The 235,368-nt window shown below is 43.6% G+C and overlaps 3 protein-coding genes, 1 long non-coding RNA gene and 2 other non-coding genes across 10 annotated transcripts; 3 read left to right on the forward strand and 3 right to left on the reverse strand.

Annotated features, from left to right (window-relative positions):
- Positions 1–10,174: 10,174 nt before the first annotated feature.
- PPP1R15B (protein phosphatase 1 regulatory subunit 15B) lies at positions 10,175–18,641 on the reverse strand. The gene is made up of 2 exons (XM_063142092.1): positions 17,020–18,641; positions 10,175–13,338 (listed from the first exon to the last, which is right to left on the reverse strand). Exons 1-2 carry the CDS (start codon positions 18,283–18,285, stop codon positions 13,144–13,146), a joined length of 1,461 nt encoding a protein of 486 aa, XP_062998162.1. The 5' UTR covers positions 18,286–18,641; the 3' UTR covers positions 10,175–13,143.
- Positions 18,642–20,673: 2,032 nt separating this feature from the next.
- Positions 20,674–24,454, forward strand: LOC134409397 (uncharacterized). The gene is made up of 2 exons (XR_010026176.1): positions 20,674–20,868; positions 24,280–24,454. It is a non-coding gene; the product is annotated as an uncharacterized LOC134409397 (long non-coding RNA).
- Positions 24,370–140,459, reverse strand: PIK3C2B (phosphatidylinositol-4-phosphate 3-kinase catalytic subunit type 2 beta). The gene is made up of 33 exons (XM_063142103.1): positions 140,174–140,459; positions 108,982–109,991; positions 103,910–104,010; positions 102,086–102,240; positions 99,234–99,354; positions 89,558–89,669; positions 88,257–88,336; positions 87,012–87,075; positions 81,907–82,053; positions 79,652–79,685; positions 78,654–78,849; positions 74,654–74,776; positions 68,743–68,910; positions 67,610–67,721; positions 63,133–63,275; positions 56,485–56,673; positions 54,539–54,632; positions 47,274–47,368; positions 45,949–46,129; positions 44,738–44,845; positions 42,737–42,829; positions 36,956–37,085; positions 35,738–35,874; positions 34,717–34,886; positions 33,191–33,347; positions 32,953–33,062; positions 32,540–32,741; positions 32,227–32,351; positions 30,787–30,904; positions 29,502–29,583; positions 28,758–28,864; positions 28,518–28,646; positions 24,370–26,527 (listed from the first exon to the last, which is right to left on the reverse strand). Exons 2-33 carry the CDS (start codon positions 109,903–109,905, stop codon positions 26,339–26,341), a joined length of 4,896 nt encoding a protein of 1,631 aa, XP_062998173.1. The 5' UTR covers positions 109,906–109,991; positions 140,174–140,459; the 3' UTR covers positions 24,370–26,338.
- Positions 140,460–155,188: 14,729 nt separating this feature from the next.
- Positions 155,189–155,261, forward strand: TRNAK-UUU (transfer RNA lysine (anticodon UUU)). Its single transcript has one exon. It is a non-coding gene; the product is annotated as a tRNA-Lys (tRNA).
- A 261-nt stretch (positions 155,262–155,522) lies between these two features.
- Positions 155,523–155,595, reverse strand: TRNAK-UUU (transfer RNA lysine (anticodon UUU)). Its single transcript has one exon. It is a non-coding gene; the product is annotated as a tRNA-Lys (tRNA).
- Positions 155,596–157,957: 2,362 nt separating this feature from the next.
- On the forward strand, positions 157,958–190,056 carry MDM4 (MDM4 regulator of p53). 5 transcript variants are annotated; one of them, XM_063142123.1, is made up of 11 exons: positions 157,958–158,101; positions 162,988–163,095; positions 167,914–167,988; positions 171,610–171,743; positions 172,335–172,384; positions 177,484–177,551; positions 178,195–178,294; positions 179,575–179,729; positions 180,641–180,787; positions 182,835–182,915; positions 184,924–190,056. In XM_063142123.1, the coding sequence occupies exons 2-11, from the start codon at positions 163,021–163,023 to the stop codon at positions 185,476–185,478; spliced, it is 1,440 nt and encodes a 479-aa protein (XP_062998193.1). In that variant the 5' UTR covers positions 157,958–158,101; positions 162,988–163,020; the 3' UTR covers positions 185,479–190,056. The 5 variants fall into 5 exon arrangements, with proteins under 5 accessions (XP_062998193.1, XP_062998212.1, XP_062998219.1 ...); XM_063142142.1 differs by having other exon boundaries at positions 178,198–178,294; XM_063142133.1 differs by lacking the exon at positions 157,958–158,101 and adding an exon at positions 162,575–162,644.
- The last annotated feature ends 45,312 nt before the right edge of the window (positions 190,057–235,368 follow it).

Here is a 235,368-nt window from a genome sequence, read left to right on the forward strand (position 1 = left end):
TGCATGCTCCTAATTGGCCATTTACTGAAGTTTGCAGAGACTTTACATGATGCTGTCAACCTCCAGGAAGTCTACTGCATCTTTCCCTAGTAATCTAGCTTTTAAAAAGATCAGTGATAATGCACTATTTAAAATTATCACAGGATATTCCCAGTGTGTAAAGTTGTCATTACACTATAATACAGCCACTAGATGGAGGAGTTTCATTGAATGTTATGGAGCATTGCCCAGAGGGGATATTTTCAATTAAAAATCATGTGGTCACTGTTGGCCACTGTATAAAGAAACCTGTAGTGAATGCATAAAGACCCAAGGGGGAGAAAAGTCTGATAAAGGTGTGCGTTTTTTCTTTAATGCAGAGATGCCCTAAGAATGTGACTCCCAACACTTTTAACAATCGCGACAAGAAAATAACCCCTTCCTCCAGCCTAAATTATTCTGCTGAAATGAAGAAGGCTTGGGATAACTATGAGTGGAATTTTTTGTTGAAGGGCTGTGAACACCATTCAATTCTGGAAATCAAAACAAATTCACAGGCTCAGGATCCTTTAATTCTAAGTATGTGTCTTTTGCACCTGAATCTTGGGGTTTTAGTAAAAAAATAAAATAAGTAGATGTCACAAGCCTGAACTTGCTATCTAGGATGATGGGAGTTGTAGTGTGATACATCTGCAGGGTATGGGGCTGGGAAAGGCTGAACCAGAAGATGGAAGAGGGTGCTTACATTTCCCTTTGGTAAATCCCAGCCCAACCCTCTGTTATTATTTTTACCATTTTTCAACAGATGAAGCCAGGCTGCAAGGAAGACCACCTATGGGGCCTTTGCTGGGAACAATCAGTGGGGAGGATTCATGTTTATTATACAGCCCAATACTGTGTCCTAATCTAACACTGTATCAAGATTAGATGCAGAAGGTGGTGGTACTAGGTAAACAACACATAGGTTTGTGAAGGACTTGGCCACATTTGCTGGAGGCCCAAGACAGACACCTCTATGCCTTTATTTTTTCACTAACTTAGCAATCTAAGACACAAAAACATAGAGGTGCTGTTGTTGTGATGTTTTTAAATCCCATGTTACTTCTTCAGGGACCTGGAGAATAACTGATGCATGAAGAATATGTATGTGATATCAGTACTTCTTATGACTACCCTGATAAATGCTACTACTGGAGTGACTGAATCCAATCCACAATACAGACTTTGGATTCAAGGCAGTTTGGCCCCATTGGAGTCAACAGGAGTAGTGTGATTGAGTAGTTAGGATGTTGGACTAGGACTGGGGAGGCCCCAGTTCTAATCTCCACTCAGCCATGGAGCTAACTGGATGAGCTGCAGCCATCACCATCTCTCTCAGCCTAACCTATCTCGTAGGGCTGTTGTGAAGAAAAGTAACAGGGGTGGAGGGGGGGCATGTATGCCACCTTGAACTTCATACTTGGAAATAGGGTACACTTATTTCTGGAAAATGTGTTTTTGCTTTCGAAGTCTTTTGATTGAAGGAAAATGAGCCAGCTACAAAGGCTTTCACTTATGTTAGCTTGCTTCTGTGTTTCAGCTCAGAATCTCAAAATACCTTACCGATCTATGTGAAATAAAATTCAGGAAGTTGTTACAGCAGCCTTCTTCAACCTGGCACCCTACAACTCCCATCATCCCTGCCCAAGGGCCATGCTGGTTGGGGTTGATGGGAGTTGTAGTCCAAAACATCTGACAGGAACTGGGTTGGGGGAGATGGCATTACAGAGTTAAAATGCCTGAGTGTGACCAAGCCCAATCCAGCTGCAAGGGTGCAATATCTTGCCTACACACAACAGACAGGAGCAGCGTGTGTGTGGAATAGGCATGATGTTACTATGGTGGGAGGGTGCAGCTATGTGCCCCTTTCATATAACTCAAATTTGTGAACATACACACTATGACCTTCCCTGACACACCAGCAGACATACGTTCTGCAGGTGAGCGTGCAGAGACCCATGCAGCCTGTCTTTAAGTAGAAGGATCTGTGGACAGGGGCACTACTCAGCACTAGCCTTACAAGAAGGATGGAAAAGAACACATCCAGTTCCCTCCTAAAGCCATTTATAGATGAAACATCATGTGAGCAAAGTGACAGTTCTTCTTCTAAGATTATGTTGAGATGATGGAGCAGTCACTCCATCGATCCAGGACAGATCAGTAAAGACCCACGCCAGGAGAAATTTCAACCCACCCTATTCTTGCTTATAGAGGCAGTGTGGAAAGCTCTACCTACCTCAAAACCCTTCCTTTCCATTCAACTTCATGCTTCTCTTCCAGGTAACATTTCATGCTTCCAATTCAGCACCTTATTACCAGCCCAAGGTATGGAAGAAGTCCCTGCAAACAGAAGGTTCACTACACAAGGAATTCTATATTGAGAATGCTGCAGAAATATATTTATGTCTTTTGCATCTGAAGCAGGGCAGCCCACACCAGCTCAGCATTTGATGGCCAACGAGATGATGATGAAGAGACCCACATGGACTCAAGCTTTTGGTGACTTGCAAAGAATCAGGATCACCACATATGCATCTGATTTTCAGAAATAACTGGTTGTACATTCAGGAAGCACAGGAAACCATTAGTCAGTGAACTGACTTTTAAGAAAGTCACAGTAGAACATCTAAGAAAGCAAAAACAATGAAGTGTGTTGTGGTGCCTTAAAGACTAATAAGTTTATTCTGCGTCAGCTTTCATGGACGGTGGCCCACTTTATCATATGCATGGAGTATTATGGAGAGTTTCAGGGTTTTTATATAGTACCTATGCTAATGTGTGTGTGTGTGGGGGGGGAAGAATGGTAACTGGTGAGGTCAGAAGGAAATCAAATGCAAAAAGTGATGATCACAACAGTGGTCCACTGTTAATAATGTGATTGTCACTTTTTGCATTTAATTTCCTGCTGAGATCACTGTTTGCAATTCCCCCCACCCACCATTTCAACACCATATGTACTGTATAAAAATCAGAAACTTTCCATAATATTCTATGCATCTGTTGAAATGGGCTATAGTCCATGAAAGCTTATGCCAGAATAAATGTGTTAACCTTTAAGGTGCCACAATTCTCTTTGTTGTTTTCCTGCAATAGACTAACATGGCTACCATCTGGAAATCTAAGAAAGTAGTTTCCAACTGTTCTCAGTAACATCAGAAGACAACTAAACATTTGTTTCTGTCTCTTTCCATAGACAAAACATATGGCAGGTTTCTGTCCATGGCATCTCCAATTAAAAAGGTCAGGTAACCAGGTTGGGAAAGACCTGAGATCCTGGAAAGCCAGTGTCAAATCAGAGTAAATTCTATCAGATGGACTACTGTTGTGATTCCATCTAAGGGCTTCTTAAAACATCATTATAAAAATAAAACTTATTAAAACTTCATCCTTTTTTTTAAAAAAAAATTGCTCTGTTCTGCATGTGCATGTGCACATGTGCATGTGCACCAGCACACCCGGCCTAATCACCTTTGTGGCATGCGGGATGTTGAGGAGCAACCTTGTCATTATTTAAAGTGTTAGGTTGTGCGAAAGGGAGGGTGTGGGCAAGAATGACTGAGTTACATTTAATATAACAACCAGTGTCAGGGTGAGGTTTCCCCTTAGCAAGAAGACTGTTGCAGTCTATCACTTGGAATGGGGAGTGATTCTGAACTACTTTTAATGGAAAGACTCCAAGTTAAAAAATGACAACCATCTGGTGCTGTGCCTGTTGGTCAACAATTGAGTGGATGCTTCCAGTTAACAAGGACAAACATCAGAAAGCCCCATCCCACCCACAGTCAGACTAAACTTATATATATATCCTGCATACCAAGAGAAGAAATAAAGATGTGAAAAGTTCAAACGGTCAAACAATGCAACAGATAGCAGTAGACACATCATATTCCAAAGGGTGGGCAAATGTGCAGCTTCAGTGTCTCTCAGTTTTTCATTTTTTTCAATCTTAAGTTCAGTTCACCCAGCAGTTTGAGAACAAGACAAGTCCTTGTGAGTACAAGACAGATGTAGAGTCTGAACTCCAAACAGAAAATGACACATTTGAACCCACAGTTCTCAGCATCAACAGAAACCTATTTCACAATAATCCCAGCCTCCGGTATGAAAAAAAATGGGGTTAATTTTTAAGAACTGGGAGGGATAGGTCACCTTGATGGCTGCCAAGAAAGGTATCCAGAGGTGCACTGATGTCCCCCCTTACAGAAAGTAAGAGTTTTATACTATCTTATGCTGGTATTTTTGCCCCACCTCCAAGAACTTCTCAGAAGTTGAATTTGGCCCTCAGGTTGAAAGAGGTTCAACACTCCTGGCAAAGGCCTTAGAAAGCACCTAGCTTGACACTAGGGTTGCTAGTGTCCAAGACTGGCTTGTGAAATTGAAGAAACAGATATTAGAACCCTGACCCAGGGCCCTTCATCCTGCCCGCCTCAGCTGTCACCCAGCATTCAACCAACAGTCAGCAGGCCTGCAGAAGAGGGAGACGCCCATTGTGTTAGCTTATACATTCACATGGTATATTTCATTAGAAAGGCAAGCTTATAAAAAATATGTGAAAATAAGTCCATCATAAAACAGAGATTAACTTAACACCATTTTAACATTTTGGCTTCCATCTTCACACGATCATAGCTGGGATTTGAAATTAATGTCGGTCAAGGTGACAGTTTTAACTCATATTTTCATATACTTTTAACCCAGTTGATGTGATATTCAGTGTCACATTTTCACATCAACTGGATTCAGCTTAGCCTCCCACTTAAATCAACAAACACAACATGACCTTTGGAACAACATTATAATTAGCAAATATAATGCACAGGTTTAAATATTTACAGGTGAAAAGCAGGGGGGAAACCTTCATGCATACAATTCACCTATAGGAATATGCAAAATATAGGAACACTTGAAGAGAAGAAAAAGTTAAATGCAGTGCTGTGCCAACCCCCCACTTAGAATCATAGAATAGTAGAGTTGGAAGGGGCCTATAAGGCCATTGAGTCCAACCCCTTTTACTTGCCCTTTTATAACCTCTTAGTTTCCCTGAGAAAGAGGCAGTCAGGTTTTTTTGCTTCTTTGCAAGGATGTTGAGAATTTCGGAGAAATTTCTCAGTGAGCAGGGCTTCAGGGCTTACCTTACTGCAAGGAGGTGCCTGAGAGTTGCATGTGTGTTCTTTATGTTGGCTACTTGAGCTGTCTGGAAAAACCGCTAAAGGCCTTAAAGCAGGACTTCCTCCCTTGGGCCTTTCCAGTGCTGCTGCCTGCTGAATGCCTGGAAGCTTTAGCAAGGCATTTTGGGGGTTGTTTTGTTATTATTGGAGGAGGAGGAGGAGGAGGAGAGGTCCTCGCTCAGCTTTCAGGCATTCAACAAAGCCCCAACGGAAGGAGTCCAGCTCAAACCCTCTCGGGGGCTTTTCCAGAAAGCACAAGTAGCAAGAGAGGCTGCAAGGTCAGAATGGGAGAAAAAAAATGGCACAATGAAGAGCACGCATGCCATTGCTGCCACCCTCCTCAGCCTCCTCATGGTAAGGTGAACACTGAAGCCCTGTACACTGAGACATTTCTCTGAAACTCTCACCCTTTCCCCACAATTTTGGGGTGCAATTTCTTTTCACTCCTCCCCCCTCCCCACGAATGGGCAAAAAATAAATAGGACAAAAAATTGACACAGTGCTAGTCAAAAGTTGCCCTGAGGAAATAACAAACCCTGGAAAATCAGGGTTCTTAATCACATGGAGAGCCTCCGTTGTCACACGGAGAGCTTCCACTGATATCAGACCGTCGTCCTCCATACGCTGGGCTGGCTTTAGGGATGGGTGAGCTGGGCGGTCGCCCAGGGTGCTGAGCTGAAGGGGGGCACCAAGCTTTGCTGAAGGAGGCACCAAGTAGCGCTGAGGGGAGTGCCAACATCACACCTACACCAGGTCCCTCAGCTCTGCAAAGCTGGGGGAGCACCAAAGGCACTCCTCACCCAGGGTGCTATTTATCCCCTAAAGGCCGCCCCTGTTCATGCATACAGTGTGACAGATGCGATAATGGACAGGAGCAGGGCTAAAGTGCGCCCACTCCTCACGTGTTGATTGAATCTAGTAACAGCAACACCTGAACTGGGCTTTAGAGTTTGACAGTTATCCTTCTAGGATGTAGACTCTAGAAGCCATCTCCACCTGATTGCATACTGCAAGAAACCCATCTGCACTTGGTTTTCTAATGCATCCTTTCACTAAAGGGCAGCTATTGCCACCCTGTGGACAGAGGCATTTTTTACCTTAGTATATTTCTCAGAATGGTACACTGATCCTTTATGACTTGTTTTCTATATGGTGTTGAGGAGACTGAACACACTTGCTAGCTACCTGTTACAGAGAGAAGCCAGATCTGGAGAGAACTCCACAAAGCACAGAAAATTATATCTTTGCATCTTAATACATAACGTTGTGTCTCTTTTAAAAACAAACACAGAAGTCTCACTTCTTCATAGAGAACAGCACATTATATTCAGAACTCTAGCTAAATCTACTCTCTAGCTTCACAATGTTACGTGTGTGTGATGGTCCCATGAGTGCAGGTAGCAAAAGTGTAACTACACATTGCAGAGGGGGCGGGCCCTTTACTTTAAAATTTAGAATGAGTAATTAATAGATGCAAAGAAAAAGAATATCTAGTATTCCTGCAAATTTAGCATCCATATGGGGGAACCCATAGCTCAATGGTAGAACAGATGCTTTGCATGCTGGTAAGGGTGAAAGAACATATGCAAGTTCAGGTAGCGATTCTTACATACTCAATACAATGACCAGGTGGAATAGCCATGGAGGGAAGGAAGGACCCAGTTGACAGTTGATCCCAGCAAAGCTCTTGCTGCCTTATCAATCCTTCAGATGCATATAGAATTGTGGGTCTCCATTAAGAGATAATCATATCCTCTGTTGGGCTGGCTAGATTTAAAAACTCCCCATTTGCAGTGCATTTTGTGACAATTTCATCTTTCTGAGAGAGTCTGGTATACTTTGGAGTCTCATTCAGGAGACTTGTAGCACATAAAAGCTAACCAGTTTATTCTGCCATAAGCTTTTGTTGGACACTGTCCACTTCATCAGGTACATGAAGTGTTAATCTCAATTGGGCAGATTTATATACACAACTGTGTGTAGGTGTGTGTTAACTGCATTGTCAGTGGGAATTGAAACGCAAGAGTACAGACAATGATCATTACCTGAACAGGTGCCATGCACCAAACATTAGGTAGCAACAGCAGACATTGTTGCAATGGTGAGCCCATTAACATTCACAGTGTGATACAGGAGAGTTGTCTCTCTTGAATTGTACTTCAATAATTTCACTTTGATAGGTTTCTAGTAATTTGGACAATGTGTGTCAAATGCCAGATCTCTCAAGGTTTGTGGAGGCGGCTTACCAAATTCAGTACACGTATATGTGCACCTTAAGCCTCTCTGTACATGTCTCATGGATGTGGGGTAGTTATCTCTCTCCTTTCTTGTTCATTGTGTTTGGTATTCTGTAGTAAAAAAGCGGATTATCACGTTGATTAATTAACTTTCCTAAAATATCATACAAACCTTGGTGACCTCAGGTAAATTACTGGAACTCTTATGTCTTCTTAGTTTCACAATCTGTAATTGGGGGGGGGGGGGAGATCACCCACCAACCCACCTAAACATGTCAATATTCGGTTGAAAATTCCCCAGAAACAATGAGCATGTTATTCAAAACCCATCTGCACAAAAGCCCATGACAGCTTGGTATCTTCCCCAAATGTTGGATGTTTACTTGCCCTCCCAAACAGCCTTGACAAAAAAGTTTGGATTTCTTTTCAGTTATTGATCATCACCAAGATTTGCATTAACCAGTTAAAACAGATTAATCCTTTTCATCTCCCTCAAAATTAGCACTTTTAATATTAGGCCATACCACACATTACATGGCAGCACATCTACTGTACACTCTGCTGGGAGCATGCCTGTGCGATGCAGGTTTCCATAAATGCATGTGTGTAAATCACTTTCCATTTTAAGTTGGGCTCCTTTTAAAAAAAATGAAACCTTTTTCCTGTACTTATGCAAAGATCTTTTTTCCAAATCATCCATCCAACATTCTCCTAGCCTCAGTACTTTATCTTCCTTTAAATTATTCAAAGTCCTCTATATCCAGCTGGCCTTGTGATATAAGCACATTAGTTTCCTCTTGCCTCTATAACCTTCTCCCTGTTGAAGTCACTTCTTTTGAAGGAGGTCTTCAGCAAAACCTAACTGTACTTTACTTTCACCTTCACCGGCTCACCCTTCTCTTTCCTTCCCTTCTAATTTACCCATCCTTGATCTCCCCCAGATCCATCCCTTATCTAACAAACATTGATTTAAGCTTTCTTGTCAGGGATTTCACCACTTCTGCACAGCAACTAGCAAGGTGAAATAAGGGGGGGGGGGAAGTAACTTGATAGAAATCAGAAGAAAAAAAGGCTCATGTTTTAATATGGAGGATTTAAGTCCTTTGAAGATGGACTTTTTAAAATAGCTGATGTCTTTATTGGCTAAAAACAATTATGTTAATATTTTTGCTAATAATGCAATTAACATGAAAGGTAGGATAAAACATGTATCAACAGTGGGCATTGGACAGCTCCCAAATATTTGTGAATTTAACATTTCCATGATTGCAGCTTAGCTTTCATTTTAAGTTATTATCCCTTATAGCTGTGAGTCTCAGAAGGCAAAAATGATCAGCAGGCCTTCCAGAGGCTTCCTATATCCTATCGATAGTTAAAGTGTTTCTGTAGCTGACAGACTTTTACAATGAACATTGAAGCAGGATGGTTGCTTCAAGAAACTTGAGAGCTTCATTTCCCAACCACAGATTAAAAATTACAAGCTTCACCTGGGGAACTTCACATAATTCTTCTGAGGGAACAACCACAACCTCCAAACTTTCTCTTTGCTTTGCTGGGAACTGGTTCAAAATAGTATAAAGAAACCCTGTGAAAAGAACAGGGAAGAGTCGGCCAAGTCTGGTCTGGGTGACGTATGATCTGTAGTTTTAGTTTTTAGCTTGCTTACTCTGGGTTCCGGTACTTTATGCATGTAACTAAGTTTTATTCTGCTGAATCCCATGTATTTCCTACCCTTATCCTGAATAAATGGTCTTAAACCTCATTCTGTGTGAGCTTTGAGTGTCCAAACCAAGGGTCCGTGCTAAATCCAGTCTGAAGCCAGCGGTTTGCTGGGCGTTCTTCCTTTACAGACTGTACATGTATAGGAGGGGTTGTATGCACATGCACACACCTGTGGTTCTTGCCTCCCATGAGGACAAGGCAGGGATGAAAAGGTTGTGTAGCCTCGCTCTATAGAATAGACTGGTGTTTGTGCGCATATGTGATAAGAATAAGACAAGACAATGCACAATATTAGGTCATATTCTTATACTATTTGTAGCTGCTTAATCTGTGAAAATCTGCTGTATCAAAGCACTGGCATAGGTTGATCAACTGTTACAGTAGTTCTCTTAAGAAGCATCAGACAGTTCTACCAAGATGTATTAGGATTATCATAGAAAGCTCAACTGTATAGCAGCTGCAGAACCCAGCAAGGAGAAACAAATAAAGATGTAGATTTGGCTAGATTGCCCCATTTGAACAGATCTGCATCAATTAAACAGGCCACAAGATAGCAAAGTTTACAGCCCCTATTTATATATACACAACTCAAGAGGGTCATAAACAAGGGCTATATACAGGGCTAACACTTTCTATCCAACCTATGGTTATTAATAGAGCTTAATTGAGTGTTAGGACAGCCAACTTAATCATCTGAATATAAATTTTAAAAATGTATATACTACTTACTCTGCTTTAAAGCCATCTGGGCAGTTGGCTTTAAACATATGGAATGCAAGGTCTACATGTACATCCCCAAGAAAGGGAAAAACTCACTCTTAGCACCACCGTGGATCAGCAGTATATACTCCATACAATAGATTTAGTACTTTCAATAGAACCTTGTGTACGGCCTGCCTCTTCTAATATTTTGCCAAAGACAAAGTGTAAGAACATTGCAAGGCTTTAAAACCATCACAGTACTCTGCATTCACCTGCTACAGCAGCTATACATCAATCCTCTCTTGGCAGGGTCAACCTTCAAGACAATTTGAAAGCAACTTGCAAAATTTCTTTATTACATTCTATAGATTAGTTTTAAACTGTTTTATTATATACAGAAATATAACTTTAAATATAAAACCCCAATGAGATAACAATCAAATCCATTTAAATCGGTATAAAGTGAAAGGTTGTATGGCTCTACCTTTGCCTTTCTAAAATGATATAAAAATAAAATTCTGATAATTGCGGTTTTGATTTAAAGTTTTAGAAGTAGGTTTTCATGACTCATTACTCAAGTGAAGCTGAAGAGACATCCTTCATTGCTGCATGTAGCACCATTAAGTATTTTTATAAAAAGAGGAAGATTTTTTGAAAAAGAATTAATTCTATTGCAGCAAGTCTGCTGTCTTGGTTTTTTTTATGGCTCCAAGCTGAGAAACAGAATCTGTTTTCCACTCAATAATCTGCAGGTGACTAGTAAGAGACAATACTTAAAACAGTATCAAAGTGGAAAGATATTTTATTCTCAGTATAATTTCTGTGGCCTAATCTTATGTGCGCTTAATTAGAAGCCAAGCCCCACTGAATTCAAATGTGACATTCCCAAGTATGTACACAGGGTTGCAGCCTTAGTACAGCTCCCAAAGGATCAATGAAGTTCTACAGCAGTGCACATCAGACTATCACGATGTTTCAAGAGTACCCAGATCATGAACTAAAATAAAGCATTCCATGAATAAGCTCTCTATAGCCTAACTAGTCAAGAGCACTCAATTATGTGATGGACATCCCTCCTTCCATGCATGCATATATTTTACACAACTTGGGATTTTTGCTGACTACTTACTAGAATTTACCAGGACAAAAAAACACAGAGTATATATGGTTGACTCTTGTTCACACATGGTATTGTTGTGGCTTTAAAACAGAAAGATAATAACTGTCCTGTCATACTACAGAGAGCAACATACTGAACCAATCAATATTATTGTTACCCCTGCTTGCTTCAGAAGCACACATATGTGAAACTGAATAAAACAGTTATGAATCACTGCATTTACTTTAATAGCTCTGGACATTAGGCTATTTATAATTGCTTACCTAAGCTATATAAGTCATTGTTTGGAAGTGAAACAACAAGCTTTAAATAATGCTCTTGGTAATTCAAACATGTATTTTGACCAACTACACAGCATTATGATTTGGAATGCGTTGTATTAACTACAGAATTATTTTTAGAAATAATTTTGTTGCTCTGCGAACAATGATATTAATACTGATTTCTGGTAAACATCATAATTGATATTACAAACCTTGAAACAATAAAATTTAACAATTTCCCGTGAGTTTTGATATATCTACAAAGTGGAGCAGGCTGCAATTAAATCAATTTATGTTTCTTTCCACAATGCTCAGCTGATTATAGGTACCTTATAAAGAATAAAAAGAACATAGAGAACTGCTGTAGAATTCCAGTAATCCATCCTTAGAACTGCCTTGACAGTTTAAGACCATACTGCTGCCCTTAAAATACCAGTATGCTGCAATTTGCAATTTAGAAGAGCTGTGCACAGCCTCTGCCTAGCCGGCTGTTTCATGAGCAGCTCCGAAACAGCCCCAATTTGACTCGGGCCCGCCTCAGTAATGAAGTGAGGAATTTTTTTTTTTGGGGGGGGGGGCAGGCAGTCAACCCAAGAAAGCTGGAGGCAAGGCCTCCGTAACTCACTCACTCCCCCCAAACCTGGAACCACCACCACCACCACGACTTACCTGCATGTGCGTCCTCTTCCCTGAGAGCTGAGCAGTGATTTAAGGTTAAGATTGTGGGGACTGACTTTTTTAAAAAAGCTCTATGGCCACAAACTAAGTAAAATGGCCCTTTATGGCCACAGAGCTATTTAAAAAAGAGAGCCCCCACAATCTTTACTTTAAATCACAGCTCAGCAATTTAAAGGCACATGAAGGTAAGTCCTGCTGGCGGGCAGCAGGTGTCCAGGGAGGGAGAGGGGAGTCCAGTGAGTCTAATTGACTCATCTGGACTCACAGCCAGCCTTGCGCCTGCCAACCTGGCCGGGTGAGCAGGAGCGGCCCGGCACTGTCCCAAATTGGTCTGAGGCACACTAAGGCTTCGGTATCAATTTACTCCAGCCTCAGGGTGCCTTGGTACGACCCAATACCACCTAGGATCTGGGTCAAGGCAAGCTGAATTAGCCTGCCTCAGCTCAGATTTGGCCCAAGGCGGTGCACAGCCATAAAAAAATTATTGCATCCTACTGCAATAATAATAAAAAGCATAATACAATAGGAGTTTTTTAAACTTGGGAAAAGGAAATCCTTTAAAACCAAAGATGTAACAAGGCCTTTACAATTGTAGTCTCTTTTTTTGACATTACAGATAGTAAGAGAAATACCTATTTAAAGTGTGGATGTTAGATTCGATAAGGAAAATGAAAAGAAAAGTTAATTTCAGCTATCAGATTAGAACATTTCAATGTTCTATTATGCACAGATTCAAGAGAGAGAACAGATGCAATTTACAAACTTTAAACCAGAACTGCATTTTGGGGTTCCAAACCCAATAAATATACTTTCAAAATATTTTTCCCTTTTAAAAAGTGCAAAATTCCACTCATATTTGCCTGTCTTTGCTCATATAGAGATGTGAGTGAGACAGAGCATGAACACACACGCGCACACACACATACACAAGGCATTGTCTGGATTGGCTTCTGAAAAAAATAGATACACTTGGCTTTTGAAGGAAAGTTATGCACTAATCATGCTGGATACACAATGGAGTTAGTTCAACACTGCATCCAGATACATGCAGCATATTTGTTGGCAGAGTATTGAGATACAGTATTAAAATTACTCCTATTCTCTAGTTTTAGCTCATTATAGGCAGCTGCCATTTTTAATAGAAAGATCTCTGGTAAGATGCTCATAGGTGACATTAAAATGTGTTACCTTTTAATTTTATATTTTATTAAGGTGCTAGAAAATATCAATGCCTTTCATAACACATTTTCCTGAAGTCTATTAAATATTCGCTGCCTGTGCTCTATTGTTAAGCAATATCCAATAGCATCTTCGGTTTCTTGAATTCGTTTATGGAACCGGCACCCATCGCGTGCAAATTCTTCCCAGGGTCCTTTGCGATCTTCCTCACTGCTTACATAATACTCAGTCACTTCTTCAAGGAAGGTCACCTATGAGACACAAAAATACATCAGATTATCAATATAACTTTGCATAATACTATTTAAAAGCAAATTCATTATAAAATGGGTAACACAAAAATTTTAAACGCCTATTGTTATCAGGCCTATTTATTACTTGGCTGAGAAAATGCAAACATTTTGAGGTCTATTATAAAGGAGATATTTCTTTGTGGAATAGATGTTTCACTCAATATTTATGTGGCTGGTACAATTTAGGCTGCAATCCTAAACACACTTATCTGGGAGTAAGTCCCATTGAACTCTATGAGGCTTACTTCCCAGTAAACACCAATAAGATTACACTGTCAATGTGTGGAAAAGATAAATTGATGTGGGTGAAGGGACATATTCAATTGTAACCGTAAGCTAATTAAGCTATATTCATCAATATAAGATAGTTATATGGAGAAGCCTCCAAACTTGAAGAAAGTCTAAGGTACTGAATTAGGCCAATACCTTAGAATGCATTATCCCAAAACAAACATGTTGACTAGGACCATGAAGAGCCAATCTCACATTTTGTTGCTTCTTCAAACAACTGTCAGAAAATATTTATAGAATCATTTCTGTACAACATTTTATCCCCATTCCCACAAGTAGGTTACAGCAATTAAAATTTCTATATATTTAAAACCATTAATAAAGGTAGAATACAAAAGATATATAAAATAGCTTGCAAGGTTACTATGTGCTATAATTCCTAGCTGAATAAATGTACCTTAACCCAACATATCACACATCACTAAAAAGACATGAGGACAGTCTATTGCAGATTAGCGAACATCAATTTCCTTCACGAACTAGTATTATTTGTGGATCCTTCCCCCTGGGCAAATGAGGTTACTTCATTTTCCCCTTTCCCTCCTCCAGTTAAGTGGTACTTACACCATGCGTCTCAATGCAGACTTAACCAAGTAGTATTTAGACCATTTTACAGCCAGAAATATAAATACCTGAATCCTTTATATAATCATATGAGAGGAATTAAGCCCATCTTAAACACAACCTAAGTACTCCTATAGATTAAAACACATCAGGACCTTACAACCCATATATATATTGAAATATCGGGTCCCTTAAAGTTTTTAACTACCTTCATATAAAACAATGAGAAACAAGCATGCTGGATAGTTACATCAGCCTCTCTCCCTCTGTGCCTTATCCTTTCTTACCTTTACATCATTCTAAAGTACCCTCTAGGGCACCATTACCAGGTCTTGTAACATTATGCTATATATTGCGTACAAATCTCCATTCATTTACAGTGTCACTAGAAAGATATACACAAGGGGTTTGAAATTTGTTTTGAGAGAAGTCACTGTGAGCGATTTACAGTGAAGCTCAAGCTAAAATGTGTAATTTCACAGCTCCAGAGGTTTCTGAAATCCCATGTTATTTTACAGATTATTCAATCCATGTAAATCTAGACATTTGAATTGCTATGCATATGAATGCTAAACAATGATTAGTTCTTAACCAGAAAGATACCAAATAACAGAATTACAAAAATATTTCAGTCTTCACTTGGACGTAACACCCAGAAGACAAATCTATCAGTTAAGAGAGCACACAGACATCAGTTCAAGTAGCAGGTCTAAGTATGCCACCTATAGTTTTACTTAAAATAATTAGACTTATTTTAGTATTAATTTATTAGTCACTTTGTAGCCCACCTATATTTTGTCTGGCACATTCCTCTGCTTTCTGACAGGAAACAGAAAAGCCAGTGTGGAGGCAGGGGAATTTTCATTTAAATTTTTTATACTCTAAGCTTTAAAAACACACAACCAGAATTCAAGCCACATTACAAATTAAAACATCAAACAATATGTAAGATGTTTAATTCCCCACTAGGCATGAAACTCATTGGTTGACTTTGCACCAGTTACTATCTCTCAACCTACAGAACTACTTAAAAGCTTAGGATTAAATCCAACTTTGTGCTAGTTGGCGTTTGCTAGCACAATAGGACTTTTATTTATTTAAAACATTTATATCCTGCCCTATATCATTAAGATCTCAGAGTGGCATACAGATAAAAACATACAGTATAAAACAATAAATATACACAGTTAAAAACAAATTAAACCATGATCCAAGTTAAAACAATATATAATTTAAAAGCAATAAAATCAGTTAAAACCAATGTGCCAGTGAGTTTAACCATCAAAGGCTTTGTTAAAAAGCCATGTTTTTATTTGGCAGTCGAAATGAAACCTCCCTCTCTCCTTGCCCCAGCAGCCTGTTGATGCAATTGGAAAATATGCTTCTGAGGATTTCCCTGCCCTCCAGAGAAGATTTTGAGGGAATGCAAGGGAAGCTGCTTCTGTCAGTGGAATAACACCACTGGATACAATCCTTAAAGACCCTGTTCAGATTTATTTATTTATTACATTTTTATACTGCCCATTTTATACCGCCCAACACACTAAGCCTGAGCTAAACATTATGACTTAGAGTATTGTATGAACCATTCCTAACCATGATGGCTACATAACCAGTTGAATTACACTCACTAACCATTTGCTGCAAAATGGTTCGCACAATATGCCATGATAACCATGGCTTAGAGTGTTGTCTGAACAAGCCCAAAGAATACAAAGTATTAGATATGTGATGACCTGAAATTGTTCTTGACGTTGTGGTACCTGGTCACAACTATCCAAACATTAGTGGTTAGATCAGCCCAATCCCACCTGGTACTTTTCAGATATTTTGGACTACAACTCCCATCAGCTTCAGCCAACATGGCCAAGGAATAGAATCATGGGAATTGTAGTCTAAAACATATGGAGTGCACCAAGTTGAGGAAGTCTGGTTAGAAAGAGCAGGCCGCTGCAAAAGCACACACCACTCTTGCATTAGTTGCTGCCACTTCCAGCTTAGGATACCAGGGAAGAGAATGGGAGAAGAGAATCAATGTCTGAATACAGCCTTAGATAAAACAAAATGTGTGAAGTGACTTTTGTCCTAACAAAAATTTAAAGTACTAAAGGGTGCAAGATACGACTCTCATTAGTAAAGCATGGAGCCTGATGCTCATTAGTCAGCTCTCAATTCTTATTAAACCCACAAGATGGTACAGCGAGGATCCTGAAAGGGAGTTAAGAGCAGCAGGCAACAATTTAAATGGTAGGCCACTCCGAAGTTATCAGAAATCACTTTGAAAGCAAACGTTTAACCCTATCATACACAAGATTTCCAATTTCTAGTACCTTTTGACTACAAATTTATATTTTGCTTTTCTAGCATTGTTTCCTTCACATTTGTAAGTAATAACTGAGTAAAACATTATGTATCCCACACTCAGTGCATGCATTGCTTGTCTGATGTGATTTCACAACACATAGTGGAAGTAGAAGAGGCAGAGACATTTCTACATAACATATTACATGTTTCTTCAAACCCAGCAATGTTGAGCAGTCCTGGAAAAAGTAATTCTACCACTTGGGAAACAATTTTCAATGAGCTGGAACGGAATGAAGCAATTACATTATGTCTTTACAAACTCAGCAATTAAAGTTGTAGGTGTACTTCTCAAAAACTTCATCAGACACGTAGTCATCTGCTTCTTAGCCACCCTGCAGGTTTAATGGGCAGGATGCAACTATAATATTTGAAGTATGCCTCCAGCTTGCACATGAAAATACAGACAAGTATGAATCATACCTTTTTCTTCTTCTTACACTTTTCTCTAGAAAGGATGCCATATTTCACATTTTCTGTAACCTCGGAATTTTGGTTACCAAACAGGTGCACCTGACAGCTAAGAAAGATACTATGTTGAGAGGAGCCAAGGCCTAGCCGCGTTGGTCCTTTTAAGTCACATTTCCCCTTTTCTGCAGTCTGAAACTGTGCCTTGAAGTTGAAAGGGTTATAAGGATCCTCCAAGTTACAGAAAGAGTTCCACAATTTCAAGTTTTCTGATTCATCTATGCTACTAGATTCCCATTCATCTTCCTCACAGGAACTTTCAGTCCACGAGGAAGAATCCTCTACCACCTCTGCCTCATTTGACTCACTGGGAGGTCCTTTCTCAGGTGCACTCCTAGAAGTTTGAACAGCTGCTGTGAAATTCCGAGGGTCGTAAGGATCTAGGCTACAAAAGGAGTTCCACAAGTGAACGCTTTCCCCATCCTGGCTGGCCGTATCTGACTCTGAAAGGGAGCCTTCACTGTCAAATCCATCATCATCATCATCCCCATAGCAATCTTCCTCCTCCCCTGCACTTTCCTCCCCGCTGCAAGCGCCCCCCAGGATGTAATCTATCAGCTTGTTCGTACACGCAGGTCTGGCCTCCACGGGCAGGTCTTGCTCTAGATCCGAGTCCTCACCGGGGTCGGGTTTGACCTCCGCAGCTCCCTCCTCACAGGGCTTTCCCGTGTCATGAGGCCCGTGTGTGATCCCCGCGTCTCGGTGCTCTTCCTCACAACACTGCGGCCTCTCTCTTGGAGCCCAGGAGTCGCGCTGTTGCTCCTCCACCTCCAAGCTATGGTAGCCGTAATCGGGATCCGGCACGTCAAGAGTAGTTTTGCCCTCCAGCAGATGCACCGGCTGCAGGATCCCCGGGAACTTGGAGCGAAAACCCGGGGCTTCGGACAGCTCCTCCCAAGTATCACTCAGGGCTCCGGGCAGCGAGCTCTTGTCGACGCCGCCTAGCACGTAGGAGGAGGAGGAGACCAGGCGCAGCTGGTGCTGGACGGCAAGAAGCGGAGCCAGGCCGTGTGCCCCCCACACTGGCACGGAGGGCTCTGGGCCGGCGGTGTGGGCCTCGGACTGAAGCCAGAAGAGGGGGGCGACCGGGCTAGGCAAGAAGCGCTGGAACATCTGCAAAATGAGCCGCAGCAACGAAAACGGGGCGTCGGCCTGGGGTTGCGGCAACGAGGTCGGGCGCGCCCCGAGGCGAGGAGTGGCCTGCTCCCTTCTCGGCTCCATGCTGGCTGGGCTGAATCCGTACCTCAGCGCTTCTGGCCCATGTGGCCCAGCCGCTTCCTCCGGCCTGTGAGGTTCTGGGGATTCCGAAGGAAGAAGCGGTGGCCTCTCCCAGAGCTGGGCCACGCCATCTTCCCAGCGAAGACAGCCGCTCGATTCGGCGCTCAGGCAGCTGGTGAAGCGGGAGGGACAAAATGGCGGCGGCGGCCCAAGAGCGCAGCAGTTAAGCCTTTGGGGCGGGAGACCCCGTTGGAGAGCGAGCGAACACGTACACGCGCGCGCCCCCCTCTGTAGCGAGGAGGAGGAAGAGGAAGAACACGTTCCTTCACCCGAAATGGAAGGTTAAAGCCTTGGGGTGGCGCTTCCAGTCACATCCGGGCTACCTAGAGCAGGAGTGGACGCTTCGTGGTTGGTTGGTTCTCAGTCCAAGCACAGCCCCGCCTCCCCCGAGAGAGAACTTTGGTAACTGCGCCCTGCCGCAGCCCCACGATTGCATCAGCCAGTTGCGTTAAAACGCACGCAGAGACGAAAACACACAAAACAGCATTAAATCACGATTTTATTGGAAGAGTTGGTTATAAAAATACTTTCCAACCAGTAGACTTAATAAGTAAAGCAACCTTTCGTACTCACTGATGTAGAGTTTATTGATATTCCCCCTCCCCTGCCCCCATTGATAAGAGCTGGGATAGGAATGCTTATTCGATTAAGAAAGGCGAGACCCCGCCTCTACTATTGCTAGAATAACTTAAAAAAAATTAAAACCACACGAGCTTTGCCAAAATGGAATCACCCGCACTCGAAGGGGGAGATAGCGCGGTGGTAGGGAGCCTCAAGTTTTGCAGAAATACAAGAAGCGATGCACAACACAAAACTGCCCAGTTAAAGACTGGGCGTTTTATGCTGATGGTGTATGAATTATATTTTTACTCTTTCGTTAGATATTGCCGTTTTACTGCAAGTGCTCCATAAACATGAATTATAGACTAAGAATTATAATAAGTGAATTCCTTGATTTCTTTAGTGAACTTGATTTATGATGTGTGTTCTTTTTATTGTTTTGTTGCCTTTACTTATTAACTTTCTTTCAAAGTAAAATATAGTTAAATGGATTTTTTTTTTAAAGCGGAAAACGGAAGGGATGGTGAAATGCAGGCCTGGCTGGCACCCTGAACAGGAGCACTCTTGCGTGGCAACACTTTGTCGCTGGTTTTGATGTAAAAACTAGAGTGTTCATTTCCCCTGACACGCAAGCACACGTGTACACGCACACGCACCCCCTTTAGACCAGGAGCCCACCCAGGGATACCTAGACAAAGCAAATGAGCACAACAAAGAAGGGAAAAGGAGTAGCCACACGCCTCAGTAAAATCTCCATCCATCCCAGTGAAAACTGCAGGTAAGCTCACACCAAGCCCCTTTCTTGCCAGACGAAATTAATCCTGTTGAATCCACATTGCTAGATAACTTCCGGGACAACACCACCATATAAGGGAAGGGTTACACCCAGGTAAGCAAGGCAAGACACATCTGGAGACCAGGAAGTTCCATGCGCTCATGGCGGCAACCATGCATCACCTCCTTCCTGTAGCCACCACTCGAGGGCAACTGAGCACGCCCAAGTGATGTAGCAAATGAGGTGAACCAATTAAACAGGGGCAAATGATGTGTAACAACTGGACTATATATATATACTGTAGTTTAAATTTGGCGGGGGTATGACCCTGTCTTGCAGCGTGAGCTAATAGGTTATCACCTATTCCCTGGAATAAACTTTTGGAACTCAACGCCTTGACAGAGATCTTTCGTGAGTGTCTCATTATTGGACTTTGGTGCACTTGAATCAGGCACATTTTCGTGCAACCGTTTCACTTTTTTGGGGGGATGCCAATCTCTCTGGCCATGGCTAGACCAGGCCTATATCCCGGGATTGTCCCGGGATCATCCCTGTGCATCCAAATGACACACAGGGAATCCCGGGAGCAGGCAGGGACGACCCATTGTCTGGGATAATCCTTAGGTCTAGCTAAGCCACCCACCCACCCCTCTTTCTCACACACACATTTTGGTAATAGTTGCTGCTGAATTGCCTGCAGCTCTGGCCAATCTTCCATTGGTGCATGTGTAGAAGCCGAAGAGAAGTCCTCATTAAAAGCAAAACAAAAGGGCAAGATGGATGGATGATATTCTGGAGGTGACAGACTTGACCTTGGGGGAGCTAGGGGTGGCAACAGCCGGCAGAAAGCTCTGGCATGGGCTGGTCCATGAAGTCACGAAGAGTCGGAAACGACTGAACGAATAAATAACAAAAAAGCACAAAGGTGAGCTGCTCTGTAAACAGTGTTAAGTTAGTGGTAGCCATAGCATCAAAGGTCAGTTACACAACATCAAGCAAGCTGGCCTAATCTCAGGACCTACAACACAAAAATGACAGTTTTGGATAAGGCCAAAGGTTTTTCTGAATTAACCCAGTGTTCTGTTTCTGTCAGCAGACAGCATGCATCTGGGAAGGGCTTGATGCCAGCACCTGGGAGCTCTCTCCAGTACTGAAGTCATCTTTACTAGATCATTGCATAGCAATATAAGGTAAGGGTTGGGAACAGAGGACCCACCAGATGTTAGACTCCAACTCCCATCAGCCCCAGCCAGCATGGCCAATTGTCAGGGATGATGGAGGTGGGAGTCCAACAACATTTGAAGGATTCCCCATACTCCTCCAGGGGTGAATGGTACAATCCTTTAAGGCTGTCAGGATATAAATACTTACCGGGAGGGTGGGAGGGGTGGGGGAAATCCCACTGAATACAGCAGGACTTTCTTCCACATAGGTTCAGGGTTAGGGAAATAGCTGCATGCATCTAAGACATGAGTTGCACTGAACTTCTGCTTAAACATAATTTGAAAATCACCAAATGAAAATCAAATGAAAAGGCAGAAAGTATAACTTTTTAAGTGAGACTTCCCACAGAACATGAGCATATTCACATATTTTGGTTTTATAATCTGATAAGTATTTATTAGAAGCATATTTTATCATTTAACTGATAATATGCCACTGTAGACAGTGTCTCTCTGAGGGAGAAAAGTAAATGCAATTTGATTTGCGCTCCATTTAAGTTATCTTTTTCTCAGCAGACTATTGCCAGAGGGTTATTTTCTTAACAGCTCATTTTATCAGAGTACACATACACTTTTCTTCTTGGGGCCAATCTCTTTTAGCGTCTTTGGTTGAACTAGAAGTACGGGTAGAGATAATATCTCAGGGAATGGTGTAAATATATGTACATACATAAATGTAAATGCAATGTTCACAAACAATACACATTTTGCAGAGCAATTTTATTATGAAGCTTCCATTTCAAACTGTGTCCCTAAAAAGAAAAATTCCAAGCAGATGTGTCATTTTGACTTTTGTGCTTCAATTACATATATATGTTACTGGAGATTTGGTACACTAACAGTGCAATCCTATACATGTCTACTAAAAATGAAGTCCAGTTGAACTCAGTGGGGCTTACTTCTGAGTATACATGTATGAATTGCACTGTTAAACTGTTCTGAAAGCTGTCTTGAAACATTTTTTCCTAGCTGTAACCTTTTTACCATACTTCCTGGATTCAGCCATTTTATTTCTTTTTTTCTTCAGCTTCCTAAACGTCATGAGGCCAATTTTCTTTCTTTTTAACGAATGCCATAGTCATGTGGGTATCATTATCCTATTGTATAAACCTTGCTGCTTTGTGTTTAGGTGTGTATGTTTGAAGTTCATACAGATGAGGAAATTTCATCCAATCATTTTAATATAAATGGCATCCTGTTTATGTAGATCATATGCTGACAACACACAGTCAAATTAGAGTAACTTGTGGCTAATATTTACAGACACGAGTGTCTTGAGAAACCTGGTTCTGTTCTTACAGATGTTTTTTTAAACACTTATGCACATGTCATCTTTAGGGGCAAGCCTGCTTTCATCAAGCCTGTTTCCATTGCCTTGAACAGCAGCAAACAGGCAGAATTTAACACGTGCCACTCAAGCTCATGTCCTGAAACTTTACCAGGAATGGGAACCATATGCCCCTCCAGATGTTGTTGTATTACAACTCCCATCATCTTTGAACATGGGCTGATGGGAGTTACAGTCTAACACATCTGGAAGGTCACATGTTCCCTACCCATCCTTTACAATGAGAAGCCTGTTCATCAACAGTCAAACTAGCACCATGTAATCTAGAACCTAGGACACTGGAAGAATCTAGTCACCACCATTTGCTTGCTTATGACACGAGGCTGTTGCAATAGCTATGCAAACTGTGCTAGAGGTGTTATTATGTTACTTGGTTGTTAAATCAACACCTGGTTAAATAGCCATGGGTATTGAATCAGTCCTAATAATTGCAGCACATTCCTACAATGCATAACAAGCGAAAGCAACATAGATTTGGAATGTTGTGGAGCTTTGTTGATGTGACAATGACACCAGCTCAGTTTATAGCAGATTTGCTTAACGAAGGCTGGTGCTGAAGACAGCTGAGGGGTGACTGAACTTGAGGGAACATATAGCCAGACCGTGGTTGGTAAAAAAAAGAAAAGAAAAAGTCATTTGTGTGCACAGAAAAAATAATGTACTCATATTTCCTGTCCAGTCACTTGAGTTGCCAGTTTCCATATGGAAGCAAAACATCTGTGCCTTTAATGTTAGGGTGCAGAACCTCAGGCCCAGGGGGCCAAATCCAGCTCTCCGATGGCCACACCCCTTTCCCCCAACCACCAATTGTTTGATGGCTTCCCAGCTTTTATGCAGTTTTTCTTCATTCCAAAAGGCTGAAATGCCTCTTCTGAGGCTTATTCCTGGCAGCAAGAGCTTTAAACTAACACATGTGTGTCCCCCATCCCTTTTGTCTTTGAACCTGCCCATCACTGAAAGGAGGACCCTGAAAGCTTTTCTGAAAATGAATTTGTCCATCAGGCTAAAAGAGCTTCTGCACCATGCTGTAATGGTTGTATAGAAAGGGTTCTGCAGTTTCAACTATTACTATTCTCACTTCCGCGCAATTAATAAAAGCCCAACAGGCAAGCCAAGAGGAAATGCCTCTTATTACATCTTTATTTATGTATTCCCTACATAGAGAAAGAAGAGAGAGTCAGTCAGGTCACCTAATCTTTGATTCCCCTATGAATATTTAAGCATGGAGACAGAATGCTCCATGGATAAAACGGCTGATAAGATCAACTTTCAGGTTGATGTGAGAGCCAAATATATAAACGAGTTAGAGTTTCAAATATTCTTGCAGATCTTGCATCCCAATAATCTTCCCTCTCTCGCAGCAATTACTTGCAATCCTCGTTATGAAGAGGCTTCAGAATAAAAATAGAACAAGCAGGAAGGATTGTGTTGATTTAAGGTAGGGGTGGGCAACTTGCAGCCTTCCAGATGTTTTAGCCTACAACTCCCATGATCACTCACCATTGGCTATGCTGTCTAGGGCTGAGGGGAGTTGTGGGCCAAAACATTTAAAAACATAAGGAAAGCCATGCTGGATCAGACCATCTAGTCCAGCACTCTGTTCACACAGTGTCCAACCAGCTGTCGATCAGGGACCCACAAGCAGAACACAGTGCAATAGCACCCTCTTACCCATGTTCCCCAGCAACTAGTGTATATAGGCTTACATTTTGCTCACCCCTGATAAAAGGTTTGAGGAAGGATGGGAGATGTGCAGTGAGACCACAAGCTACACCACCCTTATATTCATTGCCTAGGGAAGGAATATCATAGCATCCTTAACTCCCATTCTATAAGAGAGGGGAAATTGGTCATACACATTTTAGTTTAACTATATAGCTCTTTCCCCAGTATTGGATTATGGAAAAATCAAGGCCAAATGACCAAGGAACTCCTATGAAATCATCTCTTGCAAATTTTCACACCAGACACAGTGCAGCACAGCCTCTTTTATCAATCATCAGCCTTACCCATTTTTTTATTTTTTGCAGGGGCTGAGGAATTGATGAAGCAACTCTTTGAAAAGGTGATGCTTGTTTTTTCTAACCTCGCTGCAGAAGATGAAACATCACAGCTTCCACTGAATTTCATTCCTTTTTTATTCATTTATTTTTAAATCAATGCCACCGTTTTACAACCGAGAAAGATAAAAGTAACCATAAGGTGCCATCTCTACCTCATTTCCTATAGGACGGATGACATAACCACAGAACCTGGCCAAGGTTCTCTCAGGTAGTTAGTTACCTCTCTGAAATCCACCTGCATCATTGACCAGATTAATAAAATGCTACCTTCAGACCAGCCTCAATCTAGAGACGGGTAAAAAAAAAAAAAAGTCCCTCCTGCATCTCTTGGCTTTTTTCTGAACATGCCACCTGTCAGAACATTTAAAAAACGTTTAAGTTCATTTTTTCGGTCCTGAGAAACATTCCATCTCTTAGGGAATTTCCACTGTAAACAAAGAAGTCAGCAAGGGCTTGTAGATGACAGGCTCCGAGGCAGTAGGCTAGGCCCAAAGTCCACCCCCTGCCCCTGCAGGGTTATGAAGTGCTTTTATTCAAGGAGGCAAATGGCAATCCCCAAACAAGACATCCTTTAAAAATGATCTTAAAAAAACAACAACCTGGTCTTTATATAGCTGTGAAGAGAAAAGGGTTTAAACGTTGGTAATTTTCCCAGCCCCACATTGTTTTCTACAAAGTTTTATTATTTTCAAAAAAGGACTGCAAAGAAATTGCTCATGGCTACCTGCTCTACAGGAGTTGTTGCAATGCAGTTGGTACACACAAAGGCTTCAAGAAAGATCAGTATCAAATGCCAGGTAATCTTTTGATCAATTGCCCAGCATCTTTGTATTTGATTCCCTGCCTCCCACCCACAGTCTTGGAAGAAGAGCCAATGATGACACCAAAGAAGGTAATCTGTAACAGCTTTAAGGCTAGCTAAAGCAATCTGCATTTTAGGCAATGGGAGTTAGGTCACCTAGAAAGAAGTAACCACACACAGGAGACCAACTGTTACAAGGTGTTTTGCTAATTCAAAACAGATTCTGCACAGTCACAGTTTTGGAGAGATGAGGCCAACACCTCCTGGCTTATGTCCACAAAAATCTCTCTGCTTTCAAGACTTAACACAATTTATCCCATCAGATACTGCTCTGCAGACTGGTCAAAAGAACACAAATGTGACCAGCGATTCAGATCAGGGAGCAAGGAAGTGGAAACAATACACAGTTCTCAGACACTTGCTATGCTCACACTTGGAATCAAGAGGAATGCAGTTGCCTTCTGTCTTCCCCAGACAAGTCCAGGTGTTAGTCCAAGAGAGCATGCCTTCTAGGTTACGTCTCCTAGTAAGAAATCAGGAATTGTAAGCTCTACATATGTACAAGTTACATAGCTCTCCTTTGGAAGCAAATTCTCCAAGATGGCTTGAGTTGGAGCACACCAGCTCCTATTCCAGAGATAAGGGTTCAATCTACCATTCATACCCACCCCAAATATGTCCTCTCCCTCCCTGGCCCTGCTCAAGTTCTTATGCAAATATTCCTTTAAAAGAAAAGAAAAAAGGTAAAAACATCCTTGTAAAAGTCCAGTAAGAACTTCATTGATGATACGTCCCACCCTGCAACGTTTCTTCTCCATATGGAATCCGCCCTACGTTCCATCTGTTGTTATGTGGTTTTTTTAAATTTTATTTTTAAATTGAAAATATCCCAAAGGGGAAAAAAGCCCCTAACATTTCACCCCTCCCCCACCGTAAGTCATTGCTCCCTTGACACAAGGTAAATGTATAAAAAAGATCCATCTACAGCAGCCATTTCAAGTCATAGAAGAATTTCCTATCATGACTCTACCCCTCACAATGCTCACTCTCCACAGGAAATTAACCCTTCATTTGCAGAGAAACAATATATCCATCCTTCTTATTTTCAGGAAACTAAATCCTTTCAGATAGACCAGGATACAACTCCTGGAACATGCACCAATTCCCAGGAACTCCCATGGGGCCAGAGTGGTTCCAAAGACACAGTGGCTGCCTTGCTGCTCTTCACATGGTCCCGTGGCTCCTAGAGCCCAATTCAAACCAGCCCATCTTCTCCTGCGTCAGATCCAGGTCCCGTAGTCTGATAATGACTTCGCCGAGGAGGATGTTCTCCCAAAAGCCCTCTTCACTCAGGACACTCAGGTGCAGCTCCCGCTGGTGGAGGTCTCCTTTAGGAATCCCATCGTAGACAAGCTGCAAGATAAAGAAAGTTTCAGGCAGTGAACCAACCCACTCTCTCCTTAGAAGAGGGAACAAGAGCTATGCTGGGTCAGACCAAAGGTCCATCTAGTCCACCATCCTGCTCACACAGTGGCTAACCAGCCAGCTGTGGGAAACCCACAAGCAGGACATGTGTGCAACAGCACCTTCCCACCCACGTTCCCCAGCAACTGGGATACATAGGCTTACTGTCTCTGATACTGGAGGTGGCATATAGTCATCAGGACTAGAAGCCATTGATAGTCTTCTCCTCCAGGAAATTGTCCAACCCCCTTTTAAAGCCATCCAAATTGGGGGGCATCCCTACATCTTGTAGCAAACTCCACAGTTTAATTCTGTGCTGTGTGAAGAAGTCCTTCTTTTTATCTGTCCTGAGTCTCTCACTAATCAGTTTCATGGGATGACCCCAGGTTCTAGTATTATGAGAGAGAGAGAGAGAGAGAGAGAGAGAGAGAGAAATGTCTCCCTATCCACATTCTCCACAGCATGCATAATTTTCTACACTTCTATCATGTCTCCCCTTACGAGTAGCTGCCTACAATAGCATGAGAAGGTGCAGCAGTCTTAGCTCTCCAAAGCAGAATGTCAGGTGGAGTAATTCTGTGCACTTTTACAATGCATCTTAACACAGATTGTATGTTGTGTCTAGCATTTAGACCATGACAGGTATCATCTGTCACAGAAAACCAAGAATAGCTGCTATCAAACAACCATTAATACCAGTCTTTAAAGAAACCTCTGTGGTATTTGATTCAGCTAGGGTAGAAGGCCTGACACAATTTTAAATAAATACCGTATTTTCCGGCGTATAAGACGACTGGGCGTATAAGACGACCCCCAACTTTTGAGAAGATTTTCCTGGGTTAAAAAGTCATCTTATACGCCAGAAAATACAGAAGTTGTCATGGCCACACTGTAGTGAATTCTCAATGCTGTGATTCTGTGTGCAAAGCATATGCTCACTTCCCTGATCTACTTTGTAATCCAGTCTTTCCCATGCTGGTGCCTTCCAGCTATATTGGACTACAACTCCCAGAATCTCCCGGCCAGCATAGCTGGAAGGCACCAGGTTGGGGAAGGCTCTTGTAGTCCTTCAGCTGCACATAATGGGCGTAGGGCAATGCTAGCAGACTGCAATTTTTGCCTGAGTGCAGAAGTTAATACAGGACTCAGTGCAGGCTGTTGGCTCCGATGTCATGGAGGGTGGTGAATCCACTCCAAGTTTAAGTCAGAACTCTAAAGGAGTTATCCAAGGTGCTTCAGAATTCTGGCTGGTTCTGACTGAAACCCAAGGAGGATTCACCGCCCCACCGACATCGGAGCCACCAGCCTCTACTGGGTCTGTTCCAGCCATTGCTTACAGATAGGCTTTCTGCTATTTCGAGATAAATACAGCAGTTTCTTCTTGGCAAAGCAAATATAAACGGAACTACTAATGTGGGCAAAAGCCCTCTGATCCTGTTTCCCTGCAAGGAAGTTCATCTCACATTAACCCTAATCCTTGGAAGCTGTTGATGTGTTGCTGTTGTTTTGCTGGAAGCTGCATCAAAGCATCAGCTCCTTTGCACAAAGTGCTGCATTTGCATTATTCTAACCTGAGCAAACTGGCCAGGAATCCGAAGCAATCATTTTTGGACTGAATCCATTATCTGAATATAGCAAGGTATAGAAGAGGGCAAACAGACACCTCTGGAGCAAAATACTGCCCCCCCCTTCCAGACAGCTTACATTTCAGTATCTGCAGTCCACAGTTTTATCTGCTCCAACATCTGCCTTCCCATGCCTCAGCCCATTAAGGCAGAGGTGGGGAAAGTGTGGCTGTCCAGATCTTGTTAGACTACAATTCCCATAATTCCTAGTTAGCATAGCCAACGCTGAGGGGCAACGTCAGCTGCAGTCTAACAACTTTTGGCGGGCCACACTTTCCCATCCCTGCATTAAGGCAACGTGTGCACGAGCGTACCATTTCATTGTAAGTTGGGTTGCAGGTTTTTCGGGCAACTTTGGTTTTCCTCTTGGTGGTTTTCTGGGGATCGGGCAGAAGGTAGATCTTTACGTAAGGGTCAGGGTCACTGCCATCCTGAATAGGCTGCTGAAAGAGAGAAATGAAACTAATCAGCGGTGTCAGTTGCTGGAACCACAGAAGGGATGTGAAAAGCTTCATGGGCAGCCACCACAGGGATGGGCACAGCTCATCACCTACCAGACCTCGAATGTGCATCACCATGATAAAGAGCTTGTTGTTCTTGTAGGAGACGGACAGCTTCACCTCCCCGCCCACTTTTCCAACAGGTTGGGACCATGTTGCATCTAGGAAACAAACAAACGAATAAGCAAACACTCAGCAGTGTTTGCATGGCAGAATCATTGCGCAACAATGAGGCAAGGTACAACACCCAGAACAGAGAGGCGTCTGCACCTTTCCATAAAAGTTTTGTCACACTTGAGAAAACATTAACCTTTATTTTAAAAAATTTAAAATACATAGATAAGCATATTAATACCAAAATCAATACAATAGAATGCCCCCTTGTCAAATTTTTGCACCTACTCTAACCAATACACTATCTCTCCTTTGTATTGCTTTGTACATGTGTAACATACTTTAAGATCTGTCGCATAATGGCAATGTAAACCTCATGCCGGTTCCTGGGAGATATAAGACGCAATTGAACTTTAGGAGGAAGCAGCAAGTTCTCTCATGTAACCAGCGCTTTTGTCTTCTTTTCCAAACTGGAGATTGCTATAGATTTCACCTCCAGGTGGGCAGCATGAACCACCCAGAGAGCTTCAGCTATTGGGCGGTATAAAAATGTAATAAATAAATAAATAATAAAAGCATGAGAGCGCTTCCTTCGTTCCCATCCACCCACCTCAGTACTGGCCCCTGTGCAAAAGCAGAATGTTGAAGATGACAACTCCTACTACTTATATTCTACAGATTTACCTGCAGGCTTTGGGGCTGGGTTGGTGCCTGCAGCAATTTCATCTCTTGGAAGTGGGTGGAAAAATGTATACACCAAATCGCACTACAAGGAAAAGCATAATATTAGGGCACAATTTTACTTGGTCAATAGCGAGTCACCTACTTCTGATCTGCATTTGAGCACGACAATGGGAATTTGGGTGCGTATCTTGCCTTAACTGGGAGAGGCACCATGTTGAGAAGGTTCTACCCTTAAAGGTGGCCTCAAAACAATTTTCAATAAATAAATAAATAAATAAATAAATATAAAAACAATGAATTCTCATCATAAGCCAATTGCTTTTTGAGCCTCCCCCACCATGATGAATTCTAAAGCTCTTTACTACTTATAAGGGTTATGTATCTTAATTACACACTAGCATAAATGTTAGGGTTGTTACCCCACTTTATATGAATGGGAGAACTAGGGTACATAACAGGTAATCCAGTTTGCCTACCCCAAGGTCCCAGAAGAGCTTAGAACGCATCCTTGATAGCACTACCCTCATCTCAGTCTCCCATTCATCAATCAAGTCCTCCTGCCTTCCATGTGCTGAACACTGTCCAGCAGTGATTTCAGAAAGTACCTGCACTTACTGTTTGGCAAGCAAGGGGAATGCCGTTTAAAATTTCCACAGGTATTAACAAAGCTTGCTAGACCAGAATGGCAAAAGCATTTGTAGAAGAATCCCAAGGGCATATTGTGCATGAGATTTGCAGAACAGTTTAGATGCAACTATTATACATGGCAGTCTCTGCCTACAAATGATCCTTAGTTTTGTTGATGTTAACCCCTTCCCTCTACATTGACCTGGTTCTCAAGTAAAGACAAATCATGGTTTAATTAACACGTCTGTTGAATTGGGGGTTGTTGTTACCTGAAAACCCTGAACTATGGGTTAACTGTGGGTTAACAAACAACCCACAAAGAGAACCCATGGTTTGTTGTTGGGTTATGAAAAGTGGGTTGTTTAAACTATGTGATGAAATTGTGTGTGAACCCAGAATTACGGGTTGTTTTGTCAGGCAGCAGTGGCAGTGGGCAAGAGCAGTAAAAAATCCAGCCTCTTTACATGCTACTACTGCAGTGCTGCAAAGGCAGTTGGGTAGGAAGAGAGTGGGCAAAGAAGGAGGGAAACAAACAACACAGGGACTGAAAAACAAACTATGGTTTGTTTGATTGTCTGCCAGACAAACCCTGGGTAGGACAACAAACCATGGTTTAAATAAAACATGCATTAGTATTACATGTGAATCAGGTCATTACCTCAGCCACCTCAGGGGCTGCATGGATCAGATGCCAAATGTAACCATTCAGTTCCTCTTTCCTCCTCTCAGCCACTGCCTCTCCTCGTGACCGTCCAATCACAAACCTGTTAGGAAAGCTAGAAAATCACAGGGATGGGGGGAATTGGAGAAAAGATTTTTTAAGCAGATTCCAGCTATCAAGAAAAGCAAATCTCAATTGAAACAGCAGAATTCCCCCAAATCCTTGCTTTTTGCAATGATAGTTACACACAAATTAATTGTAAATGGATTGTTCCTATCATATTGTAGTGGCTGTCAGATGGAACACCTGTAAATGAAGCTTGCAGTTAACTTTGTACTATGATGCACGCACGTACGCACGCACACACACACACACACACACACTTCTCTGTGTAAGATGGGTCTCTTAGGTGGGCAGTTTCCTATATGAGACCCACTATTCTTACAAGAAGGCACAGTTATCTACACAAGCAAAAACAGACATCTGTGAGACAAGTGCTTTGACACATCTTGGCTGGGCTGATGGGAGATGCAGTCCAAGAACATCTGGAGGGGCACACATTCCCTACTACTTTACATCTTAATTCAGTGAGAACGTCAACTCTTTAAACAATCTGTTCTTTACAGACCATGTACCTGTGCTTGCAGGGTCCTCAGCTCAATGGCATTTCCATGAAGGTCAAACTGTAAGAAGCTTTTGGGAATCTAGCTCCTACACTCTCTCTGCACCTACAATTCTGCCATGCATTGCCACTTACTTCAAGTTAATGAGCTGTGAGATCAAATTCTAAGTCACTTCTGTTCACCTGACCAACAGGAGTGAAAATCTTACTCAGTTGTGCTTCCTATTAAAAGCTGTGGAATTGGCTTTACCAGGGTGGGATGGGTTGCAATGAAAACAGCATATTACATGTGAAGAAACCACCCAAGGATTTTCTTTCCTGTGATCAAAAGTACAATTCAAGGAACAAACAAGCCTCACCATTAAGGGCACTGGATCAGAACCAGTTCCCCCTGTTCACCGCTTGCAGTTCCAGTCTTCAACACCAAAACATGGCAGTGCAAAATTAATCAGAGTCTTTGATTCAGACGTCAGCACATACCACAGACGCAGAGCAAATCCATTTCTCAAGCAAGACACATAACGAAGGCGAGGACAAGAACCCTAGTGGGTCGTTAGCTAATCAGAGGAGAGATTCTTTTGTGACCCCTCATATGGTGATCACTTAGATTTCAAGTGCAAGCAAAATTAAGGGGGAAACTTAATTTCATTAAAAATAAACAAACAGGGAAGCATAAACAAGCATCCAGGAAACAATTATGCTTCCCTTAAACATGTACCTAGACCGTTTCACAGGTTTGCACCTGTATTGTTTGTGAGTGTGTACAGAGTAAAGCAACAATGGAGGCAGGGGCTTGTAAGCCAAATGGGGCTAACCTGGGAAGGTGCGAGGAGGGGAAGATGAGGCGCAACTTGTTGTGCAGCTCCTGGAACTCTTCAAAGGTGCGCTGGATGTAGGTGGTCTCAGAGGGGCTCTCTCGTTTCACCTTCACAATATATATCTGCAAGGCAGGGAGAAAGGTTCTCTTGATAGCCCAGCTGTCCCTCTGAGATGTTGCTCCATGAGTGATACAGACTGCCCCTTGCTTTGAACCCCCACTTCCAGGATGCCCATGAGACTAGCTCCCCTCACATTGTTTTCACCCTACCACCCGCCTGTTGTACCAAAATGGCCATTGAAGTGACTCACATAGCCCTTGCTGGGATTGAAGACCTTCTCATGGCGGCAGAGGAAGACGTCAACGATTCGGCTGGATGTCTTGACGGTGTGCACGCGGGGGGCAAAGGAGAGCGTTGGCCGAGAATCAGAGGCCGTGAACTTCATCTGTGCCAAGTTGTGAATGAAGAAGTTTAGCTTCGTGGCTACACTGCCCAAGCTGGACTCTATCAACCTGCACCAAAGGAGGAAACATCAAGGTAGTAGAATGACATGGAATTGTCTGCTCTGCCCCAAGATTTTCTGAGGACACGGTGGACCTCTCACAGAGGACCCTGAAACACCAAGCTTTCCCTAGTTCTCTGTAGACCATGGGAAACTGAGATTCTTGGGGGCTTCCTTTTCCACCTTTCCAGCCATTAGGTTTAAGGACAATATTCCCTCACCTGGTGAAATACGTAGTGGCATCGGCCTCCGAGTCTTGGGGTCTCAGTGCATCATAGACATACTTTAGGTCCTCAAGGTCAGAGAGCTCAGGGATACCACAGGACAGCATCTGGGCACCAAAGTGTACAGAAATTAGTATAAGAAAACAAAGAAGTGTGAAGCCCCTAAACTGGGACTGTGCTGTCTGAACCAAGGCAGTGCTACTAGAGAGCATGGCAAACAGAGTAGGCGTCTCACCAGGCCCAAAAGGTTGAGGAAGAGGTGGGTGTGCTTGCGGATCAGGTTGTACGCCTGGCAACAGAGATCAACGAAGTCATGGAAGCGGCTGGACGGCTTGTCCCCACCATTGATGACATAAGCCATGTCTGACGTGAAGACAAATGGAGCCCGGTCCCTGTATGGAAGATTTGTGCATACATCGTGATGCAGCTGATCCCAAGGATGAAAGAATCGCTTTCATTCTCAAACACACCTCAATGCACTCAAAGAGTATTAGGTTCTATTAAATCCACAAATGGCCCACATTATTCAGAAGGACTTTAAAACAGTCCCATCTTTAAACGTAGCCACATGTCTGGTGTGAGCTGTGTACTTATAGCAGGAAAAATCCGGAAGCATTTGGCAGAGAAAATAATTATCTGTGTTTTGCATTCAATGAACAAGGCTTTTGCAGTATGATATTGGACAAGTCAAATGCCACATTCATAAGGACTAGCAACTTGCTGTGCCAAAAACAGTTTACCCCCAACCTAGAAAACATATTATTACATTTAGAGATGCTGTTGCTAGCTAATTGGCCACTGTATGAACAGAATGCTGGACTAGATGGATCTTGGTCTGATCCAATATGGCTCTTATATTCTCATGAATTAGAAGGTGTGTGTTTTTAATTGTCACAAAACAAACTAAAATGTTTGGAATATTTTAACCAACATTGAGCAAAGTTGTCGCTTTCACACAGCCATCCTAATCCCAAGAACCACTGGCTGGTGGGGTTTAGGATAGGGCAAAGGTGTCCCCCTGGCAGGAGAGAAAAGCTGTATGGGGGGGGACATTCACCCCAGGGACCCCAATTAAGTCTGTAGAAAGCTCCGTGGGCATACACTGCTTTCCCGCCAGTTGATTTCCATCTAATGGAATGACATTTTCAGCTGTTTTGCTACTACTGGGCCCCTTTTTCAGGGTTATTATAAATTATTATTATTATTATTATTATTATTATTATTATTATTATTATTATTATAAAAGCACTCATCCTATAAGCTTCCCACTGGTTTAAAATGGGACATACATCTGCAACGCTCTTGCTTGTAACTGATGTGTTTCCCATGCAAATGTCATGAAATTTACAGGTTTTCTGCTACCATCTCAGGGCAAATTACCCGCCAAATTTGTATGGATTGGACAAAGGGGGCGCATTTGATTGTTGGAGCCTCGTTGATGGAAGAGCTGGCATGTCTTTACCAGTTTCATAGCTTTCTTCGTTGCCCCTCCCTAACTGAGCTTTATACAGAGTGTTCCAGGAATGTATGCATTTGCAAACACAATGTAAATGGCTCTTGTCAATTTCATAAGTAAATCTATTTGCAAAGCAATGCCTCCTTTATGAAACTAACATGAGAAATTAAAACCAAGGTGTCCACAATAGTTCTTCACCTTCATTTATTTTCACATTTGTTTCTGAAACTAACACATGCCCTGAAGCATCAACAACTCAGTGAGCCGTGCACACATATGCTCTCGTGTTTGCTTAGAATGCTCACCTCTTGATGTTGCCAAACATCTGGGCATGGCCCAGAAAGCGGCCAAAGTCAATATGGAACATATGCCCTGTGGTCTTGAGCATGATGTTGTCGTTGTGCCGGTCACAGATTCCCAGCACGTAAGTGGCTACACAGCAGCCAGCACACGAGTAGATGAAGTTCTCCACTGCCTGGGAGATGAAAACGGATGTTAGAACAGTCATGTAAAGAGCTGAGTGGGAAAGCAATGAGGCCAGGCAAGATACGGTGGAGGACACTTGAAAAATCTTCTGCAGCATGTGGAGGAATATTTGAGGAAGAATATATACAGTGTGTGTGCACGCACCCCATCTTGCTTTCTGGAACAAGTTGGGCCCCTGGGGTGGCAAAAAGGTATCTCAAACTACCTTGCAACAACCTATGATCTTCGCTTAGCTGCAGTTACACGTAACATTCTCCTCTCTGAAACTTCCTGTGGGTTAAGTGCCTGTGCCAGCCAGGCACTCCCTTAGATTGTAAGCCACATGGCAGATTGTCTTGTTTTGTTTTATTCTGTACAGTGCCATGAACAATGATGGCGCTTTATAAATAAATAATAATAATTCAGAATCATAGAGCAGCTTTCTCACGGCCTCCCATTTTGGATAAGAGAAAAGTTCTTTTCCTAATGCAGACTTTTAAGGTGGAAATGCTTGCTTCCTGCACATCCACAGTCTTGTTCATTTTGTGCTGTTTTAGAAAACTGACGTCACATTTTGCAATCTTCTTTGCACAATTAATTTCTTTAAAATAAAGAAAGAAAGTGGGCTTCCACACAATCCAACATTTGCTAAGGAAACATAACAATTTGGACCTGCAAGGAAAGCCATGTGCACATACACAAGTCCAGATCATGATGTTTCTGCTCTGTTTTTGTCATTACTCAACTCGCTAGACTCGAAATAGAACACACCAGCTTTTACATTGGTGTAATCTTGGAACATAACTAAGAGTCGCCCCTCAGGCAAAGGAAGTTATTGTCTCCCTCTTCACCTGACTTTACCTTCTCATATTCGTCCTCCTTGGGGTTGTGCTTCTGTAGCCAGTCTGCGAGGGGACGATCCTTGAAGGAGCCTGTCACACCATGCTCCACCTGGATCTTTCGCAAGGTTTCGGCATTGGGGATCATCTCCACCATCCCTACAACACACAGCAATAAGATTGTCAAGAAACTCCCACAACCACTCAGCCTCGAAAGAATCCAAATTGGGCTGGGATTTTTACAATAAAGGCTTTGAAACATCATTTCCCTTTTGTGAATAAAGTGAAGCCTAGGTTTAGATGTTCAGAAAAGGGACTTCCTTCGTTGGCTAAGACACGAACTATGTTGTTGATTGAACTCCAAGGTCCAGGCTGAAGTACCTACCCACGATTTATTTAATTTATTTATTTATTACGTTTCTATACCACCCAAGAGCCAAAATGATCCTTCCATGTTCTAGAATTCTAGGGATGCTTGTGCAGGTCTCCTCAGAAGGATGTTACAGATAAACCAATGCATCTTGGCACAAGCAACTGCCCAGCACAATTAAAGTACAGAATTCTCTACCAGAGGATGCCGCAGTGACTACTTACATCAGCGGCGTGGAACCTCAGGACCATGGGCCAAATCCAGCCCTCCGTGGTTCCCCGGATGGACATATCCCTTTCCCCTCATTCTACCCTCTTTCCCCACAGCTGCTTTTTGGAGATTTCCAGGCCTTTGTGGGTCCCCCCCCCATTCTAAAAGTTTGAAAAAAAACTCTCTTAAGGCTTAGTTACTGGCAGTAAGAGCGTTCAGCTAAAATGTGCTGGGATTTGGGCTATTTGGTCCCTTTTGCCTTGCCCACCACTGGAATGTGGCCCCCAACATCTTCGGTGAAATTAAATTTGGCCCTTGGGCCGAAAGAGGTTTGTGAATCTGTCTTCAAACCTCCACGTTCTTTTCTTAACTCTGATTAACAGACAGTAGGGGAAAAACATGCCATTTGGCTAGCTGTTATAGGGAGATGGACTGGGAAACTAACCCTAAACCTTTGGTCGGGTTCAGCAAGGCCATTTTTTATGTTCTTAGTCTACTACCAGAGAGGTGGTCGCTTGCAGCTCCCTGAATATCTCTATCTCAGTTTTGAAATCAGTTGTTCTATCACAGATTTTACTAGCTTGAAAGCACTGTAACTTCAACTGAGCAAGAGGAACCAACAGGTAAAGGAAATAGTTTCAGACATGGATCCAAACTTACCCCTCCCACGGCCTGTGGAAAAGCAACGGAATATGACCATGCGCATGTCCAAGCCTTCTTGCACCCAGATCTTGTTCATGATGCGAATCATCTGCAAGGTTAGCATGTCCTGCCGGAGATCATCTCCACACTGTTGGGAGTTTAAAGGGCACAATGTAAGGGAGGAAGCTTCCAGGGTTTCATAACAGTGGATCAACTGGAGGAAGCCACCAAAGATCTTTCCTCATTTCAGGGCATCCAACTCTACATGAAACACTCTTCAATTTCAAAAAGGACACTTGCACCAACTTTAACACGAAGCGTCAAACTACGCATTATGTAGCATGTAGCTGAAGGTTATCATCTTCTTTAACTCTAGAGAAAGTGAACATGGCCCCAATTTGGATCAGGACCACTATACACCAGGAGGGGAGGACTGAGCTGCCTCTCCTTGCAGGTAAATTAAGACTCCAGCCAGCTACTAAGCATTGGGCAATTCTACTGGGGAGCTGTAAAGGGGAACTGAACAGGACTCTGATTGGGCCATTTGAATTGCATCAGCTGCCTCTCCTTGCAGGTAAATTAAGACTCCAGCCAGCTGGAGGCGCAAGCCTTCGGCGCGAGCCGAAGGGCGAGAGCACAAGGGCTCTCGGCCTGTGGCTCTCAGCCGTGGGCACGAAGCCATCAGGCACAACACCTCAGAGGAAGAACCCCAACCCCGGACCAGTCTGCACTACCTCGGCTCAGGACATGTTCTCCTGCACTGTCGGGCTATTACTTTGGCAATGCAACTACCTTAACCCACCCTATCTGTCTGCACTTCTCTGTGCCTACCTTCTTGCTTGCTGCTACTGCTCTTGACCAGACCAGCTCTGGTTAATCCCGTCCCACGCCTATCTTACTTCCCTGCCTACCTGCCTTCTCTCTCCTCATTTCTTCCTTTAATTCCTTTCTCCCCATACCTGTCCCTATGGCTCGCTCCAATTTCATCTCTCCCAACTTAGTTCCTATTCGATGTCTCCCCCCTTCCCAGCTGCCTTTCTCGTGTTCATTATGGAACTGTCGCTCTATTGCTTCCAAGGCCCCTGTCATCCAGGACTTGTTTTTCTCCAGACCCCTTCACCTCCTTGCTCTAACTGAAACCTGGCTCCCTGCCCATGATACCGCCACCTCAGCTGCCCTCTCTCATGGAGGACTCTCTTTCTCTCACTCGAGTCGCCCAGAGGGTCGAGGTGGTGGTGTGGGTCTTTTATTATCGAGTTTCTGCCAGTTCCAGCCTCTTCCAATTCCACCTTCACACTGTTTCTCCTCCTTTGAGGCACATGTGGTGAGACTCTTCGCTCCGCTGCGACTGCGGGTTGCAGTTCTCTACCGCCCCCCTGGCTCATCCTCTAAATTTCTCTCTGATCTGGACTCATGGCTGTCCTTTCTCCTCTCTGACAACTCTCCTACTCTGATCTTGGGTGACTTCAATATCCATGTGGATGACCCTCACGATGCTGCAGCTCTACGATTTCGCTCCTTATCTTCCTCTTACGATCTCAAGCTCTGCTCTGAAGCACCCACACATTCCCTTGGACACTGTCTGGATCTTGTCCTCACTCGGAACTGCTCTGTCCTGGACTTTTCTATTGTTGACTTTCCTCTGTCAGATCATCATCTAGTCTCTTTCAATATTACTCACAATCCCCCTCCTTCACGTCCTGCTTCACGCCCTTGTCGTGACCTGCATTCTATCAACTATGAGGCTTTCTCTCAGTCTCTAGCCTCCTCTCTTCCTTCTGTCTTCACAGCCGTCTCCTTGGACTCAGCCGTCTCCTCCTTTAACTCCACATTGTCTTCAACTCTTGATAATCTTGCTCCATCTACAACTCGGATAATTCGCCCCTCTCAACCCCAACCGTGGCTCACCTCTTTCCTCCGCTACCTTCGCTCTTGCTCCCGGGCAGCCGAACGCCTGTGGCGTAAGACCAGGGACTTGGCGGACTTTGTCCACTACAAATTTGTTCTCTCCTCTTTCTCTTCTGCCATTTCACTGGCCAAACAGCAGCACTACTCAACGCTGATCCAGTCAAATGCTAGACACCCTCAGCGGCTCTTCAAGTCCTTCAATTCTCTCCTGAAACCTAATCCACCATCTCTCCCCGCCTCTCTGTCTGCCAATGACTTTGCCTCTTTCTTCAATGCTAAAATCCAAACTATTCGCTCCGATCTGGCCAGCTCTGCTCCGCTCCCAGCTCCTGTGCCTCACCTGTCAGTTCCTCCTGCAACTCTCTCGGCGTTCCCCTCAGTCTCAGCTGATGAACTGTCTAAAATACTGCGCTCGTCGAAGCCTTCCACTTGTTCCCGTGATCCAATTCCCTCTCGCGTCTTTATTAATCTTATCCCCGCTATCCTCCCGTCCTTGCTTCACATCATTAATTCTTCTCTGTCCTCTGGCTCATTTCCCTCTGCTTTTAAACATGCTACTGTCTCTCCCATTCTCAAAAAACCCACTCTTGATCGACTTTCTCTGTCTAACTACCGACCTGTCTCTCTGTTGCCCCTTGTCTCAAAGATTCTGGAACGTGTGGTCTACTCTCGCTGTCTTGACTTTCTCTCTAGTAACTCTGCTCTGGATCCCTTTCAATCTGGATTCCGTCCTTTGCATTCCACTGAAACAGCCCTTACCAAGATCACCAATGATCTTCTCACTGCCAAGTCTAAGGGCCATTATTCCGTCCTTATTCTCCTTGATCTAACTGCAGCCTTTGACACGGTTGATCACGATCTTCTCTTAGATTCCCTCCATGACCTTGGACTCTGTGGCTCTGTCTATAACTGGTTCGCCTCCTATCTAGAGGGTCGCTCTTTCAGCGTGTCGGCTAACGGCAGCTCGTCCTCCTCCTTTCTCCTTTCAGTAGGGGTTCCGCAAGGCTCGGTGCTTGGCCCGCTGCTGTTTTCTCTATACATGCTGCCCTTGGGTAAACTTATTCAATCTCATGGCCTCCAATATCACCTGTATGCCGATGACACACAACTATACCTCTCATCTCCGGAACTTTCTCCTGATGTCCACGATCGTATCTCAGCATGTCTTTCAGATATCTCAGCCTGGCTGCTTCATCGCCGTTTGAAACTCAATATGGCAAAAACTGAACTGCTTGTTTTTCCTCCTAAACCTTCTCCTCATCTCTCATTCTCTCTTACTGTCAACGATGTCACGCTTACTCCGGTCAAGGAAACTCGTAGCCTTGGCTTTATATTTGATTCCTCGCTCTCCTTTATTCCTCATATCGAGGCAGTAGCTAAATCTTGTCGTTTCTTCCTGTATAATATTGCCAGGATTCGACCATTTTTGTCTGTCTCTTCTGCCAAGACTCTCGTTCACGCACTGGTTATCTCTCGGTTGGACTACTGCAACCTCCTCCTCTCTGGCCTCCCCTCATCTCACATCAGTCCGCTGGTCTCTGTCCACCACTCTGCTGCTAAGATCATCTTCCTGGCCCGCCGCTCTGACCATGTCACTCCGCTTCTGAAATCTCTTCATTGGCTCCCAATTCATTCCAGAATCCAATATAAACTTCTCCTGTTGACCTTCAAAGCTTTTCACGGTCTAGCTCCTGCCTATCTCTCCTCTCTCATCTCACACTATTGCCCCGCTCGTGCTCTTCGCTCCTCTGATGCCATGCTTCTTGCCTGCCCAAGGGTCTCTACTTCCCTTGCTCGGCTTCGTCCATTTTCCTCTGCTGCCCCTCATGCCTGGAATGCTCTTCCAGAACACCTGAGAACTACCAACTCAATCACAGCTTTTAAAACACAGCTAAAAACTTTTCTTTTCCCTATAGCTTTTAAACTTTGAGTTTGTTCTGACTCTATACTGTTAGCTTCACCCTTCCCGGTGCCTGTTTACACTTCCCTGTGCCTGTTTGCATTCTCCTTCCCTTCTTATTGTTTACTACAACTTTATTAGATTGTAAGCCTATGCGGCAGGGTCTTGCTATTTACTGTGTTATCTGTACAGCACCATGTACATCGATGGTGCTATATAAATAAATAATAATAATAATAATAATATGTGTGTATGAATGGGAGCATGTTAGGCTGGGCATGAATAGATGAATGTATGTTTATATGAGGGTACGTATGAGTGGGGGGAGGGGGCCAGGGGAGAGGACATACACACACATATATCTGAGTGTGTCCATGGCCCTTCCCTTCTTTCGTTTTGCTTCACCCACCCCCTGGAAGGTTAGTGGCAAGGGAATCTGGCCTGTTGGCTGAAAAGGGTTCTAGCTGAAATGGATTCTAGCTTAAAAGCAAAGCCTTGATCTGCCTTTGAGCATTACAGTGGGAAGTACACGGCTTGGGACCACAATACCTGATGGAACGCCTCTCCCAACGTGAATATACCCGGTCACTATGTTCAACATCTAAGGTCCTCCTCCGGGTGCCTACTCCGAGAGAGGCTCGGAGTGTGAAAATGAGGCACAGGGTCTTTTCAGTGGTGGCCCCCAGACTATGAACGATCTCCCTGACGAGGCTCGCCTGGTGCCAGGTTAAGACTTTCCTCTTTGCCCAGGCATATAGCGGCACATCTTAATTACCCACATGTTTAGTTTTTTTAATGGCTTTTAATGCTTTGTGTGTGTATCTTCTGTGTTTTCGAATTTTAAATTTTGTATACTCGTTTTTATCTTAATTTTAGAATTTCTGTAAACCGCCCAGAGAGCCCTGGCTATGGGGGTGGTATATAAGTGTAATAAATAAATAAATAAATAAATAAATAAATAAATAAATAAATACAGAGCAAGCTGACTAATGCCCCAGTGTACCCATTATTCCATCTCTGATACCAGCTACAGTGAATTTCTCAACCAACTAATAGTAGACACTTTGGTGGCAAAATGTCTGTTATCCCCCACATCACAGTGGACATCTTAATCAGCCATGCCGTGCCCGCTTCCTTTTCCAAGTGATTGGTGGTTTCTTGACTTTCATGCAGTCGTCCCCTGTCACCCCCGCAATTCCAAAAGGTTGAAATGGCTCTCCTAAGACTTAGTTATTGGTAATAAGAGCTTTAAGATTAAAAATATGCTAGTATTTGGGGTTTTGGGCCCCCACCTCCTTTGCCTTTGACCTCGCCCACCTCCAGATTAAGGCCTTCAAGAAGAGTATAGCTGAAATGGAATTTGGCCCTGGGCTGAAAGAGATTTAGCATGTACTATCAGCCTCCCCTCATGGTTTCAGTAAACCCTGCCATGCCCCCCCCCCCCAGTACTTATACTCATTAGGAAAAGAAACCTCCAGGCAAGGTGATGTTTACTGGAATCCCAGCCGAGAAGTCTTATGTGAGCTGCAGTGCCAATGACCAAATACCCCTCCTGCTCCTGGTATTTCATTTTAAAAGAGCGTCAGCGATGTGCACCACATGCAGTTAGGCCCAAGAGGGGAGGAGAAGTGGTGTGTAGGAGATACTTGGAGCAGTTCCTTCCTGTTACATTAGGCCTTGGAGAACTCTGAGTTGGCAGGCCCAAACTTCTATAGTTCATCCCCACCAATTCCTTTTCAAACATAGCAGGAAAAGGAGAAAGAAGGGCTGGGCAGAGAGGCTTGGAAGAAACTGGCTAGGCAGCAATCCCTGGAGTCCATGAATGCTTTTTCTCCTACGGGCCCACAGTTCCTCTCTCAAGCCTGTGTGCCACAGACTAAAAAGTGCAATCAAGGCTGCTAGATCAGAGGATCTTCAGGTTTGTTCGGGAGCATCTGGGCAGAGAGGAGGAAAGTGGTAGTCATAACCAGAGAAGGAACAGTGGGACTCACCTTAAAGATAACCCGGATATTCTCCCCAAGGGGGTCCACATTCTGGAAGGAGAGCTTCAGAGGGACAGCATTAGAGTTGAAATAGGAACAATCCTGCAGCCGAGGGAGATGGGGAGTGGGGGCAGGATTAGAACAGCCAGTGGTATGATCAAGTATCCTAGCAACATGGGATCAGGGGGAGGGGCTGGCATTGGCGGAAGGACTATCACGGGACACAGGCTTAGGCGCGAGCACACCTCAAGTGTTTGGTTTTGTCCAACCCACCCTAGATATCTGGGTTTTCCATCCCTTGGGAAAAATGTTTTTAGTTGCACTTCTGATGATGCCCCATTAAAATGTGCAGTAACCTGAAGGTAGTGGGCTGCCCCTTATCCTGGCTATACTCCAAAGAATTTGAAAATCAGCATAGATAAGCCAGCATAGGTAACTCCATAACTATCCCAGCTACGCTCCTGACAAGTGGCCAACTTTGAGGTCTCGCTAGAGGCTTGTCAAGTAGCCTCTCAGAATGTTCGATCTCAAATAGATAACTGACCCTGGGAAATAATGAGAAGAAGCATTGCTTAACTTAAAGCAAAAGGACCAACCAGAAGTCTAGGCACAGAACTGTTGTTGTGTACCACTAACTCCTTGAAATAACAGTGGTCTTTCACATTTCCACTACACCCAGCCACAAGGAAAATATATAGTATTTCATATGAACTTCGCTCCTCCACCCATGAGATCCACCTCTTTTACAATCTTTCACTGCACATCTATTAAATGTGCTACCAAGACTACTATTGACCCAGGGAGACAGGAAGTGCATGCAAAGGGCCTTTCCAGACCACAATTTCTGATGCAAAAATGGTGATCATTAGTATAGCCATCGTCTAATACATCATTTCCTAACCTGGTGTACTCCAGATATATTGGACTACAACTTCCATCACCCCATGGCCAATGGCTGTGCAGGCAGGGGATGCTGGGAATTGTAGTCCAACACATCTGGAGGGAAGGCTGTAGAGTTTTTCTGTCAGAGCTTTTCCTGCCATTAATTCTGTGAAAACAGGGTATTGCAGTGCTGGACAGCTCAGAAAAACCCAGGTGTTTTTCCCCCTCCTTTTGAGTAATGTGGAAGGATTCAAAGCCAAGGAGGTGGCCTTAGATGATGACCAAAAGTATATCAAGCTGATGTTGGGATTGAAGGTCAAGAGATTTAATGAGAGATAAAGGTCAGATGCTATTACATTGGACAAATCACAATCAAAATTGGAAGTGATGTGACAGGTTGAGTGGTTATTAATGGTGCTCAAAATCAAAAGTGGTAGTGTGACAGTTTGAGTGATAAGGACGTCAATGGTTCACTGGCAGAGGACAGGCTGAACCAATGATTCTCATCCTGAGGAGCTGACCTGTTGGATAGTACCTTCTTGTGCAACGGAGAGAGAGAAGCTACGCCCAAAGCTTGGCTATGCAAATAGTGCTGCTAAGCTCAGGCAGCTTCAATACTAGGAACACAGGAAGATGTCAGACTTTTCTCACTGGCTACAGAGTTCCCTGGCAAGACTGGCAAAAGGAGTGAGTGCCACTCTAGGAGAGCTGCCAGGATTGGATTTTTGCAGCAATGGCTGATGGGATACCATCGGGAGGACTAGGGGAAGAACTGTCAATCAAACATCATGTTGGATTTTACTCAACTCCATGGTAGCCTGCAGTCACACAACAGTGGAGTTAGAACATGTTGTGATGGGAGTACCTCCAAAAAACTCAACCATTGAGTAGTTTTCCCACTGTGTTGACTAACATGTCGTCTGAACTGAACCTCTCTCTGCCCTACCTGGAGATGTTGGGGACTGAACCTGGGACATTCAGCGTGCAAAGCGTGTGCTCCCCCACTGAGCTATGGCCCTTCCTAGGAACACAGGATCTCCACTGGATGACTCCTAAGGTACTGAAGGAAAACCGCCCCAGTCTTCTACTGTGCAGCAGCAACAGTGTTTCTGGCAGTCAGAAACATACCCTGGGCACGATCCCCTTCACCAGCAGACTGGGACTGAGCGGTAGGCGGCAGGAGCCATTGACAGTGAAGAACTGCTTTACATCCTCCAGCCCTTCACGAAGGATGGCCTGAGAAAACAACAACACAGAAGTCATTGAACAGAGAAAGCCCCATTATTTGACCTAGAGTCTACCTCCAAGTACCTGTTGGGACAGACTATGGAAAGTACATTTTCTACAGCAGAACTGTGCTTACAGGTCATTCCAACACTGGTCATGGCAACACCAAAAGTCACTTCCCAATAGGGTGCCCATTCTTGGCATTACATTTGGAGAACACCATTTGTATGCTATGGTAACTCTCCCTCCACCCCCGAGGTTTTGCACCAAGGAGCATCCAACTAATGCATTTATGACTGAGCTTCATGGCATAATAATACTATTGATAATTAATAATTGATTCATAGTTTACTTTTCAGGATAAAAAGGCGACTCACAAAGCAGATTATGACTTACTTTAAAATACAAAATACACGACCAAGCCCTGAAAATTAAATACATATATCATGCAAACAAAAAAGTTATAACAAATAATATAACAGCAGCAGACCAGTCCTTAAGTTACTGAGTAATACCAACCCAATGCAGACTGGCAAACTTTGCAAATTAAGTTCTGCGTGTTCAAATATGCATTTGCATTTAGCAGATTTGCTAAATGAAGCATCTTCTGCTTCTAAGATTTAGTCTTTTCAAGAATTAAATCTGACGACAGAAGTCAAAAGGGGGGAAAGGAAAGAGTTTGGAAACTGGGTGTCAGGGTGCTCGGGCCACAGTTCACCAACCCGTCAGGCAAACACAGCACCACAGATTCAGGCTGCAGAACTGGGCAAAGGCCGTTAAGAGGCATCTCAGAACAAGGATAAGCAAGAAACGTAACAGATATACCTTGATGACCTGCCACCAGACTCTTACATCATTTACTACAGCACCGCTTTATAGAAGAGGCTGAAGAATCTAACCCAGATCATCTCTTCTTGCTAGAAAAGGTTGGCAGAAAGATGCTGTTCAAAGCACTATTGCAATTCTCATGTCAGCCTTGTACTGCCCGGCAAACAAGCCAATCTTTAACCAGGGCACAGTGCCCCCAATAGTTTTGCTTCTTCATTCTTCCTTTGCCACCACTCTCACACCCAGGAACAGTGGAATACAGAGATGCCCACAAATGCAGGTACCTGTCGAGATGACGGAGCAGCCTCACGGACTTGCTGAGCCAGCTTGGCCAGGGTGTTAACGAGCCAGCACTGGCGGTCGAACTCCTCGCGCAGGCCCTTCCCACAGCAGCACAGGAGAGCCGCCAGAAGGTACTGGTAACGAATGCTGAACTGAGAGTCCTTAAGGCCGTCTTTCAGAAGCCTAGGGAGATGGGGACAGTCGAAATAGTGCATATGTGGGAGGCAAGATATTCATGGTCCAACTTTAGGCAGACCTGCCCCATTTTCACAGCTCATTCTAAAGCCGAATTTCAATTGTTGCCCCCCCCCAAAAGGGTTCCAAAAATATTTGCAAAGAGGTAAAAATAAGCAAAGGGATATTTCAGTAATGAAACGTAAAAAGGAGGGTTCGAGGGAGGGTCAGATAGTCAACAAATTACTCATGTTCTCAGCTTCTTGAAAGTGCCTACGGCATTTTCAAACGCTTCTCATGTTGACTAGAAACTTGTGGTTTATTTGTTTTTAATTTTAAAAAATTAAGGGCACTGTCCTGCTGGATCCACCCTTGACACTCATAAGCCTCCAAACTTGGAAACTTATGAATATCCAGTGGAGAGTGGGACACGTGGCAGTGGCAATCTTTGCCTCTGCTGGACCTCCTGCTCTGCAATTTAGCTAGATGGTTTCCTTCGTCCATCTAGCTGAGGCATCAGGGAGGGGGAGGGAATGAGGCTGGGGAGGCCTGGGGATATGGTGTAAGCTATCCCTTCCTCTCCCTGCCCACTGGCACACCCCCTTTCTCTTCCCTCCAAGGGAGCCTTTGTGACTTTGGAAAGGCAGCCAGCGTGGTTCTCTCTGCGCTGGCTGTGAGGGGGAGGGAGCGGTGGGCTCAGACTCCTGGGTCCAAAGTCAGAACGCTGCCTCCAACCTTGGATCTAGGAATCCGAAGTATCCTACGGCCCCTAGACAGAGTTCTCCCCCCAGCAGAGGTTTTCAGCAACCCAGTTCCGAATCATATTATCAGATTCTGTATAAACAGAATTCCACACAAAGAGGAACACAGAGAATATGAAGTTCCCCTCTCTATAATCTATGCAGGGAGAAAGCTTGACAAAGGAATCTTTTATTGAAAAGGTTGATGATCTTCTAGAGAATGGGAGCTAAATGTTCTAGCCTTTTGGGACAAAAATAGCTTCAAACTTCCTCTAGCCTCTGCTAACAAACTTCAAGTTGGATGATCATAACTTCTCTCTCCCCCCCTCTCCCTCTCCTTCTCCCTCCCTCCATTTTTAAAGTCTCTATGTCTAATCAATTCTATATATCAACAGCACATCCTCCAACATTACCAGAAGAAATAGTGGGTGATCCTCAGGTCAGAGATGGCTCGCTTCATAAGAAACCGCACCAGCGGGCTGTCTAGGTAGCATTCATATTTGAGCGCCTGGGAGAGGAGAAGAGATGGTTTCTTATTAGACACACAGGTCAGATGTGGGCAGACTGCCATTCTCTTAACTGGTCAGCACATAAGAGCTGCAGAAGCAGAAAAGCACAAAGACCAAGAGAGGAACCAGATGCCACTAACATCTGGACAGGTGAACAACCTACACTTAATGTGGTCTTAGAGTGCCGTGAGTGAAGAAGCGAACTCAGATTCTTTGGTTATCCAATCTGCTCATATTCTTGGAGTTTACTTACTGTTTACATCATTTCCTGACCTTCCTGCAAGGCGCTTCAAGTGGTATATATGGAGTTCTCCCACTATAACCCCCCAAACACCCTGTGGGATAGGTTAGGCTGTGAGAGCAGTGGCTTGTTTGAGGCCCCCTGTGAGCTTCATGTCTTGGCAGGGGTGTGAACCCACTTCCATGTCCACTACACGACGCTGGCTCTCAAAATAACCTTGCGCATTAATGTTGTGCATTTCAAGTACTGCTCAAAAGGCTCCCTTCTCCATTGTAGAGAAGCTGGCAGGGCAAATACTTCCTGCTCTTTCTTTTGCCTAAATTCACAGAATTCTCATGCTCACTCTGTCTAGCAGCAGCAGAAAGGGAAATGTCTCCCCAATTTTCTCCTCTCCTTTCAAGTTTCCTGCCTTGGCAAGTGTGAATCGCCACTGCCAGCACACGAGGCGGACACCAGATCACCCTTGCTAGCTCCTGATGGGTGGCATTTCCTTCCAGAGGAGACCCATACTGGTTTGCATGTACATTGGAGCCTAGCTTGAGAGTTCCTCAATTTGAGCTATGCAGAACCTACATTGATTTATTCTGTCTTGTACCCTACTTCTCTCTCTCTCTGATGCCTTTCCCCAGAAGTATTGCGAGGAATGTAGAAGATTCATGGTCCAATCTTTCCATTGCCATCAATTGAAGGTATTTTTATTTTTTAAAAAAAGCTTAATTGCCAAGTCAAGGAGAAGATGCCGGGTGGAATGCCCAAAAAGAGGATATTAGTGATAGGGCAGTAGTTCTCACATACCTCTGGGTCCAATTAGGTCCTCTTCAGGAGAAGGTGCACTACAGCCGCTTTCAAGGCAGCAGGCACTCACCTGCTGACACAGTGAGGCAGTGTGGACCCACCCAATCAATCCATCTCTGCTGGATCATATTAGTCAAGATGGGCAAGGGTCAAATGCACATGTGGTGGGATGGACTGATTCGAGAGTCTTGTCCACATCATCAGGCTGCAACAACTGAAACTGATCTCAGGAAGCATGACCAGACGGGGCATAGGACATCTCCCCAGGCTCTGTGATAACTGTGGCATCAAGTTCTGAGCAAATACAACCAACTTTCTCCTCGAGGTGCCTAGCAAATTTGCAAATTTGTTTTAGTAGATGACTGAGGATTCCAATCCTGCTTTCTCTGAGCCCGAACCTTGTCCCAAGAGGCTCTTCGCAACTTGGAATAGTTCTGCTGGACGGCATTTTGAGGATGAAATGGAAGAGGCATAATAAGATTTCTTTTGCTATCCTCACTGCCGCATAATAGGCAATGAATCTTGGCTAATCTTCGATCGTATTCGCTCCAAGGCCTGCACCACCTGTACTCTAGCCGTTGTCCAGTCTGTTTCACAGCCCGTAGATCTTCTGAAAACCAAGGTGAATTATGGGCTCCACAGCACCGGAGTGGGTGCTCGGGAGTGATTGAATCAATGGCCTTGCCCATCTCACCTTTCCATAATCGTCAGCCCTATCAGCCAGAAAATCCTCCAGAACATTTATTATTATTATTATTTATTTATATAGCACCATCAGTGTACATGGTGCTGTACAGAGTAAAACAGTAAATCGCAAGACCCTGCCGTATAGGCTTACAATCATTTAGGAATCTTTTGGATTCCATAAGTCTCCGGGGGTGGACCATCTTAATAGTTCCCCCACCCCTGCAGAGAGGATCTGCTACTGGCAAACGAAATTTCACAAGGAAATGATCTGTTCTGTCTCTCTGGCCCAGAACAAGGTACAAACCCTCGAAACTGGTGCTAGGACGGATAGGTTTCCTTGTGAGGAAAATGGAATTCTTATGGATGACGACAACTCCTCCCACCCCCCTGGCCCTCCAATCTAGGCTGGTGCTGCACCGAGTATCCAGGTGGACAGAGCTGAGACAGATCCACTCCGCCCAGCTCATCTACCCAGGTCTCAGTAATGTACACCAAGTCAGCTCTTTCATCCACAAACAAGTCATGGACAGTGATTGTTTTATTGTGGACCAACCTGGCATTCAATAGCAGCACTAGCAGGTCAGAGGGTGGGGCGATAGGGCAACCTGGATCTTGAGATATGGGGGAAGGACCTAAAGTTGGGCCAAATATTCCCCCTGGAAATCCCCAACTTCACCCCGCATGGCAGCTAAGCTTAGGAAAAACCTCCCACTGGCTCCAATGGAAAGCCCCCCCCCTAAGTTTAATTGCCATGCAGGGGTGTGAGGGACAATGCAGTGTGTGGAGAGTAAGGGCAGGGGTAAACTCCTCTCTCCCTAGGTGCAATCCCCCTTGATAATTGCTCCTTGCATAGCAAGTAAGCTGAGGGAAAAAAGCTTCCATCAACACCAATGGGCACTTAGGACCCCGGGGAATAGATCCAGGTCCTGAGAAACAGGGCCCAGGCTTAACAATGCCCCTGCCTCCCCCTCCCTTAATGAAATTTACCTAATTCAGACTCTGGGGCGTGGCTGTTTACTTGAGGAGCTTTGACCCACTTGCCTAGTTTGACTCACATTACAAACTTAGATCTTGGGGAGGGGGAAGGAGAAAGAAGCCTGAAACTTGCTCAGTGTTATCTGGAGGTGTGTGTGTGTTTCAGCAGGCAGCACATCTTTCTCCCTGCTTAAAATTACAGAGTCTGCAGTACTCTCCAACTCAGGAATATGAATGTAGAAGGGAGCGATGGCAGAATTCTTTTAAAAGGTGTGTGACAAAAGGTTCGCCTTACAAGGGTGTTGTGCGTATTTTCACATTGCCTTCCTCACTGAAGTGGAGCTTGAGGAACAAGCTTTAACAGGACATTATGCTAGATATCTGAGATGAAGAGTGGGGGAGAAGCTATACTAATATAGCAGAGAGCTTCGGCTGGGGGGCGGTACATAAATGTAATAAATAAATAAAATAAATAACCACCATGTGTACAAGCCCCACGGTCCCTTTGCTGCACAACTGAGTTATATGTTAGGCACTGTAGCTGCCCCAAATAGTCCTTTCCTTGAAAATCTAATATGAGTCGGCTGTCTATGTTTAAAGGCTGTCCCCTGCACAGTCAAGCAAAGTAATGTGGAAAACGCATTTCATTATTTGGGAGAGGCAGAAAGGGAAACTCAAAAGACCAGGCAGCCTTGCATCAAGGACAACAGCCATCCTTTGTGGGGCAGGGGAGGGCTGTATGATCTAACAAAGGCTGAGAGATGTGCACACTATGGGTGCTTCCAGATGGAGGGTTCCTAGCACTACCCATCCAAAGTCATGCTGCAACGCTTTCCCTCTTTTCTTCCTTACAGAGCAATCCTAAGCACACCTACTCAGAAATATAACCCATTGACTTCAAGAGGTCTTACTCCCATGTAAGCAGGTCTAGGATTGCAGCTTTAATGGATTTTTTTCCTGGTCAGGGGGGAAAAAGACTGAAGAAGAGGTGGGAAAACAAGGGAGGGTTACAAATAGAAGGTGACGGATGCTCCCAGATGGAGGGCATCTAGCAATTACATTCAAAAGGCACAGTGCAGCTACTCTGTCTTTTCTTCCTTAATAGATATTTTCCGGTAAGGAAAGAAGATGGAAGAAGCAGTGGGGAAGCATGGGAGAGTTACAAACTGAAGACAATGACATCTGGCTCCCCATAAAATGAGGCAGTATGATTGCAAAATAAAAGCCTCATCTGGAAGCACCCAACATCATGTGGACATCTACCCACTCCAGTAAAATTCTGAGTTTGGGCTGGGTGACTGTAGAGAAAAGCCTCATCTGAAAAGTGCCCTTGAAGTAGACGGCTTGGCCTTCAAAAAAGGAAGCCCAACCTGGCATGCTGCTTCTCCAGCTGCCTTGAGACTCTACCAACACCATAGTTGCAGCAAATCTTGAGCCAGAGACTGAGGAAGCCCCATTGCCTGCCTCAAGTTCAGTTTCAGCAGCTGTGGTTACACAGGACTGGGTGTGTAACTTGTGCTTCACTGTGGGTTTTGCAGTCCTTAATGCACAGAAATGTCTGTTAATGTTTATCTCTGGAAGTCAAGACATGCAGAGCTCTTTGCCCCCTCTGACATCCAGTTTTGCTGATTCATTCACTGGAGTCAGTGATGCTCTCCTTGGTGTTTCTCAACATGACGAAGCAATATTAATCCTGCTTCACATGCTGTAGCCACAGATCAACAGGGAGGAGATTGTAGGAAAGGGACACTGAAACCTAAGCCCATCATACCATCTCGTCCCTCCCTGTGTTGCTCAGCTGATTGGGGAGCAGCAGAGGGGAAATGGGGCTGCAGAGCCAACAAGGCCATGGTGACTGGACAGGATTTAATAGGAGAGGCTGGGAGGGGAGGCGTTGATAGGCTGCTTCCCCACCCATACTGGGCCTGTTCAAGCTAAGCCATGGTTAGGCCTCTAACCCTTTTGCAGCAAATGGTTAGTGAGCGTGTTTAAACTGTGGTTATGTAGCCACCATGAATAGGGATGGTTCACATGCTATTTATTTATTATTATTATTATTATTTATTTATATAGCATCATTAATGTACATGGTGCTGTACAGAGTAAAACAATAAATAGCAAGACCCTGCCGCATAGGCTTACAATCTAATAAAATCATAATAAAGCAATAAGGAGGGTAAGAGAATGCACCAAACAGGTAGTATAAAAGTCAGAGCAAAATCAAGTTTTAAAAGCTTTAGGAAAAAGAAATTTTTTTAGCTGAGCTTTAAAAGCTGTGATTGAACTTGTAGTTCTCAAATGTTCTGGAAGAGCGTTCCAGGAATAAGGGGCAGCCGAAGAGAATGGACGAAGCCGAGCAAGGGAAGTGGAGACCCTTGGGCAGGTGAGAAACATGGCATCAGAGGAGCGAGTCATGGTTCACATGACACGCTATGCCATAATGTTTAGCTCAAAAATGCTCAACCACCATGGCTTAGCATATCTATAGTATAATGTTTCCCAATCAGGTGCCCTCCATATGTTTTGGACTACAATGCCCATCAGCTCCAGTCAGCATGGCCAATGGTCAGGAATGCTGGGAGTTGTAGTCCAAAATATTTGGAGGCTTCCCCAAGCCACCAGCTTGGGGAAGGCTATTATAATGAGGAATAAGCGACACAATAACTCAAGAGCAGGTTGTGACAGCCACATACCACACAGTAACTGCAACTGAACTGAATGCGCAACCAGGACTTGGGTGGATTCCATTTTTTCAAAGCTGTTATGGTTTGAATGGTAGGGGCATGAGACACCCCCACAAAAGAAGAACAACCCCGACAGAAGATGTGTGGGGCAAACAGATGCTTCGCTCTCCCTCATGTAAATTAATTGCTTGGAAAGTCTCTAATGATACTTCTCCCCAAAAAATCAATTAATGCAGTATTATTTCCACATTACCCTTTACATTTTAAAACAGTTTGTTTTTCACATAGGGCACTTCAAACATTATAAAAACCTTCATCATCACACAAGCAGGGAAGTTAAAGCATGGTAAAAATTGTAAACCTTTTGCCCTTGCTCTTTTGAGCAACGGTAGTTTCAATTTGCATTGTGACTGTGAGAACATCTCAGATGAATCAATATGGAAGACATGGGTTAACGTTAGCATGGTGAGAACATTCCCACAAGCATTATCCAAGAGACAGAGGGAGGCAGAAGGGCTGGCCCTTCTCTACATTCAAAGCATCCAAATTATTTAGGAGTAATCCATGTACATGAAATATTCTGGTTTAATACAGTCTCTTTTAGAGCAGCCTTCCCTGACCTAGTGCCCTCCAGCCATGGTAGCTGGGAATGGTAATCCAGCACATCTGGAGGGCAACAGTTTGGGAAAGAGCACAAGGGGGACAAATTGTGGGAACAAAAACTGAGAGCAGAAATGGTTCCCAATTAACTGCAGAATTCAGGAGTGTAACCTGAAGAACATGACCTACCGACATCAGTTCAAAGTCCTACTGCCAATGAAATTCAAACTTTGCTTAGAATTCTTTGGTCAATATCATTCCATTTTAATGCTGACTGCTCTGTTAGCTCTAGCTTAGCAACCTATCCTCAAGGTCTCAGAAAAGGGGCTCCAAATTCAGAGCCAGTGTGGTGTAGTGGTTAGAATGCTGGGCTAGGAGTCGGGAGATCTGAGTTCTAGTCCCCCATGACCATAGTAGTTCACTGGGTGACTTTGGGCCAGTCACAGACTCTCAGCCCAACCTAACTCACAGGGCTGGTATTGTGAGGATAAAATGGAGAGGAGGATTATGTACGTTGCCTTGAGTTTCTTACAGAGGAAAAAAGGCAGGATATAAACGTAATAAATAAATAAATTCAAAGATATTCAAGGCAAAGCAATTGAAGTGCTACCCCAGTTGTAAGCACTTTCGCATAGCTACATCCTTCCCATGTTCCTCCCAGGACACAAGTCATTTTTAAAATCTATTTATTTTGGACCATTCACAGGAGGAGGGGCAAAAAGAAATTGCACCCAAAAATTGTGAGGAGGGTTGAGGGTTTTGGAGGAATATCTTAGGGTGCAGGCTTTAATGATGACCTTACTTTAAGGCAGTGGCTGGTGGTGGAAGCAGTAGCATGCCCTTTATTGTGCCATTTTTATCCCCTTCTGTCTTCAGAGATGTTCCAGTCGCTTGAGCTTTCCAAACACACACACCCCCTCGAGGATTTAAACAGGACTTCCTCCCTCGGGGCTTTCCAGTGCTGCTGAGTTCCTGAGAGCTGAGTGAGGAGCTACTGCTGTTGTTCTTGTTAAAAGGACTTTAAAGAAAAGCTACTGCAACAAAACAAAACCAAAAACGCCTCCTTCAGCTTTGAGGCGCTCAGCAAGTGCAGTTTTGGCACGGGAGTACCCCAAAAGAGATCAGAAAGATTTCCCAGCTAACATTACAAGACTGTAGACCTTCTTGCAATCAGCACCCTAACTCACCTGTACCAGCTGGGGCAGATAATCCAGGAGCTCAGCATCAGATATGGAATCAATCCATTGCACCGCTGTCCTCCTCACCTCCTGATCTGGGAACCTGTAGCCACATACCAGTATTTGGGTTTACAACAGATGCTCACTCAAGAGGAGGAACCCCACTTCTGTGTGGAGAGCCACCTTGAACAGTGTGGCAACATAGCCTACTAATCATACCTTTCCCCAAGAAAAGAACCACATTTACACCAGTTCTGGATTAATGCATGTGACTCTCACAGCAATTGTGCACTTTTTCTACAAGCACCAAATTTACACCATTTGTGGACAAATACATGGCGATCATTTTCAGATATTGGAGCATTCAATATTGCACATGTCTGCAAATACGCAACCAAATGAGCATAACTTAATACACAGTGTGTCATGTTCATGCCTGTTCCCTCTGGCATTCACACGTACTGGCAAGCTGACACGAAACACTCACATCAGTGAGACTTCTTTTATTGAGGAAAACACACGGTAGACAAGCTTAATGGTTAAAGAGTCTCCAAAACACACTTAAAGCTGAACGATGGTTAGAAAGCTTTAGGGTCTTTTTTCTGAAACAATCCTTAAGGCAAACACTCAGAGAGGGTGTGTGTGTGAATAGGGTATGCCAGTAACTGCTTTGAGCTTCTCCAGACACTGCATATGCTGGCACCTCAAAGGAACATGGCCAGTCTCCTAAAACAAAGTCCCAGGAAAGGTTGCTCTGAGCCACCAGAGCTGGGCAGAGAAATCCGTCACGCACTTGTCAGTCTCAGCCTACCACTACTAAGCTGACCCTGTTACCACGACTTCAGGAAAGGTTAAGCCTCAGGCCCAGGCGTCCCATCCTTCTGCTAAGGACTGGGAACTCCCTGCCACCTGAATCTGTGCACAAACACAGAATCCACAGTATATGCAAGTCCAAATCTATGAAAAGCCTTGTGGATTACTTCGCAGCCGTCTTTATTGTCTCCCAAGAAGGCAGGAGGTTTTGAGAAACGCGACACAGCGACTCGTATAACAATTGTATGCTTTTTCATAACAGCATTAAATCTACACCATTTGTGGATGGGTACACAGTGGGCCATGTATTATTAGTCCACAACTGGTGGACTAATGACACCTTGGGTAGTTTTCTGGAAAAGTGCATGACTGCTGAGGAAAATGAGCAAGGGATTCTCAGTATCATTTGATGAAAGCAAATCATAGGCAAACTGATCTTAGGCAAGTTTCCTCAGTAGCGAGTTCCACTGAACTCACTGTTTTTTACCCCTAGTAAAGCACACATGGGATTGCAACATGAGAATGTGGGACACAGGGACACATTAATCCAACCACCAGTATTAAAGGGTTGGGTGGTGGGTGGGGATGAGATCAAAGCTGGGGAATCTAACTGACCAAAATGAAATGTTACAACAAGAATCAGACCTTTAGCCTATTGTATACCTATGATAGGGGTGGGCAAGCTGTGGCTCTCCAGATGTTTTGGCCTATGACTCTCATCAGCCCTAGCCAGCGGGGCCAATGGTGAGGGATGATGGGAGCTGTAGTCAGGGCCAGTCCAAGATATTTTTGCTCCCTGAAGCAAAGGACAAAACGGCACCCCTCTAATTCCAGATACAAAACCCTTTCTTCAAGACTGAACATCTTTCTTCAACACCAGCGATGGGACAACATCCTCTGCCACGAAGGCAGCAGACTAGCTTAGGGGGTGTAGGGAAAGCCCCCGTGGCACACAATTCGATCCTCCAAGATCTTGCCGCTGCATCCCAGCATTTGCCTCCTGAGGCAAACACCCCAGTTTGCCTAATGGTAGGGCCAGCCCTGGTTGTAGGCAAAAACATCTGGAGGGTCACAAGTTGCCCATCTAGGACCTTCCACCATTCTCACTGAGAGAGCATCAGGCATCTAGGGAGATTACTTACGCTGCATGCAGAAGCCCAAGGGCATCCTGATGGTTCATGTGTGTCCATTGCTTCAGCAGGGCATAGATGTCAGGCAAGCAGGCCCACTCCCAACTTGGTGCACTAGCAAGCAGCAGAGGCAGAGAGCCTGGCTGAGAGTGGCAGTAGTAGCGCTTCTCCCATAGCCGCTTCCGGTCAGCATCCGTTAACCTGAGACAAGAGGAAGCATGAAATCAGTCCAGGGACAGACAGGTTACTTTAGCCATGATGGCTAAATAGAATCTCCATGTCATACCTCTGTATACCCTGTCCTCTTTGTAAGCTGGCCAGAAGCTTGCAGCTGGCCAGGGTGGAAGACAGAATGCTTCATAAGATTGATTTTGGTCTGATCTAGGAAAGCTCTAATATTTTAAGAGACATTTATGTGCATTCTGTGCAGAACAAAGACATAAGGGGGAAATATTTTATTGTACAGTGTGTTTGCATGAGCAAGGGCAGTATGGTGTGTGCGTGTGCGTGTGTGCATAAGAACAGAAGAGGAGCCATGCTGAATCAGACCAAGGGGCCCATCTAGTCCAGCATGCTCTGTGTGTGTGTGTGTGTGTTTATACACATACACACACTTAAAAGAAGGACTACAACTTGAGGCCAATGTTACTGCTCAGATTATGTAACTTCAAGACTTGGTACCTGAATTTGCTTCTTTTCCTCCTCCCATTCCCTTTTCTGCTGTATCTGTCAAATTGTGACCCTGTGAGTAGTTACTATTTTACCTTAGAAAATTTAAGATGCTTAAGTTATTTTTAAAAAGATGTTATTGTTCGTGATGTCGCCATTGTAGAGAGGATGTTGCTTGGTGTGGCCACCAGAGAGCAGCAAAGCCACTGGGAAGGAAAAGGATGCCACACTTAATCTTATAAGGAACAATATGGTTGAGTGTTTCAATTATCAGTCCATCCATTTCTCTCCATGAAGATGATGGGATCAGGTGGCTAATGTAGCAGTTCCATCCCAAGTCTAATGGGATCAAAGGCTCTCCTGCCCAAAGGGCAGCAGGAGGAAAGGGAGCTGCAGCCAGTGATGGAGCGCAGGGGCGCTGGGGGAAGGGGCCTGTCTTCTGTTAGGAGTAATGAATAGAGCGAAGGACCTCTGGCTTCAAGTCTCCCCACATTTTCCCCATCACCCTCCCCCACCACAGCACTGACAGTTCAACATGCATCTCAATGGGGGGGGGGGGAGGTTAATTTTTATAGAGGTGGCTCTGGTGCTGTGAAGGATGATGAATCTTTAATGGTATTTGTCAAAAGATAAGACTTTGATTTAAAAAAAGCTCAAAAAGCTCAACGTTTCAGATACCAGGATCCTTCGTCAGGAGCTACAATCAAAATATAATATAAATACCATATAAGTATACAAAACAACACCTGTACTTTGAAGAATATTGAACATGATTTTTCTCAAAGATTTTGTTGTACTGTTCTAAACATACATCGTTTGGATTACTGCAATGTGTTATACGTGGGGCTACCTTTGAAAATGGTCCGGAAGCGTCAGCTGGTACAAAACAGGGCAGCCCGTTTACTAACAGGGATTGGCTGGCGAGATCACATTACACCAGTCCTTTTACAACTTCATTGGCTGCCAGTCCAGGTCCAGGCCCGATTCAAAGTGCTGGTATTGACATTTAAAGCCCTAAACGGTTTGGGGCCAGGTTATTTGAAGGAACGCCTCCTCCCATATGTACCTGCCCAGACCTTAAGATCATCTACAGGGGCCCTTCTCTGTGAGCCCCTGCCAAAGGAAGTGAGGCAGGTGGCTACTAGGAGGAGGGCTTTCTCCGCTGTGGCACCCCGGTTCTGGAATAAGCTCCCCAGAGAGGTCTGCCTGGCGCCTACTTTCGTCGCCAGCTGAAGACCTTTTTATTCACTCAGTATTTTAACATTTAATTTTAACTTAAATTTAAATTATACTGTTTTAACTCTGTATTTTAATTTTATATCAGTTTTTCTGCGTGCTTTTTATCCTGATTGTGCTTTTGATACTGTATTTTGTATTTGTGCTTTTAACCTGTTGGTTGTTTTATTACGGTTTTTATTTTTATTTATTTATTTTATTTATTACATTTTTATACCGCCCAATAGCCGAAGCTCTCTGGGCGGTTCACAAAAGTTAAAACCATAATAAAACAACCAACGTGTTAAAAGCACAATTACAATTTTTGTGAACCGCCCAGAGAGCTTCGGCTATTGGGCGGTATAAAAATGTAATAAATAAATAAACAAACATTATTTACATTGTTGAGTCCTTTGTATTAGCAGTATGATACGATTCCTTTCTTAGACACATGCCCGTTTTTAATTATATAAGAATGCTCTGTACTGTCAGCTAACAAATGTTTAATACTCTTCAAAGTACTGGTGTTGTTTTGCATACTTATATGGTATTTATATTATATTTTTATTGTAGCTCCTGACAAAGGATCCTGGTATCCAAAATGTTGAGCTTTTTCAGTTGTTCTTTTTAAATAAAAGTCTCATCTTTCAACAAATACCATTGAAGATGCATCATCCTTCACAGCACCAGAGCCAGTTTCTCTTCTCACACCGCTTAGCGGTGCTTTTTCTCCTTTTTTCTCATCATAATTTTTATAAAGGACAGTCATCTGTGTAAAGGCGTCCTCTTTTAAAGGGCTGCCCAGTCCTGTTTAAAGACAAAGAGCCACAAGAAGCCAGGAGAGCAGTAGCCTTGAAGTAGCCCATCCACAGTGACCTACACCTTGCGTCAAATCATTATGACCCGACCCCATCACGGTCACGCTATTTATCCGTCTTGCGCATTTATACCTTGCAGGACACACAATGGCATTTGTGGCAGTATTTGGGATCATGTGGAATAAAAAGCAGGAAACAATGCTATGAAAGCCCTATGTGGAACGTGTAAAGTGCCCCAACAGTTCTCAATGAACTTCAATACTGCTATAAAGTGGTAGTGTTTGGGATAATGTGGAATTAAAAGCAGGAAACAATGCTATGAAAGCCCTATGTGGAATGTGTAAAGTGCCCCAACAGTTCTCAATGAACTTCAATACCGCTATAAAGTGGTAGTGTAGATCTAGTCCTGACAGCAGACTGAGCAGACAACATGGGTCACCTAGGTCAGGTCTACACCAAGCAGGACACAACACTTCGAAAAGCGGTTAGAAAACGGTATATGGAATGTGTCAATGGGCCCCAACAGTTGTCAGTGCACTTCAGAGCCGTTATAAGGCTGTGGTGTAGATCCTGCCCTAGTCACAATCTCCCCGCTGTGAGATGTATTGTGTTTCTATTTAAATTGTAGTAATTATTTTGAAATGTGCATCTATACAGACAAATCATTAGTATATGCATATTTTATGCAAATCTATGTCCTCTTTTTGGTGATGCCTAATTTGTTGCCCTACACACCTCTAATCCCAAATATATAGGAGTAAGCTACTCAGCAATGAAGAAAAGGCAACCTCTTGTTATTACTTGACACATTCCAGCATTGAGCTGTAGCACTGAGAACAATTTCCCAGGGTTGAGGCCTGGCTCTAATCAAGCCCTTCTGAGCCGCGTTGGCAGAGCAGCAAGAGGAGGACTGAAATGCAAGGAAGAGTTGGAGGGAGACCAGGGCTGCTTTTGGGAGAGGCTGCAACTAGGCTCTGGGGCCATCAAGATCAGCCCCACTGCATTATGTCTCGAACGGCAACAGCGTTGGCAAAAGCTCGACAGGGTGGGGGTATTCGCATAATAGGGCTAGCTCTGTTCCCACAGGTTTCTTTTAGCCATCTCCAGGAAGTTCATTCGCTCAGACCAGAACAAAGGGGAAGGGGAGTGAAAGTGTTGCCCACCCGTGAGAACCTCACACCCCAGCAGTGACCCAGAGCAGACGGGAAAGGAAGTGGCACGGCCTCCTACACAATGCCAGGAAGGGCCTGCCTGCCACTCGATAGCACTGAGCTTTTCGCCAAGCAGCTGCCACGGGTGAGGAGAAGGGAGTGAGGGCAGCCTCACATCTGATCTTGTTACACGGTAAGTCCAGGATCAAGAACAGCATTGCGGGTAGCCAGAAAATTAACGGCGATCGCCTGAACCAGCTAGCATACAGTACACAGCCTGTGGGAGGCCACTCTGCCTGAAGGCACAGAGGCAAGCTCTCTCCATCGGCCAGGCTCAGCTACTTAGGGCTTCTGTGGGTTTTCCTCAACAGTCCTCTAAGACGTGCGCTCAGTTCTTCTCCCATCCCAGAGCACATATGACCACAGAGAGGCTCTCTGGGGCAGAGCTTCAGCTCCTTTGCTACCCTCCACAGACCTGATGGTCTTACTAAATGGAAGTGCTAAACCGTGCCTGGGAATGATTATAGAACAGATGAAGCGGAGCACACTTGGACTCCCGACCTCAGAAAGTGAGCAACGGAGATGGGGGAGGGGTGGGCAAGCATAGGAGAGGAGATGTCCAGACAAAATGTGAGACAGATCCCACAGGAGCAAGGAGTGAGCATAATGCACATGGCAGCAAAAGTAATGATATTTTAGGCCAAGGGTGGATTGCTAGGTATACTCCTACAGATGGTGGGAGGCCACTGCTATCAGCCTATGATAATCCAGGCCAGCACACAATGCGCCGGAAGCCCAGAGCAAGAACTAGAAATATGTGCAAGAGCACATGTGCAGAACACATGGTCTCATCCATTGACTACATGCCAAGTGGTCTTTAAAAGACATCCCAGGGGGTGTGTGTGCATGTCTGTGTGTGTGTGTGTGTGTGAGGGGAATGTACTCTCCTCACAGAAGGAGTGTACAAGTGAAATCTGATTTTCTATACCTTTTTGTTGTTTTCAGTTAACCTGACACAAGCAAAAGGTTAAATGCTGAGAGTCTAAGATGATAACAAATAGGTGTGTTGGGCCCGTCGTTTAAGACAAGGGTGGGAAGGGTGCTGCAAGATGGAGAAGGGTTGAAGAATGGTATAAGGAAATTTGGGATATTGCCATTAATGATACATTGACATGTAATATTAAAGTAAGAAGAGGCATAACAAATACGAATGAATTTGAAGGAATTTGGAAACAGTTCCTGGTACATGTGTTCTCTAAGGGAAGTGGAAAACCACCACCAGAAGAAGTACTGAGATTTTGGAAGCAGGAATAGATCCCAAAGGGTGAAGGGGAGCAATTGTATTGTATTGTATTGTTTGATTATGAATATTGATAAATTACAAATGTAAACAGTTGAGCTTATTTTTTAATTATTTTTTCTTCCTTTGATTGATTGTTTTAATGTGATGTTGATGTATGTTAATTTGTGTTAATAAAAACCAAAAAAAAAAAAAAAAGACGGAGAAGGGTTGCCCAGCTGCCTTGGGTTTGAGTAAGAGCAGGGTAGACAGATAGAACAAACCCTTCATCAGCCATTTTGTCCGAGTCACCCTTCCCACCAAACACAGCCAATGAAAAGATAACCCACACTCAGCTGCGCTCCAGAAAGGGGCCATGAAAACCTCAGTCAATGCCCCCTAGGACACACCTCGCTGCAAGCTGCTGAATGTTGGTGTTACAAAGTAGAGGAGGGATGGGTAACATTGTGGCCCTCCAGATATTGCTACACTGCAACTCCCATCATGCTTCACTATTGGCTATGCTTGCTAAGGCTGATGGGATTGCAGTCCAACAACATCTGGAGGGCCATACCTTCCCCCCATTACTGCACTAGATGGTCCACAGAGCGTCATGCACAAGGATCAGGCCCCAAGGTGCACCATAACTTCTGGACTGACTGGGGTAAGGAAAGAACACACTACCTGGTTACAATCTATCTGCCGTTCTTTGGCTAGTCCACTCAGAAAGAGGAACAGCCTCCACAACAGCAAGACAGACACATTGGCCTTTGGGGGCAAACAAACCCAACAGGAAGCCAATGTCAAGACACTTCCTTTTGGCTTAGCACAGAGGATATTTCTGAAAAAGGCTAAACCAACCAGGTGCCTTCCAAGTACATTGGACTACAACATCTGGAGAGCACTAGGTCAGGGAAGGCTGACTAAACCATCCTAAACCAATACAATGGCATCACCCACATGGAAAAAATTATAAAGCCAGGTACCCTATTTCTTCGATTCTAAGGCGCACTTTTTCCCCCATATAAACATCTCTAAAAATGGGGTACATCTTAGAATCGCGGGTGTGTCTTAGGGTTTTTTTTTCTGTTGGTGGTCCTGAAATTTGTGTGCATCTTACAATCGATGTCATCTTACAATCGAAAAAATACGGTAGTTACCACTCTTGACATTACTTTCAGTAACTAAAGTCTTCCCCAACCTGGTGCCCTCCAGATGTTTTGGGCTGCAATGTCCAGGATTCCTGATCATTGACCATGTTGGCTGGGGCTGATGGGAGTTGAAGTCCAAAACATCCAGAGGGCACCAGGTTGGGAAGACTGGCCTACGGAGCGGGACAGAGAATTGCTAATGTGAAAGGAATGTTTTCTCCTTACATTTCATCATCTTAAGTTGCAAGACCACCATCTGGTCCCACCTTTCCTTTTGAGATGCTCAATTCAGTACCATCAGAAGGTGTCAACTCCCCTGAGTGCCTGGGGAGGGGTGCTGGTACAACTAATGGCTTGGACACACTCCATCCTCTCACCAATAGAACGATTCCTTCTGCATCACCTCCTTCAGCTTCTGCTGGTCTCCCTCAAAGAGGCTGCTGAAGTTGTACGTGGGACTGAACTCTGCTGCTGGTGGGCTGGTAAACTTGACTTCAAATGCTGAGCTGGGGAAGTCGATCTGCAAGAGAAAAGAAAACAAGAATAGCCTTTTACTTCTGGCTTCTTGGTCCTTTTTTAATTAAAAAAACTTTAATGTTTAACACTGTATTATTATGATACTTCTCTGATGTATTTTTAATTATTGTTATGTATTTTATTGGTTATTTTGTTGTTTGCTTTTATGATTATAAATCACCCCAAGGGCATTTGCCAGTTGGGCAGCCTACAAATGTAACAAATAAATAAATGCATTTATTTACTGCCCTCCCTGAAGGGCAGATTGGTACTGGGAATCTCTTGTCCCAGATCACCTCGTGTAACCAGCCCCAAAGAGTCTTAGCCTGTCCCAGTCTACCTGAGCATCCCAGTGTTGTTCACGTGACTGAGTGCGGATTCAGACATTGCAAAGAACATGACACAATGACCAGCAGTGGGAAAAGCAGAAACATGAGTGACTCACATTTAAGTTTCCCTCCCACATCTGTGCAATGAGCAAACCAACTGACCAACCCGGGAAATGCAAATTCTTGTAGATGTATGTTCCCTATAATGAAAGCAATATGCTTCCCTCCTTCCCTTCTTCCTGCCCACATTCGTAGATGGGCACAATGTTCAGGCCCCTGCATTGACTGTCTGGCAGGGTCGAATGTGGAGCCCCACGCATTCACCGGAGTCACACGGCGCATTGTGTGACTGGGCCTGCCTTGGCTCTTAGCTTGCCCCCTGGCAACGGCAGACGGAGAGTGCATGGGCCCCTCTCTCCTTGGACACCACATAACAGTGGCAGCAGCCAGGGAACAGCAATGTGCATGCTGACACTTGGGTCAGCGGCTGCCCAAAGATGGGACCAGACTAGTCCACATATGCTTTCCTTCCACAGTGCTTGAGCAGGGTTTAATCATAGCATTAGCGCACCCTTCCTCCAACCTGGCGCCCTCCATGTGTCTTAGACCACAACCCCCATCTTCCCCAGCCAGTATGAAGGGTGCCAGGTTGGAGGAAGGCTGCATTAAATGAGCCTAAGTGTTCAGAGCTGGGGAGTGTTCAGAGCTGGGGAGAAGCTGCAGGAGAGCTGTGTAATCAAGCTATTCGCCCAGCGTGATAGGGATGCTTCCTGGCTATGAAGGCCAAACAGCAGACCAGGAAGAGAAACAGCTGCCAAAAGTGGCCTCGGATTTAAGGCCAAATTCTAGCCTGGCCACACCTCTGTTACTCGGGAAGTGGCAAGCACTGAATCATTTGAGTGTTCCACCGCACACCATGTGCTCCAACTGTGACTCACCACATCATCACACAACTCCCCAAAGAGCCCATTTGGACTGTGGGTGGAACACCCCTTTCCACTGTGGATTCAGCACTCACCAACTGGCCCAGTAACCCACATCACGCCATGTGCAAAAGGAATGTGTGAATTAGCCATTGATTATGGCAATGGAGCTGACTCCAAGCTAGGGCTGGCCACAAATGGTCCTTTTGCCCCACTGTCTTGCATGTTTTGGATGCCGCAAGACACAAAGAGCAACCTCACAAGATACCCACCATTCCTGGCTTCTTCTAGACTTGGGGTCAACAATATGTCTCCCCACCCCCCACCCCAGATATTAGCCTACTATTCCTATCATCCCTCACCATTCACCATTGGCTATGCTGGCTAGGGATCATGGCAGTTGTAGGCCAAAACATCTGGAGGTTCACAAGTTGACCACCTCTATTCTAAGCCACTAAAGTAAGTTAGACCAGCCTTCCCCAACCTCCAAATGTGTTGGACTACAACTCCTATCATCCCCAATAACCATGCCCATTTACCATGCCGGCTGGGGTGATAGGAGTTGTAATCCAACACATCTGGAGAGTTCTAGGCTGGGGAGGGCTGGGTTAAATGCTCTTCTGGTATAGTCCATGCATGTGCACAATCAATATATACCTGTGATATCATATAAAGGACTATCAAACTGGAAGGGCAGGATGCTAGAGAGAGCTGCTCAGCAGAGTGGCTAAGAAACTGAGCTATGTATCACGAAGTCCCCAATCTGAATTTCACCACTCTCTCCCAGTCCTCTCTTCACCCCCACCCCCAATACTAACAATACAGTGTTGTTGTAAGCATTACAAACTAGAGAAAGTATACGAAGCTCTTTGAAAGTGCTGTACAAAATGTTAAGTAAGTAAAAGGAGGAAGGATGGTTCAAATTATGGAGAACCCAAGAGTGTATGGGGTTGCCTGTCAATGCTTTAGGATGGCAACTGTCTGTGACCTCGAGTTTTTTGCAGAATCTGTACTTCATCTATACCAAGGATGAGCAACCTGGTGTCCTCCAGATGTTTTGGACTGCAATTCCCATCACCTCTCACCATTGGCCATGTTTACTGGTCCTTATGGGAGTTGCAGTTCAAAACATCTGGAGGACACCAGGTTGCCTACCCCTTATCTGTACAGTGTACTGCGGGCTGAAGTTGCAGATGACTTAACAGGATATTTCATTTCAATCTTTCAAGAGAGAAGATGAGGTCAAGCTTCCTTAGCCACAACCACACCCAGCTTTCTAAAGAAAAGGGCCATTAGTGACACTGTACATAGTTCGCATAAATGCAGGCCGCCTTGCAATAGCAACACTTAGGGGATCACCAGCCGCAGCTTTGATTAAAAGTAATAATGAAGAACTCAGTGGGCTTTTAAATGGCTTTGGAAAAGAAAAATAGTCACGTAGTTGAATGCTGAAGAAATCAGTCCTGCATTAACCAGGTCAGAGAACTGCAGCAGCAGGAAAAGAGAAAGACTGAAGGGAAGGAACTGTAGCTCAGGCAGGGCTGGATCAGATGCTCACTAACGATCCTCTTTCTCGCTCCAAGTCAGCAGAGAAGGAGGATGGTGCACACGAGACGACCCAGGGGAGAAGATTCCCAAACCCAGCCCAGCTGGATTCTCTCTCCCTCTGCCAAGTCTCCACTTCTGACAGCATCAGCCTCTCCTTCCATTCCGCCTGTCCACACCCTGAGCGGCAGGCTTGGGGTTTTGCCATCTAGACTCATAGCCAAAAAAAACCATTATTAGTAAGTGCAGGCGGGGGAAACAGAGAACAGAGATAAAGAAATGAGCAAGAACTGCCAGAGCTGGAAGGAGGCAAATACAGTACAACAATCTAAGCAGAAAAGGAGCTGATTTATTTTGTGTCGGGATCAGGCAAACGGTTGTGGTCATATGAACTTGCATTTTCTTGCACTTACTAATACAAGGTTCTGAATGCTTTGGAGTAGCTTTCTCTGACTTTGTGCACGCTGGTTGGGGAAGATGAGAGTTGTTGTCAAACACATTTGGAGAGGATCAAGTTAGAGAAAGCTGCTCCCAAGTGCCAGAGCCCAGAGAGACAGCATTGCCTAAACAATTTATATCTGTGGCAGAAGAGATAATTAAATCAAGCTTCATCTATCTCACTGTTGGGCCATGGTTTCCTCCAAGTATTCACAACAAAAACATATAACACTTTAAAGGCTAGCACATTTATAGCAGGGACAACCCCTCCATTTTCCCGGGATAACCAAGACCTCGATTTTGTCCGCGGTCCCAGGACCATACCGAGGACCATGAGTGGTGTGGGTGCCCACCCCGGCTTCTCCCTTCCTCCCTGCAAGTAGCGGGTCCAGGCATGGAGCTGATTGGGGGGGGCTCCATGCCCTTCAGCCCCCCCCCCCCCCAGCAATTTCACCATCCCAGGGATGGCAAGGCGGGTTGGGCACATTTTTGTTTACTAATCTTTTTCGGAACCTCTTCTCAAAAAAGAAAGAAAGAAGACCAAAAATCTTGGCGGCTGCAACGTCCCTCTTCCCTTCCTGGACGTCACGCAATCATCTAGATGTTGGGGAAGGATAGCGGAAGCAGGTAAGTCCGCGATCCTCCCTCCTCCCTCCCTCTACACCCTTAGGTGTAGACATGCCCAACGTTACATTTCCACCTGATACCAAACCAAGGGATAAAAACTTTCACAGAGCAGGTACTGGATCCAATGTCTCCAGAGGCAAACAATATGAGCCCCCAAATTAAGTTGCATTATTTATTTATGTTTCATTTTCAACACTTCATATTGCCCACTCAACATAGTCCCCTGGATAGATTACAACATTTCAAATTAGGGTGCTGTTGCACTCATGTCCTGCTTGCGGGTCCCCCTGGTTGGCCCCTGTGTGAACAGAGTGCTGGACTACTTGGACCCTTGGTTTGATCCAGCATCAGGGCTCTTCTTATGTCCTTGAGGTTTTCTGTACTTAGTCACACTCAGTTTCAGGCACCAGACATCTTGGCAGAGCTTCTTTCTGCCTGAAGGCTCACAGAGAAGGGAGCCCAAGTAGGAAACTCACCTGCAGAATAACGCTGTCAGGCTGGTTGAAGTTGGGGGCGCTTGACCGGGCACTAGAGGGGCCCTGAGTTGCTGGCCACAAACCCAGGAGTTTCCGACCACAGGTCAGGACCCTGCAAAGAAAAAAAAGAGGCAAAAGGAGGTATTATTGGCAGATTCAGGCTTACCTACAAATTAAGAATGATATCCAGTAAGCAAAACCAATAAGCAAAAGCAGTGCCAAGAGATCCAATTATCAAAGCAAACCACCCACAGAACATTGGGATTGTTTTTTGTTACCATACTCAGCTCCTTACAGGCTGGAAGGAGTTTGTTTGAAGCTAGCAACCCCTTAAAGACATATCAGATATCCATCCAAAGCTCTAAAAGCTTTGTTTTTAGGAAAGCGTAATGGTTAATATGCATGCATATATAACTGAGCAGGGATAAAAATCTAAGTGAAAATAGCTCTGCATGAACCCTGAATTGCCCCTCCCACGATCACACTGCACATACTGAGGAGGGTCAGTTCACACATGTTCACTCAAGAGCCTATCCTGAACTGCTTTTCTGAGCAACTGCCTTTTCCTTAAAGGGATATTATGAAAAAAGAAGAAGTGTCCCAACCTATAAAGCAAGTACTGGTCAACAATTCTACAGAATCCCCTGGGTTGTTTATTAACAGCAAGTTTGATTCCATTAACTGAGGACTTAATTGAGACTGAGGCTTGTTCTCCTACTACAGATGTTAAATTGGCACAGCAAGGCTAGGGAGATTGCGTTATCACCGATTACTGCTGCTGTGAGTAGTCACTGCACTCATCCTGAGCTCTGCACAGAAATATCAAACTGTACCCCTTGCATTTCACCATGGTACTTTGGAGCCATTTACAATGTTCCCCTTATATCAATGTATGTATTTCTCTCTAGCCAAGGTGGAAAACACCCCATGCATCTGATAAAGTGGGCTCTAGTTCCACAAAAACTTATGCCTAGTACTCTTTAAGGTGCGAAAAGGGTCGCTTTTCACATTTGCTGTAACAGACTAACACTGCTACCCTGCTGGAATTTATCCCAAACAGATGTCCTGGAAAGCAGCATTGTTTATCCTCTGCTGAGCTCCCACACAGAAGAGATAGGAGCAGGCACACGTACTGCCGGAAGTTGAAGAGTGGGGTGGTGACCCAGCCCAAAGCTTCTGGGACGCGGCGCTGCTTGTTCGTCTCTGAAGAGCTCCCAGGCGGTGCAATTGGAATGGCATAGAGCGTGGCTGTCAGAAGAGTCTCTCGTGGGAGGCGATCCACTTGAATTGGGAAGCAAATCCTGGAAGAGGGTACAGTGAAGTTAGCTCAAATGACGACTACAAGCTATTTCCCTCTAGGAAGCAAGAGCCTTTTTAATTCATACTGGCCTTCCCCAAGCTAGCACCTTCCAGATGTGTTGAAATACAACTTCCAGAATTCCCCAGCCAGCTATGTGAAAGGATGGCCATGTTGGCATGAGTTGTAGTCCAACACATCTGGAGGGCACGAACTTGGGGAAGACTGGTTTATACAATAGCACTTCTAAAATAATTATCTCATTTGCCACTCACAGCAATCCTGCAGGGTAAGGAACTATGGTTTCCATTTTACATGTCGAGCAGGCAAAGTAATGCCAAAGGCCACATGCTTGCCCACCAGGGTTGAATCAAAGACTCCCAGGTCTAACACCAACATGTTATGTATCAGAGACCATCTAAACCAGGTTTAGGCAGTCCAGTGCCCTCCAAATGATTTGGTCTAGAACTCCCATCAGCTCCAGCTAGCATGGCCAATGGTTGGGGATTATGGAAGTAAACATCGTGAAGGCACCCAAAAATTGGTCAGGGGAAAGGGTTGTGCACATCTGGGGAACCCCAGAAGGCTAGTTTGCAACACCAGGCGGGCTGGATTGGGACCCCGGGCCTGAGGTCCTGCACCCCTGGCCTTGAGAATTCTCAGGGAATTCTGGGGAAAGAAAACAACAATGAAACTAGTTGAAATAGCAGGGGAGGTTGGTGGCTCCGAAGTCAGTGGGGCAATGTATCCACTCCAGATTTCAGTCAAAACCAGTCAAAGCTCTAACCATCGATAGCTCCTTTAGAGTTCTGATTGAAACCTGGACCAGATTCAACACTGCACTGACATCGGAGCAACCAGACTCCACTGTTAAGTGGAAAAGTCCTGCAGCAGGCCCCAGGGTCCACAAGTAGTTGTGAGGGCCCTAGAGCACAGCAGGGCCCTACGGCAATGTCTGCCCTGAATCCCCTTTTAATCCAGTGCTCTGAAATGGGCATTGGGAAGCCAGTCTTGAAGAGTCTCCCTTATAGTGATGTTGTGAGATATTAAAATGGTGGGCTGGAGTGGGTAAGTTGCAGCACCAGGAGGGGGGGGCACTGATGGAGAAGGGCCCCCGCTAGAGGCCTCACTGAGGCCGTCCTCAAATCAGAAGCTGTCCCTTCCTCACAGACTCAAAAAAAGAGGGTTTATGGGGAAGAGCAGGAGAATGGTAAAAAACCATTTTCCTGCTCTTCCCCCTTAACCCTCTCAATTTTTTCCTCAGCAGTGGTGTTACTTAATCTATATTTTGTATTCGTGCCTTTATTACTTTCTCCACATAAGACTGTTCAAAGAAAAAAGTAGGATACCAATCCAGGACATACACCGCACACACCGAGTTCACATTGTTCCTTAGTTTATTTGCAGAAGCAAGTAGATTTCTGGAAAAGCTTCAGACGGTAGCTGCAGCCAAAGGAGAAATAGGTCATGCTGAAAGCCTATCGCTGCTCTAATGTTCAGCATCACATCTGAAGTCCGTCTGCACAGCAATGGAAAAGAAGAAGAAAACTGCACTGCGTGACACGTAAGCCTCTGGCTCGTGTCACCCCTGGCAGAGAGGAAAGAAGAAGGCTGGTCCTTCAGACAGAAAAAGACAGAAGAAAAAGGCGACCAGATGGCGAAGGGGTCTGCCTACATCTAGGACTTCCCTTCTTAAGGCTCAGAGATACACAAGGCAAAACAGCTTGGGAGGGGGTAATGAAGGATCATATAGAAGCAGCAGTGCAGTTATAGACGGGAACTGCATACCGCGCCGGCCACAAATATGTCTTGTGTTGAGATGCAGACGTTCCTCCCTAGACTATCCCTTCTTAAATCTACAGCACAGCGTTTATGAAGAAGCCATCAGGTCTCCAACATGGATTCCTAGAATTCGTAACAGTAGAGCAATGCCTATAAACAGCTGCTTAGGCACTGAAAACAAATGTAACGATCTTCCCTCACACCTATCTACACAAATATTTTTGGATACCACAAACGGCACTACAGGGGCATTGAACCTCTTTCAGCCAGAGAGCCGAAGGCAAAAGGGTCGGGGTCAAAATTACCAAAAATAACAGCATCTTTTAGTTTAAAGCTCTTAGTACCACTAAGCCTAAGGAGAGACATTTTGTACCTTTTCCAATGGAGGAACAGCTACACAAAACCCAGGAAGCCATCGAACAATTGGTGTGGAGGGAGGGGCGGCAGGGGGTGTGGCCACCTGAGGGTCTCAGGTGGGCTGGGCCCTTGGGCCTGAGGTTTTGTACCCCTGCTATAGTGCCTTTAAACTGCACAGGTCTTTACAGACTCCTCATAGTAGATCACTATGATTTCAGTCTTACAAATATGGAACAGAAACACAATGATTTGGTCAGGACCAGCAAGTTAAGTCTGTGGCTGAATGGGAGCGGAGCCAAAGTTCTGAAAGTTAAAAATCCAACCATCTGGCTAGTGGAGAATGCCAGCTTTTCATTTTTAAAAATGAGAGATACAGCGTCTCAAGCCTGTCTGGAGGTCATACATTAATTATCTCATTCATTCATTTGTTATTTATTTATTTATTTATTTAATTTTTATCCCTCCTTTACACTAAAAACAGTGCTCAAGGCAGCTATCACTACCATTATAAGTCTTTATAGAAGTGCCTAAAAGCTTTCTAGGTGCTGTCTAAAGATTAAGAAAACAACGCCTTTTTTCCTCGATGCCTTTTCCTCTATGGACATGTGGGTTATTTAATGCTGAGAAAATGACACTTTGCACCTGTTCGGAAATAATTTATTAATATTCATCAACGGTCAGGTGTTGTTTGCTTTGCAGGGCTGAGCTATGGCATAAGAAACAGTCTTTGTGGAGCTAAGCTCCAGTGAGGCCATTTCAGACAAGGCTCTACAGGAAGGTCTCCAGTTGCAAGAGGAAACACAACCGCCCTGCACCCCAAATTTCCATTAGGAGCCTTCCTGGCTGGATGGGAAGGGAGGGGGACACAGACACTAACCTTGTCCAAAGGGTTTATTTCCCTTTCTATACAGCCACCGTAACTGGAAATGCCACCGACTGGACCCTGTGTCAATCCTATCGCCTTAGCAGAGCCGGAGGCTGTGCCAGTTCAGGGCAGCCTCATACCGACACACAGGCAGTCCAAGGGTGCTGTACAAATCTCTCATGACTGCAGGCCCTTCTTGCAGCCAGCAAAGGGCCTGTGGAGGCAACAGCTACATGGTGGACTCCTCGGTCAGCTTGTCACACCCTGGAGTTTGATCCATTTTAGTTCCCTGAACAAGGCACTCACACACCAGCACTCTCCATGTTGCTTTGCTGTGTGTCTCCTGGCCTCCTTCTGTGAGACAGGCAACTTCTAAAATTATCCCTTTCCCATCCCTTCTACTGCTGGCCTAGTAAAAATGCCAAGCTGCTGCCCAGGCTATTTCAGGATCAAGTTCCTTTCCCTCAGCAACTACAGTAAACATACCAACAAGGCATTGAGCACAGGGTTAGGAGAGGAGACCCTCCTCTCCTCCTTCGCCATCTGACACCCATCGGAAGTAATTTTGTCAGGTTCTCAAATTCAGACTTTTCCCCATGGGCGGGAGAGGGTGAGAAGAACACTGCTCAGGCATGCAGGGCTTGTTCTGTGGCATCACAAAAGGAGTGAGGGACAAGTCACACTTTGCATAGCAGACACGTGTGACACTTCCCCACTACCCATTTCCTCATGTGCTTCCATAAGACTGAAGAGAAAAACGGGTCTCTGAAGACACAATGGATATGTGCCAAGAAGCCCATGTGGACCCTAGCATGCACCTGCCGCATGTTCCTTTGTTGTGTTTACAGGGTTAGTCATTACAGGGTTCACCAGGAGATGCGCAGTGGAAAGTAGCAAATGTGTTCCCCATGTAAAATGTGAGGGATAAACTACATGTTATAAAGCCTCTAGAATGATTGCTCTATTTTATCAATGGTAGCTGCTGTATGCTTTTTAGTGATATTTAGGGAACATATTTACTTTTATCGGTAAGCCGTCTGGGCTAGTTTATAATATGTTATTTTGGGGACATTTTATTAAATAGAAAAGTGACTTAAAAGTATTTGAAATTGATAAAGAGCCTGACAGCCCTTTTGGGAAAAATAGAACCCCACACAAGTGGAAGTCTCCTTTGGGAAGGATCCATTTTTAGTGAGGGACTACAAGGTGTCCTACTCATTCCAAATACCCACCCCGGCACAAGTTTCTTTCCCCTCATGGGACTTCAAAGGCATGTTTGTCCTTGAAAACACATTTGGGACCTTATAGTAAGACTGCTGTGGAGCAGAGTAAGATGAGGCAGGAAATAGATTAAGCATGCACCCACCCACCCTGGCCACAAACAAAATTGTTGCTCTCCCTATTGTCCAAAGCAAATTTACCACTTTTTAAAAAGTGCAATGTGTTGTTTGGCCCTCAATCAGCCTTAAGTACTTTAAAGGCAGGCTGGTTTTTGCTAATGGACAGTTCAGACACAATCATTCTCCTACACAGATATCAGTTCTGTAGGAGGAATTGCATGCACAATCACACGTGAGGATTTCATACATCTATTTTGCCGCATGTGCATGCAAAGAGAAGCCACAGTCAGCAGCACACTGTTTAAAATAGACATGGCAAAATAGGCATCACTCCAAAAACTTCTCAGACCTATGGTGCGCCTGTATTTTTCCCCAACATGTCAAGTGCTAACCATGCATGAAAGTTATCAGTTAAGGAGTGGAGAACTTCTAGAGCGGACCAGAAGCAGAGAGAGAAAAAGTGAGAGGGAAGGAACCAATGTTGACCACAGGGAAATCCTAGAAAAAACCAATGCCTGTGGGACTGTGGATGATTTGTAAATTCTGCCTCTCCGTGAACAGTCAGGCATATGTTCTGCATTTTACATTCACTAGGACACATTTTTCAAAATCTCCCATCTCCCACTCAAGCAGCAGACTGAGGCCTAGGTTTAATTATCACTAGAATACATAAAGTCCCCTCTGTCTAGTTTTTGGTCACTTCTTGCTCTCCATGGATTATTGAACAGTTCCTTCTCTCAGTTCCTTCTCAACTTCAACCTCACACTTCAGGAGCATCACTGAGTATCTTTACAGTCATGAAGGCCAGATGTCAGTAGGGTGGTGAATCTGCTCCAGGTTTCAGTCAGAACTCTGAAGGATTAGCTCTCATGAGACTTTTGCCTGGTTCTGAATGAAACCACTGCCCCACTGACACCAGAGCCACCAGCCTCCACTGGTTTATAGTGGAGGGTGCCTTCTATAGAGCTGGACTATTGGTCCATCTAGCTTGGTGTTGTCTCCACCAGGGAGAGCCAACCTGGTGCCCTCTGAATGTTTTAGCCTACAACTCCCATAAGACCCAACCAGCCTGGCCAGGGATCAGGGATTATGGAAATTGTAGTCTAAACACCAGGTTACCTACCCGAGGTCTGTAGTACTTGGTAATAGTTCTCCAGGTTTTCAGATAGGAGTTCAGCCATATCTGGAGGTGCTGGGGATTGAACCTGGTTTGTTTTGGCCTGCAAAGCATGTGCTCTACCACTTAGTCATGGCCTTTCCCCTGGAAAAGGTTCCTTTTCATCCACTCTTTGGCCAACTCCCATTAACAATATGCCAGATTCCCCCGTCTCAGCCTCTTTTCCACCCTTTCCTCTATTCCCACCCCGACACAGATACAGGAGATAAGTGGAGAGGTGTCTTACTGCTGGTCCCAGATGATAAGATGGAAGAGGTACTTGTACACATGAGCTTTTCGGGTTTGCAGGGGGCTGCAGAGCTCTTTGCCACCATGGCTGAGCGAACAGGAGAGGTAGAAATCTTCATAGCTGCAAAGAAGGGGTGGAGGTGGGGGAATGGAAAGGCAAGATGGAAATAGGCTTGTTATTTCACAGCACAAAAAGGAAAATGGGTTGTTCTCCGAGGGACTGGAAGCAGCCTGCTGCCATTCCCAGGTGCAGGTCCAGGGCAAACAGGAAGAAGACACAAAAGAATACCTTGACTAGATTTATTCCATACTCAGCACCTGATCCACTGGAGATAATGTGTTCAAATCCCAAGCCTGGAAAAGCCCTATGGAGTTTCCCTCCCTTCAAAGGGACTGAATGAATGACAGGCAAACCCCAGATGGTCCAGGTCTGGTCTATGATATGCACAAAGGATGTCAATGCAGCTAGAGGTATCCCAACTTGGTGAATGACCGCCCCTCCCCCCCAACTATAAACCTCTCCCTATCCCCACTCAAGATTCATCAAAGCCCAAGTATCTTTTAGAAGCCTTGTCTTTTAAGACCTTTTATCTGAGCTTGGTTTGAGAGACTGGGGAGGTGGAGAGAGAGAGAGAGAGAGACTGTTGGGGGTCAGCATCTGTTCTGTTTGAGTTGTTCCAGAACATTAACAGGATAATTTATGTTTGCATCTCAATATGTTCTTAGTCACCCTTAAGCCCTTGGGATGAAAAAAGCAACACATTCAGTCCATCAATATTTTTCTCCATCAAGCCCTCTAATCCCCATACCCTACTGTAACACAGCCTAAGTGTGTGTGTGATTTTTCCCACCCACCCACTACCTCTGCTCCATTTCCTTCCCCTTTCTCTGATGTCTCCCTTTTGTTGTTGTTATTGTTGTTGCTGTTGTTGTTGTTTTAAATTGTAAGCCACTTGGGGCAGGGGCCTGTTTTTTCATTTTTGTAAAGCAGCATGCACGTGGATGGTGTAATGATAAGAATAAATATGCACATTATCACAAGATCTTGTTTTTGCCATGCCAAGAATTACTTGCTTCCTGTTCTGTACGGGTACAAGACATGCCCAGATTTGTATAGATTCGCAGGCTTATGCTACCACTCAGAGGGTGCTTCTAAATGGAGGGCTCCTAGTGCTACCGATTAGAAGGCATGGGCCAGCTCTTCCATCTTTTTCTCCTTAATGGATGTTCCCAGTAAGAAAGAAAGATGGAAGAATGGGTGGGAAATTCCTGGAGAAGTGGAAGGTGACGACATCTGGACACCCATGGTAAAATTGGTAAAACGAATGAGGCAGGACGATGGCACAATGAAAGCCCCATCTGGAAGCACCCAGAGATTCTTGGGGCTCGCTCCCTGACACCAAGCCACGATGGGAGCTTTGGACAGAGAGATTGCACCAATCATTAAACCCAGGTCTCAAGCAAGGTTGGAAGACAGGCGGATTCATTTTTAACCTCGATTAAAGGCGCAATCCTATGCATATTTACACAGAACAAAGTCCTATAACTCCCAGCATTCCCCAGGCTGGCTGGGAAATGCTGGGAGTTATAAGACTTTGTCCTATCGAAACATGCATAGGATTGCACCTTAGGTCCACTTTGATCAGACCCAAATCTGAGCTGAAAGATGGCAGAAACCCTTTGTCTCAGACAGAACTCGAACCATTTCCAGCTCAGACTGTGGAGCCAAAGGAGGAGCAGGAAGAAGAGGAGGGGTTAGAAGGGGCCAGCCCTCCCAAAGATTTTCACACACATCCCGACAGACAAGGGCACTGGGCGTTTTCCCATCTTTTGGGAGATGCTCTCTCCCTACTTCCTCCCCAGCCAGCTGGATCGACATACGCCACTTAGAATGCCATCACACGACGCTCTGTCAGAAGGGCCGGGCCATATGACAGGTGCCAGGCGATGATGCCGGGAGGGTTACGGGGCAACAAAGGTCAGGACAGGCCTGGATTTCCCAGGCTACTGCCTTTGTTCAGAGTCACTCACACATTGGAATACATTAAGGGTGGGACAAAAGCAAGAGGTCCCTGGAGGGGTGGCAGCTAATGTTGCCATCACCTCCCCCCCCCAACGACCCCCCTCGCACGCTCCTGCTGCCGGGGGTGGGGGATATGGATTACCAATGGGTACCTCCCAGACGTTGCCTCCCTGCCTTCAGTGAAACACAAACACACAAGCAAAGGCTGCTGACAAAGGAATGTCCCCTCCCTGCCCAGACTCCTTATTGTCCCAATATCCATTAAGTGATTCCCCTCCACTCACAGTCATTGGTTGAGGGGACAGAGGCCCAGGCTGAGAAGCTGCCATCTGTCACTGTCTATAGGACTGAGCCAGGGAGCTTAGGCCGGGGGACTCTGCTGCTTCTAGCTAGGGCATTCCAAGGAACCTTCAGAACCAGCATTGAACCAGCGCAGAATGTCACATAGTTGAAGCACCTAATTCCCTCAAGTGGCCTTCCTCTTGTCTTCCGCCCTCAGCCAGCCAGCCTCATTCCTTCAAGGAGAAACTCTTAAGAATACAACATGCTGGCTTTTGTTTTGTTTTCTATATACTACTGGCCTGATTTCTCAGATCTTGTCAGTATTGGGGGGGGGGGGGAATCTATGACAATGACCCTGTTCAGACAACACACTAAGCCACAGTGGTTAAGCATTTTGAGTTAAACATTATGGCCTAGTGTGATGTGTAAACGATTCCTAACCATGTTGGCTACATAACCATGGTTTAAACATGCTCACTAACCATTTGCTGCAAAAGGGTTAGCGGCCTAACCATGGGTTAGCGTGTTGTCTAAACAGGCCATTAAATTGAAGCAGCCAATGTATTAAAATCCCAGCAGGCTGGGGTGGAACATCAACCACACCAGCTTCCCAGTGAGGAGGGCCCCCAAAGAGGAACACACCCACCCTAGCAGCCCACATTTTCCAGCACACACTTAGATCGGGATTTCATGCCTGCCTTTTCGTACTCGCTAGTTCACTTCAGTAGAAAAGCATTGCCCTTCTGTATCCCTGGGACTGACACTTCAGTGGGAATTCAATTACTGCTGTTCCTCGTTGTTCCTGAGTCAAGAACAAGGTTGCACTTTCTCCCCACATTTTCCCATTTAAAATGCCTTCCCTCTCCCCGTCCTCGGAAAAAGCCCAAACCCTTTACTAGTTGCCTTGTGGGGCAAAGCAACACACACATACAGATACCTGCATTTGAGAATGACTGTGTGCAATTTTAACCAGGAAAATGGAGTGGGTTCGCTAGCTTAAAAATCCCAATCCCCTCTCCACTACCGCTCCCCCCACCCCTAGCTGCTATTAACTTTTAAAAAAACAAACCCTGGGGGGAATCCGCACGTCGTACCGAGACCGCTTCTAAGCGACCCCAGTTCGACGTGAAAGCGATCGTGTAACTTGCCTTTGGAAGAGCCGAGGAAGAGACGTCCTTGCCGCCGCCGCCACCCACAGACCTCCTCACCGACCGGCAAGGAGAGCTCAGCTGAAGAAGGCAGGGTCGAGAGCTTCTTCCGCTCTCCACCACGCCTTCTTCCCCCGAGCTCTCCGTCCCAGCCGGCGAGGAGGTCTGTGGGTGGCAGCGGCGGCAGCGAGGACGTCTCTTCCTCAGCTCTTCCAAAGGCCAGTTACACGATCGCTTTCACGTTGAACTGGGGTCACTTAGAAGCGGCCTCGGTACGACGTGCGGATTCCCCCCTGGTGACCTTATTCACAGATCTTCTGGGTCATATTAAGTGAGCTGCTTGTAGTTGCCTTGTATGTACTGAAAGCCATCAACATGGACAAGTGTGTACACACACATATATATATACACACACACACACACACACTCAAATCCAAGATCTAACACAGCCTTCCACAACCTGGTGACCTCTGGAAGCCACCAGGTTGGCAAAGGCAGATCTAATGCCAAATCCCAGATATCAGAGAAGAGATGTTCCTGCTTACCTTGCAGCCCAGGTGATGGGTATGCGATGGGTGGCATAAACCGTGAAAGAGAGGGGGCAGGACAGGAGCCGGGCCTCTTGGGATTGATAACGCTTTCTGTTCCCATGTACCACTGTTTGGAAGTCGGCATTGAACGTGTTGCAGTAGAGCTCCACCAGATCCAAGATAGAGGCTGTCAAAGCCTCTACAACCTTCTCTGTAAGGAAGAGGCATCGAAAAAAGCACTTTAGAATTCAGGAATATCGCCCCTGCAAAGCATGTATGCATGGCACACCCTCTGGCCACTGACAGGCCTTGCTAAGTTTCCTCTGAAATGCTGCTAGCCCATTATGGAAATCCTCAATGGCTTCTAGAGACCCACTATAGTGGCTATTTGCCCTGGGGGGCAACACGTACATATGACTTGCCCTATGAAGCAAATAGCAGAAGTGGGGAGAGTCAATTTCAACTGGGAACAAAGATATGTCACAGCCGCAATTAGATCCCCACTCCCCGCTCCCATCAGCTACTTTGTTTTTTTAGAAAATACACCACAGGAATTCCTGTTCAAGGATTTCCCCCATTGAGGTTCAGTTTGACCCTCAAAAGGACAGTTAGGTGATTATTATTTTTGGAAATCTGCCCCAAATTTGTATTAGTACTGGATGGAACTGATCTGAAAAAATCTGGTCAATGGCATATTCCGCTCTAGGGCAGTCTTCCCCAACCTGGTGCCTTTCAGACTGCAACTTTCATAATTGCCAGCCATTGCCCATGCTGACTGGGAAATATGGGAGCTGCAGTCCATACATATGGAGGGTGCCCTGTTGGGGAAGGCTACACCAGGGACTCATTCGAAGCTGGAAGCTGAAAGAGTTGCTGTTAATAATACACACGATGCTGAGTTCAATAAATAACTATCTACATTCATTTAGGATTAGAAAAGTGTTCTTGGGAGGCAGTGGGGCATAAAAAGCCTTCAGAACTGTACAACAACATAGGAGAGGAGAAATTATTACCTCTATTTTCCCTCATGGCCAAAACGTTTGGATCCTGTTCAGGAAAGAAAAGCCAGAACAGAAATATTTTATGACAATCAGACAGAAATGGAAGCAATTCCCTGGGCCAACCAACTTATATAACAAGCATCAACGTGTTTCCACTCCCAGCAGTTCAAGCCAATCTAGCTGAGTGAGCAAAGCAAAAGCAGCCACATTTCCCCAGAGTTTTAGGAATTCTAATTATAAAACTTCCAATTGGAGATGAGAAAGGTATGATCTGAAGAAACGTCCACAAAACTATTATTTATTTATTCATGTATTTATATAGCGCCATTAGTGTACATGGTGCTGCACATAGTAAAACAATAAAACAGGAACACCCTGCCACATAGGATTACATTCTAATAAAATCATAATAAGACAATTAAGAAAGGGAAAGGAATGCACCAAACAGGCACAGGGGACAATAAAACTGACAGTACAAAAGTAAGATTTATTTATTTAATTTATTTATTATTGCATTTATATTCCGCCTTTTTTCCTCCAAGGAACCCAAGGCGGCGTACATAATCCTCCTCCTCCTCGTCTCTATTTTATCCTCACAACAACCACCTTGCGAGGTGGGTTGGGCTAAGAGCCTGTGACTAGCTCAAAGTCACCCAGTGGGTTTCCAGGGCTGAGTGGGGACTAGAACCCGGATCCCAGTCCAACACTTTAGCCACTACACCACACTGGCTCAAAGATCAAAGTCAAGTTCTAAAAGCTTTAGAAAAATGAAAATTGTTCAAATACAGCCTCCTTTTGAGGAACACTGACTGAATTTGCCTACATATCCTCATCAGAATATATAAAGAGCTATCCTGGATCAGACTAAAGGCCTATCTAATCCCACATTCTGTTCACAAAGTGGCGAACCGGATGCCTATGGGAAACCCACAACAGGATATGAATGCAACAGCATCCACCTGCTGTTCTTCAGCAGCTGGTACTGGGAGGCACACTGCCTCTGCCAGTGGAGGTAATGCATAGCCACTGGTCTTATCCTCATAATGAATGGCTTCTACCTCCACAGATAAAAGCTACCCCACTTCAACAAAGTACTGCATGAGAATTAAGCAAGGACTGGAGAGAGCGGTGTGTATTTTGCTCATGGTTTCTCTGTAAGTCTTGGCTTGGCCCTTCACAGCACTGATTTACATTAGCAAGGCAGACTAACAGCACAACCTTACTCACAGGTAAGTTCCACTGCATTCAGTGGGGCTTACTTTCAGAGAAGTGTGCCTAGGATTGCAGTTTCTGATCCTCAAACTGCTTGAATCCCTTTCAAAATGAGTGAAGTCATTGCGTGTTTACCATGCATTTTCACAGTGAACCCTCCTCCTATGTGAGGTGGTAACACACATTTATTACTCTGCATGTTCACTGAGAAATAATATTCTGATTCATATCAAGAGATCAAGTTTAAGCTACAACTCATAAACCACTAACTCTGAAGTAGCACCATTAAAATCAATAAAACTTGTTTCAGGATAAGTGATTTGGAGACTACAGCCACAGCAACTTAAGCAACGGGATACTCACTCATTCTTGACCATTTCAATTCCCTACAGATACCCATGCCTCAATTTATGACTTTCAAAGAGCTGGGGCCACCCCTGAAAAAGCTCAGCTTTGTTGCCTAACTGATGGCACCATTGGATGTCAGGGCATTTGAGACAGATCTTGTTGTTGAGATTGCATTCAGAGAGGCACCATTTAGAAAGCATCACTCCCTACAGGATGCAGGAACCAGACTGTTAACAACAACCTAGTCCAAATCAGTTGTGCTTAATCAGTGCATAATGAGAATGAAAAACTTTTGCATAGAATGTGTGCTTGATCTCTCTTCCACAGCTACCCTGCCTTAAGAACACTCACACTTGCCTAAAAAAACAACGCAAAAAGTTCAAAAGTGGATCAAAGTGTGCTTTTTACGGTCAAGTTGCCACAACAGCTCTTCTTGTCAGTGGAGGCTTCAGTGTCAGTGAGGTGGTGAATACGCTCTGGATTTCAGTCAAAACTCTAACTGGTCCTGACTGAAACCCAGAGCAGATTCACCACCCCACTGACCTTGGAGCCACCCGCCTCCACTGCTTCTTGCCCTTTCTTCGCAGGCTCTTCCATTGCATGATGAGATGCAGCTCAAGTAAATGTACTTTATTCATTCTCTCATATTTAGTGTGGATGTTCAGATTAAGTTCCATTGCTTCTTGACTGAAGCCCTTACTTCTTACCTTCTGGATTTTGGGCTGCATGCGAGACGGACATGCCGGCAGTTGATTCAGGGCTCCTGTAATCTCCTGGGACTCCACAGCAGCCAAAGCATTGCAAATGGCCATGACAGACTGGATTACCCGCTCTGCCTTCAGCTGGAAGTCTCCCTGGATGAAGAATTGAAGACGGACTCATGACTCAAGATAACTGCAGATAGAGCAACTCAGGGGCAAATTAGACAGGATGATAAATTTGTCTTTGCCTTTAACATACAGGTTTTGTTTTTTAAAATGCAAACAGCATCAGCTGGAGGGCCTGATAACATCAGGATCTTAGCCAGCGCAGAGGCCAAATTTAAACCTTTTCTCCCCTGCTGTGGTCCTAAGGGAAACAGCTCCTCTGAAGCTGGTTGTTGCACTGGGAGGAAATCCCCTACTGATCCCATTAATTATCACATCCCCCCACCCCAGCTGATACAATTTGCATTTTTTTAAACCTGATGGTTAGATGAAATGTATCATTTAATACCATGGCCCTGAGTCATACTGGGAAGGGCTGCTGCTGAGAGCCACAGGTGCATGTAGGTTAATTGGAAGCATTTTTCAAATGGGCCATATGGATAAGCAAGGCCACCACACACACACAAAATTCACATGCTTTGCATCTCATAGAACATTGCCAGAAAGTAATGCCACTTTATATCAAGTCTCAACTCTGATTTGGTTGGAGTACTGTTGGGGAAATGGGTATGTTTAACAGTACATATTCTTCTTGCCACTTTTATGCTACTGCCTGCAGTTCATTTATTAACACTAGCAGAAATAGTCAAGTAGACGCTACCTACCCTAATTTAAAGACTCCTTCAAAATATGCCTTACCACATCTGGGGACCTGAGAAGAAAGAATCTCCCTGTTATGAGGCCATAGTCCTCAAAATGCTTCCTCTTGAGTAGCATCATTGACATCTATAGAACTACTCCAGACTAAGGGATTTGAAGACTACAAGTGGTTTGAAGTATTTCAGCTTCTCTCTCCCACATATCTTACTGCCTTCCAACCATACATGTCTTCCTTCCTTCCTTTCAACCAGTCAGGCTCAAGTTGCCCCTAGCGGAAGAAAAGCACAAGAAAAATTCATATGCCATCTCAGAAGAGACGCACATCTAGCCAACATCTAAGGTGAACGAGGACGGCAATGCTACCACAACCCTACATATAAGCTTCTTATTAACTGTTGACTTTTCACTATAGTCAACATTTGCAACTTAAAGATCGTTGAAGCTTAGGATCTGCTTCTTCCAAATAGGCTTTATCATGTACCCTTTGCTTTTACTAAACCTGGTTTGCCCAGCCAGAAGCTACGTGACATCTTTGCAGGCAACATCCCAGCATTTTTTGTGAGCTTGGCCAAAGAGCACCATGAGAAGCATGACCACTCCAGTCAATCTAAGAAAGCTGTTCAATAAACCATTAGAGATATCTCATGCTGCTTATTCTCCAAATGCAACCAATGTTCGGAAGAGTGGAATGGACATGGCCTTTATTCACTATCTTCATATGTTGGCCATCATCTCTGTGGCTAAGAACAACACAACAGGATCTGGAGAAACAATTCAAGCTGCTTCTCTCTTGAGCTGCAGCATGTCCTAATGGCAAAACAAAATTTCCTGGAACCTATGGTGCCATTTGATATTGCCAACTCCTTCCATCAATACACTTTCAATCTGTGTGCCTCAGAATATATAGGTAGAATTGCCACTAAGGGGCACTGTTGTTTATTACACAAAAGTCTACAGAATACAGGCGATCCATTGGACAGGACTCATGTGGCTTGTAGGAGGAGCCACCATTCAGAAGTTCAGAAGGTGTGGAAGAATGGACCTACAATTCTCCTCCTTCACTGCTTAGCACTTGAAGAAACAGGATCCCATTAAGCAATGGAGGCATAGAAAATGCCTGGGGGATACTGTGGTAATGCAGGAAGGAATACAAGTATATGGGAAGTGAAAAATAGCATGGGGGCATGGGAAAAGAGGCAGAAACCTCCAGAGTGTAGAAATCCTGCTGCCTGGCAACTGGAATCCTCCCACATGGGTAATTTCTGAGATTTTAGCCAGCACAGCCGATCTCTGAAAGCCCTCCTCTACCCCCTAGCAACTTGCTCATTTAAAAACTCAAAGCTGAGGTTTTCAGAATTCTGCACATTCTTAAGTATGCGCCAGAGAACTAGATTTAACTTTGCTGAGTCTTCCTGGATAGCCTTTTATAAATCACATTTAGAAATGGATAACCAAAGGTTAGCATTCCTACATTCGTTTTTCTTTTGCCCTCCCTCTCTCTCTTTCTCCCACACACATTCACTTTCTTTCCCCATCCTCCCGTTTGACTTTGGGGTAAAACTAGTTCTTGCTGCAATCAGTTTGCTATTGGCTGCTTCCTCTTTCAAATTAGCAAGGATCAGGATTCACATAAATATACATTTAGGCTTTAACATAATTATCACTGCCTTTATTTCATGCATTTCATTCCCCTCTGATCTCACTGCTAACTTCTTTTTCCTTTTCTCTTTGCTCACTTATATATGTATCTGCCAACTTAAAATGATATTCCATACATTTGATGGAGTGGACTTTGGTCCATGAAAACTTATACTGTAATATATTTATTATTCTTTAAGGTGCCACAAAGCCCTTTTGCTTATACATTAGTAGGTCCAACTGAGTACAATGAGGCTTATTCCCAAAAAAGTGTACATAGGATTGCATCCTTGGGGAGGGGGGGGGGTTTCACATAAACAGAGAGAATCAAAGTCAATTCACCTAACTTCATAGGTGAAAAAAATGTGAATTTGAATATGTATTGTTCCTGCATTCCCAGCTGGAGTTAATGGCCTTAAAGTAGGACTTGATTCTATCCCCTATGGGAGCTTATTTTATAAAGTATAAAGGTTTACCCTCCATACTGGCCAGAACTCAATTGCAAGATTATCAGTTTAGGGTGCCATCACTGCTGGCTAGGGAATGCTGGGAGTTGTAGGACTTTGTACTGTCTAAGCTTGCATAGGATTGCACCTTTAGTAGTGTACAAAAGTCTCCCGCTTGCCTCTCTCCTACCCCTTGCTTATTTACTCATAAAATTTAAATCACACTTTCTAATCTCTATATTAAGGGCTGAATAATTGAGGGGTTTCTAAATGGAGGAAAAATAGTTCTCTGCATGAATCCTAAAGCTCTTTGCAAGTACCATGGAACTGAACCTGCACAAAGGTCTTATGGAGGCAGGCAAAAACAACAACAATAGAAAAACATGTTGTTACTGTACTGATCACAAGGGAAGGGAAAATGAAACAAAGAGTGGCAATGCTGCATAGGAACATGCTATCAAAAGCTGCTGAAAAGGCCAAGAATAGAACCTGGGGATCACTTCACTACACCGAGTTTGTTTTCTGCTTTGACTGATTGCTCATGTGGCTCTAGAGTTCAGCCTCTTGGCGGCAATCCCACACACTCGTGGCTGGCAGCCCTCACCTTTTGTTGGGAAATATGACTCTCAGGAAGGATTCAAGACTGGAATGAGGAAGAGGAGAGGCAAGCAAGCAAGGAGTTTACATCAGGTGAGTTAGGATAAACAAGGTTCAAGACATTTATTTTATGGGCAGGCCTGGCCCCAGTGAATCAGTGTTAAAACAACAACACCCGCCCCATCAGTTTCAAGCAGGGAATAAAAAAGCATGTGAGCAATGAGATGATGTGGGAAGGGCCTGAAGGAAAATGTAGCGGAGAACAATACTTGCAACAGAGGCCCTTTCTACACCTAAGGATTATCCCAGGTAAATGGAGGGATCATCCCTGCCTGCTCCCAGGATCCCCTGTGTGTCATTTGCATGCACAGGGATGATCCCAGGACAATCCCAGGATAAATGGCTGCTGTAGACATGCCCAGATTTTCACCTTAACCTATATTTTCAATTGTATTAGGGCTGTGCTTTATAGTAGGGATACTGTAGTAATACTAGTTTTAGCATCTTGAGAACCACCTGTGGGGCACTTAGAAGCACACCAGGTGCCGTATTGTCATACAGTATGGAGGGTTTTGTACCAAAGTGGCTGCAGGCAAAACAGTTGTGAAACCCCAAAGCTTCTGATCTTGCAGCTGGTAAAGCAGACAGTTTAAGACAAGCTATGCAGGAAGTGGAAGGCATGATCCAGAGACCATGGAGAAATGATACAAGATATGAGGAGAACAGTAGGGCTTTGTGAGAGGGAGACTGGAGATTCGGGGACATGGTGCAGGGCTGCCAGGTTTCCCACAACATCTTTTGGGTGGAAGTTATTTCATATCCAAAGTATGGCAAAGGTGTACTCACTAACACAAAGACACACACACACCACACAAAAGTCCTACATGTTGCTCTAGATCAGTGGTTCTCAACCTTCCTAATGCCGCGACCCTTTAATATAGTTCCTCATGTTGTGGTGACCCCCAACCATAAAATTATTTTCGTTCTTCTCTACATGATCCATTGTCATGGGATGGTTTGCTAATGAAAATAATACATAACAATAGCTTTAATAATACAAAAGATGATACATGACATAGTTCAGTCAATACAGTTTCCTAAGATCATCGGAAATATGTGTTTTCCGATGGTCTTAGGCAACCCCTGTGAAAGGGTCATTCGACCCCCAAAGGGGTCCCGACCCACAGGTTGAGAACCACTGCTCTAGATACATTAAAAGTACTCCTTTAGGCAGGGCCAGCACCAGGTTTGGCGGGGTCCTCAGTGCTCACCCCCACCCCCAGGGTGGGTCCTTTGGTGGCAGTAGCAACGAAGGCCCACGAAGCTCACCCATTGGATGGCAGAGGCTCTACGCCACTCCCCTTTCCTAGAGGAAGGTGAGCACAGCAGCAGCGAAAATGCCAGTGTATCCGGAAATAAGTCTCCCACAGCCTAATCCACAGATAATTCTCCCACAATGCCTCTGGGGCCCAATGTAGTCTCATTGCTAAGCCCCCTGCCTCAATGAAGCCCCACCAAACCACAAAACGGACAGTGGGCCTGCCTTTAGGGGTTTACCACACTGTAGCAGCCATCACAGCTTTAATCCCAACGTTTTCCTCTCACCTCGGCTGCAAGGAATGTATCAACTTCATTGTGGAAAGTATCAAAGAGGAGACTCAGGGCCTGCCTGTTGGAAGAAATGATAACAATACAAACAAGCTGAGCAGAGCAAGTGGAAACAGGAGGCCGTGTTTACAACATATTGAAGAAGGGAACTCCATTAAAGTTAAGGGTATCAGACAGACCAGGACCATTGTCTGTCTGGCTCTGAGTTGTCTACTCCAGTGAACCGCCCAGAGAGCTCCAGCTATTGGGCAGTATAGAAAAGAAAGAAAGAAAGAAAGAAAGAAAGAAAGAAAGAGAGCTTCGGCTATTGGGCAGTATAGAAATGTAAGAAAGAAAGAAAGAAAGAAAGAAAGAAAGAAAGAAAGAAAGAAAGAAAGAAAGAGGTGTTGAACCACTTTCAGCCTGAGGGCCGCATTCCATTTCAGAGAAGTTCTCAGGGGCCGCATTCCAAGATGGTGGGCAGGGCTGAAGGTGAAAGGGGCGGGCCCCAAATGCCAGCATATTTTAGTTTAAAGCTCTTACTGCCTGTAGCTAAGCCTTAGGAGAGGCATATCAACCTTTTGCAATGGAGGTTGGCAGGTGGGGCGAGGAGATGCAAACGCCAGGAAACCACCAAATGATTGGTGATTGGAGGTGAGAGGATGGGACCAAAGGAAGGGGGCATGGCCTTCTGGGGAACCCTGGAGGGCCAGACAGGGAACCCAAGCAGGCCAGATGTGGTCCATGGACCTGAGGTCCAACACCCCTGGTCTAAACATCTGGCAGTGACTCTCGAGGGCCTCTGTGAGGGTTTGAGGCCTACAGAGGCAAAGTAAAATGGTCAGGCCTTAGAGGCCTGGAGGGTTTAGTTTTATTTTGCTGGAGGGTGTAGCTCTAAGAGGACTAGGGGAAGATAAAAAGAAGGAATGTGGGATTCTTAAGGAGACAAGAGATCCTTAAAGTGTTGCTCAAGGGGTCCAGGACACCGAAGGAACCCTGCAAGTCTCCAACAGGATTCTTTCCAGCTCTACCTGGCAATGCCTAGAGTGGAACCCCTGAGACCATCTGCATGCAAAGCTGGTCCTGTACCACTGAGCTATAGGCCTTCCTCAAGAGACCTGAGTGGAATTAACATGGCTGGGCTAAAATAAGAACTCCACTAGTGGGTCTGTTTATGTTTCTCTTTGTTCTTTAGCACTGGCTCCCATATTCCAAGGAAGCGGTGCATCTGCTCTCCTCCTCCTCCTGACTATGTATCTTTACCTGGTGATGGTCTGCTTAATCGGCCTCTCCTGGAGGTGAACGTAGTGGTTGAGTGTGGAAGGACTCTGATCATCATTCGCCTGCATAGAGGAAGACAGTTTCTCAGATGCATCCAATCTATCTCTGTTAGCCTTGCTGAGGCCGGCTGGTGTCAAGCTGGCAGTGCACAATGCTGTTTGCTAATGCCTTTCACCCAGAAAAATGGCATTTGGATGTACAGATCAGTTTAACAAGAGATGCAGAATGGACACTAAATCCCTCCCTGGCCTGAGGATTACTTTCCAGGATCAGACCTGGACCTCTGGAGTAGGTAGGTGCAATAGACCCGCAGCACTGCCCTCTAGGGCAAGATGTCTTAAGTTGCCAAGCAGATCATTTGATGCTCTGTTGTATGGAAACAGCAAGGCGCTGGATCAGCTCCCAATGCAGATGCATGGGGCTCCAAGTCCTTTATGCATCCATACTGGGAGCCAGCCTTATCCCTTTGGTCAAAGCTGTAGTGCAGGGGTGCTGCCCAACAGGTCTTTTCAGGGTGAGGTTGGATAAGGGGCTGTGCAGGCCTGCATGAGCCAGAACCAGGAGTTGCAGCAACAGTATCATTTCCCTTTGCATTTCCCTTTGCATGGGGCCTGTGCAGCTGTTGCAGTGCAAAAAAATGTTTTCACTTCAACAGTTACAGCCAGGTGTAAGAATGTGTCTGCCTGTCCGAAAGATGACTTCTGCCCAAATCTAGATCAAGCAGCAAATAGAATGAATAAACATATTTCCCAGGACAACTCTAAAACAGAGTCTTATAGCAGAACAAGCAACAGGTGCCAGTGATGCTCTACTGTCAATATGAAATACCAACACCAAACGCAAATGCGGACAGTATAACAAAATATAATATAGTATAATATAGTATAACAATATATTTGCAGGATGCAATCATCTCCTCTTAATAATCCATGCATCACAATATGAGGAAGAGTTAAGGTATCTCCCCAGCTTCAATGTATGATGATGTTTTCCCCACCCTCAATGCCACGCTTCCCAACCTGGCACCCTTCACTTGTGTTGGACTACAACTCCCATCATCCCCAGACAAGTGGAGCACTGGATGGGGATGGTGGGAACTGTAGTTCAACACAAGTGGAGGGTGCCAGATTGGGGAAGGCTGCTCTGTACTATCATATCAGCAACCATGGATGAGATGGGGCACATATTTCATCTGAGCTAGCAATGGCAGAAACAACATGCATCTAGGAGGCAACTCCTCCCTCTGTGCATGCTCTGGCGCTCACTGGCAAGCAGATATTTACCGTCCTAGCCAAGTCACTGTGCACAGCTTTCCTCTTCATCAGCTGCAGCCGGATGTCAATGTCAAACTTCCTGCAATGCTGGATGTATTCATGACTTCCCAGTGGGTGTTTACTGGAAGGATGCAAACAAATAAAGAAATTGTAACCAAAGGGCCTTTTCTTCTGTATTATATAGAGGCTATTCCAGGCAGGAAATATTTGTAAAATCACTGTTTATCAGGATTTAAGTCTCCTGTATTTATCACAAAACAAGGATATCATAGCTCTGCAACTGCTTTGGCTTGGAGACGTTGGGCAAACCATGTAATGTTCATGCGTTTCAGCTGTTTCTTAGGGAGAAAACCCTTTTGCAAATTGAAATTCCATAAGTAGGCTTTTAAAAAATAACAATGTACATTCCCCCCCCCCCCAAAAAAAGCAACTACTCAAGAAAATCACAATAACCACTTGCAAACTTCAGGAATGACAAAGAATAAAAGGCACATCAGATGGGTGAGTAGAAGTAAAAACCCAACAACTCAGAGTTTTAAACTTAATTTTTTGTACTTGGTGTTTTTAAATAAAGATATTTTAAATCTGAATGGCAATCTTTGGGAAATAGGTTAGCCAAATCACGTTCTGGAGAGCTCGCTGTTTCTAACTACACCACAACCTCTTTGTAGTTCAGGAGCTCCCAGCGCAGCCCTATTCAAGTCCCACCCACGTCCACTGCAAACTCGGAGCTGTGTTGTAAAGCTCTGGAGCCAAATGCTGGGCCACTGCCTGTGGCCATGATGAGACACGCCAGCGGAAAGAGTGGTGGCGCGAGGGTGAAGGGCAGGTGAAAGGGAAGTCTGGTCCTTTCACCTGCCTGTCCAAGAGGAAAGATCCATTCTTATCTCTGTCAAGCCTACATCCTGGCCTCAACCAGCACAGCTGCCAGCACACAAGAAAGCCATTTTTGGAGGCAGGAGAGAGGGAAGTGGGAGGGTGCTCTGTTTTTAAAGGGAAGAAAGAAAAGCAGAGTAAAACAAAACCTCAAAGACTGGAAAAAGGAGATTAAAAAAACAGAGGCCAGAAGTGCCAACAGTTCAGTCTTCAATGGGAAGGCTTTGCATTTATTTTCAGGAAATGTTGAAATGCCTGTTTTATTTGAGCTGGCTTGTAATGGCATCCAGCAGATATGGGGTCATTTAAAAACAATTGATTCTGATACCAAGTTTTGTTGTGTTAAGAAGCGTTTGATTGAATTTGTTTGTGGTTACAGGCTTCTATGCCCTTAGGCAGGGTAAGAACAAGTTAGAAATCAAGTCAATAAGGAAAGAAATGGGTGGCTACTTATGAATTGCCAAAGAAGAGGAAAAGCATCATCAAAGAAAAAACAGGGTATTGATTTGCATGGAACTGAAATAAGCCAATTTCTATGTATTGATATAAATTTAGAAATAATCATTATAATTTAAATAGAAATACAGTCCATCTCAGGGACCAGGTGACATATATGCCTGCCTCTTCAGGTGCTAACTGTTGATGGGCAACAGAACTCATGGTTCTTCATCTTTATGCCAGACTTGGACTGGACAACCCTTCAAATAGACACGTTCAAATGGAAGACACTCCCCTTCAAACAGAGGACTGTCTTCTGTAAGAGCACACATGGCCATTCTAGAATAAGTACATCATTCTGGGTTGATCATGATACCTATATATTACCACCACTATCAGAGGCAGTTTGCTGGGTACCCAAGTGGGAGGGTGCTGTTGTGCTCCGGTCCAGCTAGGGGGCTTCCCAGAAGCATCTGGTTGGCCACTATGCAGACAGAAGGCTGGGCTAGATAGGCCTTTGGTCTCATCCAGCAGGGCTCTTCCTGTGGTCCTATCCATTTGGACTGAGAGGACAAGAGGCAGCTGGACAACCATCTGTCAGGGATGCTTTAGGGTGGGTTCCTGCATTGAGCAGGGGGTTGGACTCGATGGCCTTGTAGGCCCCTTCCAACTCTGCTATTCTATGATTCTATGACATCTTTCTAATGGCTGCGGGGGCTATTGAAATGCCGGGGCCACCTATTCTGCTACTCTCAGTTGCTTGTTCCGCTGCTGTTGCTGCTCTGCAGCAAATTCCACCCCCTGCCCCATGTGACGTTCTTGCCTGCTATCGTTCAAGTCAGGGCATGCAAGACCAGGAACAATGACAGGATAGCAGACTTTTGCCTGAACTCTTGACTTTGAATTGCATTTCCAGCATTTGTTAAATATTTGCAGCGTACCAGCACGGGGAAGGGGTAGTTTGAAAAGAAAAGAAAAGGAAGCAATGTCAATATCAAATGGGAAGGTAGGCATGTGGAAATTAAGACTATTAGCTTTCCTCTACAGAAGGGCACTTGTGTTAACAGTTAAAATAAATTGATAGTGCAGGAGAATGGCATTTCAACACAATCCTCACCTTTGATCTTGCAGATCAGGAGCTTAGCTAAGAAGGCAAAGACAGACAGAGAGAGAAAGACATTTGGGAACAGATGTACAAAAGTCCAGTCTGGAAAAAAGAGCTAGCTGTGCAGAGTGCTGATTGGCTAGCCCTTGTGAGACTCACCTCCCCACTGGGCTGTGCAAAGTGCTGATTGGCGAGACCACAGGAAACCTCCTCTCTCATACCTCCCCATTAGGCTGTTCAGAGTGCTGATTAGCTGGTCCTTATGGGATTCTTGAAACCATTCTCCCCCTCACCGAGGCCAGAGCAATACTTCAAGTGAGTTGTTATTGTTGTTGTTTTTAAGATTGGCGCCTTCTAAGTGGGGGGCGGGGCAATTAATAAACATTTAAATAAATAAACAGAAGAGGTGTTTGATAAACTAATGGGGTCCAAAAAGCCCAATTCTTGCCCTAAGCAAGGGGAAAATATGGGAACCCATGCTGGATTTGTAGCTGGGTATTTGTGTCAATAGAGGAGTGAGGGCCTACAATAAGCTACATTTGTCTCAGGCCTAAGTAGCATTGAAGTTTATTGAATTTCAACAGCATTACAAGATTGTAAACTATGGCAGTTAAATCCATTTCTGGGGGTAGAATGACCTCCATTTCTCCATTTGGATATTTGATCATTTGATATTTACAAAGTGTTTGTTTTTAGCTGATAAAGGAATAGAACAAAGAGTCTTGTGACACCTTAAAGACTTAACACATTTACTCTGGCATATGCTGCCAGAATAAATGTGTTAGCCTTTAAGGTGCCACAAGACTCCTTGTTGATTTTGCTACAATACAGTAACATAGCTTCCCCTCTGAAAAAAATACACGTAGTTATTAGCTTTCCAATGCATTCTCCAGTGCTTCAAGAATTATCCTTTTAGAACTGAAATTGAACCGTACAGCTCAAAAACATTCTGTCACTCAAAATAAAATTCAAGTATCCATGGGGAAAAAATTATTATTATGAACAGATTGTGATTTGTTCCTATGAACAAGCTTCTTTCCCCTTGCCACAGCAGCTTCCAATATTATTATTTTGATTTTTGCAAAATGATGTTACAATTTCTAACCTGCACATGTACGCATGTTTAAAAACACAAAAGTTAACGGGGCACTTTCCCTTTGGTTTCTTAGACTGTCATCAGCTCACTCAAAACATGGTGTATGCTGATGCCTTTGTGGTTTGAGAATAAAAGCAATTTGCTAGCTGGCTGCTGAATCAGCAAGAGAAGCTACAGAATTGTTGCAATGCATCAAGCCAAAACTGCAGCAAAGTTGTCCTGGAGGAAGCCGGTTGGAAGGCGGGGCTCAGCAGTTCAGAGCATTATGTTGGGGAACAAAGCCTTGGTTTTCTGCCATATCCTCCCTAGACAACAACTGGGCAGGTTACAGAGTCTCTCTGGATCAAATGATCTCATTTACCAGTCAACAACAGCACTTCTCTGACTGTTTTACCGATTGTCATGTGCCAGAACAATAAGATAATTTGGCCATTTGTACCAAGATTGACTGAATGTGGGCAGCCCGTGCTGTTTTCCTTTGTGTGACAGCTTTTAGTTTTAGGGCTGTCAGGTGGACATGTTGCATGAAAGGGACTCAGGGCTCGATCCAAGTGTGTGAGGGGACCAGAGCATGGGACCCTCTAACACAGGGATGCAGAAGGCCCAGGGCTCCAATCCAGCCTACCTGCTGTCCCAAATTGGCTCTTTGGAGTTCCCCAGATGCCCACCCCTCTTCCCCAACCATTTATCTATGGGTGTCTTTTCCCTATTTTTGTGCAGCTTTCCTTCCATCCCAAAGGGCTGAAACACCTTTCTTAAAGCTTAATGGCTGCAGTAAGAGCAGCCACTGGTATTTTAGGCCCTGCCACTTTTGCCTTTGGTCTCGTCTTTCACTTTCAGCCCTACCTGCTACTCTAATGCAACACTTGAAAACTTATCCAAAATGGAATTTGGCCCCTTGCCCTAGAACAATCATTCCCAGCTTGGTGCCCTCCAGATATTTTGGACTTCAACTCTAATCAACCCCAGCTAACAGGGCCAATGGTCCAAAATGTTGGAAGTTGTAATCAAAACATCTGGAAGGCAACAGGTTGGGAAAGGTGGCTCTAGAGTTAACTCCCCCCCTGCCCACACCCCCATGATAAGTGGATGGCCCTCTCCTTCTTTTCCTTTTAATTTATTTGTGCCCCAATGTGGGAAAGGCTAGACAGGCTCACCGATGCCAGAGAAGGAGGGCAGCAGAACTCCAGTGAGTCCTGCTGTCAGCCTTGCTTACCCTCCCCCGGTATATATCCAGTTGCGAAAACAGAATCAAAGCCAGGCATTTCAAAAAGGAGTCTGACATGCTCGTTTGGGGAAGGGTCCCAGGAGGAAGCTTTACTGCTAGGGCAAATAAAGAAAGAAAGGAAGAAAGAAATGCTCTCCAAAGATCTTTTGGGAGCCTTGTTGAGCTAGAGCAGGGCGTTTGCACACCAGCTCATTAGGGAGATTTCCATTTGGATGGAGGGGCTGCGAGGAGCACTGTGGCTCTCTTCATCCGGCACTCCGTGTTCTGCCAAGGAGGCGGATATACAACAGGGCAGAGAGGGGGCAGGTCATCTCATGTCAATCATCTGCATGCAAAACACAGCGCAGGAGCGGTTGTCACAGCATAGGCCCGTGTTTGGACAGATACATCCGATGTCCTACAAAGCGGCTCTGGACTCAGGATCTTGCAGGTTGATTTGTATTAAGGCCTCATTTGCAAACCACAGACGATTGCACTAAACCTTCAAAACAGATGCAATAAAAGACAGCTCCTATGCTAAAATGCTTGGTTTTAAAAAGGCAGAACCTGTAACTTTTCTTCTCATTTAATGGCAGGCCTAAGGTGGCACAGGCGGGAATGGTTCTGCAAGGCTGCATTTATAGGAGAGAGGGGTTGGGATTGAACAGTGCCTCTTTACTAGGCCTGTTTCTAGGGGGAGGCAAAGTGAGTGACCACCTAGAGGGCCAAGAGATCCAGGGCTCTGAATGACCCCCCAGGCAGGCAGCAGCAGCAGCAATAGTGGCCGGGCAGGGCTTGGCACACAGTCAGGAAAGCGCTGCATCGGCCAGTCCCAGGCTGTAGCTGTGTGCCATTTTAAATTACAAAATCCCAGTATGCAAAGCAGCAAGCTGAACCAATCAGCTCACCAGCTTTGGGGGTTGCTCAGCCAATGAGGCAGTGGAGCAATTAGAGCCTCCATGAACCCATTTTATGCTGTGCAGGAATGAATAGTGGCAGCATCGGAGGGGACTTTCCCTGTTCCCAAGCACTACAGACAGTAGCTTAGGCCATATTTTTTTGGCACGAAACCCTGAAGAAACTCTCAGCCTTTCAGGTCTTTTAAGAAGCCACAACTATGCATATTAACTTAGAATGGCTGTCTTCACTGCCCTGGTGGAACTTGCACAGGGTTGTATTTTGCCTTCAACTTGATCTTCAAAGCATAATGGAAGGGTTTTCAACAGGTATCAAGAGACAGACTTCGCTGCTCAAACCATATCATGGCTACACCTAAATATTACTTGTTTACATGAAGGTGAGCCAGAGAGCTTTGGCCACCTGGGATTACAGGAGCGGCCTCTAGGCAGAATAGCACCCAGGAGAATGACTCAGAGACCTAGCTGTGCAGGAAACGGAGAGGAAAAATGAAAGCATGAGTAAGGACACTGCAGAAAATATGGTATGGCCCTATGAGGAAAGACTGAAAGAACTAGGCATATTTAGCTTTCAGAAGAGAAGACTGAGGGGAGACACGATAGCACTCTTCAAATACTTAAAAGGTTGTCACACAGAGGAGGGCCAGGATCTCTTTTCAATCATCCCAGAGGAATAAAGGGCTAAAGTTACAGGAAACCAGATTCCAACTGGACATCAGGAAAAACTTCCTGACTGTTAGAACAGTACGACAGTGGAACCAGTTACCTAGGGAGGTCGTGGGCTATCCCACACTAGAGGCATTCAAGAAGCAGATGGTCAGCCATCTGTCAAGGATGCTTTAAGGTGGATTCCTGCATTGAGCAGGGGGTTGGACTCAATGGTCTTTATAAGCCCCTTCCAACTCTACTATTCTTTGTGGCTATGAAGGCATTATGTGCAAGAACCAAGAAGCATTTTAAATACGGTGGTTGGAATTAAACTGAGCTGTCCATGATCCAATTCAGACCATTTGTCATCAAACCACTGGGAGGCTGCACCACCTGCCTCCTAAGATTAAATAAACATCATGGCAAGTGGGGAGACCCACCTGGTCCCATACATCTGCCAAAGATTGAAGAGCTGTGGGAGCTTGTTTCATCCTTCTCTGCTTGAAAGAACACCTATAAGAAGTTTGAGACTAAGAACTGGTGCCTAAGTTCCCCCCTCCCCTTTCCTCCCTCCCAATCCCTTTTCCTTTTGTGTTGTGTCTTTTAGACGGTATAGCTAAGGGCTACCATATTATTAATCTTTGTAAACCACTCTGGAAGCCTTTTTTTGGCTGAAGAGCAGGGTAAAAATGCTGTACATTTATTTATTTATTTATTTCATTAAATTTCTACACCACCCCATAGCTGAAGCTCTCTGGGCGGCTGACCTAAGATAAATAAATTCAGTAATAAATAAATGAACTGTTCCTCCATCAGCAGCGAGGAGATGGTCACACCTCAGCATACTTGTGCTCTCCTCCCTCCCCCTCTTATGGTATAGACGGCAACCTTTTTCCTTTCCATAAATATGGTGCCAGATCCCTTTGGAAGGGAAAACAAAACAGGAGGCGCCTGTGGGTTCTAAGGTTGGCAGTGTAACTTTTTCTCAATCTGATACAAATTTCGTGTTTCTGTTTTTAGTTAAGGCATGCATGTTACATAAAAGGAAGGGAGATTTTTCAGCTGATGGCAACATCGCCATTTAAAAATATTAAAAACCATAAAAAGCAAGTAAGAAATATTGCAACAGCTCCTACTAGTCATCTGGCTTCATGACTAGGACATTCTTTGCCCCACTGCCCCTGCAGTGGTGGCTCTGTTCCTTCTACAGGCTGCCGTTCTCTAGAATCCATTGCAGCCACAGGAGATTTGCTGTGCATGCTGAAAGGTGTTAAGGGATCTAGCAGTGCCAAATGGGATATCCTTAGATCCCTGAGCTGTTTAGACACACACATACACACACACTGTCTCAGAGAAAGTCAGACTGTGGTTTAAGCCACTTTGCTCACTGCCAGGGCTAGAAAAAAAGCAGGAAATAGCCTCAAAACTTACAAAAACGTTCATAGATATTCATGCATAAACACCAAAATCAACCTGGGAGGTTTCCCCCTTTCATTTGGCTATCACTGCACACACTCTTCATCTTTCTGTCTTTCTCCCTTCCTCTCATTCTCAGACATTCAATGGTTCTCTGCAGAGGTTTCTGTGGTTTTAAAGCCTGTTCACTAACCAGCCAGTCCCAGTAATCATCAGTTTGCACTTGCCAGCGTGCATTCCCAGTCGCTGTAACTGGACCACAAGCTCTTAAGTTCAAAACTACAAAGCCGCACTCGATATACCCATACATCAATGAGCAATTTGTTTGGTGGAAATGCAGCACCCCGTAGTCAAGATGGGCAGGTCAAGCAGTCTAAATGGTTGGCTGACAGTCAGCCAATGGGCACGGTTTATTGCCTTTTTTTCTCCTGAAAGCAGATGGTACCTTCATTATTTCTCCAGGGGACACTTCATTTACCCAAACTGCACAGTTCCAAAGAGAAGGAAAAAGGAGGCCAAAAACTAGGACATGGACCTATGCAAAGGAGATGGTTTCAGCACACCGGTTTCAACACACTGCACCTTGCTAGAAACCGAAGCATGCATGAAGGGGATACAACACCTCTTAGTCAAGTTCCACATCATAAAAGGCACCAGCTTTAATTGTCCACCCTTTTGGCAGCCCTTGGAGAGAGAATTGTGGCAGAACTCTTGCCTTCCAAACATCATCAATTTAGGGCAGCATGGAGCAGTTTCCATCTTTGTTCATTTGATAGCTTACAAGGGATGATTAGAGATCCACACGTTTTATTCGAGAACATATCTCTACACACCCTACTTCGCTTATGGCCGTTTGGTCAAATTTCATAGCACAAGTTGAAGGCAAACATTAAAAAAAAAAGGATCTCATTTGTCAACTTACGAAGTATCACCATCATCTAAGGAGCTTTACTTGGCAGCTTCCTCACTCCTGAAGAAATTCTTCCACTAAGTGTGAATTTCAAGGCATACTCAGTCAATGAGATTTAGTCATATCTTCCATGGCCAAAGAAAGCCTCCGGTGGGGGCTGTTTTTGGCAAGACAATCTCAATGATTTAAGGAATTAGGAATTAATCAACTCACAGGGCTCAACCATGCTCCTAGCAGGTGCAAAATCATTCCATTCATTCAGTCACATCACCGCCTTTGGGGAGGCATGTACCTTGTGTGCCAAGCAATGATTAAACAGCGGAAATTTTATACACAGCAAATGAGTGAAGTCACAGAAGTTTTTGGAATGGAGTATGTGTAATTGTGATTAATGCCATATTGACTAACACAGCAGGGACTGACCCATTGATTAATTGATTGAACAAATATGTATTTCACCTTTCCTTACAGTTCAGGGCAGTTTTTTAATATGCATGGAAGGTGACGGGAATGGCGGAAAGGCTATGGCCTAAACACAGCCTTCCCCAACTTGGTGTCCTCCTGATGTGCTGGACTACAACTCTGATCACTTCCAGACAGCATGGCCATTGGCTGTTTGTGGATGATGGGAGCTGCAATAATCTAGCGCATCTCGTAGGCACTAGGCTGGGGAAAACTGGTTTAACACAACGTTCTGTGAGGCTGTAAATCACATATCCTTTGAAGATCAGAGGAGGGTCTGCAAAACACACATTTGTAAAGGCTCAAGGAAATGTGGAAAGCGCTTATAAACAGATGTGATACATAAGGGAAAGGTTTAGGGTTCTTAGGGTAGTTCTCTGTACGCACCCCACCCTCCAACTGCAATATTTCTCCAGCACATGAGACCATGTAATTTAGAATGTGCAACAGAGGCAAAAACCAGACAGGATGTCTAACAGCACCATCCTATACATGTCTACTCAGAAATAAGTCCCACTGAGTTCAATGGGACTTACTCCTAGGTAAGTGGGTCTAGGATTGTGGCCTAAACTTCTTTTTTTTTTTACACAAGCATTACCCACTCACTCACTTTTGCAGGAATTCCTCCAGGCCACACAGTTTGAGAACAAAGTCATCCACATCAATGTCACGCAATTCATCATGAGTGTAACACAGCGTCTGGTAGATGAGCAAGTCCACCGTTGAGGAACCTATGAGCGGAGTGGGGGGGAGACCAGACACAGCCTGATGAGCCTCAAGACAAAATTCCCTGGAATTATCCCTCCTGGGCCTTTCAATGTCCTAAATGACTCAGTAGACTCACTTCCTCTGGCATCCTGAAAAAGTCCATGCTGCCTCCACTGTTCTTTCAGACCCTGGTTATGCATCCCTTCCCCATCACAGCAATGCAAAAATGTTCCCAGTAAACCATATAACCACTAGGACTTAAAATAATGCTTCCTTTATTTTGTTAATGGACGCATTAATGAGGAGAAAGAGAGGCACACACATTAAGAGAGCAATCCTGTGCTACCACAGAGCACTATGAGATCAGAGTGCTCCGTTACTTCAAAAGGAAGGCAGGGCTTGCAGTATCTTCTGCCTTCCACAGATGGAAGAAAAATAATCCCCCCCCCCCAATTAGTGGCAATGGGTGAGAAACATTCTGACATGCTCTTGGGACAAACTGGGGGGGGGCTTAGGTTCCCTCAGATCTTCAGTCACTCCCTTCCTCCCCAAAATACCCATTTCCTTCCCTCTATGAGGTCGGAGTTCCAATCTCAGAGCCACAGTGGAAAATTCCATGGTGGATGGACAGAGCTAAAACAAGGGCTCTGACCAGGGGAAAACCCTCCCACAGTTGGAGTTCAGTGTACAGCAGCGGTTCTCAACCTGTGGGTCGGGACCCCTTTGGGGGTCGAATGACCCTTTCACAGGGGTCACCTAAGACCATCGGAAAAAACATATTTCTGATGGTCTTAGGAAACTGTATTGACTGAACTATGTCATGTATCATCTTTTGTATTATTAAAGCTATTGTTATGTATTATTTTCATTAGCAAACCATCACATGACAATGGATCGTGTAGAGAAGAACGAAAATAATTTTATGGTTGGGGGTCACCACAACATGAGGAACTGTATTAAAGGGTCGCGGCATTAGAAAGGTTGAGAACCACTGGTCTACAGCCTCAGAGGGATTTCCCAACACCGTTGTATGGCTCCTGGGATGCTGCCTAGGGACCACAGGATTCACTTCAAACAGTGAATTTAATATTGAACATAAAATTAAAAAATACTATCTGTAGACATAAGTGTGAAGTTCATGGATGCTGCTCAGCATTTTCAAATGCATTATATCAGGGTGACCATATGAAAAGGAGGACAGGACTCCTGTATCTTTAACAGTTGCATAGAAAAGGGAATTTCAGCAGGTGACATTTCTATGCATGCAGCACCCGCTGAAATTCCCTCTTCATCGCAACAGTTAAAGCTGCAGGAGCCCTGCCCTCTTTTGTATCTAGGCAAGGGGGCAAGGCTCCTGCAGCGTTAACTGTTGTGATGAAGAGAGGATTTCACCAGGTGCTGCATGCGTACAAATGACACCTGCTGAAATTCCCTTTTCTATGCAACTGTTAAAGATACAGGAGTGTTGTCCTCCTTTCCATATGGTCACGCTGATTATATTCAACAGTTTAATATGTAATTATGTAGGGATAGACAGAAAATATAAGTCTGGGTTTCTTTCTAATGCGTGTTCTGGTGACACGTATGCATCTATAGGAATAAGAAAAATAGCTAGACATAAAAAAGTGAAATGCTACCAAAACGGAGGTTTGTCACAGAGTGGAAATACCTCCAATATGCCTACTGAGTGGGACGTGCACATTCACCTTAAATATAATTGTCCCTCAGGCAGAGCAATCCTATGGGAGAGGGAGAGAGGGAAAAGTGAGATGGTGGGACTGCCTTTTCCTATGTCCTGACAGCTTGCACCATCAGGGCAGAAGATGGAGGGCACTACGTTTTTCTTTCCTGGACCTCTTTTGGCCATGTTTTCTTTTGTTTTAAACTGATCCCTTCCATTGTTCTCAGTGGGAGGGAAATAAATGTCACCAACTCTAGGGTTGGCATAGTTCCCCCCACCCATTCTGGTGGTGGGTGGGGGAAGGCAAGTAGAACAGTTGGGCTCTGGATCCTAAGCCCCTCCCAGAATGCCCCTGGCACACCTTCTTTTTGTCCTCTTTGATGTTGGAGACCCATCCGCTGTGGACCTTCCCACAGCCTCATGGGGGAAGCTTACGAAGCTGGATCTCATTCTCTGAAAGCAGAACTGTCTCTTCACCCTTGGAGAGGGAGTTCCCCAAAACTCAATGACCCAGAGATCATAGAATTGCACCCCAAATAGATTTTTACATGTTTTTTTAAAGCAACAACAACAACTGCACCACCAATTTACAGCAATACAATACCAGCAGGAAATCACATCCTCATGTAATGGAACATATACCTTGTTATAGAGTGCAGCCAGGAGGGATTTGCATTCATGTGCACATCAAAATAAATGAAGTAATTTTTTAAAAATCCTTAAAAACAAGGTAAAAATCCATAGAGGCAGGGAGCCTGGCAGGAGGTATCTGTGGCCCTTGGTCACCCATTGGAGACCCATCCCTATCTCAACACAAATAATGTCCTTGAAGCTCCTATTTGCATGTACAAAACTAAACCAGTGCACATTAAAATGCATTCTGATAATTTAAGTTGCGTCTAGTTTGGCCCAGACTCCATGTTCCAGAAGAGACTATCGTAGTATTTTCTAGTACAACTGACAGCAGTACTTTCATTACCATGAAGTGCAATGCATATCCCCTCCATGGCTGTGAAGAGAAATGCATAGTGGTATGAGCCGAAGGGACTTCCTAAGTCAAACCAACAACTTACAGTCACAAGTGAAGGTGAGAGGCTCCTGCAGGCTGTCATAAACCACAGTCACTTTCAAGCTGACTCCGTGGCCAAGGTGTTCAGGGCTGCGGTTGACAGAACTCCAGACATAGCCAGTAAGAGAGTAATCCTTGGTACTGTAGCCGGATCTTAATCTGTAGACCAGACAGGACGGGTACAATTAGTTTCCATCACCAACCCATGCCCATTCCCTCTAGTATCTTATAGAATCTCTTCTTTCCGTATTATTTATTTTAATCAAGGAGGCATTAATTGATCAATTAATTAATTAATTAACCACCCAGAGAGCTTCAGCTATGGGGCGGTATATAAATGTAAATAACAACATCAACAACAACAACAACAACTAAGGTCTTAGCATGATCTCATCTTCTCCCCCTTTTGAAATCAAGATCATTCTATTTATTTATTTATTTATTTATTTATTTATTACATTTTTATATTATTTTATAAAATAATATTTTATATTATTATCATTCTATATAGCCTTTGAGATACTAATGTTTTTTCCCCATTTGTTCAAAGATCTCATTTGATGTTCTCTAAGAGACATGCATCTGTAATCATACCAAATCTGAGATGCTTCTTTAAATAGACTTTGTATTTTGTAACCATTTGGTGAGATGTCTATCAAATTGAAGGAATCATGTGAATGAATTATATGGCCTAGAGATGGGTGAGTCCTTGAACTATGAATGAAATGTAGGTTTGTTTGCCCCCAAAAATGGGAGAATAAATTCCTGCCACTACCCCCCAAGTTTAACTTTTGTAAACCGACCAGATATCTTTGGCTATGGGGCGGTATATGACTGTAATAAATAATTAAATAAGTCTTGCACTGTCTCTGTAGTGTTCTGGATAGTTGCTTTGTTGGTTGTTGCTAATCTAGACTTGTTAACTCTAGACATGCTGAAGAAGAATGCCAGAGGACCAAGAGGACTTTCAGACAGGGGGGAAATCATGATTCCTTATTGTTGCTCTGCTTCCTGCTTCTCTTCTGCATTTGAAACAAGCTGAAATTACATGGGGAAGAGAGCAGTGACCATGTGGCCCATACAGTTAAATGGGGCAGTGCCCTCTAGTGGGCATTTTATACCACAACTTTGCCTGCACACAGAAGGAAATCCTGACATATTTCAGCAGTTGGGTTTTCTGAAGCTTATTTTTTAATGTTAAAACTGGGAAATGGAACAGGAGATGCACAGAAGGCTTGCAGTGTCATCAAAACGTCCGTGAACATCCGTGAGTGGCCAGTCACAAGCATGCTATAAATCGCTCATTCAAAGAATCTCCAAGGGGAAAGAAAAATACCACTTACATTTCAAAAGCAAGGGATATTTTGGATGTGTGCCCTGCGTTATGGGGAAAGGGAATCACGGTGAAGGGTCAAGGATCAGAGAGATCAGCTTGTCTTTCCTCTTAAGAAGAGTGTTAACTTGTAGCCAGACCAACAGATTGAAACTCTGAGCTGGTCTGAGCTATTTCTGCCTTGTGACATTCCTCAATAGGGGTGTGTACACTGCACCGAAAATCCAAGGGTCCTAAATAGATTCATCCATATCCACTCTATTGCAAGTTTAGGCCTTTTCCACTGGAACCACTGCTTAAACACAAAGCAACATAATCTCTAGGTTTTTTCCAGTCACCAAGGATTAATCAACAACAGTAATTAATTCCTCAATGCAGTTAGGCATATAGATACACACACTCACACACACCTAGGTTCCAACGGGCATTATAGCCAATGGAAAGCCTTGGAAGTATGTGTTGATGAGTTCTTTTTCAGCCTAGACTAGTACTTACACATCCAGCATATGGCAGAAGGCAGCAACCTCTTCATCCTTCTCCTCTGAAACCTCAAACAGCTCATAGCCATTGGCCACAGGATAATGTCGAGAAGTGGCCTGATAACAAAGAAGACATGGAGATGAAGACAACATGGTCAATGAATTGCAGCTCTATCTGCATCCCATGTATTGGGCAGTCTAAGGTGTTTCTTTTAGTCCCGTAAGCCGCTGTACATAGTTGGATCTCAACAAGCACAAGTGAACAGGATCAGGGTTTCCCCCCCTTTCACTCTTCCTCCATACAGTAACCCATGGGTGTTGAACCTCAAAACTGCAGGTCAAATCCAGCCCCGCCCCCCAGATCTCCGGGTGGCCACGTCCCCTTTCTTGTGACTGCTAATGGTTTGGTCGTTTCCTAGCTTGCCCCCCAATTTTCCCCATTCTAAAAAGTTTAAATACTTCCCTTAAGGCTTAGTTACTAGCAGTAAGCACTTTAAGGTAAAATATACTGGTATATTTTGCCTTCAGCCCTCGCCCAACACTGGGATGCAGTCCCCAAGAGCTTCTCTGAAAATGAATTCAACCCTTGGGCTGAAAGAGATCCGACACACCTGCTGTAATCCCATTCCCAAAGCAAGTCCTGACAGTCAAATGGTGAGTAATGAAACATGGGGCGGGACTATAACGGCAGGGGGTAACCAGCACAAAATTGGGACCTCCCCTGTTATGTAAAACGAAGTGCCTTCTCCTCATGGGTCCAACCCATGGAGACCACAGCCTAATCTACACCAAGCAGGATATTGCACTATGAAAGCGGTATATAAAAGGCAGGAGCCACAGTACTGCTTTATAGCAGTATTGAAGTGCACTGACAACTGTTGGGGCCCATTGACACGTACCATGTACCACTTTCATAGCGCTATAGCCTGCTTGGAGTGGCTCCTGCCTTTTATATACTGCTTTCATACCACTTTCATAGTGCAATATCCTGCTTGGTATAGATTAGGGCTACGTGGCAATTCACACCACCAGATCAGCATGCTGAGAATATAGGATAAGTGGATAAACACAGAGGTCTGACATGATGAAGCAGATATGATATTATTTCTCCACATGACTAACCTTTCGGCTCAATCCACCTTTATTATACCAGCTTTGTGGTGATAAGATAAATGTGGGTTAAGCAGTGGGCCGGATTCATCTTCAGATCTAACAAGTTTAAGGTAATGGGGGAAACTCTTGGCTTGGTACAAGCACATGAAGACAACTGCTCTCTTTTAGACCTCAGCACTGCTTCAACCAGCTTTGCAGTTATCCCTACCTTAAAAAGCAGCATAGATTTGAGTACCAGAAATGTGCTATAAACTTATCTGACTTATAGGTCACAGGTGGGCAACCTGTGGCCCTCCAGATATGGCCCTACAAGTCCCATAATCCTTGACCATTGGCTAAACCAACTAGGATTTAAGGGAATTGTTGGCCAAAACATCTGGAGGGCCACAAGTTGCCCGTCCTGACAGATAGGTACATTTTCTAGGATTCTACATACACAGCAATTCTGAGGGAAGCTGAGGATATGGCTCCACAGCCTGATCTACACAATATGTATCTGATTTGTTTCCAGTATTTATGAATCAATTTCCTGCAAAAACCTCCAAAGAGATGTGCCAGCACTACAGACAGTGGAAGCTGTAGAACCTGCATTTATTGTGCACTCTGCGTGGCAGGAGTTATGCTTAACTGGACAAAAACAAAACCTTGGATATCCTTTTCGTCCTGTTCCATACTTCCACTTTAGGCACACTAGTACTAAGCTGAAAACACAAATGGCTATTTTACTTTAAAAAAAATCTTGAACTGTACGGTTACATTTCCCCCCTTTTAATAGCATATTAATTGTACTACAGACTGACCAATTATTTTGTGATGTTAGTTCATTATAGGTTTATTGACATCAGTTCATTGGGTTATAAATAGTCACTTGGGCCTAATCTACACCTGCCATTTATCCTGAGGTGGACTCAAGGTCATCCCTGCAGGTCCAAATGATGCACAGCTGATCCCGGGGTGAACTGGGGATGACCACTCAGTTCTCCCAGGATATCTGGGACTGCTTTTATCCCAATTTTTTCTCCGGTTTCAGGACAATCCCGAAGTATGCAGGTGGTGTGGCTCTCCCTCCCAGGGTCCTCGTAAGTAGTGGGGCTCAGGAAACGGGCAAGGAGCTGTGCGGGAAGAGTTTGTGGACATCGGGAGTGAGTGGGGAGAGCATTTTCACCACGTTTGCAATGGCTCTCGGCAACTTCCAGCACCGAGTTTGTTGTGAGCGTTTTTTTAAAAAAACACGCCCACGCTGTTGCGTAAATGTCTCCGCTTGTAAAAAGAAAATGGTACCCTGGAACAGCCCTCCTTTACTTCCAGAAAAACTTGCTGGTGTGTGGCCCCTGAGGGATGATCCTGGAAGTGCAAAACCCAGTGATCATCCCTTCCCACTCCTGGAAGGCCTCCAGTTGTAGATCAGGCCTTGGTCTACTTTTCTTAATAGTGGGCAAAAAGAAGAAAATACTGTAGACAAAATAATGGCCATGCTGGCTGAGGATGATGGGAGTTGTAGTCCAACACATCTGAAAAGCACCAGGTTGGGGAAGGCAGCTGTAGACTTTCTGCCTCTCTTAGCCATACTGCTACTTAAATGGACAGAGTCTTGAATTTTTATAACAGTGGTGACGTAGTACCTCTTTCAGATGGATTAAAAGAAATATTACCTGAAAACAGGGCAGTGGAAATTCGTGTGACTAGTAGGGAAGGAATTATTGATATAATGGCTGATAATACAGTTGAAAGTAAACTAGTATGACTCAGAAGCAGAGACTGCCAGCTATAGAGAATGTACATAAAAAGATTGTGGAGAAGGAAACTGGCCACCAAAATGACAAAGAGGAGCAGCCGGTGTCCACTGAGGGAGTTGAAGATAAAAAGCTTGTTTATTAGATGTATCTGTTTTTTTGACTGAGAATCCAGTTAGGATATAATAAACATTTGTGTGCCAAACATTTGTGTGCTTTATGATAACACACACACACACACACATTATATATACTCTTTTTAAATAGAACAATTTTAAGATAGATAGATAGATAGATAGATAGATAGATAGATAGATAGATAGATACCAGAATGAAAGACTGGCCAACCTTCTATTTAGCAATACTTATCATCATCATCATCATCATCATCATCATCATCATCATCATCATCTAAGTTTTTTAAAAAAGAACAGCCAGGCATTTAAAAGAAGTCTCAGAACATTTCATTGTGTTTCCATTGCCTCCTTCCCAAATTCTACAGTAGGATGAGGAGAAAGCAGAGGATAGAAACATGCTGAATGCCAGGCCTGGCCAAACAGAGCACACACATGGGCGCCTCAATTCGCTCCTTCAAAGCAAACAAAGGTCCCACTGTCAGAGCAATTAACCCACCAAATAGTTTGAGGAATGGGAAGAGAGACAGAAAGAAAAGGACAGAACACTGCAGACACTAAAAGACAATTTTAATGCTCTTTTATAATTAGTTTCTTGCACAGCCAAAAGCAGAGAGCGACTTACGTAACCTCTGCCGGCAGCTTCTGACAACATTTCTCCCCGGGCATATGGGGAGTTGGTCCCAGGAAGTTTAGTGACGAGGGAGAACTTGCTTGTATTTATATCCTTTAGATTCCTTTAGATTCCAGCGGTATTTGTCATCTGCTCTTATGTCCAAAATATGCCATGACCCATTCCCAATCCCAGATCAGCTGGTAAAGGATATCCCCATGGTGCAGGCCTAGAATGTTCTGGTGTCCCCAGGCTTTGGCTGAGAATCCTGCTCAATAGCAAAAGGGCTGAGAATTCCTATGAAAAGGGTTGAGGAAGAAAGGCGAACGTGTACTGCAGAGAATATTCCTGAACCTTGCTTGCTAATAGGAAACACGCCTGTCACACTGTTCCTTACAGGCTGTTCCTTCCTTTCCCGTAGACTGCGTGACATTTCAGAAGCTGTTGCTTCTGGGAAAGTGGAGCTCCAATCAGCCAGGATAAGCACGTGTCTTTTGGGGAAACGTTCTTACTGGACGCTCCGCCTTTCCCTTAGATTGCTGTTGTGTGGATCATATAAATAGCATGACAGATGTACCACATATTAGCCCATCCCTTCCGAAGCAGGGTGTCAAAGCAGCTGATGTGTGCCAGGAAGCTTCAGTACAGGCAAGGTCCAAGAGGGACAATGAATGAACACTCCTTCCCTGGAAGTGGGGTGGGAGCATTAATAGCACCCCATGGTGAGATTAAAGCTCCCTGTGTGTGATGGAGATCTTTTCAGCAAGAATTCATATGTTCCAAATACTGTCTAGTTCAAACACTGAGAAAGCGTAAGTGAGTTTCAGTGTACCATGGAGAGGGTTATAAACCACAACGGATAGCATGCAACCCCCAACCCCCACTCCAGCTTCTGATCCTTTTACATCCATGTTACAGCTTTGGGCTGTAGTTGTAGTTGGGAATAAACACCATTTTAATTTTTATGAAGGCAAGATTTTATTTTTTTTATTTTTTACAGGGATCTTATGATTTTTCTATTCTATGTCAACAACGGTTGTGGTTGCCACAAGGCTGCTATGCAAGTGTGAATTACTGGGGTTGCCAATTCTGGTATAAACTGAGCAAGAGGGGAGTTGTTGTTTTATCAAGGGTTGTGTGCTGTTTTCCTGTGGTGAAGAAAAGTAAAGACTTCCTGTCTTAGAGTACAGGGTGACCATGTGTCTTGTTTTCCAAAGGACAGTTCTCTGTTTGAAGGCATCCTCTACTGAAGGCACAGTACAACTTTCCCCAATTGTGGTGCTCTCCAGATGCTTTGGACTACAACTCCCATCAGCCTCAGCCAGCATGATCAATGGTTGGGCATGATGGGGGTTGTAGTCCAAAATGTCCACGAGGCACCAGGTTGGGGAAAACTGCTATAGAACATTAAGAAAACTGTGTGGATCCTTCAGTCGTGCCCTGGCAGAAGGACTGCTTACGCGTAAATCACTTTGGTTACATAAAATGATCTTACCGGATCTGCTGATATCCTCCGGTTCTTGTTGAGTGCAGCGTTCTTCCGTCCACCAGGCCTGGAGACATAGGTCCTGGGAGGGACCTGAGGAGGCATGGTCTTGCTGCGAGCGACTGGCTTTCCACTGCTTTCTTTTTCAAAAATACTTCGGCCTTCCTTCCAGCTCCATGTGGCTTCTCTCAGAAGGTCAGCATCATAAGTGGACTTGAGGTTGAGCCGTGTGATAGCATCATTGATGCCATCATAGTCCACTGTGCTATAAGGGTCTTCCTCTGAGATTCTGCGGCCCAGCAGTTTCCCATCAGCCCTCTCATGGGATGAGGAGAACATGTTGATATCGTTGGGTTGGGACCCTTTGAGGGAAGGTTGGTTCACTTCAGAGGTGTTCCAGATGGCAATGCGAGGGGGCAATGGGGGAGGAGAAAGTTTCTTGGGGGAGCTGCTGCCACTACTGTTTTGGTGGGATGTGCTATTGAGGGGCTCTGTGAGGAAGTCCCCCCCTGTGCTGTCAAAGATGTACAAGTAGTCACTGGAGAGAGGCCCCTTCAACCAAGGCTGGCTCTCTGGCTCAGGCAGCAGACTGGATGAGGTAGTGTTGTTGGTCCCAAAAGCTCTTGAAACCTCTTGGCCAGAGAGGGCATTGTAATTGAGGGTGGAGTCTGAGCCGGAGAGGCCTCGCATGACCTTGATATTGTGGCAGTCATGCTTTACAGCAGGCTTGTTGTAATCCAGAATGGGATCATCCCAAGAAATGAGAGGTTGATCTGTGTTTTGCTTCGCCTGGCTCTCCTCCTTGCCCTGCCTCAGGCGGGACAGGGCATCATACTCCATCTGCAGGGCTTCCGCAACAGCCAGCTCCTTACGGCTGATCCCCACGGACTCCAAAGACTTCCAGTGCTCTCCATTGCCTCTAGTTGCAGACATCTCTTGGAAATCAGACGCGGAAACCAGGAACTACTGGATGCTCAATACAGGGGTTGGGAATAAAGGCATTCTGTGCAACCAGGCATCTACAAATGAGGAGACCAAAAAGAAAGTGTAAACAGACCAACTCTCATTAACAACTCTCTGCTCCAGTGAAAGTTTTGGGTTGGCCTTTACTTGAGAAAAAACAAAAAACAATAACAGGCCTCAGGTGAAACCTGGAACTGTTAGCATTTATCTGTCCCTCAGAGGACAAGTAAATTATGTTCACATTCAACAATTATCATTAAGTAATTGAAGTTTACCTTGCAGTTTACCTCAGGGTACGCACGTGACTTTCCTGCTGAAAAAATTGTGATCCCAGAATGAAGTAGCTCTTTTCTGTCAAGGATAAGCAAGCTCAGAAACCTTTCTGTTAATTCTTCCACAGAAGAACACAAGAGTCCTGCTGGATCAGACCAAAGGCCTAACTACTCCAGCGTCCTGTACCACACAGTGGCCAACCAGATGCCTATGGGAAGCCCACAAACAGGACATGAAGGCAATAGCCCTCATGCACTGGGTTCCCCAGAAACTAGTATTCAGGGGCATGCTGCCTCTGACCCGATCCTGGAGGTAGCATATAGCCATAATGGCCAGTAACTATTGATAGCCTTTTCCTCCATGAATCTGTCTAATAATCCTCTTTTAAAGCCATCCAAGTTGGTGGCCATCATCTCATCTGGAGAAAGTGAATCCCCCAGTTTAACTATGAACACAAAAAGGGAGAGAAGTTTCAGGATGCTGTAGAAAAGTTTATTGTACAAAAGCCTGACGTGTTTCGGCGCCTTGTTTTTTAAGGCCTTTTTCAAGGGGTTGTTATAATGTGTGTAGAAATTATTAACATCTAATTGTCTTGTGATGGCGACTAGTCCCCCTTCCCCAGAACATGCTCATGGTACATGTCATGTACAGTATTTAAATCAGCCAAACTACCAGAACTGGAGCCAAAATGTCTTCTTGATTTTGCAATTGACCTGTTAACCTACATCGAGTCTGAGGCTTAGTTTTCTAACATGTTATTGACACACTTCGATGCTGCATGTAAAGACAAGACAGGTTTTGCTCCAATGCATACTCCTAGGGTTTACTTGGGAGTAAGCTCTATTGAGCTCAACTGGAATTACTTGCAAGTAAATATGCACTGAAGTGGGGTATAGATAACCTTCAACTACTTTCAAAGCAGATTGGTATCCAAAGTGACCACCAGAGTTGATCACAATTTCAGTCCACCACATGCTCTTCCCCTCATGATTTAGATGAGGAAAGAGGAAGAGAAAAACCAAATTCACTCTGCTTTCCTTATTGGCTCCAGCCCAAATCATATAAACTGCAGTCACCACAGATTTCTGAATGGCAGCCAGATTCCATTCAACTAACATATCTCTTTCACTGGAAACCCACTTAGACCGTGAGATCTGTGCCAGCTAGGCCAATAAGACTGCTCCAACAAAAAGTCATCGCTGTCTTGTGGCTAGCAAAACAAATGAAATGAGTGATCACAATGAGAAATAAGAGATCACACACAGAAGAAGAGCCTCAGGAGATTCTTGCAGAGTTGCAGACACTACATTCCTAACGCAGAAGGCCTACTCAGCAGTTTCACAATACGATTGGGCAGGCCTCACTCTGTGTATTTATATGGAACAAAACAGTGAATTTTTAGCAATATAACTTAAGATAGCAGTATGCACTATTCCAGCCTTCCCCAACCTGGTGCCTTCCAGATGTGTAGTTGTAGTCCAATACATCTGGAAGGCACTAGGTTGAGGGAGGCTGCTGTATTCAACTTTTAAAAAATTATTCATCACAACAACTCTGTGAGGTAAGTTAAGCTGAGAGTCAAGCAACTGGCCCAAAGACACCCACTGAGCTTCATGGTTGAATGGAGACTAGAACCCTCTTCTTAATCACTGGCATTACTTCCTGCTCTCAATACATATACCTGAATTATTGAAGCTTTTTGGATGTGTTCTTTAACATCAAGTCAAAAGGCTTTTGGGGACAGGAGACAAGAAAGGAGTGGTTGGAGGAGCGAAACAGCTTGACGTGCACAGGGCCGAGGAATTTGGGAAAATAAACTGTAAGGGAAGAAGTACAAACATCATCCATTTTGGAGGGCCAAACTAGATGTGATGTTGAACAGGTCCTTTCCAATTCCATGAATCTTTCTATATCTGTAAAAACCAGCTGCCCAGGGACCCAATCAGGATTGGGACCAAAGCATCCAAGGCAGATTAACCCTTTCCTCCTGTGCCACCCCAATAAAATCCCCCTGCCCAAAGCTGACACTTGGTACAGCATGTGTGTATGGAGGACACACATTCCTGTTGACACCAATAGAAGCTTCCCTTTGGGGGCTAAAGGAAAGGGTTACTTAACCCCACCCCTCTGCATCACAGACCAAATCAGACTCAAAATCACACACAGTGCTATTAAATTTTTAAACTGATATTAAACTTCTATTGATTGAAGGCTGTTGGTTTTCTGTTTTTTTGTTTTTTACAAAACACATGTATACCCCTAACAACTCATAAAAAATAAGTTAATTTCATTTTGCCATGAATTTAATTTGGCTCTATCAATAAAAATGTGCAGGGCTGTGAATAAGTGATAAAGAAAATTAAGCAATATCACTAGTTTTGTTGGTGAGAAGCTAACCACCTCAACGTTTTTAAAAGTACTACAGTCTGTAAGGTGTGAATGTATATCATCAGAGCCATATAGTTATTCTCAAAGAGATCACTTAAATTATTGCTTTTTTGAAATCTTAATGGTCCAATACTTTATTCCTGTATTTTCCAATGCTATCCCATAAGTTACTGATAAGATATTTTTACTAGAAAAGGGCTCCTGCATTACTTTGTTGTTAAAAAAAATCTACTCCTTAAAAGCAGTACCTTTTTATTTATTTTTTAAGGAGGGCCAACATTATGTAGGATTTTGTGCAACATTCCTTCCAGGAGATCATGCCACTCCTGCAAAACCTTGGATCTGCTGTGTGGGCTAGCAGGGACACTGGCACCAGTCCAGTGTGGTCTGTGAAGGCTTGAAATCAGCAGGCAGAAGTCCCAAAATTCCATGTGATATAGTGTAATAGTCAGTGCATTGGGAATAGACCAGGAAGGACAGGGTGCAAATCTCTGCTCAGGCACAAAGCTTACACAAACCCTGATAAAGTAGCCACTTTGCATCAAAAAAAGGGACAAAAGAGGGGACTCACTTGCATGAAATTTGCATAAGCTAATTTATATGTACGGATATAAATTTAGAAATAATAACTATAATTTAAATACAAACACAATACATCTCACCATAGAGGGGAAGGCTGAGCAGGTGAACGATGTGCCTGCTCACTCTGCTATCCAGGTAGATGGGCAACGTTGCTCTCCCTTCTTACTGTTCTTTATATTTAAACTAGATTTGGAGTGGACACCTCTTGAAATACACGACACCCTCAAATAGAGGACTGTCCTGCATACAGTAGGCCATTTTGCCACCCTAGACCTTGGGCCAGTCTCTTTCTTTCAGTCTCACCTGCCTTGTGGGATAAAACTGAGGGGCAATGTAAGCCAGCTTGAGCTTTTTTGAGAACTTGTATGATAAAACGTCAATAAATAAATGGAGCACCTTCTCCTTTAGGCGCCTGCCCAAACATTAAGGCTGAGTGGGGATGCCCTCTCGACAGGGCCACATTTGCCTGGAATTTGATAGGCGACAACCAAAGAGAGGGTGTTCTTGATACAGGCACTCCCATGACTGAGGAACCCCCTCCTCTTCATAAACGAGTAGCACCAGGTCTTACAAGCTCTCAGCACCCTCTAAAGGCCTATTTGCTTACCCAAGCTTTTGACTGAGTGTCCTTCTTTTTTTGCTGTGTGGTGTAAACTGTTATTCATCTATTACCGTTCTTCCCAGTTTGATTATGTTTTTGTTAATGTTGTTTTATTTAACTGCAATTAATTTCCTCAGTTTGGGATTATTTTATCATAAAAAGTGGGTAAGAAATTTCTGAAATAAATAAATGAAGATGGCATAAATACATTTATCTAAAAACGAGAAAAGAAACCTCTCTAGGTAATCTTCACGTAGGATCTCCCGATTGCTCCTTCCCATTCATACTAATGTAAACGGAGCAAAAGATGTTGAAGCTCACATCCAAAACACTTCACTGGAAGCCTGGGAGGGAATTTGAAGAGATAACCTATTTTGCTGGCATCAGTGAGACTGCAACCTCCTTAGTCCCCTTGCTATATCCCATCGATCTGCACTCCAGGCACCTAATTAATAATACTCTGCCTCAGCAAAGCAGCCTGCTTTGATTTGCATGGAAAGGGTAAGTGGGTGGGTGGGTGGGAGAAAACACTCAACGTTCTCTTAGCACTGTGTTCTCAGGCGGTAAAACAGCCGCACACCAGTGGCCCAGGCAGCTCACGATTTTACTACAAACTAACGATGTGGGGAAATGACAACAACCCATAATAAAACTAGTGGAAAACATGGTAAAAGCCAGATGAGAAGTCTTGTGACATCTTCTATACACCATGTGGTTGGGACAGCTGGGGCAGGTGAGATCAGAAACTGCCTCTGTCTAGAAGGCAAAATCTCAAACCCATGGTATCATGGGTTCCCAAAGCTTCTCATCAGAATGTCCACTGTCAGGCTTATGAGAGTATAAAAATGGGTTGCTCTAAACCAGTTTTCTTCAACCAGTTGCCTTCCAGATGTTTTTGACTACAGGCCCCAGCATCCCAGCTAGCATGCCCATTGACCATGCTGGCTGGGGATGATGGGAGTTGCAATCTAACATGTCTCAAATGGTTGGGGAAAGTGGCTTTAAAATATTGGCCGATTGGTCAGTTAGGATCCACTACTACAGGGTGAGGAACCAGCAGGATGGATGCTGTTGAAGGGGAGGGGCCCCCTCCAGAAGCCCCACCCCCTCCAATGATATGTTCCCCACCCATTTTTCCTTTTTCTGTGCAGAAAGAGGCATAGAGCTAACAAAGAGATTTCACTGAGAGGGGGAGTGGCATGCAGATGAATTTCCCTGTAATCTCCAAATGAAAGGCTGCTTTAGGTGGCATATGTGAGGCAAAGCGGGAACCTCAGTTCATTGCAGTTCTAAATTTTAGCCTAACCTGCACCCAAAAGTGAGGTCAGCCTTCTGAGAGATCATCTCCCAGGCACCACAACGCTGACAGCATTTCCTGCATGGAAAGATATACAACAGCCTTCCCCAAATTTGTTCCCTCTAGATGTGTTGGGTTACAGCTCCCATCATCCCCAGCCAGCATGGCTACCTGGGCATGATGGGAGAGGTAGTCTAGCACATATGGAGGGAACCTGCATGGGGAAGGATGCTGTACAAGATATGCCTGAGAACAGTACAGCTGAGGTACTTATTTCTCACTCGACACAGTTCAGATGGAGAAAGAAGGAATACATGCACATATTCATGGTTTTAATTTTTGTGAACCGCCCAGAGAGCTTCGGCTATTGGGCGGTATAAAAATGCAATAAATAAATAAATAAATAAATATTGACAGGCAAACTATTTGCATGTATACACTTGGTTATGGTTTGGATTTCCACTCTTTCTTCTATAACAAAATGCCAAGTTCAACTGCTCGGGTTTTCCACTGACTGCTAGCATTACTGAGAAACCGCTTCTTGTGTGGCCAGCCAGTCCTAGCCCTTCTTCCCATCATGGGGAGAGGCCTGCCTGGGCTGACCTTGGATCCCAGCCAAAGCTCCCTAGCTGCAATCAACAAAAGCAGAGCAAGGTTTCCACAGGCTCTTGGTGGCCTGTTCCTACTATGTTTTTGACCAGACTAATGATGAAGACAGCTAAACAGGCCCCTGCCCCATCATGCATACAGTACTTCTGGGATAGTGTTATGGGGCCACCTTTAGCTGGCCACGCGTATTACTTGTTTTTGTAGCACACAACTAATGTTTCTCTTTGCCCTCAACCACCATTCCATGCTTTACAACTGCTTCTACATGCCTGATATGTTACAGCAATAAACAAATAAGACAAACAAATATACGCTGAGCATGTCAAGTTCCACATTTTCAACTCCCTCAAATTACATCATCATGACAACAGGAATAAAATTGAGTTTACTTCTTCTGCCCCAAAGCCCTCATTGCATGCCACTCTCTGGGTGTTCATTTGGGGGAGGGGCTGACTTGCACAGCCCTAGGCTTTGGTCCCAAGGTCCAGCTCTAACCGCACCACTGGATTTGGCTGGCCTTGAGTGTGCCACCCAAAACTAGCTTCGAAATACACTAATACTCTCAATGTTATCCTAGCAAGGTTACTGAGCTTTTGGGGCCAATCTCAAAGCAAGGAAATGGCATATTGGGAGAATATGCTCCAGCATTAGGTACAAAATAGATAAAGAGCATCAACTAGTATGCACAGGAAAAGCAATTACGTAAAATGGTACAGCTGGAGCAGAGGATGACATTTTCCTGATTGTGTTTTCTTTCCAGTGGTGGCAACTCTCATCAGGTTACATAAGAACATAAGAGGAGCCATGCTGGATCAAAACAAAGGTCCATCTAGTCCAGCACTATTCCCACAGTGGCCAACCAGCTGTCGACCAGGGACCCACAAGCAGGACATGGGGGCAACAGCACCCTCCCGCCTATGTTCCACAGCAACTGGTGTATACAGGCTTACAGCCTCTGACACTGGAGTTAGCACATAGCCATCAGGTCTAGTAACTATTCCTCCTCCAGGAATTTGTCTAACTGGAGAAATGGCCATCAGTACATCTTGAGGTAGTGAATCCCAGAGTTTAACTATGTGCTGTGTGAAGAAGTACTTCCTCTTATCTGTCCTGAATCTCCCACCAATCAGCTCCATGAGATGACCCCAGGTTCTAGTATTATGAAAGGAGAAAAATGTCTTCCTATCCACAGTCTCCACACCATGCATAATTTTGTACACCTCTAGATTACTTCTCTAGGTTTCCCCTCCAAGACAGTCTTATTCTCATTTTACTGAAAGACATTGAATCACTACAGGCCAAGAGACTTGATTGTCTAAAGAAGCAGGAAAAGCTTTGAATAAGAACACATCCTGTCCAATATATCCCACCCGTTTTCAATGTCTAAAACATACATATGAGGTCCGTTCAGTCTTTGGTCACTTTCTTTGAGTTTATGTCACCAATACCACAATTCCTCTCAGCACCAAAGTAACAAACATTATGAATATCAGCCCCACTGCACACATACCCATTCAAAATTTTGTCCAGAGGGGAATAATTTATAACAACTTCTCCTCTCAGTCTGATTAACCACCAAGAACGGGCATTTTGCCTGAGTGATCCCTCCTCCCCTTCCTTCCTCACTTCGTTCTTTTGTGTTAATGCAATACTTCTGGGAATTATTAAAACAGAATTATGTCCAAACTGGGAAACAGTGATTTAAGTTTCAACTACTATCCTGGCTTGCAAGCCAGGGTCAAACCGTGGATTGCAATTCTGGTTTGTTGTCAGAGCTGGAGCACATTGGCACAATGCTTGTTCTATGTCTGAGAAACCCCAGTTTATCAGACCGAGAGTGCTTCCAGGTGGACAGCTCCGAGCGCAATCAGTCAAAAGGTATTGTGCAGCTATTTTGTCTTTTCCTTCTTAATGGTGTGTGTGTGTGTGTGTGTGTGTGTGTGTGTGTGTGTGTGTGTGTGTTGGGGGAGATAGACAGAAGCAGCGGTGGGAAAACACAGGAAGGTTACAAGTGGAATACACCATCACCTGCCCCCCCTGCAAAATTCTGTGAATGAGACAGGGCGATTGCACAATAAAAGCTTTGACTGGAAGCACCCCAAGGTCATTGCATGATTGTGCACTATGCCGTAGGGCTTTTCTGCCCTAATGCTGCATTTGATCAAACCAGTGTTTCTTCAACACTTGCAGAGTTGCTATGGTAAGCCACTCAGAAAAAGAGAAGGTTGAGAGCTCTTCAAAATGGACATGTGGTCTGCACTCGAGCTGTTAGCCCTTTCCCAACCTTTGGCACATGACACAGACTCCCCCATATCCTTATTGAGACTTATCTGTAGGGCCAGCCCTACCATTAGGCAGAGTGAGGTATCCACCTCAAGCAGCAGATGCTGAGTAATAGGGACTGGCAGCCTGGTGTGGGAGGTGAAGCTGTGTGTGCCATATGATCTGCGCTGCACCCCCTTAGCTTACCTGCTGCTCTCAGATATGGCTCCTAACCCGAATTGAAGTGGGATTTATCTGCCAGTCCAGTTGGCTTTTCTACATGGAATGGAGGATGTGTGTGTGAGGGGAGAGAAACTCTCTTAGGTTTCTGAGAAAGAAAGCTGTGGCTGGCAACAGGTGATGTAGATTTGAGTCCCACCAGGGGCCATTTGAATGAAGACAAAACTCACCTGCAGAAAAGTCACTGATCAGTGATGGAGCACATGCTTTGCATACAGAAGGGCCCAGTTTCAATCCCAACCATCTCCAGTAAAAAAAAAAAAAAAAGATCAGGTAGCAGGTGATGTGAAAAGGAAGTAGACAAACTGGGTAGATGGACAAGTAGTCCATCTAACACAACCTTCCCTGTGTGCCTTCCAGATGTTTTGGATGACACGTCCCAGGATTCTCAGCCATTGGCCACACTGACTTGGGCTGGTGGGAGCAGCAGTCCAAGGCTTGTGAAGGGCACCAGGTTGGGGAAGGGTGATCAAACAGCTTCCTTCCTACTTTCATAAGATTCGTGTGAGGTAGGTTAGGCTGAGAGATATGACTGGGTCAACGCCATTCAGTGAGCTTCATGACTTAGCAGGGATTTGAACCCGGGTCTCTTTGCAATCCTAATCATTTATCATCTTCAACTTAAATCTAGAAAGCAACAGAACTTGCATTTCTTCTTCCTCTTCTTTTTAAGGCTATGCGCAGAAAAGCCCTCCTCTCCTGCAACCAGCCATTTTCTGCTCCTGTCTCAGTCAATAAAACTACAGTCATTTCTCCGAACAGAACTGGATGTCAGTGCAATGGCAGAAATGGGTTTAATCAAAGTCGTTGCAGTAATCACCAGGAACGAGGCTGGCAAGAGAAATGCCATGAGCAGCAGTGTACATGTGCTCCGTCTGCATCAGGCAAGACAAAAGAAGCAAGACAATGTGCTGCAGCACTAGGCACAGAGCTTCCTGGCTAATGGCGTCTTCGTCACTGACTCTTGTGGTGTTTTGCTCTCCTGCTCTTAATCGGCATGTTCTCTCACAGGAGTCTGCCTGTTCCGTGACTGACCCATCCCTTCCACCTGCTGCTTCACTCTTGGTACCATCTCCCAAAAATGCAGGTGAAGAAATTGCTGTGTGTGTGCAGTTTCTCAAGAGGTGCGAATATCAGTTTAGAAACAAACTCTGTGAATTTTGATATGCCTAAGGGAAGGGGTTCAATTCCCAACATCCCCAGGTAGGGCTGTGCTCTGCTTCGCAGAAGCGATAGCAGAGCGGCCTGATTCGCCTCCGCCAAAGGCAAAGAAGGATCGGGTCAGGGGAGCTGCGGATCAAGACAAAGCGGATCCTTCGCCTCGATCGGTCAGGATCTATGCTGTTCTGAGTGCTTGCAGGACCCAGGTCTTTGGTCAGGACCTGTCCTGCTGGGGTGTTTGCAAGCCTCAGGCCCCTGACTAACTACACGCAGGGGGTGTGATTGGAGTCCAGCTGAGTGGGGCCAGGGTAAGAGCTATTTAAGCACTGCACTTCTCTCTCAATCCTCGCCACAGCAACACTGTTCCTGTGCTGCCTGGCTCTGCTTCCTGTGAACCTCTATGACCATTCCTGATCATGTTGGTTCCTGACTTCTGAACTGCCTTTGGACTTTGCCTTGCCCCCTGCCGCTGCCATGCCTTATTGGTTCCTGACCCTTGGACTGCCTCTGGCCCTGGCACACACTAGTGACAGCCAATAAAGCTGAACCCTTCTTGATCCTGCTTCAGTGTGGTGTTCTCTTCTACCTCACTCCCCCAGGTCCCGGCGGCCCAGCCTAGCTCCCTGCCACACACGCCCTGGACGTAACACGTTCCAGAGCTCAGAATAAAAGGTAAGTGTGGGGTGAGAGGGGCTTACCTGGCGGCGACGCAGTCCATGTGGTGCTGGTGGTAGAGCCAGGTAAGGGGGGCTTACCTGTCTCGTTGTGGCCCAGTTGAAGCTGCTGCCAGACTGTGATGGAGGCAGGTAAGTGGTGGGGGGAGGGGGCCTTACCTGGCTTCGCTGCTGCAGTCCGTGCAGCGATGGTGGCGGAGCCAGGTAAGGGGGAAGTGGGGAGGGGGTTCTGAAGCCGGTTTGAAGCCTGGCCCTCAGTTGAAGCCGGTGCCAGACCACGACGGAGGCAGGTAAGTGGTGGTGGGGAGGGGGGGCCTAACCTGGCTCCGCAGCTGCAGCGGTGCATGTGGCGGCAGATGGTGGAGCCAGGTAAGGGGTAGGGGGACTTATTTGCCCCCCCATTTTGTCCTCCCTTCCCCACTTACCTGCCGTCCGCTGTGGAGGCAAGTAAGTGTGGAAGGGGGCAAAATGGCGGGTGAATCACGATCCGATCCTTCAGATCCCGCGCGGGTCGGGGGAGGGTCGGATTGGCGCGAAGCGGTTCGGGCATGATCCAAAAGTTCTGGATTGGGCCACGAAGTGGTTCGGGGGGCTGGTGCACAGCCCTACAGGAAAGGACACTTGACCCCAGCCCTCCAGCCCAGTCTTCCCCATCCAGGTGCCTTCCAGATATATTGGGCTACAACTCCCATCATCCCTAGCCAGCAAGGCCACTGGTCATGCTGACAAGGTATGATAGGGGTTCTAGCCCACCACATTTTGGGGAGGGGCATCAGGATCAAGGAGGCTATACTGAGCTAGATCCACCATTGGTTTGAGACTGTATAAGTCATCTCCCTATGATCTTAGTGAGAAAGACATTGCATGCCATATCGCTGGTCTGCTAGATGGCTACTTCTGCTCCAGTTCTTCTAATATAAGGAAAGGCAGCTCAAAGAGGCAAGTGCAAAGTGGATGGTAAGTGCTACCTCCTCTTCCAATCTATTGCCCCTATAGAACAGCTACTCATTTTCACAGCTTGCCTTGGAAAGGTAGGGGGAGAAATGCAGAAGCCTGCCACATCCCATTCTATGCAAATGTGCAGTGGCCAGATTAAGGAAGACTGAAGCAAGGCACACATCTGGATCAGGAACACTCAGGGTGGATTCATGAACGTGTCTTAACATGTCAGGATGAAATCTTCCCATCTGAGTGAGCACCTCTATCTACCCCCACATAGGTGCAGGTCCTAAGGCAGGGATGGAGAATGTACAGCCTGCAAGCATCTCGTCCAGACCCTCCCTCCCCACCCCCAGGGCCCATCCCTCTCTCAAGGCTCTAGTCTCTACCCACCCCACCTGCCCCAACCCTAAAAAACTTGTATGTCTGATCATTTACTGGAGTGGAGGGGGCATTTCCATAGGGGCATCACTACTGAGGAGGAAAGGGCTAAGCTAAGGGATAATTTCCAGTCATTTTCGATAAAATATTTGTAGGGATACCATGCCACTGAAAAGCACACCTTTTCATAGGTTTTGGTGCATAAGTTATTAGAAACAAGCTCCCATCATTATATGTAGCAACACTGCTTGCTCATTTATTATCAGCAACATCTGTTGTTGTAAACCACCCCTGGGAACGGTATGTAAATGCTGATGATGCTGTTGATGAGTGTGGGTTGGGACCCTTACAATGCTAAAGTTCTTGGTTTTTCGATATGGTACACGCAAATCCAAAATACCTTATTTTTAAGATAGCATTAGTCACTGGGTGGAAAGAGAGAGGGGGGTGGCTACAAAAGGTGCAGGGGAGAGCTGCCTTAAAAATGCTTGTAGGACAAATTCAGCTTCTGCTTTGCCCTGTATCTCTGGACAGATGGTTTGAATTAAATGTCAGAGCTTCATCTTCTCAAGGAATTCACTTCAAAACATGGGGCACGTTTTGCTATCTGGAGGAATGGAATTAGAATGTCTCTCCCAAGATCACCAAACTAGGCAACCAAGAGTCAGAGGCAACTGCTGACCACTGCGGCTGGTGGGGCAGAGGACAGGGCAAATATTCTACTTGAATTGTCAGAGGAGGGCAGGAGACAACCATGCGTGGCAATTGGCAACTGCATGCCCCGCACTGGAGTATATGCACCTAGCTGTGATGGGATTTCTCAGCCACAAGTGGTTGGGAAAGAGTCAGAGGGTTGCTGCCCCCATTCACCCCAAATATAGAGCCACCTCTGCCAAGAGACAATCTTTATACATATCTGAGGAGATGGCAGCAATGTAAGAGAAGCAAACCATACTCCAAGGCTGCCTCTGAATTCCCTTAAAATACCTTAGAAAGCAGCTTTCTCAGGCATCCAATGGTCAACATCTCATGAGATGGGTTTTTCTACAAGAATCTCATGGCAAGGACCTTCCTACATCCTGATCTTATGAATGGTTCAACTGGTGTTTGTGTCAGATCATGCATACATACATAGTCAAATAATCAAGATTTCTGAAAGCCTGGTTAGTCTGCAACTTGTTCTCAAACCCTTGATGCATGCAGATCGCCATCATGGAAGCAACTATAAAAATTCAGCTTGGAGTAAAAGGGACCACTTAGCGCAGTGGTAGAGCACATGGTTTGCATGCAAAAGGTCCCAGGTTCAATCCCTGGCATCTCGAGGTAAATGGCCAGGATGCAAGTGATGGGAAAGAGCTGTGCCTGAGGTCCTGCCAGGCCACTGCCAGTTCCACAATACTGGGCTACAAATGGAAAGAAGCATAAGGGAGTTTTTTTTTTTTTTTTTTTTTTATGAAAAACAGATTTCAAGCATTTCATAAATCCCCTGGGAAATCCAAGCAAAACTTAAACTTTCAGGCTGGCTCCAAATGGAAGGGGAAATCTCAGCTCTGTTTGAGTCCTGAGGAAGCCAGTAAGTGTTGCAAGACTGTGGGTAGCAGCAGAGATTCAAAAGCAAATGGGAAGCCACATGAAAGGCCAGTGTGGTGGCTTTCTGGTTGCCCTTATGCCAATTGCAAGCAGACTCTGACATGTTTATCTGTAGGCTCTCCATGCATCGGCCTCTAGCACTCTGCCTCTGTGTTTAGCTGCTTGGTACAGAGCCACAGGAGGACTAATTGGTTTCGGAGAGGCCTTGTGCATTCTCAGTAAAAAAGAAGGTTGCAAGTGTACCGTCGCCACAGGAAAAGTAATGAAACCTACCAGCAGCAAAAAGGCCCAGGGGGGTTCTGAGCACAAGATGATTAAAAAGTCCAGTATAAGGTCTTTTCCTTGGACAAGCAGGGCTGAAGGAGGATAATCCAATATAGTGAATTGGGAGCTCAAAGATCAATATGTCCGTTTTGCTGACTGTGCAAGAGAGTCTGAGCAGCAACTCACAGCACACTCCTACATTTACTTAGAAGTAAGCCCTATTAATTTCAAGGGGTCACACTCCTGAGTAAGTAAGGATAAGTTTGAAGCCCTATCGCCACATCTTTACCCTGGGGAGAGAAAACCTGCCCAGCTTCACAAGGCAATTGTGGCAACACTTATGCCGAAAGTTGCCTAACAACACTCCAGAAATAGAGGGATACATGCAGTGTGGATCACAAAGGGACGCACAGTGTTGGCTGTGCCCAGAGTCATTTCATACCTATGTAATACAAGATGCTTTAGCACATTCCCACATGATGTTGGGTGGCAATGATGGGAGCACATGATGTTGGGTGGCAATGATGGGAGTTGCAGTCCCACACATCTGGAGAACACAAGGTTGGAAAAGGCTTTTGTAGGCTGCACCACTGTGTGACCCTAGTATATATACTTCTGTCTTTACTTTATGGGACATTCAAAACAGCAAATATTGATGCTTTCACTTTTTCTGGGTTGTCTGTATTTAACAATCCATAGTTAAACCATGGTCTAGGTTTCGCATGTAACAACAACCTACAATTCAACAACAATCCATACTCAACCTTCACTTAGTTGTCATTATGTGCGAACCAGGCCATTGCTTAGAATAAAAAAAAAATTATTACCTGGGGGGCTGAATCTGGAGAGATAAATGCCAAATGTTAACAAAGCAAATTGTACTTGTGTGTGCACGTTAGCAAGCTTTATTCAAATTCATTCACCTTACTGCTAAACCCCATCCCCCGTCATGGTCTCTCTGTCAATGTGGTGCAATAGCAAAGGGAAACTCAGCACTTCAAATGGGTGGGGGGAGAGCATGTAACAAGCAACAGCAAAGTCTGTGGGTTGGGCTGCTCTCCTCGTCTACAGCCTGGGGAACAGAGTGTTAGAGGAATAGACCAAACCGCGTCCCAAATAAATGGAAATTAGAGCTACAGGCCTATCTTTGCACAACACCGTTTTTTGTTTTTTTGTTTTAGGGATACGCCCAAGGTATTTTAAAGTCACATTTAAACCTTTCAACTGTGAATGCAGCAAACACCGTGCAGCATACACATTTGTCAGGGGACCCTAGAAAAAGCAAAAGGGGTGGGGGGGAAACCCCTACTGTGAAAAACAGGAAAGGGGGCGGGGGAAATGGTGCAAACAGGCAAGATGGTTGAGAACTGAGTGGGAAGGCATTTGCCCTGCCCTTTCACAGCGGGCAGTCAAGGGCATGAGTTAGGAGTGTAATCTTTACAATTCTAGAAGGTTGTGTGCAGTAGTCTGCAAATGCTCAGTCTCCTGTATGGACAGAGGTAGGCTGGCTAGGTGTCCTACTCTAGAGAGGACAGTCCATGCTGGCTGCAGGTGATAGGAGTTGTAGTACACCACCTCTGGAGGGCACCAGGTTGGGAACGGCTGGCGTAGGCTGGCGTTGTATTGCTTGGTCGTTATTATGCTGCTCTTCCACTTATTAGAGTTTATGGCATTTTAATGTGGTTTTAATGCAGGATGTTTTATGATACGATACCATTTGCTGCTTTGGTGGTTTATAAACTGCTTGGGGGAGGTCTTTTTAGTGCTGAAAGGTAGCCCAGAAATCCTTAAAATAAAATAAAATAAAAACATTAAAGAAAAGGTGTGGCCCATCCATTTAAGAAACTTTCAAGGGAACCCTCAAATGTATTGAATTCTGTCTTCTTACCAGCTTTACAAATCAGCCATTGCTCTAGGGGTTAGTTCAGCAACAGTGAGTTTTGCAATTTTGAAGAATCGCTGACAATTTCCCTTTTCCGTCATCGGCAGGCCTGAGTTTTAAAACGGTAGTGGCTGCACCTGCTACTTTAGAGGTAAAACAACTGTGGTATCTTTGCTGTGGATTACAACAGGATGCTGGACAGGTGCAGAGAGATTTTTGGTAAGCCCCCCCCACACACACACACACCACATAGAGCAGCAAAGTCAAAAGGGTATCTAAAGCAGCTCTCTTCCTCCTCCTCCCCATCACTCGGTTTTCTGATTATAACTGCAGGAAACCTCATGCAAAGAGGCAGAGGCTGAACATGAAAGGAGTGCCAGAAGTGGGGGTGGGGAGGGAGGGCAACCCATCTGGTACGAGGGACATGTGTCTGCACACACTTTAGGGGTTACGGCAATGGCGAACTGTCTGCAGCATGCGCGCTCTTGTGTCTGCAGCAGCTGAGCACCACCTGCTCGGCTCTAGGGACAGACAAGGGAAGTCAAGCAGAAAGGTTGCGCTAAAGTCTGTGGGAATTCACAGCCAAGTCTGCCCTCCTACCCCCACCCCGAGGCAGCACATGAGGATGGCTCTGGGAGCAGCTGAGCTACGGAAGGAGGGGGCAGGGGGATGAAGCACAGGTTTATTTCCCTGTGGAGGGAGGGACGCACGGAGGCGTCTGGCATGATGTGCGGAATAAACAGCCCTTCAAGCCAGTGGAGGTGTACCTTTAGAGTTCTGCCTGGTTCTGACTGAAACCTGGAATGGATTCACCACCCCACTAGTGTCGGAGCCACCAGCCTCCACTGCTTCAGATGTAGCTACTGCTATCTGGGAAGATGTTGAACTTCTAATGTCATCGAACCTGAGACAAAGGAGCCTTCCTCAGTTATCCAAATCAGAGGTGTGAGGTTGCGTCTCCCAACGTTCACAAATGCTACAGTGCCGAATGTGAGCTGGGGCACCCTGATCAGGACCGGTGCTACCATAGAGGCCACTCAGGCGGCCGCCTAGAGCGCCAAGCTAAGAGGGGCACTGGGCATAGCGCAGCACTCACACGTGTTGGCTGTGAGCCGGCCCGGCCCAAGGATTCAGCTGGGCCTGAGCGGGTGAGATGGTGCCCCACGCCCGCCCAGCCGAAGCGAAGCCAGGAACGCTGGGGTGGAGGTGGGGCGGCTCCACGTTCGGACTTCTGGAATGTGCCCGGAAGAGAGAGAGAGAGAATGTATGGGTGAATGGGGTGCATGGGGTCTTTGAGTGAATGCATGTATTCATGCATGTGTTTGTTTGGAGTGAGTGATGCTGAGTGTGTGTGCGGGCGCATGTGTGAGTTGGGGGGGATGATTTGGAGGTGATATTCCTATTAAATAATGCATTTTAGACCCATAGACATTCCTTTCCAATTTGTTTGCTATAATTGGCATGATGTATTTCTTGCACTTTAAAATAAATTTAGCAGTTTCAAGTTTTTTGCTTCTTATTTTTTCCAGGAAACATGTTCTTAAAAATCAAAGTTGACATTTTTTGGAGCGTGTGTGTGAAAGTAGCTCACCTTGCCTAGGGCGCAAAATAGTCTGGCACCGGCCCTGACCCTGATGAGCCCTCCACGCTGAAGAAATTCAAGCTGGCTTCTGACACTGTCTCATGTCTGTTGCTGGTTATAGGCATGCGTTTAGAGAAATCACAGGATATCCATGTCTTCTGTAAGAATCAACATTTACTACGATGACAAATAAGGCCTCATCAGTGTTGGCTCCAGGCTTTTATGGGCCCCTTCGGCAAGGCACCCTCAATATACCCCCCACTCTCTCAGTGAGTCTACGTTCTTACTGCCATTGTCACCAGCTCCTCGTGTTCCTCATTCTCTTTCTCATCATTGCTACCACTTACTTGCTTGACAGGCAGAGAGTCAGTGAGCCAGTAGGCAGTGGCGTCTAGCACTTCTCCTTCTCACCACCACCATTGTCTGGGTGAAAGGCAGGTGAACCTGCAGGTTGAAATGAGGAGGAGGCGCAATCCCAGCAGGCTCTTCTCAGTGGGCCCCTGCTGGGGTGTGGGCCTTTGGCAGATGCTCAATCGTGCCGACCACTGACGCAGGTGCCTGGCTTCACCGACCAGGCGAGAATTACCAAGCAAGGAGGGAGCCTTGGCAAGTTTTACTTTCACATTCGCTAGACAAACATTTCTCTTAAAGGAACAATATACTTCAGGCAGCTTCTGTTTGGGGAGGCATCTAACTCATCAGGTCACAACTTATGGGAGGGCCATAGCTCAGTGTGATAGAGCACTTGTTTTGCATGCAGAAAGCCCCGGTTCGATCCCTGGCTTCTCCAGGTAGAACTAGGATGGAATCCTGCCTGAAACCGTGGCAAGCTGCTACCAGTCAGTGTCAACAATACTCGCTTGATGGACCAATGGTTTGACGCAGTATAAGGCAACTTCATATGTTTCTATGTAACTTGGAGATGAAGGAGCCTTCCTATGTTATCCAAAGTGGGGAAGTGGAACTTGCACCTGCATAGAGGAGTTAGACTATTTTGCTTCTTCCAAGAAGAGGGAGAAGCAAAAATTGGAAGGCTAAAGAGCTACCAGCTTCTGTGTCTGCATCCTACCCTTACAACAAGGATCTCAACATCTTCCTAAATTCATATTAGTGTAATACATTTCTGAAGCCAACCAAGGGATAAGCAAACTTTTGAGATCCACAGATCTCTTCATCAGGCAGGATGTTACAGAAAGAAGGTTGGGAGGTGTGGGGAGGGGGAGAAAAAACGACTTGGTATTGAAGCCACGATGTCTGTCTGCATCATCACAATCTTGAAATGAAATGGAGAGGAAAGCTCTGCAGACATTCAAATAAGGCTCTAGATAGTGATGAGATGGTTTCAGTCCCCTGGGAGGAAGGCACAGAGGCACAATTTGGAGGTATAAGAGGAATCTTCTAATGCTGGAGCTCTGTCTCAGATGCCCGTCCATTGGGGGGGGGGGGGAGTCAGGGGAAATGGCTTTGTCCAAGTAATGAAACAAGGGTGGGGGAGGCGCTGACAAAAGGGTCGGGTTGGTAGTGACGAAAATCTGAAGCAGGGATATTCTGGCCAAGGTGGGGAAACGATTAGAGGCAAACAATAGAAGAGTGATTTGTTTGTCTCAAATTGGTCAGAATCATAGAGGGAAACTATGGGAGGTGTCTCTAGCACTCATCCAAACTCATGTGTCCCTTGTATAGTACAAATCGATAAAGGTACTCTTTCTCTCCCCCCACCCCCAATAGTGGAACTAATAGCTTCGGAACAGGGTGGAGAAGATCTCAGTTGGGAAAAATAGCACATGAGAAAGGGTTAACTCTTTCCCCAGCACCACTTTTCCAAACATAACAACAACAGTCCATCTTTTCTTCCAAACATAACAATAATAGTCCATCTTTCACTAAAACTAGACCAGTGCACAAGTGGCCTCTCAAAATTCTCCACCCTATTTGTGGGTAGAGAAATTGGGGGGACAATTTCACCGAATTTCTCCAGGGGGAGGAGAAATTCTCCAGCAACTTCTCACAGGTAGGCATCACCATCGGCAAGCATTGTAGAACAGCTTCTTTCTGTTTTTCCTAAGGGTTTTTTTCCCCACTGCCACAGCAAGTGGCAACAGCTTCAACTGTGTTGGCAGCCTGAGCCCCATTTTGCATCCTCCATTTAGCTAGGGCATTGAGGGGGTGGGGATGCAGCCATCATAATAAATAATGGTGAAGAAAATATGGAGAAAATTCTGAACATTGTCCTTTTATTTTTAGGAGGTGAGAAAAGAAAAATCTCAGGAATTTCCTGAAAGTTTACTTTCCCCATGAAAAGGGCGTCCGTTTTTCTGCCTCATTCTCAGGGCATTTAATATTTTATTTTGAATGTGTGTCAGTGATGTTTATTATTTATTAATTGCATTTATATCCCGCCTTTTTTCCCCCAAGGAACCCAAGGCAGTGTATATAATCCTCCTCCTCTCCATTTTATCCTCACAACAATAACCCTGTGAGGTAACTTGGGCTGAGAGTCTGTGACTGGCCCAAAGTCACCCAGTGGGTTTCCACGGCTGAGTGGGGATAAGAACCTGGATCTCCCAACTTCCAGTCCGACACTTTAGCCACTACATCACACTGGCTCTTTTGACCTAGACACTGTGTAGAGGCTGAGGGTATTGCCTATATTTTTCTTTCTATTATATATCTCACCATTACTCTACAGTATCCCAGGTTGCCTGCACTTCCTAATCTGAAAAGGCCCTCTCAGAGAAATACATTGACGGTGTCTTACCCTGGGCGGGCAGCCAAGGAGACTGCAGGATGTCAGACAGACGATTGTACGGTGAAAGACAGGACACTCACACACAGCCATCTCATAAGTAAGGTAAGCCCAAGGGTGAAGGAAGACGGAGCTGTAGAAGTTTACTTCGAATAATTGTCATTAACAATTTTATCTCCATCATTCCATCTGCAAAATTGCCAACTTGTAAGTTTGCTGAGAACTGAAACAGGTGTGCAACACTGTGTTTGGGGAGGGGCCTTCTGGGTCTTATCTCTCTCTAAATCACCTGAACCAAACCCATGAGAATTTCTCCAAAATTTCTTCTTCATTGAATTTCTTTCCAAAAACCATTTCTTTTCTATTAGACTGAGTGAGAATGGTCAAAAATTTTGATGGAGAATTTTTCAGCACAGCACTAAATAAAATATTTGTTTCCGTCTCTCCTCTTTAATTCAAATAATATTTGCTTGTTTCAGCATCAACCCCAATTTTCAGACCCACATCATCTCTTCTATTATTGATGGAATGTCTTTTTGCTTCCATTTATAACTAATTGTGAACTGCCCAGAGAGCTTCAGCTATTGGGCAGTATAAAAATGAAATAAATAAATAAATAAATAAATGTAATTCTAGCAGCTGTTTGCAAATTCATTATCATTTCCTGAACATCTTGAGGTTCCTCATTCTTCACATATCCAAAAAGAACAGTGATGGATTTGAAGTCAGATTACATTCTATCATTTCATTGATATTTTCCAGTCTCCTTTCCCAAAAGACCTTCACCTCTCGGCCATATCCAAAGATATACAATATACTACCTGCATACATCCATACTTCAAACATATAACATCTATTACAATTAGCACTTCTTTCTTACCATTTCCCATAAGCAGTTCCAGCACAAGTTATCCCACCACCTGAGGCAAGAGAGCAAATGCACCAGCACCTCATCACACCACCTTTCCATGTTGCTCCCTCATCCCCTCCCATTGCTGGGTCACGTCCCCTCGTCCCCTCCCCTTTACTGCATCATGCCTCCCACTCCCGACCCTTTACCACGGATGCTTCATCGTGTCCTCCCCTTACTGTTACTGCCTTGAGCTGTGCAGTCATAGGAAGCAGCTAGCGCAGTTCTTCAGAGAGCCTGCAATGCTGAAATGCCTGGCTCTGAGGGGTCCTTCCTCAGAGCCAAGCACGGGAAGGATGACCCAGGAGATCACCTGTACGTGCAGTCTCCCGGGACACTCCTCCCACAATCCCTAGCTCTGAGGAAGGTCCGTTATGAGTGATACTTTAACATTGAGCAAAACAACACCTCTCCTTCATGTAACTGATGTAGGCTGCTGCCCACATAAGCTGTTCGTGACACAATACGCCAACTAGTCTCCGCAGTGCCCTGGCACGCTTTGCACTTTTGCATGTACAATCTGCTGTGGCAGCTCTTCTGGGCATTGTGTAAAGCACGTTCACCTATTTTCACTTGTACCAGAACAACAACTAGAGAATGTGTAGGTGTTATGATTAATTCTTTCTACTGGTGGTTGCTGCACCAGGCTGCCCAAAAAGAACACATGTGCCAAAGGAATACACAGCATGAAAGCTGTCTAACTGTGACATGCAAGCCCAATGAGTGCAGTACACAAGATGCATATGGAGTACCAGCATCACCATTGTTAGAGATGGAAGAGTCTCATGCAGTATTGATATCTCCATATTTGGCCAGTGGTTAGATTATTTATTTATTTATTTATTTACTGCATTTATATCCTGCCTTTTTTCCTCCAAGGAACCCAAGGCAGTGTACATAATCCTCCTCTCCCTTTTTATCCTTACAACATCAACCCTGTGAGGTAGGTTGGGCTGAGAGTCTGTGACTGGCTCAAAGTCCCCCAGTGGGCTTCCGTCGCTGAGTGGGGACTAGAACCCAGATCTCCTGACTCCCAGTTGAACACTCTAGCCACTACGCCACACTAGATGAGCCTTCAACGCCCAAGGGACTAGTTTTAGAAACAAATAACTAAGGCAGTAGATAGAGCAGACGTCCCCTACCTGGTACCCTTTAGAAGTTTTGGACTTCAACTCCCATCAGACCTAGCTAGTATGGCTAATGGTGAGCAATCCTGGGAGTTGTAATCCCAAACATCTGGAGGGCACCAGGTTGGGGTAGGCATACTTCATAGCATGAATGGAAGTTTGTATTATTGTTCTTTTCTCGACACCTTGTGGAGGATACAACCAGGGAATTCCCAGCTCTGCCCGAAGCATATATATACACACTCCCCCTCCCCCCTCCCTAGAATCAACTTGTCCTCGAATCAGTTTAATTAGATCTTGATGCTATATTACCTGGAATTAACAAAGTAGGAATTCATCTCTGGCTACTTCCAAACACAACAACTACAGTTCGGTGGTCCTTCCTCATCACGGAATACAATTGTATGTTCTGAAAGAAGCCGTCTTCCACCTGATCATTTATTAGTTATTATTAGCTCCTTTACATGAATAAGTAAATCAACTGAGGGATGCCCAAGCAAGCACTTAAAATGAACACACTCCATTCAAAAAGTTCATTAACAGAGTTGTGCATATTACAAGAAAACAAGACAGATGTAGTTAACTTTAATTAAATTGTTGAATTACATCTAATGCAATTATCATAGTTGTGAAATAATTTGTCACGTTTTTTTTACTATGGTGTCGCACAGCCTGAATCCACGTCCACCAAAGGCAAAAGGGTCTCATCCAGGCATGGTGTCAGCACCCAGCATTCTCAAACTGATATTGGGGTCTCAGTATCCAGGAGAGGGGGTGCAGGTATTGCGGATACCTGCCCTGGCCCTCTCTCTGCAGCGCTCCTCTGCAGTATCATGGATTTTTAAACAAACTGTTTGCTGCTGCCACAAATATCAATGACCCAAGCCAGGGTTACTTTTTAACCCCTGCCAGAGGCACAGTAAGAGGCATCAGCAGTCTACACCTGCCATTTTGTTTTTCCTACAATGACTCTAACGCAACTTCAGGGGGTTATGCAGAAACCAAGATGCCAGGTGGGAACTACTGCTACTTCTTACTTTGTCGCTGCCATAGGCTGCAGTGAATTATAGGCTGCAGTGAAATGAAAAACATACGGCAGCAGGACCACGGGGGGAGTGCCAGAGGTAGTGGGGCAGGGTTTGCATTGGACATGCACTCTCCTTAAGGAAAGTCTCAGTGCTGCCCAAGTAGGAGGTCCCCCATCAACTGGGAGCTAGTCCTGGGCCAGATCTACACCAAGCAGAATATAAAACTATGAAAGCGCTTTGAAAACGGTATATGGAACGTGTCATGGGCCGCACCGGTTGTCAGTGCACTTCAATACCATTATTAAGCAGTGTGTAGATCCTGCCACAGACTCTCACCCCGCCCCATTGAAAATTCAAACATTCACACACCCATTACATTTCTGGGGGAAACGTGTCCATTACAAGATTCATGCCACCTGATTCATTGCGATCTCCCCAGAATCTCTGCTTTCTACCTCTATTCAAGGGCTCTGAACACAGGAAACAGGAAAAGGTGTGGCCATAGCTGGAGTAGAGGGGAGGGGGGAGAGGGCAGGGAGGAATCTGATCTTGTATTAATGAGCTGCTCTTGTACAGCTGTCAGGGCAACGTTGTGCTGCACCCTAGGAGTGAGATTTGTGGAGTCAGAATGAATGTACAGTATCACTGGCAGGGAGGAGAGCTTCCCATTTTCTCCTGTACTGTGCTCTTCCAATCTTATATTCCTGCTTGGGATGTGGAGTAGGGACTTTAATAATAATAATAATAATAATAATAATAATAATAATAATAATAATAATAATAATAATAATTTCTTATCCGCCTCTCCATGTTTGAACAGCAGTAAGTATAAAATACATAAAATACTGATTAAAAACATAGTATACATTGTTAAAACATCCTAAAGCATACTAAAATTCCAGTGGATAGGCCTGCCAGAAGAGATCAGTCTTTATGGCTTTCTTAAATGATAAAAGACTGTTAAGTTGACAAATCTCCTCCGGCAGGCCATTCCACAGTCTGGGAGCAGCAGAAGAGAAGGTCCTCTGGGTAATACTTGTCAGCCTAGTTTTGGCTGGCTGAAGGAAATTCTTCGCAAAGGACCTGAGTGTGCGGGGCAGATTGTATAAAGTAAAAGTGCACAACCTGTGGTCCTGGAGCTGCAAGTGGCCCTTGGCCCACTCCCTGCATGGCCTCTGAAGCCAGCATGACCCCACCCACTTTCCCCTGGCTTCTGAGATCACAGTTTTCTCACTGCTAGTATCAGCAGAGAAATGGCAGTCTCAATGCTGATTACTGGGGATGAGAGAGGCTTTTAACCTCCCCCACACCCCTAGTGATCTCTAGGTTGCAGTGAGAAGGGAGGGGAGATGTTAGGGTGGGGGCAGAATGCATGTGCAGGTCTGCGCATCCACATGTCCATGTGTGCATGCATGTGTGACTCTCGGGGCCCCAGCCAATGCTGGATGCGGCCCTCAGGGCTGAAAAGTTTGCACACTGCTATTATGGAGGCACGCATTGCTAGCATCCAGGGCCGGCGCTTCCATAGAGGCCACTCAGGCGGCTGCCTAGAGCGTGAAGGTAAGGGGGATGCCGAACACTGCACCTGGAAGCCGCTCTCCCACAGTGGCTCTGAGAGGGCGACTACCGGGCGCTCCGTTCCGAAGCCACCCGCCCGCCCCAGAGTCCTGGCTTCACTTTGGCTGGGCGCCCACCCAGCTGAAGCGAAGCCATACCCGCCCCCCCATTCCAGCGTCCTGGTTTCGCTTCGGCTGGGTGGGCACCGAAGCGAAGCCAGAACGCTGGGGTATGGGGGTGAGCAGGCGGCTTCAGAACGGCGTGCCCGGAAGTCACTCTTCCAGAGCGGCTTCCGGCCGGGTGGCCATTCCGAAGCTGCCCGCTGGCCCCCCCACCCCAGCATCCTGGCTTCGCTTTGGCTGGGTGCCCACCCAGCTGAAGTGAAGCCCCCCTCCACACCACCTCAGTGTCCTGGCTTCGCTTCGGCTGGGTGGACGAGATGGTGCCCCGCGCCCAGGTACGCTGGGGTGGGGTGGGGGGTGAAAGCAGCTCACCTGCCTAGGGCGCAAAATAGTCTGGCACCGGCCCTGCTAGCATCTGCTGCAGGATTCACCACATATTGTGCAGCTCCTATTTGTACTGAAACATGCTAGCTTCATGCACCCAGTGAATATCACGGTCAGACCTGAAGGATCGGAGGTGTGACAGAAGTTGACTCATCTATGTTAGCACTGCCTGGGTAAACAAATTTAATTTGCAAGCTTCACTGCTCTGCATGGCTATCTCTCGGCTCCTACGCAACCTGGTGCGGCATATCCTAAAGCTTTGCCAATCAGAGTCAATTTCTGCCCAGCCTTTCATTTCCTATGCAGAAATTTCAGTTCTGCAGAACAGACTGACCGTGCATGACAATTCACACTGCACCCATAGATAGTTGCCTCTTTGGAGCAAAGGCATAAAACTAGGCAGGTTTGCACAGGAATTCATGATCAGACATCTAACTGTTCAGCAACGCCAGCAGCAGTTAAATCCTGATTTTGCCCCAAATTCAAAGCACTGAACGAATGGGCAGGGTTCCCCCCCCCCCAGCTGAGCACAGCATGCTTCACCTGATGAGAGATCTTGAAAATCTGGTTCTTAACTATCAAGAGGCAAAGGAACAAATGTATTTGCATACATGTAAATGTAACATGACACATTAGTACAATCTAAAGGAACAGGTGTGACTGTATCAGTGCATTGCAGTCAGTAGTGCTGGATCCCAGTCCCTCTGATCACTGATAACTTGGAGGACATTAGTATTAAGGAACTTAAAAACACTCCTGATAGTTAAAATACAACCAGTTTGCAGAAATCAAGTGCCTTCTGTGGTATGGTTCCCATGCCCAACTGTCTTCTAGTATTTTGTGACCTTACATCTTTGTGATCAATGGCCACTGCATCTAACCAACTTGCACTTGGCCACAGGGCAACTTTAGTGAACCTTATTGCTGTCTGCACAGCCAAGCTATTTTCTGATTACTTTCTGCTGCAGAGCCAGATTAATTTCCAGCCTGCAGTGAGGTTGTGGAAAAGGTTACTCACCTTATCTCCCTCACAATCCTTGTGAAGTAGCATCTTGGGTTCTGTTCACATAAACAAACTACACTTATTTTCTCCATCCTTGTTTTGCTCACAAGAACAGGACTTGAAAAGATCTGGGAGAAGATTTTGAGGACTTGAAAAGAAATGGCTGCAAGCACAAAAGTGGCAGGAGCTGCACCTACATAAGCGGCTGCTTTGTGTTAAGCAGACTTCTGCAACGTGGTGACCTTCAGATGTTTGGGATTACAATGCCCATTGTTTTTGACCATGCTGTCTGGGGCTGATAGGAGTTGTCATCCAAAACATCTGGAGGGCACCATGTTGAGGAAGGCTGCACTAAAGCATCTCCTATAATTATGCACACAATCACACAGAGAACATAAACTCTTCCTTATATGAGTTGGCCTGAAACTCAAGGTGAGAACATCCAAATTGGGGTGCCCATCCTTCCTTGGCTTCATCACACTTCCAATATTCACCTAAAAACACACAACACGGACCAGGCAACAACATGAGGCCAAAGTACGTTTCCGTGCCAGGAAACAGCACAAGAGAAATGACCTGGAATGTCAAGCCCTGTTCTAGAGTCATACAATCCTGTTTTTTGCAAACATGGATTCCAGTTCAGCCATAAACATACTGATTCCTGGCCCAATGGAAATAAGGACGCTCAAGGCGGTTCAACAGGGAGGTGTAGGAGGTGGTGCTCTCCCTTTCATGAGCCTTCTCATCTCTCTCACCATACATGGGAGTGAGTTGTTGTTCTTTGCAAGCGCAACATCATTAGGCCAGTGTAGCAGGGCCAACATATTCCTAGGCAAATATTTATTGGGTAATGCCCTGCATTAGAAATAGTAGGTAAGTTATAATTGTTGCATTCTTGAAAATCCATAACTTGATCCCTTGGAACATAAATATTCTGCTATTGCCATCACTAATACCAAACTGGGGATCCAATGTTTATTGACATATGGCTGCTGAATAAATATACTGAATCCAATCAGATACAAACATTGTCCATTCAAACATGCTACATGCAGAAGCATTTCTTTAGGGGCAGAATCGATGGTATGATTTCCCACACCATGTCTAAAGAAGTTGTCCACTGACTATTTGTAGAATGAGCAGCTGTGGACTTCCTTCACATTCAACACACCTGCTCCCCAGTTATGTTTTTTAGTACAAAGGAAGTTAGCTTATACTGCATCCGTCCATTGATCCATCTAGCTTGGGATTGTCTACATACTGACTGGCAACAGCTCTCCAGAGTTCCAGACAGGGATCTTTTCCAGCCCTAGCTGGAGATGCTGGGGATTGAACCTGAGACTTCTGGCATGAAAAGCATGTGCTCTACCACTGAACTAACTATGGTCCTTCCCCAGAGGAGTCATAGGGCTCAGCTACAAAAAACAAGATATTCAACTATGAAAGCAGTATGAAAGCAGTATATAAAAGGCAGGAGCCACACTACTGCTTTATAGCGGTATTGAAGTGCACTGACAACTGTTGGGGCCCATTGACACATACCATATACCACTTTCATAGTGTTACATCCTGCTTGGTGTAAATGTGTCACGGTCCCCAACAGTTGTCAGTGCATTTCAGTACCACTATAAAGTAGGGGTGTGCACGGACCCCCCACTCTGCCCCGCAGGCCGATCCAAAAATTTCGGATTGGCCCGTTCCGCCCATACTCCTCTCCTCTTCGTCGCGGAGCTCCGGCTCCGAATCGGAGCTCCGCAGTGGAGGGGAGTGGTGCCAGGTAAGGCCGGGAGAGGAGGGCGGGGGGGGGGGGTTACCAGGCCCTGCTGCCGTCGCCACCCATGCGGCGACGGCGGCAGAGCCCGGTAAGGGACCAAGGGGGAGGGGGGCCTTACCTGCCTCCGTGCGCAAGTGCTGCCTAGACTTCCTGGTTGAACTGTGGGCTCAATTGAAGAAACCGAGGGACCGCGGACGGAGGCAGGTAAGGGAGAGGAGGGGGGGTTTACCGGGCCCTGCCACTGTCACCGCATGGGTGACAGTGACAGCAGCAGGGCCCGGTAAACCCCACTTACCTTTCCGGCGGCGCTCCGGATAGAGGCGAAGGATCCGCCTTCACCTCGATCCTCTTCGCCATGCTCCGCCCGCCCCCCAATCCTCTTCGCCTCTGCCTTAAGGGGAGGCGAAGCACTCCGCTCCGCTTCTAATTCGCCAGTCCGATTAGAAGCGGAGCACATCCCTACTATAAAGCAGTAGTGTAGATGTTGCAACAGTCTCTGAAGTAGGGCCTGTCATATAGAATGCTGGTTGCCTATTATAGTTCTCAGTATCCATCTTGTATTCTTTGTACACCCCTCATTTCCATCTAAATTCACAGTGTCATGGAGCTTCAGTGGCTGGTTGCTAACCTGGTATTGGGATGTATCTCAGCTTTAGGCCAAAGGCCTGCTACATTGTCCTGGAATACATGTGACCATTCAGCCTGATCCCAACCATGCTATGTATTTTGTTTCGTACAAATCCATGGTAATACAGCCAATGAGCCCTGACCTATACAGCTTTACTAGCTAGGCTGGGCATCCTTTCCTGCCAATCAGATTTCAATGCAGATAAATCTCCCCTGGTTGACTTTAAAATGGAAAAAAAATGCATGGATACTAATGCTACTGGCCTTCTCTAAACGTCACTGGAAATCAATAGCAAAGCTTCCAATGATTCCAGCAGCCCTATCAGGAATAGGCTCATTACATTTGGTGGAATCACTTATACGCTTAAAGAAAAGCATATCTGTGACAATAAGGGGTAAGGAACAGGAACACATTGAAGGTTATCATACAGCACACAGGGTGACAAATTATTCATTTTCAAGCCAGTTTCAAATGAACAAACACATTAGCAATGTGTTTTGTTACAGTGGAATCATATCCCTTTATACAGCCACTATAAGGAAGAAGTACATCGGTAGATGCTGCTTCAATCTGGCATCATACAAGACCGACACAATACAGCCCTGAAGTACAAGGCTACTGAAGTTACAAGTAATGAGCGAATTTACTTTGATGTGGGTCCCTTTTTATTGCTAAACTGGGAAAGAACTTTTTAAAGGCCTGCTGCCTGTTTTAGCACAAAGTTATAGACTTTTCCATCAACCCATTAAATGCACCCCCTCTTTTCCAAGCCCCATTTTAAAATTTGCTTATTTATTTTTATTTGATTTACATTTACAGTGCTGGCGGAAAACAAAATAAGGCTAGGATGGATGGATGGCACAAATGAAGCAAGTTTTTGAAACGTGTCTTTTAAGTATTTTTTTTTTTAAAAAAATTGCATCCACTTTGTATGGTTTTTATTTTGCATATCACTTTGAGAAGGTTCATCCTTAAAGGTGGCCTAGAAATAATTTACAAACAACCCTGTGTCTGGTCCAAAAAGCATCACTCTTTTCTTAGTAGGTCAAGGGCTCCACACCACCACCACCCATCCACTAAAACACACACACACACACACACACACACACACACACGAATACCTCTCTAATGAAGGATTTCACCTCTGTAGTTCATCATTTTAACCAGGAGTATAGTAAGATCCCCATATATTACATTTTAACCGGTCTACATATAGAAATCATAAGCTCCTTATGGTTTTTCTAAATGCGAGAGGTAGGTTTTGAAAAGACATATTCATGATGCAGAGAGTACTTACTATACAATACACACACACACACACACACACACACACACACACACACGACAAAGAAATAATAGTGGTAACAATACCGATATTCCTGGCAACGAATACCCCCATGGGATGAGAGGGTTTCTTGCTCGCAGGCATTTTGTAGAAACCAAACCTATCGCCCCTGTGAATCGAACAATACAAATGCACCTCTCGGAACGAAAAGCCCCAACCGTGCGTTCCCACGCAAGTGTAGGGAGTTCTTATCAATTCCGCAGACATTTATTTGGTTGTGGGGCGGTGGGGGAGGGAGGATGACAACTTTCAGGAAAGTGCTGGTCAGAAATATACTGTGCCCAACCGGCTCGGAAAAAAATCCATCAGAAGGGGGTTTCCGCTGTCCGTGTCCCTGGTACTGGATTTGTCTCCCTTCGCCCCCCTCCCGTGTTGCCCCTTTTGTGGTCCCGTCTCCCCACTTCGGGGAGGGGGGAAAGCGAGAAGTCGTCGCTTTGTAAGGAGATGGAATGCAAAGCAAGTATTTTCAAGACTACCCCTTACCACCGAGCACATGTTATTAAAGCCAGAGGAAAAACCTCATCCCCCAGGGAAAGATTAAAGTAAAGCCAGCTTTAGCTTTAAAAAGAAACGATATCGCTGCAACAGGGGGAGAGGGATTATTCAAGGAATTGAGTAGGATCCCGCTTCTGAAGCATTCTTCTGCAAGCTGAGGGATGAGCCTCCATGCCTGCAACCTGCTCTTCGTGGCTTTTTTTTTTTTTTTACTGCACAAGGCTGGGATTGCAGTGGAAGAGGCTTGTTTCTCCTCTCCGTCCCTTATTTTCATGTTTTAAAGGGGAGATTTGTAAATCCCACTCCCTCGTTACACAGCTACACCGATGCCTTTCTGGTCAATTTCACGAATGCACCCAACGAACCCCCTCCAAGCTGCTGGTCAGTTTCTTACCTGGAGGTTTGCACAGCAATTTCCTGGTCTGTTGCAGCAGTTTCCAAGCGCTATTTGCTCTGCGCGTCTCTCTTCCACAATGCCTCTCCCTCCCTCTCTCTCTCTCTCTCTCTCCCCTATCCTGCGCCGCCGCCTCCTGTGATAATTCCACGATAGCTCCTCGGGGCGATCTACTAATCCTCGTGCATCTGGCATTAAAATCCAAGCAGCAGCTACAGGAATGAGTCTCTCCTGGAAAGTAGCTGCTGGTGAATGGAACCCGCCGAGCTGCACATTCCCAACAGAGCCCAGCGAACTAGGCGAAGAGAGAGCAGCCGAGGCAACCGGGCGAACAATAGAGAGGAGAGGGGTGTGTGTGTGAAAAGGGACGCGCCATCTTCTGGAGACCTCGTGTATGGCCTCGATGAACTCTTGAATTAAAGAGCCAACTTCAGGCTTTCTGGACTGTGGACGAGCCGAAGGCAAAAACAAATCAGCGTTCTGTTCTTCCTAAGCCCCTCTGACCACCCCCGCTCCAGCCCCGAGGCAACGGAGCGCTATTTTGATGCCGCATTGCGGGTGTGGAACAACGCTACAAGACCCATCCTTAAGTTTGAACACAGCGCCGCGTTGCTTTCTATTTGTCTGGAAGGAAGGCGCCTGAACCAATGCAACGATTTGTTATATTTATTATAGATTTTCCATGCACACAAAATTCATCCAAGTAACAAAGACTATTTTTTGCTCATTCGACTTGCCTCTGATTTCTGTTTAGGGGGATACTTGATCAAACTGTCCAGTTCATACAAATGAATGGGAGATGAACACTAGTTTCTTTTTAAAAATTAAGATTTGATTGCTATTAAAACATGACATCAATTTTAAAAAAAGCAATGCACTGCAACTTTTCCATCAGGTACCTGTTAATTCTGTGGCCTCAACGATCAACCCACAATAACTTTCCACAATGCTCCATCAGTGACTGGCAGCATCTGTTGTGTACTTTCTCTGATAACATACATACATATTTTTATTTTTAAAGTATTGGTTGCTTTGCAGTTGTTTTGTCAGTTTCTCAACGAGTGCAATGTTCTGTAGTTTATTTGTTTTTATTACATTTATATACCACCCCACAGCCGAAGCTCTCTGGGCGGTTTACAACAATTAAAAATGGTAAACATTAAAAGTATACAAAATTTAAAAACCATCAAAAACATAAAAAACAGTATAAAAACAACAGTATTCATTTAAAAACAACAATTCTGGGGTCCATTAAAAACAAACTTAACATTGTTAAATGCTGTTAAAATGCCTGGGAGAAGTTGCTGGTACCACCTGTTGAAGATAAGCTCTTGCATTTTTTCACCATTTCCAGTTTTGCTACTGCTAGCATAAGGATAAGCAGTTCTTAATATATGTATTAGTCTCTTCCCATCCACCCCCATCACAGACAAGTAGCAACTAACAAGGACAGTCTGGAACAAGGTTTTGGGCCTTTTTAGTAGCAGCACCCCAGCTTGGAATGCCCTCCCCAGAGCAGCTGGCCAAGTGTCTACATGGTGGTCATTTTGATTCCAAATGAGGACTTTTTCATTTTCCTAGCCTTTTTAGTCTTCATTTTTGTTTTTTAACAGAGCACTTCTATGGTCCCTGGGAGACCATAAGGGACCACAGGATATTTCAGATCACCCCTCCAGAGACCATTTGCTTCTAAAAACAGGGATAGTTCAGTGTTGGCATGAGCAAAATATGAACAGTGCCACACTTTTATACCATAGTTTCCATACTTTTAAGGTAGCCTTTAGAGAGTCCCAATTTCATCCGGGTTCATCTGATTAAAAGAAAATGGTATTCATCTCAGCATAGGTTTGGTTCTGGAGTCATTCTCTATGGATAGCTATAGTTCATCCTTTGCATCTTGCATTAATGTCAGCAACTGATGTAACTAAAAGTAGGGCTGTGCACTGCCTCAGGCCGAATCCCCGAGGCGAGGAGGACCAATTTGGCCTGCCTTGGCCCGAATCTGGAGTGGTACTGGGTCAGCCCAAGGCACCCTGAGGCCAAGGCATACTGGCACTAAAGCCTCAGGTGCACCTCAGGCCAATTTGGGGTGGTGCTTGGCCCTTTCCCCCACCTATGTTCTGGTGCTCTGATATCTATCTACCTACCTACCTATCTCCTGGTGCTCTGAGAGATGTGATTGAAAATCTGGTGTGATTTACAGCAGAGTTGCTTTATGCAGAGAAAGTTTGGCAACATAGCATTTAGTATTAAAGACAATAAATACAGACTAGAGCCAGTTTAAAAGAAGTTCAAATCAATTTACTTTATTAGTGCCTTTATACACATCATTAGAGAAGGCTATCTAACACTGTTTAACTACAAGCACCCCCTAAAATGAGTGCATAGGTAAGTGAAGGTATGAGATATGGTTACTTGCTTCATCTGTGAAGAGACTACATGGTGCTTGTTGCAGAGGGAGAAGAAAGAAGAGTAAGGGAAGTTAACAGGAAATAGGAACTGATCAAGCTAGAGGACATTCTTTATTGCCCCCTAATGTCTGCAAGTATGTGGAGTTGTTTCTATTGCCCAATAAGGTAGAGTTTTTTGTAGTATGGAGAATCTGAACTTTCTTCCTGAATGGCAAGATGACCCTCTTTGAACTTGGGGTCCAGTATGTTTCGCATGGGAAATGAAAAAAAAAGTTGAGAGAAGGAACAACAACCCCCCACCCCCACAGAATTAGTAATAACCCAATTGGGTAAATCTTTTATCTTTTACTGGTCTTTAAAAATCTAGAATAAATTTTCTGACAACTGAGAAAGTAGGTGGCATACTTCAGAAGTCACACAAGAGAACTAGCTTCAGAGCTGCTGTTCATTCTTCCCCATATTTGGTGTCATATCAAGTCAATTCCATTTCATGCAACTTGTATTGTCAGCTATAAACTGCAATGCTTCAAGAACTATTATTATTATTATTATTTATTTATATAGCACCATCAATGTACATGGTGCTGTACAGAGTAAAACAGTAAATAGCAAGACTCTGCCGCATAGGCTTACAATCTAATAAAATCCTAGTAAAACAATAAGGAGGGGAAGAGAATGCAAACAGGTACAGGGTAGGGTAAGCAGGCACAGGGTAGGGTAAAACTAACAGTATGAAAAAAGTGTTTTCATGCCACAAACAAACACTTTGTTGATGAGTGTCATTCAGAAAATACGCTTTGTCTCAATATGTATTCTCATTGGGCAGTTATCTTCCATCTCTCTGGTGATTACTATTTTTGTTGCTTACCCTACTTAACAAAGGAAGATGGGTGGAAGATTTTGCTTTCCCTGCAGTAGATTAGAGTAAGGGTGGGCAACTTGCGGTCCTCCAGATATTTTCACCCACAACTGCTATCAGCCCTTGCCATCTTATAGTAAGGGATTATGGGAGCTGTAGGACAAAACATCTGGAGGGCCACAAATTGCCCACCCCTGGTTTAGAGAGTAAGATGTTTTAAAATTTCAAAATTATTATTTATTATTTATTACATTTATATACCACCCCGTAGCTGAAGCTCTCTGGGCAGTTTACACAGACCATGGATAGATACTTAGAGTAGACCCATTAAAATCAATGAGACACAGTTTAGAAATGACTAAATTAAGTCATTGATTTTAATGGGTCCACTTTAAGCATAACCAAATCTGGATCCAACTCGGAAAGAGAGACTAAAGGTGTGATCCGTCGCATGTTCAGACAGACCAAGTCTTACAACTCCCAGCACACCCAAGGAGCCTGGGGCATGCAGGGAGTTGTAAGGCTCTTCTTCTTCTTCTCATGTGTAAGATTGTGCCTTAAGGCTGCAATCTTTTACACACTTACTTGAACTCAATTGGGTTTACTTCTGAGTAGACACATATTGGATTGCAGTGTAAAATAATGATTTCAGAGGGGTAGCTGTGTTGACTGCTGCACCGAAAACAGCAAAGAGACCAACGGCACCTTAAGGACTAACACATTTATTATGATATGAGCTTTAGCAGGGCAGAGAACCCACTTCATCACATGATGATGATGAGCTAGAATAAAAAGTCCAATCAAGAACTGCCAGTCCCTGGCTGCATGACTTGCATAGAGCAATCTCTGGGAAACAAACACTGACAGCTTTCAAATGGCACCGAGTAAAGAGCAATTAGCCTATTCCTTACACCAGGCACTAACTGGATTATGAAAGTCACTGGGATGCTAGTTTAGCAGCTCTAAAATTATGCACCTGAGCTACACATTTCCCAGTGAAGCCCAATACATGTTTGCTCAGAACTGAATGTAACAGGGCTTACTCAGCATCATGCATATGATTTCAGGCTCAATGGTTCCCAAAGTATAGGAAAAGACATATGGGATGTGAACAACTACACACCAATGAATAAGCCCCATTGTTTTTGTAATGCAGATGTCCAAACTCTGCCCTTTCTGTTTTGAAGAGCCAGGCTCAATGGGGTGGGTGGAGGGACCAAGTTTAAATCCTCACACAGCTATGAAGCTCTCTGGGTAACTTTGGGCCAGTTGCTTGCTATTTCTCAGCCTAATCTACCATAAAGTGCTGTTGTGAAGATAAAATATGGGGGGGGGGGGAACAGGGGATCATATACACCCCCTTGAGCTGAGAGACGTAAAGGAGGGATATAAATGTAATAAATACATACATACATATATACATACATAAACCCTACCTTGATTTGGTCTACTCCCAAAGGCAATTACTTACAGCAACACCCTCCAATACTTTATCCGTGCATTCCAGGAGGTGATGTCCTGTAGGCTCCTATTGCACTGATAAGTAGACCTTTTGCTTCCTTAGGTTCTCTCCTGAGTGCACCTTAAAACAGGCTGTGGTGTTTGCCTGCTGCCATTTCTTGCCCCCTTGGATCAGAGACAATGGGGGTGCTGCCAATAACATTTAAGAGTGCGATCCTACGCATATTTAGACAGAAAATAGTCCCACAACTCCCAGCATTCCCTAACTGGAGGATTCTAGGAGTTGTAGGACTTTTTTCTGTCTAGGATTGTGCCCTAAGGGAGGTTGAAGCATTCTAATCTTGACTCAAGGCCCAAAACAATAATCTTACTGCTCCTTCTCCTTGGATCCTTCTGATTGTAATCTAGCCTACTTTACAGTGTTGCTGTGACAATAAGATGGGGTACGTGGCAGTGGGGCAGGTCAAGAACCATGACCATTAAGAATCCATTAAGAAAATTAGAAAGAATTAAATATCAGTTGAGGGAATTTGAGGAAATTACAGGGTTAAAAATAAATTGGTCTAAATCAGAGATGATGTTGTTTAACTATACTAAGAAGGAAGAAAAGGATTGGGAATTTAAGGGAATGGAATTGAAAGTTAAGAACGAGATTAAATATTTGGGAATTAAAATTACAAAAAATCTAGAGAATTTAGAAAGGGAAAATTTAACGAGGTTAAAGAAGGAGGTACTAGAGAAATTGGAGAAATATAAAAGATTAAATTTATCTTGGTTTGGGAGAATAGCTTTGATAAAAATGAAGATATTAGCTAAAATTAATTTTGTATTTAGGATGCTACCTATAAAAATATCAGAAACCGAGATAAAAAGTTGGCAAAATATTATTAATAAATATTGTAATGGAGAAAAGAGAGCAAGAGTGAATAAAAATAATTGGTACCTAAGCCAAAAAAAGGGGGGAATGGGTCTCCCAAACATAAAATTATACTACGTAGCAAATAGATTAAGACATGTTGTAGAAGCAATTATGGGAGTAGGAGATTTATATTGGATGGAAGAAAAAATCATAAGTAAGGTAGAGATGAATCTGGAGAATGTTTTTTTTAAAGATGGAGGAAGAAAGTGGGTTGGAAGTATAGATAATCCACTCCTGAGGACTCAATGGGAAATTTGGAGTAAATTTAAAGGGAAGCTGCTTCCGAGCAACTCTCCCTTAGCACCGATAATAATGTTAAAGAATTTCCCAGAGGATCTAAAGGGCAGATTATGTAAAATATTAAAAGAGAAAAATAAAATAAAATTAAAGGATTGGGTAAGAGATATTAAAACAAGAGAGGATATGGAAAATTTGTTAAAGGAGAAGAAGCTATCTTGGCTAGAATATGGTCAATTAGATCAATGGAATAAAAAGTGGATTAAAGATAATAGAATGTGCAGAAAGATGACGAGGTTTGAAGAATTAGTAGTAAGTAAGGAGAAAGGAAAAGGAGGTAGTATAGTTTCAAAAGGATTAATGAGTGAAATATATAAAATATTGTTAGAGAAGGAGTTTAGAGAGAATACAGAGAAAATGATTTGGGAATCAGATTTGAAGATACAAATAGGGCGACAGAGCTGAGAGGGACTATGGAAACAAAGAGTGTTGAGAAGTTTATCAGTAAGAATAAAGGAGAATCATTTTAAAATTTTATGGAGGTGGTACCTAACCCCGGTTAGATTGAATAAGATAAGTGATCAACATTCAGCAAATTGTTGGAGAGGATGTGGGGAAAAAGGAACGTATTTACATATGTGGTGGCAATGCAAATATGTACAAAGATTATGGAAGATGGTGTTCTCAGAAATTGAAGAAATAGTGGGAATGAAAATAGAACAAACACCAAAAATAGCATTGCTGTCACTATTTGAAGATATAAAGTGTGGAAAAGGAACTATAGAGCTGATATCGAGTTTGTTGGTTGCAGCACGATTGATGATAGCTAGGAACTGGAAGATCCAAGGGGAATATTCTATTGAGGAATGGTACAAAGAAGTATGGGACATAGCCATTAATGATAAACTGACATGCAATATTAAGTGGAGAAAAGGCGTAACTAAAATAAATGAGTTCGAAGGAATCTGGAAACAGTTCCTAGTGTTCGTGTTTACTAAGGGAAGTGGGAAACCACCAGCAGAAGAAATGATTAGATTTTGGACTCAAGAATGATCCCGAGGTGGGGGGTGCACTTTTATGTTAAGAATGAAGATGTTGTAGTGTGATAAGGCATATGTAATAGTTTTTGATATTTGTACTCAACAATTATTCAATATGTATGCAGCAGATATTTGATGTATTTTTTTTTCTTATTGTGTTTGTTTCAGTTATATTTTGGAAATGTTTATCTATGTTTATATAGTGTTGAAAATGAATAAAAATTATTATATATATAAAAAAAAGAACCATGCATAGTGCTCCGAATGCCTTGGAAAAGGTTGAGGATGTAAATGTCATAAATGAATACTTACGCCAAGAGACAATCTGTCAACCTGCCTGGGACTTAATTCAAGAAACGGATTAATGAAAATGTAAATGTAAAAGCACATTGAGAAAACGAGCCCCTGTGTGCTTGTAACTAAGTGCTCATTTATTTTGGTGATCTCATGCCCAGGCCAGCTGAAGTTGCTGCCACTAATATCATTGATAGATGGGCTGGTGTGATGAGCACATGGCATTCTGCATCATCCATAATGATCTTTTGAGTCGCTTCCCTTCTTTGATGTGGAACGGAAAGGAACAGAGCCTGTTTTGTTCATGAAAACACCCGTGTCCCTGTGAACCTGAACATGATGTTTGCTTACAAAGAAGTTTATATGAATGATTCTTGCTTCCATCACAAGTGTTTAGAGCAAGTTGGAAGTAAAAATAGTCCTTGTCTTTCTACTTTTGGGTTTTGTTTCACGCAGTCATTTTATTTTAGCTTGTCTTGCCTTCTTAAAAAGGATTGGGAAAAGGGAATGGAGAAGTTTAGCACAACCAATGCCAAAACTACGCACACACCCCACCCGCAAATACACCCCAGCAGGGCTTCTGTCTGTCCAATGATTCAACTGGGGAAGCTTTTTCCTATCACTGTATTTACATTCGGGAAAGCTTTACTTGCTATTGATATTGCACAAGTGTTGGTTTCTGTGTAAAATAGCACTAGCAGCCAGTCACTGCTGGATTCTTGCCTCTGACATTAACTATAATTAAATATACTGAAGGTTTCAAATAGCCTTCCCCAACCTGGTGCCTTCCAGGTGTATTGGAATTCCCATCATCCTGAGCCATCATAGCCACCAGGTTGAGGATGGCTGCCTGTACTTCTCTGTGGGATCTCTGTACTTCTAGAAAAAGCTTAGATCTCGTGCCAATGAGGCCACCCAGTCTGCTGGTATAATCTGCTCCCTAGTGGAGAAAACTAACAATTGCATCGAAGAGTAAAAAAAAATATTGAAAAAATAAGGCTACAATCCTATGCACACTTACCTATGCACAATTCCTGTTGAATTCAGTGAGATTTACTTCTGACTAGACATGTCTAGGATTGCTCTAACCCTGAAGCCTATGCTCTGAAATGCACAGAGACTACATTAGATTTGTATTGAGACTGTTGCTGGGGTCTTCCAGGAATTACTTAACAATTCTAGTCGCCTGAGAAAAGTACGGTGTATCTGATCAAAAGGGCAGGGATCTTGCAGCTTTAACTGTTGTGAAGAAGAGAGAATTTCACCAGGTGCTGCATGCATACAAACGACACCTGCTGAAATTCCCTATTCTACACAACTGTTAAAGATACAGCAGCCCTGTCCTCCTTTTCAAATGATCACCCTAGCTCAGAACAGAAACCTGGAACAATCTGCCCTCCCATCTCCATCAAGACTGAAAATGGTGATGGCTCCTTCTTAAAGACAATTGGGACCAGCAACAAATTGTTGCACGGCAGAGTGCTCCCTGTTCAGAATTACAGCCATACCATTTCATTGTTCTCCCTCCACAGCCTGTTTCTCACCCAATAGCCAGTCAGTGTTTTGTAGCCACCTTAGGATTTTTGTAGCCTCCTCCTTAGGATTTACCTTTTGTAGTCTCCTCCTTAGGACATTTCCCGCCGCCCCCACAAAAGATTTTTTAAAATACTTTTGCAAACGTCAGTATTCCTCCAAGTCTGCTAATACTGTACCTCTGTCTTTCGTGTGGGTGTGGGTTGTTTTGACTACATAAGCAATGGCACACATAGCCTGAACATTTAAAATAGAGGGAATTGTTCATTTCCTATCTCTTTCCAATCATACCAGCCTCTGATATCATTCAGGAGGTGGAGCAGGCTGCACAAAATAGAAGATGCAGTCAGACAATTGTCCTTTCCCTCCTTATTTTGGGTTCCCTGGCATAACGTCCAATTACTGGCTGAATGACAGCAGAAGGAAAAGAATTTCACCCTTAACCTGGCAAATTATATAGATAATTTAGTAATCCATCACTTCAGTGGTGAAAATTTAATAGGGCCGCTAAGGGCTTTTTACAATCACAGTATAATCCTGGGTAATAGTCCCATTGTTATGATGTAAAATAATAACTTGGCAAATAGGTCAGTGATGCCTAATCATTATTATAGCCCCTTACTGTCCTACAAAGCCTTTTTTCCACCAGTTTCCAGAATGGGTACGACAAACGCAATAACACCACCGCATCTCTACAAAAAAACATGGTTCTTTTGTTCTTTAAAGCATGCTTGCTATTGTTCTTTTCTGCCTCCAGAAGCCATTTATTTCTTGAATACATAAATATCTTTCTGTCTAGCTTAGCATAGAAGATCTATAGATGATAGACAGACAGACCATAGAATCATAGAGTTTGGGGGCGGGGGCTTGTATTAGGGTGGCCACATACACACCCACTATCCCGAAAGAAGCAATGCATCACCAAAAAAGAGGACATAGATTTGCATAAAATGTGCATGTGCTCATCTATACGTATAGATGCAAATCTATATAAATGTATATAGATTGGCCAGGTTGCCTATGCACCTGCTGTCTGGGTGGTAACTGTTGATGGGCACCTTCAAGGCCCCTGCTCTCCATGGCTAGTCCTACAAAGAGAGGATGGCTTCAAATAGATCAGGAGTCCCCAAGGCGGTGCTTGCGAGCACCTCCAATGACACATGCAAAAGCTCTTCCTGCCTCCTTCAAAAATAAAAAATAATAATTAAAAAAATTAGGGCACTAGGTTCTCCTTGTTCTTGAACCTGCTGCTAATCAGCTGTTCACCAGGCAGGAAGAGAAAGCAAGGCAAAGGGGTAGAACAGAGAGAGAAAGAGTGCAAGGCTAGAGGCTGAGAGTGAGGAGAAACAGACGGGGAGTGGAGAGAAACAGAAGGTAAAGGGATGAGTTGTAAAGAAAGACAAGGGGTAGAGGCTAGGAAAGAAAGAAAGAAAGAAAGAAAGAAAGAAGAAAGAAGAAGGCTACGGACAGGGAAAGGAGAGAAATAGTGAGGAAAGGAAAATAGTGACGCTATATAAGAAAATAGTGGGTGGAGAGAAATAATGACACTGGGGCATTTCTACACCAGCCATTTATCCCGGGATCATCCCTGTGCATGCAAATGACACACAGGGGATCCCAGGAGCAGGCAGGGACGATCCCTCCTTTTTCCTGGGATAATCCTTAGGTGTAGAATGGGCCTGGGAGAGAGGGAGCAGAGGGGAAATGTCTGTGTGGACGGAAGAGGATTGGACAGGCCATTTCCCCCTCCCACTTCTAGCCTCACTATTTCTCCCAGTCCTCACTCCACCTCTCAACTAGCCCAGCCCCTACAGCAGCCCTTATGTAACTAGCCACACTCTCCATGGAAGCTATTTTGTGGTGGTGCCCACAGCGGTTTCTCAAATTCCCATATGTGCCCACAGGTCCAAAAAGGTTGGGGATCCTTGAAATAAAGGACTGTCCTCTGTAAAACAGAATACATGACCACCCTACTTGAATACGAGTCAACCCCCCTAATCTATGCAGAACATCCAGAGGTAGAGTCTCCCCCAACAGATGCATGACCAGCTTCTGCTTGAAGAGCACCAGGGAGGGAAGACATGGATGATAACGCTTGTTATTTTGGACATCGCTCCTGAAAAATGGCTGAGCCATACAAATAGCTGGCACTCCCAGTCAAACTGTTGCATGTCTTTTGATGGAAAAACTCTAATGATTTATCTTTAATTTATTGGTGCTATCCCCAGTCTAGAGTCAGTAGAATAATATTACAAACGGCACCCTCTTACTATGTAATCAATGAGGGAGGGAGTAGTCTTGTTGTAGGGCTGAGGGTGTGGGTGAGGTGGGGGATCCTATGCTATTGTTCACAACTACTGCTACTTTTTATGGAGTTGGATTGAGTGCTCCACTGTAAAACTAAAATGCACACTCTTTTAAAAGCATATTTAAATGGCAGTGTAGCATGTAAGGAAGAATGAAACATAACCTTACTGGTTTTCCAGCTTTAAAAACAAGGCAAACGTAATGCTAAATAAGAACACAACACTCAGAATTACAACACAATAAAAAAAGTTCAAAAAATAGCAAAAAAAATAGAAAAATGCCACACTACTAATGCAGTGTAAATGCAATATCCTAAAAGGGAAATGAAACCTGGGAGAAAGTTGTAGAGATCCTGTATATCAAGTGGGCAACCAGGCATTTTTGGTGCAAAAACCTCTTGTAGCCTTCACTGTCTCAAGTGCTCAGAATGGGAAGTGAGGCCTGCAACAAAATGTTACAGTGTGGAATGTTCCTGTGCAGTGTTCCAGCCAGCAGTACTCACTCCATGCCATTCAAATACAAATGTTTTAAATAAATAAATAAATAAATAAATCTTCCTCCCCTCCTCCCCCAGTTTTTTATGCCACCTCACAAAAGGACCTCGGTATTTTGGCATTCCACACCTGAGGATGCTTTTTGGGATCTCCCCACCCCCCACCCCCCTGCCCCCACAAGCATTTATGCTACTTCTGCAAACCTTGGAGTTTCCCTGAGTTGTCTGATACCTCCCTTGTTTGTGTAGATGGTGCAGTTTTGGCTACAAATAAGAATTCACATACAAATGCATGTACGGATGCCTTTTTGATTACGATAGGCAGGAGACATTTAGAGTGGAGAAGGAATGAGAAGAAATACTTAACACTTTCCCTATAATGTCCAACTATCTCTCTTTATCAGAGGTAGCCCCTGTTTTCTGGTATCAATTCTGAGTGAATTGCTGTCCTTGTTTGTCTCCCTTTTTACATTGGAGAATGCCTTGGTGTTTTAATTAATTAATCAATTGATTATATAAGCAATTTTACACTATCCTCCACACTGTAAATTCCCAGGGCAGTTTACAAAAGAATTGAAAATAAAAAAGACATTCAAACAGAAAATGACATGCTGTTCATTCTTTTTAAAATACTGATAAGCCACCTTTCTGGATCAAGAAACAACATAAAATGACAACTATATTAAAAGAATTAAAGTTAAAAAGCCAGAGCAAATAATAATAATAATAACAATAACAATAATAATAATAATAATAATAATAATAATAATAAGGCACCAAGTGAGCCTCCTGTGGGAGAAGTTTTTTTTTTTAATGGGGACCAGCACTTAAAAGGACTTCTCTAGCAGTTACCCAGCAAAGAAAGATTCACCCAAGGATCTTGGGTGTATTTATATTTACTGTTGTTCCCCGCCTCGATAAGAATGGAGAGGCAGCTAAGAAATAATAATAATAATAATAATAATAATAATAATAATAATAATAATAATAATTCCACCCTTAAAGGAATCCTAGAAATTATTTTAGATGCTATCCATTGAAGATCTTAGTGTATGTACGGGCAGTCAAATCTATCCTTCTAATGGTTAACATTTTATTAGTGTGAATTGCTAGAATTGACATTTTTTAAGGGTGTAGGTCCCTAGGATCTCTAGAAGTAGTGTGTGTGTGTGTGCGTGCACACGTATAGGGCAGGTGTAGGCAACTTTGTGCCCTCCAGATGTTTTTGATTACATCTCCCATCAGCTTCCATCAGAGGCTTTGCATTTTTGCATGACTGACTGATAAGCAATTTGAAATAGAGGAGAGGAGTTGGAAGCTGCTGGTTGATCACATGTCTTTGCATTTAATTTCCCACTGGGGCATTATGGTGAGACCGTTCAGGAAGCTAGCACCATTCCTATATTTTTGCTTTTCTGTCTGCATCCTTTCCCCAGAAGTCTTAAAACATTTTTAAAAGACCAGTCGGTGTGCATATTCGCTTCTTTCATTTTAAATTTACTGGCCTAGGGAAACATTTTTGTCCCTGACAAATGAAGCTAGGTATTTTCTTAACTTGGACAGAAATAATTCTGTAGGTTTATCATGATTTATGTAGTTGCCTTTCTACAAGCTAATGTTCGCAAAGTAGGATGGTTATATGTCTTGCTTTAGAGAGGGCAGTTCTCTATTTGAAGACACCATCTGTTTGAAGGGCTGTCTGGTCCAAGTCTGATTTAAAGAGCGGTAAAAAGAGAGACCAGAGACCTACATATTGCCTATTAACACCTGGATAGGAGGTTGAGCAGGCACACAGGTCACCTGGTCACACTGTCTTTTCCAGTAGGGCCAGATATACTGTATTTCTTATTATAGTCATTACTTCTAAATCTGCACCTATACACATAAATTAACATATGCTAATTTTATGCAAGAGCTGGACCATAAGGAAAGCTGAGCGAAGGAAGATAGATGCTTTTGAACTGTGGTGTTGGAGGAAAAGTCTGAGAGTGCCTTGGACTGCAAGAAGATCAAACCAGTCCATACTCCAGGAAATAAAGCCAGACTGCTCACTTGAGGGAATGGTATTAAAGGCAAAACTGAAGTACTTTGGCCACATAATGAGAAGACAGGATACCCTGGAGAAGAGGCTGATGCTCGGGAAAGTGGAAGGCAAAAGGAAGAGGGGCCGACCAAGGGCAAGATGGACGGATGAGATTCTGGAGGTGACAGACTTGACCTTGGGGGAGCTGGGGGTGGCGACGGCCGACAGAAAGCTCTGGCGTGGGCTGGTCCATGAAGTCACGAAGAGTCGGAAGCGACTGAACGAATAAACAACAACTGTATCTTCTTGTGTCATTTTTCTTGGTGATGCTTTTTCTCTTTTGGGGTGATGCATAAGTGGGCACTGGATTGCAAAGTCTTCTTTTTAAAAACAAAAACAAAACAAAAACTATCAGAAAATAAATAAAACCAACGTACATGCTGCTTTTTCCTGTCTCTTCCAGTCCCTGGGCAGGGTCCATTCAAACGTGTTTTGTGACACATCAGATTTTTTTTTTGCTTTTGCTTTTGTGACACGTCAGATTTTTGTTAACTGACAAGATGATACCCCACCCCATTCCTCCTTAAATATATGTAGGTGTCACCAAAAAGATTTTGAGTTGAGTTTTAGCAAAGCTACTTCTAAAACTGCAGATGCTGCCTGGAAATAGTCCTTCCATTTTCTGTCTTGAAATCCACCTTCTGTAATGGCAGGTGTCCGTGGCTATTCAGTGATGATGATGATGATGATGAGAGAAACACTCTTCACATGTTCCACGGCACTGTCTCTTCTTTATTATTACGTCCATAGCCGAACCCTCGAATAAAGTTCCGAGGCTCATCATGTCGAGCTTTGGCTCACATTAAGCTCAGCTAAATGGTAGGATAAAGGCTCAGGAGGAAGCAGTTGTGTGCCCGGATTCGATTAAACATCCATCCATCACATACCCTTTAAAAGCAGGGATTGACATTAGTAAATAAAGGCACAGAGCCCAAACTGACTAAACGTTCTGAACCAAAATAATTTAGTCTCTTGTTTGAACGAATGAAATGCCACATGGCAGTCATGTCATTGTTGTACCTTAATAGGGGAATCTTAAGAGTATCTGAGATTAATCTCTCTCTCTCTCTCTCACACACACACACAAAGGTTTTTTTGGGGGATGTGTGTGTGCTTTTTTAAAGAGAGTAACTACTTGTTACTGCCGCGCTTTTTAGCCCCCCATCCTCGCAGAATAAGAGGGTTAAAAAAAAACCGAGGTAGGAAGGAAAGATCAGTGCAGCAAGAAATTAACCAAAGTAGCAAGCAATTCTCATTTATACCCAAAATATATGAACAGGGGATGCATATGCTCATACCAAGAATAAATAATTGCTAGGATGAACATCTGTGTACTCTTAAACATCATCTACGGTATGGAAACAAAAGTCGGTAGAGCGCCCGGATAGCTCAGTCGGTAGAGCATCAGACTTTTAATCTGAGGGTCCAGGGTTCAAGTCCCTGTTCGGGCGGTATGATTTTTAATAGAAAATTGCACCCCAAAATTCTGTATAAGTACACAGTGGAGATTTTAATGGGAAAAAAAAATAAAGAAGAGGTTTTCTTTATGACAAATATATTTATTTTAATGTACACAAAAACAATAAGGTTCTAATTTTAAACCTCTCTATAGCACAGACAGAGCAAATGTTTCTTAATTGAGAATCGGACTGAAAGCAACAAAGAAAGGATAAATTTAAAATAGAATATTTATTAAAAGCAAAAATGGAACTCGCCCGAACAGGGACTTGAACCCTGGACCCTCAGATTAAAAGTCTGATGCTCTACCGACTGAGCTATCCGGGCTCCATGCTGCGTTTTGCCACTATGGCGCTATATAAAAGAAACTGCAGAGGAGCGTGCAGCGTATTATTTACCTCTGTTTCATCGGAATAGCCAATCATAGCAGAGGAGCTTAGCATTTCCTGCAAAGAAATGGCAGCAGAGGAGCCCCCACCCCAGCCCGTGAAGTGTGGGTAACAGGAGGACAGTGTTGCAATCACGTTTAGTGGAGGCTAGAATTTATGCAATGGCTCGGGGTTAGAGTCGGAGAAAAGTTAGCAAAGTCACCGCCAGCGCTCTGCATTGCGCGGTAATCGAGCGGAGCCCACAATGAATGGACGGCATGCACGAGCCATGGAGTAGCTTCAGTCAGTGGAGGTTGGTGGGGCGGAAGGCAGGGCAGAGATTGCTGAACGAGTGTAGGAGAAGATCCCACGTGGCACTTGGAGCAAATGTATATGGTTGTGGTGGGATCCCTCTACTACAAGTGGGTGGGGGCAGGCTGATTTGCCCCCAATACAGGGCCGCCTTTGGCTACATTGTTTTGCTTTGTGCGCAGCTCTACATACAGGACCCTGTCCCTATTCCATGTGCGGTCTTGTTGGGGGAGACTCTGCCCTATCCCGCTGCGCGTACAGGACTTTTCAGCCGGTGAAGAGAGAGAAAAGCATCAAGAGGGCCACGCACCCATCACTTCCAGTTTCAGTGGAAATTCTCCCCCCGTTGGGACTGTCAGAGCAATGTCATTTCCTTTTCATGAAACCAGACGGAGTTGAAGGTTTCTTTTGGCTTTTCAAATAATCAGCCCTTTGAACCCAGCGTTTTCTTCTGTTCATTCATTTGCACGGATCTCCTCCCTCATTGGTTGGTGGAATAGAATCGTGGGGATTTTCTAAATTAGTGATGGGCAGAAGGCAGATCTGAATCTATTGCCACAGTTGGACAATACATTTATCAGGGCCAACCAACATTCCATAAAACTTTGGCACATTTTGGTTCTAATAAAAGTATTGCCCAAACGTGGATTTTGGATTTCCCCCCTTCTCATGGACCAGTGCAGTTATCCTTTTATTTTCTTTATTGACTGGTAGATCTCTGAATTATTTGCAGTAGATCAACTCTTAGATGTTAACAATTGCAGAAACAAAATGACTCCCCTTCTGTATTAAATTATGATGATAAAATTAAGAAAGCTTGAAGTTACCAGGAGTGGAGGGCTTCTGCCCTGAAAGTCAGCTAAGAAATGTTTTAAATAATTTTTTGTGTGAAAAGTCTTGGAGCTCCATTCAGTACTGCTGGCTAAAACAAATTCCTGTGCTCAGGATTCTTTGAGTAAATATGGTATACGATTGGGTGTCTCATTTCTAGATAAGAGTTACAAAGAAGAGATTTGGAAACTCTGCTTTCCTGGATCCAGTTCTCAGAGGGGTAACCATGTTAGTATTTCACAACAACAAACAGCATTCTTGTGAGACCAACACATTTATTATGAAACACATGTATTATGACAACCTTTTATGTACTAGAGCCCACATCATGAGATGCACAATGGGATTGGTTTCCTTCGGAAGAGAGATCACTAGAGACTTACGTGTTTTTGTATTATTTGGCTTATTTACAAATATACAAGTACAGTATAGGTGAAAACAGGCAACATATGCATTCCTGACAGTCAGCAGATATGCTATTTCACATCAGTTTTGTTTAGACAGGTGGCCTTCACTCCGTGTTTCCAGCACATTCCAGACAGGATTTCTGTGTCTTTGAACCATCATCTCCCATATTGGAATATACATTGTCAGCTTTGACTACACAAAATAATAAATGGACAGCAATCTGACATCAGAAGTAGCAATATTCAGAAACCAGGGGAACTTCAAAGGCTAATTTCAACATAGAACAGCTGGACTACAATTAATCAAGAGGTTCAACTCTATCTCCTGTGGCATGAACAGAGACAATGGTTTTGTTTTGTTTTAATCACACCGCCTGTGTTGTCAGCTGAGCTTACCAATGCAAAGGATATCTGCTTTGTGAATGGTCTCTTTCAATATGATCATTATCACTTATTACTTCCTGCATTTCATTTCTCTGACGTTGCTATTTACAACCTCCACCCCACCCTGTGTATGTATATATACTTGTAATTCAGGATAACACTTCATACATCTGTTGAAATAGATTTAAAGGTGCCCTAAGACCCTACATCTCTGCAATTTCTCTGTCCCAGCTGACATTCTTGCTTTCCACGCTAGTGGTTTCTTTCCGTTGAGCTCTATGGTTCTTTTGAATTTCTAGAGTGGACAGCGGATATACAAGATGCGGCTTCTGTTTGGTACCGGAAATTTTGACTGAAGAGAGTTTCCCATCTCTGTGTCCTCGGCGGAAGTATGTGGGTATCCATGTTGACTGACAGGGGAAATGAAGGCCTGCGGTCCTGCCGCCGTTACTAAAATGGAGTCGGCGAAGAGTCGGCGGAGGTGATGTTAAAAGATCCCAGTGTTGCTGGGAGTCATGGAACGAGTTTAGGGTGAGTTGGGGAGGCCCTAAATCCTGGTAGCTTCTCCTTATATAGCCCGAGAGGGTTAAGTGTGCTCCAGAGGGGTGGAAAAAATGAGAGCTGCGCCAGAGTTTCAACGTACGTAAGTTCAAACGGAGAGGAACGAGGAATTGGTTGCGCGGTAGAGCAATTTGGCGGGCGTGGACGGGGAGGGGATTCAGCTGGGGCGGCTAGCTTTTGAACTGGCCGCTTTAAAAGCCACTTGACCTACAGCAGCTAGTAGGATTAGCTATTGCCTCCATGCCCTGAAAAGCCTCACCTACTGGTTTCTGCGCATATCAAAAGGCTATCAAAGGCGCAAGGACTCTTTCTTGGTTAGTTGGCAACTCTAGATGCTAATTTCGGTGCAGGGGGCTTCTTCTTCTTCTTCTTCTTCTAATAATAATAATAATAATAATAATCACCCCATAGCCGAAGCTCTCTGGGCGGTTTACAAAAGTTAAAAACAGTCAACATTAAAAAAGAAATATACAGCGTTTAAAAACATAAAAAGCATAAAAGCGACAATATCCTTATAAAAACCTCTATCCTGGTTGTGCTTTTTATATTGTATTTTGTATTTGTGTTTTTAGACTGTTGTTCGTTTTATTATGCTTTTCATGGTTTAAATTTTTGTGAACCGCCCAGAGAGCTTTGGCTATTGGGGGTATAAAATGTAATAAATAAATATGTGAGAAGCTTTGCTTTCTGGTGGAGCGTAAGGCTGTGATAGAAGCAGTGTGAAGTGAATGGGAAGTGACACGTGCTAGGTTTTGGAGAAGAAACCCCAGTGACTAAAGAACAACTTGCGCGTGTCCGTTTGGCTGGTTGGGCATCTTTCACTGCCTTTTTTTTTCCTATATAAGGGGAGAAAAACCCCTAAAGTGAGTTCTCAGAGAAGTGAATGCTATTACTGGAATACTTGCTGTAACCATACATTAGTCTGGAAAGGAAATTAAATGACTTGCATTGGGACTCCTGTTCATCTCCCATTTTGATGAATTTAAATTTTGGAAGTATTTCTCGAAATGGAGTTCATCAAGCTTAGGACCCCTCCCCCCTTTTTAAAATATGTTCCCTCTGATCTGGTGAAGCGCATATAGTTGTGCTTTATGTAGGCTTGTCATCAATGAAGGCAGTGCACTTTTGTCCACAGTAGCCTTATTCATACTTGATTAGGTTTGATTTTTAAAGATGTTCTAACTCAAGTTTCGCTTAAAGCAGAAGTTGGCTTTGACAATGTGAAAAATTTCTTGGGGAACGTGTTAAAAGTTTTAGAGGGAAACTTAAAAGAGGCAAAACTGCGCAAGTTTTACATCATTGCGCGCTGTAATTTTTACGTAGGGCATTGATGAATGATGGACAGATCTGTGGTTTACTTGTCTTGGCTAGTGCTTTTAAGGAAAGCTTACAAACAAGGAAGTATTTTCTAAGAGATTAGTAATGTTTTAAAATATAGCTCTGTACACATGTAATGAACAAATTCAGTTCTCCAGTTGTGGTGTTCAGTGATTTTGGTTTAGTTCAAATGTAACACTAAATCATGGTCTGTGCTAATAGCACTCCAGACTCCAAACCATTACAGATATTCCAGAAGGACAGGCTAGACAAAGACAGTGCCTGGGTTCAGATGATCCCGGGTGGGTGGGTGGGTGGAGAAGACATCATAGCTTTCCCCCCTGCCTCTGCATGTGTCACTTGTGTGCCTGTTGTTTACATAATTACCTGTGCTGCAGCATGGGTTGGTGTGTTGTCTGAACCTGGTATATGGTGTGGCTTCATACCCACCCTATAACAATCAAGTTGTAGTAGGGATTGTAGGGTGGGGGTATTAAGCTGCTGTGCAGTGTTCTGGGTTTGGACAAGATGCCAACCCATGCTGCAGCACAGATTAACGTAAATGGTGGGTCAAAGGCAGGGGAGAAACTACGATGGCTTATTTCCCCCTGCAGTTGTCAAAAGATCCTCTGTGTTTTATGTGTATTCTCTTTTCCCTGTCTTCTATAAAAATCCTTAGCTACAATTCTAAACCATGGCTCCCTGAGGGTTAAGCAGTGTCTCAAAGCATGATTTGTCAATTTGGATGGATATATCATACCTCCATTATCAGGTGCTACACACGTCTGTATGCAAGTTGCTGGGAACATGAGTGGGAGGGTAGTGTTACATTCATGTCCTACTTGTGGGCTTCCTATGGGCATCTTGTTGGCCACTCTGAACAGACTTTAGCATTATATCTGCAGTGACAACTATGCCCTGTTATCTACATCTGGTTTCTTTTTGTAGTTTTTTGTCTGAAGATGTTTTCTACTGATAATCTGTGTACTAGTGTACTTTCAGTATAGAAGAACTGTTGCCTGTGTAAGTTAGACTGAGAAGCTAGCATTTCATAGCTTAGAAATAAGGTGTTTAAAGCTTCTGCTGCTTTCCCTTTCAGAAAAAAGTGTGTGTGTGTGTGTGTGTGTGTGTGTGGGAAATCATTGTTCAAGCATAAACATTTTTTTTAGGAATTGTCATTTTACCTTACTTATTCTTGTTCATCCATTAATGTGAATCTTGTGGACAAAGTGGAAATAGCTACAATCGTAAATGAGATTCATCTCTCCAGCAGAGAGGAATCAGTAGGATACAATTTAAGAAAAAAATATGTTCCAACATAAAAGCCTTATCTATGCAAGTATATTTTACCAAGTTGAATTAGGAACCTACAGAACATGCTATGTGTGTGGATGAACCGGTTTGTGTATATTAATGCAGTTCATATAAATATTTTTTAAATGTGGTAAGCATTGTTTTAAATTCCTATGCTTCAGTATGAAGTCCAAAGGAGATATTTTTCATTGATTGAAATTTATGCGCTTTCTTTCCCCATATTGCAACTTCACCTTTCTAAAGGCCAAGGGGGCAAACATAGTTCTTGAGGGAGTGCTTTCTATAGTTTGGGAGCAACTCAGGAGAAAACCATTCCATGTGTGCCCAACAGACGGGCCTCTATGAGTAACGGTGCCCTCGGAAGGGCCTCTGCTGCAGATCTTAATATTGGGGCAGGTTCATAGGAAGATGGGTGGTCCCTTAGATAGCCAAGTACTAAGCAGTGTTCAGAAAACAATTGGTCTTTCAGGACAGGTACAGTATGTGCCAGCCCAGTTGGCACATTTTGAACTACCCAGCCAACATGGCTAATAGAAATGCTGGGAGTTTTGAACAAAAAAACTTGAGGGCACTAAATTGCCTACTCCTGATATAGCTTGTTAGGAAAAACAAATTCTTCAATAAGTTATTACAACCATCTGTTCCTACAAAGACAGTCCATTGGATTGAGGATAAAGCAAATATGACTGCTGTTGGCAGGTGATTTATGAAAACTTGTCCCCCCTTTACATTGAAATAATTTATTTAAAGCTGTACTTGGATTTTTCACCCTTTCAAATCAGCTTGGCAGGAAAGGGTTGTTATATTTGCAGATGGTTAATCTCTTTGTGTGGTGGTTTTAGTGTTCTTCTAGTTCTCTTTTTAAGACTCAAAACTATTTTGCAGTTCATTAATATATTAACAAGTAAGAAACTTAGCAAGTTGAACCCAGATTGCTTAGAAACCACATCTAAAAAACTATATGCTTTATGACAGACCAAAAAGGTTTTGATATTGCTATATTAATGCTAAGCTGGATGTTGAAGCGTGGCAGACCTTAATCTGAGATCCATGGAACTCTTAGGGTTCAAGTCTGAATTTACACTTATCTGTAGTAAAATCAAAGTTGTGGTGAACACAGTTGTAGAAACAGTTGTGAAGTATGTTCGACAGGACCATTTTCTAGTTGATTGAATTGATGTCAGTAGCCATGCCAGGGGTCAACTAATAGTGCCAGAGCTTGATAGACAACCATTATTTTCTGCTAGCCAGTTATAAAGTCCAATCGCACCATGATAATACTTGAACAATAAAGTAATTTCTGTCAGACCGTATTCACAGAACTGTGTTAATAAAGGGAAACCTGTTTTTTTTTAAAAAAAATACTTTATTTTTTGTAAACAATAGGATTTTGGACTCTTAGTGGGACTGAGTTCTGAGAAAATAATGATAGAATCAGAATGTGCTGGCCATTTGGTATGAAAAGCTTTTAGTAGGAACTCAGGAAATCAGATTTCACATTTTTGAGGTGCCACAAAACACTTTATGTTTATGACTGTGCTACCCTTACCTGCTAGATGGCACAAAAGTGTGTGCCAAACATGGCATCTTTCTAGTGATGCATTCGGGTATCTTGGCACTATTGTACCATAAACTGTCATTTGTTTTAAGCTTTGAGTACTGTGCTGAATCACTTGCCCCACCCTTGCTTTTTGATTAACATTGCTAGCAATAATTTCTGGGAGAGGGGTGGTTGAATGACTCAGCTGTGAATGCTCCAGTGACTCAACAAACTTCTTTTTTTTTTTGAGAACTTGTCTCAACATGTCATAGGAGGCTTGGTTCTTTTTGGGCTCAAAGGGTCAGAAGAGTAAACTGCACTTGGGACTGCACTTTAAAGAAGGTATCGTGACATGGATCTTTAAATAATGAAGAAATGAAACTCACTGAGAATGTATTAAGTAGGAGTGGTAGGGTTTTCCTTCAAAAATGCCTAGGAGAAGTATCCATTTCATTAGTAGATTTAACACACATTTTGATGTGTGGTGCCAAATTAAAAAGGTGATGAGATGGGCTTTGTGTTGTGTGTTAGACATGTAAGATGCAGTTCAACAAGTTTGCTTAGGAGTACACAACTTGTCTTGTACCAAATGGTTTCTAAGGGTTCTGAAAAGCGGACATAGTCTTGGCATGATTTTGTGCTTTGTTTCTTCCATGCTAATTTCTAAATATTATTTCCGTTTTAGGTTTGTACTATAGACAGCAACTTCACTGCCAAAATGACATCTTCCACCTCTACCCAATATCCATCATCTGAGAGTGCCTGCAGATCATCAATTGAACCAATCAAAAAGGTCACACATACCTTCATTGTTCTGATTTGCTAAAGTGGACTCTAGTACATGAAAGCTTATGCTATAATAGATGTGTTAGTCATTAAAATGGCTCTTGCACTTCCCTGTAGTAATGTAAAGATATTTGTGAACATACAGCAAATGTGTGATCTGTGCATTTCTGTGAAGCCCTGTGTTCTTAAAATGTTTAGGATTTCTCTTATGAATTGGGATATTATAATCCAGGAATTGCCAACATACAGTCTGTATGCGGTCCCCCCTCCCCCCAGTATGGCCCTCACTGTGCTGCTGAATTTGGCAGCAACAAAATTTTATTTTTTATTAAAAAAAAAACATCTGTAGTTGCTACTTTATAGCACTACAGAGTACCTTGCTGTTGAATTTTGGTGGGAAACGGCCAGTTGTTTTGGTGCGGGGAGAGTGTGGCCCATAGGTGGATAGTTCAGGGGGCAAAAATGATCTCTGGACTTCCTGAAGTTGCCTAAGCAGTTTATTTATTTATTTGATTTGCTCCCTGCCTTTCTACCAAGAAAATGGCATTCAAGACACTCAGTTGTTTGTAGCTGGTACTATTCTCTGAGATATAGTCTCTGGCCTGGCACTCAGTTGAGCAGGTGCTGTTTTAGAGATAGAAGCTCAGCATTCATAGAATTATAGAATAATAGAGTTGGAAGGGGTCTATAAGGCCATTGAGTCCAACCCCCTGCTCAATGCAGGAACCCACCTTAAAGCATCCCTGACAGATGGCTGTCCAGCTGCATCTTGAATGCCTCTAGTGTGGGACAGCCCAAGACCTCCCCGGGTAATTGGTTCCATTGTCGTACTGCTCTAACAGTCAGGAAGTTTTTCTTGATCTCCTGCTGGAATCTAGCTTCATGTAACTAGAGGCCATTTTTCAAGGCCACTCTGCATTACACAAGACCCTCCCAATTTCTGACCCACCAAACCTCCCTCCACCTATTTATGGCACCTGTGAGATGCTTGACTACCTGCTAATTAGGAAATCCCAAGCAAAAAAAGCACTATCAGTCCCATGTCTGCCTTACCGTTTATAAGTAAAAAGGAAGTAACACCTTGAGAAACATATCATAAAAAGTGAGACATCTAAATAGTGCTGACACAAAATGAATTAGAAAGCTCAGACCAGTTCCTGTGTTGGCTACCTTCAGCATCCTCCTTTTGGATGGACTTTGTAGCTCATCTCAGCTTATTTTCCAAGTAGTTGAAATTCAGCCCTCCGAGTCGGTCCATGTATCTGTCCACTAATAATACATATCTTCTATCCCTAGGGCTCATGAAATCATATCATTACAACCAATATTATGGTAATGGGCATGTGTTGTGATCACATTTCACCACTTCAATCTTGGCTTGGTATTTGACCTGTAAAAAAAAGTTGTGTTGTTGTTGTTTATTCGTTCAGTCGTTTCCGACTCTTCGTGACTTCATGGACCAGCCCACGCCAGAGCTTTCTGTCGGCCGTTGCCACCCCTAGCTCCCCCAAGGTCAAGTCTGTCACCTCCAGAATATCATCCGTCCATCTTGCCCTTGGTCGGCCCCTCTTCCTTTTGCCTTCCACTTTCCCTAGCATCAACCTCTTCTCCAGGGTATCCTGTCTTCTCATTATGTGGCCAATGTACTTCAGTTTTGCCTTTAATACCATTCCCTCAAGTGAGCAGTCTGGCTTTATTTCCTGGAGTATGGACTGGTTTGATCTTCTTGCAGTCCAAGGCACTCTCAGACTTTTCCTCCAACACCACAGTTCAAAAGCATCTATCTTCCTTCGCTCAGCTTTCCTTATGGTCCAGCTCTCGCAGCCATAGGCTACTACGGGGAATACCATTGCTTTAACTATGCGGACCTTTGTTGTCAGTGTGGTGTCTCTGCTCTTAACGATTTTATCAAGATTTGTCATTGCTCTCCTCCCAAGAAGTAAACGTCTTCTGATTTCCTGGCTGCAGTCAGCGTCTGCAGTAATCTTTGCGCCCAGATGACACCACTTTGATGGCTGAAAGCGAGGAGGAGCTGAGGAGCCTTATGACAAAGGTGAAAGAAGAAAGTGCAAAAGCTGGGTTGCAGTTAAACCTCAAAAAAACCAAGATTATGGCAACCAGCTTGATTGATAACTGGCAAATAGAGGGAAAAAACGAGAAGGCAGTGACAGACTTTGTATTTCTGGGCGCAAAGATTACTGCAGACTGTAAGAAGATCAAACCAGTCCATACTCCAGGAAATAAAGCCAGACTGCTCACTTGAGGGAATGGTATTAAAGGCAAAACTGAAGTACTTTGGCCACATAACGAGAAGACAGGATACCCTGGAGAAGAGGCTGATGCTAGGGAAAGTGGAAGGCAAAAGGAAGAGGGGCGACCAAGGGCAAGATGGACGGATGATATTCTGGAGGTGACAGACTTGACCTTGAGGGAGTTGGGGGTGGCGACAGCCAACAGAAAGCTCTGGCGTGGGCTGGTCCATGAAGTCACGAAGACTCGGAAGCGACTGAACGAATCAACAACAAAAACTGAAATTGAATTGAACTAAGTTTGTGTCCTGTTGCTAACAGTTTGGAAAGCAAATATGAAGTTGGATGTTTCCCTTGGGCTTGGTTTCTTAAAATTGTCATTCTCCAAACCAGCATCCTCCAGGTATCCAAAGACTGGGCTAGCTAAGGATGAAAACAGTTGTAATCCAATATGTCTAGAGGGCAGCAGGTTGGGGGAGGCTATCTTAAAATAAATGAGAAGCTTCAAATGGTTGGGCATTCAGTTGTAAAATACACAACATCCAGAGAGGAGAGTACACAGGGATATGATAATATTTCGTTTAAAACAGAGTTAAGAGGGACAGCATTTTGGAATGGAATGCATCTGTCTGGATACTGTCCAAACACTTGTGGTGACAGAGAATAGGATAACTTCTTAGACATAAAGGAAAATGAGTATATCAATACTACCTAGGACAGCAGACTCTGAATTGCTGCAGCCTGATGCTCAGCTATGTAATTTTTTGAAGCCCAGACAGTTGGCCTGGAATGACTCTACCATGGCAGCTTACTATTCCTGCCCACGCATCCTGAACACGTCAACACTGCACATTCCTTCTCTCTTAACTTTATCTTCTCTATTCCTACTTTTGAAGCCAGGGCCCTCTTCAGGATACCACAAATCTTTGCTGCTTGTGCCATTTTTTACACCAGTGTTGTGCCTACAGTTGTGCCTACACGTGGGTAGTGTTTTTCTACACTATGTCTATTGAACCCTGTCTTGAAATAAGCTTATGAAGCGGGTTCCATAAATCAACTTATTATGGTTGCCAGTGGCAAGTGCCTCATTCCCTCCTGGAAACTGCTGCTGACTCTGGCATGCACAGAGATCCTTCCTTCTCCTGAATTCTCTGAATTGCAAAGAGCATATTTACAAGGGTGTCTTCTCTGGCTTTGGGCTTTTGTGGAAGGCAGAAGCAGTACCTTGCTGCCTCCTGCAAAAGCCCAGGACAAGGTTAGAGCATCCTGCTCTCCAAGATCTCTGTGCATGTGACAAAACTGGCAGAGGAGCAAGAGTTAATGACCACAAACAGTAGCTTGCTATTGATCCTGCATGTTTTTGCCCAGCATGGGTGCAACCCTTAATCTACCCTATTTCTTCGATTCTAAGGCGCACTTTTTTCCCCATATAAACATCTCTAAAAATGGGGTGCGTCTTAGAATTGCGGGTGTGTCTTAGGTTTTTTTTTTCCCTGTTGGTGGTACTGAAATTAGTGTGCGTCTTACAATCGATGGCGTCTTACAATCGAAGAAATATGGTATATGTAGAGTTGTGTTCTGCCTTATAAAAATAAAACTATCCTGGCATAACTTTAGTTTTTATCTTATTTATGTGGGGGGAAATAATTAGCCCAGTCTAGAAAAGTCTGTTTCCTACCAACACTTTTCAGATCTCATTTCCTGAGCTTTATGAAGCTGTCTCTGGCATGAGTGCAGCTAACTAAGTTCTTGAATGAAGTTTCACTTGGAGGTGATGTAGCATTCTTGTGCCCCTAACTGGGTTTTATAAACATGAAAGTGAGAGAGTGAGGGTCAGGTCATGTGCATGTTGGTACTTGGGATTTTATTAGACACACTGCCAGTGCCTCTCCTTATATGTAGGTAAGGTTTACTGAGAGGTCCAATATGTGATTTACATCAAGGTCATGAGTTGCTTCTGAATAGCTTCATCTCCTTGAAATTATTATTTATCTCAACGTAATTGGGGAAAGCTGGTATTCATTTATTCCTTAGCAATATTTCTGTACTGCTTCTCATTTGCACAAATCCTGAAGCGGTTTACACCACCACCACCACCATAAAATGATAGAACAATACACTAAACACATAATAATACAGTATTAGAGTTAGTTCAAAACAGCTCATGACTGGAAGAAAGCCAAAGTAAAAAGATGCATTTTCAATAATTTCCTAAAGCATGCCAGCATTGAGGTGTAGCGTAGAGGGAAGATTATTCCGTAATGTGGGTGCCACCACAGAGAAGGGCCGTCTCAATGTCAATTCAGAAAGTAAGCCAATCTCAAGGTTACCAATGTAACCTTGTGGAGCACAGTGTTCAAATTATTCTTGTCCAGGACCAAGCAAGTTTGGCAGTACTGAGTTTGAGGTACGCATGAGGCATTTTGCCTTTAGTTTTCTGTGCTACAAGATACTCTACAGTGCATTTGTGTAGGGTATCTACAGTGTTAAATCTGTAGCCACAGAAATTCTGATTTTTATGTGCATTCCTCAAAATTTTACGTAACATGGTTAAAATATAATATTGTATATCTTAGGTACGACCAAAACTACAACTTCTGAAGATTCTGCAAGCTGTAGGTGCTCCTGGTGAAACTTTCACACTAAAGGAGGTGAGTTGATATGTATGCTGTTCTGTAGTGGAAAGGTAGTTTTGTTGGCTTCATTCATTTCTTTCCCACTCTTCAGCCCCAAAGGGTTCTCTTTGAGGAAAACAAAACAAACAAAACACAATAATAGTAGCTGCAGTGTGGTAGGAGGTATCCTGACTTTGGGGTCTTGATTTTATTTGCTGTTTCTAATCCAGGGCTAGCGGCCATGTAGTTTAAACTAAATCTGTATCTCTACGCTTCCAAGCAGAAAAGCTGCTACTGCTTATTATATTACTACTACTACGACGACTACTACTACTACTATTTACATTTCTATACCACCCCATAGCTGAAGCTCTCTAGGTGGTTTACAAAGATGAAAATCCGTTAAATGTACAGTATAAAACCATTTACATAAAAGTACAGACAGTACACACAGAGACAACATATATCTAAAAACAGCTTTGAGCAATCAACCATAACCATAAGACAAATCCAGGACCTGATTAAAACTCATCATGTGCTGCCAAATGCCTGAGAAAAGAGAAATATCTTAACCTGGCACCGAAACGATAACAATGTTGGCCCCAGACGGGCTCGTTGGGGAGACCATTCCATAATTGGGTGGGGAGGGGGTGGCACAGAGAAGGCCCTATCCCTTGTTACTATCTTCTGAGCCTCCCTTGGAGGAGGTGCCCGGAGGAGGACCTTAGATGCTGAGCGTAGTGTATGGGTAGGTTCCTATCAGGAAAGGTTCTCGGTCGGCAATTGCGTTCCCAAACCGTGTAAGGCTTTATAGTTTAAAACCAACAGCTTGAATTGGGCTTGGAAACATACAGGCAGCCAGTGCAAGTGGCAGCCATGAAGCTAAGTTGGGAGTGCACACTGTGGTTCCAGAGTAAGGGCAGGCGTCTTGTAAGCATTCAAGAAAGAAGGAGGGGGTGGGGAGTGTTCAGCAGCAGCTAGAAAACACAGTTACTACCACCAGTAAGTCTGCTCTTATTCACACCGACTCCTATTATTACCAGCATCCACTCCCTGCCCAATTTCATAGCTTGCAAACCGGTTGGTGAAGATGGCACATTTTGCCTCAGCTTTATGGGAAACATTTCTTGTTTCCTATGTTTATGATATTGGAGTTTTAAAAAATGTGTCTGCAATTTCCATGTAGAATGGACTTTGCATGTACTGTCTGAGTATGAGATGAGTTTTATGCTCTCTAATTTTTACCTGTACAGTGACTGTTTGACAAAGGTACGTGTCAATTTTGGATGCTTCTCTCAGTTCTCCTAACATTTCTAGTTTGCTACCTTCTGATGTTCTCTTCCCAGTGGGTGGAATATTGATGTCTGTAATTCTGCAAGCTTATTAAGCATTCAGCATAGCGATTAGTGGCTAAAATGAAGTGCTGCTGTTTGTTTCTAGTGCTGGGAGTGAGCAGTGTGTTAGTGACAGTGTTGGGCATTCCATAAAGACTATTGACTATAAGCAGTCATCTCAGAGTTTGAGCCTGAAGTACAGAAGGTTATTATTTATTTATTTATTTCATTTCATTTCATTTCTATACCGCCCAATAGCCAAAGCTCTCTGGGCGGTTCACAAAAATTAAAACCATGAAGAGCATAATAAAACAACCAACAATTTAAAAACACAAATACAAAATACAATATAAAAAGCACGACCAGGATAAAACCACACAGCAAAAATTGATATAGGTTAAAATATGAGCTTAAAACAGCAGAGTTTAAATTTAAGTTAAATTAGGTGTTAAAATACTGAGAAAATAAAAAGGTCTTCAGCTGGCGACGAAAGGAAAACAATGTAGGCGCCAAGCGAACCTCTCTGGGGAGCTTGTTCCACAGCTGGGGTGCCACAGCAAAGAAAGCCCTCCTAGTAGCCACCTGCCTCACTTCCTTCGGCAGGGGCTCACAGAGAAGGACCCCTGTGGATGATCTTAAGGTCCGGGCAGGCACATATGGGAGGAGGTGTTCCTTCAAATAACCTGGTCCCAAGCCGTTTAGGGCTTTGAATGTTAATACCAGCACTTTGAATCGGGCCCGGACCTGGACTGGGTTAGAGTTAAGGTTAAGTTTCATCCCAATATGTAAAATAGAAGAATCCTCAGTTTCATGGGTGTGTGTTCTATTTATCAAAAGATTTTGAGAGACTTATGTAGAAGCTGTTACGAAAGCACGAAAAAAGAGTTAAACATTGATACAATAAATACTTTAGGGGTATAAAAAGCAGTTTTAACAGTGTGCAGAAAATTGCAATAGGTGGTTGTATTCCTGAGTGACTGCTAAGAGATGCTTTTTCTTGTCAATTGATGCGTGAAAGTTTTAAAATTATACTTTTTATTTCCCCCCCTCTTCATTGGAAATGTCTTGTCAGCTAAACCCAAGACACCCTGCAAAATCATTTATTTTAAGATTAGAATGCAAAGTGTGTACAAGATTAGAAAAATGACACTAGCTGTGATTTACAGGGGTGTCCTGTCAGCTAGGAATTAAATGCAGTGGTTTTTCATTAGGAATGTGTCAGATATTCCTGCAGAGCCGTGTGACTTATTTTAAACACTTATGCATTTAAATAACTTATTTAGCTTCTAATATTTTTGCAAAAACAAATTGAATACTTTCAATGAAAGAGTTTTCTGTGTTAAAATGTTAATTTGCCATAGCCGTCTACATTTAGCACAGTAAGGACCTGTCTCTGCAGTGGGTGGAAGCATTTTTCATTTATCTTCTCCAAGTGAGCCTTTTTTGGGTTGGTATGGAGGGGTGATCATATATTATGGATAATATATTGCTTGAAAGATGCATTCCACTTATGTGTTATATACTCTGATGTGGCTGTACCACTTGTAGTGGATTGGATTTGGAGTGCTCATGAGGTAGTGACGCTGCAATCAAGCAACACATGAAACTTCATATAAACTTGCCCAGTGCAGGCAGTGGGTCTGTGCTGATGGTATTCTAGCTGTGTATTTTACTTGAACTGTATGCACATCTCACTGCACACAGCTATAAAATTCTCTGGTTAGAAGTGGCAGGCCTCTAGTGCTATATAGCAATGCAAGAGAAGGGGTCAGGAAGGCTTATACTTTATCCATACCCTACTCCTTGACGCCTCCCCCCCCCCACTCCCCAAAGCTTGAATAGCTTTATAAGGCACCTGCTTTATAAGGCTGTCTAGAAACATGAACATGAGCACTTCTCTTAGGGCATGGGAATAAACTGCAGGATTTTGTTGCAGGTCCCACTTATTTTGTAGACTTTCCATGTCATTTGTTATGCTATGTGGACTATTTACCTATGACTGTCTTTGCTTGTGGCTTGCAGCAAATGATAGTATTAAGTCTCCTTGTTTCTCAGTTTCCACATGTATTCAAGAGGGTGATAATTTAACCACTTTATAAGGCCGGAGAGAGCCTTATTTCATGAAAAGTGAAATAGGGCTGGAAAACTTAAAAAAAAATACAACAGTTTATTTATAGAGAGTGGAAAGACTACTGTTAGGTGGAGGAGGATATAAATAAGGGTGGTGATTGACAATTACTGAAATAATTGAAATAGAAAACAGTCCTCCCTGGTTTATTTAATGCAAGGTAGTTATAACTGGAGCTGTCTTTTATTTACCTAGATCATACATTATCTTGGAGAGTATATCACACTGAAACAGCTGTATGACAAACAACAACAGCATATGGTTTATTGTGGAGGAGACCAGTTGGGGGATCTTCTGGGTCGTGAAAGCTTCTCTGTGAAAGACCCAAGGTAGGAAGTCTCCAAAGCATACATGAAACAACATTTCCATGTGTTAAATCAGGGGTAGGCAGAAGGTAGATTGGGATCTACTGGTTGGGTGACCAAAGATTTCCAAATTCCAATGATTTAATAATAGCAAAAACTGAAAACCTTTCCCCCACTGCTAAAATCAAGAAAGCTTGAGTGAAAACAGGACTAGATTTACTCTCTCCAGTTCTGATACTGAAAACAAATTTCTGGACTGAGTTTATGCTCAGAGGCACCTTGTTCCTCTGAGAAGATCGTGCTGGAGGGTGGCCCCTGGTGGACTTGGAGGTATCGGTACAGCCCCAGAAGCTGCCCACCCCTGCTATAAAGATTCTGATAACCATCTAGGTTGGTTGAAAACACTTTACAACAAGGTTGCAGAACCAAAATGGGTAGGGGATCAAATTGCCCACCACAAGACCCTCTGCTAGAGGCCTTTCAACACAAACATGTAATAATTCTAGAACTTGGCATAGTTCATTGGAGTCTTGCCCTGCATAATGTTTGAAGTTAAGGAGATACTAATTTTTGGGGTGGTGTGTTCTGCTCTCACTAGTCTCTACTTTTCCACAGCCCAGTTTATGACATGCTGAAACGGAATGTGACTCCTGCTACTGTTACAGGTAAGCTTCTAATAGTCAAGTTTATTCAATGCTTTGTAAAATGTTACTTTGGTAAGTAAAACTGTAACATCTTTGGATTGAAATGATTGCCGATGAATCATTAGGAGGACTGGGGATATTGCAGCCCTCTTACATTTCTCACATCCACTAGAAATTGCTGTCAAAACAACAACATCCTTTTACATGACATATACATTGGACTGGAACTAGAGGCATAATGTTAAGACATCTAGGATAATTGGAGCATTAAACGCATACACCTGCTTGCCATGTAACAACTATGTGCTAAACAACCCATAGTTTGCTCTGGTTTCACTGGAGTGAGCAAGTACGCTGCCTCCCACACACTCACCACTTCCACTTCCTTTCCGGATCACCAAATAACCCAGGAACCCCAATTCCTGGGTTGCTACCATGACATCTGTACCCAGCACTCTGGGTTGTTGTTGTGTTACAACTCTGGATTGTTTTACCATCAACGAATCATGGATCAGAACTCTGGATTGTTTCCCTCAGCAACCTAAATGGCCAGGTTTGCGCATCATGGCAACAACCCAGGAACAGGTTGATTTGCAATCCTGAAAGAAACCGGAAGTGGCAGTGCACAGGAGACAGTGCGCTCTTTTGCTTCAGGGCAGTCACAATTAACTATAGGTTGTTTAGCCTATGGTTAGCTGTTATGTGTGAATGGGATCAAAGTGAATGAAATCCAACAAACATTGTCTTAGTGAAAAGAGTGGGCAAAGCATTTAATTGTGTGTTGAAATACCATATCTTTTTCTGGGTTTAACTTGTGCTGAATTGTGTTAAAAAGATGAATTGGCTTAATTTGGTAACAGGGATGGGAATGCCAGTTGTTATCCATCACTGAGATTTAACCTATGTAATTATCTATATCAGGGATGGGCAACATGGTTATCCAAATGTTTTAGCCTACAACTCCCATCATGAATCACCATTGGGTATGCTACTAGGGCTGATGGGTGTTGTAGGTTCCAAAATCTGGTGGTCCCCCAGTTGCCCACCCTTGCTGTATACTCTGCTGTTGGTTTATTTCCTAACCTCACGTAAGACTAGGAAAGGTGAAATAATTTAGGCCTTCCATTTTATTTGTCTGGTAACTTAATAAAACATCTGGGTTTTACTTGTGAGAAACCCTTGTTTTCTGACCTTGTTGGACCATCCTCATTTTAACCCTTCTTTCAGAGTCTTGAAAATGTTGACCATAGCTGCATAACAAAATTTGTTCCTGGTAGTTGGCTAATGCCACATTCTGTGAAGTACTGACTGTTCATCTCTCAGAAGTCAAATACTAAAAGGACAAGCAAAGAAATCATAAGAAATATTCATATCTGAGGAGTGAAGGAAAGTCACTATTTTTGATGTTCTCCTCCACTCGAATGTCTATGAATGTCTTTCATTAGTTAGTTTCTATTCATCCAGAAGAAACCCTGAGATGAACAATCACTGAAGATTCATTCTTGTAATACTGACCGACAGCCAGGGGGCATCCATGAGGATGTCCTCAGGTTGAAGGTGAGTGTTGCCTGAATGCAGTTTGAGTTGTCTTACTGTGTATGCTTGGTGCAAAAATAATCCAGACTTGATAGGCCTGATTCTTGTATTGTGCATCTGTAAAGATGTAGGCAATTGTTCCTATTTGTCATATGTCCAGCAACCCATTGATTCAGGACCTCAGAAAGTTTGGCATTTGGGGTACCAGTTGGCCATATTCACTAGTCAAGTGATAAAGGGTGCTTCCCTTGATATGCAAGTAGCAGCTTCAGAGTGGGGAATTTTGTTGGGACCATGGCAGGGAGAAAGAGTTAAATGTCTCCTTCTCACCCCCAATAGTCCTGAGGCTGCTAAGGCTTCGCCTCAGTGGCTATTTATACAAAATAACTGTTTTTGTTGTTGTTGTTATTATTATTATTTATTTATTTATATAGCTGATTGCATTCAAGCAATTAACATCAGTCCAGTTCAAGTAAGGTGGTTCTGATGTGGGAATCTACTGGAAATTTAGGGAAGACAAATAATGGAATAGCTTTCGAAAGGTACTCTACTAAAGTTGGAATATGTAAAACACTCATGTATTCTTTGGTGATCCAAAGAATCCTTTGAGGTGCAATGAAAGGCTTGTGCAACATCTTCCTTTCACCCTGGTAAATGGTACTTTTTTTGTACTATGGGACTGCTTCTAAAACCACCTTAGTTTAGTGGGCTTCTTGTCCAATGAAATTTGAGATTTTTCCAGAATTTAGGATAGGGGAGGGGTTCAAAGTTGCTCAGTGTATAAATATCTAAAAGGGCTGGAATAAGAGAAAAAGATCTGGGGATTGCTGGTACGACAAAAGAAGGAAATGAGATGGATTGTGGGAGGATGAGCCAAATACTATTGAGTATGAGTGAATTAAGAAGAGAATTAAGTATTCTGTTCCAGAGGGTAGGATCTGAACCAACAGGTTCAACATTACAAGAAAGTAGATTTGACCTGTATTTTAGGAAGAAGTATCTGACTGTATGAGCAGTTTAACAATGGAACGAACTGCCTCCAACATTTGCCACAAATAAACTAACTGTACAACAGGAGCAGGCAATTTTGAGGATAAAGCTAGGGGGCATTTTAGACCCCTGGTGCAACCCCACCAAAATTCATGGCGGCCAAAAAATTGGCAATTTGCCACTGAATTTTGCGAGAAAACCATTATGGAAGGCTAAAATGGCCAAATCTAGCTTGAAAACAAGCTGCGTATGGCTGTTCTAGCTTTCTGGGGTAGATTAATGCTGAAATTTGATGGTAAGCTGCAGATTGGTTTTCACCATGAATTTTAGTGGAGGGCAATATGTAGCAGCAGGAGCTGCATGTAGCCCACCTCTGTTGTAAAAATTTAGGTGTAAGAGTATTATTTAACTTTAGTTTTATTCTTCAGAGGTTAGTAATCTGATTTGAGTGGATAATCCCTGCCAACTCTTCCATTTCAACTCCATTCAAATATCAGAACTAGCAGCCTTATGGACCAGAAAGAGGTTGGAGTAGGAATGTTGTCCTGACATAGTTGAGCTGTAGAAATGGGTTTGGTAGAGAGAATGGTGGACTGAATGCCCATTCATTCATTCATGATGATTGGAATGGCTGCCAGTGTCAGAATGATGTTTGATTAAACAAATTAATTTCAAAAGTCTAGAATATGATTTAAACTCTCTTCTGGTAAGAATGAAGATTATTATGAATCTGCATATTATTCAAAACTCAACTCAACTTGCGCTATTTGAAGAGAAAACAAGTCTTAACGCTTTTCCTAAAGTATTTGGGGTGTGTATGTGTTCTTTTATTTAGGTGGTAAATGTGAGCTTTCATGTTTTTGCTTCTTGCACTGGAAAGTTGCTGTGAGTACAAACTTCACAATGCATTTGCTGAAGACAAAAATATAATTTATATTGCCCTCCAGCTATTCCAGGGTGCATGCCTTCTCCAATGTGGAGATTTAATATCTGTATTGAAAAAGTAACTACTGTGAAGTTGCTTCTGCCTAGAGAACATTTATTACTCACCTATTTCTGGCTAAATAACGTGATCTGGGTTTTTGTTTATACTTTCACTGGGCTTTAGAGGAGATTCTGTTTTCATGAGTCTCTCTCTCCTTTAGTACTACCTTAATTCTCAGTCTTTCTGATTCTGGGACCATTTTAGGAAAAGTGTGGACGCCAAGTTCTTGGGCCACAGGCTGGCAGTGGGCAGAGCCAAAGTGGATGGGCCGTCCCTTTTTTTCTGCTACCAACCCACTTTCTCTGTTACTTCCCCAACCAGTGGTTGTTGGAATAGGGACAAATTGCTCTTGCCAGAAGTCTGAACTGTCAACTGCAGTGGTCTTTTGAGATTATGCTATAGATTATGCTATACAACCCTGCTGTATTTACTTAGAGAATGTGAGCTGTTTTAAAAACTTTGGCTTCTCCTTCGTTGGAGTCTCATCTTACACAGCATGAGCTTACTGGCTATTAGAAGGTATCTGCTACTCTTAAATGCTCCGCCTTGCAACTGTGAGAACAGAGCTCAGCCTGCCCCTACAGTGGCATGGAGGGAAGCCTTGGAAAGAGACTTTCCTATGCAGCAGTGAGAGGACTTAATTTGGCTTACTTGCTGAGCATTACCAGATACAGTGGATGAATGGGCATTGGTCCACTTATATATGGTATTTGATAAGCTGATCAATGTATCTTGATCATGATATTACCACATTACATCCGTGTCTCACTTTGAAGCTGAATTGGAGACTTGCAGCAAGAAATCATTTCCTATTAAGTTTCTTCTTAATGCCATGGACCCTGCAGTACTTTTGAGGGCCAAACTAGATGTGTTGTTTGTCATGTAGTCAGCTCTCACATAGTTTTTTTTTTTAAATAGGTGTAGGAGCCCTGTGACACCCATGGTGTGGAAGGAGGTGGTGTTAACTCCTTACCCCTATTGCGGGGCCTCAATCAGAATTGCACACCACCACTTTGTGTGACTACTACTTGCAATGGGAGGACAGCTTCCACTAGTATGGACAGCTCCTGTTGATTAGTGTGTGTGTGTGATTTCAGTTGAATTAAAGCATGCCAGCCTATGCCTTGATTCCGATTGTGCCCAGCATTTCTGTGCACTAGCTATTTTGATTTTTTTAAAACGAAAACCACCAAAGGGCAAATTGTATGACAAATATTTATTTATTTATTACATTTCTATACCGCCCAATAGCCGGAGCTCTCTGGGCGGTTCACAAAAATTAAAATTATTAATGGCTAGTTATATCATGGCTCGTTTCACCCTCAGTCACCTTCCCTGAAGATACTAGGAAATATAGCTTGCAGTTTATGAGGTCAGGATAGGATCAGGTCAGGTCAGTCAAGAGTTGGAGGCAAACATGCCAGGCTTTAAGTGTGAATGACCTAGAAAATGGAGTAGTTTTGGCTGAGAAGAATATGTTCTTACCTTTCAACACTTTCATCTCCACAGCTGCCAAACTTGGTTTGTGGTTGCTTTTCAGGGGACCCCTCTGTGTTGTAAGAATGGTTATTACCAGGGAGGGTTTTTTCTTTTTTTACCTGCTCTCTAGATGCTGCACAGACACTTGCTCTCGCAAAGGATCAGAGTGTGGATAATCCAAGCCAAGATCGACTGAAGGTAAACCCACTGCTGGGTGGTTTCTTTTGATGTACAGAGCGCCCCTTCTCTGTACCTGTGCATGGTGGACTGCCAGAACTTCTGACTTGCCTTTGCCTTCCTCAGAAGTTCTTGGGAGTTCACAGAACAGGGACAGAGTGAACATTCTCTGTTCTCTACCTAACAGAGTTCCATTCTCTGAGTGTGTTTTCTGGGGTGTAACACTTCTTGTCCTCAGTCATGCCAGCTTGCATTGTCATATTCTTGGGTGGGATTTTTGAACCAAGAAAGTGATTGAATTTTGCTTAGTGCATTCTAAAATTTCTAATACCTGTACTGTTGCTGGATTATGTTAGTTTGAGACAGAGCTACATGATTTGGGATACAGTTATCGAGCTTAATGTTGTTAGCAGAGTGCAGCTCTTGGAAACGTTTGTCGACATTTTTGTTTTTGCTTGGTTGCAACATTTACTTATGTGTTACTTGATCCTTAGCAGTCTTCTTGGTCATTTAATAAATGTTCTTTGTATGTTCAATAAATCTTTATTCCTTTCATAACTCCTTGGTGTTGCTCTGCAGCTGGTGACTCAGAAGGGAAGTGTTACATCCCTATGTCTCTCTAAGGTCTGCTGGGCTAATGGATGTCTTTCCTTCTTCCTTTAAGCAGGGTAGCACAGAGAGAAGCTTCGTCACTGGGCAAGAAGAGGATGAAGGTGACACATCTGTCTTGTCTACCTCAAAGTACACAAACAAAGAAGATGAAGGTGAGTACAATGTTTGTGATGTGAACACAGTTAAACATGATTGCTACATGGTGAGTTGCCTGTTTTCTCATTGTTGATTTTTAGACCAAGATTTTGTTACTCTTTTACTTTGTTGCATCTGGTTCTTTGTTTCAGTATTGCTTACTAGAGCCTTTTTGCTTGTCCAGTGTGTTCTGTTACCAAGACTCACCTCCACATCACTGTTGACTTGTGATAAGACAAGATGGCAGGAAGGGTCTCTCATTTGAAAGCTTTTTTTGGAGGGGGAAGTTCAGTCCTGGGGTGAAATCGTATGGATCAGAGCAGGTGCTTTTAGACTAAAAACAAACAAACAAAATGAAAACCCTAGTATGGAAATTAATCTTCCAAAGTATGACTTTGGGCTTCATTTGTCATCTCTACTAGATATTCAGGATCCTCTGAATCTTCACACAAACAACAAATCTATCATTAAACATCTTGGACATCGTCTTCCTCAATAGTTTTTTCTGTGGTTCATGTAGAAATAAAGGCTGCATTTCCTACAGCCAGTGCTTAAAGCCAGTTACTGGTAAAAAAAAAAGTGTTCTTGTGTGGGAAAATTGAGAGCTCCCATCTTGTATGAAATGTGAACATACCCATCTTTTGCTCTTATTGTTATGCAAGTTGTTAGATTCCCCTGATATTCAAAGCTAGTTTCTTTTAAACAGAAAACACAACCCCAAAAAAACAGACAAGTTTCATTATTTATACAAAGAATGATTAGAGTTCTCTGTAGGTTCAAATACTAGTTAGCTTTTGTAAGTGTGAAAATTGCAGGCATGGATAAAAGGAGAAGCTGTTTTCCATGTAGCTTATAGAATAGCCTTATGATTCCAGGTGCTGTAAAGCCGCTGATATCTTGTTCAGAAGATAGGATATTAATCATAATTGAGTTTATGGTAGGAAATGATTATAGAAACAGCTGGTTCACAATTCATCAAGTTGATCCTATTATCCTCCTTGTCAAAATTCATATTGCATGAGAACTAAAGTGGTTTTGCTGGACACGTAACATATGCAGGGAATGGCTTATAATATTTAAGGCATGGTAGAGAGTTGAGCTGGGGAGCCAGTGGGATATTCCTCTGTGTGTGTATGTGTTCATGTGCCTACTTGCTCTCTGGTGGGATAGGAATGCTCAGTGTAACTCAGCAGAAGGATATAGATTTAAGAATGAACTGTATTTCATTGGGCTGGCTTCTGTCAGTTTATGAACACAACAAGCATATTCTAATCTGAACTTTGCTTGGCTCCTACAGATATATTGTTAGATAACGTTTCAAAAGAACAGGCCACACTGGATCTGGTGCTTGAAGAGTGGGATATAGCTGGCCTTCCGTGGTGGTTTTTAGGGAATCTTAGAAGCAATTACAAATCCAGAAGTAATGGCTCAACAGATATACATACCAATCAGGTAAATGCTAGGCAACAATACTTACTTGATGTTTATGTATAAACCTAGGGTAAGGAACCTGTGGACCTTGGCCTAATTTTATGTAGGGTACCACAGAGGTACTATGAAATGCTACAAATTTCATCCACATTTATCTCCGGTTCCACTTACCACCAGTTGTAGCCCACATTTGATTTTCCCATATGTCATTGACCCTTGATGGGAAAAAGGTTCTGCACTGCTGGTATAGATGACTCTTGATGATTTTTTGCTAGGTCAGGGTTGCTTTATGGTTCAGTTTATCCTTTGTTTGACTTGGCTCTTGATGGATTTCAGGGAAGAAGAAAAACCTTGCCAAACAAATGGAATTTTGAAACCAGTGCAGGATAATGGGGCAAGTAAGGATTTGGATAGTCTGGATTTTATCTTGACTTGACCCTGTCAAGACTCACAAATTTTGGATTGCAGGAAATGGGAATCTGGGAGGCTTACTTTTTCTCACAGTTGTTCAGTCTTACATATGGAGACTTATCTTTTCCTTTGGGAAGTGAGGCACTTTGGAGCTCAAAGTCCTAGAATACTTAAATGTGTATGTGTGTTTGAGTTCATTTAGCTCTATCCATACCTCATACAGTTATTGAAGAATTTGTTTTATAATGTAATACATTTTTAATATGATTTGGGGTTAAATAGGGATCAGGGAGTTGAGTAAAGCCACTCAGAACATGTTGCAGAAGCATCCGGATACCAATGTTGATAAGAACTACAAGGAAGAAAAAAAGGTCAAATCAGTTTTGCTTCTTATCCCGTGTGGCTGGATGAGAAGTCTTGGTTAATCATATGTTGTAGTTGCTTTTAAGCATCCAGTAGTATAATAAGAATAGGTCTTGCAAGTCTGCAAATGGCGAGTCTTTCCTCCCTCTTCTCTTTAGGATTTAGATACAGCAGTTGTTTCAGATACTACTGATGACTTGTGGTTCCTCAATGAAGCTTCTTCTGACCAGTTAGATGGCACAATCCCAACAAAACCAGTTGATTGTGAACAAACTGATGAAGAAGGAAAAGAGGGTAGCAAAATGGTAAGCTTCAAAACCAAAGTAAATGAATGGTGGTCATCTGACCTAATGAGTATTGGTGGTTTGGTTGCACTTTTATTTAGTCTTGTTTTTATCTTTAGTAAGCTGATGGCTTACATTTTTAGCTTTACCATTTTAGCAAAGGTATTTGTGCAGTATCATGGGCTTTGTCACATATCAAAGCACAGTCCCCTGAGTAACTCATTTCATGTTAAGATGTGTTGTTCGCTAATTGGCAGGAATACATATCTAGGTTTCCAACTGATTCAATACCATTTTTAAGAATAACTTGATTAAAAAACGATCTGCAGCCTCACCCTTAAGATTAATGCCCTCATCTTACGATACTAGTTGCATTATATACTTTGTATATATTTTGATTTATAGCTGGGCGAATCTGAGGACTGTCCTAGACTAGCAAATACTGCATAGGATTTTGGCTGTGGGAAAGCTGGTCTTGCTATATTTATTTATTTATTTGCTTATTACATTTTTATACCGCCCAATAGCTGAAGTTCTCTGGGCGGTTCACAAAAATTAAAACCATGAAGAGCATAAAAACAACCAACAATTTAAAAACACGAATACAAAATACAATATAAAAAGCACAACCAGGATTAAAACAACGCAGCAAAAATTGATATAGGTTAAAATATGGAATTAAAACAGCAAAGTTTAAATTTAAGTTAAACTAAGTGTTAAAATACTGAGAAAATAAAAAGGTCTTCAGCTGGCGACGAAAGGAGTACACCGTAGGCACCAAGGAACCTCTCTGGGGAGCTCATTCCACAGCTGGGGTGCCACAGCAGAGAAAGCCCTCCTCCTAGTAGACACCTGCCTCACTTCCTTTGGCAGGGGCTCACGGAGAAGGACCCCTGTGGACCATTGCCAAGTTGCAATTTTACCTATAAAATGGGGACAATGGGGACGTGCAGTTGTTATGAGGAAAATATGTTCACTAAAAGAGTGAAAATGATTCGATGAGTTGGTTAGATATTTATTTATTTATTTATTTATTTATTTATTTATTTCATTTTTATACTGCCCAATAGCCGAAGCTCTCTGGGCGGTTCACAAAAATTAAAACCATGATAAAACAACCAATAGGTTAAAAGCACAAATACAAAATACAGTATCAAAAGCACAACCAGGATAAAACCACGCAGCAAAATTGATATAAGATTAAAATACAGAGTTAAAACAGTAAAAATTAAATTTAAGTTAAAATTAAGTGTTAAAATACTGAGTGAATAAAAAGGTCTTCAGCTGGCGACGAAAGGAGTACAGTGTAGGTGCCAGGCGGACCTCTGGGGAGCTCGTTCCACAACCGGGGTGCCATAGCGGAGAAAGCCCTCCTCCTAGTAGCCACCTGCCTCACTTCCTTTGGCAGGGGCTCACAGAGAAGGGCCCCTGTAGATGATCTTAAGGTCCGGGCAGGTACATATGGGAGGAGGCGTTCCTTCAAATAACCTGGCCCCAAACCGTTTAGGGCTTTAAATGTCAATACCAGCACTTTGAATCGGGCCCGGACCTGGACTGGCAGCCAATGAAGCTGGAAAAAGACTGGCGTAATGTGATCTCGCCAGCCAGTCCCTGTTAGTAAACGGGCTGCTCTGTTTTGTACCAGCTGAAGCTTCCGGACCGTTTTCAAAGGCAGCCCCGCGTATAACGCATTGCAGTAATCCAAACGAGAGGTTATCAGAGCATGGCTGATAACCTAGAGGTAGCTAGGCTATCTCTGTCCAGATAAGGGCGCAGTTGGTATATCAGCCTAAGCTGATAAAAGGTGCTCTTTGCCACTGAGTTCACCTGTGCCTCAAAGGATCAAGCTTATCGATTACTTTTAATGGTCATATAAAGATACTATGACTTACCTTACAGTGCAGAGTGATTTATGCATTTTTTAAATTATGGGGACAGATATTACTCTAGAAAATATTGTTTGATTTAGATTTTGATACCAAGCACTTCTCAGGAACTCAAGGGTGGGTGCTCTGTACTTAAGACTGTCATGGCATGCATGTGTCTTTTTTGGATGTGTACCTTGCAGGTGAGTGAAGTTGCATCTTCTGATGATTTTGAGGATTCACAGTGCTTAAGTGATGACACAGACATAGATGCTCCTGCTGAGGTATGTGTCTTTGGAGCTTAATATTTGGTTATAATGTTCATGATTTGAAGCTTAAAGTATATTTTGTTCAGGTCATACAAGCTCATTACTACATCTCTTTCAATACTTAAGCAACAAAATACAACCCACCTCTTTTACTTCTACTAATGTGTTTTAAAAGGGAAGGATGTGTCAGATCAATTTGTTTTTTATTGGAACGTCTGAATTGCTGGTAATTAGTTATGTCAGCATATAAATAGCCATTCACTGATTAAGTTACAGAAACTGAACATAATGTCTAAAGGGGTAGCTTTAAGCACTTTAAAGACTAATAATTTTTTTCTGGCAGAAGCTTACATGGACAGTGTCCACTTCAACAGTTGACAGTATCCACGAAAGCTTATGCCAGAATATATTTCTTAGTCTTTAAGGTCCACAAGACAGTTTTGCTGAACATAATGGTCTTCATCGTTCAGCAGTCACAGTTTGTGTTTACTTGTAGTCTCTCAGCTGTCTGTATCATACTTCCATTCATTCTTTTGATGGCTGCTTGAGGGCCTGATTTGTTTATATTCTGTATGGCCAGCTTCTTTTAGTTTTGGGATCCTCATGGCTTTGAACCCAGGTACTTAGAGGCCAGGTTTCAGTAAGCGGCTCAGGTGTGTGTGTGTATGTGTGTGTGTGTACACAAACAGATGGGGCCACATACTACCTACTGAGGAATAAGGCTTTTACATTTTTAGTTTTCCTTCTGGTAAATATCAGGGCTGCTGACCAAATTAGATATGACAGGGCCAACATCCATGTGTCCACTTTGTTCACATAGAAACTGGGTGGGGTTTTTTTTTCTTTAAAAGGAAAATGGGGGTTTGCTGGTGAAGAGAACCTTGCTCCCCACAGTCCTGCATTACGCTTCCCTACTGGAAGTGAGTGAGGAATGGAGAGAAATGGCTGGAGCAATGGACTGGGAGGTAAAGCATGGGAAAAGGGCATGTTCAGTGCCTTTCACCTGTGTGTTCCTTTAACTGTTAAAGTAAGATGGCCACTGTGTGAATGTTGGCCATTGTGTGAACAGAGTGCTGGACTAGATGGACCCTTGGTCTGATCCAGCATGACACTTCTTATGTTCTTAAGATACCTCATCTCCACTTTATAAGTGAATGGAACAGTGTATCTTGCCACCATCACATCTAATTTGGTCATGGTATTTCCATATTTGGGGGAGAGGGACCTGAATGTAAATCTTTTGATAGCTGGAATGCTTTCCCTGGGGATAGATTCACTGGGCAGATTCTGTATAGTCTCACATGTTGGCTAAATGATTTTGTGAAAGTTTTTTTTAGATGCATTCAAGACTAGATGGATCAGCACATTGGTTCTTGGTTCTGGTCCTCAAAATGAATCAAGTCTGTAAAGAAAATAGATACGATCTATATTAATGTGCCAATGTTCTACTTAGTTTCGAGGGGGGGGGGAATCCCATTTAATCCCTCCACAAGGACGTTCTCAGTCCATCTCGGTGGACACTACCATTTCTTTCATTATTCTGTGCTCCATTTTTCTTTTCTGGCTTTGCTTTGCAATTGAAGTGTGCACCCTAGTCCTCATAGATTGCAGAATCAAGCTTTGATTCTTTTTAGTTTAGTTTACTGTGTGTGCCAGCTTGACAAATTGTGCTGTCCCTGGCACTGGACAACTGAATTATAGTTCTAAACTCAAAAAGCCATTGCCCTTGGTGTATAGGGTAATCAAGTAAGCCACCATCAATTGTGTAGTTTCAACAGATTTTATATAATTATAGAGGCTGAGAAATATGCTTCTAACTGACTCAAGGAGTTACCTACCCTTGAATTTAGAAAGGGGCATTGAAAATTCAATATAGTGAACAGAATGAGAAATGGTTTTCTCTAAAGATATCTGGGGAGGGGTAATAAGGGTAAGATTCAGCAAAAATGGCTTAAAGGAGGAGGGGAGCAGTATGTGAATCCACTAACCTGTGATTGGTTTGATTGCCTCTTTCACTCATCAGGACTCTTGGCAATGTACCAAGTGCAAGATGTTCAACTCTCCCATTAAACGGTACTGTTTCCGCTGCTGGGCCTTACGGAAAGACTGGTTCTCTGACTGCCCCAAGCTAGCACATTCCCTCTCCACATCCAATATTGCCACAATGCAAAATAAAGAGGACACAGAAGGGATGGATGTCCCAGACTGCCGAAGGACAGTGTCCGCTCCAATTGTACGACCCAAAGACCTGTGCCGATCAGAAGTCAAATTGAAACTAAGTCCTAAGAGCTCCATGGATTCCCTGGATCTAGCAAAAGGGTATGAAGACAGAGAGCCTTCATTGCAGTTTGGTAAGTGCAAAGAAGAAGAAGAAGTGCAATCCCTTGAAAGTAGCAAAGAGTTGCTGAAGCCTTGCATCGTGTGCCAGAAGAGGCCACGGAATGGGAATATTGTCCATGGAAAGACAGCTCACCTAGTGGCCTGTTTCACATGTGCAAAAATGTTAAGGAAGGGCCGATCACCTTGCCCAGTGTGTAAGAAACAGATTCAGATGGTGATCAAGACTTTCATAGCATAGCTGTGTCAGTTGTAGAGGGATGTAGGGAAATGGTGGTCAAATTCTAAAAAGTAATACTATATATTCAGATGTATATTTTTTCTTATTAGAAAAGGCAGATATAATTTTAAAAAAGAGAACATGAATTTAAGGAAAACGTATGATCTAAAATTAATCGGAGCAAGATTTCAGACATTTATGCACCATGAAAATTAACATGAAGTTAGTATTGTGTTGAAATGGCTGTCATGGATCAGAGCTTGTTTATTATATGAACTAGTTGAATGGAAGCAGAGAACTCTTGGTTATTGCTAGGTCAACTGGCCATTTACTAGCTGTAAGTTGAGCAATATACTATGTGTAGAATAGTGCCATTTCTGAAGTCCAGAAGCCTCATTGTACAATTGTGTCAAGCTGTTTAGAAAACTTCTTTAACTTCAAAGAGTTCGAGGATTAAGGAGTTTCAGCTGGGTTTTTCCTCTTACAGTTAATTTAAACTGCAGAGGATGGATATGTTTTTTTTTTTTTAAGTTAACCCCCATAGGAGGCTGTTAGGAATACATGTGAAAAACATACCTGTTCTCCCAGTGGTAAGCTTATATCCTGGTATGAGTTTTTGACAAAGATCCCTTGGAGTCCAAAGCTCTATTTAGATGTTGCACTGTATAGAACCGATTTAAAATCGGGGATCATGATCACATATTCTCCAGGTCTACTTGATGTCCATGCAATGGATGTTCTACTAGAATAGTATTCTACATCCTTTCTGTGCGATTTACCCCTCAAAAGTTGGGAATGTAGGCCCTTCTTCACAAAAATGGCATCCATCCTCATTGGAGATCTGTACTTCCCACTGGATGTAGGCTTTACACAGAGCCGTGTCTGAATATAAATATGAAGCTAATCACATGTTTGTTGCATTTGGGTTGGGACATGCAGGATATAGTTGTTGCAGATTTTAAGCCCTTAGAGGTTCTTCCTGTTATCTAAGTTATGGTGAGTTCATAAAGATGAAAAATGCAATTTAATTTGTAGCTTTAAATGTAGTTTTAATGAATCAGAAAATCAGTCCTCCCTAACTAATCACAGAACTAACGCAGCCTAATTTTGGTATCTGAAGGAACTTACTGTTTGTTTGAACAACTACTTGATTGCTGGTACTCGTAATTTTTCAAGGGTGACTGATCAAGGGCCAAATTATATTTAGTAAGAAGAAAATGTTATTTGGATATTAGACAATATATAATAAAGAAGAAGCTTGTATTTAGTCAGGATAGACATTCTTATCAAACTCACAAGTTCATGGAAACAAGATTGTACTGCCTATATCCATCCATCTATCCAAGCCTCCAACAGCATTCTGCCAAAGATCTGGCCATTGCAGCTGCCCAGAGCCAGGGCCTATAGAAAATAATAGTGCTCTTTCTTCTTGGCACCTTTATTTCCTGGTATAGTTTAATGTTGGGAGTCCTGCAGAGTGAGGCATCTTGCACTTTAAAACCTTTTAAAATATACAGATCTTACTCTTTGTTTACTCCGTTCTCAGGGAGCACTGCAAGATTGTTTCCAGTCATGTATTTTCTGTAGGTCCTGGGCCAATGGTAAAAGTGGTGCTAGTAGTGAATGCCCTAGTGATTTAGAATTCCAGTTCAGCTTTATGGCTACAGTTTAGGTGATTAACTGCCATGGTCCTCCCTTGGGCATCACCCTTAACTGTTCTAAGCTCTTTTAAAGCAAGACTGTCCCTGAGGGCATGAAGTTTAACTAGTCATGAACTGCAGATTGTATTTCCTGTTCAAAAAATCTGCAGGTCTTCCTTCATTGCTTCCCTTTTTTTATCTAGAAGTAACCTTGTTAGTTGCAGCAAAAACAACAAAGAGTCTTGTAGCACCTTAATAGACTAACATATTTATTTTGGCATAAATTTAAGCAGACAGTTCTACACAAGCTTATGCCAGAATAGAATTGTTAGTCTTCAAGGTGCCACAAGATTCTTCGTCTTTTTAATATAGTATGCAGTCAGACTCTCCAGTTCCCTATACCAACCAGCTGTACCAAAAGGTTCTTGATACTGCCTCTCTGCTTCCATTGTTGAAAGAAACAATACACAGAAGTGAACAGTTTTCGCTCCCTTAACCACCCATTGAGCTATTGCTGTCCCTGCATTTAAAGTAGTCTTTGGGAAAGCAAGAGGGAGAGAAGAAAAACTATTGCTATTGATGTAATTGATGTGTCTTATCTACTGTGGCCATTAACAGTCCTTTCTGGGCTGGCTGCATAGCTCCATTAGCTAAGTTTATTTTGGAGGAGGTGGCTTTTATTGTGAGATTAGCATTAGAACTGTAGCACCCAATCAGCGTCTCTGTGGGTGATAATTACATTATCTGCCACTTATTCTGCTTACACCTCATTCTTCAACTTCCAGCAAGCTGCCTATAATTGACCATTCATCCCAAATGGGAGAGAACTCTGCAGTATACATTTGGCTTTCCTCCTAGTTCTTCTGCCAATGCAGATGATGAATGCACATTTTTCTCTGTTCCATACTTACTGATAATTGTGTAATTATTACTTTTAGTTATTTGTTGACTATTTGATATGATAGGTTGAAGGTAGCTTGTGTTTGCATGGTATCCTGCATAACTGGTGGGGAACAGTATGAGTTTCATATGTGGAAATAGCCCAGTATTTCTCCAAGCAGGAGAAACGCACATTCTCCCTCTGCATTATTCTGTGGAAGCACAAAAAGTGAATACAGTTTATGCTTCCCCTTTCTGACTTTTCCCTATGACATGAGATGCCACCTTAAGTTGAATATATACTAAGCTGCCATTTGATGCTTCCAGGATGACTCCTTTGCTACTTCAAGCCAGCTGTATTTAAGAGTATGATCCTGGGAGCTATGCAATTTTCTATCTATATGTTGTCATTTGTATGCGTATGATGCACCTTTTGTCAGGGATCCTTAACTAGTGTATTGGAGTAGCTCTTGAAGACAGGATATAAAACTTGCCTACTTGGTGTGGTCTCATGCTCAGCCTGGTAGGCCTTGCGGCATAACCCTGAAAACATTTCCTCTGGATACTGTGAGCTGTTTTCCCAATAAGGTTTGAACAATTGTTTAGTGTTTAAATAACCCTAGTTGGGTGTGTGTGTGTGTGTGTGTGTGTGTGTGAGAGAGAGAGAGAGAGAGAGAGAGAGAGAGAGACTGACTGACTGACTGATGGCACTTTGCTGCAAGCTGTGTATATCTAAAATGAAATGCAAATGTATCTTGTACTTTTCTTTTGATGCTCTAAGCTATGAGTACTGTGTGTCCATATAACTCAGTGGGAGACAGAACCATAGTCCAGTGTGTACTGCCAGGTCTTGTTGTTGGCTACAGTAGTCTGAGAGTGCAAGCCATTCAACAGCCAACTGTCGACAAAGTACCAGCTAGGTTCAGAATTATTCAGCTGCTGGTTTGTAGTCGATGGCTTTTATAAATGAATAAATTATTTACTAAATGTTAATTTAAGATGCTAGAGAGTAACCAGTATCTCTTTCCACGACACTGATGCTATATTTCTGAGCAGAAAGCAAGTAGATAATTTAGGGATTTATCTGACATGAAAGCTTACTTTTTGAGATCTGGTTATTTAAAACCTTTGAATATATTATTTTATAAAATGTATACAGCTGATCACAGTTAATGGTGTGGAAGAAAAACCATGTTAACTTACAGTAACTATGTATTTCACTTGGTAGATTTTAAGTTGTTGGAATGAATTTTTTTCTTATCCTTTCCTCAACCCCCTAAAGGTAAAACAAAGTTGTAGCTTGCATTATGGGAATAAAATGAGAATCTGAAATTAGGACCATTCATAACCTGTCAAATTACTAGAAGAGCTAGTTATTTGCATGTCATGAATGCAAACATATTAGCCACCTTTTGAGGTGAAATGTCATTTCAAGGGAATTTCCCCAACATCATTGTCGACTGAAATACCAAACCTATAAGCAAAAAGGCCTGAAGATGTATTGGGGGAGACTTTTAAGTTGTTTTCATTACACTCAAAAATATTATTAAAATAGTCTTTCTGTGTGAATATTAAACCTTTACAATGATTTAGAATCACTTCTTTCAACAGTAAACATAAACACCACATTCTAAAGCTAGAACTAGACATTATACTCAGTATGGGGTTGTCACCGAAAATGGCAGCTCCATAGAGGTCTCTCCTTGTCCCTCTGTCATGATACCATGTGAGATTCACATCCTCACTGCTGCAGGCCATTGGCAAGGTTTGAGAAATGACATATGTAAGCATGCATAAATGTTATGCTGTGGAAAAGCTAACTCACAATGTTTTTTACAGAAGCACAGTGTTTGAGCATAACTTCTAGATCTGTCTAGAGCCCGGGCAAATCCGTCCATTCTATGTAATTCTTTCCCTGCCTCTGTTTCTTTCATTCTAATCCTACATTGGGCAATTGTAGGCAGGAAGTAGTCTTGCTTTGTGGATGACTCTGTAGGCCTAATTGGCCCTCTACTTTGTACTTTTTCTGTAATTGTTTAAAATAAATTTTTGCAAGTGAATTAAATGCAATGCTACCCCATACTCTGATCAGCCTTATTTATTTATTTATTTATTTATTTATTTATGTATTACATTTATATACTGCCCCATAGCCAAAGCTCTCTGGGCAGTTTGAGTCATGTGGCACTATAGAAGGAGCTGTTCAAATGATACTCCCCATTTCAGATGCAAAGTTCAATTACTGAGTTACTGTGAGATTACTTTACGAGGTAAAGTAATTGGCATGTTGCATTACCTTTCCCCCAAGCTAAATCTGTAAACAGCTTAGTGCAGAATACACCTAAAATGGCAACCTGAGCAAATACTGTTTTGCTTGAGAGGGAATCTGTACTACAAACCGTTAAACTTCTTCATCTGGAGGTCAGTTGCCCCAATTGCATGTTATAACATCTCTAGCCTTAAACAGCTGAACTTCATTACTGTGCTGACTAAGACTACAGCTTGAAACTCAACAAATAGTTATTTTGCTGTTATCCATGGTTTCTATTACATCATTGTTGTGAAATGGACTGTACTGCATGTTTGCCAAAGGGACAAAAGACCTATAATGCAGCTTGGGTCTTCGACCATGTGGGGCAATATTCTATAGATATTTATAAGAACTGATGTATATGCTGGTGTGCTTAGTGTTGGACTTGGACCATGGGAAGGTCCAGGCTCAAATCCCCACTCAACCATGAAGCTCACAGGATGGTTGTGAAGCTAGAAGAAGGGAGAGGACCGTATGTGCGACCCTGAGCTTCTTGAAGGAAGGGTGAGCTAAAAACTGCAATTCAACTTCAGATTCACAACGGTTCCTTTCAGTTTTGCGATTACACTGAACAAAGCAGTTCTAAGCACCCACTTCCTCTGCAGGTTGATGTGTGCTTGACCATCCAAATGGCCAAGATGATCCACTGCACTGATAGCCTGCTAATACTGATCAGTGGTAGGAAGCTTTTGATAATAAAACAGTATGGCTCAAATACCATTTTGGACTTGACACAATTCTAAGTTACTTAGTACTAATAAAGAATGCCTTCTAATTCTTTGGAAGTGAAATTGAGTCTAAATATACACCTGTGATCAAGAAATGTGCTTTGACTGGGTAAAGCTGTAAAATATTTGGATTAACTTCATATTTACTGCAGTAATGAGTGGTGGTTGCTGTAATCTTGGATAGTATCATTACATCCACACGTGTCAGTGTGCTCTTTCCCAAAAACCCAGGCCTGGGCATGAAAATGAGTGTGCCGGATCATGTTCAATTGATGTTGGCTAGAAATGGGTAGCTGAAACATTTTATCTGCACGTGTACTTGTTTTCTGTTCCAAAAAAGGCAACTTGTTAATCCTTGCCCCCACTATTTTTCTTCCTCTGAATACATTTCCAGGAGAGGTGAAAATCTGGGTTGCATGCTGGCTGGCTCATAGACTTAATCGGAACACGTTAGTGCTTATTTGCACTCTATTACAATGCTTTTATCCAATTAAATTGACAGCACTGTGTTCTTGACTTTTCTTATGCAAATAAAATTAGTATAATTTTCTAGGTGTTTGTTAATGCATGTCTTTTTTCCTCCCTTTTCTTTTTTAGAAAATGTAAAATGGGAGCTAACCAGTGTTACTTGAGGAAAGACCTAATTTATTTGTGAATGAAATGTATGAGGAATTTGCCAGAGAGCTCCTTGAGAATTAGCTACTCAAAAATTTTGTTCTATCTCTTTAATAGCATAACTTTTAGGATCAGGCAGGCATAATTAAATTGGGATGTTAGAAGGACTGTAGGTGAGGTTTGAATTAAGTCAGACTTCACTGAAAGCTGCTCTAATTGGGTTTTTTGGGGGGTGGGGGAGAGATCCTTTTTCAGAGCCACTTTTAAATGCAGCTATATTAATCTGTATAACATATTGACATGCAAATCATTTCCATGCCTCAGTTTCAGTATGCAAACTCACTAAGCTCTGAGCATTTTTATGCTTTTCTACACCATCATAGCATTTTCTATCTCAATGATAAGAAGGGATGGTAGAAATAGTTAGCTACTTTGTAGGAAAAGGCCTGATGCTCTAAATGTATCTAAAGTATAGCTGCTCAGCCGCAACTAGATGGCACCAGTTACATACAATAAGTTACCATCTATTCAAGCTTTGTAATATTTACACAATTCTCAGCATAACTGGGAAAATTTAAGGCACCAATTTGAATATTTTGGTACAGTTTACTGCATAACTTTCCATGGAGCTGATTAGTTGGAGATTCAGGACAGATAAAAGGAAGTACTTCTTCACACAGTGCAGAGTTAAACTAGGGAATTCACTGCCACAAGATGTGATGATGGCCACCAATTTACATGGCTTTAAAAGGCTGTTGGATAAATTCCTGGAGAAGGCTATCAATGACTACTAGTCGTGATGGCTGTGTACTACCTCCAGTATCAGAGGCAGGAAGCCTATATAACCTGCTGGGGAGCATGGGTGGGAGGGTGCTGTTGCACTGTGTCCTGCTTGTGGCTCCTTGGTCAGCAGCTGGTAATTTACTGTGTGAACTGAGTGCTGGACTAGATGGGCCCTTCATCTTATCCAGCATGGCTCTTCTTAAGTTTTTAAGATACAGAAAAGATAGCCAAGGTGATACCTTAGTTTTTAGCAGAAACAAGAAAAATACATGTACACAAGGTTACTTCAATGAAATCATTAGGGAGTTCTATTGGACTTTAGAAGATGTTTAAGCTTTTAATATTACAATGGGCTTAAAATAGTTGGGCTTGAAAAATCCAATCCCATTTGAAGATTGTGATCTTGATAGCCTGGAGTGATGGGCTGAAAACAACAGAATGAAATTTCGTAGGGATAAATGCCAAGTTCTACACCTAGGAAAAAGAAACCAAATGCAAAGTTACAAGATGGGGAATACTTGGTTCAGCAATGCTACAAGCGAGAAGGATCTTGGAATTATAGATCACAAGCTATATGAGCCAGCAGTGTGATGTGGCTGCAAAAAAAGCAACTGCTATTTTGGGATGCATTAACAGAAGTATAGCTTCCAAATCACACGAGGTACTGGTTTCCCTCTATTTGGCACTGGTTAGACCTTGAGTATTATGATGATGATGATGAATATATACCGCTCCCCATTGAAAAATTTCGAAGCGGTGTACAAGGTAAAATGAAAATAAAAACAGAATAAAACAGTTAAAACAAAATTTAAAAGAAGCAATAACAGTAATCCAAGGCTGCATGTTAAAGAAAGGCTTCTTGGAATAAAGATGTTTTCAGGAGGCGCCGAAAGGAGTACAAGGTTGGCGCCTACCTGACCGGGAGTTCCACAGGAGGGGCGCCACCATGCTGAAGGCTCTTCCCCTGGTGGACTCCAATCGGAGGATGGATCTATGTGGAACCACCAGGAGCAGGCCCTCGGATGACCTCAGGTTGGTAAGGGAGAAGGTGCTCTCTCAGGTATCCTGGTCCCAAGTTGTTTAGGACTTTGGACACAAGTATAAGAACCTTAAACCTGGCCTGGTAGTGAATAGGCAGCCAGTGCAGTTCCCTCAGCAGAGGAGTTACATTCTGGAAAGGGGCAGCTCCAGACAACAGCCGAGCTGCAGCATTCTGCACTAGCTCCAGCTTCCGGAGCAGCTTCAAGGGCAGCCCCACATAGAGCGCGTTGCAGTAATCCAATCTTGAGGTTACCAATGCCTGTACCACCGTGGTCAAGCTATCCCTGTCCAGGAGAGGCTGTAGTTGGCGAACCAACCGAAGATGGTAAAAGGCACTCTGAGCCGTGGCGGCTACTTGAGCCTCCAACGACAGAAATGGGTCTAAGAGTACCCCCAAACAATGAACCTGTTCTTTCAGAGGCAGAGCAACCCCATCCAGAACAGGCAATGAGCCTGTCTCCCGGACTCGGGAACCACTCACCCACAGGGCTTCCATCTTGCCAGGATTCAGTCTCAGTTTATTGGCCCTCATCCAGCCCATTACTGAGTCTAGGCACTGGTCCAGGACCTGCACAGCCTCACCTGATTCAGTTGTCACAGGGAGATAGAGCTGCGTGTCATCAGCGTATTGATGGCATTTAGCTCCAAATCCCCTAATGACCTCTCCCAACGGCTTCATATAGATGTTAAATAACATTGGGGACAAGATGGTGCCCTGCGGCACTCCATAACTCAATTGCCAAGAGGCCGAGGACTGGTCACCCAATGCTACTCTCTGAAAACGACCCCGTAGGTAGGACTGGAACCAGTGTAAAACAGTGCCTCCGATGCCCATCCCACGGAGTCGATCCAGGAGGATACCATGGTCAATGGTATCAAAAGCCGCCGAGAGATCGAGCAGGATTAACAGGGTTGCATTCCCCCTGACCCTCTCTCGATAAAGGTCATCCATCAGGGCGACCAAGGCTGATTCAGTCCTGTAACCAGATCGGAACCCAGACTGGAATGGATCTAGATAATCAGTATCCTCCAAGAGTGCCTGCAGTTGCTCCGCCACAACCCTCTCAAGTACCTTCCCTAAAAAAGGAGTGTTAGCAACTGGGCGGAAGTTGCCTAATACCATCGGGTCTAGGGTGGGCTTCTTCAGGAGTGGTCGCACTACTGCCTCCTTAAGGACAGCAGGGACCACCCCTTCCCGGAGAGAAGAATTTATCACCCCCTGGACCCACCCAGTCAGACCCCCTCGGCTTGCTTTTATTAGCCAGGAGGGACAGGGATCGAGAGGGCAAGTGGTCGGTCGCACTGCTGCAAGCACCTTGTCCTCATCATCAGTCCGCAATAACTCGAACTGATCCCACAAAATTGGGCAGATGGTGGCATCGGACACCTCAACTGGAGCTGCACTGAAAACGTCAAGCTCGCTGCGGAGAGAAGCGATCTTGTCCTCAAAGTGTGATGCAAAAAGGTCACAGCGGGTCCTTGACGGAGCCAGGGCCCCATTTGCTGGGGATGATGTTAGCAGCCCCCGGACCACCCGGAAGAGCTAGTTCTGGGTACCACACTTCAAGAAGGATGAAGACAAGCTGGAGGGGCTTCAGAGGACAGCAACGAGGATGATCAGGGGTCTGGAAACAGGCCTATGAGGATAGACTGAAAGAACTGGGCATGCTTAGCCTGGAGAAGAGGAAATTGAGGGGAGACATGATAGCACTCTTCAAATACTTGAAAGGTTGTCGCCCAGAGGAGGGCCGGAATCTCTTCTCGATCATCCCAGAGTGCAGGACATGGAATAATGGGCTTAAGTGACAGGAAGCCAGATTCCGGCAGGACAATAGGAAAAACTTCCTGACTGTTAAGAGCAGTATGACAATGGAACCAATTACCTAGGGAGGTTGTGGGCTCCCACACTAGAGGTATCTGGACAGCCATCTGTCAGGGATGCTTTAAGGTGGATCCCTGCATTGAGCAGGGGGTTGGACTCAATGGCCTTATAGGCCCCTTCCAACTCTACTATTCTATGATTTTGTCATAGAATAGTATGCATATATATGTCTACACATGAATTTAAAGTATTTAATTGTGATACACTGGACTGTTAAATATAGAGATGGGTATATTTTGATATTGAGAGGATAAACTAATCCTGTTCAGGCATTATGCTTGAAGGGGAAATATCAATCCATACAGGGGGCAGAGGGCTATGCATGCTGCCCTTGTCCAGTGCTTCCAGCCTTCTCCATGTTCGGCATGAAGGTCTGAAGAGGGCTTCTACTCACATTCACTTGAATGTTGGTAGAACTTAACTGCAGTGGCAAGCCCTGCTTTATCAGAGCTTCCAATCACACAGAGGATTCTGCTTATGTTAAAGTGAACATGAGTAGAAACTCCCTTCAGACTTCCTTGCTTCATGTGGAGAAAGTTGAGAACTGTGAGGGTGGGCCTACATGAAGATGTTGGCGGTGGTCATAATGCCCACAGCCTAATAGGTTTGATATTCCCTGTTCAGGCATAACACTTGGAAAAGGTATTGGAGGATGGGGATTGCCAGAGATTTGGAGTTAAGTGTCATCAGTACACGGATAATACTGAGCTCTGTTTCTCTTTTCTGAGTTGGATGAGTTAGTGGCAGCCTGGATTCAGTAGGGGCTGGATGATGGCCAATAACCTGAATTTAAATCTTGACAAGATTGACATACTGTGAGTAGATGATAGTCATGTCTGGGTCAACCTTTTCTGGATGGATTGTTCTGCCCATCCATGGATTCTGCCCATCCATGGAGTATGGATTGTGCCCATCCATGGAGCATGGATTGTGTATTCCTTTCTCAGCCTGACTGTTCTTTAAGGTTATCTGCTGAGACTGTTCTTCATGTGCCTCCTCCCTGAAGATCCTCTACAACGGTGAGAGCTTTCTCAGCTGTGGTTCCCTGGTTATGGAATTCCATTCCCAAAGAGATTTGGCTGGCACTGACACCGCTACCATTTAGGATGCTAGCCCAAAAGCACTCCCTCCCCGCCTCTGGACAGTTTAATGGATTTAACATACCTTGACTAAGCAAGTTTGGTGTATTAAATGTTCTACCTGTTGTTTCCTTATTTTTGTATTTGTTTTATGCTGTACACTGCCCTGAAGTTTGCTAAGATGAATGTTGGTATGAAGTGTTTTTTTAAAAACTGCTTGGCTTTCTCTGGGCTATTTTCCACAGACAGGATGAATGTGAGCTTTATTTAATAATAAATTAATAACAAAAACCAGTTCCACTCCTTCCAAAATGGCAACCACCCATTTCTCAGTGCTCTGAAGCCCCATACCAAGGTTTCCTATTAAACCTTTACTAATTTTAGCTAAAGCTTCTTTGGTTGGTGTTGTCATTCTTTTCTTGCAGACTCGGGGCTACATCCAACAATAGGTGAGTGGATTTCCATATGTTCTGCAACCCCAAATTTGTTCCATAGGCTCCCTGATCATCAAGTAGCGTTGGATACAAGTCCGAAACAATTACATTGCAATTCAATGCATGCTTACGTTAATGGGGCTTATTCCCAAGTAAGAGATTGCATATGATGGCAACCTTAGACATTCTGTATATTTTTCCTATTGCTGTGGCCCAGTTGTTTCTGCGTCTCCTGAATATTTGAATTTCACTATTATACCTGCACCTTCTCCACCTCCACCCCAAGCTCTCTAGATGGCTGGGGCTTGTCTGTGCATGTATTCCTGTGAACTTGCATCATTGCTTTTGCCAGAAGTTAGGCTGGGTTGAGCTTATTTTTTACCTGTTTCTGGCTGAATAGGAGCCATCTGTTCCTGGATTGCCCTTTTAGACAGGATGCTTCTCTCTCCCCCTCCCCCTTTTAAGGAGAATTTATTAGAGTGTGATGAAATTGTTAACCTCTGCATCTGCCTATTTGACAGTGGTTGGTCCTGTCAAATGCTTCCCGATTCTTTCAGTGCATTCACTTTGAATTAAAGAAAATGCAGCAGTAGATTCTGTGCCCTGATCCACTCAATAATACTCTCCTTCTCAAGGTGCAAATGTTACGCATGCTAAGATCTGGATTTTTAAACCATCTTAGCTGGTCTTGCCCAAGAATTAGTATAAGAGGGTAGAGATCCAGGCTTTTTTTTTACTTCACCTCCCAGAAGCCTTGGCCAGCATGGTAAATGGTTAGGAATGCTGGGAGTTGGAAGTAAAAAACGTCTGACGATCTACTTTCTGCCCGATCCTGATCTAGTGCAATGGATGGGCTTAAGCTTGGACTCTGCTCCCATCCCTGCTATTGATTTAGTTGCCACTGGGCTACATGCCCATCATCTATTACGTTATCAAAGTGCTCTAGAAATGCAGAAAGGCCATGTTCTAAGCTCTGCAAATATATGAAGACAGCCTTGGCCTCGGAAGGCTTTTTTTTCATAAAGATTGAGATGGTAAGGATAACAGTTTGGTATGAGTTGTAGGAGCTAAGATGCATCAATGAACCAGCTAAATCTCTTGCAAGAATTCAGAGAAAGCTCCAGTCTTATGGATGGAAGACCACAACCTCCTGTGTTGTTTGACACTTGCAACTTTTCTTCTGGATGTTTTTACACAATGTTTTTACACTGGAAAGCAAACCATATGATGCCAACTGTTTCAGTTGAAATGGCCAGTGAGACCCTTGTTACATACATTTATCTGCAGTGGTCTAGAACTAGCTACTGTAATGTTGCTACCACTCCAATGGCTCCAGTTTTATGGCCGAGTAACTACACTTGGATACTCCTGTACTGCCTACTTACTCATTGTATATTTTGAGCGATGTGTTGAAGATTCTCCTTTCAGTCCCAAAGGATGAGAAATCTTTTGGAGTGTTGTGTGCAAAGGGTGTGTGTGTTGCCCTATGTATCACTTGTGCTGCCTCATACTTGACATCTCCGGTTTGAACAAACTGCAAATGAGGCAGCAGGAACTTGTTTGGTGATAGAAATCTTTGAAGAATGAGTCTGTTTGAGCAATGTGTGTTCTTGAAGTTTTACCATGTTCCATTTTATTTCCTGCTTTCCAGCTGTCAGCTACAGTGATGGCTTTGTGATTAATGTTGATGCTATATCTCCTGTGTTGTTTCCCTGGCTTCCGATGTCACCAGAATCCCCCTTTTAACTAAAGTGACTTGTGGTGTGTTGATGAATATTGCATGTGGGCTAGCTGGCTCTGGAATTTCCTGTAGATTTTATCATGTAAGAAGTCTGTTTTACCTAATAAGATGACTGGGGAGATCTTGAATCTCTGAAGTAATAAACAGTAATTGGTGACAAAGCTGGACATCCTTAGGAAAATAATCTGAAGGAACAGCAACCACTAATTGGGTTAGCAAAAGATCCAAAGGGACAGCCCTCATACTGGACTTTTATTTATTTATTTATTTATTTACAACACTTATATCCCGCCTTATATCATCATGATCTCAGAGTGGCGTACAGATAAAAACATACAGTATAAAACAATAAATATGCACAGTTAAAAACAAATTAAACCTAGACTAGAGATTGATTGCAGTGATATGCTAATAAGAACTTCTTTTCCTTACTAATTGCAAACCTGTTCCTTACTAATCCTTCAACAAGATATTTATTTATTATTTATTTATTTCATTTCTATACCGCCCAATAGCCGAAGCTCTCTGGGCGGTTCACAAAAATTAAAACCATAAAGAGCATAATAAAACAACCAACAATTTAAAAACACAAATACAAAATACAATATAAAAAGCACAACCAGGATAAAACCACACAGCAAAAATTGATATAGGTTAAAGTATGAAATTAAAACAGCAGAGTTTAAATTTAAGTTAAATTAGGTGTTAAAATACTGAGAAAATAAAAAGGTCTTCAGCTGGCGACGAAAGGAAAACAATGTAGGCGCCAAGCGAACCTCTCTGGGGAGCTCGTCCCACAGCCGGGGTGCCCCAGCAGAGAAAGCCCTCCTCTGATATGTTAATCATCGACAACAACAGAGGCACAATTCTTCTTGCAACTCTGAACACACTCAGACAGGTAGTGGGGTACTAACTAGGCATGCATCTCCTTCCCTGCTGAGCCAAGATTGGATAGGAAGGACCAGCACTATTCCCACCTGCATTCTTCCCAGAAATGTGGTCCTGGTACAGTCACAATCTGTAGCAGCATGAAATCAGCTCCACAACGTAGTGGCTACTTTTGGTGATGCATGTCAAGGAGGTTATGAAGGGAGTGCTTTGTATGGAGTCTCACCATTGGTCCATCTAGCTCAGCATTGTTTATAATGGGTGGGCAACCACACCAGTGCCCCTCCAGATAATGTCAAATTCCAACTTGCCTCAGCCAGCCAGGCCAGTGGACACTGAAGTCACACAACATCTGCAAGAGTACAGATGGCTCACCCATGCTCTATACTGACTGACAGCAGCTCTTCAGATAAGAGTCTTTCCCAGCCCCATCTGGAGTTGCCAAGGATTGAACATTTTGCATGCAAAGCATATTCTGCACCACTGAGAAGTTGCCCTTGCCCCAGACTAGATAAAAACATAAGCTCCACTAAATCTTACTATCCCTAAACTTGCATTTCAGCTTCTCTTCTCTGAAGTATGCCTGGGAACCCTGCCCCCTTAATTTCAGCATCCAGATTTTCAGTAACTCAGGCCACTGCTAAAAAGCTTATCTTGCTGTAGGCTCTTTTGAGGTGCTCCAGTTTGTGGAACACATTTACAAACGGACTTCTTTAATTTAGTGTTATGTGTCTTGTCTTCGGGATTCCAAAGCTGATTTCTTGCTACTATAGATTGTGACTGTACCAGGACCACATAATGCAGTCTAAGGTCCAATACTGGACCCTGGCTTGGTGTTTGCCCAAACAGTGATGAAGAGTGCAATGATTCTTTTCCCAGCAACTGCTAACCATGGGAAGGTCAAGAATTGAGATGGTGGGGCTGGTGCATTTGGGGACATTGGTGGCGGGGCAACTGTATGCAGTCTTGTGCCCCTTACACCCATTGATTTACAGGCATAACACCTGAACATAACAGGGCTACTGTCTTCATAGGTTTTCAAACCTATACTATTCCTGTCATTCTTCCAAGGAGCGCGAGACCACATACTCAGGTCTCTTTCCTGTGTCTCAAGGTCCTCAGGGAGCATCATAGAGGAATGGGAGCCCTACTCAGACACCCTAACCCATCCTTCACCAACTTCATGCCCTTTTCATGTGTTGGACCATAACTCCATTTCTACCCAGCATGGCTGGAACTGATGGGAGTTGCATTTAAACATCTCTGGAGGGCATCAGGTTGGGGGAAGCCTGCTCTAACCACTGCACCACGCTACACCAAAGGTGGCATTGGCGTGACTGCCTAGAGTTCGATGTGCCTGGGGCTCTAGCCCTATTCGGTCGTTCTCAATCCATGTAGAATCAATGCACGAAGAAGAGCGGCTCCTGTATCTGTGGAGGTGCTCCATGCAATTCAGATCCTTGGAAATGGTCCTTAATTGCATGGGCTGCCTCCAAAGATCTAGATTCTGTGTCTGCAGAAAATGATGTGCTCAGTGAGATTGAGTGAGGTGGACTGGTCCTGAGAGAAGTCGAGGAGAAAGAAACACCTTTAATTCCATTGTTGAGCATATAAAAACAGTTTAGATTGTTGTGTCCTTTCATTCCCAGGAATCCTATTTATATATCCTCCTGCAGAGAAGGGATACCTGCTTATAATCGCACGTGCATCGTATTTAGTATAATTATGAGACTTGCTAATCATATAAAATTAAAGACATCTGTTTAAACAAAACTTAATGTAATTACCACTGTTTAATTTAAATTTAAATTAGTGTTATTAGTATTCTCATTAATAAGGCAATTAATTTTTAAATGAAATTAATTCAGGTTGACTACCTTGAATTAATTACTTGACTGATTAAATGAGTGAATTCACATTAATTTAAATTTAGATATTCTAACTCTGAACCCATTCAGATGTTGATGTTCTCCAAGGTTATGAATCTGAATATTTGCTCAAGTAAATATTTGACTTTTATTTGTGCAAGCGGAATAGACTATTACATCTATTTCTTCTCTGATTGGTCTAAGAGTTGTTGGAAGATTGCACACACATTCCATTAATGGTTGATCAAAATACACAAGACACGGAAGTACTAGGACTGTTATTGGGTTTCTTATTGACCTCTGCAAAAAAAGTTTCTACAGTAGCAATCCTAAACACAGAATGTGTAGGCAGTAGGCTTATATATACACCAGTTGCTGGGGGACATGGGCAGGAGGTGCTGTTGCACCTGTGTCCTGCTTGTGGGTTCCTGGTCGACAGCTGGTTGGTCACTGTGTGAACAGAGTGCTGGACTAGATGGACCCTTGGTCTGATCCAGCATGGCTCTCCTTACGTTCTTAAAAACACCATTTCAATTCATTGAGTAAACACACATCTGATCATGGTGCATAAAAACGATCCTCAAGGCCAGCTCCCCCAACTTCTTTATGCTCTTATCATAGTGATTGCAGTATATCTTCCAAAAACAATAGATCTGATTTGTGTGATCTTGCCTGTCTTCTTAAACTGCAGATTCAGAAACTGGCACTTGAGTGCCTTAGCCAGTCTTCACATCCTCAGTGTAATGTAGATGAGGAATCTATGTGTGCTGGGGTGTGGTCTCCTCTCTCCCCACGGCTTCTCGGCAAGGGATCTGTTCCTGCTATACATTAGTTCTCTTGACTCTACCTCTATTCTATTAAAAGATTCTTTCTGGGCAATCAGGTAACAGTTTGCTTGTGAGCCCAGCTCACATGACTACTTATGGCCCAGCCCTGACACTGCAACACCATGTCTGATTCATCATTGGTACTATTTCTCTCTCTCTTCCAATTAGGAGGCAACATTAACTGAAAGGCATGAAGTCAATGCTCAGTGAGGTCAATGCTGCTTAAATTGCCATTTCCTTTTCTCTGAACTAGCTTTGTTTTGCCCCCAGTTATGTTGCTACCTAGCCAAATTGGATTGGTTCCATAAAGAGGCTATTATTACTAGGAAGAAGGGGCAATTTAAAAACAGTTCTGTTGTGGAATGCTGTGAACAGTAAGCAATGGGCAAAAAAGGGATACTTCTGTCTTGAAAAAAATATCGCACACCCCTCCTTTTTATGTCAAGAACATTTGCTAGGGGACATTCTGCTCTACCCTAGTCCAGCATTCCAAGAATCACAGGAAATAAAGCCTGTGTATGGAACAGACACAGAAAAGTATTGCAAGAAAAAAAAGACACTCACCTCTCTGAGTCTGTGAATGGAGGTCCTGCCCATGCAGCAGCTGAAAGCGTTGCTGCGCTCATGGAATTGCTAGCAGTGAGCCCAGAAATGGAGCATCCATGGGCATGGCAGGGGAGGCTATGGATCTGCCAGAACCCTACATTCCATCATGACCCAAAGTGGTCCTGGAGCTTTGCCAGCTCTGGAACTAGTGTGGTAAATTCCCTACCATTGGAAGGGGGGGGGATTGATTAATAGGGGGCAAATAAAGCCACTGCCCCCCCTACCTCCAGTCCTATTGTTTTCACTGGGTCTACTTTAAGTATGAATAAGTCTGCTTCCAGCCATGGTGTTCAATTATACTTTAAAGAGAATGTATGCTCCTACTTATGGGCTGATTTTGCATTAATTTGCCCTGGAATTGAGTTTCCCTGGGACTACAGAGCAGAAGGGGAGCACACTCTGTCTTCTACTAGGACCAATGGAAGGTTGCACCACCACCCTGCTTCCCAGGAATAACATCAAGGCAAGGAGGAGACCAACTTGGCCTCATCATTCATCAGCCACAGAAGGAGCAGCTGCAAGGGACCTGTTCCCCACCACGACCACCAAAAAGAAAATTCCGCTTCAATTGCCTGTAGACCTAGGGCTACAGATACAAGGGGAAAGAGCACAGGATCCACCAATTGCTATCCAGGGCAAGAACACCAGCAAGGGAAGATCAGTCTGGCTGAGACTGGATATAAATGCTCGCTTAGAACTTCCCCACTTTGTTCTGGCCTCATAGAATTGATCTCCCTCCTCTGCCTATTCCCTCTTAAACCCTTCCCTTGTGCTAGTTTGTATTTTTAGTTTGTAAGCATGATGGCAAGGACTGTTAAAAATTTGGGGAAGTGGGATTAAAAAACCACGATCCTTCATCATCGTTGTCAATGTCATAATTCATGTGGCTTCTCCAGATTTCAGTGCATGTCTGACAACATGTCTTTAGCTTACAGCTGCTCGGTTACATACTGAAAGTGAGTAGGCCTTAAAGACCAGTTCCTGCACTGAATCCCAACCAGGATTTGATTTAACCAAATTATGATTTTGATAAACGAGAGAAATGGAATTACCACTCAAGAGCAGCCTTCCCTCCCAGCTGTGCTTCTGTGGAAGGGATAACTAATTCCCCAGTAATCAAACTGCATTTGCTGTTGTCGCATGAAAAATGCGGGTTTTCACTTATCTGGTGCAATCAGTGCTGATGAAATTGTGGGGAATGAGACCATAATGTTGAACACTGGAAGCTATTGGATTGTGTCTGTGATATCAACAACTGTTGAACTCTGCAGCATCCCAATGTGTACAGTTCTGCATGCAAATGTCATACATGTTGACCTAGACTGCATTTTCATATTTTCCTCCACATGAAAATGCTTTGTCGATGTAACACATTTGGATGAAGAAGCCATAATTCTTCTTCTGTAAACTATTGGCCATATAACTGTAATCAATGGCTGGAGAGCTTACAACACTTTTATCCCTTAGTGGGATGTTTTATTTATTTCCTTAGTGGCTTTATCAGGATTTACCGTTCTGAAGGTGCCACTTCTCATTCCTCTAACCTACCGATCTTGTTAGTGTAATCACTATGCCCATTTTGTTTTCTATTCTCACCCGTGCTTGTTCCTTCCTTTTAATTAAAGATTAAGCAGGTGGGCATTGGTATTTCTGTGTAGTGGTGTTTTGCAAGAGTGTCTCTCCCCTACCCTCCAAGGACTTGGTTATCATAGATCTGGCAGAATGAACCTGAAATAGGAGCTTTTAAAAAAATGCCTTGATCAGACTATGCCAACAAGATCATAAATGTATTACAGTAAGCATGCTGAGCTTTTGCTGAGGAAACTAATACTCCTAAAGCAAATATTCATAGTGATTAAAACTTAGATCTGAAAAGGGTCAAATCTGGAAAAACCCTGGCAGATTTTGCCAGCCCAGTTGATTGTCACTTAGTGGTTAAAAGGGCATCATGCCACACTTTGCTAGGTGTATTGAAGCCTAGCAGGGGGCAGTTCTTAAATGGTGTGAAAAGGAAACCAATAGATTTCAATCAATTTTAAAATGCCATGTACTCTTTGCTGTTTGTTTCCACTAATGAGTCAGTAGCTGCATCAATGTGTATATCTTAAAGAATGACTAGAGTAGCCATTCATACAGAGGGTTTGAAAACAGCTCACAGAGGTGCCAGATTAGACCAGAGTGGATCCTTGTTGTATGGATTCTGGCACTGTATCATCAGTGTCAGAATCCATTGAGCCCTCGGTGTACTGTTGCCAATGGGACACCTACACACCTGCTGACTGCCAAGGAACATCCATCCACCCACTGCCGAGGACAGCCAACTAAGTCACTCTTTCAGTGCCAAGGCGGCCCTGTCTGCCCGCCCTTCCCTGCCAAAGCAGAGGCATCCAGCCAGGCCCCTCGCCCGCTGACCCAAGCCACTCACCCACCCAAGCCTTTTTCCTCCTCAACTCCCCACTTGCTTTTCGTAGCATCTTGCCTGCTGAAGAGAGCTGGTGATCTCCAAAGCTTGCCCACAATTTTGTGCATATTTGGATAGTCCTCATAAAAGTATTGCCTGGCTGTGGATTTTGGAGTCTTTTAAATTAAATTAAAGTAGAAATGTCCCGAACAGAGCAACAGCAGAAGAGAAGTCAATAGTCTACAATAGCTTTCCCCAACCTGGTGCCCTCCAGTTGTGTTGGACTGCAACTCCCATGCACCAGCTCTGATGGTTGGGAATGATGGGGGTTCTGATCCAGCACAGCTGGAGGGTAGCAGTTTGAGGAAGGCTGTTCTACAAGTTCTTGACAGCCGCAGGGCTGGAGGCTGATTAGATGGGGGCAGATGAGAGGTTAGAGCTGGCTTGTCCAAACTGAGGTCCTTCAGATGTGTTGATTGCAACTTCCATCATTCTTAGCCAGTATGCAGTTGTAGTTGAAACCTTCTGGAGGGCCCCAGGTTGGGGAAGGCTGGATTAGAGGTAGCTGGGGAGGCAAGAGAGGCTTTGAAAAGAAAAACTGTAGTTTTACCTGCATAAACCTAAAAAAAAAAAAAAAAAAAAAAGCCGCCTGTGGGTGCTCACATTGGGTTTTTCCCCAAGGATGTAAAATGTGGCTAGTTATACCTCTTGGGTTTTCTATGTTCACACACTCCTGGTCATTCATCCTTATTATGCTCTCACCTTAGTTGTCTGTTTTCATTGAATTATAAAGCTGTAGCTTCTTAATGTGTTCCTCTGCCCACATAAAAAAGATTATCTATATCCCACGGATCATGTTAATTGGACTGATCTGTACCTTCTCCAAGCTCTATGCTTCTAAAGACCTCCCTCATGATGCACTGAATTTGGATCAGCATCTATGCTGGCCTTGACCCCAAAACCAACACACCCACTGGTGTTAATGAGAGAAGGTCCAGTGCAGGTACATCTCTTCTCATAATCAAGAACCCTGTGTACATCCCATTCACATTAATGTTATATTCACAGCTGCTGGAAGTGTGTGGCCAGCCAGTATGTTGGTGTTCAGGGTATAGCCATTGGGCACAATCCTGCTGTCCCTTGTGCATTTGGTGAACACGTGAGGGAGGGGGATTGTGTATAGCCCTGTCCATACGACAATGGAACCAGTTACCTAGGGAGGTTGTGGGCTCTCCCACACTAGAGGCATTCAAGAGGCAGCTGGACAACCATCTGTCAAGTATGCTATAGGGTGGATTCCTGCATTGAGCAGGGAGTTGGACTCGATGGCCTTTTAGGCCCCTTCCAACTCTACTATTCTATGATTCTCTTTTCTTTTTCTTTCAGATTGGGTAGTGAGAACTGCACACAGTAGTTGACAGTTTACATAATGGTGTCACTAAACCCACTTTTTATTTTTTTAATTAAAAAAAATCAATCCCTTTACTAGTAATTCCTGACATCGAATGTTGCCCTTATTAATGCTGTGCAGATCCCTATTTATAACCTAGTTATCTTTCCTGGGTGGTTGCAGGCAATTTAGACCCCATCAGTGTGTTTTTGTCTCAACATACATCATTTTGCAGCTATTTATGTTGAATCTCATCTGCCGTTCCTTCGCCCCTCACCCAGTTTGATAGATGCTTTTGGAGCTCTTTACAGTTTGGGATGTTAATATGCTGAATAATTGTGTGTCCTCTGCTAGCTAACGCCTTCTTCACCCTTGACACTCTAGCTAGATTATTTATGAAGCTGAACAGCGCCATTCCCAATGCATTCACCTCCATTACAAAAATTGCTCACTTATTCTTCCCTCTGCATCCTGTCTTCCGCCAGGCATCTATAACAACATAGGTTTTTTTAACTGTTGTTTTTCTAATCTCAGAAGCCAGTAACGTAAGAGATGCACCGATCCAAGGTGTATACAGGTTGAGAAAATGACCCACAGTCGGCCATGTGTCCATTTACTGGACACAGCCGGTAGGTGGCAGTGCTGCTCCAATTTCAAGGCTGGCATGGAGCCATTACCATGGCAACTGAAAACACTTCTCCCACAGCCACTCACTTGAATCAATAGCACAGGCTGTGAGGAATGCAGTTGAATATGACCAGGAAAATTAGGATTCTGGGCACATAGCACACAGGCTCTGGGGAAGGTGGGGAAGGGGAATGTTATTTCCTCATTCAAGAAAACACATTTTTGAGGCTTTTCTAGCACTCCCCTTTGACAGGGAAAGTTACAGTCCAACCCAAACCATGTTTAGTTGGAAAGAAGCCTGATTACACAGGGCTTGCTTTCAAGTTGGCGGGCTTAGCCTCGATCTTTCTTGTGCAGATCCTCCAGGCTTTCAGTGGGGCAACCCAATTCTGTAATGCACATCCTGTCCCACCATTCGTCATGGTTCAGCCCCATCATAGCTGCTTTCAAGAGTTTCTGAACACAAACGTGGCTCCCTTGAATCTAAGGCATACTACTTACGAGATATTTGCCACAATGATGGTGTGTGAAGGCTGGTTTAGACCAGCCTTTCCCAACCTGGTGCCCTCTGCATGGGTTGGGAAAGGCTGATATGAAGAGTAGTACAGCAGGAGTGGATTCTCTACCTATCTGTTCCGGACCAGTGTTAGAGGTAGGCAGCACTGGGCACTGGCTGGGGCCCACACCCCTGCAGAGGGGCCACTGTGCACCTCCAGAGATTACTGGCCTTGGTCTTCCTCTTTGCTGTCGCTTCCTGTTCATTTGTCTTCTCTGAACATCCAAGCATTTATGAAATCAAAAGAGATTAAACCAAGGTCACTGCTAGTTTAAGTTGTTCAAGGGCAACTTAATGAGCACTATCCTTCTAGATAGAGCTCTACAGAATGACACTTGTGTGCAGTCTTATTATGGTTGTGCTCGGTCACAGCAACCCTTGGAACATAGGAATCATTAGTCCTTTTAGAGTTTGTTGTCATATCATTTATTTGTCCATCTAGCCCATAATTGAATGTCAACACTAGGGGTGGGCAATACATTGTTGGACTGCAACTCCCATCATCCCTCACAATTAGCTATGCTGGCTAGTTCTGATGGGAACTACAGTCCAACAACATGTGGAGGGTCACACATTCCCCCACTCCTGGTCTATACTGATTGGCAGCAGCTCTCCAGGGTTTAGAACATAAGAACATAAGTGCCATGCTGGATCAGACCAAGGGTCCATCTAGTTCAGTACTCTCTTCACACAGTGGCCAACCAGCCATCAGTCAGGGACCAACAAGGCAGGACATGCTACAACAGCACCCTCCCACCCATGTCCCCCAGCAACTGGTGCACATAGGTTTACTGCCTCGAATACTGGAGATAGCACACAACCATTAGGGCTAGTAGCCATTGATAACCTTCGCCTCCAGGAATTTATCCGACCGCCTTTTAAAGCCATCCAAATTGGTGACCATCACCACATCTTGTGGCAGTGAGTTCCATAATGTAACTATGTGCTGTGTGAAGAAGTACTTCCTCTTATTTGTCCTGCATCTCCCACCAATCAGCTTCATGGGATGACCCCGGGTTCTAGCATTTTGAGAGGGGGAGAAAAATATCCCTTTCCACATTCTCCATACCGTGCATAATTTTGTACACGTCTATCATGCCTCCCCTTACCCTCCTTTTTTCCAAGCTAAACAATCCCAGTGGATGTAACCTTCTCTCATAGAGGACATGCTACACCCTCTTAATATTTTACTTGCCCTTTTCTGCACTTTTTCCAGCTCTATAATATCCTTGTTTAAGTGTGGTTACCAGATCTGTACATAGTATTCTAAGTGTGGTCGCACCATAGATTTGGCACATAGATAATGGCAGTATGATACTGGAAGTTTTATTCTCTGTTCCTTTTCTTATAATGCCTAAAATGGAGTTTGCCTTCTTTACAGTGGTTGCACACTGGGTGGACATTTTCATCGAGCTGTCCACCAGAATCCCAAGATCTCTTTCTTGTTTGGTCAGATCCCATTAGGTTATACTTGAAGTTGGGTTTTTTTTTGCCCCAACTTGCATCACCTTACACTTGCTTACATTGAACCGCATCTGCCATTTGGATGCCCACCCTCCCAGCTGGGAGAGATCCCTTTGGCGCTCTTCACAATCCCTTTGTGTTTCATACACTAGTCTTTCCCAGCCCTTTCCCAGTGGTTCCAGGCATTGTACATAAAGCACATGTTCTGCCACTGTACTATGGTCCTTTCCTTTGCTAGATTTTCCCTTCTAACTGCAGTGCTTTAGCATGGTGGTAAAAATAAACAGATTTGGATCCAGGCATTTGGACCACACTGGATCTCTGTCTACAATTTATGTGAGAGCCAAGCCACTTGCATTGCTTCATTGTGTTCCTGTGGTTGTGTAGTCCCAGGTTTTGGTTGCTCTTTGAGATTTCCATGCCAGCAGAGCTAATCAAATTATAAGCAGCAGCCTAAAGCCTTCCAATTTTTGTTCTCTCACTGAGGGGAAAGAAAATGCTGTATTGTCACCCTACCCAACCTCTCTGAATACCTTAGGTAGATTGGAGTAGGATTGATCACTGAAGGTCATTCTGCATATCAGTAGGGACGTGCACATTGCAGTTCTCCAGCTAGATAAGAATCCAAAAAGCTGAGGGTTCCTGTCAGTCTCAACTTACCTTCTTACCTATCTCTCACATTTGCAAGCAGCTCTACTTCCATGGCCTCCCTGGGGCTCTAGAACCCATCTCCTGAGATACTTTCTAAGCCATGACAAATTAACAATTTGAATGCAGTGAGCCAAGCTGGATGCACAGACTCTGGGCCATCTGTATGCATGTCAGGTTGAGCTCTACATCACTCCAATGGGACAAGATAATCAAGCTCCGTTGAACCGGCCACCTGAGGCTTTCCCTGCACTGTGCTAGGAGTGGCTTAGAAAGCAGGCACTCTCGGATAGTAGCTGGTGTGGGAGGGCAAAGCACATTCAGTTTTTCATGGCTGTGGGTAAGGGTGTCCATGTTTGAAGCTTGTAGCCTGACTCCATCAGCTTATACTTGGAAGTAAGTCTCACTGAATTCAGTGGCTTTTACTCCCAAGTAACTAGATCAGATTTTGGAAACATTACACAGCGCTGGGAACTTTTAGTTTATGCAGCTGAGTATGTTGACAGGCTACTTGGAAGACACAGGCCTCCCACCTGCTCCCTGGAGCCTTGTCCCAGCCAAATCTAGGTGATCAATCTGGACTTCCAGTGACACAGCTAGGCAATTTTAGACTCTGGACATGATTTATTTAAAGCATTTTTATAGCGCCGCCTCACCATTTCTGGCATCGAGGCGCTTTACAATAACATATAAAACAATTCCATTAAAACCCTCAACCCACATTAAGACAATTCCATTAAAACCCTTACGCTCAAACTGTTAAAATCCCTCAACCCCAATTTAAACCACCCTCTTTAGACATAATGGTCTGATCCTCCCCCCCACATCCTTTAGACTGCCATGTGTAGCACATAACTAACATGCCCATCTCCACAACAGCCGCTCTATGCTTTACAACTGCTTCTACATTCCTTATATGTTATTATTTCTTTAGTTATTGTATAGCTACTGTATACTGCCCCCATAGCCAAAGCTCTCAGGGACGATTACAAAAATTATAAACCCAAACTTTAATACTTTATAGAAAGTGTAAAACTATTTACATAACATATAAACAGACAGCATATATATAATATATATCTAAAACAATTTTAAAAAGTCAACCGTAACACAAATCCAGGGCCTGAAATTCATCAGATGCTGCCAGATGCCCAAGAGAAGAGGAAGGCATTAACCTGGCACCAAAATGATAACACTACAGGCACCAAGTGGGCTTCAATAGGCAGATCATTCCATAATCGGGGCCCACCAAGAAGGCCCTCTCTCTTGTTGCCACCTCCTGAGCCTCCCTTGGAGGAGTCATCTGGAGGAGGGCCTTAGATGCTGAATGTAGAACGTTAGTTCCCAACGCTAAGGGTAATAATGATAATAAAACTAGAGCTGTGCATGGACCCCCCAATTCGTTTTAGATCCCAATTTGGACCTTCCGAATCGAACCCGATTCGCTTGGGATCTATTTGGACCCAATCCGCCTTGCCTCGGATCTGAATCTGAATCGACATTCGGATGTTCGAATTATTTGGATTTTTCATTTTTCCATAGACTTGCATTGGAAAATAAATAAATGCCTATAACTTTTTTATTTTTCAAGGTAGAAACGTGAAAGTTGGTGACTTTACAGATGCCCTGGAGATGCTCATGTGTGCCAAATTTCAGACACACCTGTACAGAGGTTCTCCTGTAATCCACTGCTAAAATTGGTTTTTCAGGCAAACCAGTTAAAACAAAGTGCTATAACTTCCTCATTTTTCATGAGACAAACATGTATGTTGGACACCTTACAGATGCCATGGGAATGCTCATGTGTGCCAAATTTCAGACACATCCGTGCAGTGAAATTTCTGTAATCCACTGCTAAAAATGTGATTTTTCAAGGAAACAAAGCAGCCACTCTAAGCAAAGAGCGATTTGAGAAGGTGTGTATTCATTCAATCTCACACTATCCCTTCAAGTGCAAATCTCCCCTACTTTTCTTCTGAAGCTGACACATCCTCAGGCTTTTCCCATTCAGAGAGAAACAGGGAAAGTAGGCTGCCTGCAATACACACATTACCTGGCTGGGAGCAATGTGCTTCAGAAATTGAGTCAAAGCAAAGCCAGAAACACAAACCAGCCCTGCAAGGCAGGACCAGATAGATCATATTGGAGAAGTGTGCAGGTGCGCAGGCAGGCAGGCAGCTATGCGGGCACAATAAAGTGCCAAGAATCGTCTTGATTCAAAGCCAGAAACAAACCAGCCCTGCAAAGTGGGACCAAACATAGGGTGACCATATGAAAAGGAGGATGGGGCTCCTATATCTTTAATAGTTGCATAGAAAAGGGAATTTTGGCAGATGTCATTTGTATATATGGAGGAATTGGTGAAATTCCCTCTTCATCACAACAGTTAAAGATGCAGGAGCTATACTAGAGTGACCAGATTTAAAAGAGGGCAGGGCACCTGCAGCTTTAACTGTTGTGACAAAGCGGGAATTTCACCAGGTTCTCTATATATACAAATGACACCTGCTGAAATTCCCTTTTCAATACAACTGTTAAAGATACAGGAGCCCTGTCCTCCTTTTCATATGGTTACCCTACCAAACATCATATTGGAGAAGGGTGCAGGTGCTCAGGCAGAGAGGCAAGGAGATAGCTATGTGGGTGGGCACAGAGAGGCCGGCAGAAAGCAAACAACTGGCCCTGTGAAGCGGGCACAGAGGAGAAGAGGCAGCAGGCAGCTATGGCCATGGAGCACTGGGAGCAAGTAACTTATAGGCCTGTAGAGTTGACCCACCCAGTCCATCTACATCTCCCAGGCACCAGGAGGGCAGGCAGGCAGGCTGGCCCAGAAAGGCTGGCAGAAAGCAAACAAATCAACCCTGCGAGACAGGCACAGTGGTTCAAAACATAGATAGTGAGAGATGCTTTGGCATCCCCTAAATAGGCTAGGAGGAGGGTTGTTTCAGGGTCCATTTTATTGCACTGTAAGCTAGGGTGACCATATGAAAAGGACAGGACTCCTGTATCTTTAACAGTTGTATTGAAAAGGGAATTTCAGCAGGTGTCATTTGTATATATGGAGAACCTGGTGAAATTCCCTCTTCATCACAACAGTTAAAGCTGCAGGTGCCCTGCCCTCTTTTAAAATCTGGTCACTCTAGTATAGCTCCTGCAGCTTTAACTATGCTAATGAAGAGGGAATTTCACCAGGTTCCCCATATATACAAATGACACCTGATGAAATTCCCTTTTCTATGCAACTGTTAAAAATACAGGAGCCCTGTCCTCCTTTTCATATGGTCACCCTACTGTAAGTAGCACATTATTAAATAATAATAATAATAACAACATATCCTCTGTGAGTTCTGTGTTGTTTATTATCTCAGTGTCTTCTGCTTTGTGTGCGTGTGTCTCTGCTGTGTGTTGTGCACAAGCAGTACACAATAATAAAGCACACATTTATAAAATTCCATAAAAAAGCAAGGGTTGAACTGATCTGCTTCAAACTTGGCATGGCTGAAGCCCTACTGAAGATCTACCATGGTGCTCATTTCCATGTCTGTATCTGTTATTTCATCCCACCCACCTGAAACTTGGATGCTTCTCAAATTGCTAGACCCCAATGAGGAGGTTTGAGTTTGAACTTTAAAATTTTCCCCAAAACAAGAGATGAACCAATACAGTTCAAGCTTGGCATTCCTAAAGCCCTTCTTAAGAGCTATCATGGTTCTAGGTTTCATCTGTTTATCTTTAAAAATGACAGCATATTTTTCAAAAGTTAATTTTAAAACCTCAAACTTTAAAAAATTCCTAAAAATCAGGGGATAAACCAATGTGCTTCAAACTTCGCAGGGCTGAAATCCTACTGAAGCCCTATCATGGTGCCAATTTTCATGTTTATCTGAGCTTGAAAAGAGGTCTGAATCAATCCGAATAGATTTGGATCGGGCCAATTTGCTTTGGACTGATTTGGACCTATTTCGATTTAAAGCCCTCCAAATCACCCCGATTGGCCTCTGATTCAGGATTCAGATCCGAAGCAATGCACAGCCCTAAATAAAACTAAGCATATGCAGTTTTGCACATTAAGCTCACCTAAATCATAGCACCATCATGACTACAGGAATGAAATGGAGATTGCTTCTGGTGCCCTCATACCTTCTACTCTCTGGGTGGTCATTTATCATGTCCCTATGGCCAATTCCTTCTCCTCTTTCCCACTTCTGTTGGCTTCCCAACCCCCCACTTGCCTGCTCCTTCTTCCTAAGCTTCACCTTCCACGACTCCCAGCATCATTTCTCTAGCCAAATGAAGCCAAGAGGGGTCTAACAATCTTGCTTACAGAGCAGTCACATAGCAAATGTTCTCGGTTCCTTTCCCGCAACTTCTAATTTGTTCATAACAAGCAGTGTCTGCAAAAGGGTAAAAATCAGAGCCAGCCCCTCTCACTAAGAAAACTGTGGGCTTCTGTTTGTTTAAATACAATCAGAGACCATTTTACAACATAGCTTATCATTGGAGGCTGGTGGCTCTGAGTTTGGTGGAGCTATAAATCCATTCTTGCCCTGGTTGAAGAGGAGTTTTCAAGTTGTGGATCTAGGAAACACCAACGCAGAGCACTGCCTAATGATGAAGGGAGGGATCTGTAGATGGAAGCATTTGCTTCAGTTTGCTCTTGATACAGGAAAGTCCAATTCACAAGGTGCCCCTGAGGGATTTGCAAATCATCTGCTGCAATGAGATAGAAAATGTGCTCTTTTGATGTGACATGCTGATGCATCCATGTAAGAAGCGCTTGAACCCTATAAACAGATCGAGGAATTAGTAATCCCACAGCCAAAGAAATGCAAATCTATGCATCCCCTGAATTCTGTTAGCCCAATAAGTGCATCTGCATTGCCAAAGTTAATATTTAATTGCAAGCATCCTCATTTGCATCAAAGGATGTGTCAGTTCAGTTCAATGGAGCTGAATCAGGATCATGAAGCAGATGCATAACCGGGACCATCCCGATCCACATCACTGGCACTCTTGGAGGCTTGGGTACCAATTCAGTCCAATTACCAAACTGCAATACAAAAAATAGTGTTGCACTCACCCCACTACTCTGAGTGTTGAGAAGTTCCAGGGCTGCATCACTGACCCACGTTTGGTTTTCTATGGAAGGAGATATAATACTTGCATTTATTTACACACACACACACACACACACACACACACACACACACACACACACGCACACACTGATATCCTGCTTTACCCCTTTTGCAAGGAACCCAAGGAAGCTTACATTTTCCTCCTCGTCCTCGTCCTCTCCATTTTATGCTCACAACCCTGTAAGGTGGGTTAGGCTGAGAGTCACTGACCACTATACTACACTGTCTGTATAGGTACATAGGTAGAGGCATACAGTTTAACACTCCAAGAAACAGCTAATGCCCATTGCTTGCACTTCAGGTTTCAAGGGAGACAACTAGCACCCTAGGATGCCCATGGAACACAAAACGTACCATTCTTTATCTCTGTTTCTCTCAAACTGCAGGTTGTCTTTTGTTCCCTTCACAGCCCCCTAGATTACACCATCCTTAGCTATAGAGGTGGTAATGGAGCGAAAGGCATGGCCTCTTGCCAAAATGCCTCTTCCCTTCAGGTGGGTTCTTCAACTTCTTCCTAGCCCCTGTTTTGACGGTGGGACATTGGCGCCTCATGGCCTCCGGCTCCTGCATTTGCGCTCCTTCCCACTATCTGGAAAGAACGCAAGTGTGGAGTTGCCACTGCCACTGTCACCATGCTGAACACTGGGGGAGATAGGAGAGGAATGGAACAGCCAGAGGGGGCCGAAGAGAGGGACACGTGGCACCCAAACCACCTCTCCTCCCTCTGACCTCCCTCTGGCTGCCTGTTCCTTCCCCCCTTTTTTTATCTGTATCTGCAAAGCTTCACAGATACAGATAAAACAAACAAAAATGGGGGGGCGGAGGGAGAGAGGAATGGGATGCGCGGGGCTTTCCTGAGCTCCCGGAGGTTTGCCTTCTTCCCTGTCCAATGGATGGCGACCAATCAGGGGGCAACATTGACTGTGACACGCCTCCACAGCCCAAAAAAGGCAGAGTAAGTGCCTGACTTTTTTCAGTGGAGTTTCCAGGATTTGCCCCTGGATGGCTTCACAATGGCAGCTGTGTCATGTAGATGACATGCTGCTATTGCAAAGACACCCTGGGGCAAACCCTTTGTCAAGACAAGCCTGGTCACTTGAGCTGTGCCTGTAATTTCCTGAATCAGGATACTTGGCAACTTTGTCAAGACTATTGAGGTGCCACTTTCTGAGGTGAATCATAGAATCATAGAATAGCAGAGTTGGAAGGGGCCTACAAGGCCATCGAGTCCAACCCTCTGCTCAGTGCAGGAATCCACCCTAAAGCATCCCTGACAGATGGTTGTCCAGCTGCCTCTTGAAGGCCTCTAGTGTGGGAGAGGCCTTCAAGAGGCAGCTGGACAACCATCTGTCAGGGATGCTTTAGGGTGGATTCCTGCATTGACTACCAGAGGTAGGGCTTTTGGGGTTGGTGGCATTGGGTGGGATTGCACAATTATAGATGAAGCTCTCTCTCCCCTTCTCCGTTTCCCTGGCACCAAATCTGTTGATTCGTAGGTGCCAGCTAAAAATGGTATTGTTTCCCTGGGCTTTTAGTGGTTTAATAATTGAAATGGCTCTTGAGGACTCTGCTGCTGTTGAAATACTGCTTGCTTTATTGTTTGTGATTTTAAAATGTGTTGTAAGCTGTTTTAGTAATGTTATACTGAGAAGTGGGATTAAAACGTTTTAAATAAATAGTTTCACGCTGGGCAATCACAGGCTAGGCCAGGGTTATTCAAAAATGTTTTAAGTGTGCCATCAAATTGTCTTGCTCAGCTGTTGAACTTAGTGACTGCTAATCCTCCAGTTCCACTTTCCATAGTCCCTGGTGATAATAATGTCCATGCACATATTATAAAGATGCGTGGACATTAGGGCTGGTGGGCAATTCAGTGGCCACTAAGAGCAATGAAGGAAGATGTAGGAACATTGGCAAGAAGAGAAGGCAGAGAAGACACAGAGGTTTGATGGATTTCTTGGGCACATTATTATTATTATTATTATTATTATTATTATTATTTATTTATTTATTTATTTATATAGCACCATCAATGTACATGGTGCTGTACAGATAACACAGTAAATAGCAAGACCCTGCCGCATAGGCTTACAATCTAATAAGTTGTAGTAAACAATAAAGAGGGAAGGAGAATGCAAACAGGCACAGGGAAGTGTAAACAGTCTGATGTAGTTGTTGGTGCACATGATGAAGAATACGGTACCTAGACAGGGTTGTTGAAACATCATTCCCTCTTTTCCCAGTCTTCAGGCACAAGTGGCATTGCTTACAAGAACCTAAGAAGAGCCATGCTGGATCAGACCAGGGGTCCAGCTAGTCCAGTATTCTGTTCACACAGTGGCCAACCAGCTGTTGATGGTAAACCCACAAGCAGGATATGAATGCAACAGCCAAAATGGCACCTCCCACACACAAGAGGGAGACTCATGGGGACAGAAGTACAGAAGAATCTTAGGAGGAAAAGGCTCTTAGGAGGGGGGTGGGAAGCCCTTGGGAGAGAGGACTCCCTCCAAATAACCCAATGAAGATGTGCTCAGTGGCCACAGAATGCTGACTGACTGTGGGCAGGAAAAATCAGAAAAAACAGGTGGGAGGTGGAATAGAATGGAGCATTCTGGAAGACAGCACAAAACATTTTGCAGTGTGCAGGGCCCACTTTTTTTATTTATTAGAGTATTGAATACAACTAGAGGAATATAGTATCCATATCAGTGATTTCCCCCCCCCTAAATGCGAATAATTCCCTTTATTGAGCCTGTCCATCTATTAAGTTTTGCTTCAGAGGATCTTCTCTGGATCCCCTGCTTCTAGAGGTGAGGTGCTGGTGACCATGGATTATGGCAGTGCTGGCCCTACCATTAGGCAGAGTGAAGCAATCACCTCAGGTAGCAGATGGTGGAAAGCGGCAGCAGCAGCAAAGAGAAGGGGTCCTGCCCTGCATTCCCAAAGCTAGCCTGCTGCCTTCAGACATCATAGAGGATGCTGACACATCACCAGAGGCTGGAGAAAGATTCATCTGCTAGTCTACTTGGTTTTTTTTACATGGAATGGGAGAGGGCACCATCATGTTCTTTGCCTTAGGCAGCAAATTGGCTTGGCCTGGCCCTGGATAATGCCTTCTCTGTGGTGGCACCCTGTGATGGAATAACCCCGGTGTGTTGCCTGGTACCCATCTCAATATTTTTTCAGCACCATATGGAGACTTTTTATTATTTGTCTCGACCTTTCAGATATGCAGGTTTTAACTCTACTTTTATTGGTTATGCTATTGCTATGTTTCAATTTTGTTATTGTTGTTTTATTGTTTGGTTACACATATTTTAAATTATTGTAAGCCCCTTTGGGAGTCTTTGGGCAGAAAAGCAGTCCATTCATTGAAATATAAACAAGTACTCACATATGTGTATGCCCTCCACCCACTCCATCCCATCTAGCCACCCCAAACCCACAAGCATTTCCCCTTACCATGAAATTCCTGTCTAGTTTCTGTTAAAACTCTCTCTTTTTGAATTTGTGTCATTTAGGAGAAAAGCAAAATGTGTAAAACTCTTTAATAGACATCGTTGATATCAACATGAGTGTTTTCCCATAGCCAGTCTTTTTCACTGATAGACAAACCTTTCCTTTTTATTTCCATTTAGAATGTAATGCCGCTAAATTAATCTTTCTAAAAATGTGATGCATCTATTGGCTCTAAATTTGATGATTTGTTACATTTCCACCAATCTTTTAGTAAGGGAGCCTGGATTAATGTGTGTATATGTTTTAAAGACCATAAGGCTGTCTGGTTCATACATGCAAGTACTTCATGAAGAAGGCTCAATACACATGTTGCAAATAAAATCAATCAACTAATATTGCCTCAACCACAGTGGCTTGGTTCACCTAAAATGACAATCCAAAGTATAGCCTTAGCTAGACCTAAGGATTATCCCAGGCAAATGGAGGGGTCATCCCTGCCTGCTCCCGGGATCCCCTGCGTGTCATTTGGATGCACTGGGATGATCCCGGGACGATCCCGGGATATAGACCTGGTCTAGCCATTGCCTGTGTCATTGAATTGTGGGTTTTCATTATGTGCGAATCTTGCACTATGGTTTAACTATGGGTTATTAACCATGAACAACGACAGGAAGAGAACCTATGGTTTATTGTCGGGATGTGAACTTTGGGTTGTTCATGGATAACAACCCATAGTTGAACTATAGTGTAGGGTTTGCACGTAATGACAATCGACAATTCAAAGACAATCCATACTCTGGGTTGTTGTTATATGCGAACCAGGCCACTGTGCTTGGCACAATATTGATTGATTTTATTTGTAACATGTTTAGCGAGCCTTCTTCACAGAGTACATAGTCAAATTATAGAATTCATACCACAAGAGGTAGTTATGGCCACCATTTGGAAGGTTTTAAAAGGGGGTTAAACTAATTTCTGGAGGAAAGGCTATCAATGGCTACTAGTCTTGATGCCTATATGCCACCTACAGTATCAGTATGTCTATGTACTCCAGTTGCTGGGGAACATGGGTGGAAGGGTGCTGTTGCACTCATGTTCTGGTTACGCTTTTCCTAGATGGACCCTTGGTCTGATCCAGCATGGCTCTTCTTGGATGCAGCATGACTCTGAGGAGCCCAAGACAGCGTACATGAAGTTAATCCTCTCAATTTTATTCTCACAACAACCTTGTGAGGTAAGTTACGCTCAGAGTCAGTGACTGACCCAAAGTTACCCAGCGAGCTTCATGGCCGAGTGGGGACTAGAATCCGGATCTCCTGAGTCCCAGTCCAACTCTCTAATCACTACACCATGCTGGCTTTCTGTGCGATGATAGGAACATTTTAGCCAGGGTGGTTTGACCATATCTGATGTTATGAAAGTTTTAGCCATGACATTTTAATTAGTAGTAGTTCATTCACACATGCAAGTTACTGCTGTACCTAGGGTGACCATATAAAGAGGACGACGGGGCTCCTGTAACAGTTGAATAGAAAAGGGAATTTCAGCAGGTGTCATTTGTATGCATGCAGCACCTGGTGAAATTTCCCCTTCATCACAACAGAAAGTTATACTAGAGTGACCAGATATAAAAGAGGGCAGGGCCTCTGTGTCATGTATGCCCCTACTGCTTCAGTGTTGGGAGCAGGTAACGCAGGGAATCAATCAGAAACAGATTCTGATTCAGAAGATGCCGAGACAGTGGGGGAGGAAGTTCACATGGGAAAGCCTCCAGCTGCGAATGTGCCCCTCCCAGAGTCTCCTCAAGGCCAGATCCTATGCTCTCAGGAGACAGGGAGGCAACTTCCCAGGTGTGTGTGTGTGTGTGTGTGTGTGTGTGTGTGTGTGTGTGTGTGTATGTATGAGAGTGAACATTCCAAAACATTACTGGATGCTAGGCATCACCGGATTAGCAGCAAAGAGGCAGTCAGAGAGGTTGCATGAGAAGGCGTCTATGCTCCCTCCTCCACCTTGAAGCTTGGGACATTTGAAAAGCCTTTTCTTTCCTTTGAACAGTCAATTATTTTGCTTAATTTGCATAGCATTGCCTGGGGGGGGGATATTCCCATAAAGGTGCCTAGTTTGTGTTACAGAAGTGTTCATTGTTTGCAATAAAGTTTTATAGATTAGCCTACGAACTTTCCTTAGTTTTGACTCCTTGAGGTATCTTGAGCAGCTACAGCCCACGACACTCTGCAGCTTTAACTGTTGTGATGAAGAGGGAGTTTCACCAGGTGCTGCAGGCATACAAATAGCACCAGCTGAAATCCCCTTTTCTATACAATTGTTAAAGATACAGGAGCCTTGTCCTCCTTTCCATATGGTCACCCTACCCTCCCTCCATGTGTCTTCCTTCTTATCTTCACTGTCACCAGATACTATGGTTCACACTCAGGGGCCCTCAAAAACCTGGAGCTGGCACTTAATTTTGAAGTTGGTACAATTTTTTTGAGATAAACTGATATTCTGCTGATTCCTTTATATATTTCCCACTCTAATGCCTTGGTCATTTGTGTTGCCATATTCGGCATCTTTTCCACCTCTATGTTGTCCTTTTTGAGATGGACACAATATTCCAAATGAGGTTGTACCATAGATATGTATAGACGGCATTATGATACCAGCTGATTCATTTACTGCCTCTTCCCTATTCTTCCTCAGCATGGAATTTGCCTTTTTATAGCTTTTACCGTGGAAAGAAAGAGAGATTGCTGCAAAATTAATTACTGCCCTACAATGACAAGCCCAGATGAGTTGCTCAGGAAAGTTTGGGAAATGGCAAAAAAGAAAGAAAGAAAGAAAGAAAGAAAGAAAGAAAGAAAGAAAACCTGAAATGAACACATGATGTGAAATGAAGACAAATCTATCTATGTGATGGATCACTATTTTATTTAATTTAAAATCTCTGTTCTACCCTTTGGTCCAGCAAAAACCCTCAAGGAGGCTTTCAACTTTATGCACTCCCTTTCATTTTATATTAAGATTTGTGTAATAGAGAATCTGTTAGACATTTCATTTCCCCATTTCAATTTTACATGAATTGTTTATGTGGGAAATCTATTTATTCTCTTTTAATAATTCATTTGTCATGAACTTTTGTACGAAACTGTTTTGTTGCTATTTTCTTGAATTGATTTTTCTATACGGAAAGCACATGTCCACATGCAACCTATAGCAAAGCATTGCACTGCAGAGTGCACCTGTTCAGGGCTTCAGCCAGCCATACACTTTGTCCTAGTACACCATTCCATCCATTCTGCTCTTACTGGTTTTCCATTCCTCTCTCCCAACAGGCACACAGCGTTGTGGCCACTGTGCATGTTCAGACTTCCGTAGTGATTGCCCCCTCCAAAATTCTTTGTACTTCTGCAAAATCTGGGTGTCCTCAAGTCTGCTAATGCTTCCCTCTTGCCCATGGATGGTGTTTTCTTGGCTCCTCAACACCCCCCATCTTCTCTTTGCCATTGTCACCAGCTTCTGTGGCTTCTCTTTCTCCTCATTGCTACCACTTGCTTGCTTGACAGGCAGGGAGCCAGTGAGCAAGCAGGCTACTGCTCCTCCTTGGACTATTAGTATAGAGCTACTTTCCCCTACTTGGCATCCCCCAGATATTTTTGACTACAACTCCCGTCAGCCCAGCCAGTATGGCCAATGGCCAAGGATGATAGAATCTATAGCCCAAAACATCTGGAAGGTACCAGGTTGGGGAAAGCTGATACAGGGTAACCCAATTTGAAGAGAAAGATCTTCAAGCCATTGATGAAAGTTAATGGAAATGTCTGCAACTGAAGTAGCCTTATGAAGCATAATGGGGTATTTACTAGAAGCCAGGGTCAGAAGTTTGCTGCAGGTGGCTAGGTGTGTGTGTGTGTGTGTGTGTGTGTGTGTGTGTGTGTGTGTGTGTGTGTGAGAGAGAGAGAGAGAGAGAGAGAGAGAGAGAGAGAGAATGAACACAAGGAAAGGCAATTGGTGGCACTGAGGGCCAAAACCAACGTTATTTCAAATGTGTTCTGGTTAAGGATGGCTGAACTCACCCTGGCCCAACTCATAGGATGCTTGCCCTGCTGCCACTGTCATTTGCCCCACAAGTGCCCTGTAGTCATCCATCCCATTCTGGAGCCTCCATTGTGCATGACAATGGAGGCTCCGGAAATTACATCCTCCCCCCTTGTGTAAATGGTGCCATTACAGCTGCCACTTACACAGCATGGGAAATGTGCAATTTCTGGAGCCTCCATTGTGCACAACAATGGAGGCTCTGGAAATTGTGCATTTCCCCATTGTGTAAATGGGGCTTTTATAGCCACTATTAATGCAGCAGGGGGAATTACATTATTTCCAGAGCCTCCATTGACATGCACAATGGAGGCGCCAGAACGGGGTGGATGGCTTCCAGGTGCTTGTTGGCCGCACGGGCATTCAAACTGAGGGTCTCGAATGCCCGCAGGTGCTGGTCTGGGTCTGGGGGTGGGTGGATGCTGCCGCCTGCAACATTGCTAGTTCTGGCCCTCAACCTCAGAAGTAGGTGTGTGTCCTAAAGTCATTTCAGAATGAGTTAAAAAGAACAAAAATAACCAGCTTTGAATTCTGGGGTTCAGCCCAGAAATTTATATGGTCATTTTTTGAAAGAGCGCTTCTGGGGATCTGCAGAGTACTTCCCCTTCCCCCAACTCTCAGCAATCCCTAGCAGACTATAAGCTTCTGGCATTGGTGTCAAAGTTTCCAGGCAAGAAGTTATGGCTTCCAGGCAAGGCTGGTCCTCCTGGCAGCATTCTTCTGATTCACTAGCCACTTCCGACTTCCGGCCATTCTTCTAAACAAGCCCTTCTTCTTCTAAGGAAGCCCTCTGCTGGAGACATGATATCCTTTCATAAGACTTGCAGCTTTTATTTTGAAAAACACAGAACTCCTTCAATCTCGCTTGAGAACCAAATTCCGCTCAGCATGTAATATGCTCCTCTGAAACTCGTATAAGGGAATCCGAAGCACCAATTCAGTGAGGCACTGAGCCCCATGCGCGCATTTCCTCAATGCCTGCTGAGGAACATAGGGAGCTGGGAGCTCTTAGCCCCTTTTGGGCAGATACTCAGCTCTTTGAAGAAACAGCCCTTACCCCCATTCCTATCTGAATTATTGCTCTGGCCTTTCAATTTGCTGTCTAAGGACCTCAGGGCATAATGACCCTTGTTCAAACTCTGACTATATTTTCATTTACAGTGGATGGAGGAGACTCTAGTGAGCCTAAATAGACTCATGGCTGCTCCAAAGGATGGTAGGCAGCTTGCGGGGGGAGGGAGGAGACAAACCGCAATTGCTCCCAGAAGCATCTTCCCAGCAATAGGGTCTCACCCATCAGCTAATAATGCCAGTGTCATGTCCACCCCTTAACTTGATCACTGGCTCTATTAGCTTATCTGGGTCTTAGTGACACGCCATATGAGTAAACGATGACAGGATGGATGGCAAACACCGAGCACATACAGGGGCTGATTCGCTACATATATTATGAGCTTCGGCTATTGGGCGGTATAGAAATGTAATAAATAAATAAATAAATAAAATAAATTAAGAAATTCTGGTACAGCTAGGGTGACCATGTGGAAAGAAGGACAGGGCTCCTGTATCTTTAACAGTTGTATAGAAAAAAGAATTTCAGCAGGTGTCATTTGTATGTATGCAGCACCTGGTGAAATTTCCTCTTCATCACATCAGTTAAAGCTGCAGGAGCCCTGCCCTCTTTTGTATCTGTTCACTCTACAAAAGAGGGCAGAGCTCCTGCAGCTTTAACTATTGTGATGGAGAGGGAATTCTACCAGGTGCTGCATCAATCAGATCTGGAATTGCCTGGAGACTCTGAGGGAGGACAGAGACAAAATTCTGGCGTGCAAAGCAGACACAGAAGCAGAAAGCCAAGGCTTGCTTAGGCGAACAAAGCATAGAGGGGAAAGACAGTGGCTGAGTTCAGAGGACTGCACCAGTTTCTGGAAGAAAAAGAGGAATGTTTGCTTGCCCAGATGAAAGAGGCAGCGCAAGCGATTGCAGCAAAAAAGGATGAACACACAGCCAAACTCTCAGCGGAATGCTCCTCTCTTGAACATCTCATCTGGGAGATGGAGGAGAAGCATCAAGTGAACACTTGCAGCATACTGGAAGCTTCTTGTTTAGGTTTCAGCCAAGCAATAAGTCTGAGAATCTTGTGGAATTTCCTCCTTCTGCACTGAAGTGGAAGGTCTGAGAATTCACCGATAGGAAGCTCTTCCTGGAGGGCACCATGAAGTAGTTCTGAGATATTCTGGCATTTGGACTTGGGCTGCAAAACGCAAACGTAACTCTGGATCTAGACACAGTGAACCCCTGGCTCATCCTGTCTGTGGATCATAAAAATGTGAGAGAGGGAGATGGACATCAAGATCTGCCCAAGCACCCTGAGAGGTTTGACAGATGGGACTACATCTTGGGGCAAGAGGAATTTATTCATTGTGGGAAGTGAAAAACAATGGGTGGTGGGGTTCACCAGAAGGTGTGTGACGAGGAAGGGGAAGATCACCTGTGGACCTGAGGGGAGGGTCTGGGAGATGGGGAAGTGTGAAGGTGACTATGGGGCCTCCCTGATCACTCTGCTCTGGTAGTGGACAGAGAACACAGCAGGATCCACATAACTTTGCACTTTGATTGGGGATGGACAACCTTTCATGATGTAGAGAGAACAGCTCTGCTCTTTGCATTTCCAGTGGGCTCCTTGCCAGAGATACCCTCCAACCATTCTTCTGTGTGAACAGGAATGATCACCAGATACTCTCTCCCTAGGGGCTGAGACAGGCATACATAAACCCAAACACTTATTTCTCAAGAGGACTTTTGGCCGTTCTGCAAAGGCCTCAGCAGGATTCCAGTTGTAATTGCCAAGATGAACTAACGTAGTGTCTACTTTCCCTTTCCCTTTGCCTGAGTTCCTTTCTTAATGAGACACTAACAGAGAGCTTTCCAAACTGTGTGTCGCGACACGTTAGTGTGTCAGCTGCAGTGTGTAGGTGTGTCACGCGAACGTAACGAGAAACCTCTGAGTCTATGTGAAAGAAGCAATACCAACTTGCATGCATTTTTATGCAGCAACGGTGCCGATTAGTATGGTGCACTATATTCCCCTTCCATCGTATCCATGTATGTACACCACGGTCAAGGGATCATACAGGTACTGCGCATGCGCAGTATGCATAATCAGGTTGAAACAGCTGATTCCACGTCACTTCCGGTGACGTGGCTGCACCTGAAGTGACGCATTCAAGAAATTCCATGGGTCCAGTTTTTTGATAGAACACCATCTCAACCACAGCTCAACAAAATTGGTTCAATGCGAAAAGTCTTGGAAATGAATGTTATTACCTTGCAAATCATATATTTTTAAAAATATAAATGAAAGGTTTTCATGAGATATGTTGCGTCCCCATACATTTCGTTATTACAATTTATGTGTTTGTCCGTATCTCTTATAAGGGGTTAGTTTAACCTTCGGTTTGCTAGTAAAACTGAATTACTGTGTTGTGAAATGATGCATATCTAAAAGGTGTGTCACCAACATGAAAAGTTTGGAAAGCTCTGCACTAACTGATTAAAGGTGCAGGTCTATGCATGTTTAGACAGAAATAAGTCCTACAACTACCAGCATCCTCCATGCTTGCTGGGGAATGCTGGTTGGTGTAGGACTTATTTCTGTCTAAACATGGATAGGACCTCCGAAGTCAAAAGACCATCTGTTTCAGCCTTCCTCCACCTGGTGCCCTCCAGACATATCAGACTTAGATTCATTCCTAACCAGTCTGGCCATTGGCACCTGGTTGAGATTTGTCAACTTAAGAGTCTTCCAGAATTTAAGAAAGCCATAAACACTGATCTCTTCCGGCAGGCCTACCCAGTTGAATTTTAAGATGCTTTTTAATAATGTGCGGCTTTTAATAATGCATTAGTTTTATATGTTTTAATCAATTGTATGTATTTTATGGCATTTGTGTTTGTGTTGTACCCTGCCTCAATCCAGAGGGAAAGGTGGGTAACAAATAAATATATGATGATGATGATGGAAGGCTGATCTCCTCTGATCAAACACTATACTCTAAATGACTAAGGATCCTGCCTGCATGAGCTTTAATTCTGCTTTTAGCTTTCCTTTTCTTCCCCTAAACACCTCTAGTTGTGGAGATACGGGCCTCAAAATTAATTCTTTATTGCTACTCAGGGAAGCTGATGTGATATTCTAAGCAAAACCTCCGCATTCAAAGAGACCAATTTGTTTGTTATGTAACAGAGTCCCCTCTGAAAATGGGGAACCACCTATGGGAGTTCCAATTAAAGAACCTAGGCAATTTAGGAAATAGTTATTCTCTCTCTGTGTATGTATGTGGTACATTTTCATTTATATAGCTGTTATGTCAGATGATCTGTAGTTAATAGTTAAGCAGTTCCAGCTTTTGAGGAGATTAGAGAGCACCTCTGCTTATTGTTTTGTATACTATGTCTAAACTTGATGTGAGGATGTGTTTAATATATTGGGGTGTGTTTTTCCATTAAGGTTTCTCTTCATGTTTAAATAAAAGAAAAGAGAATTTAAATAAAATAAATATAAAGATGGATTTATATATATTTTTATAGATTTATCTTTATTTAGATATTTATATAGATAGAATTGGCTTTGTTTCACATTATGTGTTAATTTTGTCATTTTTGCCACTTCCCAAACTTTCCTAAGCAACTCATCAGTGGGGGGGGGGAATGTCATTGTCAAGCAGTAATTAATTTTGCAGCAAATGCTACTTTTCTTTCTTACTTTTCAAAATAAATGCTATGAAAAAGGCAATCTTTATTCTAAGGAATATTAGGAAAGGGGTTGGGGGGAAAAGCAGTTAGTAATTGCTCTACATATCTCTGTGCTACAACCATATTTTGAATTTTAAGTACCCTGGTTACCACATCTCAAAAAAGATATAACAGAGAAAAGACACTGACAAAGGCAAGTGAAGTTCTGAAGACAATAGAGTGCCTTCTTTATGAGGCAAAGCTCAAGCATGTGGGACAACGACTGAGGTTTATAAAGTTATTCAGGGTGTGAAGAAAGAGCGAACTCCAACAGTGTCTGTCTGCCAATGGGATAGATACTGTTAGTGGAATGGATTCCTTTCCCCCATGCAGCCCCCAGTATGCCCACAAAATCTGCTTCGGATGGTTGGGGGACCCTCTGGAGAAGATCTGGTGGGGTGCGGAGGGGCATGCGGGAGGAGAGGAAGGGGAAGTCCCAATGACCAAACAAGAAAGAGATCTTGCGGTTATGAAAAATTGGTAAAAATGTCAACACAGTTTGCTGTAAAGAAGGCAAACTCCATGTTAGGCTTTATAAGAAAAGGAAATGAGAATAAAACTGCCAGCATCATACTGACTTTGTACAATTTTATGGTATAGTGTGACTATAGTATTCTAACTATACACTTAGAATACTTTGTATAGTTCTGGTAGCCACACCTAAAAAAAGATATTATAGTGCCAGGAGAGATTCGTCAACTTAACAGTCTTCCAGATTTTTAAGAAAGCTATAAAGACTGATCTCTTCCGGCAGGCCTACCCAGTTGAATTTTAAGATGCCTTTTAATAATGTGCTGCTTTTTTATATATAATTTTTTTATTGCTTTTCACATTAATTAAACATACATCATTGCAATACAAAAAACAACAACAACAACATACATGTTGAATAAATGTTGACTACAATTAATAAAACAACAACAACATACTACATAAATGTTGAATACATAATGTTGAATGTTGAATAAATGTTGAATACATAATATCCTAACTACAAAACATAATCAAACTTAACATATAAGTGCACCCCCCACCTAGGGATCTCATTCCTGATTCCTGATAATGTGCTGCTTTTAATGATGTAGTAGTTTTGAATGTTTTAATTATATGTATTTTATGGCGTTTGCATTTGTGTTGTCCCACGCCTTGATCTGGAGGGAGCAGCGGGTAACAACACACTAACCCACACTCAGTGGTTGAGTGTGGGTTGTTTTAGACCATGTGTTTGTTGAACCATGGGTTAGCATGTTGGTTGTCTGAACGCTGTCAGGGTGGCTTGTTAACCATGCAGTGTGGCTTATTTTCCCAAACAAACCTCCTTCAGAAACCATGGTTTGTTGCTGGGTTATTCAGGGTGATTAACAAGCCACCCTGCAGAAAACATGCTGCAGGGGTGGGTTATCTTGTTCAGACAATAAGATAACCCACCATGAGGAAAATGTGCTGCGTTCAGACAACTCTCTAGTCCACATTTCAACAAACAACTCACAGATCAAAACAACACTCATTCAATAATTGAGGATGAGAATTCAATTGATATGTGAATCAGCTCTATGTTAGAAGGGCAAAGCACTTATCCTTTGAAAGAAGTCAAGATAGACCTGAAGCAGAGATAAATACAAATACTCCAATTCTCCAGCCTGTTTTCGGCTATCCCTATTCTCATATTTACAATTGGCAATTTTTGGAGGGAAATCAATATTTTATTAGAGTGGGAGCTGGATTAATTTTTGCTTATCCACATGGATAAGCTTGTCCACATGGCTGTGGCCCAGGCTGCCAAGAATAATTAAATTTTTTTGCTACTTACCTTTAGTGAATGCATAAAACTTTAATGATAGTGGGGGAATCCATAGGGAACTTGCTCAACAGTTAAAAGAAAGGTGGTTGACTAAGAAGATGGCAGGCATTTGGGGGCCAGGAAGAAATGGAACATTTGGGGGCCAGGAAGAAATGGATAGGCATGATGATCAAAGGTTTCTTGTTTGTTTGCCCAGCCACCCAGACAAAAAATGAAAATAGCAAGATGGTGGCTTCTGTGTAGTGTGGATAGGTGGTTTTATGTGTATTTTTTTCTGAGCAGTTTCCCTTCTTGAAATAGTTTTGTATGCGTGTGCACTTTGGGGGGGCAAATACGTGATTTCGCATTTGAGCCTCACACTCCACTTATGTTTTGTACTCAGTTCTTTCATCAAGTTATCTAACAGTTTATTTTCTATGCAATAGAGTAGAAAATTGTGGGTTCAAATGAGTGGATTTGTGTTTTGCACCTCAGAACCAACCTCTTCCTTATACTTAATCTCTTTGGCATTTTTTTTTTACTTTTGTTTTAGCCTGACCAGTGTGCCTTTTGTGAATGGCCACACTCACCATGGCTGCCATTTTGTGAGAGAATCCTTGATAATCTCACAGAATTTTAAATGTGCCCACTATCCTGAAAAAGTTGGGGACTCTTGATTTACATCATGTTCTACAAGATTTCTTTGTACTCGCTCCCACATAAGACCCTCCTTTCCTTGAAATGTTCTTATGAGTGAAGAGAAAAGACATTGTATTTGTTTATTTTTCTTTTCAATGGTTAAATATTTGTTAAACAATCACATAAAAATGTTCCTTTTTCTCTTTTAAGAAAAAACATTAAAAAAATGGAAAAAGACTTTATACTGAGCTGCCAATTTGTATTAATTCCAAAATTTCTGAAGGCAATTCCCCTTAACTCTGGACATCTGCCTCCATTTTAGCTAAATTCCAAAAGTCTGGGTTTAAACTAGATCTTTGTTACTGTTATTAAAATTAACATCCAGTCAATTAACACTCTAGTCTCTGGCATCTCTGGTAGAGTCTCATGAGGATTTGGTTAATTTTACTATAAATTTCAACAATAAAACTCTTCCTAAACTGACATGTTTTGTCATCTGTTGACACCAACTTTGACAGAAGAACTGCTCCACTGAGCACTTAACAAAGATTCCCCAGACATTTTGCAGTTTAAAGACTAGTAATGAACATCTGTTTTTTTTAAAAAAAGAAAACAAGAAGACCCCACTGTCATTGTGATTTAAACAAATTGTAACAGAATTGTAGCATTTTGAATTTCAATGCAAAGATCATTCTATAGGTGCCAAGCCTGAATATGGATGAAAAATATGCTCTTGCTCCTTGTATTTGGCCTGAGAACTGCCTCACAATGTGTTGTGCAACATTCTACAATTTGGTTGTAATAACAGAAAGGAAAATAAATTTGATTTGGGAGGAAGAAAGCCAGGTGACCAGTAACCACGAAGCTTGTCTTCATCCATGTTATGAACTCCTAGTGCAATCAATCCTTTTTGCAGCAATCCTGTCTTTCCCTCCTTAATTTTTTTTGAGGGGGAGGGAGTAAGAAAAAAGAAGGAAGAAGCAGTGGGAAAACACTGAAGGCTAGAAATAGAAAGTTCTCTGACACACCCATAAAACTTTGTGAATGAAGCTGACTACATAATATGAGTCACATCTGGAAGCACCCTAGATCAGCAATCTAATCTAATGGGTCCCTCTCCTTTTCCAATTACAGTATGATGAGGAGCATAGGAATTAGAGATGCCCTTCAATATCAAATTTGAATTTATTTATTTTAGTTATTTATTTATTACATTTATATCTTGCCTTTTTTCCTCCAGAAAACCCAAGTTTCCAAACCAAACATAATCCTCCTTCTCTCCATTTTATTCTCACAGCAACAATCCTCTGAGGCAGGCTTGGCTGAGAATGTGACTGGCCCAAAGTCACCCAGTGAGCTTCCATGGCTGAGTGGGGACTAGAACCAGCATCTCCTGGCTCCCAGTCCAACACTCTAACCACTCTACCACACTGGCTCTCATTAAGATTGCAATCCTATTCTCACTTACTTTCTTGAGAGCTGCTGGCAGTCAGTGACAACCATACTGGGCTAGATGGACCAATGGTCTGACTCAGTATAAGGCAGCTTTGTATGTTCCTAAAATTACAGAGCAGCTAAAAAGTAACTTTTCAATTGGAATCTTCCCTCATCCTTATTTTCACACAGATGTGGAGTCATGTTGTTCAGGTATTTAGGCATCCGTTTGAGTCTGTGAAATGTTGCTGTCTACCCCGTTGCCATTTTGCTCCAGAGCCTGCCATTTTCCTTCCCTTCCCTTCCACCGACACCCATTCCTCCCTCTCGGCAAACACAAGTCCATTCTTCTGGAGGTATCAATCATCAAGCAATGTCCCACCCCCACCCTAACAACCCCCAGAGCAGATGTCTCTCCGGGTTTGTCAGCATCGGAATGGTTGTCAGGGGCCTGCATTATTTATCTGCTCGGTAACATTTACTGGGATTTAGTGTTTAATAACTGTCACTCCAATATATCTTTTCCTAATCCCTTCAGATCTGTCGCTGTAGCAATTTTAAATATTTAGCAACACAGTTTGTGCGTTCACTGTTAGGGTTGCAATTTTCTTGTAATTAAAGATTTACAAGACACTGCTCAAGATTTAGAAAGGATTGGTAAAAAGATCAAAGCTGTTTAGCATTTGGTTTTGGAACTCACCGGTATTTGGGAAGCATTTGCGCAGGGCCTCTGCCATCTCATGATGTAGGAGCAGCACAAACTTGGCAGCCTCCTGCCATGCTTTCCACTTGCTTAGCTGCTGGAATTTTCCTTTCACATCACGTTCCAATTTCCCATTCTAAAGTGAACTGCAGCAGAAGGGTATCAAGAAGCAGCCTTTATGATGGCTAGGACCATTTAGTTCAATATTGTCTGCTCTGGTTTGGACTGAGGGGAGCAGACACGTTGCACGAGTGCACCAATCCTCTGAAATACAGGTCATCCACACAACACACCAAATGCCTCAGAATATTGCACTGCTGAAACCAATTCTAGTTCAACAACTTTCCCATCATCTCCTAATAAAAGACGTGAGTAAAAACATGTGCAACCCTCATTCTGTCCAGACGGATGAATGGAGTGAGTGACAGAATAATCAAAAAAAGCTCCCCCCCCCCCACTCATACATTCACCTGATACAAGCAGGTTCAACCCACATCTGCTCTTGTAGGTAGGATTATATTTATTTTATTTATTATTGAATTTGTAAACAGCTCCACATCAAAACACATCACAGTGGTGTCCATCAAAACCAAAACCAAAACCAAAACCAACAATAATACTAGGAATATCAGTAAATCAGTGGCTAGAATTTTGTCATTAGTCAAGAAATGCCTGCCCCAAAAGAAACCTTTTCAGCAAATGCCCAAAACAAAGTAATGGAGATCCATGACTGATCTCAGTTGGAAGAGCATTCCATAGGGTGGGAGCCAACACATTAAAAGCTCTACTCCTGGTGGTTTCCAAGCAGATCTCCAACCCATCTGGTACCACCAGTGGTGCTACTTCAGAAGACTTCAGTGAATTGGTTCTGGGTATGGTGATACCATGTGAAGCTCTCTCTGGAACCTAATATGTTCTCAGATGTCCCTTATTACTCCTGATTCTGGCATGTGTCATCACAGTTTATTCCAGCATGGACATCAGATCCTTAATCTCAACAGTGTAATCCACTAATAAATCATCTCTAGTTTTGCAATCAAGCAGCCAGCCTCTAATTGATCCCCAAGGTTTGTGAGGTTTATCACTATGTTTCCTGATTCTCAAATCCCCTTTCACACACAACTACATAAAAGCTACTTTCCCATGATGCTGTCCAACATGGCTGAGGTAGATATGGGTGTAAATTCTGAAAGCATTCTCTCCAGAAGAATAGGGAACTCCTGTCTCCACATTCCTTCTCTCCCTCCCTCCCTCTCTCTCTCCCTCTCTCTCTTTTAGGATGCACTACAGTCTAAGAGCTGCCTAGCTCCACTCTGGGTTATGCTCTAGAGAGAGAGGTACTCCATGAAATGTCTGTTGACTGCATTTCATCCGATTAAGAATACACCTGTCTCTAGCCCTTCTGACCTAGCTTTGGTTGCATTCCTGAGCTCAGCATTCTGTACCGAAGGATACATTATCCGTACAAAGGTCTGTTGGCATCACACCCCCGTTTCTCCAGAGACAGGATCAGCTCCAGAGTCTTGCTGGTGTTAGCAGTTCATAAATGATTAAAATCCAGTTCTGGGCTAAGCACCAGGTCAGGTGAAGGACTGAGGGACTGGTCACACTCTGCATCTGTTGTTCCAAATAGCTCGGGGGATGTGCCATCATGTTTTATTAATCACCTGCTTTGTCTTTGGAATCTATCAGCTGAAATATTCAGGGGACAATTCGCCTAACAAATTAATGCAGGACAAAGAATCTTGCATAATTGAATAAGAATGTGTAACAGATGTGTCTGCAATCCCTGTTGTGAACATGTTGCGCTGCCTTTACTTCCCTTTCTGTCTTTGGTGTTTTTGACTCTCTTTCCTTTCTACTTGGATCCATTCACATGCGACTCTGTCCTCGCAAGGGGTGCGATGTTCTACCAAAGGTCACAATCAGCAGCTTCCAAAATCTCAGATCTCCAAAGCGTCCATCTCATGCAGATTTTGATAATTCCAGAACCCGGTTTACATGGGGAAGGTTTATATTAGATTGTCTTCTAGGACCCAAACTGGAAGGAGAAAATAAATATTGTAATTAGTTGCAGTCATTTGAAACCATGCTGCAGTAGAATGTACTTTTCTTGTAGGAATGCCTAGCTCCTAAGTATTTTAGTTTAACTATGGCCATAGCTAGACAGGGCTTTATCCCGGGGTGATCCCCAGGATCGTCCCTGTGCACCTGTTTTTTCCATGGTCCCGGGCTGAGCCCGAGACCGCGGAATGTGTGGCCGGGCGCCATGGGTTGACCCAGCTCCGTGTGATTCCTCGCAAGGAGCTGGGAGCCGTGCACAGGGCACAGCGCTCCTCAGGAGCGCTACGCCCATCGGGGGTAGGGTGGGGTGGGGAGCAGGGAAAGTACTTTAAATTTTTTAAAAAACACTTACCTTTAGTGCACAAGCGTGCACTGCTGCCCCTTTTAAAAAAAAATTAAAATTGCAGGCGCGACGCCTCTCCTTCTGAGGTCGTCGCGCGTTGCATGTAAACAGAGGAGGGATCTCGTGATAAACACATTGCGGGATCTTCCCTATTCTGTTGCAGGCTAAATGGTAGGTCTAGCTAAGGCCTCTATCCCTGTTTGTACAACAAGAAGAGGAGGGGTTGGCAATTTATTTATTTATTTAATAACAAAACATATTGAAGTATCAGTCTTCTCCTTCCCAACATACTGGGATTCCAGCTTTTCCCACGGCACATGGCTCCCTCAAGGACCATTTTCATTATGCACTGGTACTTCTGAACTGATGGATGGAAATCCACCTGTTGCAGACAAATGGAAGAGTCTGGCAGTCTTGGATATGGTACAGATTGCAGTGCAGCCAGATGAGCCATATCAATGGGGTGGGGGGGAGGAGACTCATGGAAAAATGAAGCTTTCCTTCTGTGTACAGACAAATAAACCCAATTGCATGTTTGTGTGGTCAAAAGAACTTCAGTAACTTATGCACTAATCCAGATGTATCAGGCACCACAGAAATTGAACCGTTAAACTGGTGCAGGTTCTGTACTCATTGACACTTGGGAGATGAGGCCATAGATTCCAAGGAAGAGGCAGAGTGGGGGAGGGATTCCAAATCCCACTCCCCCAAGCCCCGCGTAGTAAAAAGCTCCCAAGTCTCATTCAGCTATCATCTCCAGCCTGAAGAGGATGGATTACTATCATCCATAGACTCCACCCCAGAAAACATACTCAAGCTTCAATCCCCCTAATACAAACCTGGACCAAGGCCTTTTAAATATGAGAGGTTTTTCTGGAGGAGGGGGCAGAGCTAGCTAGCTAGACTGAGCTGCAACCTATTTAAAGCCTCTGAGAATGCCAGACCTTTGCTGAATAAACGTCTAAGTTTACTCTGTTCTTTTGTTAGCCAGATCTCCCTGAGCTCCTCTTGGAACTGTCCAAAGTCCAAGTCATGCTCAAGCTCCTCCCCA

This window comes from Elgaria multicarinata, chromosome 1, assembly GCF_023053635.1.
Source record: "Elgaria multicarinata webbii isolate HBS135686 ecotype San Diego chromosome 1, rElgMul1.1.pri, whole genome shotgun sequence".
NCBI classification, from domain to species: domain Eukaryota; kingdom Metazoa; phylum Chordata; class Lepidosauria; order Squamata; family Anguidae; genus Elgaria; species Elgaria multicarinata.

Excerpts from the sequence above, each read along its gene's own strand:
- PIK3C2B (XM_063142103.1), bottom strand. The coding sequence starts at position 109,905 with ATGTCTGCAACTAGAGGCAATGGAGAGCACTGGAAGTCTTTGGAGTCC. Across the intron at positions 47,369-54,538 it reads ATCTGCCCCAGCTGGTACAG|GCGCTCAAATATGAATGCTA; the intron begins GTGAGTTAGGGT and ends CTCCTCTCCCAG. Across the intron at positions 33,348-34,716 it reads ATGTTTGGCAACATCAAGAG|GGACCGGGCTCCATTTGTCT; the intron begins GTGAGCATTCTA and ends TCTTCCATACAG.
- MDM4 (XM_063142123.1), top strand. The coding sequence starts at position 163,021 with ATGACATCTTCCACCTCTACCCAATATCCATCATCTGAGAGTGCCTGC. Across the intron at positions 167,989-171,609 it reads AAACTTTCACACTAAAGGAG|ATCATACATTATCTTGGAGA; the intron begins GTGAGTTGATAT and ends TTATTTACCTAG. Across the intron at positions 172,385-177,483 it reads GACTCCTGCTACTGTTACAG|ATGCTGCACAGACACTTGCT; the intron begins GTAAGCTTCTAA and ends CCTGCTCTCTAG.
- PPP1R15B (XM_063142092.1), bottom strand. The coding sequence starts at position 18,285 with ATGGAGCCGAGAAGGGAGCAGGCCACTCCTCGCCTCGGGGCGCGCCCG. Across the intron at positions 13,339-17,019 it reads AGTGTAAGAAGAAGAAAAAG|GTGACCTTCCTTGAAGAAGT; the intron begins GTATGATTCATA and ends TGTGTCTCATAG.